This window comes from Pongo pygmaeus, chromosome 23, assembly GCF_028885625.2.
Source record: "Pongo pygmaeus isolate AG05252 chromosome 23, NHGRI_mPonPyg2-v2.0_pri, whole genome shotgun sequence".
Lineage (NCBI taxonomy): Eukaryota > Metazoa > Chordata > Mammalia > Primates > Hominidae > Pongo > Pongo pygmaeus.
The window spans coordinates 34,666,567-34,897,269 of NC_085931.1; the positions used below are offsets into that span (position 1 = coordinate 34,666,567).

General features: G+C 50.8%; 3 protein-coding genes across 12 annotated transcripts; 1 reads left to right on the top strand and 2 right to left on the bottom strand.

Annotated features, from left to right (window-relative positions):
* Positions 1 to 24,465: 24,465 nt before the first annotated feature.
* LOC129022956 (sushi domain-containing protein 2) lies at positions 24,466 to 35,025 on the bottom strand. Of its 2 annotated transcripts, XM_054469338.2 has the most exons (15): positions 34,855 to 35,025; positions 33,185 to 33,395; positions 32,797 to 32,948; positions 32,133 to 32,300; positions 31,485 to 31,659; positions 31,130 to 31,331; positions 30,854 to 30,939; positions 30,496 to 30,764; positions 30,267 to 30,410; positions 30,011 to 30,169; positions 28,941 to 29,189; positions 28,548 to 28,820; positions 28,241 to 28,417; positions 28,049 to 28,151; positions 24,466 to 27,964 (listed from the first exon to the last, which is right to left on the bottom strand). In XM_054469338.2, the coding sequence occupies exons 1-15, from the start codon at positions 34,928 to 34,930 to the stop codon at positions 27,940 to 27,942; spliced, it is 2,469 nt and encodes an 822-aa protein (XP_054325313.2). In that variant the 5' UTR covers positions 34,931 to 35,025; the 3' UTR covers positions 24,466 to 27,939. The 2 variants fall into 2 exon arrangements, with proteins under 2 accessions (XP_054325313.2, XP_054325312.2); XM_054469337.2 differs by lacking the exon at positions 34,855 to 35,025 and having other exon boundaries at positions 33,185 to 34,227.
* Positions 35,026 to 37,823: 2,798 nt separating this feature from the next.
* LOC129022957 (calcineurin-binding protein cabin-1) lies at positions 37,824 to 207,333 on the bottom strand. Of its 7 annotated transcripts, none has more exons than XM_054469340.2 (37): positions 207,269 to 207,333; positions 183,217 to 183,294; positions 182,561 to 182,653; positions 180,279 to 180,392; positions 177,494 to 177,628; positions 175,652 to 175,832; positions 169,534 to 169,663; positions 167,783 to 167,932; positions 163,616 to 163,902; positions 162,414 to 162,582; positions 159,399 to 159,535; positions 158,613 to 158,830; positions 156,728 to 156,806; positions 155,599 to 155,786; positions 154,562 to 154,714; positions 151,577 to 151,771; positions 147,743 to 147,985; positions 146,271 to 146,424; positions 142,500 to 142,615; positions 135,380 to 135,541; positions 133,985 to 134,191; positions 133,619 to 133,764; positions 131,074 to 131,335; positions 126,958 to 127,218; positions 123,051 to 123,202; positions 120,943 to 121,121; positions 105,384 to 105,566; positions 96,142 to 96,473; positions 81,522 to 81,635; positions 51,173 to 51,336; positions 50,099 to 50,195; positions 48,416 to 49,084; positions 47,212 to 47,286; positions 43,757 to 44,039; positions 40,168 to 40,332; positions 38,638 to 38,951; positions 37,824 to 38,400 (listed from the first exon to the last, which is right to left on the bottom strand). In XM_054469340.2, the coding sequence occupies exons 2-37, from the start codon at positions 183,217 to 183,219 to the stop codon at positions 38,257 to 38,259; spliced, it is 6,654 nt and encodes a 2,217-aa protein (XP_054325315.2). In that variant the 5' UTR covers positions 183,220 to 183,294; positions 207,269 to 207,333; the 3' UTR covers positions 37,824 to 38,256. The 7 variants fall into 7 exon arrangements, with proteins under 7 accessions (XP_054325315.2, XP_063518947.1, XP_063518946.1 ...); XM_063662877.1 differs by having other exon boundaries at positions 121,030 to 121,121; positions 207,269 to 207,330; XM_063662876.1 differs by having other exon boundaries at positions 38,638 to 38,864; positions 207,269 to 207,330.
* Positions 207,334 to 210,715: 3,382 nt separating this feature from the next.
* Positions 210,716 to 225,041, top strand: LOC129022960 (glutathione S-transferase theta-4-like). Of its 3 annotated transcripts, XM_054469348.2 has the most exons (8): positions 210,716 to 210,799; positions 212,153 to 212,331; positions 212,415 to 213,565; positions 214,962 to 215,049; positions 217,468 to 217,618; positions 218,891 to 219,067; positions 220,420 to 220,591; positions 223,564 to 225,041. In XM_054469348.2, the coding sequence occupies exons 3-8, from the start codon at positions 213,442 to 213,444 to the stop codon at positions 223,572 to 223,574; spliced, it is 723 nt and encodes a 240-aa protein (XP_054325323.2). In that variant the 5' UTR covers positions 210,716 to 210,799; positions 212,153 to 212,331; positions 212,415 to 213,441; the 3' UTR covers positions 223,575 to 225,041. The 3 variants fall into 3 exon arrangements, with proteins under 3 accessions (XP_054325323.2, XP_054325322.2, XP_054325324.2); XM_054469347.2 differs by lacking the exons at positions 210,716 to 210,799; positions 212,153 to 212,331; positions 217,468 to 217,618; positions 223,564 to 225,041 and having other exon boundaries at positions 213,325 to 213,565; positions 218,737 to 219,067; positions 220,420 to 220,735; XM_054469349.2 differs by lacking the exons at positions 210,716 to 210,799; positions 212,153 to 212,331; positions 217,468 to 217,618; positions 223,564 to 225,041 and having other exon boundaries at positions 213,325 to 213,565; positions 218,857 to 219,067; positions 220,420 to 220,735.
* Positions 225,042 to 230,703: the final 5,662 nt, after the last annotated feature.

A 230,703-nucleotide genomic window follows, 5' to 3' on the forward strand; every position in this document is an offset into this window, starting at 1 on the left:
GGCTTGGCCTTGGGTCCTCTTTATAATTTGGTATCTTATTGCTACAGAGTCTGTTCTGTCTTTTTTTTTTTTTTTTTGAGATAGTGTCTGGCTCTGTCACCCAGGCTGGAATGCAGTGGCACGATCTTGGCTCACTGCAGCCTTCGCCTCCCTGGCTTAAGCCATCTTCTCACCTCCACCTCTCAGGTAGCTGGGAATACAGGCACAAACCACTATGCACGCTGCCATACTCAGCTAATTTTTTTTTTTTTTTAGACAGGATCTCACTTTTTCACCCAGGCTGGTGTGAAGTGGTGCAGTCTCAGTCCACTGCAGCCTCAGCCTCCTGGGCTCAAGCAATCCTCCCACCTCAGGCCCCCAAGTAGCTGGAGTACAGGTGTGCGTCACCACACTCGGCTGATTTTTTGCTTTTTTTGTAATGATGGGGTTTCACCATGTTGCCCAGGCTGGTGCCAAACTCCTGGCTTCAAGCAATCTTCCTGCTTTGGCCTCCCAAAGTGCTGGGATTACAGGCGTGAGTCACTGCGCTTGGCCCTCATCCATGTTTTGAATGAAATGATTCTTTGTTGTTGGGGGGCTGTCCCCACACTGTAGGATGTTGAGCAGCATCCCGTGCCTCAGCCTGTGTGATGCAGTAGCACTCCCCACCACACACACCCACTCATGACAACCAAAACTGTCTCAAGACAGTGCCACATCCCCCCTGCTTGAGAATGGCCGCTCTAAACCAACAGGCCCCTAACTTCCATAAACAGCTTTGCCCCTAACTTCCATAAGCAGCTTTGCCAGCTGCAGGGTGGGTACATGGCGCTCTCTGGGTATCTCACTAGAGGAATCTGAGACTCCTGCCCCTCACTGGTTCCTGGGAACATCAGCTGTTCCTCCATCACCCCAAATGTGCCACAGAGGTTGTTTTAGTCTGCCTGGGCTGCCGTAACAAAAACACTGGAAAGTGGGGGGCTTATAGCATTTTCCAGAAATTTATTGCTCACAGCTCTGGAGGCTGGGAAGTCCAAGATTAAGGTGCTGGCAGATTTGACGTCCTGTGAGGGCCCGTGTCCTCATATATGGCACCTTCTAACTGACACAGTGGAAGAAGCTAGCTAGCTCTCTGGGATCTCTTTTATTTAATTACTTTAGAGACAGGGTCTCACTCTGTCACCAAGGCTGGAGTACAATTGCATGATCATAGCTCACTCCTGTACCCAAGAGATCTTCCTGCCTCAGCCTCCTCAGTAGCTGGGACTATAGATGCAGCTCACTATGCCTGGCTTCTGGGGTCTCTTTTATAGGGTGCTAATCCCATTCATGAGAGCTCTACCCTCATGACCTAACCACATCCCAAAGGCCCCACCTGCTAATAGTATCACATTGGTGATTAGCTTTCAACATGTGAATTTTGGGCTCAGAGTGGGCCCATCTGGATGGTCCAGGATAATCTCCCCATCTCAAAAAATTGAATCACATCTTCAAAGTCACTTTTGCCACATAAGGTCTAATCTTGGGTTCTAGGGATTGGGATGTGGATATATTTGGAGGTTGTATGTGGGAGAGGGGCTGGATGGGGCTAATTCCTAATCTGGGCTTGACTGCGTGGCTGGAAGAGGTGGTCTGGCAGACTAGGAGGAAGGTCTGGGAGCAAAACCTGGCTCACTTTGAGATGAGGGGGCCAAGCCGGCCCACCACTTGGGCAGACCTGCCATCATCACCGACTGTCATGGGCCACTGCCAGAACTCAAGCAGATGCCAGACCACCAGCTTCTCCAGAGGCAGCAGAAAACAGATCTTTGAAAGCAGCAGGGCTGGGTCAGGGGTCCAGGGAGCAGAACTGGTGGGTTTAGAGAGAAGGGAGTCTCTGGAGTGCTTCAGTGTGGTGGGATCCAGAGGCCAAACTCACACCGTCAGGGCCCTCCACGTGGTAGCCTCCCTAGATAGGCTCCCAGGCCATGATCCCAATGGCTTCAGCTGAACTTCATGCCCTGCAGGGTGACAAAGCTTCTCCCCCTGCAGTTTAACCAAAGTCCCAGATCCAGCTCTCAATGGGGCCCCTCTGAGCAGTCTTCATGGGCAGGGGAGGGCTGAGGAGAAGTGATTGGCTCAGGTCTGTGGGGCCACTTTGAGAACTGTTGGTAGCAGCCATCTGTCCCAAACCCTGTTGGCTAAAAAGGAAAAGGGAACCAAAGGAGGGGGAGGCTGCTAGGCACAAACCTCAGGTGCCCCACGGTGGGAACCTGGCTCTGTGCTCCCAGACCACACCTGTGCCTGGGCCGGGGTGCTGGGAAACTGCCTGGAGCTTGCTTTGGAAGGCCTGGCCAGTCTCTCCCATCAGTGCCTCCCAGCGGCACCCACAGAGCATGATAATTTTGTCCCTGCGTATCGGGGAGAGGAAAAGGGGCTTCTGTTCCCCCCAGCAGGGATGCAACCCTGGCTCGGTGGTGACTGATTCTGACTCACCTGCAGAGTGAGGGTGCACTCCTTGGACCCTTGGCCACCCTGGGACTGCCACCCACCTGAGAAGGCTCATTCACCACTTGTGAACTGATGAATCTCCATGTCGGCTTTGGCCCAGCTGTTTGGAGTCTCAGACCCACATACCCGAGCAACCACCTCCAGAGCATCTGGACAAGGTGCACAGGCATCTTGGACTCAACATGCCAAATGGAAGTCAGCCCTGAGGCAGCTGGAAGCTCTGTGGTGCCCGCCTCACCTCCCTCCTGTGCCACTCGTAGAACCCCGCCTCTCCCCTCCAGCTGTATGGTTCAGCCCTGGCTCCACCTCCTTCTCTCCTTTCCGTCTTTTTGCTGCTGGCACCACCACAGTCTACTCCCCACTCCTAATGCAATAAGCTTTGGAAAATGCACATCTGACCCTGCCTGGAGGTAGTGCGGAGACTTCCTTGTTTCCTGAGGCCCTGGAGGAAGCCCACTCCTCTCCCTCCCTGCTCATCTCACCCTGGGGGACTTGCCCAGGCCCTGCCCCCACATCCATTCTGCACCACCAGCAGTGCCAGCCAGTGTGCATTCCCAGCCCAGCCAGAGACTCTTACAGCTGGCTCTTGAAACATCTTGTTACACAGAGGAAATCAATACCAAAAGGGTGGCATCATCAAGTAACACTGTAATCAATACAGATCTGACCCTTCAGGATACAGATAATGCAGGGCTCAGAGGAAAACTCATTGCTTAAATAGTTACATAAAAAATAAGAATCAAAATAAATAGGCCAGGTGCAGTGTCTCATGCCTGCAATCCCAGCACTTTGGGAGGCCAAGGCAGGTGGATTACTTGAGGTCAGGAGTTCAAGACCAGCCTGGCTAACATGTGAAACCCTGTCTCTACTAAAAATACAAAAAAATTAGCCAGGTGTGGTGGCAGGCACCTGTGATCACAGCTGATTGGGAGGCTGAGGCAGGAGAATTGCTTGAACCTGGGAGGCAGAGGTTGCAGTGAGCTGGGATCTTGCCACTGCACTCCAGCTTGGGTGACAGAGCAAGACTCTGCCTCAAATACAAACAAACAGGCCAGGCACTGTGGCTCATGCCTGTAATCCCAGCACTTTGGGAGGCCAAGGCAGGCGGATCAGGAGGTCAGGAGTTCAAGACCAGCCTGGCCAGCATGGTGAAACCCCATCTCTACTAAAAAAAAAAAAAAAAAAAAAAAAAAATTAGCCAGGCATGGTGGTGTGTGCCTGTAGTCCCAGCTACTCAGGAGGTTGAGGCAGGAGAATTGCTTGAACCCGGGAGATGAAGTTGCAATGAGCCAAGATCACGCCACTGCACTCCAGCCTGGGTGACAGAATGAGACTGGGTCTGAAAAACAAACAAATGAACAAACAAACAAAAATGAATAAAGTATATTATTTAAGAAGTTAGTAAAGAAGGCTGTGCGTGGTGGCTCACACTTGTAATCCCAACACTTTGGGAGGCTGAGGCAGGCCGATCATTTGACGTCAGGAGTTTGAGATCAGTCTGACCAACATGGTGAAATCCCATCTCTACTAAAAATATGAACATTAGCCAGGCATGGTGGCAGGTGCCTGTAATCCCACTTATTCAAGAGGTTGAGGCAGGAGAATCACCTGAACCCAGCAGGCAGAGGTTTCGGCGAGCTGAGATCACGCCACTTCACTACAACCTGGGTGACAGAGTGAGACTTCACCACAAAAAAAAAAGAATAAGAGTCAGTCAGCAAAGGAAAAATAAAGAAAGCGAAAGAACTCAGGAACAAATGAAGCAGAAACTGATAAATTTGAAACCAGAATAATAGGCCTTTGAAAAAAATAGATAGGCTATTAGCTAGTGAATTGGTACAAATGAATACACAAAATACGAAATGAGAATGAAGAAATAACCACATCTGTAGGGAAACTTAAAAGATTACTCATCTTTATTTTAATAAATTTGAAAACTTGGACATAATAAAAGCCTTTCTAGGACAATATAAATGGAGTTGAGTTGCAATACTTGGGACATACTTAGGATAAAAACAAATTGTCATTTATCTGACATTCAGATTTAATTGGGCATCCTATATTTTTATTTATATATTTATTTATTTATTTTTCTGAGATGGAGTCTCGCTCTATCACCCAGGCTGGAGTGCAGTGGCGTGATCTTGGCTCACTGCAACCTCTGCCTCCCAGGTTCAAGGGATTCTTGTGCCTCAGCCTCCCAAGTAGATGGGATTATAAGCACCTGCCACTGCATCTGGCTAATTTTTGTATTTTTAGTAGAGACAAGGTTTCACCATGTTGCCCAGGCTGGTCTTGAACTCCTAACCTCAAATGATCTGCCAGCCTCAGCTTCCCAAAGTGCTGGGATTAAAGGTGTGAGCCACGGTGCCCGGCCGGCATCCTATATTTTTATATTCTAACTCTGGCAACCTTAAATATAAGTGACAAATGAAACCAAAAATAATGGGCCAAATCTAAACACATCAGTGATCATAAAAAGGAATTGAGAACATTGCCAGAACACTGTCCTGCCTTAAACACCCTTCTGGAAAGTTCCACAGGTTAAGTGTGTCCTGTCATCGGGACCTGAGATCTCTTCTGCCAATTAAGCTCCCACACCATAGAATAAGGAGGAAAATCTCCACATCCGCTTTATGAAGCCAGCGTAGCACTGACCCCAAACCTGGCAAAGAAAACCACAGACTAATTGTGTTTATGATGCAAAGCAAAATCCTAACAAAACTGGAGAATATATAATTAAAAAGGAGAATCCAGTAGTACATTAAAAAGAACAACATCACTTACCTACCCTGGTGGAGCCAACACTAATATTGCAAGGAAGGTCTTCTCAGTATGTCCCTGAACGTGACTCTTAGCTCTTACCTTTCACCAGAGGAGAAAAAAATCACTCCATTGAGACTGAAGACGCATTTGACAATATTTAACACCCATTCTTTTTTTTTTTTTTAAAGACAAGGTCTCGCTCTGTTGCCCAGGCTGGAGTGGAGTGGTGTGAACACAGCTCACTGCAGCCTTGACCTTCTAGGCTCAAGAGACCCTCCTGCCTCAGCTTTTCTTTTGTTTTTGCTTTTTTTGAGATTGAGTTCTACTTTCGTTGCCCAGGCTGGAGTGCAGTGGTGCAATCTTGGTTCATTGCAACCTCCGCCTCCCAGGTTCAAGCGATTCTCCTACCTCGGCCACCCAAGTAGCTGGGATTACAGGCATGCACCACCATGCCCAGCTAATTTTGTATTTTTAGTAGAGACAGGGTTTTACCATGTTGATCAGGCTGGTCTTGAACTCCTGACCTCAGGTGATCCACCCACCCTGGCCTTCCAAAGTGCTGGGATTACAGGCATGAGTCACCATGCCCAGGCTTTGCCTCAGCTTCTTGAGTAGCTGAAACTACAGGCACACATCACCACGCCCAGCTAATATTTTGTAGAGATGGGGTTTCACCATGTTGTCCAGGCTGATCTTAAATCCTGAGCTCAAATGATCCTCCCACCTTGGCCTCTCAAAGCGTTAGGATTATAGGTGTGACCCACCGCACCCAGCATTAACACACATTCGTTTTTGTTGTTGTGTTTTTTTTTTTGAGATCGAGTTTCGCTCTTGTCCCCTAAGCTGGAGTGCAATGGTGCAATCTTGACTCCCTGCAGCCTCTGCCTCCCAGGTTCAAGTAACTCTCCTGCCTCAGCCTCCCAAGTAGCTGGGATTACAGGTGGCTGCCATCACTTCCAGCTAATTATTACATTTTTAGTAGAGACGGAGTTTCACCATGTTGGCCAGGCTGGTCTCGAACTTCTTTTCTCAGGTGATCCACCTGCCTCGGCCTCCCGAAGTGCTGGGATTACAGGTGTGAGACACTGCGCCCAGCCATTAACACACATTCTTGATAAAAACAAACAGATTAAAAAAAAAAAACACTGAATAAAATGGGAATAGATGGATACTCCTTTGCAAGGACAAAAGTGACTTTATCCTAAATGCTAATTCACCATGTAACTTCTAACTAACCCTGAGTCTGGGAATGCCTCCAAAATGTCTAGTTGATGTATTTTACTCATTATGCATAAACACCTAATCACTGTACATTTCCTCCAAAATCACCCTCGATGCTGTTGCAGAAATCACAGGCTGTGACACCTGTGGCCACTTACACATTCCTTCCAGGGTACATATATTTTCCCCAAGATATAGGTCCTGGGTCTGGGGATTTGCAGTGTTCATGATTACTTGTCTTGTGGCTGCCTAAGACCATGCTTCTGTCTATAAGTCTTCCGTAATGAATTGTGCCACACCAACAAACTTGATTTGTCGGCCTCCTTCTTTGGTTTCTTGGCTCCTTCAGCGTGTGGGGGTCTCTTTGCACATACGGTCCTTTCACAAAACTTCCCTTAACCCGAATATATATCTTAATACAACAGAAACAGCATCAGTTGGGCTGGGTGCTATTCTATTGCTTTACATGCTTAATTTATATAATTCTTTCCAGAAGGGGAGCTGTGATTATACCAGTTTTATAGATGGGGAGACTAAAGTACTAACGTTCCAAATGTAAAAATTAGCTGGGCATGGTGGTTGGCGCCTATAATCCCAGCTGCTTGGGAGGCTGAGGTGGGAGAATCACTTGAACCTGGGAGGTGTAGGTTGCAGTGAGTCGAGGTTGCACCACTGCACTCCAGAGCAAGATTCTGTCTCAAAACAAACAAATCAAAATGAAGCCATATAAATATCACAAGAACACATGAGCAAATTTTGTTTATGTTCTTAGAGTGGGGCAGGCCTTATTAGGCATGTCATAAAACCAAAAAGCCATAAAAGAAAAAGGCTAATAAATATGAACATGTAAAAATTAAAAATTTAAATTTAGTTTAATTTTTATTTTATTTTATTTTTATTTTTATTTATTTATTTTTTTAATATTTGAAGAGATTTATTCTGAGCCAAATATGAGTGACCATGACCAGTAACACAGCCCTCAGGAGGTCCTGAGAACATGTGTCCAAGGTGGTCAGGGCCCAGCTTGGTTTTATACATTTTTTTTTAATTAAGTATTTATTGATCATTCTTGGGTGTTTCTCAGAGAGGGGGATATGGCAGGGTCATAGGATAATAGTGGAGAGAAGGTCAGCAGATAAACACATGAACAAAGGTCTCTGGTTTTCCTAGGAGGAGGTCCCTGCGGCCTTCTGCAGTGTTTGTGCCCCTGGGCACTTGAGATTAGGGAGTGGTGACGACTCTTAAAGAGCACGCTGCCTTCAAGCATCTGTTTAACAAAGCACATCTTGCACCGCCCTTAATCCATTTAACCCTGAGTTGACACAGCACATGTTTCAGAGAGCACGGGGTTGGGGATAAGGTTATAGATTAACAGCATCCCAAGGCAGAAGAATTTCTCCTAGTCAGAACAAAATGGAGTCTCCTATGCTCTTTCTACACAGACACAGCAACAATCTGATCTCTCCTTCCTTTCCCCACACTTCCCCCTCTTCTCTTCAACAAAACCGCCATCATCCTCATGGCCCGCTCCCGATGGTGGCTGTCTCTTTGGAGCTGTTGGGTACACCTCCCAGACAGGGCGGCCGGGCAGAGGCGCTCCTCACATCCCAGACGATGGGTGGCCGGACAGAGGTGCTCCTCACTTCCCAGATGGGGCGGCCGGGCAGAGGCGCTCCTCACTTCCCAGACGGGGCGGCCAGGCAGAGGTGCTCCTCACTTCCCAGACGGGGCGGCCGGGCAGAGGCACTCCTCACTTCCTCCCAGATGGGGTGGCAGCCAGGCAGAGGCGCTCCTCCCCTCCCAGATGGGGCGGCAGCCAGGCAGAGGCGCTCCTCCCCTCCCAGATGGGGCGGCCGGGCAGAGAGGCGCTCCTCACTTCCTCCCAGACAGGGCGGCTGGGCAGAAGCACTCCTCACTTCCTCCCAGATGGGGTGGCAGCCAGGCAGAGGCGCTCCTCACTTCCCAGATGGGGCTGCCGGGCAGAGGCGCTCCTCACTTCCCAGATGGGGTGGCTGGGCAGAGGCGCTCCTCACTTCCTCCCAGACGGGGTGGCAGGCAGGCAGAGGCGCTCCTCACCTCCCAGACGGGTCAGCCGGGCAGAGGCGCTCCTCACTTCCCAGATGGGGCTGCCGGGCAGAGGCCCTCCTCACATCCCAGACGGGGCGGCCGGGCAGAGGCGCTCCTCACCTCCCAGACGGGGCGGCCGGGCAGAGGCGCTCCTCACATCCCAGATGGGGCGGCCGGGCAGAGGCGCTCCTCACCTCCCAGATGATGGGTGGCTGGGTAGAGGCGCTCCTCACCTCCCAGACGGGGCGGCCGGGCAGAGGCGCTCCTCACTTCCTCCCAGACGGAGTGGCAGCCAGGCAGAGGTGCTCCTCACTTCCCAGACAGGGCGGCCGGGCAGAGGCGCTCCTCACTTCCCAGACGGGGCGGCTGGGCAGAGGCGCTCCTCACATCCCAGACGGGGCGGCCGGGCAGAGGCGCTCCTCACCTCCCAGACGATGGGTGGCTGGGTAGAGGCGCTCCTCACCTCCCAGACGGGGCGGCCGGGCAGAGGCGCTCCTCACTTCCTCCCAGACGGAGTGGCAGCCAGGCAGAGGCACTCCTCACTTCCCAGATGGGGTGGCCGGGCAGAGGCGCTCCTCACTTCCTCCCAGATGGGGTGGCAGCCAGGCAGAGGCGCTCCTCACCTCCCAGATGGGGCGGCCAGGCAGAGAGGTGCTCCTCACTTCCTCCCAGATGGGGCAGCCAGGCAGAGGCACTCCTCACTTCCTCCCAGATGGGGTGGCAGGCAGGCAGAGGCGCTCCTCACCTCCCAGACGGGGCTGCCGGGCAGAGGCACTCCTCACTTCCCAGATGGGGTGGCCAGGCAGAGGCGCTCCTCACTTCCCAGACGGGGTGGCCGGGCAGAGGCCCTCCTCACATCCCAGACGGGGCAGCCAGGCAGAAGTCCTCCTGACTTCCCAGACGGGGCGGCCGGGCAGAGGCGCTCCTCACCTCCCAGACAGGGCGGTCGGGCAGAGGCGCTCCTCACCTCCCAGATGGGGCTTCCAGGCAGAGGCGCTCCTCACTTCCTCCCAGACAGGGTGGCGGCCTGGCAGAGGCGCTCCTCACCTCCCAGACGGGGCGGCCGGGCAGAGGCACTCCTCACTTCCCAGATGATGGGCGGCCAGGCAGAGGCGCTCCTCACTTCCCAAATGATGGGTGGCTGGGCAGAGTCGCTCCTCACCTCCCAGATGGGGAGGCCAGGCAGAGGCGCTCCTCACTTCCTCCCAGACGAGGTGGCGGCCAGGCAGAGGCGCTCCTCACTTCCCAGACGGGGCGGCCGGGCAGAGGTGCTCCTCACTTCCAATCAGACAAGGTGGCGGCCAGGCAGAGGCGCTCCTCACCTCCCAGACGGGGCGGCTGGACAGAGGTGCTCCTCATCTCCCAGACAGGGCGGTTGGGCAGAGGTGCTCCTCACTTCCTCCCAGAGGGGGTGGCGGCCGGGCAGAGGCACTCATCACCTCCCAGACGGGGCGGCCGGGCAGAGGCGCTCCTCACTTTCCAGACGGGGCGGCCAGGTAGAGGCGCTCCTCACTTCCCAGACAATTTTTAGTTTTATTTAAATATTTTTAAAAAGGCTTTTTTGAGATGGAGTCTCACTCTGTTGCTCAGGCTGGAATGCAGTGGCACAGTCTCAGCTCACTGGAATCTGCGCCTCCCGGGTTCAAGTGATTCTCCTGCCTCAGCCTCCTGAGTAGTTGGGATTATGGGTGTCCACCAACACATCCGGCTAATTTTTGTATTTTTAGTAGAGACAGGGTTTCACCATGTTGGTCAGGCTGGTCTCAAACTCCTGACCTCTGCCTCAGTCCCACAAAGTGTTGGGATTACAGGCGTGAGCCACTGCGCCCAGCCAAAAATTTTTGATTTAAAAATAATTTTAAAAATAGAGATGGGGTTTTGCCATGTTGCTCAGGCTGGTCTCAAACTCCTGGATTGAAGCAATCCACCCACCTAAGCCTTTCAAAGTGCTGGGATCTCAGGTGTGAGCCACTGTGCCCAGCCTTCACTGGTCTTTTAAGATTTTTTTTTTTACATCAAGCTGAACACAATGGTTCCCACCTGTGATCTCAGCACTTTGGGTGCCTCAGGTAGGTGGATCACTTGAGCCCAGGAGTTTGAGACCAGCCTGAGCAACATAGTAAGATCCCATCTCTATTATCAACAACAACAACAAAAGACCAGTGAAAAACCTGGAGAAAAACAGTTTCAATACATGATGTGGGGCTGGTTTTTGAAATATTTAAATACTTAAATATTTAATATTAGAGACCAACTATCCAGTAGAAATATGAACAGGGACGTGACTCATTGTTTGCAGAAAGAAAACTACAAATGGCTGTTTCAACAGACAAAAAGTTCTCAAGCCTACTCATAAATAAACATTGCCAATTCAAACAACAGTGAGATCCCACAGGGCCAGAGGAAGTGACTCCAGGCCCAGAACTTCCTCAGTGAATTCTTTGAAACCCTGATGAAAGAAAAAATACCAGTCTTACACAAACTTCCAGAGAACAGAAAAGAGGAAAGGTTGCTCAACGTCTTTGAAGAAGCAAGCACAACCTTGAAAGCAAAGCCTGGCCAAAAAAATGTCAAGAAGGAAAAGTCTAGGGCTATTTGATTCATGAACAGAGATGCATAGCTCTTAAACAAAACATGAACAAACCAAATCCAGGGACACAGAAAGGAAAAAAAATGCATCACCACCAATTTAGGTTTGTTCCAGGAATGCAAGATTGGCTGAACATTAGAAAATGAAGGCTCACACCTGTAATTCCAGCACTTTAGGAGGCTGAAGCCCGTGGATCACTTGAGCACAGAAGTTCGAGACCAGCTGAGCCAACATGGTAAAACCCTGTCTCCACCAGAAAATGCAAAAATTAGCTGGGCATGGTGGCATGCGCCTGTAGTCCCAGCTACTCGGGAGGCTGAGGTGGGGGGATCACTTGAGCCTGGGAGGTGGAGACTATAGTGAGCCATGATCACACTACTGCCCCCTAGCCTGGATGACAGGGCCTGACCCTGTCACAAAACAAACAAAGAAAAGAAAAAAGAAAATCAAGCAACACAATTCACCACACTCACAGAATAAAGAAGAAAAGTCACTCACCATCTCAGTAGATGCAGAAAAGCATTTGATAAAATTTGCCAACATTCAGTTACAATAAAAACTCTCAGCAACTAGGAATGAAAGGAAACTTCCTTAATCTGATAAATTGTGGCTACAAAAACCTACAGTAAATGTCATGCTTAAAGGCACAACATAAAAAGCCTCCCTTTTGAGATTGAAACCAAGCTAAGAATTATTTTATTATTTCCTTTCAGTATTATAGGGGAAGTTTTAGCCAATGTAATAAGGTGAGAAAAACAAAAGCCATAAAGGTTGGAAAGGAGGATATAAGACTGTCATTGACAGAGCAGGAGCATTGCCATCTTGGACAAGCACCATCATTTTAAAGTTCACATTGATCAAAAACTGCCTAAATCCAAAGGGCATCAGCCTAATGGCTAAGGTCAGCATGACCATAAACCACAAATAATATCTCCAACCAGAAACATTCTAAACCCCTCCCTGACCAGAGATGTGCCAGCCCCGAGATAACCTCCCCTGGGACCAGAGACATTCCAACCCCCCCCATAAACTTCTCCCCCACACAGAAACATTCCAAGCTTGTGATAAGCCCTCTAACCCTAAAAAACCAATAAATACTATTAGTATTAAAGACCAAGTATCCAGTAGAAATATGCACAGGGATGTGACTCACTGTTCACAGAAAGAAAACTACAAGTGGCTGTTTGTAAGAGAGAGCGCCCCTGACTGAAATCAGCCAGAAGCCCCTCTGGAGAATAAACCTGTCTTTGACTGTTGAGCCACTTTTCATGTTTCCTTCCTCTTTCTTTAACTCTGACAGTAATTATCTGTAGATACTCAAGAAACTGTTAGAAATAGGTGAATTGAGCAAGGTCATTGTAATACAGAAGTTGTTAAAAATAATTTTTAGAGAAATAATAAAGGTAAAGGTTCTCGGTAAAAATTTTCCTGTAATAAAAAACAATCCCCAAACCATCTCTTTTCTAACAAAAAAGGTGGCTTGAAGGGCGGGGCCAGCAAGCTTTAATATGCAAATGTTGGCCTTTAAAAACTGGGTTCACCAAATATGGCAATTTCCACCATCATCTCTTTGTCACCAGGTATCCCAAGTGACATGGCCACCTCCAGATAACATCATGTGTTCAAAACATGGCAATCTGCATTTGCATATTAAAGGGCTAAAGTAAAAGGGCCAGGTTTTTCGCTGGCTGGGTAAATAACACACCTGGTCAAACCAATCCCCTGGGCCTTATGCAGCTCAAATACCGACTCCTCCAGCATTCCAATAAAAGAAACCACTTTTCTGACTCACATGGGGTTTCTCTTTATTCAAATCCCCCTGCTCTGTCTCTGTAAGGGGAAGCTGTTTTCTTCTTCCTTCTTTCTTGCCTATTAAACATTTTGCTCCTTAAAACCACTCCACCAGCCTGACCAACATAGTGAAACTCCATCTGTACTAAAAATACACATATTAGCCAGGTGTGGCAGCACATGTCTGTAATCCCAGCTACTCAGGAGGCTGAGCCAAGAGAATTGCTTGAAACTGGGAGGCAGAGGTTGCAGTGAGCTGAGATGGTGCCATTGCACTCCAGCCTGGGCAACAAGAGTGAAACTCCGTCTCAAAAAAATAAAAAGCTAAAAACAAACAAAAAACCATTCCATGTGTGTCAGTGTCATTAATCCTGTCAGTACAAAACCAAAACCCTGGTGTTCCTTCAGTCATCAAAGCCACATCAATTGGAATCAAGGAATATAGGCAAAAATCAATGGTATTTCTACCAACCAGCCATAAACAAAAAAACCTTTTTTGAAGTAAAATCGCTTGTAGTAGTGTGAACCCAAAAGCATCTGAAACAGGTCTCAATCAATTTAGGAGTTTATTTTGCCAAGGTTAAGGACAATGCCCAGGAGGGGAAAAAAAATCGAATCACAGAAGCAGCTTATGGTCTGTGCCTTTCCCCAAAGGTGATTTTGAGGGCTTCAAAATTTAAAAAAGAAGAGTGAGGTGAGAAGATTGCTTGAGCCCAGGAGTTCGAGACCAGCCTGGGGAATATTGTGAAACCCCATCTCTACAAAAAAATACAAAAATTGGCCAGATATGGTGGTGCATGCCCACAGTCCCTGCTACTCAGGAGGCTGAAGCACAAGGATCGATTGAGCCCAGGAGGTCCAGGCTGCTGTGAGCCATGATTGCCCCACTGTACTCCACCCGGGGTGACAGAGCAAGACCCAGTCTCTCTCTCTCTCTCTCTCTCTCTCTCTCTCTCTCTATATATATATATATATATATATATATAGCTCAATTCACCTATTTCTAACAGTTTCTCGAGTATCTACAGATAATGACTATAAGAGTTAAAGAGGAAGGAAACATGAAAAGTGGCTCAACAGTTAAAGACAGGTTTATTCCAGAGAATAAATCTGAGAGGGGCTTCTGGCTGATTTCAGTCAGGCACTCTCTCTTACAAACAGCCACATATATATATATATATATATAGAGAGAGAGAGAGAGAGAGAGAGAGAGAGAGAGAGAGAGAGAGAAAGCACAAAGGACCAGGTAGGGGAAGAGTCAATTATGTGTTCCTCTTGCATTACCAGAAAAAGGTCCCAATCCAGACCCCAAAGAAGGTTCTTGGATCTCCCGCAAGAAAGAATTCAGGGCAAGTCCGTAGCAAGTTTATTAAGAAAGTAACGGAATAAAAGAATGGCTACTCCATAGACAGAGCAGCGTGGAGGGCAGCTGGTTGCCCATTTTTATGGTTATTTTTTATTATATGTGAAACAAGGGATAGATTATTTATGCCTCCTCTTTTCAGACCACATAGGTTAACTTCCTGACGTTGCCACAGCATTTGTAAACTGTCATGGCACCAGTGAGAATGTAGTAGTGAGGAAGACCTGAGGTCACTCTCGTTGCCATCTTGGTTTTGGTGGGTTTTAGCTGGCTTCTTTACTGCAACCTGTTTTATCAGCAAGGTCTTTATGACGTGTATCTTGTGCCGACCTCCTATCTCATTCTGTGACTAAGAATGACTTGCCCTTTTGGGAATGCAGCCCAGTAGGTCTCATCCTCATTTTACCCAGCCCCTATTCAAGATGGAGTTGCTCTGGTTCACACGCCTCTGATACTTGTGCTCAGTAAATCAGTACTTTACACAAGATTAGGTGAACATTGAGTGGAGATATTGAACTCAAGATAAGGTGAACATAGACTGGAAGTATTGAACCTTTTTTTTTTTTTTTTTTTTTGAGACAGAGTCTCACTCCTTCACCCAGGCTGGAGAGCAGTGGTGCTATCTTGGCTCACTGCATCCTCTGCCTCCTGGGTTCAAGCGATTCTCCTACCTTAGCCTCCCAAGTAGCTGGGATTACAGGCACATGCCACCACTCCTGGCTAATTTTTGTATTTTTAGTAGAGATGGGGTTTCACCATGTCGGCCAGGCTGAACCCCTGAACTCAGATATGCCCACCTCTGCCTCCCAAAGTGCTGGGATCACAGGCATGTGCCATGCACCCAGTCAGATTTGGGCGTTGTTGTTGGTGGTGGTGGTGTTGTTTTGAGACACTCTGTCACCCAGGCTGGAGTGCAGTGGCAAAATTTTGGCTCATGGCAACCTCCACCTCCTGGGTTCAAGCGATTCTCCTGCCTCTGCCTCCCGAGTAGTTGGGATTACAGGCGCCTGCCACCATGCCTGGCTACTTTTTTTTGTATTTTTAGTAGAGATGGGATTTCACCATGTTGGCCAGGCTGGTCTCGAACTCCTGACCTCAGGTAATCAACCCACCTTGGCCTCTCAAAGTGCTGGGATTACAGGCGTGAGCCACCGCGCCCAGCTGAGCCTGGAACCTTTTATCTGTAGCTATCTGCTTAGGAACAAAGGGAAAGGCAGCTGCGTGCATGGCTCAGCATTCAACTTAATTTTTTTTTGGTATAGTGAACTGGGGTCCTGAGTTTTTATTTTCCTTTCACAATAGCATTAAAAAGTTAAAAACCTAGATGTAAAACTAACAAAGATATGCAAGATTTCTGCACTGACCACTGCAAAGCATAATTGAGAGAAATTAAGGAAGACCTAAATAAACAGAGGGTATACTCCAATTCTCACCACATTCATACCCTGATTTGTAACTGGCAAAAGGGTCCGCTGCTCACTTCTTGTAAAAACAAAGTGCAGATATATATAACAAGAGTGAGGTGTGATAAGAAGAGAGAGTGAGATGTGATTATCCATGCTAGAAAGGGAGGAGTGAGTGTAATTCTTTCCAAAAATTTACACTCTTCAGTTTGTGGAGAGAATGCAGGTGTTTTTGTTTGTTTGTTTTTTGAGAGGGAGTCTTGCTCTGTCACCCAGGCTGGAGTGCAGTAGCACAATTTCTGCTCATTGCAAGCTCTGCCTCCCGGGTACACAAGATTAGGGTTCACAAGCCATTCCCCTGCCTCAGCCTCCCGAGTAGCTAGGACTACAGGTGCCCGCCACCATGCCTGGCTAATTTTTTTTTTTTTTTTTGTATTTTTAGTAGAGACGGGGTTTCACCGTGTTAGCCAGGATGGTCTCGATTTCCTGACCTTGTGATCCGCCTCGGCGTCCCAAAATGCTGGGATTACAGGTGTGAGCCACCGTGCCCGGCCCCGAATGCACGGGTATTTTAAGAGAGGATTTGGAATGCAGAAGAGGCAGAGGGGCTGGGAGGTATCAGGTTGCGTGACTCACTCCAATGGCTTGTCTTGAATTATTGTTTCATCTGGTGAAAGGGCCGGTGCCATCATGGCTAGAGGTGTCTGGCCTGTATCAGGATCTGGCCTCTGAAGCTTCTAAGGAAATATATGACCAGTTAAGTGAGTGTGGTGTGTTCTTAGCAAGCAGCTAGGTCAGTAAATGTGCATAAGGCATGGAGGCACAGAATGGGAAAAGAGGCCAGGTGCGGTGGGTCACGCCTGTAATCCCAGCACTTTGGAAGGCCAAGGTGTTGCAGGCTGCACATCTGAAGCTTGTTAACAATACTGTGATCAACCAAGCAGCTGACCAATTGTTACCTCCTCCTCCCGGCTCTTTCTACCCAATAAAAGCGAAGGACTGTAGAAGCCCAGGGCTGCCTTTGCTCACTAGAAGCAAGGAGCCCCCGACTCCTTCTTTAAAAAATCCTTTTGTCTTTGTTTTCATTTCTATGTTCGTCCCTCTTCGTTCATTCCCGTAGTAACCGTCACACCAAGGCGGCTAGAACACTTGAGGACAGGAGTTCGAGACCAGCTTGGCCAACATGGCAAAACCCCGCCTCTACAAAAAATTAGTTGGGCGTGGTGACGTGAGCCTGTAATCCCAGCTGCTCAAGAGGCTGAGGCAGGAGGATCGCTTGAGCCCGGGAGGTGGAGGTTGCAGTGAACAGAGATGATGCCACCACACTCCAGCCTGGGTGACAAAGTGAGACTCTCTATCCAAAAAAAAAAGGAAAAAAAAAAAAGAAAAAAACACCGGGAAAAGAAAGGGAGAGGAGGTTCACATTCTGAACATTCCAAGGTAGAAACACATCTGCACTTTGTTTCAAAGTTACACCTTCAGACTGGGAAAAAAGGAGGAAAGAAAACAAAGTTGTTTTTGTTTTTGTTTTTATTTGAGACAGAGTCTTGCTCTGTCACCCAGGCTGGAGTGCAGTGGCACAATCTCGGGTCACTGCAACCTCTGCCTCCCAGGTTCAAGTGATTCTCCTGCCTCAGCCTCCGAAGTAACTGGGATTACAGGCGCCCACCACCACACTAGGCTAATTTTTGTATTTTTTGTAGAGATGGGGTTTCACCATGTTGGCCAGGCTGGTCTCAAACTCCTGACCTCAAGTAATCCACCCACCTCGGCCTCCCAAAGTGCCGGGATCACAGGCGTAAGCCACTGTCCCTACTGGAAAACAAAGCTTTAAAATGCAATTTGAAGCCATGCTGCTGGGTTACAGATTCAATGCAAATCTCATCTAAATCCTAACAGTTCATTTTTTTTTAAATCAGCAAGCTGATTGTAAATTTCATCTGAAAATGTCAAGGACCAGAACTAGCCCAGGAAATCCTGAGGAAGAGGGTGTCCTAATGGTGAACTCATACTACCAGAGGTCAAGAACAAACTATGGTAATGAAAACAATTTGGTATCGGTGCAAAGATGAACAAACTGGCCAGTGGAATGGGACAGAGGGTCACCTGACTTCTGACAGAGGGGACACACCAGTGCAGTGGGAAAGGAATGTGGCTTCGGTGTGTGGAGCTGAGTCATTTGGCTATCCACAGGAAAAAAGTGTACCTTGAGCCAACCTCACACCACGCACAGAAATCTGTTCTATTTGGTTTGCTAATCTAATTATAAAATATTAAGCAATTTGCTGGGCACAGTGGTTCATGCCTGTAATCCCAACTGCTTGGGAAGCTGAGGTGGGTGGATCACTTGAGCCAAGGAGTTCGAAACCAGCTTGGGCAATGTAGTGAGACCCCCATCTCTAAAAATAAACAAACAAATAATCAAATAAAATATTAAGCAGTGTTTACAGAAAGAAAGAGAATATCTTTGTGACTTTAGAGTAGGCAAATGCTTCTCTTTAATTGTTGTTTTTATTTTGTTGCATACCAAAAATTTTTCTTAAACAGGACATAAAAAGTACTAATTATAGAAGAAAAAATTAATAAATCAGACTATATGAAAATTAAGAAATTCTGTTCAACAAAAGACATCACTGAAACAGTGAAAAGGCAACTCTCAGAATGGGTGAATATTTGCAGCTGACAACAAACTCTTATCCAAAAACTCCTATAAATCAGTTAGAAAAATCCAGCCAATAGAAAATGGGCAAAAGACTTGAATAGATGTCTCACAAAAGAGGAGGTCTAGGTGGCCAATGAGCATCTGAAAGGGTGCACAACTTCACTGGCTCAGCCTTGTAAGAAAAGCTCAAATTAATTCAACAACATGCTATCATTGCACACCCATCAGAATGGCTAAAATGAAAGAGACCAGCCAGGCATGGTGGCTCACACCTGTCATCCCAGCACTTTGGGAGGCCGAGGCAGGCAGATCACCTGAGGCCAGCAGTTCCTGACCAGCCTGACCAACATGGCGTAACCTCATCTCTACTAAAAATACAAAAATTAGCCGGGCGTGATGGCACGCGCCTGTAATCCTAGCTACTCAGGAGGCTGAGGCAAGAGTATCATTTGAACCTGGGAAGCGGAGGTTGCAGTGGGCCGAGACCATGCCATTGTACTCCAGTCTGGGCAGCAAGAGTAAAACTCTGTCTCAGAAAAAAAAAAAAAATGAAAAAGACCGACAATAACAAATGTTGGAAAGAATCTGGCACAACAGAACTCTCACATGCTGTTGGTGCAAATGTCAATTGTAAAACCACTTTGAAAAACTGGCATTTGGGGCTGGGCGCAGTGGCTTATGCCTGTAATCCCAGCACTTTGGGAGGCCAAGACGGGCAGATCACCTGAGGTCAGGAGTTCGAGACCAGCCTGGCCAACATGGTGAAACCCCATCTCTACTAAAAATACAAAAAATAGCTGGGCATGGTGGCAGGCACCTGTAATCCCAGCTATTTAGGAGGCTGAGGTGGGAAAATTGCTTGAACCCAGGAGGCAGAGGTTGCAGTGAGCTGAGATTGCACCATTGCACTCCAGCCTGGCCGCCCAGCGAAACTCCATCTCAAAAAAAAAGAAAAAAAGAAAGAAAAACTGGCATTTTCAGCCGGGCACGGTGGCTCACACCTGTAATCCCAGCACTTTGGAAAGCCGAGGTGGGTGGATCACTTGAAGTCAGGAGTTCGAGACCAACCTGACCAACATGGTGAAACCCCATCTCTACTAAAAATACAAAAATTAGCCGGGCATGGTGGCACATGCCTGTAATCCCAGCTACTCGGGAGGCTGAGGCAGGAGCATTGCTTGAACCCAGGAGGTGGAGGTTGCAGTGAGCCAAGATGGTGCCACTGCAATCCAGCCTGGGCAAAAAGAAAGAAAGAAAAAAGAAAAACTGGCATTTTCCTTTTTTTTTTTTTTTTTTTTATAGACAGGGTCCCACCCTGTCACCCAGGGTGGAATGCAGCATTGTGATCACGGCTCACTGCAGCTTTGACATCCCAGGCTAAATCAATCCTCCCACCTCTGCCTCCTAGAGTAGCTGGAACTGCAGGTGTGCACCAGTGTGCCTGGCTATTTATTTAGAGACAGAGTCTGGCTCTGTTACCCAGGCTGGAGTACAGTGGTGCAATCTCAGCTCACCAAAACCTCTGCTGGGTTCAAGCGATTCTCCTGCCTCAGCTTCCTGAGTAGCTGGGACTACAGGCTTCACCACCATGCCCAGCTAATATTTTTAGTAGAGTCGGGATTTCACCATGTTGGTCATGCTGGTCTCAAACTCCTGACCTCAGGTGATCCACCCGCCTCAGCCTCCCAAAGTGCTGGGATTACAGGCATGTGCCACTGTGCCGAGCTAATTTTGTATTTTCAGTAGAGATGGGGTCTTACTATGTTGGCCAGGCTGGTCTGAAACTCCTGGCCTCAAGTGATCCTCCTACCTCAGCCCCCCAAATAGCTGGGACTACGAGTGTGAGCCACCACGAGTGGTCCTATCTTGTTGCATGGGTGACAAGGGTTTCCTGAAAAGCTGGGACCTTTTGTCACACATCTGGCCCAGGAGTCAGCACAGTTGAAGGCAGATCCAAGGGAAGGCAGAACAGTTGCAGGCCTGGACTCTGCCTGTGGCCGTGACTGGAGAGCGAGCTAAGAAAATGACTTACTTTCACTTCTGCCAAATCTTGCATGGGAATCTCTTGTGGCTCACCCTAACCAGAAACACACAGGAGAGGGAGTTCTGGGAAATGTCACGCCACCCAGTAACATGGTGAAGCCTCTATCTATCTGGCAAAGAGCAAAAAAGGTGAAGGCTCCAAATGCCAGTGACTGCGTGGGGACCCAGGGTCTGTTGTAGGTTGGTGGTGGCGTCAACTGGTACAACTCTAGATAGAAAATGCTTGTGCCATTTAACCAGCCAATCTACTTGTGTGAATTTCTCCTCCAGGTTAACCTGAACTTATTTACACAGTACAAGTGTTTAAAGAAGCAAAAGGCTGAGCACAGCTTCAATGTCCCCTAGCCAGCGGCTGGTTCCCTGAATTGTTTAGATTTTTTTTCACCTTGCACACACACTTTATTTTCCACACTAATGAAAAAGGTAAGACCATATTTTTATACCTATGCCTCTGGTGTATTGTTACAGGGACTGTCGACCTAAAGAAAGACACTGGCTGGGCGCAGTGGCTCACGCCAGTAATCCCAGCACTTTGGGAGGCTGAGGTGGGCAGATCACCTGAGGTCAGGAGTTCAAGACCAGCATGACCAATATGATGAAATCCTGTCTCTACTAAAAATACAAAAATTAGCCAGGCATGGTGGCACGCTCCTGTAATCCCAGCTACTTGGAAGGCCCAGGCTGGAGTGCAGTGGCACAATCTCGGCTCATTGCAAGGTCCACCTCCTGGGTTCACGCCATTCTCCTGCCTCAGCCTCCCGAGTAGCTGGGACTACAGGCACCCACCACCACGCCCGGCTAATTTTTTGTATTTTTAGTAGAGACGGGGTTTCACCGTGTTAGCCAAGATGGTCTCGATCTCCTGACCTTGTGATCCGCCTGCCTCGGCCTCCCAAAGTGCTGGGATTACAGGCGTGAGCCACCGCGCCCGGCCCAGAATTTTTAAAGATAATTTGGCGGGTAGGAGCTTGGGAAGTGGGGAGTACTGATTGGTCAGGTTGGAGGTGGAATCACAGGGGATTGAAGTGAGTTTTTCTTTTTCTTTTTCTTTTTCTTTTTTTTTTTTTTTTTTGAGATGGAGTTTCGCTCTTGTTGCCCAGGCTGGAGTGCAATGGCGCAATCTCGGCTTACCGCAACCTCCGCATCCCGGGTTCAAGTGTTCTTCTGCCTCAGCCTCCTGAGTAGCTGGGATTACAGGCATGCACCACCACGCCTGGCTAATTTTTGTATTTTTAGTAGACACAAGGTTTCTCCATGTTGGTCAGGCTGGTCTCGAACTCCTGACCTCAGGTGATCCACCTGCCTCGGCCTCCCAAAGTGCTGGGATTACAGGCGTGATCCACCATGCCCAGCTTGCAGTAAGTTTTTTGTTGTTGTTGGTTTTTTTTTTTTGCTGTCTTCTGTTACTGGCTGTGATGGCACAACTGGTTGAACCAGACTAGCAGTCTGATCCATGGAGTGCAGGGTCTGCCAAATATCTCCAGCCCTGATCTTAAGTTTTACAATAGTGATGTTATCCCCAGGAGCAATTTGGGGAGGTTCAGACTCTTGGAGCCAGAGGCGGCATGACCCCTAAACTGTAATTTTTAATCTTGCTAGTCCTGCAAATGCGGACTGGTCCCCAGGCAAGAAGGGGGTCTTTTCGGGAAAGGGCTGTTACCAATTTTGTTTCAGAGTCAAACCATGAACTGAGTTCCTTCCCAAAGTTAGTTCAGCCTACACCCAGGAATGAAGAAGGACAGCTTAAAGGTTAGAAGCAAGATGGAGTTGGTTACCTCTGACTTCTTTCACTGTCATAATTTCCTCGGTTATACTTTTGCAAATGCAGTTTCAATAACATGGGTTAGTGATTGGCTATACTTTTTTTTTTTTTAGAGATGAGATCTTGCTCTGTTGCCTGGGCTGGAGTGCAGTGGTGCCATCACAGGTCACTGCAGTCTCAACCTCCAGGGCTCAAATGATCCTCTTGCCTCAGTCTCCCGAGTAGCTGCGATTACAGGTGCATGCTGCCGTGGCTAAATGTGTGTGTGTATGTGTGTGTGTGTGAGTATGTGTGTGTGTGTAGACAGGCTCCACTATGTTGCCCAGACTGGTCTCGAACTCCTGGCCTCAAGCAATCCCCTTGCCTCCATCTCCCAGAGCACTGAGATTACAGGCGTGAGCCAATGCTCCTTGCCTGGCTGGTTACTGCTGAACTATAGAGTATGAGTTATTGCTGGGGCTCAGAAACTGATACCCCAAAATATAGCACTGAACTGAAGAAGAAGCCACAAGGTCTCTCTGACCTCTCCCCACCTCTGTATCAATCTGTCAGCCAGAGCTCAGGATGAAGTTGTTCTCTGAAGTTCCTTATCTGCCTCAAGTCTGGACCTGCCAAAGAAGAAAACAATGAGCTCTGGTCCCTCCTGTGAGTCTTCCTTAACTGAACTCCTATCACAGGAAGAAAGACTGAAATCTCAACACACCTGGACAGACTTGTCACAATCTACTGTTTACTCTTCAGGCCCAACAGACTTTGTCCCAGGGCATTGTGTGATTTCCTTGTTTGTTTTATTTTATTTTATTTTATTTTTTGAGATGGAGTTTCACTCTGTCACCAGGCTGGAGTGCAGTGGTGCAATCTCGACTCACTGCAACCTCTGCCTCCCAGGTTGAAGTGATTATCCTGCCTCAGCCTCCCGAGTAGGCGCTCGCCACCACGCCCAGCTAATTTTTGTATTTTTAGTAGAGATGGGGTTTCACCATATTGGCCAGGATGGTCTCGATCTCTTGATCTCATAATCTGCCTGCCTCGCCCTCCTGAAGTGCTGGGATTATAGGCATGAGCCACATGGCCCAGCCCATTGTATGTTCCTTAAGCCCATTAAATCTTCCCCACTCAGGCCAGGGGCAGTGGCTCATGTCTGTAATCCCAGCACTTTGGGAGGCCAAGGCGCAAGGATCATCTGAGGTCAAGAGTTCAAGACCAGCCTGGCCAACATGGTGAAACCCCATCTCGACTAAAAATACAAAAATTAGCTGGGCGTGGTGGTGGGCGCCTGTAGTCCCAGCTACTTGGGAGGCTGAGGCAGGAAAATAGCTTGAACCTGGGAGGCAGAGATTGCAGTGACCCGAGATTGCAACACTGCACTCCAGCCTGGGTGACAGAGGGAGACTCTGTCTCAAAAAAAGAAAAAAAAAAAATTCCTCCCCACCCCAAATCATGTACTGTCCTCCTAAAATCATCCACACTCCCATCTCCTGCCAGCCCCGGGTGATCAAGTGCCTGCTGTGGCCCATCAGGAGACCCCTCTCCTCAGGGTCCAGTGCTGCCGAGGAGGAGGGAGTGGCCAGTGTAGTGCGTTGTAGGAGTGGGAAGTCAGGGGGGCTTCCTGGAGGAGTCTGGCTCCAGCTGAGTATCAAAGGAGAGATTCCCATCTCCCTTTCCCCTAAGAAGCAGGGTATATCAGCATCTTTATCCCATTAAGATATTCGGCAATGACTCTATGATTCTCCCCAACACATGCTAATAAATTTTATGCCTTGTTTTCCAATTAATCTGCCTTTTGTGAGTTGATTTTTCCTTGAACTTTCAGAGGGTGAAGGGGAAGTTTTCCCTTGGCCCCTACATTATGGTGTCCAGCATATGGCATTTTATGGCTACTTGACATCGTTAGTCTAGAACCCACCTAGCAAGTGGCGTCAAGGTGGGAGTGAGGCGTGACTGCTGTGACACCCCGTCGCATTTCAATGCCTCTCTGGGCCTGATAATTAAAGGGGGCTCTCATTCCTCAGATAAAAATTTCTTTTTGGCCCGGCGCAGTGGATCACACCTGTAATCCCAGCACTTAGGGAGGACGAGGCAGGAGGATTGCTTGACCCCAGGAGTTCAAGACCAGCCTGAGCGTGCCTGTGGCTCCAGCTACTTGGGAGGCTGAGGCAGGAGGATCACCTGAGCCTGGGAGGTTGAGGTGGCAATGAACTATGATCGCACCACTGCACTCCAGCCTGGGTGACAGAGTGAGACCCTGTCTCACAGAAGAAAAGTTTCTTTCCCATCTCAGCACCAATCAACTGCTTCAACAAATGGTCCCTGAAACATATTAAGGCTTAATCACAAAAGAAGTTTATTTCCTGGTCCTGGAACAGTAGTAGGTGGGTGATCAGGTCAGCAGGGACTTGGTTGCCATGGCTTCCAAAGTCAGTCATCCTCACATCCTTGCAACAAAGGGAGCTGGTGAAAGCCTGGAGGGGTGCCTGTGGGAAGCCGCACTCCTCCACGATGCCTCCCTGACTTCCCACTCCTACAATGTGCTGCACCGACCGCCCCCTCCTCTTTGGCAGCATTGGACCCTGAGGACAGGGGTGTCCTGATGGGCCTAGCAGAGGTCTGGCCCACAGCAGGCACTCGGCCACCCTGGGGGTTGCAGAAGGAAGCAGCTTGGCAGAGGAGGGGGTCCCTCGCTCCCCAGCTGTGCCTGTACTGTACTGTACTGGGTCAGACCCTGGCCCGCAGGTCAGCCGCACCCACTGTGCTCAGCCAACAGGACACCTAGTGGGAGGCTGGAGGGCAGGGGGCACAGAGAAACCGGGCTTCCCTACTGTAGCCAGTGGGGGACCTGCAGCTGGGCTGTCACCTCTGTGACGCCGCTAGGCCCACAGGCCTTCGTGACGCCCGCTTCCACGGGGACCTGGGCCTGGCTCCCATAGCACACTCCTTCCTCCCTTTGCCCTTCTGCCCAAGGTGGGTCTTGGGATCCTGCAGGGACCTCATCGGCTCCTGTTTGACCCCCCAGCTCTCTCATCACCTGTGTCTCCAAAGCCCTGGATTACCATCTGCCCCACTCTGACTGGTACCACCACAATGGTACCAGCCATTGGGTGACTCTGATACTCTGTCATTTCAGCCCCACTGTGGACCACCCGCAAGCTCCCACGGCTGCCTGTCCTGCAAGCCCTGGGCTGCTGTTTGGGAGACCATCTCCCTGAGGCAGCGGTCCCTGCCTTTGATGTCTCTAGAGAGTCTGCACCGGCTCCAGGCCTTCTGCTTTTGCACAGGTCCTGCCTCTGTCTCTTTCAGGCCCCAGGAAAAGCCCCTGGCAGGTGGTGGGGCTTCCCAGCCTGGCCTGCCCCTGGCACTGGGAACATCTGATATCTGGGACTGGGGCCACAGACAGGGCACCCTTTCTCCTGCTGGAAAGGGGAGGTGTGGGGGCAGACCAAGGGCCCATCCTGGAGGGAGATTGGTGGGGGTGGGGGAGCCCGAGGCAGGCCACACTTTGCTCTTAGGATGAAGTTTAAATGCCTTGGCCTGGCAGGGGAGGCCTTGGCTGGCCCCCACCCCTGCCATTCCGCAGACACGACTGCACTTCTCTTTCTCTGAGCCTTTGCACAGACTGTTCCTCTACCCGGAACCCCTGTCCAACCAATCACAGCTCAGAGAATCCAACCTGTTTCTTGACCTCAGTTCAGGGGCTGCTCTTGTCTGGGACACCCTCTAGTGGACCTGATGAGCTGCCAAGCTGCCCCTGCCTCTCTTGGGCCCCCTGGAAACCTGTGCCCGCTCCCTCATGTCCAGGCCTTGACCCGGAAACTGGCCTCTCACCCACTGACACGTGGCCGGCCCAGGCCTGGCGTGGCACAGGGGTGCGCTGGGGATTCAGACAGTGGGAGGGGAGCCCTGCCTTACCTCATCTGTAGGGAGGAAAGTACCTGCCCAGCCAGCCAAGGAGCTGACCCTCAGCCCAACCATGCCTAGAGGTGCAAACCCAGGGGAATGGGGAAGCAACAGAGTGAGCTCTAGAAAGACAGGAGGCCAGACCCCGCTCCCCTCCGCTAGCCTCCCACCACCCCTGCCCTGCAACCCTCTCAGCTCGGTTCCCGCACACGTGCCCCATCATGCACATTCACCTCCTCCAGGAAGGCCTCAGATGAGACCTGCCTCTGCCTCCCCAGCTCTCCCATTCACCAAGGGCAAGGCTGAGCAGGTGAGAGGCCTGGACTCCCACCCCACAGTCAGTGCCTGCTGAATGACCTGGGGCGACCTGTGCAACCTCTTCAACACTCCTGAGATGAGGGGATGACCCAGGTGAGGGGAGGCGGAGGGTGGGCTGTGCGCAGACCTTGGCTGCGGTTGTGACCAAGTTGGCTGATCCACCTGCAGGGCTGGGATGGGCTGACCGCCCTCCTGACCTCCCGCCACCCCGGCTCGCTGTTCCTATCCTCTGCTGCCCCCATGTGGCCACTCCCAGCACTGCAGGCCACACTGAGGCCGCTCAACTCCCCACCCAGTGTTCTCTACCCGGCCCCCAACTTCCAGCCTCACCCTCTCCAGCACTTTCTCTGAGACCTAAGGGGCAAACCTGACCAACGCTACCCTGCCTGAGTCCCCATTCAGGACCCTCTCCACAAAGGTTGATGGGCCCTGGTCATCCTCCAGCTGCCTCCGGCGTTGTGCCTCCATGCCGGGCCCCACAGGAAGTGCCGAGGAGGAGCTGCCTCAGGTGGGCCACGGTGGCCTGAGACCTGGGCTCTGTGCCCAGATTCTGGACATTCCTGGGCTAAGGAGCCCGGGCGCTGGTCTCCTGAGGACTTGGAGCTGATCCTGCCCGTGACTGCGCCCAGCCAAGGAGCCGAGGCTGCAGGACAGTGCTTGCCAGAGCGCGCCAGGGCGTGGTGAGGGGGTGGCACCTCTGCTGGGGGAGGGGTTGTCCCTCTCCATCTCCTGAGTGACCCAAGTGAGCCCTGTGCTGTGTTGGTGACTTCCCCCCGCCACGAGGTGGCCACAGTTCTCCATCCCACTGCATACATGGAGAGAGAGCCTGGGGAGGGAGCATCCCCGGCAAACTGGGTGTGGAGGAAGCAGGCAGGGCTCAGACCTGCCTCACTCTGGATACGGTTGGTGGTGACCCCCCGAGGCAGTCATGGAACTCTCCAGAACCAGGGTGCAACCTGAACACCAGGAGACCAGGGAAGGAAACGAGGCGCTTGTTTTCTCCTTGCACACCATGGAGGCTGTTCCTGAGTGACCTTCTAGAAGAGTTCGAAATTACAAGTCTGGAGTCCCAAGGGAGGTCTCTGCCACTGGGGGTCTCGCTGTCTGCTTTGGGGTTCTGGGGCCTCTCCTTACCCCATCTGGGGTCCCAAGATGGGCCCAGGGGTCCAGGAACCAAGGCAGCACTGCACTGGTGCCCGCATGGTCGGGGAGCAGGCCTCCGTAGATCAGGGGTCAGGGGCCCCGGCGTCAGGCTCTGGGGAGTGAGGTATTGGAATCTGAGGCTCAGGTGTGGGAGTGTCAGGGCTCAGGACACAGGTATTAGAATCCCAGGGTATGAAGTTTCAGGTCTGGGGAATTAGAGCCGTGAGTATTTGGGGAACAGCACGGAGCGCTGCTAGCACAGGGCTTGGGTGTTGGAACACTGGGCCTCCTGCCTGGGGTCTGAGATGACAGAGTAGGGGGTTAAACGCCCAGGTATCAAGTGTCCAGGTCCCACCAGGTGTCTGGTCCTGGGGATGCGGGAGTCGCAGGACTGGGCTGCCTGTTCTGAGGAGTCTTGGCCTGGGGCTCACAGCCAAGCTGCTCCCATCAGGGCTGTGCACCCCAGAAGTGCCTGCAACAGAAACGCAGTTAGAAGTAGGCTCGGCAGTCCCACCGGCTGCCCCGGGGTCTCGGGAGAGGGGCTGGGGGGTCTCACATGTTGCCCTTCCTGCGGCTCAGCAGCACATAGACGAGTGCAACCGCCGCCACCACCGCGAGGCCCCCAAAGATGATGCCCAACAGCACCGCGTAGCTGCGTCCTGGTGAGGGAGCGAGTGTCAGTGAGGGGGCCCTCTGGGGTGGTGAGTGGGGACAGGTGCAGGCAGGTGTATGAGCAGGGTGTCCTCACCTGGCTGGCACTTCGGGGTGGGTGAGGACCAGGTGCCGTCAGCCTGGCAGGTGCTGGTCTCTGCCCCGGCCAGGCTGTAGCCATTGTCACAGTGGAAATAGATGGTGGAACCCGCCAGGTACCTGTTGCCCTCCTTTTGTCCGTCGGGAGGTGGGGCCAGCCAGCCACAGGACACCACTGGGATGGGGGCAGAGTGCAGACAACAGGCCTGAGCTGCCATGCATGCACACATCTGGCCACCCCAGGGGGTCCTCTCCCAGGACAAGGTGCCCACGTCCCCCGCCCGCCCCTACCTGCCCGCCCTCACCTGGCTGCAGGCTCCGCATGCGACGCTGGTGCAGCTGGTGGGCCACCCGAGTGGCATTGCCCGTGCTCAGGCTCCCGGTGGCTGCCACATCGAAGTTGCAGAAATGATCGTCCCCACATAGTTTGGCTGCCTCTTGTGCCTGGCTGGGGTTGAGGATGGTCTCACTGGGGAAGAGGGGCTCGAAGGTGGGGTCATGCTTGGGTTGGTACAGGAAGTTGTGGACCAGGAACCAGGAGTCGTAGGTGAGCAGGGAGGACGCGTTGTGCACGGCCCCTGGAAGATACATGACCGGGGCCTGGCTGGGCATGGCTCCCCTTCGTCCCCAAGCCCTGCCCGTGCTGTGTTTCCAGTCCCCCACACCCCGTCTGCCCCATATACTCCATGGTCACTCACAGTCGGCCCCAAACAGGAACAGCTCCCGGGGACTGGTGCCCGGGGGCAGGACGCGCCCGCTGCGCAGGGTGAAGTCATCAGTGGGGTCGTTGTTCAGTGTCCCAAGGAGGCCATGGGTGTGGGTGAGGAAATTCTCAGGCAGCAGGACGGACACACTCAGGAACGGGCCCTGCACGCTGACCTCCAGGCCAGCCCCTGATGCCAGCATGATGGAGACCCTGTCCCCGGCAGCCACTGATAGGAACATTCCTGGGCACAAGGGGGACAGGTCAGGGTCACCCGCTGTGGGCATCGTGTCCCCTCCCGCAGCCCTGGGACAGGGTGTTCAGCACCCAGGGGCTGTGGGTGAGGGCACCTGCAGGGGAAGGGAGGGCGTTCCCAGGGCCAATTCTGCTGACCATGACCCTCTGCCACCCCTGCCATGCTTGTGGTGGAACCCCCAGCGGCACCTGAGGTGCAGCCCCTGCAGTGAACCCCCCATGTTGAGATGCACGTGTGGGTCCCTCTGGCCTTGGCTGCAGCAGCCACACCCGCCTGGACACATCCCGAGGGTCCCTGAACACTCAGTGCTGACAGGCCCCTCCCAGGTCCCCACCCATCCCAACCAGGAATCATTTCATTTACTCAGTTCCCTGAGGCAAGGGGTTCGGATGCAGGAGCTACCGCTTGCCAGGGGCATCCTTAACCATGCAGGGCTGGCGACCTTGCAGTGGTTTTTGAGGACTGAGGGAGTGACAGGAGCACAGGAGTGGCTCTGTGCAGGCCAGCGGTGAACGCACAGGAGTGGCTCTGTGCAGGCCAGCGGTGAACATTACCAGGGTGAGTTCCCTCCAGACGGCTCCCGGGATCCTCCGTAGGGAGGACATGTCCCACCGTCCCGGCCTCTTGGCTTTTGACCAGGTTGGTATGATGTGGGCACCTCGGTGGGTGTGAAGGCCTGAGGTCGGACCACCCAGGCCTCTAACCAGGGCTGGCAGAGGCATGAAGGCCCAGGGCTTCCCCTCAGTCTCCCCGCAGGAATGGGGAGGAGGTGAGGGCAGCCCACAGCCTCGCGTGGCTGGACTACTCACCTTTCAGGTCCATCCAGCTCTGCTCGGTGAAGCTCAGCACCTCCTGGTTCAGCAGCACCTCCAGACCTCTGGTCCTGTTGGCCAGCCTGACCTCCACCACATCTGAGTTGCCCTCCTGGACGGCCACTGCAGTCAGCCCAGTGCCGCGGGTCTCTGTGCCTGTGGTGGTGGGAGCAGAACGGGTGCCACTTGGCTCCAGCCTCCCACCCTGGATCTACCCCATGCCACCCAGAGCAGCCCCTAGCCCTGGCCTCACCGTTGGACATCGTCCCAGGATGGGCCCGCGCCTGCACCCTCAGGTCAGTCAGCGCTGCCTCCAGCAGCACGTACTCTCCGCGCCCATTGAATGTGAAGTTGGTGCCATCGAAGGTCACGAAGTGTGGGTCTCCGAAGGCGGAGGCTGGGGTGAGAGTGGAGGGTCACGTGGGGTACACCCCAGCCCAGCCCGATCTTTCCCAGGGTCTGGGGCACAGGATGGCACCCACCCAGTCGCGGGGGCCGGTAGTTGCGACAGTCATTTGAGGGCCGCCGTTGCATGTAGCGGGGGCAGTCGGGTGCCCAGAGGCAGCAGTAATAGAAGCTGAGGACATCGTAGAGCCAATGGGACATGCTGGGCACTCGGGGTGGCGTGCGGAACGGGGGTGCGCCCCAGTCATGGCCGCGGTCGGGAGTGCTGCCGCCGCTGGAGTCAGCCGTCAGGAGCTGCGTCCCATCCGCTGTGTAGCAGCACTGCTGACCTGAGCCGTACCGGGGGCTGCGGGAGCCAGTGGGTCAGGGCCAGGCCACTGTTGGGAGCCCGCCCCTGACCCCAATCCCCACCCCGGCCCCGGCCTGGGGGCTCACCTGGCCTGCACAGAGCGCACACAGTGCACGGCCCCGGGGTGGTAGGTGCACACGCTGCCCTGCTCCATGTCACAGCCGTAGTCTGTCTGCAGAGCAGCAGGTGGCTGTCACCCAGTGGCCTCGGGTTCTGTCATCCCCTCCCTGAGGCCAACCCCGCAGGAGCCCTGAGACCCCAGCCCCACCCTCCAGGACACCTCTGTCTGCCTCCCCTGGTGCTGTCCTCAGTAGAGAGGCTACCCCCTCATCCCCTCTCCTGGGCCCTGACGGGAGGCTCACGAAGAAGCGGCCGGAGTCAGCCCGGGCCTGGGTCAGGGTGCAGGGGCAGTCCGGCAGCTCCTCCAGGAAATTGGGCAGCTGCTCCTCCAGCTCCTCCCAGGCCTGGCACTGAGTTCGTGCCCAGGACACAGGGTCCTCTCGGAAGTCATCGCTCAGGTGCCAGGCCAGTGCGTGGTCATTGGTCCAGAGCGCCTGCACATCCCTGTGGAGGCAGTGATGCTGGAGCTGGGCCAGGCCACACCATCCCATGGTCACCCCACTCTCCCCACCCCCGGCCTGGGCTGCCCAGGCAAGCACGATGGGCCTCAGGCGGCCGGGCCCTCCACCCATCACCTGCGCCTCCACGCCTTCTTACTTCTGCCCTGCGTAATTTTTGCTGTCGATGATCCGAAGTGCACCCACTCGCCATCTCTGGTAGCTGGGAGGAGCAGATTTTGGGGTGAAGGTGAAAGAGCCGGAGTTGGGGATGTGTGTGGCCAGGGGGTACAGGTACGACCACTTTGCAGTCCACTCCTGTGAGTAGGGCATTCCTGAGGGAGAGGAGGCCTGGTTAGCCCTGGGGCTCCTTCGAGGCCTGGCCCCAGGCCTTGGCACCTACAGCAGCCTGACAGATGGGTGGATGGACCACAAGGCGGTCCCCTTAGGAGGGTCTGTTCTAGCAGGGACCCTGGCTTGGGTGACCACCACCTCCTGCCACACTCCAGGATCCCTGTCCCTGCTGGAAGCTGGGCCCAGGGCCATGCCAGCCGTGCAGGGGTTCCTCATGAGCCTCCTCCCCGGGAGCCAGGCCCCATGCAGCTGCCCCCTCCCACCTGCCTGACCCCCCTGGCCTGCCCTTCCCTCCATCCGAATCCCCAATCTCCGCCTGGAATTCCCTTCCCTCCTCAGCCCCACCTGGAAGCTCCCCTCCTGCCCCCCCCCCCCCCCACAGCTGGGACTCCCTTTCTCCCACCTCTGGCGGCCCAAAACTCTGGATGCCACCCCAGCCCTCAGCTGGCCCCACCTGTCTCCTCGTAGCCCCACAGCTCGATGGTGACGGTCTGCGTGGGCAGTGACTTGACATGCCAGGTCAGGCTGAGGTTGCCCGAGGTGTTGGCGGTGCCGTAGTATTGCCAACGCGTCTCGTTCACCAACTCACTCTTCTCCATCATTGACACTTTGTTGGGGTGCACTGGGCAGGGGAGGTGAGGGGTGAGTGAGCGCCTGGGCCCAGAGGGTGCAGGGAGGAGGCCCTGAGGCTTCAAGGGCTGTGGGAGCCTCCAGGGCCAATCCATGGCAGCAGCTGGGTGATGGTCTCTCCGGCCCTCACAGCAGAAAAGGACACTGAGGCCAGAGAGGCAGGGGCCTGCCCTCCCTCCACTGCCCACACCTCTAGCCTCTACCTGGCTTCTCCCCTGCCCTGGCGTGGCGGAGCTCAGTGGATAGGCACTGGCCCACCTCTCTAGGGACCCCTGCAGCTCCCACTCATTCTGGGCTGGGATCGCTGTCTGGATGCCAGGGAGTGGAGAGGAGCTGAAGGAACTCTCGCAGGCGGGCAGGCCTCCCAAAGGACTGGTTCAGCCAGAGTGGCAGGGCACGGACGGGCCAAGTCTCCGTGTGCATAGATTAGCGCCTGGAAAGTCCCGGTGGGGGCAGGCTGTGGGCAGGGAGGAGGGCTGAGGGCTCACCAGCCAGCCAGGTGCCCGCGCGAGGGAAGGAGTGGCCGTTGTCCAGTGAGATGGTGAAGGGGATGCGGCCGCTCTCATAGAGCAGAGGTGACACACAGTGCACTTGCCCGGAGGAGTCCACGTGGCCGAGGGTCTGGATGCTGTCCTTAAACCTGTGGGCGCGATGGTGGTAGGAGGGGCTGGGTTATTGCAGGCTGAGCCTCTCGACGGTCTGGGCCCCCAACCTCCCTGGGGAACCCATCCAGCCAGCTGTCCCTGTGCCCTCCTGCCTGTCCTGGGTCCGAGGGGCTCTACTCAGCCAGTCAGTGGGTCTGAGCCCTCAGCATGTGCAGGGATGGGGGCGTGGGGCCCCAGTGCCCGGCCTCCTGGGCCTCCCGGGCCTCCCAACCTGCAGATAACACTGGCGTCTGTGGGGCTGGACATCTTGAAGTGCCGCACCACAAAGTCCTTGCCGCCCATCATGGAGCCTGAGTAGGGCAAGATCTCCAGGCAGAAGTCCCGGAAATCCAAGCAGCAGGTGCCAAGGCCGGAGCACGTCGGGTGGCAGGAACACGGCCCGTCCAGGGTGCCACAGCGCATGGAGCAGCTCTCTTGGGCATCTGGAGGAGAGGATGCTGAGGGCCTGGCCCGGCGGGTGCTGGACTGGCTGCCCCACGTGCAGGGCCTGTCTCTGTTTCTCCCACAGCCCATTACACAGCAGCATCCCCAGGAGAACGCTGGCCGGGAACTGCACAGGCCACCACGTGGACACGGTAGAAAGCCACAGGGCCCGTGGGGATGGAATGAATCTTAGCACAGACCATCTGGCCGTTGCCCTGACTGACGGGCTAGAATGCAGCGAGAAGAGGCAAAAGGCTGCATCCGCTCAGCCCTGCAGGGTCAGGAGAAGCCCCTGGGCACGACTGCCCTTCAGCCACCAAGTCCTCTATCCCACAGGCGGGGGTCCTCAGAGGGCCATGGTAGCTGGAGCCCTCGACCTCTCTTGGCTCCCCAGGGTGTCTGTGAACAGCACGCCTTCTGGGGGCCCTGAAGCCTGCAGAAGAACCCCTCTTGCTTGCCTGGACTGGGGTGGGTGATATGGCTGCCAAGAATCTCATTCGAGGCCTGGTAGGGAATGGTGCAGGGTCTGAACTTGACCCTTCTCACTCTCCTAGGGGCTGCAATTGAGACCCCAAAGACAGCTCCGCCCTCAGGGCAGAAGGCCAGGGCTGCTCCCCTCCTTTCTGGGGACAGGAGGGACATTTCAAGCAGGGGTCCCAGCAGTGGGGAAAGGGAAGTGGGATGCACACCGCGAGGGGCTGTGGGTGCTGGGCCCAGAGCTTCTCCTATGGGCCATAAGACCGGCGGCAAGGCCATATTTCCAGGGACTGGCATGAAGGAAGGGTTGCAGGGAGGGACTGGGGCGGGTGCGTGCACCCAGGCCGGAATCGCACTTCCCTGGCCCTTCCCCATCCCCCATCAAAAGAGGCCAGTCGAGGGCCAGGCCTGGGCCTGAGCCACCCCGCTGGCCCCACTTCACCAAGTGCAGTGCCTGGCCCTTAAGAGCAACAATAAATATGTATTGGCCAAGGATGTGGTGGCGCACAGGGGTCGGGGGAGGAGGCCGAGAGATGCTTGCAAGTGAGATAAGTTGCAGGAGGGCGGATGGGAAATGGGGTGCGGGGCCGGGGGCGGCCTGGGGCCAGTGTCCTGGTTCTGGAGTTCGGGGCTTTCCCTAGACTTTCCTGGATTCAGCCCCATCCTGATGAGGACCCACAATCCTGGCTTCCCGTCCGGGATCCCGCCCTGTCAGGGCTGGGGACACAGGCTGAGGCCTCTGCTGGTCTCCCCCGCCTCCCTCCTAGCTATCAGCGGGTTTAGGGTGGGCCCGGCTCAGACTTCCCATCCCCATGGGCTGCCCCTCCACATGGACCCTCAGAATTTCTTCCCGTCACCCCTAGCACAGCCACAGATGGCCTGACAGATGGACAGAGGCTGAGCCCAGAGGGACGTCGGCCCAGGCCTGGCTGCAGACAGATGCACAGACAGATAGGGGCACAGAAGGGCAGGGAGGCATACCTGCTGTGGGTCCGGGGCCCGGGCCGGGGGCTGTCACCAGCAGCAGCAGGGCCCAGGGCAGGAGGGCTGACTTCATGGTGCAGCCTGTGTCTGCAGCCAGCAGTGCAGTGGCTCTGAGGCAAAGCGGCCAGACAAGCTCACTCCCTGCTGGCCTGGCCCCGCCTGCTCTGCACTCTGCGGCACCGCCCCGCCCCGCCCCTCCCCGCCCCTCCCCACCCGGTCCCCTCTCAAAGTCCACAGGTGCCTGCGTGGACCAGCAAGGCCCAGGTTGCCCCGTTAGCACATTCCTGGCCCGCAGGCCTGGGTCGGCCCTGGGACCCTGTGGGAGGGTGAGGAGGCCGGAGCCTCCAGCTGCAGGACCTTTGGCAGGCGATGAGCCGGATGTCCAGAGGCCGAAGCTCAGACCCCGGGTCCCAGCCCCGCCTTGTATGCAGGGCGTGCCGGGCGGGGCTGAAGCAGAGGATGGGATGCGCAGGGTGAATAAGGCAGGGCTGTTTTAGCTCCAGGCAGGATTCCAGCCTCTGTGGCCCTGACATTGACCTCCATCTCTAGCCCTCATCTTCCTGCAGGAAGGAGGTGCGCCCAACTCATCCTCGGGGGGAGGCGGGAGCTGTTTGGGTCAGACACAGGCTGAGCCCTGGGGCCGAGGCAGCTCTGCAGGGGTCCCCTCTGGAGGGAGGAAGAAGGAAGGGGAGAGAAGGTACCCAAGCCCAGCGGGGGGCCCGGAAGGGAGACAGGGCCCATCCCTGGGCTCCAGAGATGCCACCACCCTGGGGAGCCTTGGCTCTCCCAGCCACACCTAATCCTGCCACTCAGAGTTTGCATAATTTAATCAGTGTTCATCTCCCTTCTTGAGCAGATGAGGAAACTGAAGCTCAGATTCAGACAGACGAGGCCGAGCCAGGCCCTTGGTGGCTTCTGGGAGCCCCTGCAGCCAGGGCGGGTGGTAAGGGCTGTAGCCTGGGACTGGTCACTTGGGCCCTGCCACCTGGGCTGGACGTCCAGACAGGCGGGTGGTCCTCTCCCAGCTGCAGCTTCTCTAGGTGTCCAAAAGGGACTCTTGCCACACTTGCAGGGAGTCAGAGCTGGCCCCAGGGCATGAGCTTAGGCCATCTGGTCTGTGATCTGCCCCAGCGCTTGCTGTCAGGCCAGCCCATTGTTCCCCGGCCTGTTCTGTCTCTTGCCTGGGTGGTGCCTGCTGGGAACCACAGGGTGTTGGCAGCCACCTGTGGCTCCAGAGAGGTGGCCCCTACTGAAAGTGTTAGAGGCGTGTGCTGGGGGACTTGGCTCCTGAGTCCCCACACAGAGCTGCTCCAGGGAAGCCACACCCGCATTTGATGTCTTCCCACCTCCCAAAGACATTTGGTGAGAGGCCCCCAAGATCTTCAGCTTCTCAGGGACTGTTTCCATAGGGGAGAAAGTCCCTTAACCCACAGTGGCACTCAGGGCACCTCTGCAGGTGAGTGTCCTGTAAGTGGACGCTCAGGTGCTGAGCCAGGGAGAGCCTGTCTCCTGGCCCCAGGCTGGTGAGGACACTCATCCCAGGCCCAGCGCTGAGGTTGCTCCCTACAGCACTGTATGCAGGGGAGGGTCCGAGGTGTCCGTCCTCCTGTAGGTGAGGCTCCAGGGAGGGGTGCTGGGGGATTGGCTGAGACAGTTCCCGGCAACTGGAGGAGGGAAGAGCTGCTGCTTCCTGTTTCTGGCCTGGGCACTGTTGCTGCGTGTGTCTGGAGACGATGGAAGTGCGGTAGGGGATAGGTGTGCAGTCTGGGGAGCTCCATACCCCAGGCCCTGCACGGAGGGGGCGTCAGCTCAGTAACTCGGGCTGGCTTATCTCAGCCCCCCGAAAGGCGGGTTCAGCCAGACCCATCTGGGGCCGCCAATTCTCTGGTTCCAAAAGGGCGGTGCCCAGCCCTTTACACCTTTCTTCCTGGGTGGTGGGCATGTCCAGCCCATGAGGGGCACAGGGCAGTGAGGAGGGTCCCCATCTCCATCCTGGACAGTGAGCCTGCTCCATGGGAGGTCCCAGGGCCAGGAGGGCCCCTGCGGTGCTGGGAGGGGAAGAGAGTTGTGAAGGGTGCCAGCTCTCGGGGCTTAATGCTCTGTGGGACCTGCCTTAAAATCCTTAATCATTTTTGGTCAGACACGGTGGCTCAGGCCTGTAATCCCAGCACTTTGGGAGGCCAAGGTGGGTGGATCACTTGAGGTCAGGAGTTCGAGACCAGCCTGGGCAACATGGTGAAACTCCATCTATACTAAAAATACAAAACTTAGCTGGGCGTGTTGGCGTGTGCCTGTAGTCTCAGCTACTCGGGAGGCTGAGGCAGGAGAATTGCTTGAATCCGGAAGGCGGAGGTTGCAGTGAGCTGAGATCGTGCCACTGCAGATTGTGCCACTGCACTCCAGCCTGGGAGACAGAGTGAGACTCCACAACAACAACAACAACAACAAAAAAAAAATTCCTTAATCCTTTTTGAACAAGGAGCTCCATATTTGCGTCTTGCACTGAGCCCCACAGCTATTCTGTGACTGGCCCCATTAGGGCGACTGTGATGGGAGTAAGTACCCTCCCTGCTGGCCCCATCCCCCCTTTCCCTCCCTGACAGCCCCCTCCTCCCAGTCTCTCAGCAGCCCCAGCCCTGCCTGCCCTCCCACCGTACAGCCTCCCACCCACTGGCACCCAGGTGAGTTCTGGGGATGCACCTAACGCCCCTTTGAAGTCTGGCTCCAGCTGCACTAGAGGCGTCTGCCCAGCCCAGCCCCGAGTCGGCTCTCTCCTTACAACATTGGGCACCCCCAGCCGCTGCTTTGGTTGCCTGGCTGGTCCCTGAGATGCTGGAGAAGGAGGGGGGCTGCTGGGCCCTGCCCTATGGACTACGGCAGTAAAGGCCCAGAATCCCTGGGGACAGCAACCCTCTGCCTGAGACTCTGCCAGATTGCCCCCTAGAGGTGAGCAAAGAGGCAAAGACAACTGTTCCATCTTTATTAGAAAAGCAACCAAAAAAAGGGTGAGGGGCGAGCCTGGCCCTAAAGGACCCCTCCACTGTGACAGAGGCAGAGCCGGCTCATCCCGGCGTCGAGGGGTGGACATGGCCAGCTGGGTGTGGGCAGATTTACAAAGTCAACATTTCATAGAAAAGGATGCCGCCTGGCGTGCAGATGGCGACCAATCCACCTTCACATGGCTAAGGCTGGCCCCTCCTCCTCTGGGCTCCCATGCGGTGTGGACAGCCTGACCTGGGTACAGGGAGGATGCCATGAGGAGGTGGGCTGGGCAGGCCTGGGGGCTGTGTGGGGAGTGGCATCCATGTGGGCCTCTGGTCCTGCCCAGGGTCCAGGCATAGGGAGCATTCCAGGCCTGGCTGGTCCCCTGGGGCGTGGCGGTGCGGCTGCAGTGGCCCCTCAAATGTCCATGTAGTCATCGTCCTCGTCTGTCTCGCTCTCCAGCGAGGACTCCTGGCTGGATGTCTCCAGGACCTCCAGGGCCGGCTGGCATAGGCTCTCCTTCCTCACATTGGCAGCAGACTGGGCAGAGAGGATGGCTGACTGCAGAGATGGCCGGGCGGGGCACTGGTCAGGGATGGCTGGGCTCTGCCCCAAGCCCCTCTGCCACCTTCACCCCTGCCCCAGGCTCCCCTCCCACCCTCACCCCTGCCCCAGGCCCCTATGCCATCCTCACCCACACCCCAGGCCCTCCTGCCACCCCCGCCCCCGCCCTAGGCCCCCTTTGTAACCTATGCCTCCCACCCACATACGTGGCTCCAGCCTAGCCCCTGAGGTCACCTTCAGCTTCTGCTTGGTCTCCTCCGAGATGCTGCCTTTGGGGGAGAGCAGGGTTGGGGTGGGTGGCGTGACGGTGATCTCAGGGGGGAACTTGGTGGCGGCGGAGGGGATGACCAGCTTTGGCATGTTGGGCAGGGGGCGAGACTTAGCCCGGCTGGCCTCAGCCTTGCCTGGGTGACCCTCTGGTGGCTGGGCACTCCCACTGCTGGGGGCCTTGGAGCTGGCGGCTGTTGGGGGAGAGCTCAGGGGCTGAGTCTCACTCGCAGCCTCCTGAGCCTCCCCATCCCTTCTCGGCTCAGGCCTCAGTTTCCCCTCTGGAAGACAAAGGTACCAAGAGCACCTCCTGCCTGCCGCATCACACAGTGAGCACTTTATCTCGCCCCCCCGGTCCTGGGCCTTTATGCTGTGTAGTCTGTGCTGGCTGGCAGGCTCCAAGGCTTCTACCCTGGGCAAATACTTGGCTCAGGCCTGCAGGGACCCAACTCTGGCTCTGAGCTGTGGGGTGCTGGGACTGTGAACCTCACCCAGTAACACCATGAACTCAAAGCCCAGGACCTGAGACTCCCTGAGCCTTGCTGGGTTCTGCAAGACCTCCAGACATTATGCTTGCATGAACTGTCGTATTTCCACAACCATCCTAGGATGCATGTTCTACTGGTGTCTATGCCCCAGGGAGGACACTGAAGCCCAGAGCTGGTCGCTCAGCCAGGCATGGTCACTGAGCTGGCCCCAGGGCATCCACTTTCGCCTCATCCTCCAGGGGGAGCAAGGGGCTGAGTTTGCCCAGAGCCTGAAGGCTGGGCCAGTTGCAGGCCTCGCAGCCTCTAGGGAGCTGCGTGAGCTGGGAGGACCCGGCTGGCCTGGCTCGTCTCCACATTCCTCTGCAGCCCCATGGCTTTAAAAGGAATGGGGTTTACACAGAGCCCATGCCTGGCCTCCAGGGGCTGGCACCAGGTCCTGCCATCCCGAGTGGTCTGTGGGAGGCCCAGGCCAGGAGGAGTCCCCAAGGGGCCTGGCTGGTTGGGGCAGCTGGTGGGAACAGGCCGGACTGAGGCCAGGGCTAGAATCTGACATGGCTGTCGACGGGGATGCCTGCTTGGCCCAGCCCAACCCGTCCACCCTTCTGCCTGCTGCTGATGTCCCTCAAGTGTCTGTCACCAGGCCCATGCTCCGCCCTGTCCATGCCTGCTCCTCTTTCCCCACTCTGGGCTCAGCCTGGGTTCTGCAGTGGGCCCAAGCAGGCCGCCTGCCCTCGCTAGTACCCCTCCGTGATGCCAGGGGCGGAATAAGGCTCTGGGGTCCCTCTCTACCCAGCCCCTGACACAATGGGCCACGCGTTAAACTCTTCAGCCTGGGCCTCTCCCTTGGCTCCCCTGTCCGGCCTGCACTACCCCCATTTCCTCCCCATCTCATTCCATGGGGCATCCCCAGGCCCTGCCCTTCAAGGCCAGGCCAGGAAACCCACCCTGGCTGCCAGCTGTGAGGCAGCCTCCTGGGGGCTGGTGCTGGGCTGCTTCCAGCTCGCCTTACCCTGGCTGCAGGTGGGCTCGGCGCCTGTGCCCGGGGCAGCCTCTGCCGGCCAGCAGTGTGGCTCTGCCGGGGAACTTGTGGGGGCCGTCTTCACCTGCGGACTGTGCCGTGGCTCCTGGAGTGGGAAGCCGGTGCCCTCTGCCACTCTCGCCAGCTCTTCTCCCTCTGTGGGGACATGGGCTCACTGCAGGTAATGGACTCATCCACCCCACAGGCTCCTATGCATCTGTGCCAGGTCCCATGGGCCCACAGTGTGCCCTGGGACACTGGGCAGGGGAGTGTGGCCAATGCTGGGGTCCTGGCTGAGGCGGCCCAGGTTGGTGCTGCCAAGAAACCACTCACCACCCAAGAGGACGCTGGTAGGGGCTGGCTCCCCACCCGCAGAGGGCTCCTCCGCCTCCCGAGAGGGCTGTATACCTGACCCAGTGGGGCCACACCTGAGTCTTCGAGGCCCAGCCTCTCTAAGATCTCATCACAAGGCAGTGAGAGGGGATGGGGGGGCGGTGTCCACTCTCCCTCCAGCTCACATAAGCAGCATTCAGAAACGAGGTCAGGACCAAAATCCAAACAATCCAACTAAGACCAAAGTGGAAGCTGGCACTGTGGCTCCTGCCCAGCCAGCTACACCTTCCCTGTCCTGAGGCAGGGGCCAGGAATTGGGCTCAGTTGGGCCAAGGCCGGGATGGGCCTGAGGGGCAAATGCTGTGCCTGTGGCTACCGGCCAGGTGATTACTCAGCATCGGTCCCCGGTTCCCAGGCCTCCAGGCCCTGCCTCCACTCTCCACACGGCCCTCGCTTCCCTTGCTGCTCCCCAGCTTCTCACTCAGGCCTGGACTCTCCCACCACACTGGTCATCAACCACTGCCTTTCCAGCCCCCGCCTCCCCATCCCGCTCCTCTGCCAGGAGGCCCTCCGTCCTCTCCAGCAGCGGGAGCCAGCTCCTCTCCTTGGTCAGCAGGAGTGACAGCTCCCGGTTCAAAGCTGGGGCCAGCAGGTGACTGCTGGGCTAGGCAGAGGCCTCAGCGGCCATGGCCATCCCTATCCAGCTGCTCTGCCTGAGGCTCCTGCCCCAGGCTGGCTGAGGCCTTATCTCAAGCCTCCACCCCCTCGCCCCCTGCCCCCAGTGTCATTCAACAGTTCCATCCTGTCAAAAGGCCATTTAATTTGGTTTTGGGAATGGGAATAGAAAAGGATCAACTCTCCAGGCTGAAGAAGGTATGCTAGGAAACAGATCCTCTTTCTTAGATCTAACAGTTAGAGGAGAGAAGGACGTGAATTACAGCTTTGGCCTGCTTGATGGTGGGACAGGCAGGCAGAGGGAAAGCAGGCAGCCTCTAGCCCCCTACTCCGCTACCCCTGGCCCTGGCATCCACCAGGCCTTCCCACACCCCAGGGAGGTGTGTGTGGCCTACAGAGATCTCAGTTGCTGCTGAGATTAGGTTATAAAAGACACCGTGGTTTCCTCTGTGTTCTCTCGGTGCGGTCAATGGCTCTGGGGAGAACCAGTCTGGGGAGAACCAGGCCAACATGGGGAAACCCTGTCTCCACCAAAAATAAAAAACAAAAATAAAAATAAAAAAAATAAAAACCCATACCAAGTCTCTGCTTAATACCAAGCACCATTCCAAATCCTGCAGTGCTATTAGCTTCATCTTATCCATTTTATGCAGGAAACTGAGGCAGAAAGAAGAAAAGGGATGGCCAAGGTCACATGCTGGTAGAACCACTGCAGTTCGTTTTTTTTAGATGGAGTCTAGCTCTGTCACCCAGGCTGGAGTGCAGTGGCGTGATGTCAGCTCATTGCAACCTCCGCCTCCTGGGTTCAAGTGATTCTCCTGCTTCAGCCTCCCGAGTAGGTGGGTTTACAGACACCCACCACCACACCCAGCTACTTTTTGTATTTTTAGTAGAGATGGGGTTTCACCATGTTGGCCAGGATGGTCTCCATCTCTTGAACTTGTGATCCGCCCGCTTTGGCCTCCCACAGTGCTGGGATTACAGGCGTGAGCCACCGCGCCTGGCCAGCACTACAGTTCTTTTACGGCTCTTTGTCCTGAAGCCTTCACAGGCTCCTCTGGGAACAAATGGCCACAGGTTCTGACCCAAAGGGAAGTAATTCTTTGTCTCACAGGGCCACAGCCAGTGCAACCGAGGCTGACTGGGCTACAGGATGCCTAAATGTTCACAATCCTCAAAGCAGTGTGGATGGCATCAGGTGAAAACATCAGCACCTGCTGCTTGAGCCACCGTGGGAAAGAGCTGAGAAAGACTTCTCAACTCAACCTCCACTCAGGCCCACAGTCTGTGGGGGCTCTCAGGCCTGCCTTCTGCTGGGCACTTCTGCAGAGTGGCTGTCTCGTTTTTCAGATGGGTGGGAAATTCAACTGGGAAGACAGGTGAGCCTCCAGGGGTGACACAGGCTGTGGGCCAGTGCAGGGTCTGCGGCAAGGAAACAGGATGGGTCCCTGAGGCAGGGAGGGAGAAGCAGGGGAGGGCCTGAAAGGGAGGGTTGGGGAAACTGGTCCATCGCTGGATGTCCCCAGGGGCACAGGGAACCTTCTGACCACGCTGGTCTCTCCTGGGGCCCCACCAGCTGGGGAGACGAATTAGTTAGGGAATATCCCTGTCCTATTATAGGGCCTTCGGAGCCTGGCAACATGGTCCTAGAGTCATGGGAACCAACAGGGAAGGGCCCCCTGCCCTGGGTGGCAGGTGGAACCTCGCCCAGGCCTAAGCTGAACCCAGTTTGGCAGAATTGCAGCTGCCAGAGCTGCTGGTGTCAGGACCAGCGAGGGGGATGGTGCCTTGTCTACTCCCCTCTCACTCACTGGCTGTAGCAGTGCTGCCTCTACATCCCCTCCCCGCAGGAAGGATCTGTGGCTTAGCTGTCTGCAGGCTGCCATTCCAATGGATCCTGGGTTTTAGAAGGAACAGGAGCTTTCACCGATGAGGCCAGCAGGGCCCTCTACTGTCCACACCTTTGTCCTCTCTGTTTTCCTTCACAAGCCCCCTGACCTGCCCCTGCCCTCATCCTGGCTGGCTTCTGTCTTGCCCATGAGGCAAGATGGGGTTTGAGCAGATCTGCTGGCCCCGCACCCAGTAGGGCCTGGTACCGAGGAACTGCTCACAGGTAACTGAGGCCGGATACCAGTGGCCTTGCAGCATGCTGAAGGTCAGGACCCCCCCTCCCAGTGCCCTGAGGGAGGCCTGGTGTGGGCTAATATCCTTTTCCTACCTGACCAAGCCATTCTTCCTACTTACTATAAGGCTTTGTGGGGAGGAAACAGTAGCAAACACGTCCGTGATGGTGTTTGCTCCCTCCCTCCTCACCACCCCCTTTCACAGACAGGGAGACTGAGGCACCCAGGGTTAGGTTAAAAGTGGTAGATGTAGGATGTGCTGACCAGGGCCACTGAGCCTGCCAGTGACTGTTGAGTGGACCCGCGGTCACCTGCCCTGCCACCCTATGGGATCGACTGGGTGGGAGGGCACTGCTTGCCTCCCTTACCCGTACTCACACTCTCCCCACAGGGAGGTGAGAGAGGGTGGCAGGGGCCTGGGCCCAGCTCTGGACTGGGATGGGACTCACCTGGGCCCAGAGAGGCCATGCTGGGGGTAGCTTCAGGCCTGTGTGGCCGGGGAGGCCCAGGGTCCTTGGACGGGTCCAGGGTGGAAGCTGATGCTGACGGAGGGCAGGTGATAATAGTTGTGGCGGCAGTTAGTGCAGGGCGAGGCTTGGTGTGAGCATCACTGGGCCGCTGGACAGAGTCAGCTGGCACAGGGTCAGAGGCTGTGGGCACCACTGCCACAGGAAAGAAGTTCTCTCGGCTGTCTTTGGGGTGCTTTGGAGTGGTGGGGGTGTCCCCCGAGGCCTGTGAGGACAAACAAGAGGTGAGAAAGGCTGGCTAGGCAGCCCTGAGCCCACGCTGCTCTGCCCGCCAGCCGACCAGTGCTGTCCCACAGGACACCCTGTGCGCCTAGGGCTGCCAACACTGCCCATATGGCACCACTGAGCCCCCACAATGCTGCCAGAAAGGTCCATCAGAGAGGCACCCCATCAGGATCCTGCTGATGCTAGGACACAGCTGGAGACCCGGAACCCCTCCCTGGGAGAATGTCCAGGCCGTACTGGTGGGGACTCAGTGGAAGGACCTCCAGCTGGCCTTGCCCTCACACCATAGGGCGCCAGTCTGGGAGGAGTATGTCCAGCAGGACCCTAGGCATGGTGCAGCTCCCAACCCAGGGAATGCAGGAACAGGTGGTCAGTCTTGGAGAGTGACTTCCCAAGGGCCACTCACGGGAGAGTCCTGAGGAAGCTAGTGGGATGCTGCAAGAGTTTGCTTCCTGGGCTTGATACCACAGCCCGCTGTGACCTACTGCCACGGCACCCAGTGCTGCCCCTAGCTTGGCCTCTCCCTGCAGCCTGGCCTTGGCAACTGCTCCCACCATGGGCCTTCGATTTCCAGGTGAGCCGGGCCCTAGGGGCCTCCGAGTCTTCATCCACACAATTCCCTCTGCCATGAGGCCCTGTTGGGGCTCTTTTCACAGGGCTACTTTTGCTCCCACCCCCAGCCAGCCCCCCTGGGACAGGTGTGAAGGCTCCAGTGCCCTGACAGCATGTCTTGAGGTGATGTGAGGCAGCTCTGAGGCAGCTTCTCACAGCTGAGCAGAGGGGTGGGCCCACCCTTCAACCCTCCCCAGCACCAGGCCGACTGTACTGTGGGAGCTGGCCCACATGGGGCTGACAGCACCCCCACCCCCACCCCCTCGAGTGTGGGAGAGTCACACGCCTGCAGGTAGGTACCTCAGTGCATTGGGGGGGGCAGTTTGCTACCACCGATGACCCTGTCTCTTCTGACATTGGTTTTGCTAAAATGTCCTGTTCCTCAATTCCACATGGTTGAGGACGGGCCGCTGTGGACTCTGCCACGTATTGAGTGTCTGGGATGTGCCCCAGGCCGGTGCTCTGGGGCCCAGCCTTGTCCTGTGGGCAGCCTGTCCTGTGGGAGTGCGGGGCAGGAGGACAGACCTGTCTCTTGGGCCCGGCGGGCCTGCGGCAGTACCAGTGGTGTTGTAGCAGCCTAGCTGGCAGCGTGAGCAGACACGCTGGAGGAAGGTGAGTGCAGTGTCCCTGTCCTCGCTCAGGAGCGGGCCTCAGCCGTGGGCACTGAGCCTCTAATTATGTCCAGAGCACCCTCCAGGCGGGTTCAGGGCTGCCATGGCAACAAGGACATGCCGTGAGCAAAATGGACACTCCCTGAGGGGCGGGAGCTATGGGCTCTGATGGCAGGAAATGGCTCCAAGATTGGGCTTAAGGGAGGAGAGAACCAGAGGATGGCAGCCAGCCCCTACAGTGGCATCTTCTCTGGGCCCAGGGTAAGAATCCTAGGTAGGAAATGCAAATCTGCCCACAGCAGATACCAAGGCGCTCCCACCGCACCAGGGTCTGGGAAGCAGGTAGGTAGGTCTGAGGGTCATTAGGGCCTCCTCCCTGCCACTCCCCTCCACACGCTGGGAGGGGACTGCTGGGGCCTGGCCTGGCGTCGCCCAGCAGCAGGCAACCTGAAAGGTAAGGACCTGGGTCCCCTGGCTCTGGCCACCCCCATAACCCAGGCTGTGTCTTCCGAGGTCTCTGACGGAAATCTCTGCTCACCCAGCCCTCAGGGGCCCCAATATGCATGTGCCTCGGCAAAATGGGGTCTGGCCCAGCCCTGGCTCCTGCCAGCTCAGTACCCCTTTCTTCTCACGCTACAGTGTGGGGTTGTGGGGGGGTTTCCTCTGTGGGTCTATCTTTTAAGGATGTCAAAAGCAGAAACAGCCCTCCCGTCTCCTGAGTGGTCACCACTCCCATGTCCACTTGCTCCACCTGGGCCAGTGGAGGACGCAGGGGCACACTGGTGGACCTGGGCCTGGGCCTGCGCCCAGCACTGGGGCCCAGACAGCTGTGCTATGTACTCTGCCCAGCTGGACAATGAAATGGTGGGGACTGCTGGGGGTTGGGGCACTCCCTGCCAAGGACTCTGGCCCTTAACCGGGGATCAGGCCCACCTACTCCCCACAGCACGCCTCATCTGGCCCACAGCCTGCTTGGTCAAAGCTGAACCTCTCGGGCTTCTGCAGACGTAATAGCCCAGGCAGGTGGTGGGGGCCTGAGGCCCCATTCCACTGAGAGGAAGCCTGTCTGGACCCCAAAGGCAGCTACCAGCCCTCTGCTAGGGGACCTGGAACAAAGGGACCTGGGACGAGGCTACTGGAGGCATCGGGACACCCCTGGGGACAAAAGGCTGTACCTACTCGAATGGCATGCCACCTACCCTCTGGCTTGGACGCTTATGTTTTAGACAGGGCACACCTGCTCTCTCTGCCTGCCATGTCTGCCCCTCCCTGCCACATCCTCTTGTTGACTTCTGAGCCCAGCCCTCCCACCTCTGGCTTGGGGTCCTCCCAGGAGGGGCCTCCCCAACTCCCTACTCCCTGCCATATCTTGGACCCCGCCCGTCCAGCCCTGGCCTGGACCTTGCACCAACCCCATCTTCCCCACTCAGGAGTGTTGCTGCCTTGCTTCCTCCCTGCTTAATAAACTCCAGGACTCCTGCCTACCCTCTCTTAGGACACCTTGTTCCCTACAAGTCCTCCCCTGGGGTGGTGGGGGGGCAGTCTCTGTATAGGCTGCATCTCCACCTTCCCCCACCACCTGGCTCCTAACCAGCCTGGCTCTAACATTGCTGCTTCTACTTCTGTTCCAAATGGAATGACCTTCCCAGTTGAGGTCAGCTGGCTAGGGGCCATCCTCCTTGTTACAGAAAAGGTGGCTGAGGTGAGGGGACCCCTCAGCATGTCTGAACTGGGGTCTGGGCCCTGTCAAGTTCCTGCCCACTATGGCCACGGGCTGGAGGCTCAGCTGCCCCCTGCTCATCTCCCCTCAGCCCAAGCTGACCACAAGAACAGTCCCAAGAGTGGATCTGCTTCTCAGCCTGCATCCTAGGGCCTTGATATGGAGCAGGCTCCGCAAGATGAGGTTGGCACAGGCTAAATTGGGCTTACCTGTCTCTGGGCGGCAGCCCCAAGATGGACCTGGCAGAACTTCACAGCCTGCTCCAGCGCAGCCTCCTCATCCACCTTAACAGGGAGATGCCAGAGGTCAGGAGATGCAGGCCATTGTGGTTAGCCTCCCCGAGCCCTGTCTGTGTATGTAGCACAGACCAGCCTAAGTAGGGGGCATGCCCTGTGGCTCGGGTGCCCCCCACCACTCCAGACTCTGCTGAATAGCCAGTCGTCCCCACTGCTGTCCGCATCTAGACCCCTACCTCCCAGTTCTTCATGGGTAGCAGGGGCAGGTGCCCATCCATCTCCCAGGTGGGGGTGCCTGCTCAGGTACCACACCACCAGGTACTGGTGCCAGAACTGGACCCAGCTGTTCCTCTGAGCCCATCTGGTTATACCAAGTTCATTTCTATGGCTGAGTTACTTACATCCTCACAAGCTGAGGCTGGCAGACAGACTCAGGGCTCCAACCAAGCCTTCAAATTCAGCTGAGGCTCAGTTGCTAGGGGATGAGGGGAGTCTTCTGAGCTAGAACCTGCCCCTTAAGTGGGCAGGGTGGAGGGCTGTGATTAGAGTGGGAGAGGCCTTTCGGAATCCCAGGCCTGATGGTGATAGCCCCATGCTGTGTCAAGTGTGTCTAGGGATTCAGTGCCCAAGGTCCATTTGATATGGGGCAGTTGGGGGTGGGGTGCATTGCAAACTGACATGATTAGAGGGAATACTGTATGTCAGGGATGGTCATCCCATCTGAGCCAGTCACTAAAGTTTTGGAGATTCTTCCTAGGGGAATAATTTTAAATGGAGAAAAAGGAAAGTGCTTGATACATTAAAATAAAATGTTTAAAAAAAGAAGGCAAAATGAGGAGATCTCTGGTCACTGCAGCCATCTTTAGATGACAGCCACAGAAGTCTTGAAGGAAATGCCCTAAGATGTACCCAGAGGCCCAGCACAGCGGTGGGAGCAGCGGTCCAGACTCCCCGCGCCAGTTGTGATAAGGTTTCTGTGACAGGCTCTCACTTCCTTCCAGGTTGAACATTGACTTTTTAAAGCTCACTGCAGAAAGTGAACAGCAGGGATTGGGTGGGAACAACACCTAAAACCCGCCCCAAGGGCAGGCCCAGGAGACCCTCCTTGAGGATAGAAAGGCAAGAGTGGGGATGCTGCCAGCAGACTAGTGCCCCCAGGCCTCTGCCTGCTGCCCACCTGCTTGATGAGCATGTAGGTCTCCGACATGATCCTCTCCACACGGCCCAGGTCATAGGCCACACCCTTCTGGCCCTGCTGCCACACACGGTAGGCATCCAGCAGAAGTGTCTTGCCTGACTCCGTGTCCTCCAGGAGCTTCCTCTTGCGGCTGAGCCGGGAGAGCGGCTCCTCGGGGTGGCCCCCTGCCCTGGTCCCTGTGGTGGTGGCGGGGGCGGGGGCTGGCTGGGCTGGGGTGAGCGGGGAGGGCTGCTGCCGGGCACTGATGCTCAGCTCCTCCAGAGACAGCTCAGTGGGCCGGCTCTCAGGGCCCCGGTCCCTTGCGGGGCGACCTGGCAGCAGGGGCGGTGTCCGCTCCAAGTCTGAGTGGCGAACAGTGGCCTCACTCGTGTCCATGGGCTCAGTGGGCCCTGCCCGGGGGCTCTCCTTGTCCTTCCGCTCCCCGCTTTGGTCTGCACTGTCTCCTGCATCCATGGCCACAGGCCGGTGGTTGAGGAGGCCCACTTTGCCCACTGGCTCGGGCCCTGGCCCTGAGCCATCAGCCAGAGGGGGCTTCTTCGGCTGGGGGAGGCCCTCCTGGCCATCCTCAGGACTGGCCTTGTGTGAGACATCGGTGGTCATCCTGGCTCCGGGGAGGCCACAGACCTTGGGCCCTGGGCGTTCTGACCTCTACAAAGAAACCAAAGGTAAGATGCTGTGTCATTGGTGTCTCCACTGCAATGAGTCACCTCTGGGGGCTGGTGAGCCCAACCTGGGCCTCTCCCACCTGACATCTGTGTGGCTCCGGACATCTGCCAGCTGGCCAGGGCTGTGTCTCAGTTATCAGAGAAGGACACTGGGCCCAGAGACCTGCCTGAGAAAGGCCTTCCCTCCTCTGCACCTCTGGCTGCTGCACCACATTCTCCCAGGTAGCAAGGGGCTGACGGGACTCTGGAGGTGGCACTGCTCCTGAATAACAGGCCTGGGCTGAGCTGGGGCAGCATTGCCCAGCTCCCCTTTGACTCCATGATGTGAACTCTGGGCAGCTCTGGGCATTTTATGGGAGGGGACCTGCCCAGGGCCACCAAGCGTGTTTGCTGCAGAGCCAAGTCTTCCTGGCCCTTAATGCACGAGGCCTGGCGTTGGGGGCTGGCAAGGACTCCTCCCCAACAGGCTCAAGCTGATGCCCTGTACCAAGCCACAGCCAGCCCTACCAGGCATAAGCTTTGGAGGCAGTCCTGGCTCAACTCCCAACAGCCCCACCTCCTAGGCTGGCTGCTTAACCACCCTGGCCTCCTCCAGGTGCTCAGCTGTGAGAAGGAGGCACTGCTGCACCTGCCTCAAGGCTGAAAAGGGACGATGTACACACATGGTGTTCTCACAGGCCTTGGTCAGCCTGCCAGGGAGAGGGCTTGGGACCCCGCCCTGGGTGGTGCAGCCCTTGGTGAGCTCAGTTTCGTGGAGTCACTATGGCTCTTACTAATCACCAAGTGCATCCATGCCTCACTGAATTCATGTGCATTCATTACCACGGCTGACCTTCCCTGACTAGGAAGAGACAGGATGGGTGCTACCTCACAGATGGGGACCCTTGGGCACATCCTGCCTAAGGGTGTGCAAATAGTGGGATCGGGCCCACCACCTGGGAAGGGCTTGGAAGCGTGTTCATGGGCCGTGGAGGAGAGGACGACACAGGTGGCATACCTCTGCAAGCTCGCTCAGCGTGTCTTCCAGCACCTTCACAGTGAGGATGAAGGCCCGCTGTGCCAGGACCTGGCGGTCAGCATCTCGCAGATACTTCCTGCGGTCATACAGGGGTAGTCAGAGAGGACAGGAGGGCATCTGACACCACATGGCACTGCTGGATGGTGGCCACTGCCCATCCCTGCCTTGAGGATGTCTGTTGGTTCCTCAGTGTCCCAACTAACCACCTGTTGTGGCTGCTCCCCTAGAAGCTTCCCCTGAGCTCCCTCTATCCAGAGCCAGTAGGCCTCTGACACGGCACCAGCCTGTTGCCCTTGGGCCCTCTGCAGTGGGCCCACCCTGTGTGCTGTGCTCAGCAGCCTATAGCTGCTCCCTCAGGTCTGGCTCCAGGGTGCCCCAGGCCCCAGCTGGAGGCCCCTGAACTCCTGGCACATCGCCTGGCAAGTGGTAGGTGAGTGAGACAGCCAGAGGGTGAGACAGTGCAGGCATGGGAGGAGGCCCAGCCCAGCTGATGGGGTGAGGCCTCCAGGCCAGGCCCATCTACATCTGAGCTGCGTCTCTTCCAGGATCCCCCCAACATCCCCTGTAAATGGCAGCTGTAACAGATGGCTCTGTTGTCTGTCCTGCCCTTTCTGGCAGAGAGCTCCCTGTTTACCACTGAGGCCCAGGCACCCCTGTCGCTCATCCCACTGTTACTGGCCTTTGTCTGGAGAACCACAGCTATCTTCTGAACATCTGTTTTCCCTACAACCTGACAGCACCCCGAGAGCCCTGAGTTGGGGGAAGCAGGAGGAAAGGAAAGGCTGGGTAGTCCAGAGTCTCAACGTGGAACCAGGATCAGTGGGGACAGGCTGTGTCTGGGACACACCCCAGGACAGGGTGCCTGGGGGCGGGAAGTGTTGTTTAGGTTCTAGACACTGGGACAGAGAGGCCCCCAAGGAGAATGAAGGGCTGGTCCAGGCTCCCAGCCAGTGGTCCTCACAGCTGGGCCAGAGCAGTGGAGAGGCTGCCTGGGGTGGGTGTGCCCCTGACCCACACAGCATGCCAGGCTGCGTCCAGGGTGGGTGCACTCACTTGCCCTGGTCTGGGGTCCGCTGAAGCATGGAGGACACCTTCAGCAGGGTGCTGTGGTCCCGCAGCTGGGCCAGCACCTTGAGCAGCAGCACGATGGAGCGGTTCATGTGCCAGGCAAAGCTGCCCGGCCGGTCAATCTCGTCCACGGGGATCCGCCAGATGCCCTGTGGGATGGACGGCACAGGTGTGTGAGGGGGGTGGTTGTGGCAGGAGCCTCGGGGACACCCTGTCTGGTGTCCCCTGGAAACTGCCACAGTGCCAAAGGGGCCACTGCCCAGCCAGGGGCTTCTTGGACCCCTCTCACTGTCCCAAGAAGGACAGAAGTGTATCCCCACCCCCTTCCTTCTTGTGAGTGGCAGCAAATGATAGACAGACCCACTGCTCTGCAGCCTCCTCTTTTGTATGGCTGCATCTCATATGTTTGCTGGACCTGTCTCCTATGGGATGCACTCAGGTGGGGCCTGATCAAACTTGAGGACAGACAGTGAGAGGCCCAGTGTGTACACCTCCCTGCACAGGTGCTTACCCAGCCACCAGACCATTTGTTAGAGGTGGAACTGCTGAGTCAAAGCAGGCTGCAGGGAAGCTCTGGCCAGGCTCTGCCCTCACCCACTCTCTCCAGCAGTGCCCAGAGAATCATCCGCAGCTCCTGGGATGCCTGGGGTCCCCCTCCCTCTTGCTACTTCTTGCCATCCTGCCCCACTCCTCTTTGAAGGCTTAACCAGGGCAAAGTTGACTTTGGGGAGCAGCCCCCATCATCTCCCTTGGTCCCTGCTTTACCTGCTGCGGCATTGGGCACCCCCTACCTATCACTAGCTCCAGGGTCTGGTTCCCTGCAGTGTCCTAGTGACCAGCATGGCATCTGACACCTACTCGGGGTCCAGGCAGGGTGTGGGGAAAGCACAGATGATGGAGGGAGTGAGTGATGAGGAAACAGGCATTAAGGAGGCCCATCTCTGGGGTGGGACCTCAGGGGCCTGGAATAAGTGAACTGGCTCCCAGATGGGTCCCTGCAGCCAACACGCTGAAGAAACTGCTACCCAGAATGGACCAAAGTTATGAGTGACATCGCTTTCTCCTTGGCATGGGGCCTGGCCCCCCAGCTACAGGGACCACTTGCAGGATGTCTAGGTGGTGCCCCTCTCAGGGCCCTGTCCCTGTGGGTCCTTGCTGATTGTCCACAGTATCTGTACACAGATGTGGGCCCACCCTGCTCTAGCAGCCCTGGGAGGCAAGCCAGGGCACCTCCAGCCCTGAGCTGTTAAGGCCTGAGAGGAGCTTAAAACTCGCAGCCTTGAGCCCCTGTGGCCTCTACACTGGCTCCTGTTGTGACATGGAGGGTCCACCCGCAGGCTGGGGGACTGTGTGGAGGCCAGCAGCCACCTTCTACCTCCTGGCAGTGCCTGAAAAGGACAAAACTAGGGTACTGAGGCTATCCACATCCAGGGCAGCAAACATCAATGCTGCATCTTCCTACCATGCAGATGTGGATCCTGAAGCAGCTTATGAAAAGACACCTGCTTTCCAACAGATAGGGTCTATCTACAGTAGGCGCCAGAGTGGGCAGACACTGTCTCCTGGGTCTCCATCCGCTGCAGCAGTACATCCCACTGAAGACCCTCCCATCCCTGCACCTCCAGGGCACCTAGACACCAACAGACACGCCCGTGAGGACGGGTCTAGTTTGCATCACACACACCAGCACAGTTTGGATCCCTATTTCCCTTCCGTTTCCTTTCGTAACATAACACCGCTGATTTCAGAAAGGACGGAAGACCAAACAAATCAGGCAGTGAGTCCATGGAAAATCAGAAGGGAACCATACACACCGCCGCCCGCTTGGCCACCCCCATGCTATCGTGACTCTCAAAACTTCCCCAGCCAGCCCTGAGAAGCTTGAAAGGCAGCATTTTACATTTGCATGTGCTCTGGTTTCATTTTGGCATCTTGCTTGGCCTTTTTCTGGTAACAGTGTGCTGAAGGGCACGTTTCCCGGGCAGGGTCAGGCCAACTAGTGTGCCCTTGTTCATCTCTTCACCGTATCTTCATTCACATGCCCCAGTATGGGGACTCCTATGTTTATTTACCTTGCACTGGGCACTATTCCCAGAAGCCCCTTCTCTTGTGGGCTTGTCCTTTCCCTGCCCCCAGGATTGGCCCCCTTGCCTGCTCGGCCAGGCCTGAGACCCACCGCCAGCCATGGGAATTCAGCCAGCAGATGGGCCCCAGGATCCCAGTCAGGCTTCCCCTCCTAATGAGAGCCTTTAGGAATAACCGCTCTTCTCTGTGGCCTGGGGCGGTATGCAGATGGACATACTTCCCGAAGGGTGAGGGGACTTCCTGTGGCCATGAGGCTGGCCTCCAGACAAAGCTGCTCTGAAGCGTGAAGCCACCAGGCAGAGTCACGAGCCAGCAGGGTGGGAGCAAGCCAACTGGCTTTCTGCCTACACCAGGTGGAGCTGGGCGTCTGTGCTTGCAGCAAGAGACCCAATGAGAAGGATGATACCGGCAGCCCCAGGATGCCCTGGACACAGCAGTTCCCCACAGAGGGGTAGTAGCCACAGCAGCCCTCTGCCTCCACTGTCCCTCTAACACCGGGCCTGTGGAGGGCTATGAAGCGCCTAGAGAACCAGGGTGCTGAGGAGGGTCTCCTGGAGTGGGACAGGTGCAAGGGACGGCTCCTGCTTCACCTGGTTTTCCTCACCACGGCCCACACAGGAGGAAGGGGCATGGCCAGGTTCCAACTGCAACAGCAGAAGCCCCCTGTATTCAGCCCAGGGGCTCATGTTCAGGCCTCAGGGAGGGTGTGGAGAATGTGCCAGGGGTGAGCTTGGGTAAAGCTAAGCCAGGGCCAGAAAAGAAGGGCATGGGCAGCAGTGACCAAGAGGCCTGGCTGAGGGCAGGTGGAGGGAGCCAGCACCAGGCCAACATCCCCATGGCATCTGAGGGAAAGGCAGAGGCAGGATCATAGATGGACAGGGGCCATAAGTAGCAGCTGAGAGAAGCAGGGGCGCTGCGAGGAGGGTCCCCTCTGGCCCTCTCCTAGTTCTCCCTCAGCCCTGAGTCCCGCTGCTCTGGCCGTACCCCTTGCCTCGCCTCTCCCAGTTCCACAGGCACACTTGCTGTCTTCAGATTTGCCCCACTTGATTCCTGGGCCCTGGTGTCACCAGGGCTGGGTTCCCTGATGGCCAGAGTGGCTGGGATAATACTTGCTTATAGAGAGTTGAGGGCAGCTGGCGGTGCACACCAGTAGCCTCCGAGGACTTAAAGACACTGAGATTGTGCTTGAGGCTTCCCCTCCATGCCAAGCATCTCTTTCCAAGCATCTCAGTCAATCCCCAAACCCTTCAGAACGGCTCTAGGCTCCTCACTGGCAGATGAGGTCCCAGAGACAGATTTTAACAATCTGAATAATTTATGAAGCCCCAGACTCTAAGCTGAGTGCCTGATACAAGTTACCAAACCCTGCCTACAGCCTTAAGACTTGGTTGTCTTCCCACTGCTCTTGAGGAAACAGAGCCTCAAACGCTGAGTCCCATGGTAGAGTGAGCCTAGGGGTCCACAGAGGGAGGGCATGACTGCTATGATTTGGGAACCCACGAAGACTTTCCTGGGGGAACTGAGAGCTGGTTAAGTGGAGGTGGTAGGATGCTGCTGGGCCAGCCTGTGCTCTTGCCCTGTCCATTTATGAGGGGGCTGGGAAGCAGGGTGAAGTGCCTGGGGGCAGGAAGGCTGTGCAATCTTGGCAGGTGGCACCACTTAGAGGTGACAAGTGTCCCTGAAGTTATAGAACACTGCTATTCCTGGCCAACAGGCCAAGGCCATGCCCAGGCCCATGGCTCATGGCTCATGCTGTCTCCAGCACACTGTGGTCTCAGGGGAGCTTACTCCTGGAGGGGCACGGGCTCTCTTTTCTGCCAGACACAGCCTTTCACTCAGCCAGGGCCAACCCGGAGCTCGACAGCCTGAGGCCACAAATTCAAACACTGTTCTGGTTCTCATAGTAAACACCACTACTGGCTGCTGGGTCACTGCTTGGGCCATTTTTAGTGGCACAGCCCAAGGCTGTTCTGAGGCTCCCTGAGCTGAGGGTTCCCAGCTCTAACTGTCACCTTTGTGGACCCCACCTTTCAGTCATGACTCCTTCTAGAGCTTCCTCCACTTCTAGGGCACAGGCAAAGGCTCTTCAGGAAATCAAGTGCCCCTGGAAATTCCAAGGCAAGAAAGAAGGGTGAGCAAGAGGAGCAGGCCAGTCAGAACAGTACTCAGACCCAAGGCACAAGCTTGTCACAGAGTGGACGAGGGTCAGGTGTGGGCTGAGTAGGGACATAGAGATTCATCCTACGTCTACACTGGAAGGGACAGCCTGAGTATGTAATCAACTCACCCCTCAATTTCCAGAGAGGGAAACTGAGTTCAGGTGACCTGCCAAGGCTGCCTAGTGACGCAAAGTGGGACAGGACTCAGGGGCCAGACTCACCCACCTCAAGTCTCTTCCTACACCCCTGCTTAACACTCAGAGGAACAAGAAATTGGCAGCCTCCCTGTTCTACAGATGTAGAAATGGAAGCATGGAGAATTCAGTGATGCCAGTTCACCTCGGTTTTGAAAAGGTGCCTCTTAAGACTTGCAAAAGCCCATTGCAGGGGCAGGCTGCCACTGGAATGCCTGCCTGTGGACGGGGTGGCTGGCAGGCGGCCAGTGTCTTCCACCAGCACCATGGGTGCCTCAGGGTGTCATAATTAAGTCCCTTGGGCAATGTTGCAGGAAATGGCCTCTAAGCAAGCTCTCTGCTGGCCTTTTCCAGCTGTCCCCTGCTGCCACACCCACAGGATTCAGATGCAACCCCCTGCCCCATTCTGTCATTCCCAGGGCCATGCCCAGCTGGGATGCCACGTGAGGCTCAAGCAAGAGGGCAGAAGAGGGAGGAACCATACTTGGGAGTAGCCAGAATGGCTGTGAAGGAGCTGCCTGGGTGCTGCACAGAGGTGCTGAGGAAGGAACAGGCCATGAGGTGCCAGGAGCCACCTGGGAGATCCAGGGCACCTGGCCTGACAAGGGAGCAAGCAGGCAGCTGGGCAGGTGGTCATCTACTTCACATAGCAGTCTCTTTCCTCTCCAGCTCACCCAGGTTGTCCAATCCAAACTAGCCTGAGTCTGCTAGGGGCCTTCTTGGGCTTGGCCCGGCCTGGTCAGGCACTGCCTGCAGGGTTGCCCCCAGCTTCTGACGTCAGCAGCCAGTTTCAAGGGCCTGAGTCTTGGACAGGAACAGCTGCCCTGCCACAGTCCCCTGGACTCTGGGCTCCCCAGGGTGGAGCAGATGGGTGGAGCAGGCAGGAAGGCTGCATCTCTCTGGCTCACACCTACACCTCAAGGCCTTTGAGCAGAGCCTGGCCTCCTGGGAGACTCAAGATCTGTGAGCCAAGATGAAATCTCAGAGAACTCCTGAAGCCCCTGGGAGGAAGAGAAGCCCACAAGCAGAGAGAGTCAGGACAGACATGGGCCCCCGGGTCCTGCCTGCGGACTGCCCAGAAAAGTAGTATTCCAGGTAAAAACCACAAATCCTGGCCTCCACATCCCTTTGCCCTTGGTGTAGCCCTAAGGTGACTCTGATTCCCAAGAGAGCAGGGAAAGTGTCTTGTCCTCCCTCATGTTCCCAGTGCCACATCCAGGCTAGCCCTGAGTAGGCATTGGAGAGTTTATGCCACAGATAAATCCCTTTCAAGGATGCTGGGGAAGCCCAACTTCCCAGTGATCCAGGGTGAGGGGACAGGAGAGAGGCTGGAACAAAAAGTAATGGGCTAGGAGAGCAAGGGATGCGGGGGGTTTTTGAAGAAAGCCAATAAAAAACCAGGATGCAGCTGGTGCCAGAGAAGAAGCGTCTGCCAAGCAGATGAGGAAATGGGCAGCCGAGTCAGGGGTATAGTAGTGACTCCCTCAGAGTCTTCCCCATCACCCGCAGCATCCTGAGCAGAGAGTGTGTAATTTTAATCCTGACTTTTAACTCAGCAAATACAGTACATGTATTTTCCCGCATCACCAAAAACATCATTCAAAATGACCACACAGCACTTCACTGCACAGTAAAGTGGGCTACTGGTGAGCATCTGGCTCTGGGACTTAAGGATTCTGATGAAGAATGCTGGGCTGAACATACTTCTCCACAAAGCTTTTCTCCCTCTCTTCAAGACAGATCACTCAGAGGGGCCACAAGAGTGGGCACGCAGCAGCAGGCTGGTCTCCAGGAGGCAGGTCCTGGGTGCCTGAGCTGACACAGTGGGTGAGTGTCCTGTCTTCCTGGGCCCTCCTAGCCCCAAGCCAGCCCTGTATGCCCGTGGTAAGATGGGTGGGCAAGGCTTCCTGGAGGAGCTCAGCTCTGCCAGCTCTGTTCACAGAAAACACGACACTGTGAGCAACCAAGGGAGAGCCCGTTCCCCTGGTGGAGGGATTCCTCCAGCATCCCCCGTGGCACGGGTGTCGTGGTGACTCAGTGTTCGGAACAGGCGAGGGCGGGGAGCCTGTTGGCATCCCATTCCCAAGAGCAGTGGGCACAGGGTGTAGGAGCAGACTGCATTGAGCTGAGGGCCAGCTGCTGAGTGGGTGGCTGCAGCTAGAGAGCGATGGAGCCTCTCAGCAGAGAGGGCTGCTGGGAGAGGAGATTAGGGGCCTCCCCGCCCCCTAGAAAAGCATAAAAACTTCCTCCTGGTTCCAGCCTATTCTTAAGCACCTCAAGCGGAGCCAGGAAGGGGATGGAATCTGGCCCTGAGGTCAGGAGCAGCTGTGGGGAAAATATCAAAATCCTCCACAGTCCTGGGGAGACCCCTGTTACCTACAAACCCACACAAGTCACCAAAACGGCGAAACAGCTTGGAGGAAAAGGAGGGGATGGCGTGGGGCGTGTAGGGCAAACTTCATCTCCTGGGGCCAACCGTCTTCACAGGCTGCCTGCCCAGCTCCTTTAACACATGATTTCACTTACACCTTGCTGGGGGAGAGACTTGTTCCAGGGCAGTCAGCCAGCAGGGAGCCAAGACTACAGCCGAACTAGGCCTATCATGCTCTTTGCACTCTACCCGGCTTGTCCCTAAGGAAGATGAGCATCACAGACAGAGCCAGGCCAGCTGGGCAGCACCCCTCCGAGCCCTGGCCCAGATTGCCCCTTCTGGAGCCTCCCTACTCAGGAGTCCCGAAGCCTTTAGAGGCAGGACTGAGTTTCCAGACCAGCAGCTCCCTATCTTCCTGATGCCCTGAGGAGCTGAGGGCCTGGCCCCTCCCGCAGTCCTGTTCCTCCCCTAAGGTTGGGAGGAAAGGGGCCCCCGAAGCAGGCCAGGTTGAACACCCCTAGGGACAGGAAGTTCCTGCAGCTTCTACCACAAACCTATCAGGGCGGGCCTTTCTGGCCGCAGGGTTGTACACAGGCCACCAGGGGCGCCCTGGCCTCCGCCCACTCCTACACCCCACCCCCAACAACGCGGTCCTGTCTCTCCAGGTGGGGCTACTGAGGGCAAGGGATTCCCCGCGCCATCCACAGGTAATGATTCTCTCTGCAGGCAAGGGCTGGGAAAGCCTGCAATTTGCCTGCAGCTGGCGCTCGCTCGTTTCCAGCCTCTCCTGCCAAATAAGACGTCGAGCGCTAAGGTCCCCAGAACTGCCGGGCTGTTCCTCCCTTCCCCCTCCCGGGAAAAGCAGAAACGACAAACAACCAAGTGCATGGGCGAGCCCCGCCGCCAACTCTGCTGTGGGCTCTATGTGCCCACCCCCCATCCCATGCAACCGTTACCCCTAACCCCACTCCTCCTCCCACTCCGCTGAGGGGCAAGGTCCTAGCCCACCGCACATAACGGGCCGGTGCTTGTAAAGGGCTGGAACCATCTTCCTGTCCCCGCACAGCACCTATTTATAGCTAGGGAAGCACCGCGCCCGGACGCGCTGCCCACCCGGCCGGGCGGCCAGCTCACCATCCCCAAGAGCGGCACGGCACAGCTCCTCGTCGGCGCCTTCCACCGCAAAGTTGCTCTGGCGGGCGGCTTTCGCTTTCGCGCAGCGCACGCCCCCACGAGCCAGCTCCCAGCCCGGGGCTTGGTAGGGCTGGATGCGCTGGCGCGTGTGCGGTTTCACCAGCGCCTGCCACCCCCGCGTGCCGCCGCCCAAGCCGGCCTGGCCGCCCACCTGACGCTGAACCGGGTGCTAGCCCGCCCTGGGCATGGGGGCGCAGCACCCCGCCGCCGGCCGATTTCCTCCGCGGGGGCGCCGGGGAAACCACAGCCCACGGGCTTCCTGCTGTGCCTGGTGCGCCGAGGCGGGGGGCGGCCGCCAGAGCCCACCAGGGGAAGATTGAGCAAAACCGCCAGCAAAGTGGAGACCCAGGCGGGCAGCGGAGGCGAGGCGGTTGCGCAGCCCCAGCCCCGGCCCTAGTCCCGGCCCCCGCCCCCGCCAAGTTCCTACCCGCCGGCTCCGCCGTGGCATCTGTGCAGTGGAGCTAGGGCGGGCGCCGGGCCATGGCCGCGGAGGCTCGTTCGCTCTCTCGCTCGCGGCGGGCCGGGGCGGGGCAGGCGCGGCCGGACGGGGCGCCGGCACTCGCCTGGAAGCGGGCCCAGGAGCGCAACTGACTTTTGCCGGCCAATCCTCTCCGGTTCCCTGGACTGGCCGCTGGTGGCGGGCTGTGGACCGCTGCCGGGCAAAGCGGGTGCAGCTCTCACTGCAGGAAGCTGTGGGGCCCCAGAGAGCATGGTGTAGGGGTGGCCAGGAGTGCGGCAGGCCGGGATGGCAGTGGCCAACTGTGTGTGAGGGTTATCCCCCCTCTGCAGGCGGTGCCTATGTGAATGGCGCCCCCTGGAGTTGTGCCAGTAGTGCCCTGTGGCAGGCAGAAGTGTAGGTGTGTGGGGGAAACGACTGGCCACAGCCGAGCTGTCCTTGCTGTTACAGTTGGGCAGGGGGGCTGCAGTGAAGACCGCTGGAGTAATGTCCTCAGGGCGGAGGGCAAAAAAGAGATGCCATGCTGAGTGGGTTTTACAGCTGGAAGGGGCCTCATTTTCCGGCTAGGCTGTGAGGCCCAGAGAGAAAGCACTAGGTTTGAGGGGTAGGGTTGGGAGCAGTAGGGCTGGGCGGAAGCCAGGCAGCTCTCAGGACACCCCTTCCCCCAGTTTCAGTATTCCAAGAACAGCAACAGTACCCCATCCCCAGGACATGAGCAGCTTTGCAGAGCTCAAGGAGGGTTGCTCTCCTGCCTGGAAGCGGGTACTGTACCCTGGTACAGATGAGAAACAGGCTCAGGAGGGGAGGGCCTCACAGCGTCCGGCCATGCCCCTGGCACTCACAGCTCCAGTGTGCACACAGCATCTTCCTGATTTCCCATGAAGGCAGGCTGCACTGGGACAGTCTACCAACTCCCGGCTGCTCCTCCCACTCCAGCTAAGGGGAGGCCAAGGAAAGGCAGGGATGGGCCAACCTGCACGGGCTAGATGACAGAGATGCTGCCCCAAGCCCTGGCTTACCCACCCCCAACCCTTTGCCCCCATGAGCTTCTCTCTTATCACATAGCGCCGTTCCTCCCTCCACAGACACCCAGGGGCCTCAGACCCATTTGGCCCCTATCCTGGTGACACCTGTCCTAGTGACATCTCCTCTCTGAGCTGGCTGGTTTCCACCTGGCCTACCCCTGGGCTGGCTCCCGTAGCCAGCGTTCCGAGGCTTACTCTGTGCCCCTTCCAGGTACCCCTAGTCCAAATCAGCCCCAGGTCCAACCTGCCCCTTCAGCCTGGGTAATGTCACACTCTCTGCCCTCCTTCCTTCCCTCCAGGAGGAACTCAAGAGGCAGTGCCTCAGGATCTCCTCGAGGGATACTGCTCCCTGCCAGGTACTGGACTTGCTGCTGGGGACATAGAAGCAGGCTGGGGTACCTAGAGATCATTCACTTGCAGGGGAGCCACAATGAGCACAAGGCACCTCAAGGCTGTGTGAGGACAAGGCGGCTCCCCACCATGGTCAGGGTCTTAAGCAAGGAGTTCTAAATCTGCATGTTGCTCAAGCCACAACAGCCCCTTGCCATCTACCTACATTCATATAGTCATTTGACAGACACACATAGGGACGGGTTCAGAAAGACTGGACACTGGTGCAGTCACACAGCAATAAGGCCACTATGGCTGGGACCTGTCCCCAAGGCCCGACTGGCTCCAGAGCTAGTTGGGCCACTCTTCCCAGTTGTCCACAGGGCTGGAGCAGACACGAGGACCAAAGCGACACTCACACCTTGCACAGCTCATGACCTTACTTCATACCTTATCTACCTCCTGTAAGACCAAGTTGGATCAAAGGAAGCTGAGAACATCTGCTCATCACACCCAGGCCAGGAAGAAACTGTGTGTTGTCTGTGGTGAGTGTGTGGCTCTCTGGAAACTAGTCCCCTGCATCCCAGAGGCCTCCAGGTGCATCACGGGCAGCACCTAGCTCTCCCCAGCGTGCATGCCTTCCCACACAAAGAGTAGGGTGGATAGGTGCTCTCTCAGACACGCTGCCAAAGAAGGGATCTGCAGGCACCACTCCACCTACCAGCACAGATGAACACACTGACGCTCAGAATGGGCTGGGCAGCTTGGGGTCCCAGTGCCTGGCTATCAGCAGGAGGGAGTCCTGTGGTGGAAGAGGGGAGCTCAGGGCTTCTGTGCTAAGCCTCTGCCGAGTAAAGCCTCTAGGGAGACTTCCCTGGGAGAATGTTGCTCCCAGCTGGGCTCTGAGGCCTTGTGGGTTCCAGCTTCCTTGGTCCCCCTCCCAGCACCACATGATGCCCTGCACTCTGCCTGTATCTGTGCCAGCCCTCTCCAAAGCCCCATCAGATGGATACTGCCATGTCTGACAGTGGATACATGGATACAAAGGCCCTGAGCATGGAGGTTCCTCACTAAGCTGAGCCTTACCCTGTCACCCCCCAACCCCCCAGGAAGTGCTTGTGTGCATACCAGGAGGTCCCTGGAGTGGCATGTGATAGTGCTATGACAATCAGAGGCTGGTGAGACTGCCTGCCCTGATCCTTGAGGATTCTTTGGGCTCAAAGAGCTGCGCTTACTGGCACTGTCAGCAACCTATGCAGGAAAAGCCTGTGGGTCCTAATTACCCACAAAGCACCTGGATGTCCAGGACACAAGCCTCTGACCACTGCCGCAGAGAGAGAACTGCTTACCCACCTCAGGGCCACCCCTGAAGACCTATGAAGTTGCAGCTCTCTGCCAACTTAAGGAGCCCAGGAGACCAGGCCACCCCAGCCATGCTCACCCATAGGCCAGCAGGAGCCTGCTTAAGTGGTCACACCCTCCTTGGAAATATATGCTTAGCTTTTGGCTCACGTGGCTGGTCCAAGTAAGTACCTTCACACCCCCAACCCCAGTGGTGGTGGGCTTCTGGTCCTGCAAATCCAAGGCCCAGATCCCAGAGCTAGGCTGCTGCCAAAGGTGCTGTCGGCTGAGCTGCCCAGGGGACCTCATAGCCCCAGTGGCACCCTATAGCCATCCCTTCCACGGCCTGAGTGGGTACAGACCTGTAGATTTCTCCTGGCTCCTTTCTTTTTTTTTCTCTGCTCTGTCGCCCGGGCTGGAGTGCAGTGGTGCAATCTTGGCTCACTGCAACCTCTGTCTCCTGGGTTCAAGCAATTCTCCTGCCTCAGCCGCCCAAGTTGCTGGGATTACAGGCCCACGCCACCACGCCCAGCTAATCTTTATATTTTTAGTAGAGATGGGGTCTCACCATGTTAGCTAGGCTGGTCTCAAACTCCTAATCTCAAATGATCCACCTGCCTCAGCCTCCCAAAGTGCTGGGATTACAGGCGTGAGCCACCGTGCCTGGCCCTGGCTCCTTTCTTGCCGTGGCAAGAATGTTCCTCAGCGTTAACAGTCCCAGTTCTCAGCCTGGGAGCTTTGAAGCTTCCAGTTGGTTTAGAGGCACAAGGCCTTGCTGCTGCTTACTTGCCTCCCTGCTGTGGGACACTGGCTCTGTGTGACCTGTGTCTGGCAATTTTTCTACCTAGAGTGTGACAGCAGAGACTGCTGAACCTTACAGTTCCGAGTCAGCCAGTTTCCTCTCCTTTCCCCAACGGTCGAGACAGAGTGAAGTGTGTTTCTCCTCCCTAGACCCATAGACCCCCCCAAAAAACCATCCTGTCCAGATGCCCACAGCTCCACTTGATTCTTGCAGGCTAGAGCTTCTGCTACTCAGAAATTGTCCAGCCTGTGCTGAACTTTAGATGTCAGTGAGTCCAAATGCTCTGTGTGAGCCATGAGTGAGGACGCAGAGATGAGGAAGACAGAAATGACCTTCCTGGGTCAGCCACAGCAGGGATCGACTCAAGGATCCATGTCCCTCAGTCTGGGGCTGTCCCCATCTCAGTGGACAGCTGTGCCTGGATCACGTGCACATCCACGGGGACGGCACATGTGGCACCTGGTGTGCACAGGGCTGTTGTTGCTACCAGTGCCCTACTGAAGGGGAAAAGATGCCCCAAGATGGCTGTCCCCACAGTTCCCCATCACCAGGAGGCAGAACTGGGATCTCAGTAACCAATGCCAGGGCTCTTGTGGATGGGCAGTGACCCAGCCACAGCCTGGGGGACTGAGTGGAGGAAGGATGGGCCACTGGAGAAAGGCGAGGATGGCAGGGGCTTAGGACAGACAGGAGAATGAGGAGGGCAAGAGGTGGGTAGGCAGTGCATGCAAAGGGGGTGCATGTGGCAGTGGGTACCATATCTGGGTGAGGACCTTTGTGGAGAGAGAGGGGTTACAGGGAATCTGGGGAACAGATTGGGCAGAGAAGACTGCCAGCAGGCTCCAAGGCCTCTTGGTGTGAACTAAGGCCTGAAGTGTGATCTGGTGGAATCAAGAGCCTCCCTGAGGCAACAGGATGCTTATACTGGGCCCCTCTGAGCCCCACCCCCACCTTGCTGCCCAGGCTTCTAGAATAGCCCACTCTTTGGAAGACTGCTGAGCTGCTTCTGTTTCATCTCAGGAGGGAAGCCCGGATCTTAGAAAAGCCACATCTGACATTCATATGGAGAAAAGTAGGGCAGTCGATCCATCTTCTGACCCCTGGCCCCTAAACAATGCTGTTGTGGCTTGTGGGGATCTGGCTCCTCTGGCTGGGCTGCAAGGTAGGAAGGTCATGGGGCAGCAATGGGGGCAGGGAGAATTCCTTGGAACCAAACTGTGGTTTCAGGCCACGAATGGTGGCAGTTGCCATGGTCCGTGCCAGGTGTCCTCCCTGGATGGCCTGCACAGGATCTTTGTCAGACAGACCCCCTTTGTGCAGGGAGGGGGCCAAGCTGAACAGGTAGTGGGAACAGGCACTCTGGTGGCATGGGTTAGCCTGACCACGAGCCAGAGGTGAGGTCCTAGGCAGAGCTGGTACCTCCAAGGGCATTCGGGTTCCCAAGTAGGCTCACATCCCACTACCTCTTACTGCCTCATGACAGCTCTAGGGAGAAATCCTTCAATCCCCTGTGTTGCCTCAGAAAGGGAACAAACTTGCCCAGGCTTGCCCTACAGAGTCACCCCCAAACTAGAGGAACAAATTTGAGATGTGACCAGAAAGACTTGACCCAAGCATAGCACCCTCCATTACAGCACCAAGGCCTCCCACCCCTTATGTGAGGGAATGGGACAGGGTCCATCTGCCAAGAAGAGGGTCACTGGTTCGGACCAGCTCCCACACTGACAAGATGCTCCCACTGGAGAATAGCAGAATTTAGCCTAGGTCTAACTCCAAACCCAGCACTCTTCCACCAGCGGAGCCAGAAGTGCCTCTGATTATCTGTGGCCAAAACGTACTCTCTCAGCCACCAGGGTGTGGGGTCTTCTCAGTCCCACCTCAGCAATCTCTTGGTCTCTCTAGCCCCCTGTCCTGTCCTAGGCTTGCACTCTAAGCTATGCAGTCCACTGCTCTCAGAGCTCCCTCCAGCAGCCACAGCACTCGGGCCTCCACACCCCGAGATGGTTTCACTGCCTAGGACAGAGCTGGCCTGCTGATGGTGGTGGCAGGCAGCCCTTCAGGACTGGCCTAGTCTGCCCTCCCCACTGCTGCCTCCCTCCACCCCATGAGGGACCCTCATGCTGCAAACTGCCTCTCTTGGTTTTCCCTCCTGGAATGCCTTCTACTGAGTCTGTCTGACAATCTGGCCAACTGCAAGGTTAGTGCGGGCCTCCAGGAGAGCTCCCAAGCACACTTGCTGAGGACTGGCAGCCACCTCTTTCCTGTACCTGCAGCGCCCTGAGACTCACACAGTAGTACACTCAGGGCACCTGCTAAGAGCTGGAAGTGGTGCTCATAACCAGCCTCACAAAAAGTAAAGCTAAGGGCGGTGGGCTCCCAGCAGTTGGAGCCCTCCCTCTTACCACTGTTTCCCGAAGCACAGGTATCTCCTGTCTCCCAGGAGAGGAGTTCCTCATCTGTAGCCCTTGGGAGCCAGCCTTCCATGTCAAAGGCCTCCACAACACAGCCTCTTTTGGTGCCCCACACCCGTGAGGCAGGGCCAGGTTCCTTCCCCATCAGGCCGAGGCCTCATGTGCCTGCCTGGCTGGGCTGTATGGAGTCTGGCCCTAAGCAGAGGTATGGCCTGGAGTCCAAGGCTCCTCCACCCCTCCTCTGAATATAGCCAGGTAGGCTCTTCCCTGGAAATAAAGCTCAGAGCTAGACCTATGGTGGCCAGTTCCTGCTGTGTGCTTTCTCCAGCCTGGGGTTCCCAATAGCAGGCTCTGAGCAGTCTAAACAAATGACTCAATATCCCTATGCAGCAAGGGAGTCTGGAGAACTCTATAGTTCTCCAGTGATGTGCCCAGTGATGGGGTGGAGTCCACGGGTAAGAGCCATGAGGCTCTACCTGCTCTGACCTAACTTAATTCTAGACTATTTACTCATATTTAGAGATCAGCATTTCAAAACTTGTATTTTGAATAAATCAAATTCCTACGATTCCTTCATGTGGCCTTCTCAACTGGCCCTGATCCATCTCACCTTCTCCCCCACTGACCTCAGTGAGCCCATCTGTAGCATGTCTGCCTTTATCCATGGTCCTTTTCCCTATCACAAGTCCCCTGGACACAATGGCAGTGCTGTGTGCCAGGCAGGCCCTGGGGGCACATGGTAGTAACATGCTTTCCCAGAGTATTCTTATGTGACCCTCCCCATAACTCTAAGAGGTGGGTCTGGTCAATCCCACTTTGCAGATAAAGAAACTGAGGCTTACAAACACTGACCAGCTTGCTCAAAGCCACTCAGGTCAGGAGTGGAGCCTGAGGCTGGCTGGGGTGATCCTCACCGGGCTCACAGGTGGGTTTAGGACACCCATCACAGAGGCCCATGTGTGAGGGAGTCCTTGGTCTGCTCCTCCTGGTCCCCAGGAGCACTTGTCAGCTGCAGCCTGTCATCATGGTAACCAGGCACCAAGCTCTGCTTTTGGATTTCAATCCCAATGCAGCTCTCTCAGAAGCAACTTGGTCAAACTTTCCAAATAGGAAAAAAGTTATGTGTGGGGTTGGGGGAAAGCAGAGGGAGGAAAAAGGGAAGAGAAAGGGAAAGAGGGCAAATTTCCAAACTGAAGCCACCCCAGAAAGGAGGCTGGCCACTGACCTAAGGGTTGACTTCTCTGGGATGGCCGCTGGTGGCAGGGCAGAGGAGAGCCCACAGCCTCCGCTGGGCTCACACCCCGCCTGCTCAGGAGCCTAGGCTGCAGGGGGGTGCAGCCTGAGCGGGTGGGGCCTGGCCCTTCCTGCCTCTGCTGGAACAGCTGCCCTTTCATCTGTTTTCCATTTGGGCATGACAGAAAGGCTTCTTTTGGAAAAAGGACTGGAAAACCACTGACCTCATCCAACTGGCCCACCTTTGGAGATGGAGAAGCTAAGGTAAAAGGGGCCAAGACCAGGAAGTCACAGCAGGACTAAACTCTGAGGACAGGGCAGTGTCCACCCCAGGAGCAGGCACACAGGGAAAATCAGAGGATTATGCTGGACTTAGACCAGTTGCTATGGACTTCAGAGCCCCTCCTGCTGTCTACAAGTCCCAGCCACACCTACCGAGGCTCCTGCCACAGAGGGCAACCCTAATGACATGCACAGCAAAGGATGGGAGCCCTCAGGACTGCTTGTGCCCTTTAACCCTAGGGCTCAAAAGTCAGCCAGGGCCCTTAGAGAGTCTGGGGTAGCCCCAGGCTCTTGGCTGCCATGAGAATGAATCCATATGGCCCTGCCATAAGGACACACTCTTCTACTGGAACAACTCCAACACTGTCCATCTCTGGGCCATGGGAGGTACCACCTGGGCCCCTTGCTTGGACTTCCATGGGCAATACCCACGTGAAGTGAGCACCCAGTGCTCTGTGGGCTGAGAGGACAGTGTAGTGGTGGCACTGCCAAGTCTTCTCTCAAGAGGGAAACTTCTAACAGCAACCCCCTCTTCCTTTAGGCCCCAAGATGGGGTGCTTGTGGTCCCCGCCCCTGCCAGGTCCTGCAGCTTCTTGTGGCCACAGCCCTCCCTCAGCCTCTTCCTGCCTGCTCACACCCAGACTCTGCCTTTGCCCAGGCTTTCCTGAATGTGACTGGGCCACCTACCTGCTCAGTCTACTTTCCAAAGCCTTGCTGAAGGTCCCACACCTCCGCTTGGAAGTGTACCTCCCCCTGCAGACAGTGCACCTGGGCCCAGAGCAGTGTCCTAGGAGGACAAAACATGTAGAACAAGAAGCTCTGCCCAAGCTGAGACTGCCACACACAGCACACATGCCTGAGAAAGATGCAGCTAGGGCCAGGCGCACTGGCTCATGCCTGTAATCCCATCACTTTGGGAGGCTAAGGCAGAAGTATTGCTTGAGCCCAGGAGTTTGACACCATCCTGGGCAACATAATGAGACCTGTCCCTCAAAAAAAGATGTGTGCTGGGTGTGGTGGGGCACATCTGCAGCCCCAGCTACTTGGGAGCCCCAGCTACTTGGGCAGCAGGATCACTTGAGCATGGGAGGTCGAGATTTAGTGAGCTGTGATGACGCAAGCCACTGCACTTCAGCCTGGGTGACACAGTGAAGCCCTGTCTCAAAAAAAAAAAAAGAAAGAGGAGGGAAGGAGAGGTGGATGGAAGGAAGGAAGGGAGGAAGGGAGGGAGGCAGGGAGGCAGGGAAGCAGGGAGGGAGGGAGGCAGGGAGGGAGGGAGCAAAGGAGGGAGGGAGGCAGAGAGGCAGAGAGGCAGGGAGGCAGGGAGGGAGGGAGGCAGGGACGGAGGGAGGGAGGCAGGGAGAGAGGGACGGAGGCAGGGAGAGAGGGAGGGAGGCAGGGAGGGAGGGAGGTACTGCTGGGATACATTCCAAGAACAAACCTCTGAAAAATAACTTGCGGTGGGAAATGAAGTTCATGCTGAAAAATGCTCCTCTATTCAGGAATGTTAAACAGCGAGCTTCTGACTGAATACCCAGGGCAGCTGGGGGCAGAGGGGGCTGTGGGCTGAGGTGGTGGATGTATATACAAACACTGGCATCCCACTAGGGAAAAAATAGCAGCTGCTTCTGATAGGCTGGGCAGAAACTCCGGCATGGAGGCTGGCCCACGGGACATGGGTTCCCAGTCTGGGCTCTGCCACTTACTGGCTATATGACCTTAGGCAAGTCATGAGTGTGCTGTCTGCAGAGATTTCTGTACCTCCTAGCAAGATGGTCATGGGGATTCCGTGGGATCATGAATGCTAAGGGCTTAACAAGATCATCTTCCTCTGCCCAAGCATCCTGGCTTTGCCACAATTTTGAATCCACATCTGGAGATGAAAACTGTCTCCGGATAGCCAGAAAATAATTTATACCAGGAATGATGGTCTAAAGGCTGCTTACATTTTATTTATTTAATTATTTTTTAAAAAATTATAACTGTGAATGCAGGCGGCCTGGCTTTTGCTGTGGTCCTGTCAGGGCAGGGGCCTGGGCAACCTGTGGCCTTGTCCCCGCCACTCCTCTGTGTGTACTTCCTCCTACTGACCTCTCCTACTGGTGAGGACACACTGTAGCTTCTCAGGCAGGAAGCACCCCCTCTCCACCTGCTGCCTCTCAGGCTTGCCCCTCCCCAGACAGGGCGGCCTTCAGACCTGCTCCAGGCTGAACACGGGGGCTGTGCAAGCCGGAAGCTGTGAAGTTCCACAAAGCTTGCAGAGCCCAGGATGTGGGAAGGAAGGAGAGCTCGGGGATACATTTAGAATCCACACAAGTTTGCTAACTCTTTTAAGACTCTTAAAAACAGGACCTTTTTTCCCTGGAGAACTTGAAGTGTTTCTTTTGTTTACTCTGCTTGTGCAACTGGCCCATAGATCATCTCAGCAATGCTAAAAATAGTGCTAGTGCAGCAATTCCTACTACAGCCAAGTAGCTCATATTTCCTCAATTTAAACTTTTTTCTTTCTTTTCTGTCCTATGAGTCCCACTGTTATGTGACTGGGTTTCCTTTGATCCCCTGACAGTCCTAAGGGCTGCTGCATACCTCAGTTAATCTTAGTGATAGAGGAGGTATACAGAGAGGCCAGATGACCTGCCTAGGTCACAGCCAAGGGCAGAGCCAGAGGCAGAAGCCCAGCCCATTTCCTCACCAGCCAGGGTGGGATGTCTACAGCCACTGGTGACTTGGTATCACGGGGATACCCCAGGAAAAGCCACAATCAATCCCAATTTCTTCTGAAAACCAGATGACATGGGCGCATTAGGAGCTGAGACTACCCTTGGGGAAAGAGTGGGATAATAAGCAGCGCCCTTCCATCGTAGCACGGCCTTGAGTGGCATCTCTACTGTGTTGCGTCCATCCTCCACTGAGGACACTGCTTGCCCTCAGAGGCATCCTAGCGCTCTGTCCATTGGAGGACAGACATACGCATGCACTCAGACCCAGGGCCACATGCCTGGCACACCAGGCAGAGACACACGGGACGACAGATCTGAGCATCAGAGTGCCAGCGCTGAGCACCGGGTCCCCCAAGCCCACCTCCTCGGCCCTCTTGTACTCCGCTTCCCCTCATCCCGTCAGTCCACAGGCAGTCTGGGTCCTGGCTCAGAACACCTAAATCCTGGCTCAGGTGCGAACTTGCTGTGTGCCTGTCTCGGTTTCTTAATTTGCGAGGCAGGGACAATGGCACTACCTACATCTCACGAATTATGAGAATTCAACAAGCCATTGTATGTAGAAGTGCCAAACACAGCACTTTGGAGCCCTGAGGAATGGAGGGTTGACAGTGCTCCTGCTGCCTCTGCCCCAGCCCCAGCCCCAGCCCCAGCCCAGCCCCTCCAGTGCATTCAGGGCAGCTAGTGCAACACCTGGAAGACGCTCCTCAATTCAGCCCTCCTTCCTTTGTGGGAAAGACCAAACTCTGCACCTGGCCCAGGAAAACAGGGTCCAGTGGTGGCCAGTTGGCCACCCACCCCTGTGTATAGCATGCAACTCTGCGAGGCCCTCCCTGATGTACATGCGGCACCGTCTGTGCCCCACACTGTGCCTCATGCTGCACCCTCTGCTCAGAAGCCTGGCCCTGCTCTGTCCTTCACAGGCATGTCCTCCAACGTCACTCTCCTGTCATTCTCACACTGTCTGCTCACTTAGGTGATGGGGTCTGTGCTCCAGGAGGGGCAGGCCTGTCTCCAAAAGCACATGTGCAAAAGTGACTCCCATAGGGGCTCAGGCAGGATGAAACACTAGCCTGGGCAGGGCTGGGGATAAGCCTGGGGAAGGTTGGGCTGTGCAGTCACATTGAGCACAGCAACACCGAGCACAGCAACACCTGGCAGGAAAGCCCTGACTGGAAATGGCCTCCACCAACAGTCTGAACAGGCCGAGGATGGCCTTGAGGGAGAGGTGGGCAGGAGGGGCAACAGAGTGCCAGGTGAGGCCCCAAAGAGGGAAGTCAAAATGTGGAGGAGATTTACTTGTGGTTTCTACAAATTGGGGCCAGTGCAGCCCAGCTGCCCCTGTGCCCATGATCTTCCCATCTACCACAGGCCTTCTCAAAACACACTGTGAGCTCTGGGTTCCATGGCTGCTGGATCATGTGCTCTGTTTACCTGATCATCTCCCCTAGGGACCTGGGCACCCCTTGAGAGTGGGCCTCTCTAATGGCTTAGTGGAAGATGACATGCACCATCAGGTGACCAAGGGCTGGGCAGAATGCTTCACCACCAGGAGGTCTCAGCCCTGCTCTCTGATGGTGAAAGCAAGGGAGGGACAAGAGAGTCCACCTCCTGGAGAGGCAAGGAGGAGCAAGGATGCAGTCTGACACTCTTGCTGTCCCTCCCCATCACATGTCCACAGCAGACATCACTCCTGGAACAGAGAGCTTAGATGTGACCTCTGAATTTCCAGTGACATAGTGGCTAAGAGTGCAGGCCTTGGATTCAGACAGACCTTGAATGGCAGCCTGGCCACTTGCTAGCTTGTGATCTTGGGCCATTATTCCCTAGGCTTCTGCACCTTGTTCAAAGGGACACAATAGCACCAGGCTCCCATGGGGCCCTGGCCCACTGTGTCAGGAATACTGGCAATTGCTGCTGCAGAAGACAAGCACTTCACAAGCATCCCTTTGGCATCATTCTCTCCCGGCACCCAGAGCAGCCAACCAGTTGGGGAGTGGCACTGACCTGAGCCCCTTTTGACCACATAGCGGGCCCAGGGCCTGAAAACAGCCATAAGCACTGCTGTCCAAGGGAAGGAGCCAGGCCTCTGATGGCCCAGGGGGCAGAGGGTAGAAAAGGGCTTTGGTTTTCCCAGCCTGCAGAGCCTATTGGTAACAATTTCCCCGTCTGTACAATGAGGATAATAGTACCTAAGCCTCACAGACGTGCTATGTCACCAAAGGAGGCACCCCCCTGATCAAGCCCGCAATGAATGCTGGTCCTGCCACTGCTACTATGGCCCGCTACTCTCTGCCAGGCCCCCAACAAGGCCAGGCACAGCCAGGCCCAGCTGCTGTGGCACTGCAGGCAGGGTAGCATCCTCCATTGTCACTGCTGTCAGCCTCAAGAGCCCCATCCCAGGACAGGCCTGGAGGCTACCAAGGAAAAATGGTACAACCCAGCTAGCCAGCCAGTTGGAGCCACACCAAAAGGGCCTGGGGGCTCAGGCTAGCAGACAGTGTAGTCCCGCAACCCAAGGGAATCCCTGCTTGATGCCACAGCCTAGCACTGGTCCCCTCTCAGTCTGGAATCCCAGCCTCATCTCCTATGGTGGGGCTAGATGCCCACATCCCCCTGCCCACTGCTACCTAATTCCATCCTCCCCATCCAGCCAATGGGCCATTCAAATAACACTCCTGTCTGGGACAGCTGGGCCAATCCCAGTGTAGGAACCAGGGGGCCCCTGACTTGAGGCTGCCAGCCACAACGCATGGGCTTCCACACTACACATAGTGAAATACACACCCCTCCTCCAGCACAGACTGGTGATAGGACCATGGCCAAGTCACTTTACTTCCTAGCACCTCTTTGAAAGGTGACTACTAATCCAGGCTTGCAGGCTGGCCTGTGGACCTGAGCCCTTTTTGACCACACAGCTGGCCCAGGGCCTGACGCACAGCAGGTATTATGCTCCTTGAAGTGTGAGCAAGGGGACAAGCAGCGGTGGCATGAAAATTGGTCACAACTGGTCCTGAGAGGGGAGAAGGTGATATGGGACTGACTTGGGGGAAGGAGTGAGGCTATTACAAACCAGCTCTTCCTATCCCCATGCTCCCTGGCCCTGATGAGAGAAGGTAGGCAGGAACACCCTGTGTGGACAGTCCTGGGGCTTGTTTACCTGTTGGGGTAGAATCCAAGTATATTGGAGAAATAAAATATATGCAGTGGGGCTTTTAGTTTGAGTTTGTTGCTTAAGTAGTTTAGGTCTAGGGCTACTAGGAGGCCTAAGAAGGTAATGCTTAGGGCTGCAAGTTTTAGGTGAGGTGGAATTGTTGTTTGGGGGAGGGATGAGGGGAGAATGTTGTTGGCGATGAGGAATCCTGCGAACAGGCTTCCTATTGCGAGGCGCCTGGAGTGGTGTGGGGCACCAGGAATTGAGTGGAGACTAACATTTCTTCCCTAGGTTGTGCTTTGGTCTTCACTGATGTCTGCCTGCAACAGGCTCTGAACCTGGGGCTGACGCCTGGGGGCAGGGGCTGACCACAGGCCCACCAGGCAAGGTACCTCTCTTACAAGCCAGAGGGATGGAGAGAGAGAAGGGGCAAGTCAGGCTGGGGCTGGTCAGGGAGGTGATGCCAGATCTGGCCCTGCAACAGGAGGCAGATGTCTCAGGCACAGACCTTGGGGCCTGGCCACAGCTGGGTTCCTGGGTGACTGAGTCAGGATATACCTGTTCCCCTCGCTCTGGGGCTGCTAATTCCCAGTCATTCATCCTAGGGAATTCTTGAGGATGAGAGGAATTCAGTCACTAGGCACTCCCTGCCTGCTGAGCTAGGAGGGGTTTTGGGAGGGCAACGGCAATGCTGTCTTAGATGAGGTCCCTGCCTTGGGGTGTCCAGGTCTGCTGGGCTCCAACAGCCTCCTTCTGAACTACTGGCTCTCTCTGAGGAGAGAGGCACTGGCTGAGACCTGGCCTGGAAGGTGGGTCCACCGTACCCACCCCTAACATATACCTCGCATCTGCTCACTGGGTGCAGGGAGGGGGTTCCTCCAAGGTTACACAACCAACTGGTGGCAAGTTAAAGTACAATGGGCATGACTGATTCTTGCTGAGAGGGACAGTACCCGGGGCTTTGGAGATTTTCTCTCCTTCCCCCCAACTCTGGCAGGTGTGGGGTACCAGAAATTGGGTGGGGAGGCCCTTCCTTCCTACCAGACCACATCAAGGCCTTCAGTGAGCACTCAGGCTCCAGGGCTGGGACAGCACGGGGCATAAATGTTTTCAAGAAACAAAGACAGCTCATGATGACTGTACCTCCCATCAGTTTAAGCAACACAGTCAGGACAAACAGAACCACCTGTGGCAGCCACCAAGTAGGAGAGAACATGGCAGACCCTGGGCAGAAAAAGGGGACTGGCCACCAGTGTGCGAAGAGGCTCAGCCTCTCCAGTCACATGGGAGACACACACTGAAACCACCTGGGGTTTTTTGGCACACCCCACAGATTGGCCAAAATGAAAGTCATCTTCGGTTCTGAGTCCTGGGAGGGGGTGGGGCAAGAGCTGGTGGGAGGGCATCTGGCCTGGCTCTGCCAAAACACCTGGCAAGGTGTGGAAGCACTTGGCTGTGGGGACCTGTGTCCTGGCCTCCAACTTCCAGACATTTGTCCTGGAGACCCTGACACAGGTGAGAAAGGAGATGAGAGATAGCAGCATTCTTTTTCTAATAGTGGAAAACCAAAAGCCACCTATCTGCTGGGAAGAGGGGAGGTAGACCACCAGGACAACCAGACAGTGGAGTGCTATGCAGCAGTGACCAAGAAGAGGAAGTTTGACCACCATCCACAGGCACCAACGACTGGGCCAGGCCTCACAGAAAGAGGCCTGTGTGGTGGGTGTGACGGCTAAGGCCACCATCCACATCTCAGGCTGCTCCATTCAAGCCAGGGCAGAGCCTTGAGCTTATGGAGGCCCCAGCCAAGTGTGAGTTGGAGCTCCTCCTGCTCCCTGCTTCAGTCACATCCTAGCACTGGCCTCTAGGATCCACAGATAAGCCCCAAGGCCTCCATGCAGGCCCATCTCCAGACCTAAGGGTGATTTGTGTGGCATGCCAAGTGTGTAATGATAGCTTTCATCCACCTGTCGGGACCACTCTGCTTACGGGTAGCCCAGGCTGAGTAAGGGGTAGAGTGGCTGGGAGCTGTGCCTGCCTGTGCCCAAAATCTGTGCTCTTCTCAGTGATCTTGGGGCCTGGGGGCTGCCCACCTGAGCAGCGGCAGGAGCAGCTTTAGGGGAGACACCACACTCAGGGAGGCCACAGTAGGCCGGCACCTCCCTTCCACTCTCACACTCAGGCCACCACTGCTGCCTGCCCCACACAGCCTCAGAAGCAGGAGGCAGTACCAGCCTGGCCCTGAGCTCCCTTTGCTTCTTTCAGAGGCTGGAAACTGGGTTGAAACAAGAAAAAACCCTGCCTGCTAAAATAAGCAAACATTTTGGGGAAGGAAGGAGAACCATCTCTGTCTGGCTTGGTTACTATGGGAACGTTTCTGAATCAACTACAAGACAGGGAGAGAAGTTCACCCTGGACAAAGCAGCCTGGCTCTGGCCCATGCAGGCTTGCCTGCCCAGAGGTGTGTATGCCTGCGGGGAGAGCCCCAGAAGCTTCAGGGCACCCAGACACAAACCCTCAGCCTCCATGGTGTGGGTAGCCACCCCAGCAGCACCTACCACCTAGCTTGGTGCCTGCTTTTCTGGTCCTCTCTGCCCAGGGAAGGACAGTGTGTGGAACAGCGCGACCCGAGACATGCCATGTTCACTCCCCCTCATGTTCAACCACAGTGCTGAGCCCTGCTACACGTCCATCTGTGCTGCTGTGGGGGCCAGCCAGCCATGGGGCAGTTCCCATTTGCAAGGAGTTCCTGTCAGCAAAGCTGACATAGGAACCCAAGGTCCCACTCACTCGATCCTTAGCACCCATCCCATTCTCTGGTCCCTTAAACTCCCAGGAAGGTTCTGTCAGCAGCCCAGCCTAAGGAGTTCCCCCGAGGGTGCCTCTAATCCTAGCCTTCCTCTCCCGCCGCCCTTCTGGCTGAGCAGCACCCCACCCCGCATGGGAGGGCCCAGCTCCCTGTCCCTCCTACATGCCCTGTAGGATCTTAAGAAGGCCCCGCATGGAGACATGCAGGCAGTGCTCTACCGTCAGCCTTGAGCATCCTGTGGCCAGGGCCAAGGCTCTCCCTGACTCCTACAACATCCAGCACTGGCTGATCCAGGAGAATGAGCTTGGAGACCAACTGCTGAGGGGAAAGGGATGAATGAAATTAATCCACAAATATTCATCTGGGCACCTCCTCTGGGCCAGGCCAGGGGACTTAGGAACACAGCAACAGCACAAAGACGCACAACCCAGGAGACTGTGAGAGCAGACACTGGGCCCATACATGTGTTCACCCAAAGAGACTGGGCAGCAGCTGCAGAAAGCAAAACGACCTGACCTTCTCACATGGAAACTTCTCCAAGACTTGGTGTCATGGAAAAAGCAAAGTCGCTAAAAAGCACACACACACACTTTTTTTTTTTTTTTTTTTGACATGGAGTCTCGCTCTGTCGCCCAGGCTGGAGCGCAGTGGTGCAATCTCAGTTCACTACAACCTCCACCTCCCGAGTTGAAGGGATTCTCCTGCCTCAGCCTCCTGACTAGCTGGGACTACAGGCATGCACCACCACGCCCGGCTAATTTTTGTATTTTTAGTAGAGACGGGGTTTCGCCAGGCTGGTCTCGAACTTCTGACCTCAGGTGATCCACCCACCTCTGCCTCCCAAAGTGCTGGGATTACAGGCATGAGCCACTGCACCCAGCCACACACGCACTTTTTAAAAAGCCGCACGACACATCTGTTTTTGTACACACAGACCCAGAAAAAGATAACAGCTTGGCTGATCACAGAAGCACCTCTGAGAAGGGCACAGTGCCTGGGGATGGGCAAACAAAGGTATGTGGACTCTATGTGTCTGAACTGTTGGCAGTGAAAATGTGGTCCTATATGACTGTGATATTATGATATATATGACAGATATATATATGTTTGTTCATCCATGGTTCCTGGCTCCTAACTCCCATAGCCCTTGTTACTGTGAACAGAATCTCTCTTTTTCTGACCTTCTCCTGCCCTTCTTTCCACTTGCCCAAGACAGGACTCTAATTTGATTGTGGGCCATAAGACCTTCATTCCAGATAAGATTCCTGCCCCACATCCTGGAGGAAGGAATGCTGCAGAGAGGGCAAGAAGAATCTGAACAGACAGGCCTTGTTGGGTTTAGATCATAATCTTTTGGTCCAGTAAGATTTTGACATAGTTGTCCATGTTTCAATCATGCCTATGAAGTCTCCATAAAAGGCCAAAGAGGACAGGTTCCTGAGCTTCCAGATAACTAAATACATGGAAGTTCCTGGTGGGTGGTATGCCTGGAGAGAAACAATTACAGGAGGATAGAGCCTTCCCTGTATCCTCCTATAACATCCCTTATAATAAACTGGGAAATGTGTTTCTCTGAGTTCTGTGAGCCACTTCGGCAAATTAAACCCAAAGAGGGGGTTGTAGGAACATCAACTTGAAGCCAGTCAGTTAGACATTTCGGAGGCCCAGACTTGTGACTGGTGACTGATGTGAGGGATGTTTTGAGGACTAAGCCCTCAACCTGTGGGATCTGACACCATCTCCAGGTGTTGAAATTGAGCCTGGGCAATATAGCAAGACTCCATCTCTATAAAAAACTTAAAAATTGGCTGGGCATGGTGGTGCATGTCTGTAGTACCAGCTATCTGGCAGGCTGAGGTAGGGCCCCCAAGGGCCTAGGTGACACAGCGCGATGCTGTCTCTTAAATCCGCCCCCCATTTGGTCACAGAAGTCTTCTGTCTGTGTTGACTGTTGTGTTGGTGTGAGAACAAAGGAAAAGGGGTTTGAATTTTTCCTAAACTACAACTCTCACAATTTTCAAAAATTATCATTAAAAAATAACAGAAGTGCCCCCCACCCAAGCTCTAAGGATGACAGGCTAAGCAACACAAAGGCTAGGTAGTGTGGATGGCCCAGGACAGTGGGTTGAGAGGGATAGGGATTAGGGTGCTGATGTCCCCAGCCTCAACCTCCCTTTACCTCCTCTCAAGGGCCAGCACCCACCTGCTGCCTTTGCTTCCCACTAGACTAAGCAGTAAACCCCAGTGCAGGCTAGAAGAGAGGTGAGCCAGTCTGCTCATCCCAACCTAAAGGCTATCTACCAGAGACATGGCCCCATCCCAGCAGAGTCAGCCAAGGGCTGCCCTAAATGCTCCTTCATAAACACGTTAGTATGCAGTTTCCCCAGACTTGGGAATATGCCAGATAGACTCATGTGCTGAAAGCATTCAGGAACTGCCAAGCATTTCTTGACATACCGGACACTAGGCATAGCTCAAGGAGCACAAGTAGCCCAAACCTATCTCTAAAGAGAAGAGGTAAGAAAGCAGAGGAGGACAGAGGCCCCAAACGATGGTAAAAGCAGCAGGTCACTGGGAAGCATGGAGGAACGAACAACTGTCCTGGAAGCGGCAAAACCACCAAAACACCCAGTCTGGGCTGGGGTGGCCCTGATCTTCAGGGGCTTCCAGGTGCAGGGATGGCATTGCCTATGTGCCAGGCCTACATGAGGCTGTACCAGCCTTCCCTCCCACAGGCACACAACCTCAGACTGCTTTTCTGCAAGACTCATTGTGGAAGGTCCCAGAAACTAAGGAGGAGGTGCAGGGAGTGAGCCTAATGGGAAAGGGGCCTGGAGCATGTGGCTGCCAACTTGGATGTGCTCTGTGGGGCAGGCATCTGAGGGGCCAGCTTCCCTAGCTTTACCATTAGAAAGGCTGAGGTCTTCCCCTGTGAGGAAGACATGGAGGTTGGGTCTTTCCTTCCAATATCACTGCATAGGCTTTAAGGGCAAAGCACCAAAAGGAGAGAGGAAGAGAGGGAGGGAGGGAAACTATTTTCTTAAGTACCTGCCATGTGCCAGATCCTGTGTTAGAAATATTACCCCGGTATCTAACTTGATTCCTACAGTTACTCTTCAAGCCAGGTAAAAGAAGCCCACTTTCAAGGTGAGGAACCCAGGACAGGGAAATTGAGCAAGTTGTCTAGCTCTAACTCTAGCCTATCAACTGCAGAAAAACAGATTTTCAAAACACTGACAAAGGGCTCATTTCATTGATATATAAAGAGTTCTTATTAATCAACAGGAAAAGGACCAATAATCCACTAGAACATGAACATGAAGGACACGAAATTTGCATAGAAGTTAAAATTAACGTAATGTCACAGTCAAGGCAGTGCTTCATAGGTGAAGCACTGAGCCTTTCTGTGTATCTGTGTGTGTGTGTGTGTGTGTGTGTGTGTGTGTGTGATGTATTGTTTGTAGTAAAAAAGACTGGAACTAATCTAAGTGTCCATCAATAAGGGATGGGAGGCCAGGCACAGTGGCTCACGCCTGTAATCCCAGCACTTTGGGAGGCCAAGGAGGGTGGATCACTTGAGGCCAGGAGTTTGAGACCAGCCTGGCCAACATGGTGAAACCCTGTCTCTACTAAAAAAAAAAAAAAACAATAAAAAAAAAACAAAAATTAGCTGGGCGTGGTGGTGTGGACCCGTAGTCCCAGCTAATTGTGAGGCTGAAGCAGAATTGCTTGAACCCAGGAGGCGGAGGTTGCACTGACCCAAGATTACGCCACTGCACTCAAGTCTGGGCGACAGAGCAAGACTCTGTCTCAAAAAAAAAAAAAAAAAAAAAAAAAAGAGGGATGGGTAGGTAAACTGTGGGACATCCCTATGTTGGGAATACTATGCAGTAGCTATCAGAAAGAATGGGTGGGTTCTAACAGTATCTCCAAGAGATACTGTTAGAGACATTGTTTAGTGAAAAAATACAAGGGGCAGAAGTGTGTGCACTTTTGCCTTTTATGCACATCTATGTGCACTAGCTTGTAAATGGGCAGATGCCCTCTAGAAAGACACACATGAGACAAGAAACAGTTTCTGCTGTGGGGAGGTGGCTGTGGCCTGAGCATGCAGGTAAGAGGGCACCTCTCTTTTGCAGCAAATCCCTTGGCATCATGTAGATTGATTACCAATAACACACCTACTTGTCTATAAAATACCAAAACAGAGAGAGTGGGCAGATGCAGGGCTTTCAGGATCTCAAGCTCCTACTCTGACCCCAGAAGACCACACCCTGGGAGAGGAGGAGCCATGGATCCAGACACTCCCACCAGCTGGCTGGCTCTCAGTGGGGACCTGCCTGCCCACGTACCCTGAGAATTGGCCTGTTACACCCCTCCAGACCTGAAACCTGCTCTCCTCAGCTCCTGTTCAGGCCAACTCTGCCCTTCAGTTTCTCCATGAGTAAGAGGGAATCAAGGAAAATACAGAAGAAACCAAAGTTCAGAGGGGATGTATGACCTGCCAAAATCACCCAGCTGGGAGCTGGCCATGCTGGGAGGGGCGGTGGATAGGTAAGGACTTGGAGGTAGAGGGGAGTGAGGGGCCAGCTGTCTCCATGCAGGACAGAGGAAATGGGGGAGGGTAGATCCAGGTGGGGTATCAAGAGGAGCATATGTAGGCCTTTGGGACGAGAGGCAGGCAGGCCTAGGGGATTGGCCCTGCCCTGCTCAAGGAGTAAGTCTCCACCTCACACGGAATATCAGGGCTGAAGTGCACTAAAAGCCCAATATTGGTCACACTCTTTTTTTTTTTAAGAGGGAGTCTCACTCTGTCTCCCCGGCTGGAGTGCAATGGCGCCATCTCGGCTCACTGCAACCTCCACCTCCTGGGTTCAAGCAATTCTCCTGCCTCAGCCTCCTGAGTAGCTGGGATTACAGGTGCCTGCCACCACGCCCAGCTAATTTTTGTATTTTAGTAGAGACAGGGTTTCACCATGTTGGCCAGGCTGGTCTCGAACTCCTGACCTCAGATGATCTGCCCGCCTTGGCCTCCCAAAGTGCTGGGATTACAGGCATAAGCCACTGCGCCTAAGCCACACTTGTTTTTGTTTGTTTGTTTGTTTGTTTGAGACAGAGTCTTGCTCTGATCCCCCAGGCTGAAGTGCAATGGCATGATCTCGGCTCACCGCAACCTCCACCTCCCGGGCTCAAGCAATTCTGCCTCGGCTTCCTGAGTAGCTGGGATTACGGCGCCCGCCACCATGCCCAGCTAATTTTTGTATATTTAGTAGAGATGGGGTTTTGCCATGTTGGCCAGGCTGGTCTCGAACTCCTGACCTCAGATGATCTGCCCGCCTTGGCCTCCCAAAGTGCTGGGACTACAGGCGTGAGCCACCGCGCCCAGCCCACACTTGTTTTTGAAGCAGTCAGAATCTCCTACGTGCTTGAGACCACAGGAGGAGCTGCTCCAGCAGGAGGAGGAACCTGGGCCTGTACCCCTGTCATCACTGCCTGTGTGGCCCCAGAATACCTGGGGCTTTGGAGAACATACCAAGCTCATCCATGCCTCTCCCCACAGGAGGGGGCAGTGACTTGCCAGAAGTCGCTCAGCAATCACAGCCCCACACCGGAGTCTGGCTCACTCTCGACTGCACCACCCTGCCTGCCCTCTGAGGATGCCGCAAACCTGAAGCCCTGGGAACACCCACCTAGGGGGTCAATTCATGCGCCTTCAGTGAAAAGCAGGAGTAACAAACAGCCTTGGAAATCAACAAGGCAAAGTACTCACGTTGAAGAAATTGGTCTTGTTCCTCTCGCAGAAGAGCCCCTGTGCCGGCATGTGCTGCAGTTGTTGCCACGGGATACTGCTGCCTAGCAACACGTCGCGGGCCCACTGGAGGTTCTGGGGAAACAAGAAGTAGGTTGGAAGTGAGTGTGTGGGCTGCTCAGGGCGCCCACAGGGAAGGCAGGCGGTCCCCTCCTTCCTGGCTGCATGGCAAACCACGATGAGCAGCAGTTCCTGCAGACATCGATTCCACAGCTCCAGGCTGCTCTGGCCATGGGCTTTGATCATCAGGCTGTGGGATGCATTTTCAGAACTGATCTCTGGCCCAGCACCACTGGTTTAGGAGTGTAGTCTTTTGACTGCTCAAGGTGGAGACTGACAGACCCCTGGCCTGACCAACCCTACAAACCTGCCACATGTACCCAGTACCCGCCTTCTGTCAGGGGGCCCCCACAAGCCCAAATAGCAGCCCTGACTTATTTGTCAGGAATCAGTAGCATTCCTTATTCATGGCCAGTGGTACAGCTGCTTTAGGCTCGGAGGGCCGGGCTCTGGCCACAGTGCTTAAGTTGGTGATCTCCGGGCAAAGAGCCTCTTGGTGGAATCCAGGCCCAGGGGAGAATGGTGTAGGGTAAGAGGGTGGGTGTGGGCCTGGCTGCCTCTGCCTTCTCTGGGGCCTTCTCACTGGCCCACAGAGCAGGCCTTCCCACCAGCTGCCTGGCCAGCCACTCCTCCCTCTCTGGTCTTCACCACAGCAGCCAAGCACCTTGCACTGGCCATCTCACTCCACTTCAGGACCATGCTGTCCTACAGGAAAAGGGCTGGCAATGGGCAGAGCTGGGCTTGGCACCTGGGACTGCACAATGCCAGACCCTCTACCCTTTCCACAGCACCCACTGTCCCAGCCAATCCGTCCTCCCCTCCTGCTCAGGTCCCTTGCTCGCCTTTCCCAGCACTGGGCGCAGGCCTTCATCACCTTGCACTCCAGCTGCTCCGAAAGCCCTCTCACTTCTTGGCCTGCAAGCTTGTCCCAACTGGTCCCATTCTGCCCACTGCTGGCCAGGCTGAGCATACTGAACCGCTCCGCTAATCATCATGAGGCAAAAGTGCAACTCCAGCTCCCTGACTCACTGGCTGTGGGGCCCATGCTAGCCTGCCTATAAGCCTTTGCTCCTATGAGGGCTACCCTTCTGCCCCCACCGGGCTGCTGTAGGGACTGAGGGCTGCTCCCGAACACTGGGCAGGGAGGGCCCTGTGGCTGTGTGTAGGAGGCTCCATTCATTGTGAGCTTCCTGTCTGCTGAGGGAACCCCTGCCTGCCCCTCCCTGAGGGGAAGGACAGACAGGCAGAGGAGGGAACAACCTGGGCAGCGAAAGGGTCCTCAGACCCTGGAGGCAGGCTCCCAACTGAGAACAGAGGCCACTTTGCTCACACTCACAGAAAACAGTAAAATACCCAGTCCTGACCTTCAACTTCTGAGCTCTAGCACCCTAGGAGGAACAACCTGTAGTTTACTTTCAAGTGTCCCCAGCAGCTGGGTGCGGTGGCTCACGCCTGTAATCCCAGCACTTTGGGAGGCCGAGGCGGGTGGATCACCTGAGATTGGGAGTTCGAGACCAGCCTGACCAACATGGAGAAACCCCATCTCTACTAAAAATACAAGAATTAGCCTGGTGTGGTGGCGCACACCTCTAATCCCAGCTACTCAGGAGGCTGAGGCAGGAGAATCACTTGAACCTGGGAGGCAGAGGTTGCAGTGAGCCGAGATTATGCCACTGCACTCCAGCCTGGGTGACAGAGTGAGACTCCATCTCAAAAAACAAAAAAATAACAAAGCAAAACAAACAAAAAAACGTCCCCAGCAATGCCTGGCAGCCATGCTTTGGAAAGCCTGCTTCCCGGGCCACTCATTCAGAAGCCTCTTGAGGCTGGTTCCAAGTTCTCACATAATGCTTCCCACCTCTGCACTCCACCCCACACTATCCCAGGCCACATGCCCCTGCTCCACAGCAGGTCCAAGGAGGGAGGGTCAGCTGCAGAAAAACTGAGTACAGGGTGGGGAGAAAGGGGTGGGGCTTCAGGTATGCTTCATTAAAAGGAATAAAACCAAAGATTAGCTCAAAGATTAGTGAGTAGAGCAGGGCTCCAAGAGGAAGACTCAGGTCTCAGGAAGCCCAAGAAAGGGGCTCACAACCTGCATCAGTGCTCAGCCATGACCCACTGTGACACTTTGTTCAAAGTATTTCCCAAAGGAGATCTGAGAGGCTCAGCCCAGGCAGGTGTCCCTCCTGGTCTAATCAGCCATAGGTGGACTCAAGAAGGTGATGTGGGACACTGTATTTTTTTTTTTTTTTGGAGACAGAGTGTCACTCCGTAACCCAGGGTGGAGTATAGTGGTGTGCTCTCAGCTCACTGAAACCTCCAAGTGTTTCAAGTGATTCTCTTGCTTCAGCCTCCTGAGTAGCTGGGACTACAGGTGCCTGCCACCATGCCTGGCTAATTTTTGTATTTTTAGTAGAGATGGGGTTTCACCATGTTGCCCAGGCTGGTCTCGAACTCCTGACGTCAAGTGATCTGCCCGCCTTGGCCTCCCAAAGTGTAGGAATTACAGGCGCGAGCCACTGTGCCTGGTCCGTCACCTGTACTTCTAATACCACAGTTGAGCACACCTGACCATGAAGGTAGGCTGCAAAGGAGACCTACCTTTTACCCAGTCTGAGAAGGTCAGGGAGGCTCTGGGAGAAGGTGATACCTGGGCTATGGTTTGCACAAGGCTGTTACGGGGATAAGGGACTCACTGAAGCAAGTGCCCAGACACCTGGGACAGTCAGGGCCTAGCCAAGGAGGTGGAGGGGATCAGATGTGGCTGCCCATAAGGCCAGTGGGGAGCCAGGGTGCTAGGAGGCAGGGAGTAAGTGCTAAGACCATGGGCTGCAGGGCCCAGAGCAGAGGCAGGCTGCCTAGGGGACTGAGCCTGTACATACCCTTGCTCTCCTCTATGGCCCTGGCCTCAATGCTGTGGCAGACCACTCCTCCAGCTGTGACTTCATGACCCAGGGCACAGGCCTGGCCTGAGCAAAGTTACCCAAGAGTCATGACCCCAAAGCTGCTTCTGGGGCTCCTCAGAAACTTGGAAAAGTGTCCAGAAGACCTCTTTAAGTGGCAGCACTTGAGGCCAGCGGGAGGAGATGTGAGATCCTGACTTGAAGAAGCATCTCCAGTAGCCATCATTTTCCTAAGAATACCAAGAAAGTAAAGCCTCAACAAAGACTTCCTTCTGGCTGGGGACACAAGAGAAAGCACAGAGGCCAGGATGGAGTCACATAGACTCTGCTTCCCTGCCCAGCTGCCTTGTTGCAGGCCCTATGGCCATGGGACGGGAGTGGACATTCCTCTCTGGTTTGTTTTCCACCACTCCACCTGAACCAAGCCAGTTTGTCCCTCAGATTGGAGCAGAAAGGGAGAAGGCAGTGGGAGAGGTTTCTGGGGCAAAGGGTGCAGAAAGCACTAGCCTGTCAAACCCAACCTGGATTATAAATTAGCTTCCTGCAGACCTGGCTACTGTGTACTGGTGGAGAGTGTGTTTCTCCAGCTGTCTCCCAGGCCCACCAGAGAAACAGAGCTGATCAATGCTAAGGCACAAAGTGTCCAGACAGGTTATGGGGGCCCTAAGCTGATTCATGCCTGAGGCCCCAGATAGGTGCTGACAGGGAGGGCTAAGACCTGTCTGGGGAATCATGGGTGCCAGGCTGGTGAGGTGGGGGAGGGGGCAGAGACTGTGTTGGGCCCTTGCTGAACCTCTGCAAGGGGGAAGGGGATCTGACTTGCACGGTGCACCTGCAGCACAGAACCTGCCCTGTAGCTTCGTGGTGTAGTGAGGTAAGGCAACATGATGCCTCCTGGGTTGAGCACAGTGCCATAACCCCTCACCTCACAGAATTACCGATGAGGAAATAGAGGCTCAGAGAAATTCAAGAGCTTGCCCAAGGTCCCAGAGCCAGGAAGTGGCAGAGCCATCCCTGGACTCTGGTCCAGGCTGCAAGGACTCTGAGGCCTGGGCTCTTCCCCTGCCCCTGACCTATCCACTATAGGTGGGCAAGTCACTGTATAAATCTGCCTGGGCATGTGCTGTGTGCTGAACACTGAGCCAGCCATCATGGCCAGCCCTCTCTCAGGTCTCGTGCAACCTGTCACACTGCTGGCTCATAGGCCCCTTTCAGAATGGGAGGAGGCCCATGGAGCCATTTGCCAGATAACGGCACATTTTCCTTGGCTGCATGGGCCCTGAGGCTTGTGCATATAGACCCTCCTGTGACAGAGGGCAGATGGAGGGCTGTAAGGTCCTGAAGAGAAGCAGGGCAAAGAATCGCAGAAGCATACAGGCACCTTATGTCCTCCCTTGCCCACTATCTGGACCATCCCTGCTTCAAAGCAGAAGGCAGAGGGGACATCTAACTCCTCTGCTTGAAGGCCTTTGGGCTGCACCTGCCTCAGGGCAAGAGTCAGCTCCATGCCTCAGTCTACCTGCCTACCCGCTGGCTCATCTCCCCCACACCCCCCAACCCCTCTTTGTGAACAGCCCTCCAGCCAGACTTGTTCCCACCTTGGTCCCTGCAGGTCTCTCTACCTGGTGCCACCTCACCTTTCCCCCTGATGCTCCCCTGGAATACTGTTCCCACAGCCCCATGGCCACCTTAAATAGCCTTTCCACTGACTCGCAGATGGGTCTGCTGTCTGCCCCCACTTCTCTATCAGCCCTATAAGGGCAGGGACACAGTCTGACTTCACTGATGGCTCCTCCAGGACAAGTCTAGTTTGAAGCTCACAGAAAGGGTGCAATAGTTGCCCACAGGAAGAATGAAAGGAAGCTGAGCAGTCTGACCTTTCATAAAATGGGAAGGAAGTGTATGTCAGGTTGAGGGAGGAGGGCAACAGCCATGGGGCATGAATGGGGCTGCTTGGGTCCTGCCCAAGGCCAGGGTGCCAGCACTATGCTCCCTGGGGCCAGCTAAGCAACAGTCCATGCCCTTGAGGCTAAACTTCAACGCCAGCCCCTGCCCACTAACTTGCACTACTCTGTCAGCAATTGTTTCACTACAGCACACATTGGGCTGACTGTCATAGCTCCTGGAACTCCCCAGGCTCCCTTTCTCTTCACACAGGAAGCAAAGCTTGGGGTAAGGTGGCTTGCATCCCTACCTGTAGCCTTCCATGGGCCCTGCATGTAGTGGGGGCTTGGCAAAGCCTGTTGACAGCTGGAGATGGGAAAACAACTACTACCCTCTGGGGACACCTGCTGTCCCAAGATGTGCAAAGCTGGAAGGCAGACCTGATCCCAGGTGCCATCTGTCACTATTGTATGGTGGCCTGGAGGATATACTCTGCCTGTGTCAACCAGGGTCTCTGCCCCCAGGGGCTGTCTCCCTGCCACAACCAATGATGATGATCCACTCGCCACTTAACTACCTCCTGCCTCACGAACCCACAAGGGACAGATGGTGGGGCTCAGAGAGGTCAGGCTCTACAACTCCTACATGGTGACTTCAGGTGTGCAAACTGTCTGGTGGGGAGCCTGGAGCAGTGCCAGCCTATCTGCAAGACCAGTAGGGCTCCACAGGGCTGCCAGGAAGGTGGCTATGGACCTCAGCTGTGTTCAGCCCTTCACCTAGCCATACCTCAGGCATTGGCATGGGGGCACAGATGGTGCTCAAGGGTTCCATGACAAATGGAGGAATCAGGAGTGGTGGAGGCCAGGGAAGACCTTCTGCAGCCTTTGGAGCCACCCAGGACCCCTTGCCCCATGTGAAGGGGAACTGGCTGGGAGCCCTTGCAGTAGTGTTCTATAGGCCAGAGGAAGAGGAGTGTGTGGCTACCTGCTGATGGGAGACTCAGTGGGCTGCTGGGGACATCCATAAGCTGCGGGCACATACCTACTGCAAACTCACCCCAGCAACCTAGGACGTGAATATCCCCATAGCTAGACCTGGTAGACTTAAAGCCAACCATTCCTGATACTTCTAATCATGAAAAATTATAATTAGAATGTCTGTTTGGATAAAGCCAAATATTAAGGAGTTAGTGTAAAAGCTGTGCGCACACCGCACCCCCGCCCCGAGAATCCTGTGTAGGCATTAGAAGTCATGCAGTCAAAGAGTTTATGAGTACACGAGAAGCAAAAAAAAGCAGAACCACATTTGCATACATTTCTGTGAGTGTGTGTCTGTTTGTGTGTAAAGAAAGTAGGCAGAAGATGGAAAGGAAATGCACCCAACATTCCTGAGAGATGCCTGGGGAGGGAGACTCATGGCAATAGTTCTCAATGGGGGTGGGGGTCTGTCTCCAAGGAGGCATCTGGCAATATCTGGAAACATCTTTGGTCATCACAGCGAGAGGAAGGCTACTGGTATCTAGTGGGTAGAGACCAGGGATATTGCTGAAAGTCCTCCAGTGCACACACGACATCCCCACAACAGAGAATTATTTGGTCCCAAATGTCAATAGTGCCTCAGGAGGGAACTCTGTTCTACGTTATTCATATATACTCATATATATACAACTGTTCTACATCACTCATATATATATATACGAAAAGTTAAATACAGTTGTTGAAGGTGATAGATGTGCAAACTTTCTCACCTGATTCACAACATTAGAGAATCAGAACAGAAGCAGGATGAATGACTGTCTGTGGATTGACCTTGACTTTTCTCTTTCCTTCACACCACCCCACAGGTCCTGAGCCAAAGAAATGGGGTCTGATTGGGCTAGCGCTGCCAGGCTGCTACTCATCATACCTCATCTAAATGGAATCATTCAGTATTTGTCTTTTGTGACTGGCTATTTCACTTAGTATTATGTCCTCTAGGTTTCCCATATTGTCTGATCTATTGATTCAGCCCTTCTGTCTGAATCCATCTAGAATCAGACTACTTCCTGATATCCTGCTCTGGCCTCCTCCCATCTCTACTGCCACACTGACTTCTTCTCCACCTGTGTGGACACATTCTCAAGCTCCTGGGACTCTGACTACTGGGTGGGTTTGACTGAGGGAATTTGATCAGAGCACTCACTCCTTGAATTCCCTTCCTGCGGAGTTGATGAGGGGCAGCCATCAATGGCCAGCCCCGACAGGCACTGTGGCTGGCCCAGGGTACCACACTCCTCCTACCTTGTGAATTCCTACTCTCTGCCTGGGCCTGTGTAAGTTGCTCCTTCATTAAGTGCTCTTCAGACTTTCCTGTTAGATGGGGCCATCTGTGTCCTGCTAGGCCTCTGACGGGCCACCCCCAACTCATTCTTTACATATCAGCCCAGTAGTGTCTCTGACACACTCAGGCCACATGGAGCCTGTCTTCTTCCACAACCTTGCGACAGTTTTTTGTTTTTTTAGTTTAGTGTTTTTTTTTTTTTTTTTTTTTTTTTTGAGAAAGAGTCTTGCTGTGTTACCCAGGCTGGAGGGCAGTGGCATGACCTCGGCTCACTGCAACCTCTGCCTCCCAGGTTCAAGCGATTCTCCTTCCTCAGCCTCCTGAGTAGCTGGGATTTCAGGCACACACCACCACACCAGGCTAAGTTTTGTACTTTTAGTAGAGATGGGGTTTTGCCATGTTGGCCAGGCTGGTCTCAAACTCCTGACCTCAAGTGATTTGCCCGCCTTGGCCTCCCAAAGAGCTGGGATTACAGGCGGAAGCCACCATGCCCAGCCCTTGCAACAGCTTTAACCTAATTCAGGATGATGTGCCCTCAACTCCTCCCCTGCCAAAACAGGCCCTGAAAGCCTCTGACCTCATCTTCTTCCTCTCTCCTCCTTGCCCATCTAGTCACACCAGCTTCCAGCAGATTCTAGTCACACTAAGACTGTTTCTGTCTCTAGGCATATGTTTTGGGTGTGTGTCCATCTGGAAGCCTCTTCCCCAATATCCTCGTGGCCATCAGGGCTCCCTCACTCGATTCAGGTCCTTGCTTAGACAGGTCTTCCCAATCTCCCTGTCTAAATAGTCACAAACCCACCTCTAACCCCTTACCAAGCTTTATTTTTCTTCCTACTCATCACCAGCTGCCCACTCTATTCTCCCAGTGATACACAATGCTATATCCCCAGCACCTCAAACAGGAACCTCCTGCATGACAACCACTCAGTAGACAGCTGCTGAATGAGTGAACCTGCAGAGATGCACAGAAAACACGCTGGGGGAAGCACACAAAACACAAACACTTCTGCCAAGTCATGGCTTGTGGGACAGTTGTGGGTAGTTTCATTCTCTTTTCCAAGCTTAAATATTATTGGTAATAAAAGCTGCTGGCAGAGTGCTCAAACCTATTCAAACTGCTGGAATCTGCATTTCTTTGCAGGAGAGAGGACTAAGAAAGCAGCAGCCATTATGGGGGCAACCTGTCCCACCTCCTCTGGCACCTAAGGGCCCAGCAGAATCTTCAAACCATGAGGCAGACAGACTGAAATGCAAAATCAAGATTCCTAAGTTGAGAAAAGTATCAAGTTCTCCTTTTGCAAACTATACAAACTAAAGCTTGACAAGAACCTGGCTGGTTGGGATCTGCAGCAGCCTAGGACATCCATGTGAGGACGCAGGGCACACCACCATTTTGTGGAAGGGGCCACTTTTATGTCCACAGAAAGGGAGCAAAGGTTAAAGGCAGGCAAACACCCTGCTTTGTGGCCAGCATGCCCTCCTGATGCCTGGTTCTACTACTATCTGTGTGGTCCTGGCTCAGTCAGTGTGAACTCAAAGCTCACCGGCTCCCCCCAAACACTTGCCTGTGAGCAAAAAGCAAGGTCTCAACAGCAGGCCCTCACACCTGCTCCAGTCTGATGGTGCAGGGCCCACTTCAGAAGCCCTCTCGTTTAACCTGCACGATAGTCCTGGCTTCTACGAGTCCCCCACATGAGCCAGCAGCACAGGCAGGTGAGGATACTGTACTCACAACAGGTGGGCAAGGGGTGGGGGTTCACACCCAGCTGACCTGTCCTTTACCCAGGCTCATACCAGAGCACCAGCTGACCCTGAAGTCAAAAGTCAGCAGATTCCCTGGTGATCCTTCAGCTGAGCACACAGCACCATGGGGCCCCCCTGGCAGGAGTCTGTCTCTAACCAAACCCTGGGCCTGGGCTCATCCCATATAGGTACTGGGCCAAAGAAATGGGGTCTGATTGGGGAGTAGCGCTGCCAGGCTGCTACTGCTCATACCTCATCTAAGTGGAATCATCCAGTATTTGTCTTTTGTGACTGGCTATTTCACTTAGCATTATGTCCTCTAGGTTTCCCATGCTGTCTGACGTGACCGAATTTCCTCCCTTTTTAAGGCTAATGTTCCACACTGTTTTGATTAGTATATTATAGATTTGTAGTAAGTTTTGAAATTGGGAAGTATGAGTCCTCCAGATTTGTTTTTGTTCAAGATTATTGGCTCCAGGGAACATCTTACAACCAACACCCTCTGCCCTGAACCCCTTGCAGCAGAAGTAGCAGGAGGTGAAGGGGCTCAGCTCCCAGCTGAGCAGGAGGCAACTGGGAGAGCAGGGCAGGGGTGTCTATGCCTTGGCCTTTTTCCTGGACACCCATCAGTAAAGGCCAGAACCTTCATGACAAGAGATGTCTGATGCCATGTGCTCTTTCTCCTGGGGTGCCTATATGGGCTCAAAGAGCCAGGTTTCTATGAGTGTAGACTCAGGCCTCAAAATCTTGGTGAAGATTGTGATCCAGAGAGTAAGTGATACAGTAGCTAGAATTAGGGCCCTTATGGCTATCGGCGTAAATGATCATCCCCATCTAAGGTGTGCACAGTGTTCAGGGCAACAGGTGGACTGCCTTGGGGGGTCCAGGGGCAGCCTGTGCGCAGCAGTGCCAACCTTGGGTGGGAGGGCAGCCTCAGGCAGGCAACAAAGGTCCCTCAGGACAGACCTAGCCCTTGGCCACTATGCCCCAGGCAGGGAGCCCTCAGAGGGCCTGGCAGAGGAGTAAGGAGCCATGGGAGATGCTGACACTGAAGAAATGGGCCTCACTAGATGGGTGAGAAGGACTGTTGGCTGAGGGCAGTGCAGGGTGTGTTGGACATTGCCCCAGCACTGCATCCCTCACCTCATTAACACAATAATTCTGCTTTCATATCACTATCATTCTCATCGAGGAAAGAGCCCTGGACCTCCAAGAGTTCCCATGCAAAGCCAGGATCTGAACCCAGGTGAGGCCAGCTTCAGAGCCCACATTCTCTCCTCCCCCAAAAGCCCTGCTGTCAGCAGCTAAGCAAGTGACACACTGTGCCCTGAAGGCGGTTTCTTTGCAAGGCCTGGGCAGGCAGAGCCTCACCTGGAGGTGTCTGTGAAAGACCTAAGGGTTCAGGAGTCAACCACACAGCTCCAGGCAGGCTCTGCTTGTGGGCCCCTTTGAAGAGGCAGACATCGGACGCTCCAGTCCACCAGTAAGCTGTGAGATGGCAACAAGAAAAAGGCACTGCCAAGCCCACAGGCAGGATTTTATGAAGAAATGTGCTGCTGTCAAATATACACAGCGGGAAGTGTTTGTTAACAAACAGCTGTGTTTGGAAAGTGGTAACTACTTCCCAGTTAATGGTTCCACATTAGTCAGTGACAACATGGAGTTGTGTCCCCCAAATCTGTGAACAAGCTACTGCCAGCAGAGCTGACACCCCAGGTCTGGGCAGAGCCACATGCAGCCCCCAGGATGGCATGCCCCAGAGCAGCAGGAAGGTCTTAACTCAGGCTCTCAGGGGAGTTAGGTGTTAACAACCTGCATTCAATTTGGTGGTGGTAACTGGTGCTCAGCAAAGGTTTCTGGGTGAAGCAAACACAGGAGCCAATGGGAAGCACCCTAGACCCAGCATATGCAAGGTCTAGAATGAGCTCAGTGGCCCGAGGCTACCTGAGGCACACTTGGCACCTGCAGAGCTGCCTCCTGGAAGCAGATCTGTGGGTAGGCAGTGTGGCTGTGGGTAGGGAGTGTCTGCTGCTTAAGGGGTCTAAGATTCAAGATAGCATTCCATTTCTGAGAACCAAGGAACTCAGCCTGGGAATGCAACGAACAGAAAAGCTGGCAGAAACTGAGGCTGATGGCTACTGGGGGTTGTCTGGGGATACTGACATCAATGGTGCAGACAGCCCAAGGCAGCCTCCATCCCTGCTACTGGGTGGGGATGGCTGGGTCAACCGGTCCGCCTACCCTGGACCATCACAGATGACCAAAATGACCTGGCGAGGGGGCATTCATGGTAAGAGCAAAATGGCAAACTATGAGTGTGGACAGGGTGTGGGGGATGGTACAACAACTGGGCCAGCGTGAGATTGCCCAGGGCTGATGTCTGGCTCTGTCACTCAGCTCTGTGTGACCCTCAGAACAGGTTCCCAGATGCAAAGTAGAAGGGGTATGATCCCACCTCTGAGACCTGGTGTACCTGGTGTCTCGAAAGCACACAATCAACAAGGCATGTGTACTGGAGTTGGGAAGAAATACAGGTAGGGCATCCTAAGTCTGAATATCTAAAATCCAAATTGTTCCAAAATCTGAAACTTTGGTGCTTAAAGGAAATGCTCATTGGAGCATTTTGGTTTTTTTTTTTTTTTTTTTTTTTTAAGAGGGAGTTTTGGTCTTTCGCCCAGGCTGGAGTGAAATGACGTGATCTTGGCTCACTGCAACCTCCGCCTCCCCAGTTCAAGCAATTCTCCTGCCTCAACCTCCTGATTAACTGGGATTACAGGTGTGCACCATCACACCTGGATAATTTTTGTATTTTTAGTATAGACAAGATTTCGCCATGTTGGCCAAGGTGGTCTTGAACTCCTGACCTCAGGTGATTCACCCGCCTCAGCCTCCCAAAGTGCTAGGATTATAGGCGTGAACCACCGCGCCCAGCCTCATTGGAGCATTTTGGATTTCAGATTTTTGGCTTAGGGATGGCTCAGCCAGAAGTATAATGCAAATATTCTAAGATCTGAAAAAAGCCAAAATCCAAAACTCTTCTGGTCCCAAGCATTTTGTATAAAGGATATTCAACCTGTACTAGACCCAAGAGAGCTAGTTTTAGGGTGGTACAATTGTGGTTACCTCCCTCCAACTTTTCTTTAATTTTGACATAAATACTGTTTTCTACTTCTAAAAAAATCATCAAGAGAAGGGGCAGGCTGTAATAACAGCATTCTGTGTCGAGTGCTGAGCTAAGCACTTTACATGCACTGGCTCCTTCAAATTCAACATAAAGCCATTTAGCAGGGAAGTGGAGGGTAGGTGGGTGGGGCCCGTATCGCCACACAACTCTCCTCCCACCCAAACCTGCTGTCCTTCCCCACTTCCCTTGCACAGGTGCCAATTCCTAATACACATTTTGTACGCGAAATTCCATCTCGGCATCTGCCTCTTGAGAAGGTACCCTGTAACAGGATGAGGAAGGATCTGAGCTCACTACTAGGGAACACCAGATCCTGATCAGAGCTGACCACAGCTGGAGGGGGCTGCATGGCTGCCTGAGGATGCACTTGAACAGAAGGACACCAGAGGTAGGGGAGGACAGGACAATGGTTACTAGTGTCTGTTCCACTGACGTGTGTGTGGGCTCTTGCAGTGGGCTCTGCTGCTCCCAAAAGAGGGAAAGGGGAAAGTTCCCAAAGCAATGGTGAGCCCAACAGAGTTCATATCAGCCATTGCCCCTCAGGCCCAAAGACGGCTTCAGCAGTGAGGACATGCTGGTTGGGGTTTATTAAGACCCAGGTCCACCTGGGTGAAGAAGGCCTGGGGTACAGAGGTAAGGTCCACTGCCAAGTGGAGGCTGAGCAGTGAGCAAGCCAGGCTCCAGTGTGGCACCAACAGCCAGGGAAGCCGGAGCTGGCCATCGTTTGCTAGCATGCACTGCACCTTGAACTACAGACCAAAGCCCCAGATGATGAGACTCCCTCCCTCCCAGACCTGTGTCACCTGCTGTGCCCTGAGGAAATCAACCAAGCCACATGAGCATACCGGTCACTGTGGGGACACAGCACTTACCTTCTTGGACCCCTGTATCTAGTCCCCCAAACAGAATTCTGTGAAGTGCCACTTCCTGCACATAGCCAGTGCCAAGCCAGGGCCCATCTCTTGGCCAACTGTCCATTCTGGTTCTTCAAACATTCCACTGAGGATGCTGGGGGGAAACAGCAGGAGACCTCTAGGAGGAGGACCTGACTGAGTCCTCACAGCTAGACCCTAAAGGTCACCCCTACTTGCCCAGCATACCTGGCCCTCTCTGGCCCTCGCCCACACCAATGCCAGCCCAGAATGGCCACCTTCCTGGGCTGCTTGCTCTGTCTGGGTGCTCTCCCTTCCTTCCAGACCAATGCTGTCCCCGACAATACAGGTCTCAGCACAAAAGGTGTCTTTGCAGAGGCACAACAACACCCTTACCCCTCTATGCACCCCGTTATTTTCTCTATGGTATTGTTCAAATGAGACTTGCTTTACTCATCTGCATGTTTTTATTTTTTATTTTTTATTTTTGTTTTTGAGATGGATGGAGTCTTGCTCTGTCGCCCAGGCTGAAGTGCAGTGGCCCAGTCTTGGCTCACTGCAACCTCTGCCTCCCAGGTTCGAGCAATTCTCATGACTCAGCCTCCCGAGTAGCTGGGACTACAGGCATATGCCACCATGCCTGGCTAACTTGTATTTTTAGTAGAGACGGGGATTCACCAGGTTGGTCTTCAACTCCTGACCTCAGGTGATCCCCCGCCTCAGCCTCCCAAAGTGCTGGGATTACAGGCGTGAGCCACCACGCCTGGCCATCTGCATGTTTTTAAGTCTGCCTCCCCCTTAGAATGTAGCTACATGGTGCAGGACAACGACCAGGACACTCCCCAACACCTCCTGGGTGAGGAGAGACTAAAGGAAAATAAAGTCACCCCTATTATTTAGGTCCTGCCCAGGCCACATTACCTCCCCAAATCTAAACGCCAGCAGAAGAGGTCTGGCTGGGAAGCCCCTGGAAGCACTTAAGCCTGGGGCACAGCTGTTAAGGATCGCTACATCATCTGCTTTCCAAAAAGAGCTGGAGGAGGCTGTCAGCACCCAACCCCCATGAAGCAGAGGCTGTGAAGATGGTTTTGGCAGCTGCACCAGAGAGAAGAGCCCAGGGGCAGGGTATGGTGAGGAGGGCCCTGCAATATGCAGCTGGAGAGATGGGGCCTAGGGCAAGCAAGGCCAGAACAGAGAGTAAGCAGGGCCCCTAGGGCACCTGGAAGACGGGCATGCTGTCGCTGAGATGATGGGTGAATGGCAGGGGTGAGGGAGCACGACATCAGAGTTTGAGTCGCTGCACAGCCCTCACAGGAAAGAGTAGTTGAGCCTATGGACCCTTATCCCTCACCCCATAGCCTATCCCTGAGACTGTGAGACCCCCTACACTCCTCCCTCCATTCCTGGCTGTGACCCTGGGCCCTCACCACCGGGTTCCCTGGCAAGCTGGCCCACTCCTGGGGCTGGCCCTGCCTCCTGCAGCTCTCCTCGCCCATCCCTCCCATGTGCTGCTACCGTGAAGCTCCAATCTGTCTTAGCTCTGCCCACCAACCTTCAAAGATGCCCAGCTGCCCTGGGAAGATCCAAGCCCCCTTGGCCCGGCAGCCACTCACCCGGTGGGTCTTGCTGTAGGTGTAGAGGAAGGCCAGACGGTAGAGACTCTTATAGTGCTGGGGGAAGCGGCTCAGGCACAGGCGGAAGGAGGCGATGCACTGCTCTGTGAGAAACTGCCGCTGCTCCTCAGCACCAGCCGGCAGCCCCTGGGGGAAGGCCACTGGCTCCCCTGGGAGGTCCCCTCTCTTCTTCCCATCCCACGGGGTGGGTGTGGATGCTGAGGGCTTGCCAGGGATGCAAGCAGAGGCTGGGGTTTCTGCAGCAGGCTTCTGGACACCTTGCTCTGCAGCCCGGAAGCCTTCTGTACTCTCCAATGACTCCTCGTTTTTTCCTACAGTTGAGAAGAAGGAAAAGAAAGTCACCCTGGTTTTAGGCCCTGTCCATGCAGTGGTCTACCACCAGTAACGGAGGCGCCTCGGTGAGGTGATCAGCATGGCTGGATCAATGACCTTGCTGAGTGGGTGCTGGACCCGGCAGCAGGAGGCACAGGGCCCAGTGCTGGCTCTGCCCCAACCGAGGTCTCCCGCTCCATGAAATAGGCTGTCCCAGCTGGCATGCAGTGAGGGACTCAGAGGCTACAGAGAGGGGGAGTTATGGGCTGGGCTCTGGGTCTTCCCCTCTGAACGGTGGCACAGGCTGTCCCACCTCTGGGGCTGGGGCATGGGGAAGCAGCCCACAAAGGGCAGGTGTTGCCACCACCAGCATCGCATAAAACACAGCCAGGGTTCACGAAGTATCATACCTGCTCCCCTGCTCAGTGCTTGGCCCACTGCCTGCCCCAACTCCCTCTCCAGGGTTGCCGCTGCTATATGTGAGCCAAGTGCTCCCACATGGGCCCTCACGTGACATGAGCCCAGCTCCTGAACACCCAGCCTTGCTCCACCAGGGGCCATGGGGCAGCAGTTCACATCAGGATAGCCCAGGCTGGGTGGTGGTGCTGCAGGGCTGGCCCCAGGATGATGACAGTGGCCTGGGTGACCTTGGGCTAGACCCTGAGGTACAGGCTCCTTGGCTACAGAAGAAGAAAGCTGTCTGACCCGGGAGGGTGGGACAGATGGAAAGGGCTGGGGAGCAAGGGATAAAGGCAAGGGGTCCTGTGGTCTGTGGCTCCTTAGGCACCCAGGAGCATGGCACACCCTGCACAGCCTGCCTGGAGGAGGCCAGAGAAGCAGCCAGCAGCACCAGCTCTGAGGTGGTATGCGATGGCTGAGCCCTCTCCCTACTGTAGTAGCGGCCTGGAGACAGCTGGGGCCTGCTGGGGCAGGGCTGAGTGAGCAACAACCAAGGCCCCCAGTTCTCCGCATGCTAAGTCGAAGCCTATCTGCAGACATCAGGTGTGTGGCCAGGTTGCCCACCATCACTATTCTCATTGAGGAAAGAATCTGAGCATTCACTCCTTATGTTCCCCTCAGCCACCTGCTATTAGTCTGACCTTCCCTCCCTGCTCCCCTGCAGCCCACCCCACCGCTCTCCCTCAGTGTCCTTGCCTCTCCACCATCACTCCTCCTGGAGCCATCGCCCTTCTCCCTCCCCTGCATCGCTGCCCCCAGTGGTGCTGGCAAAGAAAAGCCATAAGAGCATCTCCCCTCCCCCAGGCCCAGAGCCTACCATGGGCTGCCCCCTCCCCCCACCCTTTGAGGTGGCCCTAATGACTGAATGCCAGGAGGTCCTAGCTCCTTCCACACTACACTGTCTTCTCATGTGAGCTCAAGAAGTTGCCTGCGTCCCACAGCTTAGGGCTGGCACCCATCTTACAGGGGATACCATCACTTTATTAAAAAATGTGCCAGGTTTCTAATGTGTTCAAAACGTGGCTAACCAAACAGGGTAAGCCATAATGCTGGGATCAGCCCTGTGCTAGGCACGGGGGAGACGGAGGAATCAGATGATGATGCAGGCCTCTCAGCAGTTCTCATGAGGCACTGAGAGCTTGGACACAAAGACACACAGAGCACAATTTTTATGGAAAGCAGGCAGAGGGTCAAGATTTCAGCCAGAGTTCTTAGAACACATAAAGAGGAAGAAAACAGCAATCCTAGACTGAGTTAGAAACCCAGCTTCAGGGAAGACCCGCTCGGGCGCCCCTCTCAGAGAGACAGCTATTCTCTTTTCTCTTTCTTTTGCCTATTAAACCTAACGCCCCCCAAAAAAACAAACAAAAAAACCCCCGAGAAACAACAACCCAGTTTTAGGCTGGGTGTGGTGGCTCATGCCTGTAATCCCAGCACTTTGGGAGGCTAAGGTGAGAGGATTGCTTGAGGCCAAGAGTTTGAGACCAGCCTGGGGCAACATAGCAAGACCTCATTTCTACAAAAAAATTTAAAAATTAGGCAGGTGTGGTGGCACCTGTAGTCCCAGCTACTCAGGAGGCTGAGGCAGGAGGATCACTGAGCTCAGGAGGTTGAGGCTGTAGTGAGCCATGATCGCATCACTGTATTCCAGCATGGGCAACAAGGACGAGACCCTGTCTCAGAAACAACAACAATAACAACAATCAGTTGCCTAGGGGTCTGGGTGGCCTAAGAGGCCCTGGAGAGATGGGGCGAGCTGCCTTACACACAACATCCACTCCCACTGCTGAACAGGCCTCACAGGTCACTAGAGCCCTCCATTTCCTTACTGGAAGAAAGAGGGTCAGAAATGCCAACAGGACCACACCACGTTTCCCAGCCAGGATGTCCAATTCTAACCCTAGCTGCGTGAAGATGAGAAAACTTCCTTCTACCAAGAGAAAGCAAGTAAAATGTGTGTTCTGGCTGCTCTAGCCTAGGCCAGTGCCCGCTGCAGGCAGGGAAGACTGGCTTGGAATGCCTGTGGTGCATATACCAAGGCCAACAGAGCACAGGAGCCATCTGATCCACATCAGCCCATGGAGGTCCTAAGAAGAATAAGGCACAGACATGCCCCCAGCTGAGCCTCTGGACTGATGTGTACTGATGGCCCAGTGAACTCAGGGGGCCTCATTATGGAAGAGCCTGGCCCTCAGGTGGCTACACATCTTGGCAAGACACCAACAGCTGAGAGGCCCAGACCAAAATATGCCCCAGCAGGGACCTCAAGTCTGTCTCTTTTGACTTCTGAGATCGTCTTACTCAAACTCTACTGGCCTGAGAAAACAGCCCAGTGAGGATGCTTTCCACAAAGGGCGGGCAGGCAGGCAAGATGGGAAGGAAACTGGGCACTGGTAGGTCAACTGCCCCCAGGGTGGCCTCCCCCCACCGACAACCATTTATCACCCTATCCTGCGTGTGGTGCATGGGCATCATCACTAGGCCTCTAGTTGACCAGGAAGGGGCAGATGTAGCCAGTCTGGCATGCCCTTGTGTCCACTGCCTGGATCACAACAGGTGCTTGTCAACTCTGCTTTGGGTTTTACCCTCTTGCCCTCAGAACGATGTAATAGAGTGGGCTTGTGTTTAAGTGACGAAACTGTGGACAACTTTCTCCTAGATCAAATAAATAAATCTCTACTCTTGCAACCTTCATATTTTAGACTTTTTTTTTTTTTTTTTTTGAAGCTCTGCCCCCTGCAAAGGTGAGCTTCCGCTAGCTGCAACAGTCACTTCTGGGAAAGGCTCTTTCCTCAAGGCACATCGGTCAAGGCCAGAGTGGAGAAAGACAGCTTCTGGAGAATTAAAGGAAGGAGGCTGGTCCTCGGGCAGTGTGACAGCTTGTGCCTGCTAGACACAGTGGGAGGGAGCGCATCTCAGTGCCAGGCAGGATGTGGCTGTCAGATCTGTTTCTGCTTTCCCTCGGTACCCAATGCATGGTGCAGATCTGGACCTGTTGTGCCCTGCTGCTTGATAACAAATACGCATGAGCGAGGGCCTGTACCCCACAACATTAATGATGGAGGAAGCAGCAGGCTGGTGGTAGGACTCTCCATGAGGGTGTGCTGGGAAGGCAAGTAGTGTGCAGCACACTTGGGGCCCGCACTCAACACTGCCTAGGCACTGCTGTCCCGGCTTTCTGCAGGGAGGCCAAAGGCTGCTCAAGTACTGCAGACTGTGATGGCCAGGCTGCTACCCAATGGGAGTCCAGGGGAGTGCGTGTTAGAGACCACCACTGACCAAGACCAGGCCTGGATGAGTGCTCTGCTCCCAGAACTATCTGCTGGCAGTGGGCTTGGGAAGCATTCCCTGCCATACCTGCTCTCCCAACAGGAAGTTGATCAACTTCACCACCATGGTTACCAAGAAAAGCTGGGCTTAGAGAGGAGGAACATGGCCATGGAAGCAAGAGGTTTCATTTCATGCTTATCAGCTATTGTGGTGACCTTTGGTCCTACCCTAACTTTCTTCACCAATGGTCAGCCCCACAAACTGTCTGCTTAAACCACTGGCTCTAATGGAAGGAGGGAAGAGGCAGGACACTCTTCATGAGTCTAGAAGGGCCTGTATAGGCTGTGCCAGACCAAAGCCAACTCACTCTCTGCTTCGTTCCCCCAACACCCATGTCCCCTTCCCCATGTAAGTGGAAGAGAAGCTCATGATGATACAATAGCACCCACAGCAGTCACACTGGCCCTCAGGTCACACACTGGCCCTCAGGCTCTGTTGACAGGCCACAGAGCACACATGGTAGGTCTTACTTGTTTGATAAGTTTTAAAAATCTTATTTTTGCTCTCCCTCTCCCTCTCCCTCTCTCTCCCTCTCCCCTTTCTTCGGTCTCCCTCTCCTTTTTTCGGTCTCCCTCTGTTGCTGAAGCTGGACTGTACTGCCGTGATCTCGGCTCGCTGCAACCTCCCTGCCTCAGGCTCCTGTGACTATTGCAGGCGCGCACTGCCACGCCTGAATGGTTTTTGTATTTTTGGTGGAGACGGGGTTTCGCTGTGTTGACTGGGCTGGTCTCCAGCTCCTGGCCTCGAGTGATCTGCCTGCCTCGGCCTCCCGAGGTGCTGGGATTGCAGACGGAGTCTCGCTCACTCAATGCTCAATGGTGCTCAGGCTGGAGTGCAGTGGCGTGATCTCGGCTCGCTACAACCTCCACCTACCAGCCTCCTGCCTTGGCCTCTTAAAGTGCTAAGATTACAGCCACTGCCCCGCCACCACCCCGTCTAGAAGTGAGGAGCGTCTCTGCCTGGCCGCCCATCGTCTGGGATGTGAGGAGCCCCTCTGCCCGACCGCCCCATCTGGGAAGTGAGGAGCGCCTCTGCCCGGCCGCCATCCCGTATAGGAAGTGAGGAACGTCTCTGCCCGGCTGCCCATCGTCTGGGATGTGAGGAGCGCCTCTGCCCGGCCGCCCCGTCTGGGAAGTGAGGAGCGCCTCTGCCCGGCCGCCACCCCGTATGGGAAGTGAGGAGTGCCTCTGCCTGGCCACCCTGTCTGGGAGGTGAGGAGCGCCTCTGCCCGGCCGCCACCCCGTATGGGAAGTGAGGAGCGCCTCTGCCTGGCCACCCCGTCTGGGAGGTGAGGAGCGCCTCTGCCCGGCCGCCACCCCGTCTGGGAGGAAGTGAGGAGCGCCTCTGCCCGGCCGCCACCCCGTCTGGGAGGAAGTGAGGAGCGCCTCTGCCCGGCTGCCCCGTCTGGGAAGTGAGGAGCCCCTCTGCCCGGCCACCCCGTCTGGGAAGTGAGGAGTGCCTCTGCCTGGCCGCCACCCTGTCTGGGAGGAAGTGAGGAGCACCTCTGCCTGGCTGCCCCATCTGGGAAGTGACGAGCGCCTCTGCCCAGCCGCCACCCCGTCTGGGAAGTGAGGAGCGCCTCTGCCTGGCCACCCCGTCTGGGAGGTGAGGAGCGCCTCTGCCTGGCCGCCACCCAGTCTGGGAGGAAGTGAGGAGCGCCTCTGCCCGGCTGCCCCGTCTGGGAAGTGAGGAGCCCCTCTGCCCGGCCACCCCGTCTGGGAAGTGAGGAGTGCCTCTGCCTGGCCGCCACCCCGTCTGGGAGGAAGTGAGGAGCGCCTCTGCCTGGCTGCCCCATCTGGGAAGTGAGGAGCGCCTCTGCCCAGCCGCCACCCCGTCTGGGAAGTGAGGAGCGCCTCTGCCTGGCCACCCCGTCTGGGAGGCGAGGAGCACCTCTGCCCGGCCGCCCAGTCTGGGAAGTGAGGAGCGCCTCTGCCCGGCCGCCCCGTCTGGGAGGTGAGGAGCGCCTCTGCCTGGCTGCCACCCCGTCTGGGAGGAAGTGAGGAGCGTCTCTGCCCGGCTGCCCCGTCTGGGAAGTGAGGAGCGCCTCTGCCCGGCCGCCCCGTCTGGGAAGTGAGAAGCGCCTTTGCCTGGCCACCCCGTCTGGGAGGTGAGGAGCACCTCTGCCTGGCTGCCACCCCGTCTGGGAGGAAGTGAGGAGCGCCTCTGCCCGGCCGCCCCGTCTGGGAGGTGAGGAGTGCCTCTGCCCGGCCGCCACCTCGTCTGGGAGGAAGTGAGGAGCACCTCTGCCCGGCTGCCCCGTCTGGGAGATGAGGAGCACCTCTGCCCGGCTGCCCCGACTGGGAGGTGAGGAGCGCCTCTGCCTGGCTGCCACCCCGTCTGGGAGGAAGTGAGGAGCGCCTCTGCCCGGCCGCCCCATCTGGGAAGTGAGGAGCGCCTCTGCCCGGCCGCCACCCCGTATGGGAAGTGAGGAGCGCCTCTGCCCGGCCACCCCGTCTGGGAGGTGAGGAGCGCCTCTGCCCGGCCGCCCCGTCTGGGAGGTGAGGAGCGCCTCTGCCCGGCCGCCCCGTCTGGGAGGTGAAGAGCGCCTCTGCCCGGCTGCCACCCCGTCTGGGAGGAAGTGAGGAGCGCCTCTGCCCGGCTGCCCCATCTGGGAGATGAGGAGCACCTCTGCCCGGCCGCCCCGTCTGGGAGGTGAGGAGCGCCTCTGCCTGGCCGCCACCCCGTCTGGGAGGAAATGAGGAGCGCCTCTGCCCGGCCGCCACCCCGTATGGGAAGTGAGGAGCGCCTCTGCCTGGCCACCCCGTCTGGGAAGTGAGGAGCGCCTCTGCCTGGCCACCCCGTCTGGGAGGCGAGGAGCACCTCTGCCCAGCCGCCCAGTCTGGGAAGTGAGGAGCGCCTCTGCCCGGCCGCCCCGTCTGGGAGGTGAGGAGTGCCTCTGCCTGGCTGCCACCCCGTCTGGGAGGAAGTGAGGAGCGTCTCTGCCCGGCCGCCCCGTCTGGGAAGTGAGGAGCGCCTCTGCCCGGTCGCCCCCTCTGGGAAGTGAGGAGCGCCTCTGCCCGGCCGCCCCATCTGGGAGGTGAGGAGCGCCTCTGCCTGGCTGCCACCCCATCTGGGAGGTGAGGAGCGTCTCTGCCCAGCCGCCCTGTCTGGGAAGTGAGGAGCGCCTCTGCCCGGCCGCCCTGTCTGGGAGGTGAGGAGCGCCTCTGCCTGGCCGCCCGGTCTGGGAGGTGTACCCAACAGCTCCGAAGAGACAGCGACCATCGGGAGCGGGCCATGAGGACGATGGTGGTTTTGTTGAAAAGAAGGGGGGGAAGTGTGGGGAAAGGAAGGAGAAATCAGATTGTTGCTGTGTCTGTGTAGAAAGAGGTGGGCATAGGAGACTCCATTTTGTTCTGACTAGGAGAAATTCTTCTGCCTTGGGATGCTGTTGATCTATGGCCTTTCCCCCAGCCCCGTGCTCTCTGAAACATGTGCTGTGTCAACTCAGGGTTAAATGGATTAAGGGCGGTGCAAGATGTGCTTTGTTAAACAGATGCTTGAAGGCAGCATGCTCTTTAAGAGTCATCACCATTCCCTAATCTCAAGTACCCAGGGGCACAAACACTGCAGAAGGCCGCAGGGACCTCTGCCTAGGAAAACCAGAGACCTTTGTTCATGTGTTTATCTGCTGACCTTCTCTCCACTATTATCCTATGACCCTGCCATATCCCCCTCTCCGAGAAACACCCAAGAATGATCAATAAATACTTCATAAATAAATAAATAAATAAATAAATAAAAAGACAGTGGAAAAAAAAATCTTATTTTTAAGAACAGAAATGCTGTATTATAGTGTTAAGAGTGTAAGTTACCTTTTTCCTTCCCATTCCCAGTGTGTTTATGTCAGTTACAGAATGTCCACACTGGCTGGCGACAGCATAGTGACTGCCTGGTGAGAGAGTGGTGTGGTGGCCTCATCTCTCGATGAGGACCAGATACAAGTAAATCCACATAGTAAGTCCTCCATTCTGTGCCCTCTTATCTAGTGTCTCTATCAGGTGTCCCCTAATGGGGATATTTCCAATCTACTGGAGATGTGGTCTCATGCCCTTCTAAGTCCAGCCAGGGGAGGCTGGGAGGGAGCAGAGAGCTAGCAGAGGTCTTCCTTAGTGTAAATGGCTCTGGCCCCACTGCCACACCTATGTGTGAGCTCCCATCCAGGGCTTGCTCTAAGACTTCCTGGGACAAGGCCTGGGTCCCTCGGGGAGGCAGTTTATCACCAACGTTTTTCTCCATCCATCCATCCATCCATCCCACCTGGAGAGGTAGCATGGGGTAATGGTTAAGGGTGTACACTGGCAGGGCAAATTCCAGACCTTCTCTGAATCTCATATTCTTCAGCTATAAAATGGGAATAGTCATTATGCTTTTTTTCTAGGGTGCTTGAGAGAACCAAATGAATTAACACAGTGCCCACCCAGCACAGAAAAGAGTATGGGGCTGGGTTGTTGTTATTACTGTTTGAGAAACACGTGTAAGCCCTGGCCCTGGCCAAAGTGGGAAAGCTCTCAAATCCATAGCTGACCAGCCACAGCTCAGAGTGGGGCCAGGAAAGCCCCAGCCTGCCTGTGATCTCCCAGTAAGCCCAGATGTGGGGCTCTGCCAACTGATTTCTACAAAGGGGGCCTGGATCCCCCAGGAGAGCTGGGCACACCCCCAGGCTTAAATCAGGGCCCTCTGCCCCCCTCCCCCAAAAAGAGAGATTTTTCCTGAAGACCTCATATGATTCAAACTAAAAAGAAAACACATTTGTGACATTTAGGATCCAAAGACTTTTAAAATAACCATTTACCAACAACAACAACAACAAAAACAGAGCACACTGATGTCACAGACATAGCTTTCCCGGGCTGGGTTGTGAGGGTCATAACAACAACAGGCAGCATCCCTGAGCACATGAGGTGCTGGGCTCTGGGCGCACCCTCAGGAGCTGCCTCGCTCAACCCTCACAACCCCAGGGCGGGCACTGGGACCATTCTCATCCTAAAGGGAGAAAAATGGAGGCCCAGAGAGTAAGTGACTTGCCCAGCCAAGGTCCCTGGGCCATGAAGCCTTCGGCTTTGCCCAGATTGCCACAGGACATCAAAGTGGTTCTAATTCACCGAGTTAGGGCTTCATACCTCTTTCTTCTGTGGCCCCCTGAAGGTCTTTACCCGTCGCTCCTGCTTGGGAACTGAGAATGGGCAGCCTCTTCTCTGTGTAGGATTTCCTGGAGCCTTCCAGTAAGCTGGTGGGCTCATTAAAGAAGTCCTGCGTTGAGCTAGAGTCTGAGAGCGCTACGGCTGTGCTGTCCTGGCTTCGGTCTGAGGGGAGAAGGAGGAAGAGAGGGCGAGAGCATTAACCTACACCACCTCCAACACAGGAGGCCTTCCTATGGTGAGTCTCCCTGCTGGTGGCCTGGGGACTGCCTTGCAGGAGATGGCCTGAACACAGCCATTCAACACTGCTGGGCCCAACCCATCCCAGAGGCCACGGAGCAACTCACCAAAGGCACCAATCTCCATGGTCAACCCTCCTGGGGTTCTCCCAAACAGTGGTATTCTGGTAAATGTTTAACAACTGACTCTCAGGGAAAAAGAAAGCCCTGATTAATAGCACTTACTGATTTCTGGAGTGTAAATATTCCCATCATGGCAATTTTCAAGTTACCAACGTGCTGTTGTCAAATGTGGAGTTAGGAAGAGATGCACAGTAGCCACCATTATGTAGTTTTTCTACCATATAAATATAACAGAAATAAATGAAGTGGGAAAGAATTCAGGAAACATTTTTAATCTGTTAGTAAAAGCCAGGTGTGATCTGGAAGAACTCTAGATCTCTGGGAGCCACAGATGGACAAGGAGTTTGTACTCACTCACTGGCAGCCTTCTTCGGACCTTCACAGGTGCTCATGAGAAAGAATAGGGGCGGGGCAAAGAGGGAAGTTGAGAAAACCTTCCTGGGAGTAGTGCATATCTGGAGGGGAGGAGTGGTTGATGCTATGGAAAAGGTACAAAGCCTACCTGGAGGAACAGAAGCCTTCAGGCATGGAGGTGGGGGAGGAAACCTTGTTGCTTTCAGGGTACAGGTGAAGACCCACTGCAGCTGGGGAAGGGAAAAGGAGAAACCTTCTATTCTAAGGGAGGGGCAGGAAATCATCTAGGGTCCAAACATTAGAGGTCTCCTACCACTGAAGGAGGGGCAGAATCACTGAGAAAGTGCCACCCCTGAGATGCAGGGACACAGAGCCCACCTAAGTCTGAGGTTGGGACCAAGACAACAGAGAACTACCCCATGTCCCCAACCCTAGGCTGGCATGCACTGAGTAACAAGCAAGGGAGTCTACTGCAGGGAGAAGGCAAGAACATGGAGGAGTACCCTCCCTGAGGTGCACACAAAAGCCTAAGGCTGAAGGTGGAACTGGAATGTTGAGAAAAACGTTGTGACAAACCAGCTCCCCTACTAAGCACAAGGTAACATGAAAAGAATTTGAGCTTGGGAGGTCGAGGCTGCAGTGAGCTGTGATTGCACCACTGGGGCACTAAAAGTAACCACAGCAACAACAAAACCCAAGCCAGCTCAATTTCTGACTAGCCTAACTCAACTTTCCCTACTAAAAGCCTAGAAACGAAAGAGGGAAGCCTATTCCAGGCATAAATATTACTTATTTCAGTTTCCTCTGTCCTACATGTGATATCTGGTATTCAATGTAAAAATTATAAGACACACAAAGAAAGAAAGAAAAAAGTACATCGTCAAGAGACAAATCAATCAGCAGAACCAGACTCACAGATAACCCAGATATTGGAACTACATGTCAGGGAATTTAAAATAACTAAGATTAATATGATTCATAAATATGATTAGTATGTCAAAGGCTGTAGTGGAAAAGCTGAACAACATGCATGAAGAGACAGGAAATTTCAGCAGTGAGATAAAAAAAAGCAAGAGTCAAATGCAAAGGCTAGAAATAAAAAACACAGTAACAGAGATGAAGAATGCCTTTCCCAGACATTGCAGCCAACCTGACACAGCTGAGGAGCAAAGGGAATCAAAACTTGAAAACAGGTCACTAGACATACCGACAATCTCCAACTTACGATGGTTCAACTTAAAATTTTTTTGACTTTACAATGATGCAAAAGTGATACGCATTCAGTAGAAACTACACTTCAAATTTTGAATTTTGATCTTTTCCTGAGCTAGTGATATGCAGTACAATACTCTTGCATGAGATATTCAACACTTTATCATAAAATAGGCTTTGTGTTAAATCAGCAGTCCCCAACCTTTTTGGCACCAGGGGCCAGTTTCATGGAAGACAATTTTCCACAGACCGTGGGGGCTGGGGGGCATAGTTTCAGGATGAAACTATTCTCTGGCATTAGATTCTCACGAGGCGCGCACAACCTAGATCCCTCACATGTGCAGTTCACAATAGGGTTCACACTCCTATAAGAATCTAAGGACGCCTGCCACTGATCGGACAGGAGCCAGGGCTCTGGTGGTAGTGCTCGCCTGCCTGCTGCTCACCTCCTGCTGTGCAGCCCAGTTCCTAACAGGCCACAGACTGGTACCAGTCTGTGACCTGGGGGTTGGGGACCCCCGTGTTAGATGATTTTGTCCAACTGTAGGCTAACGCCAGTGTTCTAAGTATGTTTAGGTGAGGCTGGGCTAAACTATGATGTTGGTAGGTCAGGTATATTAAATGCATTTCTGACTTAATTTCAACTTACGTTCGTTTTATCAGGAAATAACCCCATTGTAAGTTGAGGAGCATCTGTAATCCAAACCCAGAGAAAAAGAGTGGACAGGAGGAATCAGAACAGAGCATCCAAATGATCCAACATGCTAACTGGAGTCACAAAAGGAGATGAGGGTGAAACAGGACAGTAGAAATATTTAAAGACATAATAACTAAGAATTTCCCAAAAATAATAAAAGACATCAAATCACCAAGATTCTCAGAAAACACCAAGCAAGGGAAAGATCCCTCCACAAACATTAAAAACAAAACAAAACAAAACAAAATCACACCTAGGTGGGCCATTTTGAAACTGCTGAAACCCAAAGATACAAAATGTTGAAGGCAGTCAGAGAAAGACACATCAGATACAGAGGGACAAAGTTAAGAATTACAGCAGACTTCTCATTAGAAATTACACATATCTGACAGTATCTTTAAAGTGCTGAAAGAATAAAATAATCAACTCAGGATTCTATACTCAGTGAAAATATCTCTAAAAATTGCAGGAAAAAAAAAGGTTTGTTTGTTTTTTTCCAGGCAAACAAAAACTGAGGGGATTCATTACCAGCAGAGCTGAGTTACAAGAAATGTTAAAGGTAATTTTTCAGGTAGAATGAATATGAAGCCAGATAAAACTTGGATCTACATAAAGAAATGGAGTTTCCCAGAAATGGTTAAAGTTATGGTAAATATAAAAGACCTTCTTTTTATGTTTGATTTTTCCAAAACATTATTGTTTACTTTCTAAAGCAAAAATAGTAGCAATGTATTGTGGGCTTAGAGCATATGTAAAAGTGAAACGAATGAAAATGAGTGCAAAAGATGAGCAGCTCTTCCACTGCCTACGAAGTAGTACAGTATCACCTGAAGGCAGACTGCAATGAATTAAAGGTGTATTTTGTTAACCCTAAGGCAACAACTACATTTTTTTAAAAAAATGATACTATAATAAACCAATAGTAGAGATAAAATAGAACTTAAAAAAAAATTTTTTTTTTTTGAGACAGGGTCTTGTGTTGCCCAGGCTAGAGTGCAATTGCAAGATCTCAGCTCACTGCAACCTCTACCTCCCAGGTTCAAGCAATCCTCCTGCCTCAGCCTCCTGAGTAGCTGGGACTACAGGCATGCCCCACCACACCCAGCTAATCTTTTGTATTTTTAGTAAAGATGGGGTTTCACCGTGTTAGACAGGCTGGTCTCGAACTCCTGACCTCAGGTGATCCACCCACCTCGGTCTCCCGAAGTGCTGGGATTACAGGCGTGAGCCACCACGCCCAGCCGAGAACTATTAAAAAATAAAACTTTGTCTTGAACTGTACATACCTCGAGGTGAAGCTCAATAAACTAGCAACCAAGAGAGCTAAGTTCAAGTTCCTCTTGTGCCATTTACTACCTGTGAGACCATGAGCAAGTTAAGTCCCTTTCGCACCTAAAAACTGCAACCACGTATCATCTCACAGAGGTCCATGCCACACTGGCCTCTTGGGGAACACAAGGAGAAAGGCAGACACAGTCCCCTAGGGTCCACCAACCCTTTGCTCAGCTACCTTAAAAGCCTGGTATTGGTCCATGTTTTAGTGCTAATCAGCTGGGTCCTACTGGTAGGGTAGGCATGTGCTGCCTGGTAAGCAAACTTGCAACAACATATAAACTTGTTTTGGCTGGGTGGCTCATGCCTGTAGTCCCAGCACTTTGGGAGGCCAAGGAGGGAGGATTGCTTGAGCCCAGCAGTTCAAGACCAGCCTGGGCAACATACGGAGATGCCCATCTGTACAAAAAATTTTTTTAAAAAATTAGGCAGGCGTGGCAGTTACTTGGGAGGTTGAGGTGGGAGGATCACCTGAGCCCAGGAGGTTGAGGCTGCACTGAGCAGTGATCATGCCACTGTACTCCACTCTAGCCTGGAAAAACAGAGTGAGGACCCTGTCTAAAAAAAAAAAAGCAAAATATAAAGTTGTTTCAAAAAAGTTGAAAGCCTGGACTCTGGAAGATCCAGGCTGATAGAACTGAAATTCTGCTCTGTCACCTACTGTCTCTGAGAGCCTCTGTAAATGCCATAATTATTTACACTTCAGTTTCCATGCATGTAAAACTGTGATAATACAAGCACCCACTTCACAGAACTGTTATGATTAACTAGGTTAATACACATAAAGTGTTTGAATCAGTGCCTAATAAACAGTAAAGGTTCACGAAATGTCAGCTTATCAATACTATTATTTCAGAGAACCTGGGCATGTTTTATCTCTTATGTCTCAAATTTGCCATTACAGCTTTAGGTCTGAATGAGCAGAGGGTTTTGCTGATGCCATATTGCAGCCAATACCTAAGCAGCACCATGTAGATGGGGGGGTAACATTGACACAACAGGCCTGTCAAAGTGGGATGGCCTGCACAGAGGATACTGAGGATCAGGTCTGTGCTCCAAAGGGTGCCCTGCTGCTCTGGGCTCTTCACCCATGTCTCATCATATACCAAGATTTGGGGACAGTGACCTTGTAGGCATCCCTGCCATAGCCCTTCCTTCATAGCTGCCTTTGCCATGTCCACTGTCCAGGAACTGATGGATCATCAGTATCAGCTGGGCTGACAGAACAGTGAGAAATGAGGACTTGAGACGTGTATAAGACCTCTGAGTGGAGGAGCACAGACCTGACTGGAACCTCTGTCTCACGCTTGTGAAAGGCTCTTCCCTGACTTACAAAGCCAGAATACAAGGCTCCATGAGCACTGAATGGCGGTTATGAGCAGGCCTGCAGCCCTCACAAAATGTCCCAAACTTGAGTCCCCAGCATGAGGGGATCAAGAAGAGGTGGGGCAGCCCATTTGCTGTCTGTGTGTAAAGGGAGGATTGGCAATGGGGACCCTCTAGAGGCCACGCGGGGTCATTGTAGGAGCTTAAGAGTTGGGCTCCCAGACCCACATTCCCATCCCAGATCTGCCACTTAGGGGTTGGGTGATCTTGGCCAAATGATTTTGCTGCTCTAGGCCCCCACTTCACGTTTTTTAACATGATTGCCATTGTCTTCCTATCTCTGTCCCTGACACATACATGGGATCCCACAAAGGCGTGGCTAGTGCCCGGCACACAAGTGACAGCCCTGCAGCATTCACTCTGGCCCTGACAGTGAGAACACCGATGGCTTAGACAATGCTCATGAGGCCTCAGAGTCTCTGAAAGACAGCAGGCCATGCCCCGCAGTTGTCTCCCTGAAAGACAGGCTAGGGCTGGATCTCCTCAGCCAGCCTGAGACTAGCCGAAGTCACTGCACAGCTCAGCAGCACATCCTGCGGCAAGCTCTGGGAAGCAAGCCTTGCTGGGATGATTTCACCGACTGGCAGGCTGCCCCACGAGCTCACCAGCTCACAGGCTCTTTTGGGCTCTGGGCCTAAAGGAATTGCCAATTTGGTGAAATCCCAGCTGTGATCATTATGAAAACTAAGGATTGGTTTAGGCAAGTAGATATTTACTCTCAAGGTGCTAACGCCCTCATGATGCTGCAATGTGAAGGAACCAGGATCCATCCAGCAGGCAGTGAAGGTGGCCAGACCTCACCAGGAACTGTGTGGGCAAGAAAGGACGGCATGCTGTGCAGGGGCTTCTGCTCCCTGATGAACAACCACCAATTGAGTGGGGACTCTGCTGAGACTCTTAAAATAACATCCACAGCAGTGGAACAGGACAAGCACAAGCCAGGGGACCTGGCAGGGACAGAGGGCTGCTGACTACACTTTGCCAGGCCCTTCCTGAGCCTCTCAGACACAGATGTGAGAATCTGGAACTGCCAACCATCTAAAAAAACAGAGAGCAGAGACTGGTACTGGCCCTGGGGGGCATTGTGGTGATTCTAGACAAACCCTTGTTTAAGGGGTAATCAAGGTACGTAAGTGGCCCTGAGGAAGGCTCTGCTAATGGGGCTCACCACAGTCTTGGATCATGATGCTGCAGGTCATGATGCTGGGGTGGGCTGTTGGGGCAGAGTTGGAGAGGCAGGGGCTATGTACACAGAGATGAGATGCCCAGCTGGCCTGTGAAGCAAGCAGGTGGGGGACGTGCTTGCCAAGGTTCCCGCCCACTCCCAAGGGGGCAGCACCACAGGAAGGAGTCCAGGGACGTGTTATCTCTTCAAATGAGAGCCACCAAAAGGGACTCAAGGCCTAAGGCCCACTTTCTGCTCCTTTCAGATCTTGTGTGTCTGAAAGGCTTGGCACAGCCTATTTAAAATGACCCTGATTTCCAATACTAAAAGTCAACCCAAGGTTTCATACCAAGTTTCAAGCCAGTCAGACTGAAAGAACACCAAGTTTCAATTCTTTCATATCAATAGGGCAAAAGGGATGAATGAAAAAGCTCTTAAAGAATGGCTCTATCTACCTGGGCAGAAAGTGCCCCAGCCCCCATTCCTCTTCTTCTGAGGAAGCAAACTTCCTCCGGTACAGCTGACTGAAGACCTCAGAGAGGCCACAGACAGACAGAAAGACAGACAGACAGACATGAACAGCGGGTAAGTTTGCCAGGAACATCGCAGAGCATGTGAAAAGGACCCTTATCCTGCCACCAGCTGGGCTGCTGTGGATGGGACACCCCAGGGGCTGGGTGAGTCAAGGTAGGGAGGACAATGTGCCACAGTGCTTGGAAAAAGCTCTTGGAGAACAGGACCCCTGCAGTTGGATAAGCTGGCAGGGCAGGCAGCAGGGAGGGTTGTTTGGACTGCGGTGTGTAACCCAGAGCCACCCCGATTCCTGAAGCAGGAAGCCCCTGCTCTGGGAGGCCCCTGAAGAGGGGCAGGAGGAAAAGGAAGGATGCCGCTGACTACTGTCATCTCCCCACTCCCAGCAGACCCTTCTGCAAGGTCATCTCTCAGGTTACCAGACCCACAGCCAAGGAAGGGCCAGTGCACACAGGGAAGGCTTCTGGGAGAAGAGGGTCAAAGGTTTCTCTGGGGTGGGACCCCCATCCATCAGCCATGTACCTTTGGGCAAGGACCACTCCCTTAGCCATACTCCACCTGCTTCCCAGACAGCTGAACGCAGCCTAGCACCATAATGCACTGCTCTCATGCTGCCCAAGTGAACTGGGGAGTCTTTGAGTATGTGTGGAGAGGGGATTCTGGCCTCAGGAACAGCCTACAGGCCTGGCTCCAGTCCTACCTCCTCCACAGGATCTTTGGGATCCTGTGGCCCTAGGTTCAAATGGGCTGACATGCAACTTTGTGTGCTAATGGCCTGTGCTGAGCCCTCAGAGGATCAGCTGGGTCTGCCTATGCTCTACAGACAAAAGCTGCCAAGCCTGGTGGCAGAGGCATTCTGTTCTCCTGCCTCACCTAATAGAACAAGGCCAGATAGGAGAAGTCAGAGTCAGGCTGTTGTTCTGTGGAGGGGCTTTCGGGTGAGGAGGGGGTTCTGGGCCCCCTGGTTCTGAGGCAGAGCAAGAGACAGATGGAAAGCCTCTTTGATGTAGGAGAGCCAGACTTAGCCTAAACTTCCTATGGGGCTGGGTGGAGAGAGCCTTCCAGGGAAACAGGCACCCTGGATGGAACCTCCAGGGACTGTCCACAGTCCAGGTATCTAGCCTTGAGTCTCAGGAGCTGAGAGCTGATTTCTTTAGGGAGCTGCTTGGAGGCCAACAGGAAAGAAGAATGGCACTAGCAAGCAGGCTACAGGTTGGCCTTGCTCTTTTTTTCAGAATGTTCTTTTAAAAATCTGCCCACACAAAACCTGCTCATACTAATTAATATTTGTGGCAAGATTATAAATATTTTATTGTTACTGTTAATTACTGGAATGTTTCCTGTCTATGCATCTGGGCCATGCTAGCCTTCCCTCTGAATCCTTAGGGGGATGTGCGTCTGCCAGCCAACTGCTTATTAAACTGCCTCCCTCTAAGCTCCAGAACCTTCCACTTCCAGGGTGGGATTTGCAAGATCAACTGTAAAGGAATGACAGCTGGCAACGCAGAGGGAAAGAGACCTGGCTCAGTGACAGAAAGGCTGCCTGTCCCCACTCAGTGTGAGAAAAGACTGTGTTCTGAGTCCTCCTTGTTCAGGTCTGACTCAGCTCAGATCCCTTGGACAATCCCAGGATTCCCAGGCCAGCCTAAAAGAGCTCTTTAGTTACAAGATGCAAGTTTCCAGTGTCTCTTTAAGTGTGTTTCCTCCATTTGCTCCAGCAGTAAGACCAGAAACAGCTCACGGACATTTGTTCCATCAGCCTGGGGCAGTGAAAGCCTGAGGAAGAAGATGTATGGTTGTGCTACTGCAACAGCTCTGACTAGTGCCCCAGAAAAGACCACAAATGTCCTGCCGACCAGGAAACAACAGGTTTCTAAGAACCGTAAACTTGGGTGGAATTAATATTTTGAGAAATTTTCTGACTAGACAAAAGCTGCCTCAGTCAATCCTGGCCAACCACAGGAAAAGAACACGTCCACCAGAAGCAAGGCTGGCCCTGGGAAATCGGGGTGCCCATTGTCAGGCTGAGAAGACTGGATGGATGCCAAAGAAAAGTGATACCAGAAACCTGGGGGTCCCTGAGAGAGAGGCAGATACACAGCAGGCAGCAGGTGGGCACGAGGGCATCATGTGAGGGCCAGGCTGCACCACTTGTCCATTCTTTGCCAGTGCTCACAGGTGAGGGCCAACTGAGCACTGCCAGGCACCTCAAAGCCTGGCAGACATATCAGAAGCCTGATACGTGTAGACACCGTGGTGCTGCCCTGAAGGGGCCTGATGCTCAGAGGCCTCATCATGCATCTCTCATCCTGCCCTCTGAGCCAGGAAAGGCACTGACCAGGGAGGCCTCAGGAGGCTTTAAACATTTTCCTGACCAAAGGCAGGTGAACAGCCCCTCTTGATACAAATGCCAGAAGAAGCGAAGCAGTTCTGTAAGGTGTGAAGCTGGCATCCCCCAGTCATCTAGTGAGCTTCCCAGGAAGGCTCTTCAAAGGATGATGGGGGGAAAATTGTGCCTTCCTTAGAGCCCAGAGAGAGAGAGATCCTGTGACCACATCACTCTCCCTACTGCCCACAGGAAAGAGCCCAACCCTCAGAGCCCAGCTGCTTTCCCAAGCTGTCTCCCCTCAAAGTCTCTTTTTCATCCACCCCAGTCACCTCAGTATCCAAAAGCTGTAGGACTCTCCAACCTCCATGTCTTAACGGGCCTGCAGGCCTCTCTAGAGACTCACCTTTTCCAGGAATTCCTCCCAACCCACCAAACCCCAGAACTTGCTCCTGTCTGCCAGCTCATGGCACTCCTCCTTGGCACCAACTACTGCCCCATGATATCATGGGACATCAGATCCAACCTGGGAGCAGGAATCAAGGCACCATCATCTTGACTTTCCCCATGGCACCCTTTTCCATGCCTGGCACACAATAGATGCTCAATAAATGCCATGACCAGCTAACTCCTAAAGGTTTTCAAAAAGCTAAGAATGAAACAAGAGAACAAAAGAGGTGACTGGCTCTTCCCTGACAGCCTCCCCTGTCCCTTGCCCGTCAGGAACAAGCAGAACAAACTGAGCTCCACTTACAGTCTCTCCCACTTTGAGAAGGTCTGTTTAGGAACGGCATTCCAACCAGAAACTGACCTCCCCTTAGCCCTAGGAGGGGAGGTCACTGAGCAGAGGCCAGGCTGGGCCTGCCCTTTAGGACTGACTGCCATTCACAGCTCTCCGCCCTACATAGCCTGGCCCTGGTGGGCTGAAGACACAGGACCCACCTCAGAGCATCAGGGCTACTGTACACAATTTGCATTTTTACACCTTTGTCCTTGTAAAGATAATTTGGTATGTTAGAGTCTGTTGCCTTTGTTGTTTATTTTAAAGCAAGAAAGAGCAAAGCAATGGAAATATAGGACTGGGCCACCTGCTGGAGGTGCAGGCAGGCGGGCAGTGGAGAAGAGGCCCCCACTGCATCTGCCTCTGGCCAGAACTGGGAAGAGAGGCCATCAGCAGAAGCCAAGCGCATCAAACACACTCTCCAAATCACAGGGCGAGCAGACATGAAGGTGCTCCTGGTCACAGGGGTAGCAGGGAGCCGGACTGAGAGCTGAGCATGCGGGTCTGCGCTGTTCCCTGAAGCGAGCCGTGACAGGTGCAAGCAGAAAGACAAAGCCTGGAGAACAGAGTGTGGTCAGGGTTAGGGGCAGCACGGGCAATATTGGTGGAAGCAGCATGGGGCGACAGGTGAAGATGAGCACAGACGGCACACGACACAGACGGTGACAGCATGGAGGTTGAGGATGGATGGCCACAATGGGGGCTTGGCACAGGGCACCCTGGGCTCTCCAGTAAGGCCCACACCCTACAACCTGGGGCTCAAGGTAGCCTGAGACTCCTCAGTGGCTCTGTCGATGCTGTCAGTGGGACTAGGTAGGCATCACCACCCTTGGTGGGTACCAGCCTCCAAGGCTCCCACTCTTCTGACCCTGGCTGCTCCCTCTCCCCAACCCCTCAAGAGAAACACCGACACACCCCTCGGATCTTGGCTAAACTTTGCCTCCTCAGAAAGGCCTCTTACCCCACCAACAGGCCCAGGTTTCTCTGGGATGAACAAACCCCACCTCTCTGGTGCTGGCATCAGCTATGTAACTGACTGATTTGCACCAACCTCCTCTACAGCAGGGACCAGTGCTGTTCTATGCACCTGGCACAGCACTGATGGAATCACCTGGATGGGCATGGCCACAGGTTGGCCAAAGACCCTAGAGAGGCTCAGCCCCAGACTTACCACAGCACGAGGCCTCCGAGCTCTGAGGCCTTTTCTGACTCTGGCGTTCTGAAGTGACATGGAGCACGACAGGCAGAGAGCAAGGATTTTAGTCCAAGAGAGCCACTATCGACACATCCCAAAGCGGGGCTGAGCCAGGCCAAGTGACGAACCAAGCCATTCTGTAATGGCCAAGCTCTCTGGGCCCTCTGCTGAAGGACAAGGGAAACACGCACAGATTCAGTCTCTGCCAAGCTGGCCAACCACAGGGCCTTCCTAGTGTCAGTCTCACCTCTGGCTAGGGGTAGAGGGAGATTCAGACCCAGTATCTCTCGGCTATACCCTGACTATAGCAGGCAGTTTTGGATGAGTGCCTACCTGCCCTCAGCTCAGGTTCCTCTTGGGGAAACAGGGGCATGACCGAGCCTGCAGGGCAGTTATGAAGATGGAGACATGCTACTACCCTGCAGGCACCTGCCAGGGCCCAGCACAGAGCAAGCACATAGCACTGAGTGGCACGGCATAACTACACACGGCACGCACACACACACACACACACACACACACACGCACACGCACACACACACACGCATACTGTACACAGGGTAGGGGTAGAGGTCTTGTTCAAAGATCTCCTTATGTTGTTTGAACATGTATAAAGAGCAATCACTGGGAACCCCCTGAAGGTCACGATGTGCTCCTCGGGTCACCTTGTTTTCCTGGTCAGGAAGCTTCAACACTAGGGATTTCAGCCCTGTGGGCAAATTCCAAGAGATCGACGGAAGGGAGAAGTTAGGCAGATGGGGAGCACAACCAGCCAGAGGTGCCAGCAGCACAGCAGAGGACAAAGCTTCTCTCTCTGTTGTTCTCTCTCTTGCTCTCTTTCTCAGCTTGGCCAGAGGTCAGCTGTGATGCCCTCCTGGCTGTTCCGTGAAGGGCTGGCTTTGACACCAGGTTGCGGTAGAGTCAGAGTGACCTGAGGGGCCGATTCCAAAGGCTTTTAACCAGAGTTATGCACAGGCTGCAGGATGCTCCCCACCCTAGTGCAGGTGACACAAGGTTGCAGGTGAGGGTGGTTCAGAGAACAAATTTGGGTCCTTTGAAGCAGCTATTATCAAATGTCAAACAACCCACATATACCTGGAGCTATTTTTCTAAATCTTTTCTAAATCTTAAACCAAATCAGAATTGATCCTAGCTGATTTCTGGTTTTGAAGTAAAGGCATACTAATGTGGGAAGGCAGCTCCAATGCAAGGTCTCCTAACCATGCCCAAGGAAAGTCCTGACGCCTGGCTCCCTCTCCCACTGCTGGCAAGTTAATTGTTCTGTGGGGGTAGGAAACCGGGATCCAGAAAGCCCCATGCCCAAGCCCACTCAGGAGCTGCTGCTTCAGAGGACACTACCTCCACCTCTTGTGAGGCCATGCCACTAGCTGGAGAGAGGTGGGGTGCAAACTGAGGGGGACTGGCCCCAGAGCTCAGGCTCTTCCCTCTATGCAGTGCTACCTAGGTCTTGCCCTAGTTCCGCCAATGACTTGGAGAACTCCATCTAGGAGGTGGCTGCAATGTGCTAGCACTTTTGTTTAATACCCATAAGGAAGACATTACCCCATTCAACAGGTGAGGAAATTGAGAAGTGAAGTCCTTTGTCCAAGGTTGCAGAGCACATATGCAATGGAGTTTGGACTGGAAATCAGATCCTTTGACCAGGGCCTGCTGTGCACTTGCCTCCCTGTCTGACCTCCCCATCTGACCTCCCCGTGACTGCTTCTCCTCAGCTGTACCAGGGCTAGAAGCACCCATCACCCTCCTGGTAGTATGAGGGCTCAGCGGTGGCCTGCAATCAGTGCTAACGCCCCTCTCCTCCCACAGTAGACCAAAGGCTGGTCTCAGGCCAAGAAGCTGAGTGGAAACTAGGAGCTACATGTTCTCTTCCCAGGAAGGAGAAGCAGGAACAGAGGTGGGCAGTGTGGCCCCTTGAGGCCACCAGCACATCCCCTGACACCAGCAATCTGCTGCTTCTCCCTGGAACCTGGGCCTTCCCCTAGGAACTAGTATACCTGCTGAAAGGGCCACTTTAACATTCTAAGATCACAGCTATTTTAGGACCCCAAACATTTTCATGTTGCAGACACTGCTTTCTCTCAGAGGTGAGGCAGCTGAGTTCTGAAAGCACTACGCAGCCAGGCCTGGACAGAGCACACAGGTGGCCAGTGCGGGGCTGGGACTGGGGAAAGATGGGCCATGGGATCCTGATGGCTTTGTGTCTTTGACAGGAATCACTTTGAAGACATTTTTTTAAAACAAATGTTCAAAACTGTGCAACCACTGAAACCATATTTGAACTTATTTGTATGGCTCCCTCTGCAAACTTCCAGAACAAATAACTAGCATGTTGGCACCCAGGACCTGTCATGCCCAGTTGTCATGCTTGAGTGATCTGCAGTGGCTCACCAACAGCTTCACGCACACATATGGGACAGCTGGCATCATGGCCCCCTTTCTGAGGCGCTCCTGCCTCCCTCCTTTCCTGCATCTAGAGGCATACTCAACCCTAATGGGCTGACATCCAAGCACAGTGGCGCATGTGGCGTGGACTCAGTGGAAGCCTGCAGAGCTGCAGAGGACAGTGCTTGGGTACCCTAGCCCAGGTACATGTGAGCAGGGCCACATGGCATGTGGACAACCAGGAAAGGCATTCCTCTCCTGAAAACTTTGGCATAGTACTTCCTCCCAGGAAGCAGCTGGCAAAAACTAATTCCCTGAGCAGGGGTTTGCTGCTAGTATGTTTTCTCAATATTCTCAAGAGTAAAAGTTTGGGAACAGGGTGATTAACTTAACTAAGAAGGGGAGAGAGGATCTTAACAGGGAAAGTCTGCAGAACTGAAGATTGAAGGAGCAGGTGGGTCAGCTCATCCCACCTCTGCTTAACACACTGGGGTGGGCAGTGGGGTGTCAGTGCTGAGACTGGGAGTAATGACATGAACCTTCTGGGAGGTAAGAGACACAGCACACACTCAGATCCTCAGCCTCTCTCTCAACACGCATGCTGTAGATGCAAACCAAACCCAGCAGGGGACACTGCAGGTCTCCTTTCCTTTCTTGAGAATAGCAAATCCTGCCCCCAGAGAAATGGAGCACTGGCCCCCTTGTCATCCTTCTCCAGCACTTCTTTAAACCCGCTCTCAAGCCCTACCCACTCAGTTCAGAAAGTTGGAGGCAGATGCCCATGCTATATCCAGGAACCCGAGCACTGGGCAAGGGCCTCAGCAGGGCACTAGAGCGAAGGTGGTGGCCCCCCCCAGACCTGTACTGGGACTGAACTTCAAGGCTACCATGGTGCCCTAGAGTGCCCATTCTTACTCCAAGAAGCCACTCTATAAAGACTACCTGGCAGGAGGCAGAGCCCTGGGACCAATTCTACCCACCTACTAGCATCCCCATGCCTTGCGGAATGCAGAGCAAGGCCTGTTTCCCCAAGCCCAGATGAGATGAGTGACATAGGAGTGAGGGCCCAGGTGTCTTTCAGCATTGTCACTACCTCCCAGGACTCCACTTTAGTGGTCCTCTTAAATCACCAATTTGGCTTATCCCAGCAAGTACTTTGTCACTAGCTCATCACTATAAAAATGAGAGAACATGAAGAAATCAAGCTACAGGCCAGCATGCAAGCCTCCTAAAGTTAGTAAGGAATGTGGTTGAACAGTCGCCACCTGCCCCATCCCACATGGCATGGCCACACATATGGTCCCAGGTGACCCCCATTAACAACTTATCTGGATTCTCAGGGGTGACAGACATAACTAGTCACGGCCTTCCCTCAACCTTCAGAAGGACAGAACAGTAGCAATGCGCTGCTGAACAATGCAGGCATCACTAAGCTGACTGCACCAGGAGCCACTCCAGGAGGCCACAGTCTTCTAACTTCCTTTCAAAGTAGATGTCATGTCCCCATTTTGCAGATGGGAAAAAGAAGGCTCAAAGACGTGAGATGCCATAGCCTGGCCTGCCCCTCCCCTGGCTCCCAGGTGGGCAAGCTGGCAGGTGGCGACCCTGAGCATGTCTCGGAAACACAAGAATCACTGTGAATCCATGAGGTTAATGAGCAGCCGCAACATTGCCCGTGTCACCCCAGACCCAGCACCCCCCCTCACCAAAACAAAGCGACAAAATGAGTCGTCCGAGCACCCCCCCCGTGATTGATGTGCCGCCCTGGGCTGGCAGTAGGGAGAACAGGGACTGTACCGTCCGGCGTTGCCTGCTGGTGGGGTTTTTTACATTTGACGTAATCGTGGTCAATCGGAGTGGCTGTGTAAGGTGGGGATGTCAGACCTGGGCCAGAGGAGGAGGGGAGGGAGGCTCCGGGGCCCGGCAGTGTCCCAGCTGAAGAGTGGGAGTCCTCGTCCACCAGGCAGGCCTTCTCCCTGTGGGAACAGAGGTTTGGGGCACAGGTCAGAGTCTCCACCTCACATTGAAACAGATGTGTGCTGGTAAGGGTGAATGCCCTTCCCAGGGCCCACTGCTCCCATGCACCTCTGGTGGCCCCCGCCCCATCTGCCTGGTGTCACAGAGCCCATAGTTGCCCCCACAGCACCCACACAGGCTCTGGCTCCTAACTGGACACTGCCTAATCTTTCTGGCAGGGCGCGACCTGCATCTCTGAATTTCAGGCCCCAGGAGGCTCTATAGGGGAGCCAACAAGTCTTTCTTCAGAAGCACCCTTGCATCTCTCCATGCAAAGTCTATGCCTTCTGTGTGACAGCCTGACAAACTTAAGACCTGACAAATGGGCAGACAGAAACACATCTGCATTTACTGCATGCTCACACATGTACAAGGATATGTGCTGCAACATAGTTGAGCAGAAACATTAGAAACACTCTAAACGTCCATTGGAGTGGTTACATAAAACATGGTACATCCATACTATGGTATAGTAAGTAGCCACTAGAAAGAATGAAGTGACTGGGGTACATCTCCACGGACTGTGCCCAGACCCACTGTCAGAGGAAAAAGCAAACTCTAAAACAATACCTTCTGTAGTTCATTTTTATAAAATAAAAGAAACCTTACAATTGTATGTGTGAATTTAAGTGTTATAAATATACAGAAAATGATTTAGGAAATTAAACTGTGAATAGTAGCTAACTCTTGGAAGGAGATCTGTCACATTTTAGTCTACATGTTTATATACTACCTGAATGTTCTATGACAAGAATGTATTCATGTATTATTTGTATAATTAAAAAAATTTTAACAGAATTATAATCAATGAAAGAAAGTATCATTGTATGCTGGGGGCCCTTTGTGACTAAAAAAATGGGTATCTATAACTTCTGAGCACAGTGGCTGCCCACCTGAGTGGCCTGCCATGCGTGGACCTGAACCTCCCTATAACCTGAGGGGCACACCCACTGTGGAGCTGGCTCACCTGTGGCGCACATCACACAGGCTATCTGTGGTCAGAAGCAGACAGCCCTCAAGCACAGGGCCTGGGTGCAGGCCTCTCTGGCACTCAGCTGAACCCCGCACAGTGCCCAGTCAGGCAGGGGTCAGCTGAATTCCGCACAGTGCCCAGCCAGGCAGCGGTCTCAGAGATGGGGTGAGCTGAGCCCTCCCCTGGCTCCCATGTGGGCAAGCTGGCAAGTGGTGACCCTGAGCATGTCTCAGAAGCACAAGAATAAGCATGAGTCCATCAGGTTAATGGGCAGCTGCAACATTCCCCATGTCACCCCAAACCCATCTTTCTCCCTAGGACTTGCCCCTGAGGATGGGGCGGCACCAGGACCTGGGCCTGGAGTGAAAGAAGTCTGGGCTGTGGAGATGACTTACAACCACAGGGAGACTGGGGTCAGTCCAGGCCCACTGAGGGGACCACACCTGAGCCCCAGTCTCTCCGAGCTCTCTGGCACCACAAGAGAAGCCCACACTTCCCACACTTCTCACTGCTTCTCAGGAGAATGGGCAGCAGACAAGCCTTCGCAAAGGACCCAGGGGTGAGAGTCTGCAAAGCAAAAACTGACTTTCTACAGTGTTCTGCACAGAACAGAGCTGTGCCCCAGTGGAGAGGGCAGGAGGGCATCAGCTTCTCCCCAGGACTTCCCCTGAGGGTGGGGTAGCACCACACATGACCACAGGGTAAGGGGACTCACACTCACCCTCTCCTTCTCAGATGCAACAGAAATACCTTGGCCCAGCAAATGGGAGTTTCCAGATGGGTCCTAGGGACTCCATGAGTTCTGGTTTACTGTTTACTGTGTAGCAACCCTCTGAACAACACATTGCAGTACACAAGCCATCTGGGATGCAGATGGGGTAAGCTTCTAGGGGTCACCTAAAGGGTGCTTACTCACTTTTCTGAAGCTTTGGGTGTGTTCTTCTCCTCGCCCCTGGCAAAGGGTCCTTCTGCAGCCTCCTTCATAAAGTTGACCAGGACCTCTGCACCAACCCCAGAATCGGGCTTTCCCAGGAGCTTCAGGATGGAAGCATGGAGCCGAAAGTACACCTAGGAGAACGACACGTCTAGTGTGAGCAGCCTTCCCAGTTGCTAAGATTTGTTCCACAGGCCAGTCAGCCACACCGGAAATGGGCCCATGACCAGGGCAACAGGCTGCCACACACTGCTTGTTTTTGTTAGCTTTTAAACCAACCATCCTACAACTAATTTAAAACAAGCTGTGAAAATTAAAATGTATACTGTCAGCATTCCAGCTTAACTGTTCACACAGTAACTCAGGCACATGGTAGTGAGATGAGAGTAATAACCACTCATTATGATAACCCTTCAGCTCTGTTCACTGGGCACTGCCTCCTGCCACAGTGCTGCTGTTCTCTTTGTGCCCTTCAGTGGGCACCCATAGAAAGTGAGTTTCTACATCTGTCTCCCCACTGAACTCTGGACTCCCTGAAACAAGGACTAGGTTGGATTTCTGTTTATAGCCCAGCCCCCAGGCAAAGCCAGGCACCCACAGCCCTCAAAAATGTCTTCCCCGTGGGTGTGGTAGGGGGGTAGGTGAGTAGGCAGCTCATTGCATCCATTGGGCCCTGTGCTTTCCTCCATTTCCTCAAGTCCTTACCACATTCTCAATTTAAAATGGGTGAAGAGCTGCCCAAGGCCCCACAGCCGGGAATGCCCAGGGCCAGGTTAAACCCAGGTCTGCCCTGATCTTCTCATGCAGGAGTGGGTGTGAGGCAGGCTCCCGCTTGGAGGGCACAGTGGGTGGTATGAGGGCTGAGAACTGCTATTGCAGGCCCTGGCTAAGTGCCCCCCCTCACCCAGGTGAGACACCTGCTGGCAGCACTCTCAAGGAGGCATCCCAGACAGAGGGGGCTCACATCCAGAGCCCCTCCACCTCTAGCCCACCTATGGAGCCCAGAGAAATTGGCCTAGCAACTCCATTTTTAGATGTAGGAAACCACTCGAGGCACCCATGCACAATCAGGTGGCCAAACTTGGGGGACGGCAAAGCATTCAACTGGTAAAGTTCATCCAAGTGGCGAGTAAAGATTCTTCAATGAAGGCACAATAGCAGAGGATAATTTCTGTCAGGAGAGGGTTAAAAATCTTCAGAGAAATGTCATTTTTAACACAAGATATACACATTTACCAGCTGACTCAAAGTTACATAGCTACAACGGTTGCATGGAACGGGATGCCCCCCATATTAACTATGTGTGCTTGCTCTCCTTGGAGCCAGCACCGTGTGCTGGGAGAGGGTGGGCCATACATCTGAGGCCTTGGTTCCTCATATGGAAGCCGCTGGTACCCCTGGAGCTACCATCCTGCCTGCTCATCTGCTCTATCAGGCAGTAGCAGAGGCCAAATCTTGAAGAAAAAAACATGGAGGAAAAACAGAGTTGACATCATCTTCCTGAGGGCCACACGTAGGTTCAGTGGCTTCCCAGAGGTGCCATATGAGAATGCTGGGCTCAGTGGGCATCTGGCCCAGCTCCTCTCTGTTCCTGCAGGTGACTTAAGGCAAGTCGTATCACTCCTCTGGGCCTTACCCTTCTCACCCCCAAAGTGGAGTTCTTCCAAGGCACATGCCCTCAGGTGGACAGCATGAGCACTATGACAGGGAAGGACGGAGATCCAACCCTGCGAATGAGAGCAGCCAAGCTGCTGCTCCTGAGATAGCGTTCAACAGGAAGCTGTGTTTCCACACTTCTCCATGAGCCCAGTGAATATGGCCCCAAAACAGGCAAATTTAATTTTTTTTTTTTTAGACAAGGTCTCACTCTGTCTCCCAGACTGTGAGTGCAGTGGTGTGATCACAGCTCACTACAGCCTCGACCTCCTGGGCTCAAGCAATCCTCCCACCTCGGCCTCCCAAGTTTCTGGGACTACAGGCGCGTGCCACCAGGCCTTGTTAATCTTTTATTTTTTGTAGAGATTGGCGGGGGGGGTCTCATCATGTTGCCCACTAGTCTCTGAGATCCCCAGCTCTATATCTCAAACTCCTGGACTCAAGCAATCCTCCCAAAGCACTGGGATTACAAGTGTGAGCCACCACGCCTGGCCCCCAATTTTTTTTTTAAATGAGTTTTTTTTTTCTTTCTTTTTTGAGACAGGGTCTCACTCTGTCACCCAGGCGGGAGTACAGTGGCACAATCTTAGTTCACTGCAACCTCCACCTCCCAGGCTCAAGTGATCCTCCCATCTCAGCCTCCCGAGTAGTTGCAACTACTGGCCTCCACCACCACACCCGGCTAATTTTTAGTAGAGACAGCATTTCACCATATTGGTCAGGCTGATCTCGAACTCCTGACCTCAGGTGATCCACCCACCTCGGCCTCCCAGAGTGCTGGGATTATAGGCGTGAGCCACCATACCTAGCCAAAATGAGACATTTTTGTTTGCTCACAAAATTAGCAAATATTAAAAAGAGAACATCATCAATATGGCTGAGGGAAAGCAGACACTCTCATCGGTCAGTACGACCTTGGGGCAAGTAGCCATTGTTGATCAGAATGTTAAACAACCTGGCAATTCCACCTTTGGACTCTAGTCCTTGGAAATACTCATGATGTGCTCCCTGCTACAAGTACAAGGACATGGACTGCCTGTGCCTTGTCATAGCAAGAAGTGGAGAGGAAACCAAACCTATTAAAGGGCCGTGCAGATAAACAAACGCCCTGCTAAACTACAGGGCACTACGGCAGGCAGGGAAGCTCACCACACCTTCCATTAAATTTTGTCCAGCGAAAAGGCAAGCTGCAAAATCATAACAAAATGTTACTATATGTTTATATGTTAATAGGAAAAAATTCGGACATACAGGGACATAGCAAACTGTTAGGGATTATGGAGGGGCATACTGGAATCATTAGGGGCCTTCACATTCACTCTGTACACTTCTGAGTTGTTTGAATCTCTCTAAAACACACACACACACACACACACAAATACATGTTAATTTTATAATCAGGAAAAAAAATCACAAAGGCAGAAAAAAGCAAGCAGCAGATTCTGTCCACACTCCAAGAGGCTTGCTGGGCACGTGGGACTGGTAGAGACTGGGCACACAGCCTCAGAAAGGGCAAAGTCAACGTGCACAGGGCCTTCAGAAGCTTCAAGTCCTGGGCTGAACCAAATGGTGGACATCTGGATCTCCACCAACGTCCTTGGTTTTCCTGCCTACAAAACTGACAATCGTGGCCGCCCAGCCTGCCTCACAAGACTGCTATGAGCAACAGTGACAGCATTCATCAGAAACACTCTGGAAACCATGAGAGAAAATCCAGGGAGTAAAGAACTGCTCTTTTCTTGAACAACAATCAGAGGACTCCAAATTGGGGGTCAAGAGAGCAGGCTGCTCACCCTAGCTCAGCCCCTGCCAACCTGGGTAGCCTGGGCACAGGCTGGGCTTTGGATGTCTCATTTGCACCCTGAAGGCAATGGCGCCTGCCCTCCCTCCTGCCAGGCTACAGGGTGTGAATGTCCTGGGCCTGGGAGATGCTATGTAGCACTGACTGTCATCACCAAGGTCGGGTTCTTAGAACCTGTGTTAGTGAGGAAAGACAATTTTCTTCTGAGAGATAAGAACAAAATGGTCACTCTCCCAGAAAGGATGATAAATACCCCTTGGGAAAAGAGAGGAAATGATGTTTTAATTCAATTGCACATGAAGCTGCTCAACACAGATAAGTTTGCGGCAGGTTGAAGGACAGTCACTGGAACCTTGAGCCCCATGCCCAGGGAGACAGAGAAACCAGCCTGCCCCTGCCCTGCTTCCCCACCCTGGACCAGCATGGTGTCACCTCCAGGGCCTCCATGGCCAGCTCAGGTGGGTTGTGGTAGTGGATCTTCTTGGGGTAGCGGGCAGCCTCCTCGTGCAGGTAGTGGCCAGCCTGCCTGTAGTGCAGCAAGTAAACGGTGGGTGCCTGCTGCTGCTTCTCAGCCACCTTGCCCAGCATGTAGTGGATGAGCCACTCCTCCTCGTCACCATCACCCTCGCAGCGGGCTGCTGATGTGAAACAGTGCTTGGCTGTCTCTAGCATGCTGTCGCGCCGGCCCTCCATCTGTAAGAAGATCATGAGACTGGGCTGGCCTTATGCCTGAACCTGCCTAGGGATCAGACTTTTTCCTGTACAAAGCTCTGCCAACCTATTTGCAAGTTTATACTCCTCTTAACAACCAAGACACAGAAATGCCCTCACCATTTCACAGCTGGTGACACTGAAGTGTAGAAAGGCCTAGGGATTTCTCAAAAGCACCCACCAAGCAAGGCACAGAGCAGGACTTAAACTCAGGTCACCCCATGTCAACCAGGGTACTTTTTTCTGCTTTCTCCCTGCAGCATCTAATGCAGATTCACCTAGCACCCTGCTCCACAGCACTGGAGAGGACATTTACTAACACTCAGCACCCAGCCCTACAGCACTGAAGAGGGTATGTATTTAGCACCCAGTTCCACTGCACAGGAGAGGGTGTGTATCCCTGGGGTACAACAGGACCTCCCACCATCTCCTCTGTGCTCTTTAAGACAGATGTGGAGTACTTGTAGAAGGGCAAATTCCTGAGCCCCACTTAAGAGCCGCTGACTGGGAGTCTGCATTTGCAGCAAGCACCTCCAGCCACCCTCTCACAGCCTGAAGGAAGGAAACAGCTAGCACAGAGGGTCACCTTTTAAGAGGCACTACTTTCCAATACTGGTCAGCTGCCAGCCAAATTCATGCCCCCTCATTCCAGAACTCTGGGCTGGAAGCTAGAGAGAAACCTGTGTGTGCAGGCCCACAGAGCTGCTCTGAGCAGCCCAGGTCTCTGATCCCTTCTCTCTGTGGTCCTGGATCGACGGCAGGGAAGCCAAAGTCTCTTCTTGCCTGACCTCAGGGACCAGTGAGAGGGGAAGAGGCTGCAGGCACTAGTCTCTGGCAAGGGCAGCTGCTGTGGCCTGCAGGAAGTGCCTCATGTTCTCATCCAGCCAGGTTGAGCCGGCCCTTGGATGTCTCTCCAGTGGGTGCTTGTTTATGTGAAAACCCTGTAGCAATGGCCCCAGGACTGAAATAAGGGAGCAATGTGCTACCCAGTGCTCTGTTAGACACTTCTCAGGAAAAAAAAAAATCTCCCACACAGGAAGTGGGAGATCATCAATGGGTGAAATACAGTGGAAAGGATCACAGTGCAGGGCCAAACACGGGACCAACCAAGTGACTCCATCACATCCCCTTCAAGATGGGATTCTGTGGCAAATGTGCTGAAGTAAAAGGCAATGGCTAAAAGGATGTCCTTCTACTTGAATTGCTTTGTAGCTGTGTGACCTGGACCAAGTCACTAGCCCCCCTGCCCACCCTGTTCTGCCACTGGCACCTGTAACAGCCACCTGCCAAGAAAGAAAGGGTAGCTATGAAGCGGCCCATCTGGGCTGGCATCTGGTACCATGCAGACCCTTGGGAAGAGGCTAAGCCCCCACACCTTCCCCATACACAGCACACTGCCAATGTCCCTGTCCTTGTGGTGTGGAGGTCACAATACCTCAGACAGGAAAAGGAGGGACAGTCACTGAGGGCCTGCTGTGTTTCAGAAGCTCTACTAGACACCATCTCGCTACCTTGCCATCCTCAGAGCGGAACAGGCACCTCATTCACCTTGCATATGGGGTGCCCGTGAGAGGGGCTCAGGAAATGGCTGATGGCAGGTGTTCCCAGTGAACTCTCACAATACTGCCTTGGAGAAGGAACCACAACAGGAATGTCAGGTTACTGCTTCCAGGTCACACAGCTAGAAAGCTCTGGCTCCAAAGCCTTTCCCCTTGCCTGAGAACTGACATCATGGGGAAAGCATCTGTTCTCCTACACCACCACCTCTGAGGAGTTTCTAGGTAAAAGCTGAAGCACACAGCAGCTCAAACAGCTGCCAACATGTGTCCTGCAGCCCATCCTCCAGACACAATAAATCCAGACAGAAAAGTAGCAATCAGGGGACTGTGTCCCCGTGACACATTTCAGGGTTGGAAGCTGTCTCTCCAGAGGTGGAAAGAACCCAGGAGGCACAAGGCAGCTCTGCAAGGTAGTTTTCACCCTCGGCAACTATGAAACACCTCCCCTTACCTTCCCTCCCTCCCTGTCGGGACATCTGCATTCCTGGTGGATTTCCATCTCTCTCCTGCCACCCTAACACTCCAGCAAGATGGCTTGGGAACCCAGTTTCAGGACCTGAGCTTCCTGGGCCAATGGCTTCCATAAGATCAACACTGCATTCAGTCCCAAAGGTTATGAGCCTAAGTAGAGGAAAGAACAAAGCAAGGGGAAAAAGTATGTGGAAACTTGAGCTCAGTCTCCTTACCCACTCCCTGACTTCCCTGCTCCCTTCCTGGGGGGACCTCTACAGACAAAGCTCTACAAACAAGTGCCAATGGCAGAAAGGGAACTCTGACTTCTCACCCTATTTATTTCCTGGAAAACTCCCACTCTGCCAAATCTCATTTGCCATCATTGGTGGGAGATTAGGGAGAAAATCCCAAGAACCATGATCAGCTCAGCCCACTGAGCCCCAGCAGAGGATAATGGTGCTCCTGCTGTTACAGGGAAGGCCTCTTGGGGAGTCAGGCTCTGCATCCTAGGGCAGCAGCTTCAGTCCCCAGCCTGCCCAACTCTGGGGCCACTGCAACACAAACAGAATCCTGCAAGGGACTTTTGTGCAGAACAGTTACAATAAAATAGGGTTACAGCAGTTCAAAGGAATGTACTAGATCCACAAGAATTATCATGGATAGAACTCAACAGTGTGGTGCTGAGTGAAAAAGGAAGCTGAGTACCATACACAGTGTGATAGCATTTAGATTGGTGTTTTTTTCTAGGAGTACGTATTTATGTATAAAAAGTACTTCTTTTGCAGTCTGGAAAGAAACAAGCCTAACTGTTTCTGAGGTAGTAGGGGCAGCCAGAGGGATTTGAGCTTTGCCCTTAATATTGTATATTGTAACTGATTTAGAGAAGCCTGTGTCCCTTGTAAGATTTAAGAGTAATTTTTTTTTTTTTTTTTAGACAGAGTCTCACTCTGTCGCCCAGGCTGGAGCGCAATGGCATGATCTCAGCTCCCTGCAACCTCCGCCTCTCAGGTTCAAGCAATTCTCCTGCCTCAGCCTCCCGAGGAGCTGGGATTACAGGCATGCACCACCACACCTGGCTAATTTTTGTATTTTTAGTAGAGATGGGGTTTCACTATGTTGATCAGGCTGGTCTCATACTCCTGACCTCGTGACCCGCCCGCCTCAGTCTCCGAAAGTGTTGGGATTACAGGCGTGAGCCACCACACCCGGCCAAGAGTAATTTTTTTAGACGGTAATGTTGAAGAGGAGGCGGTGCTGACACTTCTTTCCCCTATCCTCTTCCAGGATGCAGCGCTACTGCACTACTGCTACTGCTGCACTAGCCTAAACATGTCAGTATGGCTCCTTCACTTCCATCTCAAGAAGCCAAGGGTACCCTACTGAACAGAGACTTAAGGGCCAGACTCAGGATCCTGCACTAGGGTAATCCCCTACCAAGAGAGACTTCAAAAATCCCAACCTAAGCTCAAGAATTTTACAAGGATCCAACAAGCTCCTTTGAGGGAACAGGGAAGAAATAGCTACTTCTGGTGGCCAACACCTCTCCCCTCCCTATTTCTCAACTACACTATAACTAATAGCTGACCATCTGGGTCTAACAGCCTGTCCCTAAATTTGTCTACACTAGACTGGGTGTCCAAAGACCAGGGACCAAGTTGTCACTGACCATGGTATGGCTTAAGCCTCATGGGGAGATTCATCAGTGAGCTCCCAGCATAGATGTGTGGACAAGAATAAAGTACGAATGAGACAGAGCTTCGTTGACCTGAGGGCACTCTGTCTGGACAGAAGGATGGCAAGCCCATCTGCAGCACCCCCTCCTCACCTGCTGCACGAGCTCAGGGGGCAGCTCGCCTCTCCACTGCTTCAACTGACGTGAGGCGAATGAGTGCAAGGCGTAGGACATGGTGCCATACTCAATCCATAGTGACAAGTTGGAGCTGTCAATCTCCAGGGCCCGACGGAAGCAGTTCAAGACAGGCGTGGCATGCTTCCAAATGGGCCCATCACTCTTCAGCTCATTGGAGTTCAGCTTGTCCTGAATGCGGCTGGCCCGGGCCAGAGCCATGCCTGCCCAGGAATCAAACCTGTGGTGGTAACAAAAGCACCAGCTAAAAACAACACATGAAAAGCATGGAAGATAATGACAGCCTAGTGGACAGGCAGATGGACACCATGGAAACTCCCTTCCCACACCAGGGCTCAGAGCCCAACTCTGCCACTCACTAATGCCATGACCATGACCCAGACCAGTCATGTCTCTGAGCCTTCATTCCTAACCTGTGACACAGGGCTAAGAAGACCTACCTCAAGAGAAGAGCTGTGGGCATTATGAGACAAAATGTATTTTAATCACCCAGCACCTAATAGGCATGCAGTAACTACCCTAATGGATGAGCTCTTGGACTCTGTTCCCCTGCTTTGCGGGGTTGCCCACAGAACAGCTCTGGTGGAGAGGAAAAGGAGTGCTCTACAAGGCAAGGCAGCAGCGGTCCATCTAAAGCACCAGGAAGACCCTCAGCCAGGTGTGACCTTACCTACTTCTGTGCTGGCAGAGCCTGTCATTAGCACATTTGCCAACCAGAATCATGGGCAGCAGAGACCCCAGGACCCCAGCAACCCAGCTTCTACTCCATTCTCTCTCTGGGACCCTGAGCAGACCCTGCCCTTTCCAGCTCAGTTCTCAGCAGTAAAATGAAAAGTGAGGGACCACATGATGGCTGAGACCCTACCATTCTGAGACCACCTGAAAGAAACGGATAGTGAGAACACAGAAACCTGTCTGAGAGGAGGAATGGCCACAGAGACACCAAGACTAAGATGATCTCTGAGCACTTGATAGTCTGGGATTTGCTGAATGCTAGCACAAAGAACAGAAAAGGCAGCAATCAAACGGACAGATGCCACCCTCCCACATGCCAATCATCCTTAATGCACTGCTAGCACAGAAGAGCAGACTAAGCACCAAGTCTCGCCTAGCACCTGCCTGTTAAGGCCAGAATGAAAGTGGTCAAGGCCTGGGGCCCAGGATCAAGCCATCAAGTGCTTTCCTGGCACTGGGGCCAATCCCACGGGAGACCACGCCTCTGTGGCAGGGTTGCCTGATGGGCCAGGCTGATGGGTTGATACCCTCTAAACAGGCAGGTATGAAGGCTGGAGGGAGGACCAGTTAAGCTGCCATGAGCCTTAATTCTGTTGAATAAGGGGCTGTCAGGTGAGAGGTGCCATGCGAAGACAGGTGGGTTTTATCATCCCACTTTTCAGATGTGGAAGTAGGGGAACAGAGGAGGAAACCTGAACTGTGGCGCAGTGAACACTCAGCCAGACTGAGCATAGATAGGGCTGCTCTATCACACTGGTTCCCAGTCACCCCGAGAGGATGGCCAGGGCTCTGCCACATGGCTCCCTGACTGGAAGAAACCACAGGCTAAGCAAAAGAAGTTCTGTGAGAACCTTTCACACAATCTACACAAGTCTTGCAAACTGGCTTCTCCACTCACACCCAGTCCCTTCTCTTCTTGGCCAGATGGATCCTGACAAGGTGGAATTCTCTGGTTTTTCCTGAGTTAGGGTGGCTCTGTGCTCACCCATGGCTCAAGGACAGCTATCACAGCCTGGCCTCCAGAAAGTGTGCCTACAGATGCTACTCTGAACCCTTTAGATGCAGGTCAGCCACAGAGGGTAGCCTCCTTTTGACCTTCACCCAAGGCTTACCTCCTAGGTAGGAAAAAATATTCCCTCTTAATCAAGTGCATCAGACTTTACGAATGTAGAAGGCCCCTTGAGAGGCTCCAGGCAATCACCACATTTTAAGAGAAAGCCAAACAGGGCTCCACAGGAAGAGAGCATGAGCTTCATGTGCAATGAGCTCTCCTACATGTACTATCATGACAATCGCTACTGCTAACAGTGCACTGCATCAGAGCAAAAAAGAGAACTCTGGCTTGAGTTTTTCTACTACTTGTCCCCAAGAAGGCAACCATAGTTAAGAAGCCTGCAGTGGAAGCAGCAAGAGTACACACCCTGGGGCTGTGAAAGGGGGCAGCACAAAACCAACAGGATGGAGCCAGCCTGCGCCTCCTTGCCCTGCACACCAGGGTCCAGATGGACACCTCATACTTTCTCTAATAACCCTTTACCAATAACCCTCCCAGAGGACTTTGGAAAAGAGGCCTTCTCCTCTGCTCTCCTTTTTATGGAAAACCTGCCTTTCCTAACAGCAAAGTGCTAAACCACCCTCTCATTCCTTTTTCCCTGGTCTCTTTGCAATGGGCAGGGAAACCCCAAAGTGGCCCACTGAAGAGCTTGCTGAGCTGGAGTCACCCCAGTCATCCCTGCAGCCAGCCTAGCCTCATGCTCTGGTCACTGACCTATTGGGGCAGATGCAGATGTCATGCATGTAGAACTTGATGGCCTTGGACTGCTCCTTGTTTTTGAAATGATAATCAGCCAGGAGGTAGTAAAGCTCGTTCACCACCGGAGGGGAGGGGTCAGCCCCCTCTGGGAGGCAGGGTACCTGGCAGGTGAGAGGAAAAGTATGAGGGGAGGTGGAGTCAAGGACTCAGATGTGACCAGTAAACCCAGGACTGTTTAGTCACAGGACAGACTCTTCAGCTTCTCCTGCCCCTCAGTCTGGTACAGAGCAGAAAAAGAAGCAAAGGAGCACATACAGCAGTGGCAGAGGGGAAGAGTGTGACTCAGCCCTGTCCCCCACCTCCTCAAGGTTGTGGGCCCACCTCAGTTGAAGTTCCCTCAATGTAGGCAGAGACTTTGTCCAGGCTAAGCGCTGGCCTCTCTGTGCGAGGCACAATAGTGGCAATTCTCTTCAGCAGGTTGGCCAAGTCAGCAGACACGGTGCTGGTCTTATAGCTGTCAAATTCAGGAAGGGTCTTGGGCTTAAAATACTCAAACATAAACAGTGCATCCTCCCATATAAGATCCACCTTGAAAAAAAGGCAGAAGGCGGATTAATAACACATTCAGGGTAAATGAAAAAGGAAAAATGTATTCCTCCATAGAAACGCACTTTGTCCAATGTAAATGAGGTTATGGCATATTGGAGAGCCTAAAACAAATCCCCATTATACTTAAAAAAAAAAAAAAATCTGCACTACAAAAATTAGCTGGGCGTGGTGGCAGGCGCCTGTAATCCCAGCTACTCAGGAGGTTGCGGCAGGAGAATCTCTTGAACCTGAGCGGCAGAGGTTGCAGTGAGCCAAGATGGCACCACTGCAACCAGCCTGGGCAACAGAGTGAGACTCCGTCTCAAAAAAAAAAAAATCTGCATGCCCACTATAATCCCCAAATCCAAGTGTCTGAAAAGCAAAAGGCTAGTCTGTAGAAAGACAGACATTAGAAACCACAAGCTGCGCTCTATAAGCCCACATGGCCGAGCCAGAGGGTGGGTTCCATCATGGGTGGGGACCTTGGGCCAGCCACAGACCTTCTCCACTTGGTAGACAAATTATTGAAGGAGAGCTGACTCCAGGGAGGGTGACCCTAGGTTTGGGGTCCACAGCAGGGGCTCTGTCCTAAGGAGCTTACATTTTAGTGGATGGAATCCCTAAGATCAGAGAATAACTGACAGTACTGAGGAGCCATTAGATAATACACTCAATAGCGCTCTAAAAACCAAAACAACACAAAAATGGAAAACCTCTAAGGAATTATTCATATCCAAAATAGAAATAAACTATCAACAATTGCCATTCTACATTTTTTGGTTTTAGGGTAGTTTTGTTTGTTGTTTGTTTGTTTTTAGAGATGGGGCCTTGCTCTGCCACCCAGGGCTATTCACAGATGCAATCACAGTGCACTCCAGCCTTAAAATTCTGGCTTCGAGCAATCCTCCTACCCTCACCCTCCAGAGCAGCTAGAACTAACGGTATGCACCACCATACCTGGCTCTACATATTAGTCAACATTAGTTGAATGTTAGTCAACATTTATGAAAGTAAGTTTTTGCAAGAAAAACCCTTGTCCTTTGATAGACTCATCAGACTGTCTTCTCTCCTCCTTCTGATGCAACTCCAAGCAGGACTGCCAAGATGACTGTTCACAAATATGACATCCTTCAAAAGAGCTTACAGCTCCTGCTTCCCTCTTCGTTGGGCCTATTGCAGCACCCTCACCTGCTGGGCTGAGTGTTCCTCCAGGTACCTGGCCTTACTCTTCTTGCTGGGGAAGCTGTACAGGCAGTAGAAGCACTGCTCCAAGGCTGTCTCCAGCTCCTCCTTGTAAGGGTGCGTGTCTTCAGAGGTGGATGCAGCCAGTTCCTTCTGGAGTACTCGTACCTGTGGTGGGCAGAAGAGATGGCCTGAGGTGAGGGCCTGTAGCCACTGCCTCCCTGTCACAGCAGGGCCCCAGAGAAACCACCACTCTACCAACTCTTTTAACCTGAGGTGGCTATGTCTGTTGGACTCCTGCATGCCTTGATTCCAAAAACACCTGTTTCCTGGAAAAGTCTGTTATCCTAATAGGAGTTATTCTGGGCCCACCTCTGGGCCCAACAGTAGCCTCCTGATGGGTTTACCAAGCTGCCTTTCTTCCAGCACACCTAGCCAGTTTCTACCAGCCACCAGAAGAAGATATTTGCCTCCTGGGAACTTCACTCATTTATTTAGTCATTGATTTCCTCAACGAATATTTACTGAATACTTTCTTAAAATAGGCATAGTATGACATAGTCCTTGCTTTTTAGAAGTTCAGATTCCAATGGAGAGAATAAAGTTAAACTATAAACAAATAATTATAACATAAGATGATAAATCTCATTAGGGCTAAGAGAATCTCCCTCAGACAAAACATAAATGAGGATCAGAGAGGATGTGAACAACATAGTAAACAAGTTATATCTATGAATATGAGAGCCGACGGCTATTGTTATGCCCACCTATTAGCAAATACACATTATTTTCAAGCATCCATGAGATTTTTGCCAAAACTGGATGAAAAGCAAGTACAAAGACCAAAAACTAGATATAATACATACTACATCCTCAGCTGAACACAATTCAATAAAATTAGAAATCAATTATATAAAAATAGCAAATACCAAATATCAGAACATATGGGAGTCAGATAAAGATGTATCTGGGAAAACTTATAGTCTTCAATACAGGTATTAGAAAAGTGAATACTGGCTGGATGCAGCGGTACATGCCTGTAATTCCAGTACTTTGGGAGGCCGAGGTGGGAGGATCGCTTGAGCCCAGGAGACTGAAACCAGCATGGGAAACAAAGTGAGACTCTGTCTCTACAAAAAATTTAAAAATTAGCCAGGCATGATGGTGCACACCTGTAGTCCCAGCTACGTGGGAGGCTAAGGCAGGAAGACTGCTCGAGCCCAGGAGGTCCAGGCTGCAGTGAGCTGTGATCGCACCACTGCACTCTTAGCATGGGCAACAGAGTGACACCCTGTCACGAAAAAAAAAAAAAAAAAAAGAGAGAGAGAATAAAATCAAGGAAGACCTCTGAGAAGAAAACACATTTTCTTTCTTTTTTTTTGAGATGGAGTCTCACTCCGTCGCCCAGGCTGGAATGCAGTGGCACAATCTCGGCTCACTGTAATCTCTGCCTCCTGGGTTCAAGCAATTCTCCTGTCTCAGCACCAATTCTCCTGTCTCAGTCCAAGTAGCTAGGACTACAGGCACCTGCCACCATGCCCAGCTAATTTTTTTATTTTTAGTAGAGACGGGGTTTCACCTTGTTGGTCAGGCTGGTCTCAGACTCCTGATCTCAGGTGATCCACCCGCCTCAGCCTCCCAAAGTGCTGGGATTACAGGCGTGAGCCACTGCGCCTGGCCCAAAATTTTTAAAAATAATAAAAATAGAAAAAAGAAAAAAAAAAGAGTGAATACTAAAATAACCATTCAATTCAGTAAGTTAGAAACAATACAGAGTAAATTCAAAGAATGTAAAAAGAAATATTAAAGCGGTAATGAACTAGAAAGCAAAGAAAAAATGGATCAATAAACCAATAGTCGGTAATTTGAAAAGACTAATTTATACAAACCTCATGAAAGACTGGTTTTTAAAAGGTGGGGGGAGAAAGCACAAACTATTTTAGCAATGAAAAAGGGGCATAACTCAAGGTACCACAGAACTTTTTAAAGCATAAGCAGAAACCATGAACAGCCTTATGCTCTAAGTGGAAACTGTTAAAACAATATAATTGACTTGAGAAGAGAAAATCTAATTGGACCTATAATCACTAAAGAAATAGTAGTTTAGAATTTATTATAACACTCCCCAAAAAGAGAGAGAGAGCTCTAGATCACAGGTGACAAACCACCCCATGGGCCAAATCCTGCCCTTGTCTGTTTTGTAGGCCTGGGAGTTAAGAATGATGTCAGCATTTTTAAATGATTGAAAAAAAATGAACAGAAGAAAACTATTTTTTAACACATGAAGATTATACGAAATTCAAATTTTAGTGTCCACAAGTTTTGTTGGAACAAAGCTGCAGCCACTGATTTACATAATACCTACGACTGCTTTTCTGAGGCAATGGAAGCCCTGAGTAGTTCCAACAGAGACCCTAGAACCTACAAGGCCTCAGAGATTTACTATTTGTCCCTTTACAGGAAAAGCTTTGGTGAACCCTGGCAAAGAGTATAAGACAAGCAGGAAAAAAAGAAAAAAACTATAAGGATTGAAAAGGAAGGAAAAAATAGTTATTCATGGATGATATGACTGTCTACATAGAAAATTCAAGTCTACCACCCACTAAAATTAATAGAAGCAATAAGCAAAGGAGCTGTGCATAAGAAAAAATTATTTAAAAAACTAGTGCTCCTGCATGCTCACAAAAACCAAATAGAAAAACTGACATTTAAATATCTATTTACAACAGTAATAAAAACAAATGAAACCTATGCAACAATCTAACAAAATATACACAACAATTTTACAGCTATACTTTGAAAAAATGAGAGTGAAAGGAAAAAAAGTATTATGCAGAAAATCATTAAGCTGAATTAAGGGACATGAAAGCATAAGACCTAAATAAACGGAGAGATATACCACATTTACGACTGGAAAGACTCAATCATACAAAAATGACAATTATTTTGCAAATTAATCTGTGAGGTCAATGTTATTCCAATCAAAATTCCAATGGCAGGTTTGCGTTAGGGGGTTGGATATCATAAAACATTACAGACTGATCGTACAATGGTACAGAAGAGGAAAAGGCCAAGAATAGCCAAGAGACTAAGAGGTACGTGAGTAGGTTAACCCTACCAGGTATCAAAATCTCTCAAAGACAATTTAGTATTGTCAGGAACAGACAAGACTCCTATGCCAATAAAAAGAACGGCCAACATGTAAGAAGGTGACTTACAAGTCAGCACAGAGAACAGACTCTTCAAAAAATGGTACAAACCAACTGGCCATGCGTGTGGAATGTAAAATTGGATTCCTGCCTTATCTTTTAATAAAAATAAAATTTAGATGGAATACAGACACATGAAATACAAGAGCAAACTAGTAGATTAATGTAAAGGAGATCTTTATGTAATTTTGTGAGAGGGAAGTAAAAGTACCCCCACCCCTCAAAAAATCACAAACCTCAAAGGAGAAGACTAATAAATTTGACATTCAAATTTTAAAATTCTGTAAAACAAATACCATACACATAGTTAAAAGATATTCCACATAAAGGTGCACAGAAATAGAAATAGAACTAAGCACACAGACAAAATATGTGCATGTAAAACTGGTGAAACTTACATATCAGACAAAAGACTGGAATTCAGAGTACGTTAAGAAAAAAACTGCAAATCAATAGGAAAAAGAAAAACAAACCACTAGAAAGATGGGCAAATCATGTGAACAGGCAATTTGCATAAGAGGAAACCCAAGGGGTAAACAGGCATAAAAAGATATTCAATCCCACTAATAATTATAAATTATTAAAAAGAACATTTAAAGAACAATGAAATACCATTTCATGCCTTTCAGATGGGCATCAACATTTAAGTCTACTGTACGTAGGGCTGACACAGATGTGCAGGAATTCCCACACTGCTATCAAAAGTATAAAATTGTTCAATAATTTTGGAGAATAATCTGAAAATAAAATTTTTAAAGTTAACAATGTACACACTCTGTGATCCAGTAGTTCCTTTTACAGGAATCTACACAAGAGAAACTCTCACATGTATACATAAAACAACCTCTTGGTGGACGTTAACCATAATATCATTTATAACTCCCCAAATGGATAAACAACCTTAATGCCATCATTAGGAAAATTGATTTTTTAAAAATATAATAACAAATACTTACAGATGAATTGATATAGATGTCTAGGATTTGTTTCAGAATAATGTGGGATGACTGGGAAGGTAGGTGGGGGAGTGGACATGCATTATGAATAATAACGACTAACCAGTGCTCAGTATATAGAAGTGCATTATACTTTCTATTTTAATAATGTTGGGAATTTTCCATACTAAAAAGTTTAAGGGCATGATATACTCACACAATAGAACCCTGTAAAGCAATTAAAATGAATAAACTAGATGTACTTGTATCAATGTAACTGTATCTCAGTATACTAAAATAAAAGCAAGCTGTTAAGAGGTTACATACTATACGATATTTAGTATGTAAAATTTAAAAACTCATGTAACTATATACTATTTACTGACATACAGATACATAATTAGGTATTAAAAAAGTGGACAAAAAGATACACACCAGCTTCAAGAGAGTGAGGGAGGTAGAGTAAAGAAGAGCATGCTTTCTTGTTAACTCTTGTTTTTATAAGAAGACAAATTTGTGGCAAATACACCAGATTGTCAACACATATAAAATCTGGGTGTGGTACACAGAAGGGGGGTGGGCACACAATGTAAGAGAGAATATCCAGGTGTTAATAAAGGCTCTATAGTACAGGGGCCATTTGAGCTGTGTGGAGATGAACAGATAAGAATCCATCAACCCAAGTAGAACATATGAAAAGAACTCAAGAAAAGAAGAGACTCAAGAGGATTTCTCTCAGAGAACATTTCCATTCTATCTAAGAAGAGAAAACAATCCATACAAAAGGTCTCCCTGATGTTGGCCTCAAATCACTCTCAAGATGCAATCCTTTTACCTGCAGACCATGAGCCTGGGGCAAGAAGAGGTAGTAATGAAGTATTCAACCTTCATAACCCTCCATGGCACCCAGAATCATGAATGCTCAGCAAGCATTTCTGGAAAAATTAATGAATGTCTTTATGTTTGTTCATTCATTCATTCATTCAAGAAATATCAACTGGGCAGCAGTCTGTCAGGTATTGCTCAGGCCCCAGGGATGCTTCAAACAGCAAGACAGAAAAGGTCCCTGGTCCCAGGGATGCTATCTGGTGGGGGAGGGGCACATGCCAGAAACAAATGGTGGGGGTCCCTAGCAGTAGACAGGACAGCATGTGGCAAGAGAGAAAAGCCTCTTTGAAAAGGCAGGAAGGAAACAACAAACCAGTCATGCAGAAGCTGAGGAAGAGCATGGCAAGCAGAAGGCACAGGGTGGTCAGGAGAGCTGCTGCAAAGGTTGGAGAAATCTAAAGGCTGGGACTTGGGCAGGAAAATCAGGAACTATAAAATGAAACACAACAGTGCTCAACTCACTTCTACTCCCTCAAATTCATTAGCAGATATCAGCAGCTAGAATTCATGCTCCACTAGAAAAGACACAGATTAAGAAAAACGAAATAGGACCATCCTGTTGCCCCTTCAGCCCACCCCTTCACTCTTAGCACCACCCCCACCCAAGCTAGCCTAAGGTATTAACTCATTCTTCCCAATCAGCATAAGGAGGATGGCCTGGTGGAGGTGACCTTATGGAAGCAGAGACTGTCCCTGCAGAGGGTTGGTTAGCAGAGGGAAGGCAGAAGAAGGGAGTGGCTGAGTCCTGGGCAGCATTACAGACTCAGCCTGGCAAAACTCTTCCAAAAATAGTCTTGGAGAGCAGAGCTGACCCAGGGTGAGCATCCCAAAGGCCCTTAGAGCTCACAGGGTAGGGGAGACATTCAGGCATCTGGAGCTGGGGCTGGAACTTGCCTCAGACACTAACCAGCAACAGGGACCTGGGCCAGATGGGTCTCCCGGACAAATCACATCTTCAGCCTAAGTGTCCTGCAAACTGTCAAGCTCTATACATACATGAGCTCTATATATATGCATACTCTCCTTTAACCCATATTTATTAAGCACCTACTATGTGCCAGGTGTGTACTAGGTACTTGGATCCAGCAGTGAACAAAACTAGCAAAACCCCCTACTCTCTCTCAAGTTAATTTCAGTGGAGCAGAGAGACACAATACACATAATGAGTGTAATCATATAGCATGCCGGAGGTTAAGCGCTGGGGGGAAAGCACAGGAAGACAGGGAGTACTGGGAGGGAGGGTGCAGTTGTGAAAGAGCAGGTATTGTTCCCTGAAGAGAAGGTATAGAGCAGGTGATGGCAAACTTTTTCTTAAACGGCCAGATACTAACTATTTTAGGCTTTGCTGGCCATACAGCTCCATCACAGCTACTGCACTCTGCCACTCTACTGCAAAAGCAGCCACAGTTAATATGTAAATGAATGGGCATGGTTATATCCCAATAGAACTTCATGAATAAATATTATAGGCTAGGTTTGAGGTCCCTGTCTTGGTATATGAAGAACACCAGGTGCTCTGTAACTGGTCTGCATGCTGCTTGGCCTCCTACTCAACAGTGAGATTGGAGACAGGGTTCGTGCTGCTTATCCCTAGTAAACCCAGGGAGCTACTTCCAGTCAATCACAACTGACAAGTGCAAGGAAGTATATGTGCTCTCACTAATCATTTACTGACTGAATGGATGTAATAATAGCTATTGAATGAGCAACTACTACTTGGCATTGAGTCATGCTTAGCAAACAGGACTCAATAGAAGGCAGTGGTGGTGCATGTGGTTATTACTCCTGAAATTACAACTACAAGGCCTAGCCCTGTGCCTGACTAGGAAGAAACTCAGTAAGGACTAGTGGATCTAAATCCACCTGCTGTTCAAGAGCTCCAGAGCTTCCTGAGCCTCAGGTACACAAGGGATTTTCTGACAACCTTCGGTAACTACAGTGAGTAATGCAGTAAGTCAAAGATGCACAGTGGGCCCACTGAGGGAAGGCCAAGCAAGCTCAGCGTGCCAACATGAATCTGTCCCCCTCCCATTCAACCTCCCACCCCAGCCCTGCCCTGCACTGGCAGTCTGCAGCCCAGGGGGAAGCACTTACATAGAATCGCAGCAGAGCCCCATCTGAATTGCAGCACCAGGACCTTCTGCCCAAATACTCGTGGGCTGTGTTCAGCAGCATGAGGGAGGATGGGAGCATGGGCGTCTCCGACATCCCTAGGGAAAGCCCAGGCCAACAGACACAGAGTTAGTGTGGGAACCTGCATGCCTGCAGCTCAGCTCAGTCTCCTCTTTTCAGGCTTTTCTGTCTTTATCAACATGACTACAGACTTTCCTTTCCTTTTTTTTTTTTTTGCCTTTTTAAATAAGTAGTGACTTGACTGGCTTTACTAAAGCAATACACGCTTATCAAAACACAATTCAAGCCATATAGGAAAATATAAAGGAGCACACTTTATCCATCAAAATACCAGCCCAGAGAGAACCAATGCTGACATCTGGTGAACCTCAGTCACAGCATCCATCTGTGCGTATCTGATGCATTTTGAATGAGAGAAAAGTAATTTATTACAATGGAACCCATACTACACATGCCATTTCTTAACTTAAAAAAAAAAATTTTTTTAAGAGATAGGGTCTAACTGTTGCCCAGGCTGGAGTACAGTTGGCACAATTATAGCTCACTGCAGCCTCCAATTCCTGGACTCAAACAATCTTCCTGCCTCAGTCTCCTGAGCAGCTGGGACTACAGGCGCGAGCTCCCACACCCAGCTAATTTTTTAATTTTTTGTAGAGACAGGGTCTCACTATGTTGCTCAAGCTGGTCTCCAACTCCTGGCCTGCCTCGGCCTCCCAAAGTGTTGAGACTACAGGCATGAGCCACAGCGCCTGGCCTTGAAAGTTCTTAGATTTAGGTCTACCTGAATAATACAGAAGAAAAAAGGTAAAACAGGAGGGAAAAGAACTACTGAATTCCAGTTACACATTTGTTTACCACTACAAGTATTATTTGTTTATAAAGGTCCCTTAGTATTTTTGAAACTCTGGGCCATAACCCATTAACGACTTATAACTAGCATTTTTAGAGTGGATCGGGACAGAACATGTCAGAAGCCACTAATAATAACTTTCTTTCATGAAATTTATTTAGTACTTTTTCTTCCTTTTTTTAAGATGAGGTCTCACTTTTGCCCAGGCTGGAGTGCAGTGGCATGGTCACAGCTCAATGCAGCCTCCAACTCCTGGGCTCAAGTCATCCTCCCTTCTCAGCCTCCCAAGTAGCTAGGTCTCTAGGTGCCACCACCACACCTGGCTAATTTTTTTTATTTTATTTTACTTTTTGTAGATACAAGGTCTTACTACGTTGCCTGGGCTGGCTTCAAACTCCTGGCCCCACGTAATCCTTCTGCCTCGAACTCCTAAAGTGTGGGAATTACAGGAGTGAGCCACCATGCCCTGTTACTTTTGGCTCTTAAGTGCAACCAATTGTTCCAATTTGTCATATTCATTCTGCTCCATGCTGTTTGCATTTATGACTTTATAATGGTGAGATTTAGTTTGCGGTGTTTTCCTCAGTTCTACAATTTTCCTTTTTGTTTCATTTTGTTTGTCAGCTCAAAAGCCCAATTCCGCTTCCTCCACCTTCCTTATAAACCTTGTCTTAGTATCTGCTTCCAGAGAATTCAGTATGTGATAACTATTATTATTTTTCCTGGGTGATAATATCCTCATCAGGCCTCTCACCACCCAACCATAGTGTGTTTTATCCCAGGGCCCTTTCCCTCAGCTCAGTCTGCACACTGGAAGATGGCAGGATCCTGTGGCTCTTCCTGCCTCTGCCAAGGCCAAGGGTGGGATGGAGGAGGTTTCCCTCATGCCACTCTCCACAAATGAGAATATTAATAACATTTCCCAGGATTTGGTCAACTTGCTATCTTCCGTCAGTTCTCCTGCTGAGGGACATGCAGAGACAGAGCCACATCTACTGCCACTCCACGAGAATCTTTCTTTTTTCTTTCTTTTCTTTCCTTTCTTTTTCCTTTCCTCTCTCTCTCTCTTTCTTTGATGTACTTTTCAAAGTTTAAGGTATTTGACTATTCCTCTATCTGTGTTTACTTGCTGGCAGTTTTTTGAAAACTAATTTTTGTTTGCATAATTAATTTTGAGGAAAAGGAGAATTTCAATCCAGAAGTCTTTTTGTGTTATTTTTCTAAGAAAAATAACAAACATTTATAGTCATAAACTTCAATTTTTTTTTCACCACTAAAATCCTTTTGGAGAACAATGAGGTACCAGAGGTAATAACTGTCAAGAGCTCTAAAGATATTCATTCTTAGAAATGTATCCTAAAAAAATATTGGGTACAAGCAAAAAGGCATGCATGAGGTGTTCATCATGGCATGACCCGTAAGAATGAAACAGTGCAGGCAAACTAAGGGTTCAGCAGCGGGGATGGTTCAATAGAGCATGCACCTCTCATCAGCATGATGAAAACAATGGAGCAAAATGGAGCAACAGCTATACAAAACAGAAAATAAAAGCCTTTTGCAATCTGGCCCCTCTTCCCATATCCAATCCCCATGCCCCAGGTCTCCTGTCTGACTTAAGGCTTGCTCAGTCCCTGGCCCCACTCCACCTCCCTAGTGTCTTCCTCTGCCCCTGCTCTTCCTTCAGGGCTCAACTCACCCACACCCACACCCGCACCCACACCCACACCCACACCCACACCCACAGGCAGCATCAGGTGCCCTCCTCTCCATCCACCACACCACCCTAGTGTCTCCCACCACCACAAACCTGTCAAGGCCAGAGGTATCCTAGCCACAGAGCCCTGACATGTTGTGAGCAGCTGATAACTTTCTGAGCAGTGAATACAATTATAGAGAGAGTGTGAAGGGAAGGAGAAAAACCACATGTTAACTCTGGTTTTCTCTGAGCAGTTGGAATAGGGATGACTCTTTCCTTTCCACTTTTCTTGTTTTACAAATTATTGAGGAAAAATCTTCAATAAACTTAATTTTAAGCTAGTTGAATACAAGCATCAATAGACACATATTATTATAACAACTGCACACAAACTAGGTGTTCATTAGGCCAAGTCTGGACAGCAAATGCAAGAAAACAAAAAATGGAAAAAAAAAAGATCTATCTGATAAGATTACAGGCAATCTTTGCTTTAAGTGTCATTTAGCTGTAGTACTGTCGTTTCTTCAATCCAGCACATTTTCTACCATTGCACTATGGATCCAGTGCCATCTCCATTAAGGGTCTGGGGCTTGCCCTCCCTGGATTCTCATCACTCAGCACCCACCATGAGCCAGGCACTGACTCACCATGGTGATTCATGGCTTTATTATTTCATTTCATCCTCAGAATAACCTTCTGAGGTAGACACTACTATTCCCAATATGGGTATGGGGAAATAGAGGCTGAAGTTATATGACTTGCCCAAGGTCACACATCTAAGAAGTGACAGTTGGGATGTGGAACCTGTGCTCGCTCCATGCTGTCCTCGGCTTACCATCCCTTCGGGTGTCACGGGGATTAAAGGAGCTAGTGGATACAAGGCCTCCTGGAGCAGTGTCAGCATTTGTCATAAGTAGTCACCTCTTGTCACTCCCTCCATGCTGCCATCTGCACCAAACATACAATGCTCACACACCCAGTCCTCCCGTGCCCACTGCACAGTAAGCTCCCTCAGGGAGAAACCAAGGACACTTCTGCCTCTGTCCAAGCGCATGCAGAATCCTTGGATTGAGTGGACTGAGCCCCACTCACAACATCTGGATAAGGTCCAGGACCCTAGGGCAGAGGACAGGGGCAAGGACATGGGAGTCGGAGCTCATCCCCACTGCGCCCACTGCCTGTGCACCTTCCTCCGCTGGGTTTTGGAGCTGCTGGTGGCACAGAGAGTGGAAGGTGTCTTCCTCCTGCCAGATGATCCGGTGTAGAATGATCCAGGGTAGCACTGAAGAGACGTGGGGCTCCTTGGCCTCCTCCTGCACAGCCATGCTGCAGTCAATGACCTGACGGTGCGGGGTGGGACACAGCAGAAGTGTCACAGCAGGGTAAGCCTTCAGGGCAGACTGAAGGGAGGCAGGAGGCCTCTTGGGGAGCTGGTACATGCTGCCTGCCCACCCCCACTGCTCAGATGTGGGCACTGTAACCTAGCAGATCCTCAGCATGTCATCGGACAGAGACCCATAGTGTCCAAAGATAGTCACACCACTCTCCTTCATGCCACATGCAGTTACTGATACCCTCAGTACCTACTATGTGCTGTGTCCTGTGAACAGGGCATGGGGGAGCTGAGAGCCCAGAGAGAAGAGAGCCATGGACAAGCTACACAAGTGCAAAGAGTCAGTATGGCTGCTGCAATGAGAACAGATGCAGCCACAATGGCTCACAGAGGAGGGGTGGGGCAGACAGGGGAGAGCCTTTTAAAAAAGTTTCCAGGTGAGTGGCTGTGGTGTGTCCAACACCCAGGGAGGGCAAGGAGTGGGGGCAGAGGACAGGCATGCAGGCAGGGACCCCAGGGGGTAGCCCAGGAAGGCTGCAGCCAAGGGAACACAAGACCAGGGGGAGAGACAGGCCTGGGGCTCAGTGTACCTTAGGTGACACACAACCTGGAGGGAACATGAAGGGTTTTAAGTGAGGGAAGAGCACCTTCATATCTGCATATCTGTTTTGGAAAGGTGCCTCTGTGGCTGGAGAGTGGCTGGAGTGGGCAGAGGAGACTGTGGCAAGTGTGCTGCCACAGCTCAAGCAAGAGTAGCAGTGGCCTGGACTACAGCAGAAAGATGAAGACAGAGGGAGAAACAAAGGCTGGAGGGGTGAGGATATAGATTTAGCAGGACTTGCTGATGGCCTGAGCGGGAATTGAGGAGAGAGCCCAGAGTGCTTCAGAGGAAGATTCTCTGCCTTAAAGCCTTCCTGGACAATGCAGGGTGCTGTGACTACCCCTCAGTTGGAAATGCCAGGATAGTGTGGGATGCTGGAGCCATCCTGGCCTGCGCTCTGGCTCCCATTCTGCCTCTGGCTCACTGCAGGCAGACCAGGGCCCCCCCGTGAGGTTATTTCTTCCCCTCTAGGACGGATGGTCTGGAAGAACCCCATGGCACCAAGTGCTACATAGTCTCTAATCCCCAGATCCGACCAGCCCCAGGAAGGTTTGCAGCCTGCACACAAACCCCTCCTCAGATCCCGAAAGTTCCAGCCAAAGAAGCCATCATGTCCCCTTTGGGTGCCTAATTAGCAATGAAAGCTATGAACTACTGAAGAAGCAGGATGTCAGAGAGACATACCTGCCGGGGCAGGGCAGGGTGAGAAGGAGCCAGGGGTTACCTGGATGAGGTTGTTGGTGAGCCGCACAAGGCCAGTGGTGGAGGATGATACCTTCAGGATGCTACCACTGCTGTCCGCAGAGAGGGCCTGCTCGATGCCCATCAGCAGTTGGGTCACTGTGGCCACCCACTCCTCCTTGGCTGCAGCCTCACTTGAGTTCACCATCTGCTGGACAGCCTCATTCAGAGCCACGTCGGAACACTCAAAACACTGCCGATAGTCCTTCAGCCGGAGCAAGGAGTCCTAGTACAGCAAGAAGCCAGGTGAAGTGCACGGTGAGCTCAGCACATCTGGGCCCAAGGCCTGAGCAGAGACAACTAAAGGAAAACAGATGAAGGGCAGCAAAAGAAAGGGAAGAACGAGCCCCAGCACAACATAGGCCTCATGCAGCCCGGAGGTGCCTGGAAGGGCAGTCCAGTGGCCTGTGTGCAATGGCAGCAGAGAATGTCACCAGCCAGGGAGCTTTCAGAAAGGCTTCACCTCTGTACCTCAACTTCCCCATTTATAAAGTGGGGACGCTGGGAATGAGGCTGCAGAGCCAGCCAAGGTGAGACAGGGACCCCAACACCTGTCAGCTCTCCCCAGAGCCACTGTGCCCATCCAGTGCCAGGGCTCTGGAGGGGGTTCAGCAGCAAAGGGGCAGACTGCCAGGAAGGGACTATCTCGGCGGAGGAGGGCCTGAGCCAAGGCCACAACAGGGGCAACTGGCCAGGCAACACTAAAGTCATCATTCTATCAGCCCCCTCCTCCCCAGGTGCCCTGATGGGGCCAATGTGTAAGCCATTTGAACCTCAGCCACCACATCATCCCCTCAGCGGCACTGTGGGCATTAAATGAGCTGATGTGCATATTACACTCAGCACAGTGCCTGGCACATGGAAGAACTCTCAGAACACCACATTGAACTGTTACTTCTATTTTAAAAGCTTCTCTTTGGAAACCACTGCTTTTCGTAAAGCTCCTTTTTTTTGGCCTAGAATACAACCCATTTAAATGCCTGGGATCTCTCTTACATCACTGTGCTGGTGCATGGGGAAACACAGCCTGTCTGTGAATTCACAGATCTGGTGGGACGCTTGTTACACCTGCAGGAAGCACCTGCTGCCCGGTGCTCCGTTGGGCTCTAACCTCGCCACAGCCCAGGCCTGGCAGCGGCTCCTCCCCACCTTGAAATGTGCAGCTGCCACTCTCTGAGTTGAGACCAACAGGTGTGGGGTCAGAAATACCTAAAACTGCCTTTGGAATGTGGTGTAGTATCTGAACACAGATCAAAACCTCCCCCAGTTTATAAATCCTAATTGCCAGGAAAATGGGGCCTGTGTTTCATTAGAGAAAGCCAGCAGCCTTTACTAGGAGGCCACTGGGGTGTGAGGGTGCCTACAGGGTGCTGATGTGGGAGTCCAAAGCCTAAGCTGATGCCTCCTGGTCAAAACACCCAACATGTGAGAGCCAGAGGATTATTTTCCAGCATGATAAAGACTACTAAATGCAACCAGAGTCATTGTGAAAGTCAGGCACAAGACAAGGACCTGCTAACAGTGCTCTAAAATATGACATAATCTCCAGGGCTCAAGGACAGACAGAGCAAAAAAAGTAGAATAAACACCAACGAATGAGGAGACCAAATTACCATCGACTGGGGGCAACACAATCATCTACCCAAACACAATAAAACAAGCCAGACAGAAAACAAGAAATAATGGGAACTCAGTGAAGCACCCAGACTCAAACACGAAAAAATCAATAGGGTTCCTATAAGCCAGCAACGTAGGAATACATGGAAAAGATAGTGAACAACAAAAAGATTCTGCTCAATATAGCAACCAAAAATATTAAAGACTAAGAATCAACTCAACAAGACACAAACTATCCAATTAGACTGAAGAACGTAATAGGCAGCTTGCCCACTGGAAGAAAGCGCCACTATACACCCACAGGAGAAGACTGCAAGTTCAATGCCCCACTTGAGAAAAGCTAAACGAAGCAAGTTAAATGCAAAACACAAAACATTAACACTGCGGGAATAAAACAAAAGCAAATACTCTTTTTATCTCTCTGTTGATGGGTCTTGTCTGCCTCCCCTCTAGAACATGGGGTCCCTCAGAGCAGCCTTCCTCTTGGCCCAGTGCCAGGCACCCCATAAAAGCTCAAGCTGTGTGTGTAGAATAAATGGATGAATATTTCTCCACTCTTGGAAAGACTGTCTAAGCATAGGAACAAAAACCACAGTGAACAATGAACAAAATCACACATGTATGAAAACATCAAAAGATTTGACAGCATAAAAATTCAGAACTTCTCTGCAATTTAAAAGCAAGCAATTGGGGAAAAAAATTTGCAAGATTTGTTGAGAAAAAGATTACTATCTTTAATATACAAAAAAAGCACTCCAAATCAATAAGAAAACACTCTCAATACGAAACTGAGCAATAATCAGGAGACCTTAATTCACAAAAAGCAGGAGCTTCCACAGCATTCAGCCCAGACCTCAAGCACAGCCCTTATCACAGCTCAGCGCCTACCCAAGCAGCAGCTCCTCCCCCATCAATGGGGTATCCTGCCACATCCAGCTGTTCTAGAAGACCACATCTGAGCACTGAGGCCATCCTATGGAGGCAGAGACCACTGGCCTCTCTCCACTTTCTCCCACCCAGCACCCTTCCTGGTATGCTGGCTGTCCCTCCCACACATAGCCATGCTGGGCCACCTTGCAGCCTGCCAGGTAACTGAGGTCACACACATCTCATCTACTGATCTTGGCTTGGGCCTGACTGACCTCCTCTGCCAGGAACTGGAGCCTCCTTCCCTCCACCCCCTTCTCCCTCCTGCTTTCCCAAACCAATTCTTTCTTCCCCTTTCCCCATGACTGAGGTGCTTCCATTTGTTCCCACAGTCGCACCTCTTAACTATTTCCCAGTTCAACAATATTAATGATGAAAATGCTGCGTGGAATCTGTGCAAAAAGCCTGGGAGAAGACTGGACTCTCTCCAGATTGCAAGGGAAGTGCCCCATAGATAAAAACACAATGTGATTAGTAGGATGAAGCAGAAGGGACCAGGACTCAATGCCACTAAGCATATTTTGCATATTATCTTCCATGTTTATCTCGGTGCCAACTCAACCCTCCTGAGGATGGTGGCAACGATGACAGCAGTACCTCCACAGCACCTGCTAGTGCCAGGCATGGTGCCAACACACATTACCTTGTGTAATCCCTACAACAGGACTCTGAGCTAAGGACGTTGGTCATCCCCATCCTAGAAATGAGGAACTGAGCTCAGAGAGGTTGAACAACTGCCCAGCACCCAGCAGCTGCCAGTTCCCTGGCAGGCTCTTGGTAAGAGTTTACCTCCTGAGGAACAGAAGCGCAGGATTCAGGAGGGCACATGAGGCTTCAAACATAAGGCTAGTGTTATTTTTCTTCAACTACATTGGTCTTTATTTTATCTTGATTCTTCACACTGTACAGATATTTTAGCCACTTTTATATTTACCTTAAAAAGCAATACAAAACAAGATGGATGAATAAACAAGTGGATGGACAGATGATGACCTGACCATTCTTCCTTCCTCCTCTGCCATGCAGAAGTTCTGAGTCAAGTGTGGGGCTCACCCTGAGCCACGCAGAACCCTAGAACCTGCACTCCTTGGTTCTAACTTTCCATTAGTCTTGACCATATCTTCTGACTAACATCTTCTTGGGGGCTTAGCGGTTTTGACATCCACCCTCTTCTAGCTATACGTTCTTAAGAACTACCGCAGAGCCTCCAGAGAATAAACACAAGCAAGGAGAGAAGGTGCAAGTGGGTGTGAGGGACACTGGCAGCACACACCTGCAGCAGAAGCAGCTGGGCTGGCCTCTCAGGAATGGAAGTCATAAACTCCAGGTGTTTGGCCCGGTCAAACCCACTGGTGCACAAAGTGGGGCGGAGCAGATGCACAACAGCCTTGTAGTCGCCTGCTTCATACAGCCGCTGAATCTCCTCCAGGGACTGGCACCGCTCCAGCGACTTCAGGTTCTTATCAATCTGAAAAAGGCCCGGCAATGCTGTATGAGGGTAAACCCCTCAGCCCCTGCCCCACCGAATCTGGCCAGTGTTTGTTTTTATCAGACTTGGATGAGGAGAATAAAAATTAGACTATGTTCCAGCCCAAAAAAAATTAGATTCCTCCTTCATACATCAGTGTTTACACTAAACATATGTGTTAAAAGTATTTCTATTAATGGCTAGGCATCCAATTCTTTAAAAAACAAGCACATCAAAAACCAAAAACTACCCAGAAGCAGAGGAGTTCCAGGAAAGCATCTGCCAAGATAGCTGGACAGCCTTGTGGTCACAGTTCAGCGAACCAGTCTTGCAGAACCACAGAACATCAGGTTGTCAGAGACTCAGCAAGCCTGGACCAGAGGCTGTCATACGCTACACGCAGGACCTGATGAAGCCCTGGCATGTAGACAGCCCTGTACCTGTACTTGTCCCTGAAATAACTCTGGGAGAGTCTGAAGGCCACTTTCAGCCAGTGTGGACATGTCATAGATGCAGAACTGCAGCAGGGTCTGAAGCTGCACAATGAATAAAGTGGCACCTGGGTGGAACCTGGCATATAGGCCACACACTGCTGACTCAACCCCATGGCCAGCCCAATACTGGTCTGCTCCAGCTGATATTTCCTTCCAGTTCCACTGGGGTGGCTGCCACACACAGCCAGGAGAGCAGAGCAATGACTGCTTCTGAATAGTGCTGGTGAGAGCTCCCACACCTGCTTTCCACCAAGGATCTGCAGTGTCCCAGTGTACTAGAGCAGCCTTTCCCAGGCCTCTCCTGTCTTCCCAACAGAGGCCCCACTCAGCATATGGGAAGCTCTCTTGTTCCTCAGAAACAGGTCAACCCTGGGCTAACTATACCAAATCACAAGAAATCTTTGACTAAAAAACACCATTTAAAACCTTTCCCTCTCCCCTTCCCCCTCCCCCTCCCCCTTCCCCTCCCCCTCCCCCTTCCCCTCCCTCTCTCCCTCCGTCTCCCTCTTTCTTCAGTCTCCCTCTCCTTCTTTCTTCGGTCTCCCTCTCCTTCTTTCTTCGGTCTCCCTCTGTTGCCGAAGCTGGACTGTACTGCTGTGATCTCAGCTCGCTGCAACCTCCCTGCCTCGGGCTCCTGTGATTCTCCTGCCTCGGCCTGCCGAGTGCCTGGGATTGCAGGCGTGCGCCGCCACGCCTGACTGGTTTTTGTATTTTTGGTGGAGACGGGGTTTCGCCGTGTTGACTGGGCTGGTCTCCAGCTCCTGGCCCCGAGTGATCTGCCTGCCTCGGCCTCCCGAGGTGCTGGGATTGCAGACGGAGTCTCGCTCACTCAATGCTCAATGTTGCCCAGGCTGGAGTGCAGTGGCGTGATCTCGGCTCGCTACAACCTCCACCTCCCAGCCGCCTGCCTTGGCCTCCCAAAGTGCTAAGATTACAGCCTCTGCCCGGCCACCACCCTGTCTAGGAAGTGAGGAGCGTCTCCGCCTGGCCGCCCATCGTCTGGGATGTGAGGAGCCCCTCTGCCCGGCCGCCCTGTCTGGGAAGTGAGGAGCGCCTCTGCCCGGCCGCCATCCCGTATAGGAAGTGAGGAGCGTCTCTGCCCGGCCGCCCATCGTCTGGGAGGTGAGGAGCACCTCTGCCCGGCCGCCCCGTCTGGGAGGTGAGGAGCACCTCTGCCCGGCCGCCACCCCGTCTGGGAGGAAGTGAGGAGCGCCTCTGCCCGGCTGCCCCGTCTAGGAAGTGAGGAGCACCTCTGCCCGGCTACCCCTTCTGGGAAGTGAGGAGCACCTCTGCCTGGCCGCCCGGTCTGGGAGGCGAGGAGCCCCTCTGCCCGGCCGCCCATCGTCTGGGAAGTGAGGAGCGCCTCTGCCCGGCCGCCCCGTCTGGGAGGTGAGGAGCGCCTCTGCCCGGCTGCCCTGTCTGGGAGGTGTACCCAACAGCTCCGAAGAGACAGCGACCATCGAGAATGGGCCATGAGGACAATGGCGGTTTTGTTGAAAAGAAAAGGGGGAAATGTGGAGAAAAGAAAGAGATCAGATTGTTACTGTGTATGTGTAGAAAGAAGTAGGCATAGGAGACTCCATTTTGTTCTGTACTAGGAGAAATTCTTCTGCCTTGGGATGCTGTTGATCTATGGCCTTGCCCCCCAGCCCCGTGCTCTCTGAAACATGTGCTGTGTCAACTCAGGGTTAAATGGATTAAGGGCGGTGCAAGATGTGCTTTGTTAAACAGATGCTTGAAGGCAGCATGCTCTTTAAGAGTCACACCACTCCCTAATCTCAAGTACCCAGGGACACAAACACTGCAGAAGGCTGCAGAGACCTCTGCCTAGGAAAACCAGAGACCTTTGTTCATGTGTTTATCTCCTGACCTTCTCTCCACTATTATCCTATGACCCTGCCATATCCCCCTCTCCGAGAAACACCCAAGAATGATCAATAAATACTTAATTAAAAAAAAAAAAAAAACCTTTCAGCTGGGCACAGTGGCTCACGCCTGTAATCCTAGCACTGCGGGAGGCCAAGGCAGGTGGATCACCTGATGTCAGGAGTTCAAGACCAGCCTGGCCAACATGGTGAAACCCCATCTCTACTAAAAATACAAAAAATTAGCCAGGTATGGTGGCGGACACCTGTAATCCCAGCTACTCAGGAGGCTGAGGCAGGAGAATCCCTTGAACCCCGGAGGCGGAGGTTGCAGTGAGCCGAGATTGCACTATTACACTCCAGCCTAGGCGACAAAAGTGAAACTCCATCTCAGGAAACAAACAAACAAACAAACGAAAATTCTCACTCACCTCCTCCAGGGAAACCACAGAGTCATTATGGAGGTTGGGCAGCCGGATGACAATGTCTCTTCGTTCAGCCCCTGCCTCCACCTGGATGGCGGTGGAACTCTGGAGCATTTCTGTGCAGATGTCATAGTTCTCCAGGGCCTGCTCCATATCTCCCTGGTTAGGAGGAAAACAGGTCAGGGGACCAAAGCAGAAGACTGACTATGATGTGCCAGATGCTTTACACCGCTTATCTCACTAGACTGTGGAGGCCATGAGGGTGGGGTTTTTACCAATTACGCTGTACCCCCTAAGAAACGCCTGGCATGTAGCTTGTGCGCAATAAATACTTGTTGACTAAATGAACAGTCTATGTCAACTCTGTGAGGGGAGATATCATAAACCCCATGTTGCAGATAAAAACACTGAGGACACTTGAGCAGAGCCAGAATTAGAAGCCAGGCCTGTCCTAATTCCAGAACTAATGTTCTTCACATCAAACAGTGTTGCTTCCTTTAGACTAAATGGTTGCTGACAGGGCCCTGATAATCTCTTGACTCATTCTACCACAGTGTACCAGTACCACCATGTGCAAGGTGCTAGGTAACAGCCAATCCATCCTGGCCTTCCAGACCAGGCTCTGAAGGGAAGCTTTCCCAGAACTCTCACAAAAGAGGTGAATAATTCCCTTCTAGAAAGCTCTGTATCTGTTTATTCACTTGCTCGGGCTCTCTCAGGAAAACATAAGCAAAGAGTCAAGACGCCAAGGCAATCTTGAGTGGGGGAGGTAGAGGCAGAGCAAATGCCTTCCAGAGCTCTGTGGTTATGCTGAAGAGCTTTACAGACTGGTATCACGCTTGGAAGTCTGAGATGCTGAGAATTCCCCACCGTGTCACACTTTCTCATGCCAAGCCCAGTGCCCGGGCAGGTGCTATGCATGTTACACATGCATGCTCACACACACACACACGTAGACACACACACCCTCAACATGGTCAGTTTTCTGCCCACCCTGCTGGGTGTCAGGACATGCTCCCCAAGCAGCTGACCATGGAACTAACCTGCAGCGCCAGGAAGCGAGCCTTCAGCCAGTAAACACGGACCACAAACTCCAGCCAACCATCCTCGAACAGGTCACGCTGGGATGAGGCAAATGACAGCTGTAGGAGGTCACCAAGGCAATGGGTCCCTGGGAAGTCAGGTCCAAATCTGCCATTCACCATACCAGCAGGGCAGTTCCGAGGAGACACTAAAAACCATCAGGCCAACGAGTCAACTTCATGTGTAGCATCCTAATGCCCTTCTGCTTCTCAGAAGTTGCACTCGGCCCTAACCACACCCACCCTATCTCCAGGGGCACCCTGGGCCCCTCAGAGCCCTACAGCTCCCTGAATGGCAGGCATCAGAGAGGTTGTACCAGTTAAGACAAAGATATGCAGAGACCCCGCCCCCTGCCGAGAGTCAGGGGCAAGGGCAAGGGGAAGCAATTTTACAGACAGCATTGAGTATATCTACATTCCACCAGGTGGTGGTTTAAAAGTCAGAATGAAGCTGGGCCCAGTGGCTTATGCCTGTAATCCCAGCACTTTGGGAGGCTGAGGTGGGAGGATTACTTGAGGTCAAGAATTCAAGACCAGCCTGGCTAACATGGTGAAACCCCATCTCAGCCAAAAAATACAAAAATTAGGCAGGCATGGTGGCACACGTCTGTAGTCCCACCTCCTCGGGAGGCTGATGTGGGAGAATCACTTGAGCCTGGGAGGCAGAGGTTGCAGTGAGCCGAGATCATGCCACTGCACTCCAGCCTGGGTGACAGAGCAAGACCCTGTCTTACCAAAAAAAAAAAAAAAAAAAAAAAAAAAAAAAATCCATATCACCAGAAAAATTACTGAAGCTACATAATACATAAAGCACTGCATTGAACAGTCACACCAAAACTGAGATCCCACTTCCTTCAATCTCATGTAACAGCAAAAGCAGGGAGGTGGCTCCCTCTGGGGGCTTAGCTACTGCTAACCACTTCTTGAGTGTCCAGGAGATTTCCCTGGGACACTGACAAGCCAACCCAAAAAATGTGCCTACTGTAGATATAAGTCTAAATTCCATGACTCAGTCTCCCCACCTCAGCTTTCTCCCAGCTGCTGGGGGTTCAGATATTAGCCTGGCCACAGAACACATAATGCCTCCTACCTGCGGAGCTTCTGCCTTTGGTCATCAGCCACTGGTCCAGCTGGAGTTCCATGCAGGAGAGAGACATCAGCATCATGTCCTGCAGGACAGACACAGGAAGGTCAAGAACAGTATCACAAAGCCTCTTCACCGTGTGGGGGATAGGGGGTGGTGGAAGGAAACAAAACTATACTTTTTGATAAAAATATAATTCTTTCTATCCACTTATCATTTCATAAGTGATAATCAGTGGCTACTCGCCAGAACATAAAAAGAGCCACATGGATGTATGTTGGGACAAGACTTGGGAAAGGCCAGGAGACCTGTCTTCAGAGTTCTTATCCTGTTGAAGAGGCAGCCGACATCACCTGCCAAGTGCTGGGCCGGACACTGCATCCAAATTACAGAACTCAACCCTTAAAAGTTCTGGGCAGCTGGTATACCATTCCCAGGGGACTTGAGGAAGCTGAGGCTCAGTGATGAGAAGGCACTTGCCCAGTGGGCACAGCTGGAAGGTGATCATCAGCCTGCTTTGCCTGGGGATCAAAGCCCTGGTTCCTCCTGCTGTTTCACAACTGCCCCAGGGGAGCATGGCCCGGTGGGCAGAAGCTGCCAGGAGGTTGGCCCAAGGTAACTCAGTGGAGGGTGCCCACCAAGGGATGACTGACCTACAAGCTCCTCTACCTCCTGTGCTCTCAAGTCAGAAAGACCACCAGGCATCCCTGAATGGTCCTGATGCTCCTGCTTCAGCATTCAGTGTCCCATCTCCAACAGGAGCAAGGGGCCAGAGCACCTTGTGTTCCCTTGAGCTCCAGGAGGCACCAAGTGGAGGAGGCTGGGGTGTGGAATGCAGCAGGAAGACAAGGCTCAGTGAGGCTCAGCCCCCTACTGCTGGTGGCTCCCAAAGCTTCTCTAAGCATGCTATTTAGCTTCTGCTGTTTTATCACCTGTTAAAAATAGTCATAGGCCAGGCATGGTGGCTCCCGCCTATAATCCCAGTGCTTTGGGATGCCAAGGCATCAGGATCACTAGAGCCCAAGAGTTCCAGACCAGTCTGGGCAACATGGCAACATGGCAAGACCACATCCTAACATCGTAACATAGTGAGACCCCCATCTCTACAAAACAAAACAATTTTCTTTTTTTTTGAGACGGAGTCTCACCTTGTCACCTACGCTGGAGTGCGGTGGCGCCATCTCAGCTCACTGCAAGCTCCGCCTCCCAGGTTCACACCATTCTCCTGCCTCAGCCTCCTGAGTAGCTGGGACTATAACCGGGTGTGATGGTGTACGGCTATAGTTCCAGCTATTCGGGAGGCTGAGGTGGGAGGATTACCCAAGCCCAGGAGGTTGAACCTGCAGTGAGCTGTGACTGCACCACTGCACTCCAGCCTGGGCAACAGAGCAAGACCCTGTCTCAAACAACAACAACAAAAGCCTCAGTCACAGTCCTTGCCACCTCAAACAAACCAAATGTTTCCCTTTCCTCCAGCTTCTCCTGGCGAGGCTTCCTGTGACTCAGTAAACAACCCGAGAAGCCCTCCCCATGACTCTCATTCCCTCACACATCCCATGTCTAGTTCATCCTATCAGCTCTGCAACCACAATCCAGCACCCCACTATTACCACTGGATCTCAGCCACTGCTCCCCTGGCATGGCAGCAGCCTCCTGACAGCCCCCTGAGCCCACTCTCACCCCTAAGTGTATCCTCCACTCAGCCATCAGGGAGCTTTCTGGGCACAAACCAGGTTCAGTGACTTCCTGCCTCAACACCCACAAAAAGCCCAGGTTCCAGGCCCACAAGTAGATGCAGCCAAACACAACAGCAGCCCCACACCCATGCAAGATCCCTGTCCCCATGCCCTGGTCCCAGTTCAATACCAGCCCTTGAGAGGCTCCCCCTAACCTTGATGTGCTTGTTGCTGCAGTCCCTCAGCAGCGGGTTGGGCAGGCTGGTGCTGTGCCTCCTCCAGCTGTGGTAGACGCTGAGCACGACCTCCGCCAAGCCTGGAGGCCACCTTAGCAAGAACTTGTGGCCCATGCCTTTCAGGTAGCGCATCATCAGCTCCAGGATGCCCCCGTTGGTTAGGTTCTCCAGCAGGAACTCATGCACGTCCTGCTTTTCTGCCCGGGGAACAAGAGCAACCTGACTTGAATAAAGAGGACCTTCCATACCAGGGTCTCCCATTTTCTTTGGGACAGTAAAGACTGTTCCCTCCCTCTACCATCTGATCCAGGTGGACATGATACCACACTGTGGTGCTGAGATCAGGCTACTGGGTTCAATGCCTGGCTCCAGCCCTCAGCAGCTATGATTGAGCCATTGAGCCTCTCTGAATCTCCATATCTAAGGTGGACAACAAAAGGGCAGACCTCCAAGTGCTGCCATGTGCACTAATCTCACTCAACAGTTATACACTGATACACACTCAACAGGTGTGCTTATATACATTCAATTTGCAAAGCGAAGTCTCTGAATTTGGCCATAAGAAAGCATAGCAAGTATGAGCCTGGACATTTCAGAAGACCTCCAAGCTGACCACAGGGCTCAGGTCCAAGATTAATCCAGGCAGACTCTTGGCCACACTAAAAAACACCCCAGAACCATTCTCCCAGAACAAAACATAAGCAGGTTATAGGATAGTGGGAAGAAGAATTCCCAAAGTGAATGGTCACACTGCTCGATTCCTACCAGATTCCATGAATGTGGCTGAGTCAAATGACAGTCTATGAGGCCCAATGCTTGGGAAGCTTTCCAGTTTGGCTTCTGACTGGACTTCATAGTTATTAAAGGAATCATCTTCCTCCTCAGGGTCCAGCTTTCTTAACCTGTGTGTAACATGCCAAAATCAAAAAGTCACAACATACGTTCTGACACAAGCATCTGAACTCTTCCTGTTAGAGAAACTAAATCTGAGTCAGGAAGAAGGCAGCTAAAATAAGTGGGTGGTGGGGCCCAGAACCCAGGCCTCCAGGAGGCTCTGCCTCTCTCCAGGGCCTCATGAGCCAGCATTTGGTCTGTATCCTGTCTTGGTCATTCATCTCATCAACAGATGATTACCGGGCACCAGCTATGTGCCAGGCAGCTATGTGCTAGGCACTGAATACAGCAGCCCTAAATGTGGCAGATCCTGCCTGCAGTAAGCTTACCCTCTAGAGAGACAAAGCCAATAAGCAGGTACACAAACTAACCCAAATAAGGACCACCTCACAACAGAGTGCTTGAGACTATGGGTCAAAAGGGCCCTGCTTTAGAGAACAGGGTCAGAGAAAGCCTTTGAGAGGGGATAGTGTTCATGCTGACACTGGAGGAGGAGAAGGGCTTGCAATACACAGATGCAGGACAAGAACAGGTACAAAGGCACAGGCCAGAAGAGCACCTGGTGTGTTCTAGGACCTCACGGGAGCCCAACAAGTAAGGTGGAAAGCGGATAGATCAGTGGGAGTTTGGGGGATACATCAAGCCCATCTGAACTTGGTCCTTCCATGGCTCCTCATAAAGCTGTGGGTGGGCCCAGTCTCGGGACTGGGGACGCCTCTCCTGGCAGGCACTCCTCCCAAGGACCCATTTCAGCCAACCTTGTGGTGTTCCCTCAACCCAGAACCCCTGCAGCATAAACACTCAGGGCACTTGTGAATGTCTTCATTCACGTATTGCACACACTCCCAGGGCGACTCCATCAGGCGAGCTACCACGTTGCTCTTGCGTTGACCATTCAAAGAAGCAGAAACTAAGTTAAGTGTGGTTGCTTTAAGCCTGTAATCTCAACATTTTGGGAGGTGGAGGCAGAAGGATGGCTTGAGGCCAGGAGTTCAAGATCAGCCTGGGCAATACAGCAAGACCTCATCTCTACAAAAAACAAGAAATAAAATTAGCTGGGCATAGTGGTGTGCACCTGTAGTCCTAGGTATTCAGGAGGATCCCTTGAGCCCAGGAGTTCAAGGCCACAGTGAGCTATGATTGTGCCACTGTACTCCAGCCTAGGCGACAGGGCAAGACCCTATCTCTAACAAAAATAAACAACAAAGGAGCAGACACTAAACCACAAAGGAAACCAACAACTAAAATAAAGATAAAAAAGAAAGTTGAAACCATTCCAGGTAAATGGGACTAGGGAACAAGACCTTGGAGTAAAAGCAGAGCTAAGGGGAATATAGCGTCACTCAAATCTCTTGGCACCATCAACCAAAGAACAATCCTGCAGCTCTTCCAAAGGGAAACTTTCTTCTGGTATTACCCCTTAAGAAAAATTCATCAGAAGGCACTGCAGCCCCACTTTGATTCTGCGTCAAGTACTGAGAACAATCATTATTTCTAAGCATTTCACCTTCACCTCCGAAAGACAACAAATTAAGAAAATTAGGAATCTTGCTGTAAAATAAATTTACAATCCACCTAAAGCTTCTGGCTTCTCCTTCACCACTTTGATGTTGTTACCACTGAAATAAACTGTCATGGGAAAGAACTACAGATAGTTTAACTCCTGTTTAAAGATGGCATATCGAACACACATGGTTAGCTCCCAAACTCCATTCCAGTAACAACGAAGGAGTAAAAAAGGTATAAACTCACAAACACAGAAGATAGGCGAGGATGCCCCAGCAGACAAAAAAATGTACCAGCCAACTGTTAGAAGGCAGATGGTCCAGTGCAAATGAAGAATGGTGTCTGCCGAGAGGCCTCTCCACTCAGCTAAGGGAGGAGGAAGGGGAGTATTAAGAAACCAACCCACTGGCACCATAAACTCCAGAAAGGCTCAGAAATTGAGGACCCTAAAGCCTCTGACGGAGGTGAGCAGGCAAGGACAAAAAGCAGAAGGACTGGCTGGGCGCCGTGGCTCACGCCTATAATCCCAGCACTTTGGGAGGTCGAGGCGGGCAGATCACGAGGTCAGGAGATCGAGACCATCCTGGCTAACACGGTGAAACCCCGTCTCCACTAAAAATACAAAAAATTAGCCAGGCGCGGTGGCAGGCGCCTGTAGTCCCAGCTACGTGGGAGGCTGAGGCAGGAGAATGGCATGAACCCGGGAGGCGGAGCTTGCAGTAAGCCCAGATAGCGCCACTGCACTCCGGCCTGGGCGAAAGAGCAAGACTCCGTCTCAAAAAAAAAAAAAAAAAAAAGGCAGAAGGACTGGTGAAAACCTAAGTAAGAAGCACTGGGGACTAAGTCCCTCCCAGCTCTGCGGAGCCTGGTACCTGCTTGTCCCCTAGGCTCCTGAGAAGCACTAAGAATGAGTGAAACCCAGGAATACTTCACAAGCTCCTCCTCTACCTTCTCAGAATGCAAGGGAATCCTGCTGAGCCTGGAGCAAATCAAGTAGACACGGACTCCCTGAAAGCAGGAGGGAAGCTCCCTTCCATGGGGTTTTCAGGGCATCTGCATCCAAGGCACAGCACCCCTCTGCCTCCCAGCAACAAATAGATATCTTGTAAATACACAGGGACATGAGTATGTTGCTTCTAGCTCTCAAAAGATGAACAAGTCACAGCTCCTGCCTTCAGGAATTTCAGAGGTGGGGAGAAGCGAGAAAAATCCAAGATCCTACTCCAGTGAGATTTGTGCTTCAGACATCTGCACAGATGTTATGGGAACACAAAGGAGGAGACCAGAGAAGAGGGTGGCAATGGAATGAGAAATGTTATTGATGGTGTATGCTGGAGGTTTGTGGGTTTGTTTCTGACAATCAGAAAAAATACACAGTACCTGGACGGCAAGAACTTCATTAGAAGCTCCTGGAAGTCTACTTTCTCTTCTTTTTTGCACTTGGTGTTTCGGACACGGGCAGACCGCCGCTTTGCTGTTTCTCCACTCTCTTCTGAAATCTTCTTCCGTTTTACCCCTTTCTTGGATTTATCTCCCCCAGAAATATCACCTTCACAAAGAATGCAAATTAAAATCTTACACGGTGGCAGGGGTGAAAAAAATGCACCACACAGACACATCAATCTCCCTCTTTTATAAATCTACTAGCATTAAACTCTTTGACATTCAAAAAATGTTCCATCTCTTCTTCAACAACAAAAAATCCTGAATAAAATTAATTTGAAACCTCTTAACTCTCACACCTTTCTTGACTTCACAGGACCCACAAGCCAGATTTCAAGATTACTTTCCACAGCTACAAAGCAAGCAACACCTTACCCTCCCATCCCCTCACTGGTCGGCTGAACTTCGGGGTCTCACTCTGTTACCCAGAACGGACAGAGTGAGTGGCTATGACCCTACCCAGTACCCTCTGAGCACTCAGCAATATGATAAGAGCAAAAGAACAGTGTGAACTATATGGACAATAGAAGAATGTCATGCATGATTAAGTAAAAAAGAGACAACCATGTACATGTTTATTCAGAAACTTCTATATCTGCCAGATTTTCTTTTTTTCAGTGACACAGAAATCAAGAAAAGGCTCGGGAGCTTTTGTCAAAAATTTCTGACAACTCTAGCAATAATAAAAATCAATAAAACATATGGTGGTTGGTGACTTTGCTGACTTTGTTTTCTAAGATCAAAGAACTCAGGATGTACACAGTCAGCAAGAGAACAGGACCAGCAGAGGGGACCTCTGCCAGCTTCCACATTACAAGTGGTTAAGAGCGACCTTCATGCCAGAATGTGGCTGCCAGGCACTAAATGGTCCTGGGGGAACTGTCAAGGACAGGAGCTGCATCCCTGATCCCCTGTCCCCCTAGCTGCAGGGGCTTCAGAGCTGAAATGGCCCTGACGGGCAGTGGCACTGTGAGCAGGCTGAGAGGCTCCTCTAGGGCTGGGGGCTCCCACTTCCACTTGAGTCATGAGCGTCAGCATGACCCTTCTCTCTAGGGAGGCAGGGCTCCCCAACAGTCTCATTCCTGCTGGGCTCAGTAAACGGGGTCTCCCCAGAAGCCAAATTCAGGGGGCCTGCTTACCCACAGGAGCGCTTGTCTCCAACAGACCAGGACTGTGCAGTGGGAAGCTGGTTGTAGCCACAGAGGTGTAGGAGACCACAGGCTCGGCGACAGCCACAGCTGGGTTGGCGCTGACAGTGCTTGGCTGGATCACGTTAACTGGCGTCACCACCACGGAGGACTCAAGAGGCTGGCTGGGGTCCTGGTAGTCCGACAAATCAATCCTCTTGCCAAGGCTGGGACGTGGGGGCTCGCAGGTGGTGAGATGATTGTACATGGCCAGCAAGCTCTCTCCGAGGCACTTCCAGCTAAAGGGAGAGGGCCACAACACCTGATCACCACCCTGTCAGAGGAATACTCCAAGCACAGCGGAAAATGGCCTGCCTGCACAGAGGCAGCAGAGCTGCTCCTGGAGCTGCCATGTCCATGGGGGTGGGGGAGGTGATCAAGGTTTCATCACTGTCATAACTGATGAAATCTTGAGTCTAACACAGCTGAACTGAAGGTGCAGCAGCCAAAGCTGGACCAGGGACCTGGCATCCACCTGCCCCTCACTGCAGCAGAAGCCCCATAAGCATCTTGGCCTGAGGCACTTTCAGACTCAACTAGGCATGTATGAAATCCATTGACTCACTTCAAAAACTCCTCCTCAGGAAGGTCAAGTCTTTAAAACACTTGTGGAACTCCTCTGCTGCCACGAATCTGTTTTATGCGGAGAGCCTGTGGGGGGGACTGACAACAGGGACATGGTCTATAAGAACTTGGACCATGGGCAGGGCCTATTGGGAGCAGCATCTCAGTGGATTACCAAATGGGCTGGAGCCTGCTGGATGGCAACAGGAGACTGTTTGTGTTTTGTTGTGGTATGGTGTAGTGTGTTATATTGTTTGCTGTCTATTGTTTTGTATTTCACATTCTGTGTTGTGTGTTGTCTACTATGCTGCGTGGTATGCTACAATGTATCCATGTATCCATCCCTTAATTGCTTCTAATGCCTCAGGCTAAAGACCAACTGCTCAGCCTGGCCTCATGGTGCTGCACAGCCTCCTCTCACACCACCCCCTGCACTCCTGCTACATTAGCTCTCTTTCGGTTCCTTAAACAAAATCACACTCTCACATCCCACGGGGCCTTTGGGCTGGCTTCCTTCTGCCCAGATGCAACGTCCCCTCCCACAGCATAGCCCTCTGCCTAGCCAATGCCTGTGCCTCGGTCAGACCCCAGCTCCACCACCCAGCCTTCCTCAACCCCTAGAGCAGCAGGAACCTTGTTCAGAGGCCTTCCAGCACTGTGCTTCTCTCCTCACAGCCCCCATCAGCTTGAGGCATGTGCTGCTTTCTCTGGGTGACTGACTGCCCCGGTCATCACTTGTAGCAAGGGACCAAGCCCTGCCACACTGCACCCCTAGCACAGAGCACAGTTCTCTGCACACAGCCAGCATCCAGGAAGTGTTGAGAAAGGAATAAAAGAACAGTGCTTCAGGCTGGGCACGGTGACTCATGCCTGTACTCCCAACGCTTTGAGAGGCCGAGGCGGGTAGATCACCTAAGGTCAGGAGCTCGAGACCTGCCTGATCAACATGGTGAAACCCTGTTTCTACTAGAAATACCAAAAATTAGCCAGGGGTGGTGGTGCATGTCTGTAATTCTGATTACTTGGGAGGCTGAGGCAGGAGAATCGCTTGAACCTGGGAGGTGGAGGTTGCAGTGAGCCAAGATCGCACCACTGCACTCCATCCTGGGCAACAGAGCGAGACCCTGTCTCAAGAAAAAAAGGACAGTGCTGGCCGGGGGCGGTGGCTCACGCCTGTAATCCCAGCACTTTGGGAGGCCGAGGCGGGCAGATCACAAGGTCAGGAGATCGAGACCATCCTGGCTAACACGGTGAAACCCCGTCTCTACTAAAAATATAAAAAATTAGCCGGGCGTGGTGGTGGGCACCTGTAGTCGCAGCTACTCGGGAGTCTGAGGCAGGAGAATGGTGTGAACCTGGGAGGCGGAGCTTGCAGTGAGCCGAGATCCTGCCACTGCACTTCAGCCTGGGTGACAGAGTGAGATTCTGTCTCAAAAAAAAAAAAAAAAAGAAAAAAGAAAAGAAAAAAAAGGACAGTGTTTCAAAATCCAGAATCTAAACAATGGAGGCTCCCAGGGCTAGAACGAATTTCTTCTATCTTTTTCCTGCCTTCAGTTAGTGTTACATTTAGACAGGAAGAATTTGCTTACTGGCTGGGTTGTGTCAAATGCCTTAAATACACCATTTCCCTTACTCGTGCCTTGCTCTTGCTCATGCCTGCTAGGCACTGAGGAAACTAGGGGTGGTAAACTGTGCCCTGCAGCACATTTTATTTTTTAATTTTTTTTTTTTTTTTGAGATGGGGGTCTTGCTCTGTCACCCAGGCTGGAGTGCAGTGGTGCCATCACAGCTCACTGCAGCCTTGACTTCCCAGGCTCAAGCAATCCTCCCCCTCAGCCTCCCAAGTAGCTGGAACTACAGGTGTGTGCCACCATATCTGGCTAATTTTGTTTATTTTTTGTAGATATGAGGTCTCACTATGTTGCCCAGGCTGGTCTTGAACTCTTGACTCAAGTGATCCTCCTGCCTCAGCCTCCCAAAGTATTGGAATTACAGGCGTGAGCCACCATGCCCGGCTGGTTTTCACATTTTTAAAGCATTGTTTAAAAAGAAGACAGAAAGAAAAAGAAGAAAAGAATATACAACATAAATTGTACATGGCCCACAAAGGCTAGTATGTTTACTATCTGGCTCTTTAAAGGAAAAGTTTTGCTGACCCCTGGAATAGATGGAGATTACTATAAAAGCATCATGTCCTCTGCTACCAGAGAGGGAATCTACACTCTTCCTTTAATGACCAAATCCTAAATTTAACTGCTGAGCCTAACTCCCTCCTGCTTCTACTTCTCCCTCCTGCTTCTACTTAGCCCTCCCCCTGCATCATGGAGGGTGGCCACGGTGCCAGTTCCCAGCCCTCTGTTCTCCAGTCACATCACCACAGTCTCTTCTAGTGTTCTCAGGCCTTTTCCTCCTTCACTGTAACAGGGAGGCACCCCAGGGCCCTTCCAAAACCCCAACCCTCTGTAGTTGGGGAGCACACACTCAGATGGGAGAAGGACTCTAATCCAGCTGACGAAATACAAGAAAGGGCACCAGACAGGAGTCCTAGAGCAGCCTGAAGAACAGCCTTTTCTTCCTGGCCATCCTGGTGCTCGGGTATGGAAATATTTCTGGGAAATTCTACATGCTGAAACTCACAGCCAGTCATAATAATACGGATCAGAGCCAGCCCTTCCTGAGTGGGTGCTATATGCTGCCTCTGTGCTAGCCCTACACATTTTGTCATTATCATGACAACCCTAGGAGAGAGATGTTGCTCTCCCCGTTGCTAGGGAGTGGCTCCTAATGTCCCCAGAGTCATCCAATTCATAGCATTAGGAGTGCCAGCATTGGACCCAGGTCAGGTCAGTCTGATCCAGGCCAGAGCTCCCTCAGAGTAGGCAGACAGGGGTGGAGGTAGGGGGTGGGGAGTAGAAATGGAATGCTACTGCTAAGTCATGCTAAACTTAAAGATTCAATGTCAGAATTTTAAATACAGAAATTGAATTCCAGAGTTCGCTAAGGGACTAAACTACCCCAACTCCAGGGAACCGCCAATACCAATTTGCCCTTCCTAGAGAGAGAGAGACTCTCACATCATGGGGCTGGCAAGGACTATATTGAGGCCCATCTCGCAGGGCTCCCCACATGGCCCTAGAGAGAAAACATGGACTTGACAGCAGAGAAGCCCAGACCTGGGACTGTCTCTGGGCTCCCCATTTAAGTACTTTGAACATCAGTTTCCTCCTGGCAAGTGCTTGGCAAATGTTAGTTTCCATTCCCCCTCTAGATAGGGCAGGCTGAGAAGGGCCTTAAAGGAATGTGGCAGGTGGCTGGGGTCAAGAACAGCAACAGCAAAAAGGGACTGAGACTGGATGTACTTGAGAGAGAGCTGACCTGCTTCTTAGTAATCAAGTAAGCATGCACCTCCAACCATTTGGCCACTGTGCACCCAGCCCCCATCCATACCACCAACCCAGGATCAAGCCTCAATGTCTCTCCCTCCTGTGCAGGGCAGTATCCCACACCAGGGCCTACTGGCCGACCCAGCATTCCCAGAGACGCTAGACAACCTACGTGAAGAAAGGAATGGGCTGCACAAGTTTCAGATCTGGCTCCTTCTCCCGCACAATCAGCGCTTGCCTCTTTCTTCGCAGCCCCAAGGCCTCATCTACAATCGCCTGTGTCTCAGCTGCACTCACCGAAACATCATGAATCGACATGTCACTAAAAGCATGGGAGACAGGGAGAAATTATGATGTTACAAACTAAAACCGAGGCTGAAATTTTACACACAAAAATGCATTTAGGTTAATACCTTTTAATGTGTATTGTTTCTTCCTATAAATAAAATAATCACTTCAGTCTGGCCTGGGTAGGGCAGTAAATAGCCTTCTTAATACCCACATACACTAGAAATGACTAATATTCTTTGTTCCTTTGACAATTCAAAACTGGGCAGAGAAAGAGTTTTCATATGTATTAACAGTAACACAATAATATCTGAAAAGCCGCAGAAAAATAAAATCTTTCTCACAATTATTATTAGAAAATCTTAAAAGAAGGTAACTATCCTATACTGCCCATGCCAACAAAAAGTCATCGGACAAGTGAAGCTCACCAAAGTGTATCACGACCCAAAAATACAGAAAGGGCAGGGGCTTGGAGGCCCTACATGTCCTCCCACAGACACACTTCTGAGGCGACCCAACCTCACCTGCCCTCCTGCCCAGACTGTCCTGGTGCTTCCCAGCAGAGATACACCTCAGAGCTACTCATGAATTTATCTGTTTCATGTGCTTCTTAATCTGTCTCCCTCAAGAAGGTTAGCTCCCTCATGACAGATGTTCCCTCAGTTCCTATCTCTGCCAACAGGTAGTTCCTTCAGGAGAGGGACAGGCTCACAGGGGACAGACGCCGAGATAAATCACTACTAATCAACCCCTACAGGTGTGTTCCAGGGCCAAGGAAGACCAGAGGGCAAAAGGAGTTGGCTGGGCTGGAGGGCTGTGGGGAAGGGCAGCTAGAGCTCAGAAAGCAACAGAGAGGTGACCTGAGAAACAGATAAGTTCGTAAGTGAGCAGCTCTGAGGTGTGGCCCTGCTGGCAGGCATCAGGACAGTCTGGGCAGGAAGGGCAGGTATTGTTGGGTCACCTCAGAAGTGCGTCTGTGGGAAGACACCTGGCAAAGGAGGGGCAATGGCGGGACAGGTGGAGAGGTGGGAAGAGAGTTTAGAGCGTAGTGGCAGCCAGGGTGAGAAGATAAGATGCCACGGAACGGTACCACGCCTGGAAACTGCAAGGGACTTGGGGCAGTCTTAACAAAAGGAGCCTGGCAGGGAAAAGCAGGAGGTGAGGTGGGAGAACTATGGGGTCAGGCTGCAAAGAACCTCTTTGGTAATGCAACGGAGCATGGGCTATGTCCTGGAGGCAAGGCAGGGGTGGCACATGATCAGAGGCATGTTTGGGACACTGAACTTGGGCAGCATTGAGAACAAAACCCTGGGAAGGGGAAAGGCAGGAGGCAAGCTGGGCAGCAGGCTGCCCCAAGCATCCAGAGGAGAGCTAGCGAACACTGAAAGCTGGCAGGGCAGCAGGAGAGGCGGGCAGCAGGCAGCCTGAGGAGGCCTTGCCAAGATTAGGTAGAGGTAGGTGATCAACAAGGCAGTCCAAGATCAGTTCACTAGATGAGGGGCTGCAGCAGGGCATGAAGCCCCAGAGCACAGGGGCTCCATCCATGGGACCTGAGGGGAGAATGTGGTGTGCTCCTGACCTTCACCAGCCACACAGTAAGCGTGCACACATGGCATGGGAAGAGGCAGGACTTACCATTTGAGGAACATTCTGAGAGAGTCCTTCCGGAGACAAGGCTGCTCCTCAAAAATCTTCTCCTTGAGGACCAGCCCTTTGCTGTACCGGCAATCCTTCTCCAAAGCTTTGCAGATGAAGTACAGACATGCTGGTGGGGAAAGAGACAGTTTATGATTTCTGAGACCGCACTCAGAAGCTCTGGCCTTGCCAGTTAACATCAGGAAAATCCTGCTCCTAGAATCAAAGAAATGCCTGGTAAAAAATAATGAGATACCACTTTAACTAATTCAGTCAGGTTAGTAATAAGACCCAGAGTAGACTGGGCACTGCAAGGTGAGCAGACCCAAAGATTCTGGCAGAGGACAGACCGTAGGATCTTTTTGGAGGACCACAGGCAATTACACACAGATCCTCGACGACCTGGGAATCTCACCTCTAGAAACTACTGCAAAAATCCAACAGGGCTCACAGTGATTATCTATTGGCTAATTGGAAAACAGCCTTCAAAAAATCTGGGAATAGCCAGGCACAGGGCTCACGCCTATAATCCCAGCACTCTAGAGGCCAAGTTGGGCAGATCGCTTGAGCCCAGGAGTTGGAGACCAGCCTGGGCACCATGATGAAACTCCATCTCTACAAAAAATACAAAAATTAGTCAGGCATGTTGGTGTACACCTGCAGTCTCAGCTACTCAGGAGGCCGATGTGGGAGAATCGTTTCAGCCCAGGAGGTAGAGGCTGCAGTGAGCTGTGATCATACCACTGTACTCTAGCCTGGGCAATAGAGTGAGACCCTGTTTCAAGGAAAAAAAAAATCTCAAAACCACTCTTCCCACCACGGCACCTGGTTAAATAAAGTATGTCCAATTCCACACGATAGGCTGCCAAGCAGCCACTACACAGATGGTCAAGGGGTGTGCTTACTGACCAGAAAGAAGGCCAAGATACAGTACTGGGAAGAAGCAGGAGACAAAAGAGGTCACATAATGTGACTCCACTACACACATAAAACTTATTGAATTTTGTTTACCTGTATTTTCCAATTTTCCTCCTTTTTTTAAAAAAAAACCTATTATTAAAGTGACTGCCTACAGTTTAAGACATGTACATCACTCACGTTAATGTCATAATGAGCATCTTCAAGCCATTGATCTGGAAAGCCTGTGCCAACTCCAGCTCCTCCAGGAATGGAGACAGTAACGGGTAAACACACAGAAAAAATGGGATGGCATGGATTCACAAAGCAGAACTATGCTATAAATTATGAAAGCTTTCAGCACTTGTAATTGGGAACAGTCCAGGTCTCACCAGTGAACACACAGAGAAACAGAACACTGCAGCAGGGTGCCAGCTCTGCCCAGGCACTGGGACCACTATCATGCCCTGCCCAGCTTCTCAGTTTGGTGCAGGTAGACTGCAAGTCACTCCTATCAAGAATAACTAGAAAATGAAGCACCTAGGAGTGAGAAGCAACACACAGAGGAAAACCAGAGCAGAAGTAGAAATCTGCGCATGGAAGCCTTGGAAGAGGAGAAAGTGATGTGCTCCTAGTGTGCTTGGGAGGAGAGAGCAGAGACTGGCCACAATGCTGAGCAGGGCCACACGCCCCAAGGTGCACAAAGGCTGTGCAACCTGTGAGCAAAGAGAGGTCTGTACAATCCCAGCACAGTCCAAGCTGCTCAACAGATGGTCCAAAGGTGCCTGCATCAGACAAATAAGGGACATGGTTTCTCTGAGACCACATGAAACCTGAAGGGTAGCCATCAGTGACTTCCAGAGAGAAAACCCAGAAGCCACTGAGCACTTGGATGATGCTGGTTCTCAGTAGGCACATTAGCCACATTAAGCTAAACTTACTAGCCACCCTACAGTCCTACAGAGGGAAGGCCTGGGAAATCTCAGAACAAGAGGCAGTCAGCAGGCCTTAACCCAGCAGCATCCCTCCCTACTCATATCAAATACATAAAATGCCACTGGGAGTCAATTTAACATGCTGCTTTAATTTTTTGTTTTAAATGACTGTCAAATCTATCAGGGCTCTCACAGGTGTATGTATCAGTTCAGTCCCTGCTATGATTAATTGCATGTGTCTATTTGACTGGGCTACAGCATATCCAGACTTAGGCCAAATATTATTTTGGGTGTGTCTGTGAGGGTGTCTTTGCATGAGATTAACATTTAAATCAGTAGACTGAGTAAAGCAGATTGCCCTCCCTAATGTGGGAAGGCCTCATCCAATCAGTTGAAGGCCTGAACAGAACAAAAAGGCTGACCTTCCCCTGTGTAAGAGAATTTTTCTGCCTGACTGCCTTTGAACTGGGACATTAGGGGTTTTTTTCCCTACCTTCTCATTAAAACCAAAACATCAGCTCTTCCTGGGCCTGCCAGCCTACAGACTGAAACTATACCACCAATTCTCCTGGTTCTCAGGCCTTTGGACTTGGACTAGAACTATACACCATCACTCCTGGGTCTGCAGCTTGCTGACTCACCCTGTAAATCTTGGAACTTGTCAGCTACCAATACCACATAAGCCAATTCCTTACAATAAATCTCTTTGTATATATGTACATACATCCTACTGGTTCTGTTTCTCTAGAGAACCCTAATACAATACTCCAACCTAAATCTTCCCACAAAGACTAGAGTTTACCAAGCATAACTTCTTCTACAATGAGAGAGGGGTGCAAAGAACTAAAGAAGTCAGTTGGGGAAGGAAGGCTGAACCCCAAAGATGGTCCCAAACTGTGGGAGGAGCATCCAAGAAGAGACTCAAAGCCTCCAGAAGAAGAAACTGCTAGAGTCAAAACACAGCCCTGTAGAACTATCATATTCTGCTGGTGGGAGTGAAATGAGGGGCAACCTACAGAACGAGTGCATATGTTCACTAAAAGACATATACAAGAATGTTCATAGCAGGTTATGACTAAGAACCCAAATCTGGAAATAACCCAAATGCCCATGTACAGAATGGCTACATTGTACAAATGCACATAATAGACCACACAAAATAACAAGACATAGAGACTGCTGTGCCCCACATGGGTGCGCTCACAGGCAGGATGACAAGCAGAAGTGGCCAGGCTGAGGAAAGCACACGCTTCCTGACTCTACCTAGAGAAAGTTCAACAACAAGCAAAGTTCATCTTTGGTGACAAAAAGGAGAAATCAAGGTTGCCTTAGGAGGTTGTAAAAAGTGGAAGGGACCCAAAGTAACCTGCCTTCTGGGGCGTTGCACATGTTCTGTATCTTGACATGTTTTCACATATACAAACTGACAGGTCTCAGATTTATGTACCTTATTGTATGTATGTTTTGCCTCAGTTAAAAAGATTTAAAAAGTGGTTATGGAGAACAAGAACTGGAGGTGAGAAGGTTGAGCAAGGCCTCATCTGCCTCAACACATTCTATCCTGTTCCTATTTGTCTTTTTAAAAGGAAGAGAAAAAAAGACTCTCCAGCCTCCGGAGCTGAGAGAAATAAATTCTTGTTTAAGCTACCCAATCTATCATATTTTACTATAGCAGCATGAACTAACTAAGACAGAAAGTGGTACCAACAAGTGGGCTGCTGTCGTAACAAATACCTAAAAATGTGGAAACAATTTTTTTTTTTTTTGAGGCAGAGTCTCGCCTCTGTCACCCAGGCTGGAGTGCAGTGGCACGATCATGGCTCATTGTAACCTCTAACTCCTAGGTTCAGGTGATCCTTCCAAGTAGCTGGGACTACAGGTGTGCACCACCCCACCCAGTTAACGAAAAAAAAAAAAAAAGTGTTTTTAAATGGGGTTTCACTATCTTGCCCAGGCTGTTCTTGAACTTCTGGGCTCAAGTGATCCTCCCATCTCAGCCTCCTAGAGTGTTGGGACCACAGGCATGAGCTACCACATCTGGTGTTGGAAAGACCTTTAGAACTGGGTATAAGCTTAAAGAGTTTCGAGGTGTACGCTGGAAAAAAGTGAATATTGGTATGTAAGGATTGTTACAGGTGATTCTGGGCTGGGCGCAGTGGCTCGCGCCTATAAGCCCAGCACTTTGGGAGGCCGAGGCGGGCGGATCACAAGGTCAGGAGATCGAGAACATCCTGGCTAACACGGTGAAACCCCGTCTCTACTAAAAATACAAAAACAAAAAATTAGCCGGGCTTGGTGGTGGGTGCCTGTAGTCCCAGCTACTTTGGAGGCTGAGGTGGGAGAATGGCATGAACCCGGGAGGTGGAGCTTGCGATAAGCCGAGATCGCACCACTGCACTCCAGCCTGGGTGACAGAGTGAGACTCCGTCTCAAAAAAAAAAAAAAAAAAGGTGATTCTGATGAGGGCTCAGAAAGAAGAGAAGAGGTACAGAGACGGCTTCCATCTTACTAGAGAATAAATAATCATGTACAGAATGTTGGTAGAAATATAAACATCAAGGGCATTTCTGCTGAGATCTCAAATGGAAATAAGGAACATGCTATTGGACAATGAAGAAAAGGTGATCCTTGTTATACAGTAGCAAAGCACTTGGCTGAATTATGTCTATGTTCTAGCGTTTGGTAGAAGGTAGAACTTGTGAGCAATAAAATTGGCTATTTTGCTGAGACTTCTAAGCAAAGTATTAAAGACAGCCCAGTTCCTCCTGACTGCTTATAGTGAAATGCTAAAATAGAGAAAACAAGAAGGCATTGTTAAGCAAAAAGGAACCAGAACTTAAAGATTTAGAAAATTCTGTCTATCCATATTGCAAAAATTGGGAAAGTTTGTTCTAAGAACACTATGAGTGTGACTGACCAACAATTTCCTTATAAGATCAGTGTGGGCATGAACCACAGATTTAATCAGGTATCTCAGAAGCCAGAAAGGTGGGATTATACTGGCAGAAACACTGCTAATGGGGACTAACGGGAACAGAAAAAATGAGAAAGAATGAAAGTCAAGAATATATGTTATCTTTCAAGGAAAGGGAAGAAGAACCTCAAAGATGATTCAAAGATCATTTGAGCCGCCACTCCCATCACAGACCAAGAGGCTAGGGCTAGTTCCTTCAAGGGTGGGGCCACTTCTCCAGTTTGCATAGGCCAGGATGTCTCAACCTAGCATCTTAGGGGTAGAGCCCTTGCCAAGCCAAAAGGGTAGGGCTTGTCCCTCCACCCACGTGCCATGAGGGTGATGTTGCCACCTCAGTGGGCATCAAGGGCAGAGCATCAGGTCAAAGAGAATTATTCCTGAGCCTCAGGATCTCAAATCTGCCTTGCTAAGTTTGCTAAGTTTTGGGACCCATCACCCTTTCCTGCTTTCCTATTTCTCCCTGTTGGAATGGAAATGTTTGTCGTATATCTGTCCCACCATTATATTTTGGAAGCACATTAATTTATCTGTATTCACAAGTTTACAACTGGAGAGGAATTTTGTCTCAGGACGAATTGTACCTCAAGTCTTACCCACATCTGATTTAGATAATATTTATTTTTGTTTTGTTTTGTTTTTGAGACAGGGTCTCACTGTGTCACCCAGACAGGAATGCGGTTGCACAGCCTCGACTCACTGCAGCTTCGACCTCCCAGACTGAAGCAATCCTCCCACCTCAGCCTCCCAAGTAGCTGGGACGACAGTCATGCACCATCAAGTCTAGTTAATTTTTGTATTTTTTGAAAAGACAGGGTTTCACCATGTTGCCCAGGCTGGTCTCAAACTCCTGGGCTCAAGTGATCTGCCTGCCTTGGCCCCCTAAAGTGCTGGGATTACAGGCATGAGCCAACATACCCAGCCAATTTCTGCTGTTTAAGCCACCCAATCTATGGTATTTTTTTTTTTTAATGGAAGCCCAAACAGACTAAGACACACAAAATGGGACAGTGCAGGGAGGAAATAAGATAGCCATTTCTTCTGTCAAGCAAACAAAACCTTGCAAAGCAAAAAAAAAAAAGACAGCCAAAAGTAAAATCATTCAGAAAACATGCTACTTTATTACTACAAGGCATTTAACAAATCAAGAAAGAGATGCAGAATAAAGCAGAAATCTAACAACATTGCCATTCTCCCTGACAGTCTGGCAAAGCCCTTCAGTGTTAACTTTGGCTTTCAGTTTACCCAAACCACCTTTCCTCTGCTGTTCCAAAAACCACTGGCACATGGAAGAAAGCATCAAAGCATGACTCACTTGTGTAATCACTGAGGGTGTACAGGACAGTGATTAGGTTGTCCAAACAGGGCCAGTGGTCAGGATTGCACCGCAGCCCTTCCTCAAAAGCATGGCGAGCCAGGGGGATCCGGATGAGCCTCAGGGCCACATGTCCAATCTTATACCAGAGGTTGACATCTGTGGAGTCCAGCATCACTGCCTGGAAGCAACACGAGCAGAGGGCAAACACACACACACACACACACACACGAGCAGAGGGCACACACACACACACACACACACGAGCAGAGGGCACACACACACACACACACACACACACACACATACTCAGATCTCTCCTTGAATATGCACCCCGGGACGGGAGGAGCACGTCACTGGCACAGCCACTTGAACTTCCCAGGGAAATGGCAAAAGTGCCATGACTATCTTATAACTGACAAGCAATGCCAGCTCATCTTTCCTGGAGTCACACGTTTCCAAGATCTAGAGTGATAATGGCATATAAAAAGTTACAGGGACCAAGTTATTTAACTTAGAATTTTTTTTAAAAAATTTTCTTTTTTGAGACTGGGTCTCACTCTACTGCCCAGGCAAGAGTGCAGTGGTGTGATCATAGCTCACTGCATCCTCAAACTTCCGGGCTCAAGCAATCCTCTCACCTCAGCTTCATGAGTAGCTGAGGCTACAGAGGCACATCACCACACCTAGCTAATTTTCAATTTTTTCGTAGAGACACGGTCTTAGTATGTTGTCCAGGCTTGTCTAAAATTTCTAGCCTCAAGTGATCCTTCTGCCTCAGTCTCCCCATTTTCTTGATATATTTTGTCAATTTGAATATCTGTATTCCTTACATATTTAATAGGTAAAAGGAGAAGAAAGAAAAGAAAATATGGCCAGGCATGGTGGCTCACGCCTGCAATCCCACTTTGGGAGGCTGAGGTGGGCAGAATGCTTGAGTCCAAGAGTTCAAGAGCAGCCTGGGTAACATGGTGAAACTCCATCTCTACTAAAAATACAAAAAATTAGCTGGGTGTGGTGGTGGTGCATGCCTATAGTCCCAGCTACTTGGGGGCATGAGGTCGGAGGATCGTTTGAGCCCGGGAGGTCGAGGCTGCAGTGAGCCCTGATTGTGCCACTGCACTCCAGCATGGGCAACAGACTGAGACCCTGTCTTTAAAACAATTTGAAAAAATGAGAGTCTTATGGGATTCATGTACTTTGAAGATAAACCTTGGTTCACATCCCTGCTCCAACACTGATTAGCAGAATGATCCTGGGCCTCCATTTCCTCATCACTAAAGTGAGGATAAAGACTCCTTCCTTGCAAGATGGCATGAGGATTAGTGTATGCATAGGAAGCAAACAGCGCAGTGTCTGGTGCTTTAGAGGTGCCCACAGACAGACTGATAGTAACATGAAATAACAGCAATACTATTATGACTGGAAGTATTAATATATTGAATGCTCAGTTTCAGACTTTGTTTTTGATACTATTACGCATACCAACTCACTTAACTTTCACAACTATGCTCTTTTTTATTATTACCACTATAATGGTGTAGACCTAGAGATACCAAGAGACTGAATAACTCACTCACGGCCACACATGCACTGAGCAGCAAAGGAAGAATTCACACGCAGGTCCCTGCATTCAAGCATGTGCTCTGCCCCAGCCCCTGCTCTCCAGGCCTGGTCAGTACTAATTGTTATCACCTATGGACCTACCCTAGAGCCTTGGGTACTATAGCTTGGTGATCCACCACTACAAACTCTTCTTTTTGGCCCACAAGACCCCAACCTCATCCCCTCCACCAAGAGCTTTCAAAACACCAAGGGAGCTAAGCACTGCCAAAACCATACCTCTAAGTAGAACTCCATGGCTGTCTCCAGATCCTCCCGCTGGGCTGCCAGCTGGGCCAAGTTCTTATAAGTGGAATATTTCAGTATCAGCCCAGGGTGTTTCAGCCCCTCTTTCTCATCACCAGATGAAACTGCCTGTGAACAAAACAGAACAGAAGTGACAACTAGACCTTGAAGCCTCAGCAAGCAGCCAGCAGGATACTTGGCTTCCAGGCTGGCCTCTGCTGCAGGCCCTTGAGCCAGTCTAGTGTTGTCCACCACTGGAAAATGAAGGCACTGCACCATGTGTTCTTTTGAGACCACTCCTACTCCAAGCGCACAAAGAACAGACCACCCCGAGGTATTAATAGTTTGCAGAGAGTCTGGGCATCCATAGAGACAGAGAGAAGCTGCCCCACCACTACTGCCATGCCTGAGGGTTCAAGCCTAGAGAATAACATTTACAGCATAGGTAGACGCAGCCAGCAGCTCCAGGTATAAGATAAAAGACAAAGTATGAGCAGGCTGCCTGGGGGCAGAAGGCCTAGAGCTTCACCCCAGGCACTCCAGGATTAGGAATCAAGAGGCTGAGCTCCCAACTCTATAACTCATCACATGAGCATAGACAATTGTTAATTTAACTAAAACGTTAGTGTCTGACCTCTGTAATTAAGAAAAATAATTCCTACCCTAAATAGCAAAAGTTAAAGTGAGCTGAAAGACCATCAGAATTGCAAATATGCTTAATATGAAAAGTTATTTCATTACAGCTTTAATGACCTTATATTCTAAGAAACTGCTGATTAGAAAACTATTGCTCCAACCACAGGACAAAGACTAAAACATTTTCTAACAGAAAAACTCACGGGCACCAAGAAGCTCTTTCCTGGGACAGGTGGCTTCCACACATTGCTCTTCATGTTCTGAACAGGTAAGACCCGAAGACATGCCACCCTCAGGAAGCATTCCTTGACTAATCCAAGAATCTACCTACCTTGGAAGTCTTAAGGAACTTCTTTAAGACTGAGAAGCTCAAATGAAGCCCCATTCAGTTACTTTCTACCGTCATCTGACTTATCATACAAAAAGGCCCCCAAGAACCAGCTGACCAGGGCTGGATCCCAGCTACCTCTGTCCCTCCAGGTACAGAACTCTTCAAAGAATAGTGGGAACAAATTTACAGAGACTAAGTGAGTCTACTTCGGACTAAGCAATCAGCAATACACATGGACATGCACATAACAGTGGATGCTCTTAACTAACCTCCACCTAACAGACTACCTACGTTCAGCACCACTCTCCCTCCACCCTGAAAGGCTTGCCTCAGCAAGTCCCTCCAGGACAGGACACCCACCAGTCAGGGTGAATGCTTCTTAGGAGTCAGCTGGGGTCCAGGACCTATCTATGCCAATCTTCTGCAAAACTGTAATTATGTAATTAACATTAAGTATGCCAATGCAATATGAGTGTAAAAAGAAACTGTTCTATATATTTTCTGTACTTCTCCGTTGTTTACAATGAGCATGTTTTACTATCATAAGAAAGGAGGGTGCTAAAACAACCTTGTGAAGCTGAAAGTGATATACTGTGCACAGAAAGATGCACACACCTACAACTAAAAGGCTGACACATGACCGTGCCCTTAGGTAAAAGGTTCCTGCCTAGCAACTGTTGGATGCTGGGCCCACCTGGCATTCCACCATGGCCTGAGAGGGAAGACCAACATGCCCACCAACTGGTCCATAACCAAAGCTCAGTAAATATGGAATAAACTAATTTTCCCTCTCTGGGTCCTCACCCACTTCCTACTAACAGGAGAGGAGGAGGTCACAAGTCCCATACCACTAATTCCAAGGCACTGTAACCAGTAACCAAAGAATCTTGACAACCTATATAATTAGGAATACAAAGAAAAACCTTGAGTGAGAGAAGGAATAGATGCTTTCTTCTGACAATTAAAACTCAGTATTCTATCTCATCGGCAGCAAAAACCACCAAGGTTTTTGCTTGAGTCCTAAGCGTCTGCATGCCTAGCACTGTAGGAGACTCTGCTCAACTGAAGGACTGTGCAGTCCAGTAAACACCCATGGAGCTTATCTGCTTCCTTAATGCACATCATCTGCATGTTTGGGTGAAAACAAACATGAAAACTTGAAAACAAACGCCTTTCCTCCTAATGAAACATACACCTTCCTAAATCAATTTCTGGTTGGGACCAATTCCCAAACCTCCAGTCGACATCTCTAGTCAACTCGAGGATTAACTCACTCACCACTACCACAGTCCCCATGCTAGGACCAGGTCTTTCTCTGCCTGCCCCTCTCTACTGTAACCAGTGTCCCCAATCCTTCTGACTATATTCAAAACTCCATGGCATGTCTATACAGACTTCCCAAGCTCATGGTCTTTTACTCAAATGGCATTTGCTAAAATGTGCTGCCAGTTATGCTTCACTTACTTGGATGGCTTTGAGCCATCAAGACCTCACTAAGCCTCAGTTTCCACATTTGTAAAACCCAGCTACTGGGCAGAGTGGTTGTGAAGATTAAGTAATAACGATAGCTGGCCTTTAACAAGCACTTACACCAAGAATCGTTCTACATGCTTCACTGGATTTACTCAACCCTCATAAAAAGTCGATGAGGCAGATACCTAGAGGTGGGGAAATAGGGGCAGAGAGGTGAAATAATGTTTTCAAGGTTCCCCAGCCAAGAAATGGGAGAGCAGAGGTAAGGCCCAGAGTACCCAGCCCCACAGCCCGTGCACTAACCACCAAGGCACACTGCCTGGCCTGCTGATGCCTCACCTCCCGCAGCAGGCGCGCCTCCAAGAGCTCATGGTAGGCTTTGGCAGACTCCTCAAACCGGTCATGTTTCTGCAGATCAAGGGCCTTGTGGTACAATGCAAAAGCCTCTGCTTCCTGCAAATCAAGACAAGAGATGTTTTCATACAGCATAAAGATCTGTCTTTTTTAAGCCAAAAATATGTGTAAGGCGGGGCTACAGTCAGAGGAATCAACCATGTGATTAGATAGCTGGAACTTTCAGCTCCCCCACCTCCCAACTTCCAGGAAGGGAAGAGAGGCTGGAGATTGAGCTGATCACCAATGATTTAATCAATCATGCCTATGTGATGGAATCTCTGTTTAAAAACCCTAAAGGGCAGGGTTCAGAAAGCTGCTAAGTTGGTGAGTAACATCAAGGTGCTGGGAGGGTGCCGCACCTGCAGAGGGCACGGAAGCTCTGTGAATCCACCCCATACCTTGCCATAAATATCTCCTCCACTTGGCTGTTCCTGAGTTGTATCCTTCTTAATAAATTGGTAAATGGAGGTAAAGTGTTTTCCTAAGTCCTGTGAGTCGTTCTAGCAAATTATCAAATCTAAAAAGGGTAGGGGGTGAGAATCCCTGATTTTATAGACTGGCTGGACAGAAGTGTAAGTATCCTGGCACTCAACACTTGCAACTGGCATCTGAAGTGAGGGCAGTTTTGTGGGATAAGCTGTTAGTGCTGTGGAGTCTGACACTAACTCTGTGTAGCTAGTGTCAGAACTGAATTGTAGGACACCCAGTTGGTATATGGAGAGTTGGAGAATTGGTTGGTATGGGGGAAAAATACCCCAAACATATGATATCAGAAGGATTGTGAGTAAAAAGTTCAGTGTGAATGGTTTCCATTGCAGGCCAGGCACAGTGGCTCACATCTGTAATCCCAGCAATTTAGGAAACCAAGGTGTGAACCGAGGGGTTCATGGCCAACCTGGGCCACATAGAGAGACCCCTGTCTCTACAAAAAAATTTAAAAATCAGCTGAGCATGGTGGCCTGGTGTCTGTAGTCCTAAGCTACTCAGGAGGCTGAGACAGGAAGACTGCTTGAGCCCAGGAGTTAGAGGTTACAATGAGTTGTGACCATGCCACTACACTCCAGCCTGGGTAACAGAGTGAGACCCTATCTCTTAAAATAAACAAACAAAAGCTGGTTTCCATTGTTTTCTTTTCTTTTTTTCTTTTTTTTTTTTTGAGACGGGGTCTCGCTCTGTCACCCAGGCTGGAGTGCAGTGGCATGATCTCAGCTCACTGCAACCTCTGCCTCCCAGGTTCAAGCTATTGTCCTGCCTTAGCCTCCCTAGTAGCTGGGACTACAGGCGTGCACCACCACGCCCAGCTAATTTTTGTACTTTGAGTAGAGACGGGGTTTCACCATGTTGGCCAGGCTGGTCTCGAACTCCTGACCTCAAGTGATCCACTCGCCTCAGCCTCCCAAAGCGCTGGGATTACAGGCATGAGCCACCGCACCCGGCCTGGTTTCCATGTTTTTCTACTCACCACTCTGCCACAGCCTGATCATTGCCTGGGGAGGACGACAACCTCCTGTGGGAGGGAGGGGGCACTGGGTAGGTTGAGCCTCACTGACATGCCTTGCAGACTAGGGACAGGTGACTAGTAGACTTTTGAGACAGCTCTGGAACTGTCCCGATTTCCACCATAAAATGCAATGGGGTGGGAGGGAAGGCATATGTTTATTTCAGGGAAAACAAAGGCAGGAGCAAACTCTTATTACATACACGAGGATAGGACAAGGGTATGGAGATGAATGGATGGAAAGAAGAAGGTTGAAATGGAAGAGATGCCAGGCCTCATGGGAAAGAGGAGTGACCAACAATCTAGAGAGCTGAGGTTGGACCTGGCTCCCTCACTGACCTGGAGGGTGATCCCAGTCTAGGCTGCTCCCCTCAAGAGTCTCATCCCACTGTAAAGTGAGGGCAATACACTAGGGAACCTGGAAACACCATCCACCGTTAATATTCTACCATTCCCTGGTGAGGGCTGCACAAAGAACGGGGCGCATGGAAGTGGGCCTGGGGGCTGAGCTGGCCTTCACACACACTGATAGAATAAACAGAATTTCTCCTCAATATGATCGTCTCCTACGTAAAACAGGTTTAACGTGAGATGGAGAGCTAGCCACCTTTCAAAATGGAATTTCCCCCTAAAACCCCACTGAGGAGATGCCTACATGCATTTAAAATGAAGTTCCATCTATAGAAATGAGAAGGTCCACCTACAGAGAAGACCTTGCATTACGTACCTGAGCCTCCTTTGTCTGGGTTTTGTGACTTTTAAAGCTTCCTTCATGATCATCCTCAATGGTGGAGCTGGCATTTAAGGCTGCAATTCGAATCTAGAAACAGGGGTTTGGTGGAAGAGACAAGTTGCTTTGAGATGTCACTCATCTCTTCAAATACCCACAGATGAATACAATTCTGCTCCAGCATATGATCTACTCTACCTTGAAAAGCTATGGCCTTCTCAGATGTGGGAAATGAACAAAAAATCATCCTCTAAAGAAAAAAAAAAAAGAAGGGTGGGGGCGGTGGGGGGGGGAGGGTTATGCCAATCTGTGCAGAAAGTACGTCCTGGGTACTGTCCACTGCAAAAGCAACAGACACTGGGGACACTCCAGCAACAGCTCAACACGGTAGAAGACCCAGGTAATGGAACAACAGATTTCAACAAAACATGTTAACTTCATGTCTTTCCAGCAACTGTGACAAGGTCCTGCAAGCCGCTTCAACCACCAGGCAAGCAATCTCACACCCTCAAAGGTGCCAACAGCCTTCCTGGGAGGAAGGCTACTCCATAATAAGAGCCTTCAGAGTCTAACAGGAAAATGCCCCTTGCCCCCAGGAGTAAAGTAACAAAAGAACACTGACATCCGCAAAATAGGCAGGCATCAGTCCTTACCATATTCAGAGAGATTCAGCACTGCCACGCAGCATCACTTCCCATCACTGGCAAACGTTGCCCCAGTCCACAACTCTCCTAGAAAGGAAATAGGACGAACTGAGACAAGGCCTATGAAGAGCCAGGAAGGTCACAGTGCCAAGGTCCACCAGGAACCAGTCCTTCCCTGAGCTCTATGCAGACAGGCCAGTGAAGAGCTGCCTTGGGACAGCGGTGTGGTCTAACACACAAGGAGCTCCTTGGTCCCTCACGATAGCATTCATCATTTCCTGGCAATGCATCAGATGCCAGGCACACAAAAGAGTGAGAACAATCCCTGCCCCCAGGGATCACTGCTAGCAGAGGTAACAAGCCTATTATTTTTTTCAAAACCTGAATGATACGAAAAGAAACACAGGCAACATCTAAAGGCAGAAAAGAACAACTCATTCAAAGGGATTAAGGAAGGCAAAGGAGTAAGTTACTGCATCAAGCCTTGAAGAATGGAATACACTGCAGTGGAAGACAGTGAAGCCAAGAGGCAGGGAAAGCGAGGTGTGATGGGAAAACTAGAAGACAAGGCCTTAGAGCAGGGATGTGAATGGAGGATGGAAACGTAGTTGAGGGCCAAGTCACAACACAGAGGCCATGAACTTCATCTGTAGGCAACAGGGAACCAATGGGTGTTTTAGGGAGAACAAAATGTTTTGCCTATGTTTTAGAAAGATAATAGAAAATTAATTAGAGATAGGCAGACTAGTTTGAAGGCTGCAAAAGATAACAGGATTGGCAAAGATGTGGAGATTTAGAATCTTATGCATTGTTGCTGGGAATGTAAACTGGTGCAACCCTTGTGGAAAACAGTCTGCTAGTTCCTCAAAATGTTAAACAGAGCTAGCATATGACCAGGGAATTCCACTCCTATGTGTATCTACCCGAGAGAAATGAAAACATGTCCACGCCAAAACTTGTTCATGAATGTTCACAGAGGCATTATTTCTAAAAGCTAAAAGGTGGAAATAACCTAAATGTCCATCAACTGATGAATGGATAAATAAAATGAAGTATGTCCATACAAAGGAGTATTTATTATTCAATCATAAAAAGGAATAAAGTTCTGATATATGCTACAACACAGAAGAACCCTGAAAACATTATGCTAAATGAAAGAAGTCATACACAAAAGAGCATATATCTTCTGGCTCCAATTATATGAAATGTCCAGAATAGGCAAATCTATAGAGATAGAAAATAGTTTAGTGCAGGGGTCCCCAACCCCCAGGCCACAGACCAGTACTGGTCCATGGGCTGTTAGGAACTGGGCCACAGAACAGGAGATGAGCGGCAGGTGAGCAAGCATTACTGCCTGAACTCTGCCTCCTGTCAGATTAGCAGCAGCATTAGATTCTCATAGGAGCACAAACCCTATTGTGAACTGTGCATGCGAGGGATCTCAGTTGTGCATTCCTTATGAGAATCTAACTCATGCCTGATGATGTGAAGTGAAACAGTTTCATCCAGAAATTATCCCTGCCCTCTGCTTCCGGTCCATGGAAAAATTGTCTTCCAAGAAACCAGTCCCTGGTGCCAAACGGATGGGAACCGCTGGTTTAGTGGGCTTGGGGAGAAGGACAATTGGGGAGCAACTACCAAGGGGTTTAGGGTTTCTTTCTGGGATGACAAAAATGTTCTAAAACTGATTGTGGTGGTGGTTACACAACTCTGTTAATTACTAAAAACCACTGAATTTGTACATTTTAGGGGAACTACATGGCATGTAAATTATAAAGCTCTTATTTTTAAAAAGATGCCAGGATCCCAGATGGACCCGTGACAGCAGGGATGAAGGGGAATCCCACTAGGAGGTAGACTCACAGGACCTGACACCTGGGAGGCTGGCCCGAGGAACTGGGATGGGGATATGGACACTACCAAATACATCAGAGAGGGCAGGAGGAGGACCCGTTAAAAGTCCTAGCTGAGAGGCTGGCAGAAGGGGCTGGAAGGGCCCAGCAGGCAGTGGGATAAGCCTCAAACAGACAGATTGAACACGTGCTCCACTTTTATCAATTAAAATAACTGCTAGGGGCTGGACACAGTGGGTCATGTAATTCCAGCACTTGTGGAGGCTGAGGCGGAAAGACTGCTTGAGCCCAGGAGTTTGAGACCAGCCTGGGCAATAAGGTAAGACCCTGTCTCTATTAAAAATAATAATAAAATAAATTTAAAATGACTGCCACTGTCACCAGTGCTTACAGCAATGACTTCTAGCACAGGCTTTCACAATAGGCTCTGAGTTCTCCTAAGGGTTCATTCAAGGAAGGAAGTACTTTCTCACAGACAAAGAAGACTCAAACCTTTCCTAGACTGATAGCTGTTTTATCTCCTGGGTTCCACATTTAGAAAAAAAAGAATACTGCTAATCAAAAGTTTGGAAACTGCAGTTTTTGTGTTTGTTTTTGTTTCTTTGAGACGGAGTCTCTCTCTGCTGCCTAGGCTGGAGTGCAGTGGTGCGATCTCGGCTCACTGCAACCTCCACCTCCTGGGTTCAAGCAATTCTCCTGCCTCAGCCTCCTGAGTAGCTGGGACTATAGGTATCTGCCACCACGCCTGGCTAATTTTTTGTATTTTTAGTAGAGACAGGGTTTCACCATGTTGGCCAGGCTGGTCTCAAACTCCTGACCTCAGGTGATCCACCCGCCTTGGCCTCCCAAAGTGCTGGGATTACAGGCACGGAATTACAGTGCGCCACCGTGCCTGGCCAGAAACTGCAACTTTATCATAAGCTATGCCAAAATGGACACTGGGACCACTATACAATATGAAAAAAAGTAGAAACTATAGCATTAAAACCCTCCATCTAGGCTGCTATCAAAGCAAAATAAAGCCAGAAAATAACAAGTATTGATGAGGACCTGGAGAAACTGGAGTCTTTGTACATTCCTGGTGAGAATGTAAAATGGTGCAGCTAAAAAGGTATGGCAGTTCCTCGGAAAATTAAATACAGAATTACTACATGACCCAGAAATTCCACATCTGGCTATATACACAAAATAAATGAAAGCGGGGACTTGAACAGACACCTGTACACTCATGTTCATAGCAGCACTATTCACAATAGCCAAAAGGTAAGAAGCAACTCAAGTGTCCAACAACAGATGAATGAACAAAATGTGGTGTATACATACAACAGAATACTATTCAGACTTAACAAGGAAGGAAACTCTAGCACATGCTACAACACGAAATAAACTTTAAAAACTACAATAAGTAAAATAAGCCAGACACAAAAAAACAAATATTATATGATTCCACTTATAGGTGGAAAATAGAATAGGAAAATTCATACAGACAGAAAGTAGAATGGTGGTTGCCAGAGGGGGAGAGGGCAATGGAGAGTTACTGTTTAATGGGTATAGCATTTCAACTTTTCCAGATGAAGAGAGTTTTGGAGATGGATGGTGGTGATGGTAACACAACAATGTGAATGAACATAATGCCACTGAGCTGTACACTTAAAAAGTGGGTAAAATAGTAAATTTTTTTGCATATTTTACCATTTCTTTAAATATCCAGAAGTAAACAATCAATAGAATAGTTTCCAATTAGGAACAAAGTTGAACTTGTTTTCAAAACACAAAGACATTACTCCAAATAAAGTCTCAGACAGGCTCTGGTCATCCTCAAGGCAGGCCGACAGCCCATGGCCAGACCTGCAGCTCAAGCCACACCCTGATGACTCCCAGTAAGCAGAACTTATAGCCCCAGGGGCCAGCTATGGAGACCACTGGAGATTAGAAGTGGGAGAGCCTCTCAAAGCCCCACTTCACAGCCACTCTCTGCTGCTCACCCACTGGGCTCTGTGCACTGAATCCCAAAACACCTCTAATCCCACTGAGCATCACATAGCCTCCGTCTGAACTGCTGCCTTCACTTACAGAGCAGTCACTCAGTAACTACCCATTGGTCGATTTTTTTCACCACTATCTTACTGTAAAAATCAGCTGTCCTACCTAGACCTGGGGTGGTAAGAAGGAAAAATGGAAAGGACACTGGATTTGGAATAGGAAGATTTTAGAGCGTGGCTGAGTTGTGTCTCAGATACCTGACTCCCTGATCCTTTACAACCCTTGGTGTCCTTGTGTATAAAATGGCGACAATAGCTTCACTAGCGTGGAGCTCCTCTGACCAGAGACCAGCAGACTCAGCTGGGATTCCCCATGTCACACCCACACTGACTTTTCTCCTGCCCCCTGCCACCCCACAGAGGCAGGAGAAAAATCAGAGAGTGGCACTTATGCCAAGCCACAGGCCTCTCAACCCACTTTCTGCAGGACAGGTGCTAGCTCTAAGTCATGGCAAGTCTTCCTAGATGCCAACTGGATCCTCCTAGGGAAAAACAAGGGAGGGCCCATTAATGGCTGAAGGATCAGGTCTCTGTGTGGCGGTGGCAGGGTCCATGTGCAAGGGTGGGAGAACATCATTACAGCCATCATGCCAAGGCCAACCTATTCCACAAGGAAGAAAGCTCATCTGCTTCCTAAGTAATGTCTCGAAGGAATGCATCCAACCACTACCAGGATGGTGCCAGGTGGGCCTGTGCCTTCCCCTGGGGCATATGCTTCTTTGTCTCCAGGACTATGGTGGGTGCAAGTCCAATCGCAGAGCTGACAGGAGATGGCCTCTCAGGACAGATGAATGACTAAATAACTAGACAAGTTGGAGAAAAAAAAACAGTGAGAAACCCCAGAGGGGGGTGTCTGGCCCCACATGCTGTCTGAGTCCCTGCCCCAGCCCAATCCCTCCCACCTCCTCCATAAAGAAGGCACCTAGATTCCCTGAAGCAACAGCTCCCTGAGTACCATGATCAGCAGAACCCAAACACCCTGAAAACAGTCCACAGTGTAGGAGAACAAATACAAATTTCAGGCTTCCTAATTATTTTCAAAATTGTTCTATGTTAAAACTCAAGTCAACTCTCCCCACTAAAAGGGCACCTGTGCTGGCTTTAACATAATCTAAAAACAGCAGCACTTGGCACCTCTCCAAATCTCCAGTCCATCCTAGACATTTACAAAGCACATTCACATTATCTCACTTGAATTTAATGCAGCCTTACAAAATAGGCATTATCATCCCCATTTTCCAGATTAGGAAACCAAGGCACAGGGAGACTAGCTGACCTGCCCAAAGTCATAATGCTAAAAAGAGACATAAATAGGACTCAAAGCCCAGCACTCTTTCTAGCACAGCAAAAAGTGACGTGCCTTGGCAAAGAGTCTCCTGCCTGCCCCTGGACACGCACAGCTGTGAGCTATATGCTTCAGCTAAGAGCCACAACTGATGCCCTGCAAGAGCTCCGAACAGGTTTGCTGATGGCCACAGAATAAATTGTATTTGCTCAGGCTGTTGGGCCATCACTTATGCACATCAACATCACTCCATAAAGCAGAAAACAAAATTTCCAATTCTCTAATAAAAGTACCAGCAAAAAGCTATTCAATGCCCAAGTATTACATGCTAACCAAAAACTCACAAAGACCAGCTCCCACTTTATAGGGAGGCACCTCAGGCTTGCCACGTTAGGTGATTTGCCTCAGGTTGCCCAGCTGGTGGGCAGCAGAACCCAAGTTTTAAGCTGGGCACTGCTTTTCAATGTGTCTCCTGGGCACAGACACATATTGAACTGAGGCATACTCGTAGGTATACAGTTTTACTGTCTACACAACATTCCATCAAGGAGAACCTAAAAAATGATTCTCATATAGACTCATCATATACATTAGGTCCATGAGACCAGCACCCCTTCTGCCCACTGCCTTCTATTTCCACTCCATCATTACCACTCTTCCTCAGCTCCCCCAAAATTTCCAGTAGCAAAATTAAGAAGAAGTCAGAATAATGGACACATTGGGAAGACTGTGGGGGCTTTGAACATGTACTGTATAAACCCCTTTACTAGCAACTACCATTTTTTTTTTTTTAAGACAGGTTCTCCCTCTGTTGCCCAGGCTGGAGTGCAGCGGCACAATCTCACCTCAGCTCACTGCAGCCTCAGCCTCCTGGGCTCAGGCAATCTTCCCATCTCAGCTTCCTCAGTAGCTGGGACTGCAAGTGCATGGCACCATGCCTGTCTAAATTTTTAATTGTTTTTTTGTAGAGACGGGGTCTCACTATGTTGTCCAGGTTGGTCTTGAACCCTTGGGCTCAAGCGCCTCGGCTTGAGGCCTTGGCTTGAGGCCCACTGCAACCTCCAACTCCTGGGTTCAAGTGATTCTCATGTCTCAGCCTCCTGAGTAACTGGCATTACAGGCATGCTCCACCATGTCTGGCTAATTTTTGTATTTTTAGTAGAAACAGGGTTTCACCATGTTAGCCAGGCTGGTTTCAAACTCCTGGCCTCAAGCGATCCACCCACCTCAGCCTCCCAAAGTGCTGTTATAGGTATGAGCCACCGTACCTGGCCTTGAGTTTTTAAATATCAAGTACCTGCAAGAATTTTTCCTAAGATATACAAATAAAACATCTTTTTAAAACTAAAAATCTTACACTGATTTGGCACAGCAAGAGATGGTTCTTTCTAAATGTCCCCTCTACACGCCCTCACCTCTTCAGTGGAAATCACCCTGCCTCTGGTCTGTCCCTCTTAATAGCCTTGTAAACTTCTCAAAGGCAGCAGTCATGTCCTATTTATCTTTGTACCACTATATCTGGTACCAAATCCCATGAAGGAAGAGACAAGTGAGTACACGAGTGGTTTCTAGACAGCTCACCTGTTATTCAGTCATACCCTCCACACAGGGAGAAGTACAAGTCAAGCAGAAAACCAAGTGCTTCCTGTGCAGAGCAAAAGTGCATCCTCATATTAGAGATAAGGAAGCTGAGCCCTGTAACCATATTCCTAAGGATGGAATAGTCATACAACTGCACCTCTCCGTAACAAAGACAGAAGAAGGGCTGGAAAAAAACGACTGGAGGACAGGACACATTTAACTTTTCAGTCAAATCTTTCTCCACGACCAGCATCCATCATTCACAGGACGACCTTTGAAGGACAGGTCAAGCTTCAGAAGTACCAATGCAGAGGCAGCCTGCAGAGACATGGCTCACTGACGGCTCTGTTAACACCATGGACTGCAGCACTCCCATACGAGGAGGAGCATTCCCATCTCAGCTGAAATAGGACTTTATCAGTCCCCGTTTTTTTGACACACTTCATTTTTCTGTGCTTCGCTTTATTGAGCTTCACAGGTACTGTGTTTTTGATGAATTGAAAGTCTGTGGCAGCCCTTTGTCGAGAAAGTTGATAAGTGTCATTTTTCCAAGAGCATGTGCTTACTTTGTGTTTCTGTGTCAGCATTTTTTAGCAATAAAGTATTTCTTAACTAAGGTATGTACTTTTTTTAGATATAATGCTGCTGCACACTTAATAGACTACAGTACAGTATAAACATTAACTTTTATAAATACTGGGAAACCAAAACATTTGTGTGACTTGCTTTATTGTGATAGATATTCACTTTATTGCAGTGGTCTGGAACCAAACCCACAATATCTCTGAAGCATGACTGTAATGATTAAAAAAAAAAACAAAAACCTGCCAGTAGACTCAAAGTGGAAGAAACCTCCTCAATCTGTATCTTAGTCAATTTGGTGCTGCTATAACAGAATATCTGAGCCTGGGTAATTTATAAAAATTAATGTATTGGCTCACAGTCCTGGAAACTGGAGAGTCAAAGAGCATGGCGCCAGTGCCAGTACCTGGCAAAGGCCTTACTGCATTACTGCATGGTGGAAGGCAGAAGGGTGAGAGAGCATGACAAAGCTAAAGGGGGATGAACTCACTTCTGTAACAAGCCCGTCCTTGCAATAATGAACCTACTCCCACAATAACAACATTAATCCACTCATAAAGGCAGATCCCTCATGACCTAATCAACTCTTAAAGGTTCCACTTGTCAACATTGTTGCATTGGGGATTACATTTCCAACATATAAACTGTGGGGGATACATTCAAACCATAGCAATCTGATAAAAGGTATTTACAGCTAACATCATACTTAATTTCCCTCCAAGATCAAGAAACAAGGCAAGGATATCCACTGTCATCTGTCCTATTCCACAATACACTGGAAGCCCTAGCTACTACATTAAGGCAAAAAAAATAAGTTAAGTGGAAAGAGATTACAAAGAAAAAAATAAAACTGTCCCTTTTCAGAGATGGCATGATTGCCTTTCATAGAAAATCTCAAGGAATCTAGAAAATAAAGCCCTAGAACTTCTAAGTGTGTTTAGCAAAGTCATAGGGTACAGGTCAACACATAAAAGTAATTGTATTTCGGCATACCAGCAATAAACACTAGAAATCAAAATTGAAAAAAAGAATATCATTTACAATAGCTCCAAATAATTATGTATAAATATAACAAAATATGTACAAAGTCTATATTCTGAAACCAAGAAAACAGTAGTGAAATAACTCAAAGTAGACCTAAATAAATGGAAAGACATACCACGTTCATGAACTGGAAGATTCAACATAGTAAAGATGTCAATGTTCCCCAAACAGACCTACAGATTTAGCGCAATCCCAATAAACATCACAGCAGGGTCTGTTTGTAATTATAGATAAGCTGACAGAAAGATTTAATGGAAGGCCAGAGAGGTACTAGAATGACCCAGTTTTGAAAAGAATAGTAATATTGGACAGATCACACTACACAATTTAAAAACTTACAATAAAGCTGTAATAATCAAGGCAGCGTAGTGTTAGTAAACGAACAGACACATAAATCAATGAAACAAAATACAGAGTCCATAAGAACCCAAATGAACATGGCCAATTTATTACTGACTACGATGCAAAGGCAATTCAATGGAGAAAGAATCTTCTTTGCAACAAACAGTTCTGGAACAACTGAACATCCATATTCAAAAAGAAAAAAGAAAAAGAACCTTGACCAAAAATTCACATCTAATACAAAAATAACTCAAAATGGATCATTTCTAAACATAAAATACAAAAAAAAGAAAACAGGAGAAAATCCTTGAAACCTAGGGTTAGACAAGCCTTCAGACAACACAAAAAAACACAATCCATAAGCAAAAAACTTAATAAACTGAACCTCCAAATTTAAAAACTTTTGCTTTACAAAAGACACTGCTACAAGAATGAAAAGGTCAGTCCTTCCACCAAAACAACCAGTAAACTAGGAAAATAATTATCAAAATCTACTGTTTCAAACTCTGGAACCTGGCCAGGCATGGTGGTTCACACCTATAATCCCAGTACTTTGGGAGGCCAACGCAGGGTGATTGCTTGAGCCCAGGAGTTTGAGGCCAGCCTGGGCAACAGAGTGAGACCTCGTCTCTACAAAACATAAAAAAAATTAGTCCAGGCGCGGTAGATCAAGTCTATAATCCTAGCACTTTGGGAGACAGAGATGGGTGGATCACTTGAGCTCAGAAGTTCGAGACCAGTCTGGGCAACCATAGTGAAAACCTGTCTCTACAAAAAAATTAGTTGGGCATGGAGGCACATGCCTGTTGTCCCAGCTACGTGGGGGCTGAGGTTGGGAGGCTCACTTGAGTCCAGGAGGTTGAGGCTGCAGTAAGCCGAGATTGTGCCACTGCATTCCTGCTTGGGCAACAGAGTGAGACCCTGTCTCAAAAAAATAAATTAGCTGGGCGTAGTGGCACATACCTGTAGTCCCAGCTATTTGGGAGGCTGAGTGGGAGGATAACTTCAGCCTGGGAGGTCGAGACTACAGTGAGCTGAGATTGCACCACTGCACTTCAGCCTGGGTAACAGAGTGAGAGCCTGTCTCAAACAAAGCAAAACAAAACAAAACAAAATTTTGCAACCTGACCGAACACTGAAAACAACCAGCAGAGCGTTTGATAAGCAGAGGCTGCTGATATTTGGTAAAAGAATAACTTGACTCAGCTACCAACCCCCATTCCTCAGCCCCACCACTCACGGATATAGGGATAGCAGCTCATGTTCCTAAAGTGGCTGGCTGGTTCCAAACCTACAAAAATGTGGGTTTGTGCACTTTGGTTGGTCTGGCAGATCCCTGTAGAACTGGTATATACTTGCCTTGGTTTTGGCCTTCTCAGGCTATCGATGTTTTCACAGGTGGCTTCTATCAGAAGATTTAAAGAGATGGAACACCTTTTCCCCCTTTTTGAGCCAGACATTTAAGGAAATCGTTGTCAGGTCACCGGCTGACCAAAGAAATAATGGAACAGAATCTACAGTGCTCACAAACAACAAGGAATACATTTTGCAAAAATAGTTTGGAAAAGTCAAAAATTGATGGCTGCAGCCCTCAACAAGAAAAAGTCAGAAATCTGACTTCCAACATTATCCATACTATAATACTTAGAATTTACAATTCTAAACAAAAAAATTACAGAGAATACAAAGAAAAAAGAAAATGTAGCACATTCACAGGAAAAAGGAATTTGATAGAAACCATCCCTGAGACACTGAATTTGATAGAAAATATTCCTGATCAGACACTGAAATTACTAGTCAAAAATATTAACTGTCCTAAATACACTGAATCAACTAAAGGAAATCAGGATAGATGAACAAAATAATAAAGGAAATAAGGAAAATAATGTAAGAACAAGATGAGATTATCACTAAAGAGACAGAAATTCTAAAAAGAAATCAAACAAAAATTCTGAAGACTAAAAATACAACTGAAATGAAAAATTCAAAAACAAATGTGAGCAGGCGAAATAAATGGTCAGCGAACATGAAGAAAAGGCAATTGAAATTATCCAGTGTGAGAAAAATAAAAAGAATAAAGAAAAATGAATAGAGACATAGGGACATATGGGGGATACCATCTAGAAAACCAACGTATGTATCACAGGAGTATCTCAGGGAGAAGAGAGAAAGGGGTAGAAAAATTATTCGAAGAAATAATGGCTGAAAACTCCTCAAATCCAATTAAAGACATTAATATACATATCCAAGAAGTTCAATGAACTCTAAGAAGTACACATTCAAAGACATCCACATTGAGACACATTATAGTCAACTTATTAAGACCCAAAACCAAAGAGAAGATCTTGAAAGCAGCAAGAGAGAAGCAATTCTTAGGAAAAAACATATGGAAAAATCTTCATGTCCTTGGATCTGGCAATAGCCTCTTAAGTATGACACCAAAAGCACAGGAAACAAGAGGAAAAATAGATAAATTAGACTTCATCAAAATGTAAAACTTTTATGCAAAGACACTATCAAAAGAGTGAAAAGACAACACACAGAATGGAAGAAAATATTTGTAAATCATATCTCTAATAAGAGATTAATATCCAGAATATATAAAGAACTCCTACAATTCAACAACAAAAAGACAAACACATCAATTTAAAAATGGGTAAATGACCAGGCATGGTAGTTCACATCTGTAATCCTAGCACTTTGGGAGGCTGAGGCAGGCAGATCACTCGAGGCCAGAAGTTCGAGACCAGCCTGGCCAACATGGTGAAACCCCGTCTCTACTAAAAATACAAAAATTAGCTGGGCATGGTGGCATGCACCTGTAATCCAGCTAGTCAGAAGGCTGAGGCATGAGAATTGCTTGGGCCCGGGAGGCAGAGTTTGCAGTGAGCCAAAATCGCACCACTGCACTCCAGCCTGGGTGACAGAGCAAGTCTCCGTCTCAAAAAAACAAACAAACAAAAAACAGGTAAATGACTTTTAAAAGACATTTTCTCTAAAGAAGATATAAAAACACCTGTAAGTGCATAAGATGCTTATCAGGGAATTGTAAATTAGTCATCCGGGAAATGTAAATCAAAACTACAGTGAGATACTATTTCCATCCACTAGAATGGCTATTATAAAAAAAAAAAAAAAAAAAAAACAGAAAGGAAACGGAAAATAACAAGTGTTGGCAAGGATGTAGAAAAACTCAAACACTCATGTACTGCTGGTAGGAATGTAAAATGGTCCAGCCCCTGTGGAAAACAGTTTAGTAGTTCCTCAAAAAGTCAGACATGGAACTGCTACATGACCCAGAAATTCCACTCAGATTTTTACCTGAAAGAACAGGACTTGAACAGACACTTGTTCAACCATGTTCACTGCAGCATTATTCAAAGTAGCCAAAAGGTAGAAACAAACCAAGTGTCCACTAATAGATGGATAAACAAAATGTGGTATACAAATACAATGAAATAGTATTCAGCCATAAAAAGGAATGAAATTGTGATACATGCTATATAACATGAATGAACCTTGAAAACACTATGTTAACTAAAATAGGTCATACACAAAAGTACAAATATTGTTTGATACACAAGGTACCTAGAGATTGAAAGTACCAGAGGCTGCAAGAACGGAGGAATCAAGAGTTACTGCCTAATAAACACAAAGTTTCTGTTTGGTATGATAAAAATTTTCTGGAAATAGATAGTGGCATAGTTATACAATGTTGTGAATGTTCTTTATGCCACTGAATTGTTCACTTAAAATGGTTACAATGGTAAATTTTATGTTATACAAATTTTGGCACAATAAAAAAAGACCAATTAAAAAATGGGCAAAAGACTTAAATAGATACTTCACCAAAGACAAGTAAGTACATTAAAAGATGCTCAACCTCATTCATCATTAGAGAAATATGAATTAAAACCATGATGAGCTACCATATGCACCTATTAAAATAGCTGTATTTTTAAAAAAACTGATAATACCAACACAGAGCAACTGGAAGAATCACACACTGCTGACAGGAATGGAAAATGGTTCAACCATGCTAGGAAACAGTTTCTTATAAAGCTCAACATACACTAGCATATGATACATCAATCTCACTCCTAGTTATTTATCCTAGAGAAATGTTCACACAAAACTTGTATAAAAATGTTTACAGCTCCACTCAAATCACCAAAAACTGGAAACAACTCAAATATCCTTCATTAGGTGAGTAGATAAACGTGATATATCATACAGTGGAATACTACTACTAATGTGAAGGAACAAACAATTGATATATGAAACAACTGAGGTGAATTTCAAAGGCATTATGCTAAGTGAGAGAAGCCAGTCTCAAAAGGCTGTACACTATTATATTTCTATTTACATGACATTCTTGAAATGACAAAACTATAGTGATGGAGAACACATCAGGGGCAGCCCGGGGTAAAGGAAGGTGTCTGTAAAGGGGTGCCATAAGCAATGGACTGTTCCTTATCCTGATAGTGGTAATGATGGTGGTGGTAACAAGTCTATACATGTGTCAAAAGTCACAGAACTATAACTCCAAAAAAGGTCAAATAATTTAATTAAATATAATAAGTATAAAAATATTCTAATAAAAGGAAATACAATTTGTTAAAAAATAGCATAGGGATAAACATCAAAGTAGAATTCAAGCCCAAAAGTATTAAATGTAACAAAGGCACAATTCACAGTGATGATATGACAGTCAAGAATATGCTGGCCGGACACGGTGGCTCACACTTGTAATCCCAGCACTTTGGGAGGCCAAGGTGGGTAGATCACCTGAGATCGGGGATTCGAGACCAGCCTGGCCAACATGGTGAAACCCCATCTCTACTAAAAATACAAAAAATAGCTGGGCATGGTGGCATGTGCCTATAATCCCAGCTACTTGGGAAGCTGAGGCAGGAGAATCGCTTGAACCTGGGAGGCGGAGCCACTGCACTCCAGCCTGGGGCAACAGAGTGAGGCTCTGTCTCAAAAACAAAAAACAAAGAGTAACCCAAAGGAGATGCAAGGACACATAAACAGTAACACCCTAAAAATTAGACACTTCAAACCAATCTCAAAACAAGACAGATCACGCACCAAGTATGGCAGTGTGTACCTGTAATTTCACCTACTCAGGAGGCTAAGGCCCAGAAGTTCAAGTCCAGCCTGGGCAACACAGCAAGACCCCATCTCTTAAAAAAATAATAAATAAATAATTTTTTTAAAAAGACAAATTGATTGGGCACTGTGGCTCACACCTGTAATCCCAACACTTTGGCAGGCCAAGGCAGGAAGATGGCTTGAGCCCAAGAGTTCAAGACTAGCCTGGGCAACATAGCAAGACCCTGTCTCTACAAAAAAATTTTAAAATGATGGCCAGGCCTAGTGGCTCATGCCTGTAATCCCAGCACTTTGGGAGGCTGGGGTGGGAGGATCCTTTGATTCCAGAAGTCCAAGACCACCCTGGGCAAGATAGTGAGACTCCCATCTCTAAAATAAATAAATAAATAAATAAAATAAAAATTCGCCAGGCATGGTGGCATGCACCTGTAGTCCCAGCTACTGAGGAGACTGAAGTGGGAGGATCACTTGAACCCAGGAGTTCAAGGCTGCAGTGAGCCATGATCACACCACTGCATTCCAGCCTGGGATACAGAGTGAGACCCTGTCTCAAAAAAAAAAATTTTTTTTTAAAGACAAATCAAGTGGAGAAAAAATAAGGAGAAGATGATTGGCCTAAACAACATAATAGAGGAGATGATATAGATGTATATCAAACTCCACACCCTGATAACAGAAATGATATATTCTTCTCCAGTGCTCACAGCACATTCACACACACACACACACAAAAACTGTTCATGTCACAAAGAAAACACCTTCCATCAAGTAAAGATACTAAAAACAACACTTGCCAATCATAATGCTTAAAACTAGAATTTACTAAGACGAACATCACCACCAACAGAAGAAAGGTGTGTCTATCTAAAAATTTAAGAATCTCCTGATAAACAACTTCCAGATAAAAGGAAATGCAATGAAAATGTTTGAGAAATTTAAAGAAATACTAACGGACAGACATGGTGGCTCATGACTGTAATCTGCCTATAATCCCAGCACTTTGGGAGGCTGAGGCAGGAGTTCGAGACCAGTCTGGGCAAATAGGGAGACCTCATCTCTACAAAGAAAATTTAAAAATTAGCTGGGTGTAGTGGCACATGCCTGTAATCCCAGCTACTTGGGAGGCTGACGAAGGAGGATCATTTGAGCCTGAGAAGTTGAGGCAGCAGGAAGCAGTAATTGCACCACTGTATGCCGGCCTGGGTGACAAAGTGAGACCCTGTATCAAAAATAAAAAAATAAAAAATAGATACTAACAAAAAAACACACAACACATGTGAAAACACAATGTAATCATCTAAGGGAAAAATAATTACATGATTATCTCCACAGAAGAGAAAGTCTGACAAAATTCAATATCTATTCATAGTAAAAAATACTCAGGAAAATACAGAAATTGAGAGATACTTTAATACATAAATACACCTTAGTCCTAAAGCCAAAATCTTATCTCATGGGCAAACCTTATTTCAGAGGCATGTCCATTAATTTCAGAGATTAATATCAAGAACAAAGCAAAAATGTCCACTATCTCTGCTACTATCCACTGGTGCAATATTAGCCAATGAAATTAGAAGAGAGAAATCAATTAGAGATCTAAAAATGGGTAAAGGCCAAGTGCAGTGACTCATGCCTGTAATCCCAGCACTTTGGGATTACTTTGAGGCCGAGGCGAGTGGATCACCTGAGGTCGGGAGTTCGAGACCAGCCTGACCAACATGGAAAAACCCCGTCTCTACTAAAAATACAAAATTAGCTGGGCATGGTGGCGCATGCCTGTGATCCCAGCTACTTGGGAGGCTGAAGCAGGAGAATTGCTTGAACCCAGGAGGCAGAGGTTGTGGTGAGCCAAGATTGCACCATTGCACTCCAGCCTGGGCAACAAGGGCGAAACTCCGTCTCAAAAAAAAAAAAAAAAAAATGGGTAAAGAAAAGCTATCACTAATTGTAGATAATAAGATATACTACCTGGAAAACCCCAAAATCAATGATAAAATTTATTCAACAATAACTCAGCGAGCTGGGAATGGTGGCTCACGCCTGTAATCCCAGTGCTCTGCAAGGCTGAGGTGGGTGGATTGCTTGAGGTCAGCAGTTCGAGACCACCCTGGCCAACATGGTGAAACCCTGTCTCTACCAAAAATACAAAAATTACAGGCTCACGCCTATAATCCCAGCACTTTGGGAGGCCGAGGCAGGAGGATCATGAAGTCAGGAGTTCGAGGCTAGCCTGACCAACATGGTGAAACCCTGTCTCTACCAAAAATACAAAAATCAGCCGGGCATGGTGGCACATGCCAGTAATCCCAGCTACTCAGGAGGCTGAGGCAGGAGAATCACTTGAACTCAGGAGGCGGAGGTTGCAGTGAGCCAAGATTGTGCCACTGCACTCCAGCCTGGGCGACAGAGCGAGACTCCTCAAAAAAAAAAAAAAAAAAAAAAAAAAAAAAAAAAAACACTCAGTGAAGTTGCACAATATAAGATTAATACATAAAAATCAATAGCCTTCATATATACAAACCATAAAAGAAGACATTATGGTAGAGAAAAATCCCATTTGCCATAGCAACAAGATCATTAAATACTTAGGAATAAAGTTAATTAAAACTGTGCAAGAAAAAGTTTAAATCACTATTAAAAGACACTAAAGTTAACCTGAACAAATGAAATGACATCCCCTGTTCTTGGATAGGATTCAAAAATATAAAGATGTCAGGTCTTCCCCAGTTAATTTATACATTCAATGCAATCCCAATACAAATACTGACAAGATAATATTGACAAGTTGATACTAAAATTCATATGGAAAAACAAAAATTTAAGCTAGGAAAACAATGAAAACAAAAAACTGTAAGGGGGGATAGGTATAACAGACATTAAAACATACTGTACAAAGCCTTCATAATGAAATCAGTGCGGTACTGCTGCATATGTAGACAAAAACATGAGGTCCAGAATTAGACTCAAGTACATATGGAAATAAAAAATATGGCAAAGATGGCATCTCAAATCACTAGAGTCAAGATGAACTTTGTATTAAATACTGCTGGAACAGTATTCACTGTTGGAAAAAGATAACTCACAAGAATAAACTTGCAAATGAATTAGAAATCTAAATGATAAAAAATGAAACCATACAACTACTAAAGGAGATACTGGTGAATTCCTCTTTAACCTTTGTATTAACACTTAGTATTAAGTAGTAGAGAAGGGCCAAATATGATTTAAAATTCAGAAACAGTAAAGGAAAAGAGTGATACATTTAACTACATAAAAAAATTTAAAAATTTTTGCATGACAAAAAAAATTTAAAAACTCAGAAAAAAAATTAAAAGCTAACAAATTTGGAGAAAATATTTGCAACATATACCACTGACAAGGGACTAATATCCCTAATATAAAAACAGCTCTTAAAAACTGAGAAACAGGATGGGCATGGTGGCTCACACCTTTAGTCCCAGCACTTTGGGAAGCCGAGGTGAAAGGACTGCTTGAGGCCAGGAGTTCAAAACCAGCCTGGGCAACACAGAGAGACTCCATCTCTACAAAAAATTTAAAAATTAGCCAGGGCATGGTGGTACACATCTGTAGTCCCAGCTACTCAGGGCGGTTGAGGTAGAAGGTTGAGGCTGCAGTGAGCTGTGATCGCACCATTGCATTACAGCCTGGGTGACAAGAGCACCATACTATTTAAAATAAATAAATAACGTTTTACAACTGAGGGACACAGCATTATTTACAATAGTTGAAAGGTGGCCTCCTTTAAGCTAAGAAAAAAAAAAAAAAGAATGTTGAAAGCAACCCAACTGTCCATTGACAGATGAATGGCTAAACAAAATGTAGTATATACATACAATGAAACATTTATTATTCAGCCTTAAAAAGGAAGGTAATCCTGACACGTCACAAAAAAGAAGGTAATTCCGACATATGCTACAACATGGATGAACCTTGAAGATATTATAGTAGGTGGAATAAGCCAGTCATAAAAAGACAAATATTGTATGATTCCATGTATATAAAGTACCTAACAGTAGTCAAATTCCTAGAAACAGAAAGTAGAATAGTGGCCACAGGGCTGGGGGAGGGAAGAATGGGAATTCCTGTTTAATGGATACAGAGTTTCAGTTTGAAAAGATGAAAAAAGTTCCGGAGACGGATGGTGGTGATGGCTGCATAACAATGTGGATGTATTTAACGGCACAAAATGGCACACTTAAAAAATGGTTAAAATGATAAATTGGGTCAGGCGCAGTGGCTCACGCCTATAATCCCAGCACTTTGGGAGGCTGAGGCAGGCGGATGAGGAGGTCAGGAGATGGAGACCATACTGGCTAACACAGTGAAACCCTTTCTCTGCTAAAAATACAAAAAAATTAGCTGGGCATGGTGGCACGCGCCTGTAGTCCCAGCTACTCGGGAGGCCGAGGCAGGAGAATTGCTTGAACCCAAGAGGTGAAGGTTGCAGTGAGCCGAGATTGCGCCATTGCACTCCAGCCTGGTGACAGAGACTCCATCTCAAAAAAAAAAAAAAAGATAAATTGTATGTTGCTTATATTTTACCACAATTTTTTTTAAAAAAGCTAAAGAACAGAAAAACGAAAACCTGATAGACAAATGGAGAAAAAATACGAACAGATAAATCACAAAAGAAGACGCAACTAGCTCGAAAACATATGAAAAAATGTTCGAATCATTCATAGAGAGATGCATATTAAAACAAAACAATACTAGACACTATTTCTCACTGCAAAAATTAAAGCATGACAGCACACACTGTTGGCGAGGTTGTGGAGAAACAGGCACTATTCTCAAACACTGTTGGAAATTGGTACAACCCTTCTGGAGGGAAATTTGACTATATCTGAGAAAACTACATATGCATTTACCTTTCAACCCAGCAATTCCACTTCTAGAAACTACCCTGAATGTGTACCTCCAACAATACAAAAATACATATGCACAGAATTATTCACCATGCAGCACTGTTTGTAACTGCAAGATAATGGAAGCAGCTTAAATGGCCATAGATAGGAGAGTAGATGAATAAACTATTATAATGTACTATGGTATATACTATGGTACATTCATATAATGAAGTAATATGCAGCTGTAAAAATTAATGAGGCAATGTTCATAGCAACATAATTCAAAATAATGCATAAGTAGAAACCCAAAATCCATCAACTGATAAATGGATAAACAAAAGGTGGTATATCCATAAAATGGAATATTATTCAGCCATAAAAATAACGAAACACTGACAACATGGATGAACCATGAAAACATTATCCTAAGTGGAAGAAGCCAGTAACAAAATACCACATATTGTATGATCCCATTTACATGAAATGTCCAAAACAGGCAAATTTATAAAGTCAGAAAGTGGATTCGTGGTTGCCTAGAGCTGGGGGAAGACAGGATGGGAAGTAACTGCTAATTGCTAATGGATCAGGGTTTCTCTTAGGGGTGATAAAAATGTTCTAAAATGTATTGCGATGATGCTTGCATAACTGTGCATATACTAAAAACCACTAAATTGTATACTTAAACAGGTGAATTGTAAGGTATGTAAATTATATCTCAATAAAGATGTTTTTGTTTGTTTGTGTTTTCTCGAGACAGGGTCTCGCTCTGTCGCCCTGGCTGGAGTGCAGGGGCACGATCTCGGCTCACTGCAACTTCTGCCTCCCGGGTTCAAGCACTACTCCTGCCTCAGCTTCCCGGGAAGCTGGGACTACAGGCATGCACCACCATGCCCAGCTAATTTTTTTTGTATTTTTAGTAGAAAGGGGTTTCACCATGTTGGTCAGGCTGGCCTCAAACTCCAGACCTCAAATGATCTGCCCGCCTCAGCCTCCCAAAGTCTGGGATTACAGGTGTGAGCCACCGTGCCTGGCCTCAATAAAGATGTTTTTAAAAATTAATGAGGGGCCAGGCACGGTGGCTCACGCCTGTAATCCTAGCACTTTGGGAGGCTGAGGCGGGTGGATCACAAGGTCAGAAGATCGAGACCATCCTGGCTAACACGGTGAAACCTCATCTCTACAAAAAATACAAAAAATTAGCCGGGCACGGTGGCGGGCACCTGCAGTCCCAGCTACTTGGGAGGCTGAGGCAGCAGAAAGGCGTGAACCCGGGAGGCAGAGCTTGCAGTGAGCCGAGATAGTGCCACTGCACTCAGGCCTGGGCAAAACAGTGAGACTCCGTCTCAAAAAAAAAAAAAAAAAGAATGAGGAAGATCTCTATGAACAGATATCGGGTGATTTTCAAGACACACTATTCTTTTTTTTTTTTTTTTTTTGGAGATGGAGTCTCACTCGGTCGGTCACCCAGGCTGGAGTGCAGCGGTGCAATCTCGGCTCACTGCAACCTCTGCCTCCCAGGTTCAAGCGATTCTCCAGCCTCAGTCTTCCAAGTGGCTGGGATTACAGGTGCCCACAACCACACCTGGCTAATTTTTTTGTATTTTTAGTAGAGATGGGGTTTCACCATGTTGGCCAGGCTAGTCTTGAAATCCTGACCTCAAGCAATCTGCCCACCTCAGCCTCCTAAAGTGCTGGGATTACAGGCATGAGCCACTGCGCCTGGCCTAAAACATACTATTAAGTGAAAAAAGCAAACACAATTATCTATAGCATGTCACCTTTGTATAAGAAAGAAGAGGATAAGAAAACATACACAACTATCTATTCACTTGTACGAAAGAAACACGAGATAATCCAGATACCAAAGTTAGCTATACAGGGTAGGTGGGAAAGCAGTGAAAACAAGGGGTGAATCAGATCAGGGCAGTAGGCATAAGGAGGGAAAGACACTTCTCTGAATATACCTTTGTGTGTAGCTCTGACTCTCAGAAATCAGTCATAATTCATACCGCAAAAACTAAAATTAGCTAGGATGTAGGGGGAACTTGAAATGAAATATAAACACTAACAATGAACCTAACTATTACAACTAACATAACCACTCTGAAAGGAATGAGGAAGAAAAGAACTAATCTAAGTAACTGTGGAAAATGGTATCTTGACTGGATAGGCTAAAGACAAAAAGAACTGTGATTCCAGAGTTGGGTCAGAGAAAACACAAGATGAGCCTGGAACACCTGGTGCTGTACCATAAAGTAAGTAAGTGCTCAAAGGAAAAAAAAAAATGAGGGCCGGTTGATAGGCCACAGAAGCTAACCTGAAGGAGATCCTAACTAAATAGCCAATGCTGGAACAGTAAACAACAAAATAATGATGATAATGAATTTTAATTTATAGAATATAATACATATCCATGGCCTACACTGACACATAAATAATCAAATAAATAAATAAAAGAGAGAGGGGGTAGTTCTCCTTTCAGTAGAACTTGACTTAATAATGTAGAAGAAAAGAGAGAAATAATTACCTTTAGGCAAACACCACAAAGATCTGCAGGTGAATGCTAAAGTCAGTGGGCAAATTTGTGGAGAACCAGAATTTGTGTCCTCTCAATCTATCTCTCCCAAGAGACTTATTAATTAGAAAGGGATAGTAATTTTATGGTGTAGAAACCTGGCAGACACCAAGTAAACCAATAGATCAAGGTAAATATCACCAGTAATAAGACATACCAATATCTTGGACTCCATCTGATGCACTGAGAAAGACACAAAGATAATGTGTCTTTGTGTTATTCTGGCCAACAATGCATAATCTCACCCCAATCATTAGAAAACACTGGACAAACCTTTAAATTGAGAGACATTAGACACAATAACTGATCACTACTCTTTAAAAGCATCAAAGCCAAGGAAAACAAGAAAAGACTAAGGAAGTATTATGGACCAAGAAGAAATAACTAAATGCAACATGGGATCTTGGATAGGGTCCTGGAATGAAAACACAACCTTAATTTAAAATGGTAACATTCATATCACATCTGTAATGTAGTTAATAATACTGTACCAACACTAGCTTTCTGTTCTCGATAATTGTATGATTATGTAAGACGTTAACATTAGGGAAAGCAGGGTGAGGGACATAACAGAACGTTTTGTATTGTTGCAATTTTTCTCTAAATCTATAATTAGTTTAAAAAGCTTAAAAACAGGCCGGGCATGGTGGCTCACGCCTGTAATCCCAGCACTTTTGGAGGCCGAGGCGGGCGGATCATGAGGTCAGGAGATCAAGACCATCCTGGCTAACACGGTGAAACTCCGTCTCTACTAAAAAATACAAAAAACTAGCCAGGCGTGGTGACGGGCGCCTGTAGTCCCAGCTACTAGGGAGGCTAAGGCAGGAGAATGGCGTGAACCCAGGCGGCAGAGCTTGCAGTGAGGCGAGATCGCGCCACTGCACTCCAGCCTGGGCCACAGGCGAGACTCCATCTCAAAAAAAAAAAAAAGCTTAAAAAAAAATAACCATTTTGATTATATATTTATCATCTGTAAGCAATGTGAGGATGGTAACCATTTATGTATTGTTCACCATAAATCCAAGAAACTCACTAAAAGGAGTTTAAAAAAAAAAAAAGCTATTGAGGCCGGGCGCGGTGTCTCACGCCTGTAATCCCAACACTTTCAGAGGCCGAGGCAGGTGGATCACCTGAGGTCAGGAGTTTGAGAGCAGCCTGACCAATACGGTGAAACCCCGTCTCTACTAAAAACACAAAAATTAGCCAAAGCGTGGTGGCAGGTGCCTGTAGTCCCAGCTACTCAGGAGGCCGAGACAGGAGAACTGCTTGAACCCGGGAGGCGGAGATTGCAGTGAGCCGAGATCATGCAACTGCACTCCAGCCTGGGCGACAGACCAAGACTCCGTCACACACACAAAAAAAAGCTATTGAATAATCATGAAAAAGAAAAATATCTATTCATTTCTGACTCCCAGCCCAGCAGCTGCATTTCCTCAGATAGCAGCACATTCACCAGGCTTATTAGTCTAAGCTAATAAGTTTCCAAACCCCTTAGAGTATAGTTTCCATGGCCTCAGAACACGATAAAGAGTAGCACACTTTCAGACCTCAGCACTCTGATCCAGAGTGATAACTGGGGGTGTTTCCTGGCCCGGAAGGTGGGAAGCCTATGTCTTAAGCTCAGTGGTGGCAGTGCCCTGGTTGTGTGACTGACTTGACATAGATGCCAGTCTCTCAGTCTGTTTCCCCTCATGTATGAGGCTTTGTGCTAGATGAGGGTTCTGCAAGCTAACCAGCCCACCCTTTTTGTACAGCCCACGAGCAAAGAATGGTTTTTACATTTTTTAATATTTGGGAAAAAAAATCATGACACATGAAAATTATATTAACAATAAACAAAATTAAAATTTCGGTCCCCATAATTAAAATTTTATTGCAACACAGCTACTCTGTTATGTATTGTCTTTGGCTGTATCCACACTACATCGCTACACTTAAGTAGACAGAGTATGGACCCCCCCAAGCCTAAACTACTATTATGAATACTATTATACTCATTATACTTACAATATAACAATGTAAACATTGACATATTTACAACAAAAGTTTGCCGACGGCTGAACGAGACTGTTCTAAGCATATTCTATTTCTAACCACAATAATCACACAGAAGGAATCTTAGCCACATGGAATCCAACGGTCCCACACTTATAACCTGTAATAACCCAGGTCCTGAAGAGTTAGGTGACTCCCAAAGCCACTTGTGCAGACGGACACCTTGGGAATGTCAGGTGAGTTCCATCTGGCCAGGGCCCGCCTCCTGCGGGGAGGCGGGGAGGCAGTGAAGCAGAACGGTCAAAATTTTCAGTCTGGAGTCGCGCTCACCCACTGGGTGACTTGGAGCAAATCATTTCACCTACCCTCGGCCTCAGTTTCCACCCCTGTAAATGGCACTAATAACAGCACTCACCTCGCAGGGCTGCTGTGAAAGTGAAGCGAAAGGTCGTGAGTAAAGGGTTAGCGCGCTGGGCTTTGCACCCAGCAGACGCCAAATCAACGGTGGCTCCTGCGGTTACTGGGAACCTCCCCGGAGGCCGGAACCCATTCTAGGCACCTCAGGGCGGCGGCGAGAGCCATGAAGAGGCTCGCAAGGCAGCCAGGAAGCCCGGCCTCGGTTTCCCCGACTGGGGCTCTAAAGCTGCCCGCGAAACCCCCAGCGTCCTCACGTAACCCAGCCTCGCGCCTGCAGCCCCTCCGGCCTGTGCCCCCGGCTCTGCGGAGCCTCACCCCCACCCCGACACCTCCTTCAAACCAGCCTTCCAGGAACTCACCAGGCGTCTCCACAGCAACGGCCAGTCTGTCCAGACCACTGCGCCGGCCGGCTGCGCGCCTGACAACAAGGCGTGCTCCCATTGGCTCCGGTGCCGGCTGCGCCAGCCAATCAGCGGGGGCTCACGCGCCGCTCGCTCTCTCTCGGGGCTGCTTAGCTGGGGCCCTGCAGACGGCTACCCTTGGGCGGCGCGCGCGCGTGCGTGTGTGTGTGTTGGTTCCTGACGGCCACCCTTGGGCGGCGCGCGCGCGCGCGCGCGTGTGTGTGTGTGTGTGTGTGTGTGTGTGTGTGTAATGCGGGAGTGGAGCTTGTTGGTTCGCGCGTGTGTGCGTGCGTGTGCGTGCGTGCGTGTGTGTAATGCGGGAGTGGAGCTGGTTGGTTCCGGATCCCCGTCGTGTGTGTGTGTGTGTGTGTGTGTAATGCGGGAGTGGAGTTTGTTGGTTCGCGTGTGTGTGTGTGTGCGTGTGTGTGTGTGTAATGCGGGAGCGGAGCTTGTTGGTTCCGGATCCCCGTCGTCGGTCCTCGCGTGCTGGAGGCTTAGAGCACCAGTTCGTAATCGGACTCCCTTCTCCACAGCTTGCGCCCTGAGCAGTCGCTAAATGATGGGCTGTGTGTTATTACCTGGAACATGTGCTCTGAAAACAGTGGAAACTTGGGGAACACTTAGAGCGGGGTGTCCAATCTTTTGGTTTCCCTGGGCACGTTGGAAGAATTGTTTTGGGCCACACATAAAATACACTAACACTAAGGATAGCTGATGAGGTAATAAATAAATAAATAAATAATACAAATAAAAATCACCAAAAAAATCTCAAAATGTTTTAAGAAAGTTTATGAATTTGTCTTAAGCCACATTCAAAGCCAAGCGGACCAGCGGGTTGGAGAAACTTGACTTAGAAGGAACCAGGGAGGAAGACCATCCTCGTTCATTATATTACCTGTGCCTCTCTTTCCAAAAAGGATGTGAAGCCCAAAAGGCACAGATACAATAGGATATTGAAACAAAAGGAAAAAAAGGAACAAAACCTAGTAAATGAACAAGGAGAGGGGTCATGGGTGGTGTCAGAATTCCAGAGATGAAAAAAGGCGACAGAGTTGAAGGGCTTCCGTCAAGGGTCTTGGGCTGAAAGATGGTACTCTCTTGGGAGCTAGAATAATAATAAAGCATTGTAGGGAAGAACTTTACACTGTGGTTGAATTCATAGCTGCTTGAGTCTCGCACGGATGATTTAAATAGGAGTGAATGTTGGGGGCTTTTTAACCTCGAAGACAGTAAAAGCATGGTGAAAAACTCAGTTCAGTACAGTAAAGCTATAGTGATAAGCTAGAAGTTCTGAAAATTGTTGAGTCACCAACCTTGACTTTGAGTATTGGGTTAAACAGTATTTGGGGGGTAAACAGAAGCGTAAACAGATGGTTTCAAAGCTGCATGGATAACCTTCAGCCTCGGATGCAGCTTCCACTCGAGCCTTATCATGAAAGATGCGCTGGAGAGAAACAGTTGAAAATAGGTGGGAAGGGTGGTCCAAGCAGCAAGAAAGCTGTGTGGGGAAGGTCCGGAGGTGAGAAACATGCAGATCATGCTGGAGTGTCAGGCAGCACAGTGTTACCATGAGGCAAAGCTCAGGGCCACAGTGGGGAGAGAGCACTCTGGAGAGTTGGGAAGAGGCCAGTCTAAACAAGCAAGCAGAAAACATATTGTTGCAGTCTTGCCCGTGCACCACAATGTACCAGTCTCTCATTGTGGGATATCACCCAGAACTCTTTGTCTCACGACCAAGAAAATTAGGGAGTGTGGACACAAAGGGTAAGGTTGGAGCAAAAGTTTAATAAGCAAATGAAGAAAGCTCATTGCAGCCCGTGGGGGGCCCAAGCAGGTTGCCCATTATGAGGCTGGGTCTGGGGGTTTTTATGGACTGGGAAGGGAAGGAATGTGCTGACTGGTCTTGGAGAAAGCACTACTCAGCTTGGCCCCTGGACCTTGAGGGACCAATCAGGAGCTGAAGTGATAGCCTGGCCCAGGACCAATCAGGGGCTCACAGTCTAAAGCACATCCAAGAAAGGAAAGTGCCCACTGGAACCCACTGTAGCCCACCGTGTACATGTCCACAAAAGGAGAAGAGACTATTTCCTGGAAGCCCACTGGTTATACAAAGGACAAAGGCATTTCTATGTTGTGTCTTGTTCCCTTAGCAAAGTAGCTGTGGGCATGTCTTAGGCACAAAGATCAAAGGTGTTTCTGTGTTGGGCCTTGTTCCTTTATCTGAGTGGGCCAGAGGTTTGTGCAAGTTTCCTTATCTGCGCCTGAAGCCTGATTTTTCAGGCTGTTCCTCTGTTTAAAGGAGTTTTACCAAGGACCCACCTTAATTAGCTAACTTTTCTCTCTCAATATCACTCTCACTACAGTGAGGATGGCAGATTTAACATGGGGAATCTAGATCAAAGACTGTGGCCTTATGGTCTTGGTGAGAGTTAGGCCTGAATCCCATCCATGGTGACTGCAACGATTCATTCATATCCAACGCAAGCATTCCCTGAGGCACTCTGGGAAGCAGGACACCATGAAACACACTGGCAGAGGAATGAGTGCAAAACAGTTGGGTCAGGGGTCCAGGGGAAGGAACTCCAAGGTCTAGCCATTAATGAAAGTCCTTAGCAGTGGTTAGGTACAAACACAGCAGGCACAGGCATACTCCACTAGAAACTGATTTTATTAACTACGTAGACTGCACAGACTGAAAATCTGAATTTGGTGTTTCACTGGTACGCTAAAGATAAGGATCATCAAAGGTTTATGCAGGGAAACAGTGACCACCATGGTGTCCCAGGGTCATTAGAGGAAAATTCTGCATGGAACATGTGGAAAGCTACAGAAATGGAGACTCCCTGTAGGCTCCCCCACACCACCCCTACATACTTTGACATTCAACAGACTGATAGGGTATATAGATAAGAGGATGGGGACCTCATTCATTCAGTTTCAATGCAGCTTCAGCACTGACATTGCATTTCCAGGTTTGGCATTCTGGGACATGGGTTTTACAAGGTGCCTAGCTCCAGAGAATTCTCAGCAAGAGTTAAGAGAGAAGATGAAGTTCTCTGCCCAGGAATGCCCAGAGAAAGTCCCTGAAGCCAACCCTGCCCTGTGCTCTGGCCCACTGCAGCAGACTATGGACAGGAAACAGCTCAGAACTGGTGGAGAAGGGCTGAGCAACTCCTGGAGCTCCAGAATTCTGGGAAGGGCAGGTGAGAGGAGCAGCAACAGGGCTTGAACTCTTCCTGGACCTGACACACTATCCACTTTTGCAAGACAGAATGACATCCCTTTTGAGCTGTGGATGGTGGAGTTGGCTTGGGGTGAGCCAGGTGGCTGGGCTGGGCCCCATGGAGTGGGTGCCAAGGACCAGGCCCTGCACTGAGCCTTCTCTCCTTTCTGCCCACCAGGGGAGCACCTGAAGCCTGAGTTCCTGAAAGTGAACCCCCTGGGGAAGGTGCCTGCCCTCAGAGATGGCGACTTCCTACTAGCAGAGAGGTAATGGTGACCTGGTGCCCACCCAGGGTCAGAGCCAGGATCTGCCTGGGTTCTGGGGCTCAGAGTTGTAGGGGGAGGCAGAGGCGAGAGGGGAGATCTTCCCCTGGCTTGGAGATCTTTCCAAATCACTGAGGCTCCTTCCTCATTTCAGCCTGTGTAGCTCTGATGCAGAGGCTGGACCCAGGGGCACCTTTGGGCTAAAGCTGGAGGCTGGAACCTGGCTAGAGCCTGAGCCAGCTGGAGCTGCCCAGGTGGGGAAAGGACATAGGTCACCCACATAAACCTGGACAACCTGAAGCCAGCGGGCAAGGCTCGGGCTTGAGGCTGGCTCCTCCCCAAATGTCCCCAGCTCATCCTTTCAGAGTCCCAGGAGCTGGGCAGACCCAGGGGAGACTCCACTTTCAATCCCAGCTCCCCACTTTCTCACTCCATGCCCTTGGGCAAATCACAGAACTTTGTGTGCCAGATTTCTCCTCTGTAAAATAGAGTGGGAGGAATAATGTATCCCCCTCCCAGGGCTTACCTGAGGATGGAAAATGGGCACCTAGTGCTCTGGGGCACTAGGAAGGGAACTTGGAGATCCTTTGGGCAGGGCCTACATGGCAGGCCTGCCTCTCTCACTCTAAGTGGGGATCCTGATGCCAGGGAGTGGGGCCTGGGCACAGAGGGCAGGATGGTATGGTAACTGGGAGGGGAGGTGGAAACACAGGCCCAGGGAGGATCAGAGTTGGAAATGGAGAAACAGAGTGGTTTGGTCGTAGGGAGATACTGCCTGGAGGGAGTTGCAGTATAGGGGAGGTCCTCCCCTGAAGGTGAAGGTGGGGAGAAAACCTGGTCAAATCACCCTGAGTATGAGCAATGAAGCCACCTGGCCCTGACAGGCTGGAGAAAAGATCTCTGACATCCCCTGCCCACAGCGTGGTCATTGTTTTATACCTGAGTTGAAAGTACTGGATACGGGGACACTGGTACCCATCTGAGCTGCAAGCCCACACCTGTGTGGATGAGTACTTCGCGTGGAAGCATGTCACCATCCAGCTGCCTGCCACCAATGTCCACCTGTGCAAGGTGAGCTTCCTAGGCCCTGTCATGCAGGCTGGGGCAGGAGCCTGGACCCCCAGAGATGGAAGGTACCAGTTGGTACATATTACATATTAGCTTCACTTCCACTGCCCTCAGCAGACATAACTAATCTATCACAGTACTCCTTCCACTAAGCCTGAATGAATCCTTAGAAACCTTCTGAACACAGAGCCCCAGAGGACATCACTAATGAATGGCAGCCAGGAAGGGATGGAGAGGAGGCCCAAGAGGCTTCCAAGAGTCTATGTTAAGCTGCTTCTATCCTCCCAGCCCAGTCTCTCCTGCCCCACTTCTTGGGGCAGCCTGTGGATGCTGCACAGCTGGAGCCGCTGTTGGGGAGGCTGATGCCAGCCCTGCAGCACCTGGATGGGGAGGTGCTGGTGGCCAAGCCCTTCCTGGCAATGGAGCAGATCTCCCTGGAAGACTTGGTGTTGATGGAGGTGATGCAGGTGAAGCTTTCCTACCCACCTGCCCTCTGGGGGGACTCTGGGCATGGGGCTGAGCCCCAACCCCAGCTGCCCTGTCTTCCCAGCCCACTGCTGTTGGCTGCGACCTCTTCCAAGACTGGCCCCAGCTGGCAGTGTGGCGGGCCCGTGTGGCGGCTGCCCATGGTACTGAGCTCTTCCTGGAGGCCCACAAGCTCATACTCCAGCCTCTGAACCACAGTGAGTCTCAGCAGGACCCCCAGCTGGCCCAGAAGCAGGTGCAGTTGCTGCAGGAGTGGCTCCGCTGAGTGGGTGCAGCCCACTGCACTGCACCCTGCTGTCTGCAATAAACATACTGCATGCTCTTCGCTTGTCTCCAGGCTTACTCTGTCACCAGAAATGGGGTCAGTCCCATTTCTGAGCCTAGACCTATTAGATCACAGCACAGAGTGAGTGGCACTCAGTCCTCTATGTGGGGCTCTAGTTACCTTCCTGGGCCACGAGGTGCACAGTCTGGCCACTGCAGCCCCAACCCAGGCCAGGAAGTTTCCAGGCTCTTCTGTGAGGCACACACCGGCTGAGTGCCCCCTGACTTCCTGGTGGTGGTGTCACCAGTGCTCCTGAAGTTCGCAGTTTCCTGTGTCTCTTTCTCCCAATTCCTTTCTAGTCATAGTTCAGGCTCGATTTACCTGTGGATACTCCCAGTCTCTACTTCTAGAATCCTCCAGGGATAATTCTCATTGCCTCTTCCTCATTCTGGACCCTGCAAAGCCCCTTTCGTCAGGTTCTGCAATGAAAATCCAGCCATGGGAATTCCTAGGCATAATCCCTTCTCAAACAGGTGTCTGTGAGGTGGCGCCACAGGACACAGACATATGTGAGGGGAGAGAGTAGGGTCACAGCTGCCACACCTTTGCCATGGGCCTCTGCCAGCCTACTCCTGGGCCTCCTTAGAATCCTTGCTGCTGTGAGAATTGCAGGCTTCCTGGCCTTATGACAACACAAAGGGAAACAAGAGGTTTCCCTGGGGAACACAGGATCCTGGGCCCAGATCAGAGATGGCACAGGGCCAGGGACTCTGGCCAGACATAGGCCCAGGTCTGTAGCTGGCCAGCTGCAGCTGTGGGGCCTGGCATGTGTCTCAACATGGCCCTGGAGCTCTACATGGACCTGCTGTCAGCACCCTGCCGTGCCGTTTACATCTTCTCAAAGAAGCATGACATCCGGTTCAACTTTCAGTTTGTGGATCTGCTGAAAGGTCAGCTCCCACTGCTGCCTGGCAGGCCCGGTCCTGGGGGGAGGCAGGGCACACAGATTGGGGCTTTTCTTTTTTTCTTGTTTTTTGATGGAGTCTCGCTCTGTTGCCCAGGCTGGAGTGCAGTGGTGCTATCTCGGCTCACTGCAACCTCCGCTGGGTTCAAGTGCGTCTCCTGCCACAGCCTCCCGAGTAGTGGGATTAGAGGTGCACGCCACCACGCCCAGCTAATTTTTTGTATTTTTAACAGGGGTTTCACCATGTTGGCCAGGCTGGTCTCAAACTCCTGACCTCAAGTGATCTGCCCACCTCAGCCTCCGGAGTGCTGGGATTACAGGCATCAGCCACCACACCCAGCCTGATAGGGGCGTTTCTGAGGAGCAGAGACAGAGACAAGGGAATCACCCCAGAGGTCCGCAGGGAAGGAAAAGATGCCACAGGGCTTGTAGGCTGCATCCCTGTCTAGCCTACCTTAGTCAGTGCTCACTAATGACAGTCCCCACGCCAGAGATGAACAGGCTTTTCGACCAGAAGGGGGAAGGAACAGCAACTGGGACTCCCTGGGTTCCCACCAGGCACCCTGGCTTCCTTGTGGGATTCTAGGACCTTGTGAACTCAGCACCTGCCCACCAGGTTGGCAAAGGGGGCAGAAGTGCACAGTCCATCTACACCCATCCTCCCCAGTGTTCAGAAAGGCTCAGGGCTCCACTGATCTCCAGTGAGGGTCAGAGGGGTGGGCTCCAACTCCATCCCCAGCACAGAGGGACTCCAAAAGCTCAGCCTGCAAAAGCAGAAGCCTCTAGAACACAGAGGAAGAGACAGGGAAGCTGTGGAAATGAACGGGGTGCAGGTGGAGCCCCCAGAAATGTTTCCAACTGGAGGCAGCTGGTCCAGGAAGAGTTTCAGTTCCTGCCCCCACATCAGGTTCCCTGTTCAGATGACCCTGATTGTGTCCGAGAGGCTTCCCTTTCAATGTCCAGCTGTGTGCTGAGCCTGGCTTCCTTAAAGAGGGGACAGAGTGAGGACAGTGGAAGTGGATATGGGACTCAAGCCCTCAGGGCTTCGGGTGATTCAAAGGCTGTGTTTTCAGATCCAGCTTTGGGGGTGGGCACTGGAGGCCTCCAGCTTCTGGGCAAAAGGGTCATCCTGGTCCTGGGACACAGGTAGGAGGCACGGGAGTCACCAGACCTAGGGTGGAGCAGGCTGGGAGCCAGCAGTTCTGATCCCAGTCCAGTTCTGCAACTGCCTTGCCCTGTGACCGGGGGTGAGAGGCGATGTCCCTCTAGGCCTCAGTTCCCTCTTCTTGAGAAAATGGAGAGGGAGGCATTTGTGTCTCTGGGAGTCTCAGTTCTCTCTCCCCTGGAGTCCCACAGCCTCAGACCTTCCCTGCCCCTCCCAGGTCACCACCACAGCAAAGGATACATTGACATCAACCCCCTCAAGAAGCTGCCCAGCCTCAAAGATGGGAAATTTATCTTAAGTGAAAGGTAAGTCTTCCCCAGGGCCCTTGCACCGTCTGTCTCTACTCCTCCTGGGAGGATCAGTGTGAGCATTTGTCTGTTTTACCATGGAAAATCTCACACGTGCACTAAAGGAGAGTGAATACTAACTAATGAGGGGCATGAGGAACCCCACAAACCCATCACCCAGCTCTGACTGTTGCCAACTTCAGGTTCATTTTACATCATTTCTATTCCCCTGCCTCCCAGACACCCCATCATTCCAGTCATAAATGTTTAGGGGCCAGCTCACGCCTGTAATCCCAGCACTTTGGGAGGATGAAGTGAGGGGATGGCCTGAGCTCATGTGTTCAAGACCAGCCTAGCCTAGACAACATGGCAAAACCCCATATCTACAAAAAATACAAAAATTAGACAGCATGGTGGTCTGCACCTGTAGTCCCAGCTACTCGGGAGGCTGAGACAGAAAGACTGCTTGAGCTCAGGAGGCAGAGGATGCAGTGAGCCAAGATTGCGTCATTGCACTTCAGCCTGGGCAACAGAGTGAGATCTCATCTCAAAAATAAAAATAAATAAGTAACTAAATCAATAAATGTTTAGGAACATACTTTTCAGAGATAAGAGTTCTTAAAAAAAAAAAAAAAAGCAACAGGCTGGGTGCGGTGGCTCATGCCTATAATCCCAGCACTTTGAGAGGCTGACACAGTAGGATCACTTGAGGCCAGGAGTTCATGACTGCAGTGAACTCTGATTGCACCACTGCACTCCAGCCTGGGCTAGGATAGAGCGTAGTGTCACTACGATACCATTAAGATACCTCATAAAATTAACAATAATTCCTGGATTTCATCTAATATGTGGCTCCTATTCAAAACTCTTTGATTATCTCCTAAATATTTTCTTGGCAGTTTGTTTGGATCAGGATCCAAAGAAGTTCTTTTTTTGAGACGGAGTCTCACTCGGTCGCCCAGGCTGGAGTGGCGCGATCTCGGCTCACTGCAAGCTCCACCTCCCGGGTTCATGCCATTCTTCTGCCTCAGCCTCCCAAGTAGCTGGGACTACAGGCGCCTGCCATCATGCCTGGCTAATTTTTTTGTATTTTTAGTAGAGACAGGGTTTCACCGTGTTAGCCAGGATGGTCTCGATCTCCTGACCTCATGATCCGCCCGCCTCGGCCTCCCAAAGTGCTAGGATTAGAGGCGTGAGCCACCGCGCCCAGCCAAGAAGTTCTGAGTCTTGCAGTCGGTGGCTGTCTCTCCTGCCACATTTTAACCGATAGTTCTCTCCATGCCCTGACCTTTTTACCTTGGCATGGTTGCTGTTGGTGATAATAAAGGAGCCCTTGCCCTGCGGAGGTTCCCACACCAGCCATCAATCAGCAAGGCCTAGGACATCCCCTCCGAAGCATGTCTCCCCTCTGTCCCCTTCCCTCTGTCCCCATGGCCTCCACCATTCCCAGACACCACAACCTTCCCGATAGTTGCTGGCCCCTCTGTTGTCCATTCTGCCCCCTCGGGCTCACCCTCCATCCAGCACCAGAGAGATGGATCCTTTCATGCCCTGGCTTATACAATGCCTAATCTTAAGGATTAAGTCCATAACCTCCCTGCATCTCCAGGGGCTACCCTCTGTGGCCTCCACAGTGTCTCTGGCTGCCTCATCACTCCCCAATCTCCCCCACCCTTCTTCCAGTTGCAACCCCCTACTCTCCTTTCTTCAAATTCATCTTGCTCCCTTTACCCTCATATTTCAGCATGTGTTTTTCTTTGTTGGTTTTTTGAGACAGAGTCTTGCTCTGTGGCTCAGGCTGGAGTGCAGTGGCACAATCTTGGCCACTACAACCTCTGCCTCCCAGGTTCAAGTGACTCCCGTGCCTCAGCCTCCCAAGTAGCTGGGATTACAGGTGTGTGCCACTACAACTAGCTAATTTTTGTATTTTCATTTTAGTAGAGACAGGGTTTCACCATGTTGGCCAGGCTGGTCTCCAACTCCTGGCCTCAAGGGATCCGCCCACCTTGGCCTCCCAGAGTGCCGGGATTACAGGTGTGAGCCAGTGTGCCCAGCCTGTTTTTTGTTTTTGAAAAAGGATCTTGCTCTTTCACCCAAGCTGGAGTGCAGTGGTATGATCTTGGCTCACAGTAGCCTCAAATTCCTGGGCTCAAGTGATCCTCCCGCCTCAGCATCCCAATTCAACACGTGTTGTTCCCCTTGCTGGCCTACTCTTTGTTATACCACCGGCCCCCAACTCCTACTCACCCTGCAGGGCTCCTTCCCAGCCCTTACTGACTGTCAGACAGACAGCTCTGGTGAAGGACTTTCTCGAGGCAGTTTGGGCTCCTCTTTGCTCTGGAAGCCCCAGCAGTTGAGCCCAGGCCACACCGGGGTGGCTGATGTAGCAGCACTCAGGAAGGCAAGGGCAGTGCCCCTGACCAGCTCCTTCTGCAGCGTGGCCATCCTCTACTACCTGTGTCGCAAGTACAGCGCACCATCACACTGGTACCCGCCAGACCTGCACGTACGTGCCAGTGTGGATGAGTTCATGGCTTGGCAACACACAGCCTTTCAGCTGCCCATGAAGAAGATAGTCTGGCTCAAGGTGAGCAGGGTCACTTCTGGGGCTTGGGGACAAGGGGACAAGGGGACAAGGGCTCAAGGGAGTCAGGAAGGCTGGAGGCCAGTTCTGGCCCTGCTGACTGCCAGTGAACTCAAGTAAGTCTCCCTCCCTCTCTGGGCCTCATTTCCTCAGCTCCTTCTCCTGCCTGCCTTACAGAGCTGTCAGGAGTGTGCACTGAAACAATGGGCATGAAAGAGTCTTATTAGGGTGAAGGGAAGGGCATACAGGAGGGGCTGATATGACTCACCCAGGACAGCATTCGAGGCATTTCATTCTGAACTAGACAATCTCAGCGTCAAAAGGCCCACAGAAGGCCAGGCGCAGTGCTCACGCCTATAATCCCAATACTTTGGGAGGCCAAGGCAGGTGGATCTCTTGAGGTCAGGAGTTCAAGACCTACCTGTCCAACATTGTGAAACACCGTCTCTACGAAAAATAGAAAAAAATTAGCCGGTGTGGTGGTGGGCACCTGTAATCCCAGCTACTCAGGAGGCTGAGGCAGGAGAATCGCTTAAACAAGGGAAGTGGATGTTGCAGTGAGCCGAGATCATGCTACTGCACTCCAGCGTGGGTGACAAAGTGAGACTCCAACTCAAAAAAAAAAAAAAAAAAACATGGCTCATAGAAAATTTGAAGATGGCCGGGCACGGTGGCTCATGCCTGTAATCCCAGCACTTTGGGAGGCCGAGGGGGGCGGATCACAAGGTCACGACTTCAATAACAGCCTGGCCAACATGGTGAAACCCCGTCTCTACTAAAAATACAAAAGTTACCCAGGCATTCTGGCACATGCCTGTAATCCACGCTACTCCAGAGGCTGAGGCAGGAAAATTTCTTGAACCCAGCAGGCTGAGGTTGCAGTAAGGTAATATCCCACCACTGCACTCCAGCATGAGCAACAGAGTGAGACTCCGTCTCAAAAAAAAAAAAAAAAAAAAAAAAAAAACCAAAAGAAGAAAAAAGAAAATTTGAAGCTGACAAATAACCAGTACATGTGTCTCTGCTTCGAATTCTATGCTTGTGACAGGCATCACTAATCAATCACAGGACTTATGCCTGCTGAGCTCCCCAAATCCTTGTGAACACATGGTTCCCTGCAGCTTTCACCAATCAGAACTGCTGAAAGAGGTGAAACTACTTTATGTCCTGGGAACTGTTCAATATCAATCCGGCAGACAAGAGTACAGAGACCTGACAGGGCAGGTGGCCCTGGAGTGCAGCCTCCTCTTCCCTCCTCTTCCCAACCCTGGCCAGTTGCTGATCCCAAAGATAACAGGGGAGGAAGTTTCAGCTGAGAAGATGGAGCATGCAGTGGAAGAGGTGAAGAACAGCCTGCAGCTCTTTGAGGAGAAGTTTCTGCAGGATAAGATGTTCATCACCGGGGACCACATCTCACTGGCTGACTTGGTGGCCGTGGTGGAGATGATGCAGGTGTGGGGTGGGTTGGAGGAGGGTTAGACCCTGGGCAGAGGTAGGACTCCTGTGTGACCAGTGGGGCCATCACTTGAGGATAGGCTGGTGAGGCGGGAAAGGCAGGCGGGGCTGTCGTGGGGGCTGCGGGAGCCAGGTCTGGGGGCCTGGACTCAATCTGGGGGCAACAGGAAGCACAGAATATTATGAATCAGGAGGGATCACAGTTCTCCACACTTGACAAAGATTCTTCGGTGTGGGAGGAGCTGAAGGGTGAGCCTGGGATAGAGAAGAACACTGCATTTCCTGCTCAATCCCCCAGCATCCCAGATACCTCCTCCTCTTGCTGGACTCTCCAGGAAATGTTCACTGGCTTCCTGGGTGTCCTTCTGGCCCTGCCTCTTTCCCAGAGCTCCAGACAGACAGCTCTGGAGGACAGCTCTCCTAGCTGGGTCTGAGGGGCATCCACTGTGCATTTGGAGCAACACCTGAGTGTGGGGCATTTATGTGGCCTCTACATGCAGGGGAGGGGGACCAGTTCTGCTTCTCAAGACACTGGCCAGGGTCTAAACTGGCCATCTTGCATACCAGCTAGGGCACTGCACACTGACCAAAGAGACTAATTTGCATATCAGCCAGAGATATGCCAGGAGGAGGCACCTGGGGTCCTGGTGGGTTGACCAGAAAATGCAGTGTTCTTTTCCCTATCCCAGAGATCTCTGGCTAATATGAAAATTAGTCTCTTTGGTCTGTTTGCAGGGCAGATCAGCACCAGGAAAAATCATTCTGGCCTGCCCCAAGGGTTCAGCCATATGCTTCGTCCCCACCCCTTACATTTCACCCACCACCCACCCCTTCTTGGGCTTCCCAAAGATCTTGGGTGCAAACCAAACTACAGGGTAGACTGTCTTAGTGAGCCAGACAAACTGCACGGTAGACTGCCCACCAGGTCTCCCATCCTAGCCCCTGAGCTTGATCACAGTGGGAGGTTGAACATGGAGAGAAAAAACCTGAGTTTTCTCCCTCATCCACATACACACACCTGGGATAAGGGGTTTCCCTGGAAGAAGGCAGGATTCATGCGAGGTCGCAGGCTGGAGAAGTGGGAAGTGCCTGGGCCAGAAGCCCTCTCAGCATAGTTCAGAAGGCTTGGAGCAAGAAGACCAGTGACCAGAGACCCTGGAGGATTCTGAATCCTCCATCCCCACCTACATCTATTACATAGTCTGTGACCCCTTGCTCAGGCCTTTGGGGTCAACAGCCTAATTCTTTGCATAGGTAGATGTTGGGGACGTGGGCCTGAGGCTGTGGGAGAGGACCCAGATGGGGCTGGTCCCCAGGCTGACCACATCTTCGTCTTTGTCTATCCACAGCCCATGGCAGCCAACTATAATGTCTTCCTCAACAGCTCCAAGCTAGCTGAGTGGCGTATGCGGGTAGAGCTGAATATCGGCTCTGGCCTCTTTAGGGAGGCCCATGATCGACTAATGCAGTTGGCCGACTGGGACTTTTCAACATTGGATCCAATGGTCACGAAGAAAATCTGTGAGTTTCGAGAGAAGTACTTGTGACCCTAATCGCAGCCCATCCTGCAGGGCCTGGCTGGCTCAATGATCTGAGCCACCTTCCTTAAAAGAAATGCTAAAAAAAAAACTGTTCTTTGCCTAATAAAGAACTGGAACAACATAAGAGCTGCTGAGGAACAGACAGTTGGCATATGCATAGGGTCTGATGTGGAAGTGGGTGGTGGTTACAGATCCTTCCAGCTTCCAAAAAGAATTTTAAAAGTAAAGGGTTAAATATGATTACATTGTCAGTAATAATAGTTGGTGACTTCAATACCCAACTTTTTTTTTTTTTTTTTTTTTTTTTTTTTTTTGAGATGGAGTCTTACTCTGTCACTCAGGCTGGAGTGCAGTGGTGCGATCTCAGCTCACTGCAACGTCCACCTACCAGGTTCAAGCAATCCTCCTGCCTCAGCCGCCCGAGTAGGTGGGATTACAGGCGCATGCCACCACGCCTGGCTAATTTTTTTCTGTATTTTAGTACAGATGGGATTTCATTGTATTGCCCAGGCTGGTCTCAAACTCCTGAGCTCAGGCAAATCGCCCGCCTCAGCCTCCCAAAGTGCTGGGATTAGAGGCGTGAGCCACCGCACCTGGCCCCCACTTTCAGTAATAGAAAAACTACACAAGACCATCAAGAAAATAGAGGACTTGAAAAGCACTATAAACCAATTGCACACACTAGACATGAACAGAACATTCCACCTGACAGGAGCAAAATAAGCATTCTTCTAAAGAGCACGTGGAATATTCTCCAGTATAGAGAATATATTTGGTCCTAAGTCTCAAATTTAAGAAGACTGAAATCATACAAAGAATGTTCTCTGGACACAGTGGAATAAAGTTAAAAATCAAGAACAAAAGGAAAACTAGGAAATTCACAAGCACATAGAAATTAAACAGCACACTCTTAAACAACCAATGGGTCAAAGATGAAATCACAAGGGAAATTAAAAAGTATCTTGAATGAATAAAAATGAAAACACAACATGCCCAAATTTATAGGATGCAGCAGAAGCAGTGCTAAGAGCAAAATTTATGGCTGTAAACACATAAGTTAAAGAAGGACGATCTTGAATCAATAACCTAACTTTACACCTTAAGGAACTAGAAAAATAAGAGTAAACTAAACCCAACACCAATAGAAGACAGGAAATAATAAAGATTAGAATGGAGATAAATGAAATGGAAAACAGAAAAACAATAGAGAAAATCAATGGAACCAAAAATTGGATCTTTGAAAAGATCAACAAAAATTGGCAAACCTTTCGTTAGAATAGCCAAGTGAAAAAATAAGCTCAAATTATTCACCAAGAAAGTGGAGGATGGGTGCAATGGCTCACACCTCTAATCCCAGCACTTTGGGAGGCCAAGGCAGGAGGATCACTTGAGGCCAAGAGATTGAGACCAGCCTGGGCAACATAGTGAGACTTGTTTCTACAAAAAGAGTTATTATTATTTTTTTTAATTAGCTAGGAGGCAAGGCCCAGTGGTTCATGCCTGTAATCCCAGCACTTTGGGAGGCCGAGATGGGCGGGTCACCTGATATCAGGAGTTTGAGACCAGCCTGGCCAACATGGTGAAACACCATCTCTACTAAAAATAAAAAATTAGCTGGGCATGGTGGCAGGCATCTGTAATCCCAGCTACTTGGGAGGCTGAGGCAGGAGAATCGCTTGAACCCAAGAAGCAGAGTTGCAGTGAGCCAAGATCACACTGCTGCACTCCACCCTGGGTGACAAGAGCAAAATTTCATCTCAAAAAAAAAAAAAAGAAAGAAAGAAAAAATTAGTTGAGTGTGTTGGTGCACACCTGTAGTCCTAGCTAATTGGGTGGCTGAGGTGGGAGGATCACTTTAGCCCAGGAGTTCAAGGTTACATTGAGCTGTGATTGCACCACTGCACTCCAGTCTGGGTAACATAGGAAAACCTTATATCAAAAAAAAAAAAAAAAAAACCCAGACACCAGAAAGAAAGAAAATGGACACATCACTACTGGTATTAGAGAAGTACAAAGGTTTATAAAGAAATACTGTGAATAATTGTATGTGAACAAATGAGATAACCTTGATGAAATGAGAAAATTTTAGAAACATACAATCTACCAAAACTGACTTAAGAGGAAATATAAAATTTGAATAGACCTGTAAAAGTAAAGATATTAAAATATTAATTTTTAAAAAGTCCTACCAAAAAGCCGGGCTCGGTGGTTCACGCCTATAATCCCAGCACTTTGGGAGGCCAAGGTGGGTGGATCACGAGGTCAGGAGATCAAGACCATCCTGGCTAATGCAGTGAAACCCCATCTCTACTAAAAATAGAAAAAAATTAGATGGGCCATGGTGGTGGGCACCTGTAGTCCCAGCTACTCGGGAGGCTGAGGCAGGGGAATGGTGTGAACCAGGGAGGCGGAGCTTGCAGTGAGCCGAGATCGCACCACTGCACTCCAGCCTGGGCGACAGAGCGAGACTCCGTCTCGAAAAATAAATCAATAAATCAATAAATAAAATTCCTACAAAGAAAAGCCCAGGACCAGATAGCTTCACTGGTGAATTCAACCAAAAGCGTGAAGAGTTAACACCAACCCTTCACAAACTCTTCCAAAAAACAGAACAGGAAGAAATATTTTTCAACTCATTCTATGAGGCCAGCATTACCCTGATACCAAAGACAGAAAAACACATTACAAGAAAATAAAGTTACAAAGCAATGTCCTTATAAATATAGATGTAAAAATCCTCAGCAAAATATTAGCAAACCAAATTCAGCAGCATATTAAGAGGATTATACACATTGACCAGGTAGGATTTATCCCAGGAGTACAAATGTGGTTCAATGTACAAAAACCAATCCATATAGCACTTCATAGTAATAGAAAGTCACATGATCATCCTAATGCAGAGAAGGCATTTGACAAAATCTAACATCCTTTTATGATAAAATTACTCAACAGATGAAGACTAGAAAGGAACTTCCTCAGCCTGACAAAGAGCATCTATGAAAAACCTATAAACACCATGCTTCATTCCTTGTGAAAGATCGAGTGTTTCCCCTCAAGATCAAGAGCAGGACAAGAATCTTCATTCACACTACTTCTATTTATTAGGGCAATTAGGCAAGAAAAAGGAACAAGGTGGAATCCAGATCAGAAAGAAAGAAGTAAAACTATCTTTAGTCACAGATGACATTATAGGAACTCCTAAGGAACTCACTTAAAAACCATTAGAACTAATAAGCAAGTTCAGCAAGGTTGCAGGATACAAGATTAATACACAAAAATCAATAGTATACATTTGCAGTAAAGGATCAAAAACAAAATTAAAACAACACTTTCATTTACAATAGCACCAAAAAGAATAAAATACTTAGAATAAATTTAACCAAAGAAAAGCAACACTTCAACACAGCAAACTACAATGTGCTATTGAAAGAAATTGAAGAAGCACCACCAAGCAATCTGACCTGAGCAAGCATGCAGGTTCAACAGAATGAGTCCTGCTCTTCAGCAAGCACCCATCTTGTGTTCAAGCTGGGTCTGTGAGGCAAGTCTGGCAACATAGAGATGGACACGCAACCAAATCTGGAATGCAGATAAGGCCAAGGGAAGGTGGATCAATCACTGGAAACATTCAACAATCCATGGAAGAAATGTTAAAAATAGAATCTCAGGGTCTAATGAAGTTGGAATATCTCTCTTCTAGGTATTTCTGTTGAAAACTGTTGAATAATTGGATAAAGTAACAGATAAGTATAGGGGATTATTAGGTAGCAATAAATGTGTAATAAATGTAAAAAGAGGGGCAAGTGCATACAAGGAAGTGGACGCTACTGGGTTTCTGTTGAATTGTTCATGGAAGACCATCAGCAGTTCAAGTCAAAAAGCTTGTCTTGAGGGACTGTGCCAGGCTCTGCAGCTACAAACATCATGGAGGAAGGTGTCTGCCCATTAGAAGCCCAGAGCCCAGAGGGACAGACTAGAGCAAATCCTCTCCGTCATTGGAGCTAGATGGGAAAACAAAACTATCTGATAACTAACATGCAATTTTACTTCTCTTACCTTGTTTAATCCTCACAACCACCTTGATGAGTAGTAGTATTATCCCCATTTTGTAGATGAAGAAACAAGTTCTTCAAGGGGAAGGGATCCTCAGAGTAGCATATGAATGAGAGGCAGAATCAGAGTCAGGACCTATATCTTGTCTTCTCCTTCCTAAAACTAGAAAAGTACCCACGACCAGGCAGTGTTTTTGGTGCAGAGGAAGCAGTAGTGAACAAAATACACAAAAATCTCTACCTTTAGTGCTCACATTATTGTGGAGGAAGACAAACAATAATCCCAGTAGAGAAATTAGAATGTTTTGCTAAAAAGTCCTTAGGTGGGGTGTCATGATGTTGGTATCTTATGTTCAAAAAACAGTAAGTTGAAACTGGGGTTGCATATATTAGTGTTGTTGTACTAGTCCTTTCATTTTCTGGATTTTAAATGTTTTCATAATTTAAAAGTTGGGGGAAAACTTAAAGAAGACCTTAATAAATGGGAAGACATCCCATGTTCATGATTGGAAGGCGTAGTAATGTTAAGATGTCAAATTCAACACAGTCTGCATTAAAATTCCACTTGGCTTGTTTGCACAAACTGACAAATTGGCCCTAAAATTCATGTGGAAATTAAAGTGACTCAGAATCTCCAAAATAATTTTGAAAAAGAAAAAGTTGTAGAACTCATGCTTCCCAATTTCAAAACTTAGTACAAAGCTAGTTTAATCAAGACATTGCCAATCAAACCACAATAAGACATCACTTCACACACTCTGTGAGGGGTATAACAGAAAAGACAGATTAAAAGTATTGTTGAGGATGTCTGAAGAAATTGAAACCCTTGTGTGCTGCTGCTGAGAATTTAAAATGTATAGCCACTTTGGAAAACAGCTTGCCCTTCCTCCAAAAGTTAAACATATATACACATATATATAAAATATATTATTATGTATATATTACATATTATATATATATATGGGTTAGTTTTTTTTTTTTTTTTTTTTTCTGGAGACAGATTCTTGCTCTGTCACCCACGCTAGAGGTGCAGTGGTGCCGTCTCAGCTCACTGCAGCCTCTGTCTCCTGGTTTGAAGCAATTCTCCTGCCTCAGCCTCCTGAGTAGCTGGAATTACAGGCGGGCACCACCATGCCCAGCTAGTTTTTGTATTTTTAGTAGAGAAGGCGTTTCACCATGTTAGCCAGGCTGGTCTCGAACTCCTGACCTCAGGAGATCCACCCACCTCAGCCTTCCAAAGTGCTGGGATTACAGGCATGTGCCACCGCGCCTGGCCAACATAGAGTTATATTATCCAGCAATTCCATTCCTAGGTGTATACCCAAAGACAACTGAAGACATATGTCCAGACAAAAACTTGCACATGAATGTTCATCACAGCAATATTCACAATAGCTGAAAAGTAGAATCAATGCAAAAGTCCATCAACGGGTGAATGGGTAAACAGAATGTGGTGTATACATAAAACGGAATATAGTTCAGCCACAGGAAGGGATGAAGTACCGTTATATGCTACAACATGGATGAACCTTGACACCATTATGTTAAATGAAAGAAGCCAGTCATAAAAGGTCACATATTTCATTATTCCATTTGAATGAAATGTCCAGAATAGGCAGATACTTCCTATCCACAGAGGTAGAAAGTAGATGAATGGTTACCAGGGGCTAGGAGAAGAGGGAAATGGGGAGTGACTGTTTAATGGGTACAGAGTTTCTTTTAGGGGTGATGAAAATGATCTAGAATTAGATAATTGTGATGGTGACAAAACTTTGTTAATATACTAAAAACCACTGAATTGGCTTAAAACCAATTGAATTTTAAAGTATATTTTGAAAGAGTGGATATTATGGTATGTCAATTATACCTCATAATGAAAATATGATTGCATTGTTCAAAAGAGTATGAAAGGAAGCATACAAAAAATATGAAACATAAAGTATGGCTCTTTTTATTCTAAAGTGTAGAAATTGAACATTTTGTCTCAGGATATAAAACAAAAACAAAGAAAGCTAAAAGCCCTTCCATTTGGCCATCTTGGAGTAAGACCTACCACAGTCCAGTGCCTTTTACTCAGCCCCACAGTCTAGCCTATTGTTTGCATGAAACTCTGTAGCTTCCACTCCTGTTTGACTGTTGGGTGTAAAGTTATGAGTGACCACATTGGGGGAAGGGAGGAAAACTCCCCATAAAAGTATATCCTGGGGGCCTGAGGACAGACCCCCCAATGACAGATGTGGACCCAATGACAGATGTGAACCCAACCACAGATGTGGGTCCAGGTATCAGAACGTGATATGCCTACTTGTCCCTATCTGGTTGTCCACACATAGGGCTTGGAAGGCAGCCATGTTTTATGTCATGTGACCTCCAACCAATGAGCTGATTGGCTTCTTCAACAAGAGCCCAGGTAGAGATTGCTGTCTAGAAGAGCCCATCAGATTCTAGAGAATCAGGCCTCTGGCAGTAGGGCACGGTGGCTCATGCCTGTAATCCCAGTACTTTGGGAGGCTGAGGTGGGCGGATCACCTGAGTTCAGGAGTTTGAGACCAGCCTGACCAACATGGAGAAACCCTGTCTCTACTAAAAATACAAAAAATTAGCTGGGCGTGGTGATGCATGCCTGTAATCCCAGCTACTCTGGAGGCTGAGGCAGGAGAATCACTTCAACCCGGGAGACAGAGGTCGCGGTGAGCCGAGATCATGCCATTGTCCTCCAGCCTGGGCAACAAGAGGGAAACTCCGTCTCAAAAAAAAAAAAAAAAACAAAACCAAAAGAGAGAGAGAGAATCAGCTCTTTGGCAGTGGAAACTCCCCTGGGAAGATGTCACAGGGTCCTCAGGGTCAGACACAGAGAGAAGGAGACATTGGGACATAGAAAAGAGGCAAGAAAAAAACATACCTTGCAGTCTGTGAGGAACAGAGTGGCCCCCAGGGGCCTCCAGCTCAGGTTCTGGATCAAAGCTCCTCAAAGTTTAAGGCGCATTTGGATCATCTGAGGATCTTATGAAAATACAGACTGTCTGATTCAGTAGGTCTGGGTTTGGGGGTGGGAGCCTGTTAGTACATTTCTAACAAGCTCCCAGGCAAGGCTGCTGCTGCTGCTGATCTAATGACCATAGTCTGAGGCTGGACAGAGTGGCTCACACCTATAATCCCAACACTTTGGGAGGACAAGGCAGGAGGGTCTCTGGAGGCTAGAACTTTGAGACCAGCCTGGGCAACGCAGCAAGACCTCATCTCTAAAAAACAAGAGAGAAGAAGAAGAAAAAGGAAACAAAAAGAAGACCTCAACTAGAGTAGGAAGCAGCCAGGCCACGTAACTCTTCGATGGAGAAAAGAGTTTTTTTCTTGAGTAAATTGGAGTGTACCCATGTTCCTTGTCAATGATGGTAACTTTAAATGTCAAGAATGTGAGAGGGGCCAGGGGTGGCGGATCACATCTTTATAATCCTAGCAGTTTGGGAGGCTGAGGTGGGAGGATCACTTGAGCCCAGGAATTCAAGACCACCCTGGGAAACAAAGTGTGATGCCCTCTCTACAAAGTCAAAAAAATTAGCCAAGCATGGTGGCATGTGCCTGTGATCCGAACTACAAGGAGGGTGAGAAGGAAGGATTGTTTGAGCCCAGGAGGTCGAGGCTATAGTAAGCTGAGTTTGTACCACTGCACTCACTCCAGCCTGGGCAAGAGCAGGACCCTGTCTCAAAAGAAAAAAAAAAAAAAAAGAATGTGAGAGACCATTCTTTTGGGAAGGTGTGGCCCTGGGGTAGGGGCTGGGAGACTGGAGAACAACTGTTAGTGGTCCCATCACTGCCCAGAGCAGACAGTGCCCTGTCCACCCTCATGAGATCTCTGAATTCCTTGGACAGGACTGGCTATACATGAAAATGCGGGGACCCTTATTTTTAAATTGTTAGGAATGTCAAGACAGCAACAACAAAGTTTTAAACCAAGTGCATGGCCCTTCTGCGCTGTAGGCCCACGAGGCAGGCAGACTGGTATTCACATCCTTGTATAGCCCCCTCCCCTTGAGTGTGGCTGGGGTCTGTGCTTTATTGCTTGGAAGCAAGGCTTATCCCTAAGCCTTATTTTCGGGGAGGTGGATTTGAGAGCTATTATCCTACCTCTTTGCTTGGCACCCTTGTGAATAAATCTTTAGTCTTTTGCAAAACTCATGTCACAGTGATTAATTTACTGTGCGTGGGCAGAACGGACCTGGTCCTAGCCAGTAACACCCACGAGGCTTCCTAGGAGACTACACTGCCAAGAGAGCACTGAGCAATGGTTGGGAGCATTCTGTTTAAATGACTTTTCTCTTCTTTCTAGGCCAGGCACGGTGGCTCACGCCTGTAATCCCAGCACTTTGAGAGGCCGAGGCTGGCAGATCACTTGAGGCCAGGAGTTCAAGACCAGCCTGGCCAACATGGTGAAACCCTGTCTCTACTAAAAATACAACAATTAGCTGAGCATGGTGGCATATGCCTGAAATCCCAGCTACCTGGGTGGCTGAGGCATGAGAATCGCTTGAACCCGGGAGGCAGAGGTTGCAGTGAGCAGAGATTGCACCACTGCACTTCGGCCTGAGTGACAGAGAGGGGCAAAGTCAAAAAACAAACAAACAAACAAACCCACACACTTTCACTCTTATCTTGTTTTCTATAAATTAATAAATACAGCCTTTGTGAGTTGGTTTATGTGAGTCAGACCCAAAGAAAATGATCAATCCTGAAACGTGGACCAAATTAGTTGTTTTGTTTTTTAGATGGAGTTACTCTCTTGTCGCCCAGCCTGGAGTGCAATGGCGCAGTCTTGGCACACTGCAACCTCTGCCTCTAGAGTTCAAGCGATTCTCCTGCCTCAGCCTCCTGAGTAGCTGGGATTACAGGTGCATGCCACCAGGCCCAGATAATTTTTATATTTTTAGTAGAGACAGAGTTTCACCAAGTTGGCCAGGCTGGTCTCAAACTCCTGAACTCAGGTGATCTGCCGGCCTCAGCCTCCCAAGGTGCTGCGGTTACAGGAATGAGTCACCAATCCCACCCCCACCCCAAATTAGGTTTTGAACTTACAAGACAGGCCGAGCCCTGGACCAGAATCCTGACAGCTCCTCCTTGGGCCTCTGACTGGAGTTATCCAGAGGTGAGGATAAGGCAGCCATTGCCTTCTCTGAGTGTCTACCTCCTTTCAAAACTTAAACATGGAGATCTGAATTTCTCATCTTTCCTTAATTTTTTTTCCAGTTAAAAATCATTATTACTGGCCAGCTGTAGTGGCTCACATCTGTAATCCCAGCACTTTGGTAGGCAGAGGTGTGAGGATCAGCCTAGGCAACACAGTGAGACCCTGCCTCTACAGAAAAAAATTCTTTTAACTAGCTGGGTGTCTTTGTGCGCACCTGTAGTCCCAGCTACTTGGGGAGGCTGAGATGGGAGGATGGCTTGAGCCCAGGAGTTGGAGGCTGTAGTGAGCTGTGATGATGCCACTGCATTCTACCTTGGGCAAGAGAGTGAGACTCTATCTAAATAAAATAAAATAGTTATTACTTCCACTTTATTTGCAGAAATGTTCCTTATTCTCTAGAAAACATTATGCGTTGGCTGACACACTTTCAGTGGGATTCGTTTTAGAAAATGACATGTGACCCTGATACTATTTGACAGGCTCCATGGCAGCAAGGGGCAGGCCTGGGCTTACGGCTCAGCAGATGAATCCAGGGTTGTGGACTTGCAAGGACTCTGGAGGGCTCTAGCTTCCCTGTCATTTTAAAGATGGAGAAACACAGGCCTGGAGAAAGGAAGAAATAAACCCAGGGATTGCGATAGATGGCACTGTGCTGGCAGGAGCAGGAAGACCAAGGCTGTCACATTCCAGGGAGTGCGACTGGAGTGAAGCAAGTGGCCACAAAACACTGAACGTAAGCCCTGAGGCTTTGCCACTTGCTGGCACCAAGGACTCTGCAGTGTTGAGCCAAGAGGATGGACTTTGGAGCCAGACTTTCTGGGTCTATGATCACTCAGTGTCTGTCTCCTCCTCTAAAAT

Bases quoted from the DNA above. Each gene is read 5' to 3' on its own strand.
- LOC129022956 (XM_054469337.2), bottom strand. From the start codon at position 33,486: ATGGGCTGTGGGAGAAACAGAGACAGGCCCTGCACGTGGGGCAGCCAG. The intron at 32,301-32,796 runs GTGAGCCCTCAG...TCCCCTGCCCAG, and splicing joins CGCGGGCACCTGGCTGGCTG to TGCACCCCAACAAAGTGTCA. The intron at 28,152-28,240 runs GTGAGGACACCC...CTCCCTCACCAG, and splicing joins CACCCCGAAGTGCCAGCCAG to GACGCAGCTACGCGGTGCTG.
- LOC129022960 (XM_054469347.2), top strand. From the start codon at position 213,442: ATGTGTCTCAACATGGCCCTGGAGCTCTACATGGACCTGCTGTCAGCA. The intron at 213,566-214,961 runs GTCAGCTCCCAC...TGCCCCTCCCAG, and splicing joins GTTTGTGGATCTGCTGAAAG to GTCACCACCACAGCAAAGGA. The intron at 219,068-220,419 runs GTGTGGGGTGGG...GTCTATCCACAG, and splicing joins CCGTGGTGGAGATGATGCAG to CCCATGGCAGCCAACTATAA.
- LOC129022957 (XM_054469340.2), bottom strand. The intron at 151,772-154,561 runs GTGAGTGAGAAT...GGCCTTTTTCAG, and splicing joins CTGTGGTTTCCCTGGAGGAG to ATTGATAAGAACCTGAAGTC. The intron at 123,203-126,957 runs GTGACACCATGC...TCGTTCTCCTAG, and splicing joins TGGCCATGGAGGCCCTGGAG to GTGTACTTTCGGCTCCATGC.